We start from the raw sequence: 288,358 nt of genomic DNA, 5'->3' as shown, positions 1-288,358 counted from the left end.
ACGTCTCAGCCCACGTGGTATTCCCCATAAACTCTAACAACATTTCAGAGCCTCTCCAGCTGTATAGAAATAGCACCTGAACGAAACAGGGGATCCTGCCCGAAACTCAGGTGTTGGTGCTTTAATAGAACGAAACTGTATAGTCCTAGAGGACTTTTCAAAGTTCAAACATCTACGCTGTATATATGCAGACTGAAACCACTGTAGTGCCTGTGTTTTTCAGGAGTACGCTGCTATGTTCCTCCGGATATGCACGTATGTCCGAAGAAACAGAAACTGCGGCGACCTCAGCCATTCTGGAACACATGACATGTGTTCGCATACATGGACAACCATTAGATGTATAATGGAACAACACAATCAAAATTTATACCGGATAAGGAGTACAACCGGGATCTTGCGCTTATCGCGAGTGGTCTCCTTACCATTAGGCTATCAGGGCAGAACTCCCAGCCAGACCCAGTTTCCGTATGTCGTCAACCATGTGTCTGCAATATGCATTAGTACAGGGCAGAAATATTGACTGAAAGTCAAGGGGTAGATAGGATATTGCAGTGCCTGCGTTGTTAAGAAGTTTAGCGCAGTGTTCCTTCGACTATGTATGCATGCATGCATGCCCAAAGGTACATTGTAACGTACTTCTGAACAATACAGGCACTGCAATATCACATTTATCCGCGGGTACATTTCACGAATGAATGCTTCTACCAAGGCCAGGGTGGCGTATTGGTTAGCACATCTGCCTATTGCGAAGGAGACCCAGAAGTCGGGATCTTGGTTCATAATGACATTCGTCGCTTCAGTCTCCGTAAATAGATCGGAAAGAACCTAAGTTATAAGTAGATGACAACAGGTCTTAAATCTTCTTTATTTGCCAAATGTTCGTTTTGCATTCCGAAATCCATTGCCGTTGTGTCACTTTGGGGCCACTAAATGGTGACAGAAGCCAGCCTCGCGACTTACAGTAGTTTCCCCATGCGTCTAATGGGCGTTCCATTATCTCTTACGTGAAGTTACACGAACAGTGTCGTGATTCAAGGAATCCTCGCTTCGATCAAAATGATGGATAATGTGTTTGTTGCGTATGTAGATGTTTGAAAAGAAAAAAGTAAACTGTAACTATTATTCCTAATAAGAGTGCTGTCTCACTTTAAACAGCGGCGCTGCACTGTCAGCATAAAACTTGCTAACAGAGTAAGTAAAAGAGGAATAGTCTACTAGCGCCGGGACTCTGAGGATATTTACTTTTACGTTACTCACATTGGCAGCTGTTTTTGATACGAATTCTGGAATACTTACTTCGTCTTTGTAAAAGTACGACTTGATCGTATACCAGGCTGTCTTTATGCTAGCTAACCAGGGAAGCTGTGGGATCAGTTAAGGATCTTGAAATTAAAATCAAGTATGCTTTTAACAGAATTTCATTTACTATAAAGTTGGAGAAAGGGTAATTAAACTTTAGTTGCTTTTAACAGAATGTCATTTAGTCTTAAGCGAAACGAAGATTAATCAAAAGTTAGCTGAGACTCTAGATTAACTGAACCTAGAATTAGATTAACAAAAGGAAGAGAAACTGTGGGAAGCACCACATGGAAGAAAGACTCCATAGAGGCAATACTACCAAATATCCTTACCTTTGCAATTAGCTGATGCATGATTAAAGAAACCAAATACAAGATGGAATTAAGTAGTACTAAGATATCCTTACTTGCGCAATTAGCTGATCCATGATTAAAGAAACCAAATACGAGGTGGAATTAAGTACTGTTGCGAAGCTGCTTGTGACACTTAAGAAAGTTAAGGCTTCCGGTGCAGACTGTATACCAATCAGATTTCTTTCAGCTTATTCTGATACAGTAGCTCCATACTTAGTAATCATATACAACCACTCACTCGCAGAAAGATCAGTAACCAAAGACTGGAAAGTTGCACAAGTCACACGAATACCATAGAAAGGAGACAGGAGTGATTTGTTGACTTACAGATCCATATCAGTAACGTCGATTTGCAGTAGGATTTTGGAACATATACTGTGCTCGAATATTATAACTGACAAATAGCCAACACTGAATCAGAAAATATTGTTCTTGTGAAAAACAACTAACCCTTTATTCTCACGAAGTAATGGGTACTATCGACAGGGGACGTCAAATTGATTAGAAGTAGTTGAAAAATAAGCCAACTAGTTGCAAAGCAAAGGTTTATCATCCCTTGACCTACGTTTCAATATTTTTAAAAATATTTTTTTCAGAAGGAGTGGGTCTCGTTACTTTACATACAATAGATTAAACGAAACCAATCGGCTATTGTCATATACACTCCTGGAAATTGAAATAAGAACACCGTGAATTCATTGTCCCAGGAAGGGGAAACTTTATTGACACGTTCCTGGGGTCAGATACATCACATGATCACACTGACAGAACCACAGGCACATAGACACAGGCAACAGAGCATGCACAATGTCGGCACTAGTACAGTGTATATCCACCTTTCGCAGCAATGCAGGCTGCTATTCTCCCATGGAGACGATCGTAGAGATGCTGGATGTAGTCCTGTGGAACGGCTTGCCATGCCATTTCCACCTGGCGCCTCAGTTGGACCAGCGTTCGTGCTGGACGTGCAGACCGCGTGAGACGACGCTTCATCCAGTCCCAAACATGCTCAATGGGGGACAGATTCGGAGATCTTGCTGGCCAGGGTAGTTGACTTACACCTTCTAGAGCACGTTGGGTGGCACGGGATACATGCGGACGTGCATTGTCCTGTTGGAACAGCAAGTTCCCTTGCCGGTCTAGGAATGGTAGAACGATGGGTTCGATGACGGTTTGGATGTACCGTGCACTATTCAGTGTCCCCTCGACGATCACCAGTGGTGTACGGCCAGTGTAGGAGATCGCTCCCCACACCATGATGCCGGGTGTTGGCCCTGTGTGCCTCGGTCGTATGCAGTCCTGATTGTGGCGCTCACCTGCACGGCGCCAAACACGCATACGACCATCATTGGCACCAAGGCAGAAGCGACTCTCATCGCTGAAGACGACACGTCTCCATTCGTCCCTCCATTCACGCCTGTCGCGACACCACTGGAGGCGGGCTGCACGATGTTGGGGCGTGAGCGGAAGACGGCCCAACGGTGTGCGGGACCGTAGCCCAGCGTCATGGAGACGGTTGCGAATGGTCCTCGCCGATACCCCAGGAGCAACAGTGTCCCTAATTTGCTGGGAAGTGGCGGTGCGGTCCCCTACGGCACTGCGTAGGATCCTACGGTCTTGGCGTGCATCCGTGCGTCGCTGCGGTCTGGTCCCAGGTCGACGGGCACGTGCACCTTCCGCCGACCACTGGCGACAACATCGATGTACTGTGGAGACCTCACGCCCCACGTGTTGAGCAATTCGGCGGTACGTCCACCCGGCCTCCCGCATGCCCACTCTATGCCCTCGCTCAAATTCCGTCAACTGCACTTACGGTTCACGTCCACGCTGTCGCGGCATGCTACCAGTGTTAAAGACTGCGATGGAGCTCCGTATGCCACGGCAAACTGGCTGACACTGACGGCGGCGGTGCACAAATGCTGCGCAGCTAGCGCCATTCGACGGCCAACACCGCGGTTCCTGGTGTGTCCGCTGTGCCGTGCGTGTGATCATTGCTTGTACAGCCCTCTCGCAGTGTCCGGAGCAAGTATGGTAGGTCTGACACACCGGTGTCAATGTGTTCTTTTTTCCATTTCCAGGAGTGTATAAAATTGACAAAACAGGAATCATCCCAAGTCATGACTTTAGATTTCTGCCAGATTGCATATATCGTACTTCAGAATGATGCTCACTAGCAAATGCCTGCAGGTTGAGGCTCTCATCAATATAAAATTGTTACAGGAGTCACAGTTACGTGTACATCATGCCAGAGACTAAGGCCAACTGCCCTAACGGATATGTTCGTCTTACGTCTCACATTGATTTCTGCGATTATTTCAGTGTTGCTTGTCTTTTAGCACTGACGACTCTACTTAAATGCCGCTGCTCTCAGTCGCTAAGTGAAGGCCGTCGGCCCCTGCATTGTCCGTGGTGAAAACAATGGAGACACAGAAGATACAGAACATAGTGGGGGACAAAAGACAGTAGACACAGTAACGAAAAACACGAAGCCGTTCACACGCGAAGACAACCAAAGAAACTGTCAGCACTGAACACGGCGAAAAACACTGAGGCACAAACACGACGGTACACACACTAAACTGATGGCCATGATCTCCGGCGCGCGAATGTTTAGTTAACGTGTGTGAGTCTGGGGACCTTCCAAGAGGGGAAGAAGGTGGTGGGGCAGGGAGAGGGGAGAGCAGAGATGCCATTGGGAGGGGAGATGGGGGGTGGAATGAAGGTATGGGGGATAGGGGAAGCCTGGGGGAGGAGGGGGGAGGAAGGGAGGAGGGAAGGAAGGGAGAGAGAAGGGAGAGAGGGTGCCCTGAGGAAAAAAACACAGGAAGTGGGAGGGGAGGATCAAAGTTGATAGGACAGGTAGATGGAGGGGAGGAGGGCATCATCAGGGAGGGGGAGCTGGCGGAAGTCACCTTGGGAGAGGATAAGGAGAGTGGAGAGATGGAGAGCAGGTGGGGCATGGAAATACAGGCGTGGCGACAGGCAGGGGTTGGAGAGGATGGGAGAGACAAGCGGGTGAGGAGGATCGAGTTTACGGGAGGTGTAGAGGATCCGTATCCATTCAAGGAAAAGGAGGAGGTGGGGGAACGGAATAAGGTCGTACAGGATCCGTGTGGGGGAGGGGAGACGGATGCGATAGGCGAGGCGAAGAGCATGGCGTTCGAGGATTTGAAGGGATTTGTAAAAGATAGGAGGAGCGGAGATCCAGGCAGGGTGGGAGTAGCATAGGGCGGATGAGGGATTTACAGGTGTGGAGGATGGTGGAGGGGTCCAGACTCCATGTACGGCCAGAAAGGAGCTTGAGGAGACGGAGTCGGGAGCGTGCCTTGGCTTGGATTGTCCAGAGATGGGGGGGTCCAGGAGAGGCGACGGTCAAGGGTGACGCCAAGGTACTTAAGGGTGGGGGTGAGGGCGATAGGACGGCCATAGCTGGTGACATAGAAGTCGAGGAGGCGGAAGGAAGAGGTGGTTTTGCCTCCAATGATCGCCTGGGTTTTGGAAGGATTGTCCTTGAGCAACCACTGGTTGCACCAAGTGGTGAACCGGTCAAGATGGGATTGGAGAAGGTGTTGGGAGCGCTGCAGGGTGGGGGCAAGGGCAAGGAAGGCAGTGTCATCAGCGTACTGGAGAAGGTGGATGGAGGGTGAAAGCGGCGGCATGTCCGCTGTATACAAAAGGTACAGAAGAGGGGAGAGGACGGAACCTTGAGGCACACCGGCGGAGGGTAAGAAGGTATAGGAATCCGTGTTATGGATGGTGACGTAGGAAGGACGCTGGGAAAGAAAGGACCTGAACAGACGGACGTAGTTAAGAGGAAGGGCGAAGGTTTGGAGCTTGAAGAGGAGACCGGAATGCCACACACAGTCATAGGCGCGTTCGAGGTCGAGGGAGAGGAAGATATCAGAGCGACGGGAATTGAGCTGTTCGGAGAGGAGAGGAGTGAGGTGAAGGAGAAGGTCATCGGTAGAGAAGGACGGCCGAAAGCCACACTGGGTAATGGGAAGGAGGCAGTGCTGGCGGAGATGCTGGTGGATGCATCGGGTTAGGATGGATTCCAGGACCTTGCTGAAGACCGAAGTAAGGCTCATGGGATGGTAGGAGGAGACAGCGGACGGCGGTTTGTCGGGTTTTAGGAACATCAGGATGCGGGAGGTTTTCCACAGGTCGGGATAGTAGCCGGTGGACAGGACTACATTATAGAGACTGGCCAGAGTGGAGAGGAAGGAGGCAGGAGCTTCACAAAGGTGGCGATAGGTGACACGATCATGCGGAGTGTAGCGATTAGATCCTGAGTAGTGATGAGGGTATTGAGTTCAGTGTGTGCAATGTTGTCCAAGTACAGGAAACCAGGAGCGAGGGTAGAGACAGAGGTGTCAGTTCGATCACGGACATCCGGGAAGAGGGAGTAATCGAACTGGGGATCGTTGGGGATGGTAAAGACATCAGAGAGATAGCAGGAAAAGTGATTGGCCTCACTTAGGTTGTCAGGGAAGGGTTGATCATCATGAAAGGGTGGGTAGTAGGGAGGGGGTTTAGATCCGGTAAGGCGGCGGAAGGCTGACCAGTACCTGGACGAGTTGATAGGTACTGTAGCATTAAGATGGGTGCATGTCTGTCGCCAGTCCCGGCGTTTCTTAGCTGCGAGCAAGTTTCTGATGTGTCGTTGTAGTTTCTGGGTCAGACGCCGGTCCTGGCGTTTCTTAGCCGCGAGCAAGTTTCTGATATGTCGTTGTAGTTGCTGGTGGTGTTATACTGTGTCTGGGTCACACGTGTGAAGGAAGGCATGGTAGAGACTGCGGGGTTCACAGAGAAGGAGGGCGGCCTGTGGGGGTAAAGTAGGACGGTGGGGATGGATGGCGATGGAAGGAAGCCTCAGACAAGGTCTGCTGGAGAAAGGAGGAGGCAGGTAATATCATCTGGGTGGTGGTAGGTGCGAGGTGGCTATTGAACTGGGTAGAGAGGGCATCCCGGTAGGCATTCCAGTCGGCACGGGAATAGTCATGGACGTATTTCAGGGGAGAGTCAGTACGAGGGTCGGGATGGGGGCGACGACCGTCTGAAATGGTGAGGAGGACAGGGAGATGATCACTACCAATGGGCTCCAGGACATCCACCGCTATGCAGCTAAGGAGGTTAGGGGAGGAGAGGATGACATCGGGAGTGGAGCTGGATTCAAGGTGGGTGTGCTGGGGAATGGGGACGAGGTCGCCTTGGAGGGAGGAGAGAAACCGATGCCACCGCCGTCACTGGATGGCGGAACGACTATGGATGTTGAGGTCAGAGGCGATCATGTAGGAGGAGCAGGTACGGTCAATGTGGGAGAGGAAGTCAAAAGGAATAGGGGCGTTGTGGCGGACATAGATGGTGGCGCAGGTGATGGTTAAGGCCAGGGAAGAAGAGACTAAGGATCAGGTGTTCTGTGGGGCCGGAAAGAAGAGGTTAGAGCCGAACAGGGATCTGGCGGTGGTGACCAATGGCTACCCCGCCACGCGCTATCGGGAGGGGATTATCGGAGCGGTAAAGGACGTAGGGCGAGGTGTGTACAGTGTGTTGCGGCTGAAGAAAGGTTTCATTGAGGAGGAAGGCATCCACGCGGTGGGTTGCGAGGGTGTGCAGGAAGAGGTTCTTGTTGGTGGGAAGGGAACGGATGTTATTGAACAAGATACGGTGCTGTCCCATGACACGGATTTAAACGAGGGTGTCGAGACGGGGGCACTTCCGCCAATGTACTGCCCTTTTATGCCTTGTGCATTCGTCACTCCCGCCATCTGTTTTTCTGCCTATCGCTATCCTATGACTTCTGTCACCTCAGTGTGTATGTTTCATTGAATCGTTTTGAACAGACAGTCTGTCTTTGTCACTAGCTGTGTAGCGAATTTCATTTGCTATTAGGAATAATTACACCAAAGGGCCAAAGAAACTGGTATAGGCATGCGCATTCAAATACAGAGATATGTAAACAGGCAGAATACGGCGTTGTGGTCGGCAACGCCTATATACGACAACTGTCTAGGACAGTTGTTAGCTTGGTTACTGCCGCTACAATGGCAGGTTTATCAACATTTAAGTGAGTTTGAACGTGAGTTATAGTCAGCCCACTACCGATGGGCGCAGGATATCCGGGGCTTGCGGGGGCCCTACACGATATTAGACAGGTGTACCAGTCTCTTTGGCTCTTCAGTATAGTTTCGTAATACTTGTTTCCTGTGAATTAGGCCAATGGGCCATTGATTTAATAGTGTGGCTTAGTGGCCGTTAATTCTATATACGGCAGAACGACTGACAAGATCTGAATTTATCTCTAAGCTAGGCACCCCAGGTAGCGGATTTAATAGTGACTAGGACAAGAAACCACGTGGATCGGGTCTCTTCATAGTAGAAAGCCCAAGGCTTTCAAAACTTGATACAGTTCACATATATGCGTGGTTGGTCAGACACGACACATTTGAAAGAATTCTCATCATTTTGGTTCTTTGGTAAACCACTATCCCACTAAAAGATGCTTCTCTGTACCCAGCATCAGCCCTAAGCAATCAAAGAGTTTCTAGCCTTTGTCGACTCCTTTGTAAAGGTTAACTATGGGAAGCACAACTGAACAGTATTCTCGTTAATGGCCTATTTGCGCCACACGGGTCACTACAAATCTATACTGAGAGGTTAGAAATGTATTGGGAGACAACACAGTTATAATAGTTGAAGGGCAGAAGCTACGGTTGAGAAGGAAGTGAGTGTTGAACCTACCCTGGACGTCATTCAGTCTGTTCATTGAGCGACCAGTAAAGGAAACTAAAGAAAAATTTCTAAAAGGAATTAAAGTTCATGGAAAAGAAACAAAAACTTTGATGACTGTCCATGACATGGCTGTTCTTTCAGAGTTTGCAAGGGAGTTAGAACAGAATGAACAATGTCTTGAAAGGAGGATATAAGATGAACATCAACAAAAACGAAACAAGGAAATACAATTTAGTTTACTTAAATCAGCCCAAGCAGAGGGAATGAGATTAGAAAATGAAACACTAGAAGTAGTAGATTGGGTAATAAAATGACTCACGATGGATGAAGTAGACAAGACATAAATTGTATACCAGCAAATGCAAGAAACGTGTTTCTGAAGAAGTCAAATTTGTTGACTTACAATGTAAATCTAAGTGCTAGGAAGTATTTTATGAGGTATTTGTCTGGAATATAACTTGTACCTTAGTGAAACGTGGACAATAACTATTTCTAAGAAGAAAGGTATAAAAGCTATTGAAATGTCGTGCTACAGAAGAATGCTGAAGATTAGATCGTTTACCTAATGATGTAGTGCTAAACAGAATTTCGTAGAACAGACCATTTGATATGACATATTCTGAGACATCAAGGAATCAACAGTTTAGTATTGGAGGGAAATAATGGAGGAAGGCGGGGGGGAGGTAAAACTGTAGAGCGCGACCAAAATGCGAATACTGTGAGCAGGTTCAAATGGATGTAGGTTGCAGTAGTTATTCTTAGATGAGGAGGCTTGCACAGGATAGAGTAGCGTGGAGAGCTGCATCGTACCAGTCTTTGGACTAACGACTACAACAACAGCAGCAGCAACAACTACTCCAAAATATTCACATGGACAGATCTCATAGTTGACTTGAACTTTTCAACAATTTAGTTATATTTATAGGGGGAAGGTACGTTAATGGAACGATTATCAAAATAATCTACAATACTTGCATGTCGAGAAGAATAAATACCTGGAGTCAGTCTTCGCAAGATTAGAATCTCTTTGGGGGGAAGTTGGGGACACTAACTGGATACTATTTATCGTGTGTTATCAGCAAAGTATATTACCGTCTATGCAAAAGAAAACCTGATTCACCAAGTTTAGTGATACAGTCATTATGGCATTGGACTCATATTCCGACCAACCAGATTTGGCTTTTCGATCATTTCCCTTAATCACTGAAGACGAATACCAGGATAATTTCTCTGAAAGAGCGTGGGCAATTGCTTTCCGCACATTTGCCCAATCAGAGACTGAGCTCCGTTTGTAACGACCTCTTTGTCGACGGAACCTCAAATTCTCCCTTCTTCCCTGAACGCTATTTCAGAAAGAAAAGGTGTTGGTAAATTCCACTGACGACTTCCTTCGTGTGGGAGCTTAATAAAATTCGGCGAGTCCATTTTTTTCCTCCTCACGCGCGCGGTTTGTCGTGGGAGTGGGAATGCAGCGTCGGATGCTGCGGGGACAAAACAGATAAGGCTCAGAACTTCCGCAATGCTAGAGCGTTCGGTAAAGGCGCCTCCCACGCACAAATACCTACGCAGATTCCCCGCAGGACGTGGGTGTTTGTACTGACATGGTCCGCATGACAGAAATGTCACAAGTATCCTCAGGAATCCCAAGTAGAGAAAGATCAGAGGCAAGTATTTCATCCTGTCTTCCACAGGAAAGAACTACAACAGTCTCGTAGACTGACTGCTATAGCAACTCTGAAACAGAAATTTGCAAGTGCAGGCACCTACTTTGTGCAGGTTACAAAATGTAGCCGACAAATGCAACTCAGCAAAATATTTAATTGACCGTTTGTGAATTAAAATCCGATTGAGGCTACAGAAATATCACATCACAGGAAAGGGAATGACTAGTAATAGTAAAAAATACCTTCCACCGTGTACTGTACAGCGGTTTGCAGAGCATGTACGACAGTGGTTTGATAAGTCTGGCAAATTTCCAGGAAAGAATAAAATATTTTTGTTGCGCATTCATGGTTGGTAAGCTTGAATATCCCAAGGAACGTATAAAGAATTTCAACAATCTATACAGCATACAGCTCATTGTTGGCAACCGTCTGAATTGGTCAGGTTGTCGACTACGACTGAAAATGGGGAAAACCAAGTTTCGTGTTATTATTAAACATTTTCATTTGAAGGGGTGGCCAGCCGTACAAATCAAAACAGGTTTGGATTAAGTTCACGCAAAAGCTGCACCATCATTGAAGACCATTTACTTTTATATTAATGATTTTAAATATCGTCGGACAAGCACCGAAGACGAGGCGCCGTTCAGTTGAGGGCACCACAAAGGAGACTACTTGCAAAATCTGTAATATGGTAATGCAGGACCGTCAAATAAAAGTTCGTGAGACTGCTGAGATTGTATGCATCTCATTTGAGCTAATGCCTAACATCCCACACGGAGAATTGGCTATGAAGAAGCTGTGTGCGAGGTTGATGCCGCGATTGCTAAAAGTCGACCAAAAGACATCCAGCACAACAATTCAACACAATGTCAGACGATAATTAATCGCAATCCGCAAGACTTTTTGCACTGAGCTGTGGCTTTTGATGAAACCTGGATCCATCATTACACACCAGAGTCAGAACGGCAGTCAAAACAATGGTCAAAGGCTGGTGAATGTGCACTGAAGAAGGCAAAGACCATATGTCAACTCGTAAGGTGATAGACACTGTTTTTGGGAACTTCCAAGGAATAATATTCTTAGCTTACTTGAAAAAATGCAGAAGAATAGCTGGGTCCTATTATGTTCCATTGTTGGATCGTTTAAAACTTGTGTTGTCTGAAAAAAGACCGAAGTTGGAACACAAAGAAGTGCTCTTTAACCATAATAATGCACAATGTCATGCATCAGCGGTAACAAAGGCGAAAGTGTATGAAATCGGCTTTATATCGATTCTTCATCCACCAAATTCAGCAGACATAGCCTCAAGTGACTTCTTCCTGTTCCCTAACTTGAAACTTTGGATTTATGGGAAGAAACTTTCGCCAAAAGAGGAAGTTGCAGATACAATCAACTAGTATTTTGAAGAATTTGAAAGAACCTATTTTTACCGATCGAATTAAAAAGCTGCAGGATCGCTGAATCAAGTGCATGTTCCTCAAATGATACTATGTTGAGGTGTGTCGTTTACGAAACAAAATCATTTTCGTAGGATGCAAATGTTACCGTAGTGCCCTTTGGAACGCAATGGGTAAGGATTACGCCATCGCTGTCCCAGAACACGGACACCATCACTTTTCAGCACTGGCGGTTACCCAAAATTTTTTTGGTGGCGGTGAATCTGTGTGCATCCATTGAGCTGACTGGCGCTTTGTTTCTGGATTGAAAAATGGCATCCACGTCGCATCCATTGTCACAACCGACGAAAAGAAAGTCCCATTCATGCTGTCGTTGCGCGTCAACATTGCTTGGCAACATGCCACACGGGCAGCCATGTGGTCGTCCGTCAGCATTCGTGGCACCCACCTGGATGACACTTTTCGCATTTTCAGGTTGTCATGCAGGATTCCATGGTGGGAATTTAGGGAGATGGGACCTGGATAAACTGAAAGAACCAGAGGTTGTACAGAGTTTCAGGGAGAGCATAAGGGAACAATTGACAGGAATGGGGGAAAGAAATACAGTAGAAGAAGAATGGGTAGCTTTGAGGGATGAAGTAGTGAAGGCAGCAGAGGATCAAGTAGGTAAAAAGACGAGGGCTAGTAGAAATCCTTGGGTAACAGAAGAAATATTGAATTTAATTGATGAAAGGAGAAAATATAAAAATGCAGTAAGCGAAGCAGGCAAAAAGGAATACAAACGTCTCAAAAATGAGATCGACAGGAAGTGCAAAATGGCTAAGCAGGGATGGCTAGAGGACAAATGTAAGAATGTAGAGGCTTATCTCACTAGGGGTAAGATAGATACTGCCTACAGGAAAATTAAAGAGACCTTTGGAGATAAGAGAACCACTTGTATGAACATCAAGAGCTCAGATGGAAACCCAGTTCTAAGCAAAGAAGGGAAAGCAGAAAGGTGGAAGGAGTATATAGAGGGTCTATACAAGGGCGATGAACTTGAGGACAATATTATGGAAATGGAAGAGGATGTAGATGAAGACGAAATGGGAGATACGATACTGCGTGAAGAGTTTGACAGAGCACTGAAAGACCTGAGTCGAAACAAGGCCCCCGGAGTAGACAACATTCCATTGGAACTACTGACGGCCTTGGGAGAGCCAGTCCTGACAAAACTCTACCATCTGGTGAGCAAGATGTATGAAACAGGCGAAATACCCTCAGACTTCAAGAAGAATATAATAATTCCAATCCCAAAGAAAGCAGGTGTTGACAGATGTGAAAATTACTGAACAATCAGTTTAGTAAGCCACAGCTGCAAAATACTAACACGAATTCTTTACAGACGAATGGAAAAACTGGTAGAAGCCGACCTCGGGGAAGATCAGTTTGGATTCCGTAGAAATGTTGGAACACGTGAGGCAATACTGACCTTACGACTTATCTTAGAAGAAAGATTAAGGAAAGGCAAACCTACGTTTCTAGCATTTGTAGACTTAGAGAAAGCTTTTGACAATGTTGACTGGAATACTCTCTTTCAAATTCTAAAGGTGGCAGGGGTAAAATACAGGGAGCGAAAGGCTATTTACAATTTGTACAGAAACCAGATGGCAGTTATAAGAGTCGAGGGACATGAAAGGGAAGCAGTGGTTAAGAAGGGAGTAAGACAGGGTTGTAGCCTCTCCCCGATGTTATTCAATCTGTATATTGAGCAAGCAGTAAAGGAAACAAAAGAAAAATTCGGAGTAGGTATTAAAATCCATGGAGAACAAATAAAAACTTTGAGGTTCGCCGATGACATTGTAATTCTGTCAGAGACAGCAAAGGACTTGGAAGAGCAGTTGAATGGAATGGATGGTGTCTTGAAGGGAGGATATAAGATGAACATCAACAAAAGCAAAACGAGGATAATGGAATGTAGTCGAATTAAGTCGGGTGATGTTGAGGGTATTAGATTAGGAAATGAGACACTTAAAGTAGTAAAGGAGTTTTGCTATTTGGGGAGTAAAATAACTGATGATGGTCGAAGTAGAGAGGATATAAAATGTAGACTGGCAATGGCAAGGAGAGTGTTTCTGAAGAAGAGAAATTTGTTAACATCGAGTATAGATTTAAGTGTCAGGAAGTCATTTCTGAAAGTATTTGTATGGAGTGTAGCCATGTATGGAAGTGAAACATGGACGGTAAATAGTTTGGACAAGAAGAGAATAGAAGCTTTCGAAATGTGGTGCTACAGAAGAATGCTGAAGATTAGATGGGTAGATCACATAACTAATGAGACTAATGAGGAAGTATTGAATAGGATTGGGGAGAAGAGAAGTTTGTGGCACAACTTGACCAGAAGAAGGGATCGGTTGGTAGGACATGTTCTGAGGCATCAAGGGATCACCAATTTAGTATTGGAGGGCAGCGTGGAGGGTAAAAATCGTAGGGGGAGACCAAGAGATGAATACACTAAGCAGATTCAGAAGGATGTAGGTTGCAGTAGGTACTGGGAGATGAAGAAGCTTGCACAGGATAGGCTAGCATGGAGAGCTGCATCAAACCAGTCTCAGGACTGAAGACCATAACAACAACAACATGCAGGATTGTGTACACAGAACCCACAGAAATGCCAACTCTGGAGGCGATCTGTTCAACAGTCATTCGGCGATCCCCCAAAACAATTCTCTCCACTTTCTCGATCATGTCGTCAGACTGGCTTGTGCGAGCCCGAGGTTGTTTCGGTTTGTTGTCACACGATGTTCTGCCTTCATTAAACTGTCGCACCCACGAACGCACTTTCGACACATCCATAACTCCATCACCACATGTCTCCTTCAACTGTCGATGAATTTCAATTGGTTTCACTCCACGCAAATTCAGAAAACGAATGATTGCATGCTGTTCAAGTAAGGAAAACGTCGCCATTTTAAGTATTTAAAACAGTTCTCATTCTCGCCGCTGGCTGTAAAATTCCATCTTGATTGGAAAGGGAAAACATAGCAGGTATCGCATAATTAGTGAACTGTAATTATTCCAAAAACTTCAAGTGGGCAGATCTGACAGTGAACTTCAACCTTTGAACAATTTAGCCATATATTTCAGGGTATAGGTGGATTGACGAAGCTATTACCTACAACATGTCCTAGAATGTTATCAAACAGAAAGGAATTACTTCTGGGAGTTCGTCACTGGAAGACTGGAATCTCGATGGCAGATGCAGCCGAAGTTGAGCAGTGGGCGCACAGAATAATTTAGGCCCATAGCTGCTCAGACGACGTGGTTGGGGATGGGACAGCGGTACGAATGGGGCTCCACTGTAAACGAGCATCACGCGTTGGAGTAGGTGCAACTAGACCGCTGAAGCCTGTGGACAAATCTGTCTCTCGTATAGCTTGTAAGCTACAATAGCGAGTCGGCAGACGACTGTATTACCAAGTTAGGTCAGTACGACCAATAATTCGACAAATGTAGGTATTCAGAAAAATAGATTCTCTGTAGAGTCTGGGAAGAAAAATAGTTGAAATAATGGATGTTCAACCAAAGTAAAACAAGGTCGAAAACGCAAGGCACAAGAAACTCTCACAAAAGAGAAAAGGGGTAAAAAAAGTGTATTACGATACTGGCAATATAAAATAAAGTGTATGTCAAGTTACTTGTGGTTGTGATTTTCGCAGCAGTTGTATATACATTGCAATAGTTTAAAAGGAAAACGACTTTTGCAGTTTTTTTGTTTAACTTGTGCACCCAGACGCGTTTTGCCTTATTTACAAGGCATCTTCAGTGGCTGTCCAGCAATATTACACGATATTTTCGTTTCCATATATAGGTTATCGCTCCCACATATAGATTATACGTAGGGTGACACTTAAATAGTGGTAACACTGCTGTGGAGACACTATGCAATGGAATCTATTATTGTCGCTGATAGCACACGTTGTTGACATACCTACCTTACCTCTGAGCAAATGGATTCGCCCGTCCCATGTCACCGGCGTGCCCACAATCGAGGGAAACACAGTCACTTGCGAGCGAGCGGTCTAACGTAACGGTGTCACTATGTTTTCGAAACAGGTACAGCGGATTTGGATCAAGATTGAACGTGCCAGAGGTCGTACAGCACGACAGTGTCATCAAGGTCTTCAAGAGGCGTGCGGGGAATCGGCATTGCCGTACAGAACAGTGGCACGTTGGTTAAAAACCTTCAACGAAGGTCGGCTAACTATGGCAGACATGCATCGAGCAGGTCGTCCTAACGTCTCTGCAGAAGATGTGCATGCTGTTGCCGCGTTAGTGGACAGTGATCGAATCGACGCCATACTATTAGTGAGCTCGCCCACGAAACCGGATTAGCGCATACGACTGTGCTTCGCATCCTGAAGGAACACCCAGGCATGCGAAAAATTGCATCACGATGGGTTCCGCATTACTTGACGTAAATGCACAAATGGATGCGTTGCGACGCTGCTCAGACGCACTTGGAGCACTATGAGCGCGAAGGAGAGGCTGTCTTACGCCGTATCGTAACATTGTATGAGACATGGGCCACATCGTACGAGCCAAGACTGAAACACCAATCCAACGAATGTCGTTCCGAGAGTTCCGGAATCTGTATAGAAAATTGGAATAGAGAGCAACATAAACATCATTGGCTCTGAGCACTATGGGACTTAACATCCGTGGTCATCAGTCCCCTAGAACTTAGAACTACTTAAACCTAACTAACCTAACGACATCACACACATCCATGCCCGAGGCAGGATTCGAACCTGCGACCGTAGCATAAACATCATTCCCACCCTTTTTATTGCTCATGAAAACCACACATTGCTTGTTGTACCACCATACAGCCTGACCTTCTGAGGTGGTGGTCCAGACTGCTGTACACACAGGTACCTCTAATACCCAGTAGCACGTCCTCTTGCATTGATGCATGCCTGTATTCGTTGTGGCATACTATACACAAATTCATCAAGACACTGTTGGTCCAGATTGTCCCACATTTCAACGGCGATTCAGCGTAGATCCCTCAAATGGTTCAAATGGCTCTGAGCACTATGGGACTTAGCATCTGAGGTCATCAGTCCCCCAGAACTTAGAACTACTTAAACCTAACTAACCTAAAGACATCACACACATCCATACCCGAGGCAGGATTCGAACCTGCGAACCGTAGCGTCCAGAATGAAGCGCATAGAACCGCTCGGCCACATCGGCCGGCTCCCTCAGAGTGGTTGGTGGATCACGTCATCCATAAACAGACCTTTTCAGTCGATCCCAGGCATGTTCCATAGGGTTCATGTCTGGAGAACATGCTGGCCACTATAGTCGAGCGATGTCGTGATCCTGATGGAAGTCATTCACAAGATGTGCACTATGGGGGAGCGAACTGTCGTCCATGAAGACGAATGCCTCGCCAATATGCTGCCGATATGGTTGCACTATCGGTCGGAGGATGGCATTCACGTATCTTACAGCCGTTGCGGTGCCTTCCATGATCACCAGCGGCGTACGTCAGCACCACATAATGCCACCCCAGAACAGCAGGGAACCTCCACCTTGCTGCACTCGCTGGACAGTATGTCTGAGGCGTTCAGCCTGAGCTAGTTGCCTCCAAACACGTCTCCAACGATTGTCTGGTTGAAGGTATATGCGACACTCGTCGGTGAAGAGAACGTGATGCCAATCCTGAGCGGTCTATTCGGCATGTTGTTGGGCCTATCTGCACTGCGCTGCATGGTGTCGTGGATGCAAAGATAGACGTCGTCATGGACGTGGGGAGTGAAGTTGCACATCGTGCAGGCTATTACGCACAGTTTGAGTCGTAACACGATGTCCTGAGGCTGCACGAAAAGCATTATTCAACATAGACGCGTTGCTGTCAGGGTTCCTCAGAGTCATAATCCGTAGATAGCGATCATCCACTGCAGTAGTAGCGCTTGGGCGGCATGTGTGCGGCATGTCATCGACAGTTCCTGTCTTTCTGTATCTCCTGCATATTTTAAGACAGGCACCATTATCGTAAGTTACGTAACACAATACAATTTCCATGAAGTGTTGCTGGTCATTGATTATTGGTGGTGAACATTAAGGCAACTAATATTATTTCATTCGAAATTAACTTTTTGTGATCGTGTCAGATGTGTCTTTTAAATGTAAATCAGCACGTGAGCACTTTGTACAGTTTTTGTTTTGTCTTTCTCACGCGATATTTACGTGATTTCAAAATCATTACAATCATTTATCAAAATTTATTTTTGCTCATTCTGGAGATGATCAACGTCTTATTATTCAGTTTAAATTCATTTGAACAAAATTGCATTTAAATTTAGGGCTAACTACAGTGAGATTTTAATTTATGACCACTTTTTACGTTTCGATCGTTTGGGGGGTACGTAGTAACCACCACTCGCGCGATAGTGATCAAGTTGCAACTACATATATTTTATCGATAAGCATTGATCTTCGGATTCGATGGCTTGTTTCCACTAAAAGTTGAACATTAAGACGAGTCACAATAAATCCTTAATACACCGTAGAGTATAGGTTCGTTATAATCTCAGCGTCCAACATCTCTAATGTATCTGGTTTCGTCTCTTGAGAAAGAATGGGCTGCTAGTCTTTCGCAGACAATCAGAAGCCTGGATGAAAGCGTTCCAAGCAGAGTTCAAGCCGTCATAAAGGCGAAGGGTGAACACGCTCTAAGTTAATGTCCGCTAACATGTGCCAGGGTACTTTTAATCGGTGAGTCAGTTTTTACTCCTCGCTTGTGCGGGTTTGCGTAGGCGTGAGAATCCAGCGTCGAAGGCTGCGGGGACAGAACAGATAAGGCCCAGAGCTTCCCGAACGAACGTCCGGTAGAGGCGCCTCCAACAGACGAGTACATACGGACAATCCCCGCGTGATCTGGACGTTTATATACACTAGGTCTGCACGGCTAAAATCAGTGGGTCACACAGCTCGTCCGAGTTGACATCCCGGCCTCTTCGGCTTTCCCGGAACTACATTTTCTACACGTAAGCGTAGCAATGGCGTGCTCCCTCTGGGTGAATGTCGTCGCACTCGCTATTCTGGCGACAGCCACCCTGCTCACTGCAGCAGGAAGTGCAATTTCCACGGAAAGTGCGCAGTTTTCAGCAGGAAACACAGTTTCCACGGAAGGAGCTGATTCTGCAGGAGAAGATGCAGCTGTCACGGAAGGCACGCTGTCTGCAGCCGAAGAGACACCTGCCACGGAAGACACTCTGTCTGCACTAGAAGACGCAGTCTCAACGGAAGGCACTCTTTCTGCACTAGAAGACACAGTCTCAACGGAAGGCACGTCTGTGGAGCCCCTCCGGCGCGAAGCTCCCGACGTCACGGGCCTAGCCGGCTGGGACACGGCGCACAACAGCAGCGTGTGCCGCGCACAGGTCGAGTACAGGGAGGAGCTGCGCCTGCTGCAGGCCTGGTGCGCCGACGGCGTCGAGGGTCTGGTGTTCGACGCCCGCGGCGTCGAGTTCGTCTGCAAGAGCGTGCGCCTGACTGTGCCGTCCGCGGACTCCGACGTCGACGTGCTGGCCGGCTGCGTTGCGCGCCTTCGACCCGTCGCGGAGAATGCTGGCGTCCAGTTTGGCAGAAACTGACGCGTATATATATTACGCGTATATATATTACCTCGGTAGTTTCTTGTGACTTACTGCAGTTCCTAGCCCTCGAGTCGCCATATTAGCGTTAACAGACCGATTTCATTGTGGATTGATTCAGCAGGATGAAACGGTTGTAATTTTTGTCTCAGATAGGCGTCTTACAAATCATGTTACACACTTATATACAGGGGACTTAGTACATCAAGTTTTACACAGGAACTCATGTACGGAAAAGACATCCAACGACGCTACACAGGGTCATAGTTACAGGCGCCGGCGTCTGTAAATGCATGTATATACAGGATGATTCCATAATGGGGTTACAAACTTTCTAGGACGATGAAGAAGGAAAAATGTAGCAATTTGAGGTAAGGCTCTCTGTATCGGAAACGAACGAGTCGAAAGTTATAAGCGAAAACCGTTCTGATGCCTCTGCCAATGGAGTTCATGTACTGATACTGTTGTTGCTAAGGTTGTAGCATTGACAACTTTCAGAGGATGCACTGCAGACCAAAACAAGGAAAAACGTCCGGTAAACATGGGCTCTAAAACACATACCTGAGGAGCTACGAGCGCTTATTCATCTTCGTACTGTGGAAAACATATCCTCCATTGAACAAGTGCGCATAGCTATAAAGGTATGCATTTTAGAGCCCATATTTACCAAACATTTTTTTCTTGTTTCGGTTGATACTACCACCTCTGAAAGTTGCCTGTCCTACAGCATTAGCAAAAACAGTAGTATTACATGTATTCCACTGTTAAAGGTATCAGAACGGTTTTCGCTTATAACTTTCGGTTCGTTTGTTTCCGCTATTGCGACCCTTACTTCAAACTGATATATTTATCCTTCTCCATCATGCTGGAAACCTTGTAACATCATCATGAAACCACCCTGAGTATACATACATTTACAGGCGCCGGCACGTATAACTCTCTATGGTCCTTGGATGACGTTTCCAGACACGAGTTACTTTACTTACCAAGTCCCCTCTACAACGTCTAGAGGTGTGTAACAAGCATTGTGGAACACCCTGTATATGCCGATCTGTCTTTTTTTGTAGTTGCCAGCAGCTATACAATTTTTTCATACAAATTTACTAGCATGTCTCAATAGATTGTTATGAAAATAACATATTCGCAATTTTTGTGTCTGACTTCTCTTACTGAAATAAAAACTAAGTATCAGTGAACATCCAACTCGATACTCTGTGTCAGTCATCGATTTTTCTTGTAATTTCGTGAAACCAAGTTCAGTAAATTACAATGCGGTTATACGTTAAATACTATGATGTAAACCAAAAGACAGAGCGAAGCTGAGAAGACTACAAAGTCTGCACTTTGCTAATACTTATTTTATAATTAAATATTTCCCTGAGATATTTAAGTCTCCTTTTATTACTACGATAATGATCGAAGCAGACGAAATTAATTAAAATTAGTGCTGCGGTCGGGACTCGAACCCGGGGAAATTTTAATTCATTTCGTCTGCTTCGACTTCTTTTATAATTTTGTGGATGGAGGATACAAATGGTGAACTTTCAAGTTTGATGTGATGGTCTTACTTGTAAATCATCTTGGTCTTTCTTGTACCATTACTGTATTCCTGTATTAGCACATTTATGCTCTTACTTTTGCTATATAATATACATTTACATGTTGTTTCCAATAAAAGAAAAATGGTTCTTATTTTGAAATGTCTGCATTTATTTGGTTACCTACCTTTGCGTAATACACTTATTCCACAATACGCAATATCTGCTATAAATTGCATCGTTATTGTAGCATGATGAATCAACATCTGAAGTTTAATTACTCTCTTGGAATCCCCTTCTTTACGTGTATATTTTATTTACATTTCGTGTGCACATGAATTATTTTTGTTCTTGTAAATTTTCGTGTTTTCCTGATTCTGACAGTCTGTTGTCTCATTTAGGATGTAACTATACAATAATGTCTGAAAGTCAAATCTTGTCGTTTCTTCTTGAAACGTGACATGAATTATAAGGAATAGTCTACATTAGACTTTTAGAAGAAAACAAAGTTCTAATAATTACGCAACTGAGCAGTTTTTCTTATTCTTTCATACATACTGTTGGTTAGCGTAGTACGTTTGTTTATAAATTACTTAAAAAAGTAAGCTTTAGTTGTGAAAAGGGTAAATACCTTACATAAGTTATCTTCACGTTTCATTCCCGCCTAACACTGTTAGTTTATGACGTTACCGCTAGGCGGCATGTACGAATGAGTTATTTCAACAGTCATCACAGGATCGTCTGCAGAGCGTGCACAATGTTCTTTATAGCTTCATGAAACCAGCCAGATCCGTTACTACAGTTGAGAGACAATTCAGGACTGAATATCGCAAGCCACCACTTCAAAGACAAACGTTAACTGGTACAATCGCTTCATCGAAACTGGCTCTATATCATGTGGGACGACGGTCAGGGTTACGCAGCAATTGAACAAGTTCGGCAATCTTACATTCATAGTCTGGGCAAATCAACGAGACGTGACAGCTTAGAATCGAATACGCCTTTTGTTACAGTTGTTGTTGTTGTTGTTTCTCGGGGAGGAGACCAGACAGCGAGGTCATCGGTCTCATCGGATTAGGGAAGGAAGGGGAAGGAAGTCGGCCGTGCCCTTCAATGGAACCATCCCGCCATTTGCCAGGAGCGATTTAGGGAAATCACGGAAAACCTAAATCAGGATGGCCGGACGCGGGATTGAACCGTCGTCCTCCCGAATGCGAGTCCATTTTGTTACAGTGTGGAGGGTATTACGGAAGTGCCTATCATTCAGACCCTAGAAATTGGAACTGTTTCAAGATTTAAGAGAAAGTGACAAAGAAAAACGAGCTCAATTTTGTATAGAAATATTTAAGAAAATGCAGGCTGCAGATGATTTTCCTTAAGAAAACTGCGTTCAGTAACGAAGCCACGTTCCATAACTGCAGTAAAGTGACTCAGCGACAAGTTGCGACAACGGATAACAAAGCAATTGACACCATACATCAAGATTTGCCTCATAGTATTTGGCACGAAATTGATTAAAGACGGGACATTTGTCGTTCTACAAAAGGTAACCACATCGAATATTCTTAAACAAAACTTGGTGATGTACTGCATTCATGCAGCATCAAACATTTCTATAAGTTATTTACCTTTCTCACAATTAAAAGTTACTTTTGAATAACTGATTTGTATAAACGCTGTAGGTACACAGTGTTTTGTATTTTTCTTGACCACTTATTTTCAGTTGGTCTATGTAATAAGGATAGTACGTGAGAAATGACAGCATCAAGCATTGCAGTTTTTGCAGGAGAGTATAAAGGACACACATCAGTGATTCACCGTGGAATTTCTCTAACATAAAACTGTGGAACTCAATAGCTGGAGTTTGCTCAGTAATGCAAATATTGTCTCGTATTCTTATCGCCGAACATAAATGATTTCATTTGCACTGCCATGCCAGCACTGCTGTCGCTTCAAGTGTGAACTCAGTTAACAACATATAATAGGAAAACAGAAGTATATGACTGCTCTGCACGCCGCTAATGTACTGATATATATCAGGAAGAACATTTTTGTTCAAAGTGCCTTTAATATGGAGACGCTGTGTTTTATTTGCGATAGCAACACAGTATCGATAACAAAACAGCACTGAAACGCATTTGGAGAAAAAATGGCACTTAAAAAATTTTCCATTTCCACTCTTTATATATATACTCAGCAAGTCGAATTACAATGCACGACGAAGAGCATCCACATATTATCTGTCCTATTCTATTGGCATATTTCACGAGGGAAAATTACCTTCCAAATGCCGCTTTTTTGTGAGCGTCATCAGTCTTCCGACCGGTTATGAAGCGACCCGCCACGAATTCTTCTCCTGTGCCGAGCTCTTCATTTCAGAATAGGATTTGCACCCTAACCTCACAAGGGAACCTCCCCATCGCACCCCCATCAGATTTAGTTATAAGTTGGCACAGTGGATAGGCCTTGAAAAACTGAACACAGATCAATCGAGAAAACAGGAAGAAGTTAGTGGAACTATGAAAAAATAAGCAAAATATGCAAACTGAGTAGTCCATGCGCAAGATAGGCAACGTCAAGGAGAGCTTGAGCAATGCAGCGCCGTGGTCCCGTGATTAGAGTGAGCAACTGCGGATCGAGAGGTCCTTCGTTCAAGTCTTCCCTCGAGTGATAAGTTTAATTTTGTATTTTCAGACAGTTATTATCTGTCGGTCCGTCCGTCCGATGCGAGGTAACTGCGTCGTAGTATGGGGACGCTACACCCAAACGAACATCGAAACACACGACATCAGTCGACTACAGCGCACGGAAGAGAGTATTCATGCTAACGAGGCTCCCTGGCTGGCAGTTGACTGTTTGCTACTTTGGACGAGAGTGCATTAAATACGTGAGATGTATTCCGTGGGCAATATGAATCCAGTAAATATAGCTCGCGACTTCAATAACAATCGCACGGTTGTGCGGTGCGGTCGCAAAACACAGACACTAAACTTATTACAGTGAACAGAGACGTCAATGAACGAACGGACAGATCATAACTTTGCGAAAATAAGGAAAGTAAACTTTTCACTAGAGGGAAGACTTGAACCAAGGACCTATCGAGCCGCAGCTGCTCACTCTAACCACGGGACCACGGCGCTCCTTAGCTCACACTCTCCTTGATGTTGCCTATGTTGCTCATGGACTACTCAGTTTGTATATTTTGCTTATTTTTTTCATAGTTCCACACAACTTCTTCCTGTTTTCTCGATTGATCTGTGTTCAGTTTTTCAAGGCCTATCCACTGTGCCAACTGATAACTAAATCTGAGGGGGGTGCGATAGGGAGGTTCCCTTGTCAGTTATTTGTTGGATACATTCCTCTCTCTCTCTTCCCCACCGTCTGTACCCTCTGCAGGTCCCTCTAGCATGGCTCTGAGCACTATGGGACTTAACATCTATGGTCATCAGTCCTCTAGAACTTAGAACTACTTAAACCTAACTAACCTAAGGACAGCACACAACACCCAGCCATCACCCTCTAGCATCATATAAGTTATTCTGTGATGTCTTAACATGTGTCCTATTGAAAGGTGTACATGTTAGGAGAAATGGTTACGAAAGATGTATATATCATGAGAAATGAGGGTTTGATTGGTATACACTCCTGGAAATGGAAAAAAGAACACATTGACACCGGTGTGTCAGACCCACCATACTTGCTCTGGACACTGCGAGAGGGCTGTACAAGCAATGATCACACGCACGTCACAGCGGACACACCAGGAACCGCGGTGTTGGCCGTCGAATGGCGCTAGCTGCGCAGCATTTGTGCACCGCCACCGTCAGTGTCAGCCAGTTTGCCGTGGCATACGGAGCTCCATCGCAGTCTTTAACACTGGTAGCATGCCGCGACAGCATGGACGTGAACCGCATGTGCAGTTGACGGACTTTGAGCGAGGGCGTATAGTGGGCATGTGGGAGGCCGGGTGGACGTACCGCCGAATTGCTCAACACGTGGGGCGTGAGGTCTCCACAGTACATCGATGTTGTCGCCAGTGGTCGGCGGAAGGTGCACGTGCCCGTTGACCTGGGACCGGACCGCAGCGATGCACGGATGCACGCCAAGACCGTAGGATCCTACACAGTGCCGTAGGGGACCGCACCGCCACTTCCCAGCAAATTAGGGACACTGTTGCTCCTGGGGTATCGGCAAGGACCATTCGCAACCGTCTCCATGAAGCTGGGCTACGGTCCCGCACACCGTTAGGCCGTCTTCCGCTCACGCCCCAACATCGTGCAGCTCGCCTCCAGTGGTGTCGCGACAGGCGTGAATGGAGGGACGAATGGAGACGTGTCGTCTTCAGCGATGAGAGTCGCTTCTGCCTTGGTGCCAATGATGGTCGTATGCGTGTTTGGTGCCGTGCAGGTGAGCGCCACAATCAGGACTGCATACGACCGAGGCACACAGGGCCAACACCCGGCATCATGGTGTGGGGAGCAATCTCCTTCACTGACCGTACACCACTGGTGATCGTCGAGGGGACACTGAATAGTGCACGGTACATCCAAACCGTCATCGAACCCCTCGTTCTACCATTCCTAGACCGGCAAGGGAACTTGCTGTTCCAACAGGGCAATGCGCGTCCGCATGTATCCCGTGCCACCCAACGTGCTCTAGAAGGTGTAAGTCAACTACCCTGGCCAGCAAGATCTCCGGATCTGTCCCCCATTGAGCGTGTTTGGGACTGGATGAAGCGTCGTCTCACGCGGTCTGCACGTCCAGCACGAACGCTGGTCCAACTGAGGCGCCAGGTGGAAATGGCATGGCAAGCCCTTCCACAGGACTACATCCAACATCTCTACGATCATCTCCATGGGAGAATAGCAGCCTGCATTGCTGCGAAAGGTGGATATACACAGTACTAGTGCCGACATTGTGCATGCTCTGTTGCCTGTGTCTATGTGCCTGTGGTTCTGTCAGTGTGATCATGTGATGCATCTGACCCCAGGAATGTGTCAATAAAGTTTCCCCTTCCTGGGACAATGAATTCACGGTGTTCTTATTTCAATTTCCAGGAGTGTATTTGACAGTTTATTTGGAATGCTTACCACAGCGAGCATCTTTTCGTGTCTGAACACATGAATGATACGTGTTCTTTGTCTACCAGAGATAATACAAAGTATTTAATTTTAAATAGCAAAGAGTAAATTTTACATAATTTAAATATTCTTTGTAAAAGTCATTTTGGTGCTACATGACAATTCTGAGAAAAAGTTACTGTTCTTGCTAGTTCGAGCTTCTTTTCGGTCTCATTAAAACGATTGGATGTAATTTCAAAGTACTACATTTTGTCACTTATAAATATTTTATGAAGTTTATTTTCGCACATTAATTGAAATACCTGTACTGCCATGCCTTGCACTGTTGGGTGGACACTGAATCATATTTTTAGAAAAGAGAACAAAAGTTTACTTTATGAAAGTAATACAAAACAAGATAAAACAGTTTGCGGTGCAGTGATTTACTTCAGGAACTTGCAGTTCAACACTTCACATTGTTGCACTGTGCTGACATAGTAGAGCCGAGCTATCCGTTGCAAGATAAGAAACAATTGTAGAGCCTAAGGGAATCACCGATAAGAAATTAGGGACAGTTTTCGCAGGCAAAATTTGATATAAGTTCATTAGATACGTTTTCTAACAGGCCAGAGTTTTCAATGCGTAACACATAACCATTGTGTGTGACTGTTTCACGTGAAAACCATTCTGAGTATTATTGATAATCAATGTTTTAATGCAGTCTCATTTATAAACAGTCATATGCAGTTTAGATGACTTTGTATCACACACATCAAAAGTAATTAGCCCAAATAAATTCGTGTTCCTCTTAAGTAGGGTATATAAAGTTATTCTGATTCAGAATCTGTAATCGGAATTTAAAAATTATGCAGTTTCCATATAAATCGTAATGATTGAATCACGTTCATTCAGTTAGAATATTAGAAAAATCATATTTAAAAAAATGGTTCAAATGGCTCTGAGCACTATGGGACTTAACATATGTGGTCATCAGTCCCCTAGAACTTAGAACTACTTAAACCTAACTAACCTATCACACACATCCATGCCCGAGGCAGGATTCGAACCTGCGACCGTAGTGGTCACGCGGTTCCAGACTGAAGCGCCTAGAACCGCACGACCACACCGGCCGGCCATCATATTTAGAAAGTTTGACTATCATCCTGTCCTTTCTTCTTGTCGCTGTTTTCCACGCGTCTCTTTCGTCGCCGATTCTGCGGAGAACCTCCTTATTCTTTACCTGATCAATTTTCTTAAATTTTCTACATTCTTCTGTAGCATCACATCTGAGTCGCTTGGATTCTCTTCTGTACCAGTCATCCCACAGTCCATCAATTCTGTGCTCCAAACGCAAATTCTCAGAAATTTCTTCTTCAAATTAAGGCCTGTTTGATACTAGTAAACTCCTCTTGGCCAGGAAAGACTTCTTTGTCTACGCTAGTCAGCTTTTATGTCCTCTTTGCTTTCAAGGTAGCAGAATTCCTTACTCGGTCATAATCAATTTTAATATTATTTTTCATGTCTGTGCTGCTTCTCAATACATCGTTCTTCGGTCCACTCTTCTTCCATATTCTGTATTCATTAGGTCCTGTATTTCTTCTTCATATTCGCTAAGGATAGCAATGTCATCAGCGAATCTTATCATAGAGTCCCTTTCACCCTGAATTTTCATCCCACTCTTGAACATTTCTTTTATTTCCGTCATTGCTTCTTCGATGTACAGACTGAACAGTAGTAGCGAGTGACTGCATCCCCATCTTAGGCAGTTTTTAATCTGAACACTTTGATCTTCGTCTTTCTGTCTTACTGTCCCTCTTGGTTCTTGAACGTATATTACATTACCAGTCTTCCCTAAAACTTACTCCTATTTTCACAGAATTTCAAACATCAACACCATTCCATATTGTCGAACGCTTTCTCAAGGTGAGGAATCCTATGAACGAGTCTTGATTTCATTTGTCTCACATCCGTTATCAAACGCAACGTCAGAAATGTCTCGCTTATATCTTTTCCTTTCCTAAAGCCAAACTGATTGTCATCTAACAGATCCACTATTTTCTTTTCCATTCTTCTGTACATTATTTTTGTCAGCAGCCTAGGTGCATCAGCTTTATGCTGATTGTGCGATAGTTCTCGCACTTATCTGCTCTTGCTATCGTCTGAATTGAACAGATGATACTTATCCACAAGTCTGGTTATGTGTCTCCATCTCATGGATTCTACGCACTATCTCGAACAGTCGTTTTGTTGCCATTTCTTTCAATGGTTTTAGGACTTCCGAGTTCTGTTGGAATGTTAGCTATGTCTTCTGCTTATTTGATCTAAAGTGTTTCAGAGCACTTTTAAATGCTGACTCTAACACTGCATCCTCTGAATCTTCCCTATCGACTCCAGTTTTTTCTTCTGTGACGTCATCAGACAAGTCTTGCCTATCACAGAGGCCTCCAGTGTGCTCTTTCCACCTATCTGCTCCCTTCTCTGCGTTTAACAGTGAAATTCCCATTCCAGTCTTAATTATGCCCCCTTGCATTTAATTCCACCGAATGTTGTTTTGATTCTTTCCCACGCTGAGTCAGTTCTTCCAGTGATGATTTATTTTCCGGTTTCTTCACATTTCTACTGCTGTCAATATCTTTGGCTGCACCATTTAGACACGCCCTCTCCTCCTCAACTGAACTGCTTGCTGTGGTATTCCCTACTGCAGCCTACACATCCTTAGAGAACTTCAAACGGATCTCCATTTCCTCAGTACTTCAGTACCCCACTTCCTTCTTTACTGATTCATGCGTACTATCCGCTTGAACTTCAATCTACTCTTCATCGTTAGTAAATTGTGATCTGAGTTTATATTTGTTCCTGGGTATGGCTTACAATCGAATATCAGATTTTAGAATCTCGGTCTGACTATGATTAAATTCAGCTGGAATCTTTCCCTTCTCCTCGCCTTTTCCAAGGATAACTCGTACTCTTCTGATTCTTGAACAGAGTAGTTATTAGCTATTACTAGTTGTAATCTACGGCAGAAGTCAATTAGCCTTTCTGCTGTTTCATTCTTATTACGAAGCCCATAACTTCACGCACCCTTTCTTCTATATCTTCCCCTACAACCGCATTCCGTTCCCCCATGACTATTAAATTTTCATCTCCCTTTACGTACTGTGTTCCCTTTCAATATCCTCACATACTTTCTCGAACTGTACACAGTTAAGTGTCAATTTCTTTCATTGACATGACATACACCATAATGCAACCTTAATGATTATTGTACGTATTTCAAAGCGCTATACTTTTTATCATTACTGTCTTGTGAATACCATTTTACATGTGTTTTCAGCATTCCAGGGGCCACACGAATTACACTGAAAAGTAAAGAAATCGCAACACCAAGAAAGGTTGTACGACATAAACGTAACTTGGTAGGCGTGTTTCTACATCTGTAAGATGATATCTATACATATTTCGCGCCAGTCACATAACAATGGCTCTAGTACCGCCACTATGAGGAGGCAAAGCAGGTTTGCTTTAAATACACGCTGTAACGGTCACGAGGGTCAGTTACTTTTGAGATTGGACTTGGTGAGTTGATGTTAGTCAAGAATACCTTTAGGATGATGGAGACTTCGTTATCAGCACCTCACTGAGTTTGAACGATATCGTGTAACAGGGCTACGAGAATCTGGATGTTCCTTCTGCAATACTGCAGAAATACTTGGCAGGAATGCAGCCAGTGTTCATGATTGCTGGTTACAAGGATGTGCGGTCGCAAGAAGGCCGTGCAGCCACGTGTCACTATCGACACAGAAGACCATCGTGTTCGGCGTGTGGCTCTGGCGCACCGAACCGCATTTGCAGCAGCAATTTGAGCAGCAGTTGGCCCCACAGTGACATAACGATCTGTTACAAATCGGCTTCTACAAAGGACAGCTCCGAGCCATACGTCTTGTAGCGTGCATTCCAGTGAGCCCAAACAACCGCCATTTGCTACTTCAGAGGTGTCAAGCGAGAGAGAGCTCATTGGAAGGCTGGTTGGAGATCTACCGTGTTTTCTGATAAAAGGTGGTTTTGCCTCGGTGATGGCCGTATGTTGGTTAGAAGGAAGCCAATTGAGAACCTGCAACAAACCTAGCTGCGTGCTGGACCCACTGGATCTACACTGGATCGTCTCGTGGTTATCCCACGCACCCTGACTGTGAACTTTTTCGTCAGACTGGTGACTCGACCTGTTGTGCTGCCACTCATGAACAGCATTCCAGGGGTTGTTTTCCTACAGTATAACGCTCGCCGACTTACGCTGTTGTAACCCAACATACCCTGCAGAGTGTCGACATGTTGTCTTGGCGTGCTCGATCGTCAGATCTGCCTCCCATTGAGCACATACGAGACATCATCGGACAACAACTGCACCATCATCCAAAACCAGCATTAATCGTCCCTGTATTGACCTACCATATGCAACTGTCGTGAAACTCCATCCCACAAACTGACATCCGGCACATGTACCACACAATGCATGCACGTTTGAATGCTTGCATTCAACTTTCTGGTGGTTACATCGGTTACTGATGTACGAGGTGTTCACATTTGCAATGGTTTACCTCGTGCTTACATTAACTTGTGATATTGCAATTTTAATCACTGAAATAGGTCATCTAAACAAACGTATCCCCGAAATTTAATTACCCTACATTAATTACGAGGGTGAGTCAAATGAAAACCTTAAATATTTTTTAAATATTATTTATTGTGCAGAAGCTGTGTCACTTTTCAACATAATTTCCCCTACGCTCAATGCAAGTCCTCCAGCGCTTACAAAGCGCTTACAAAGTGCATAAATTTCTTCAGAAAAAAATTCTTTTGGTAGTCCGCGCAACCACTCATGCACCGCGTGGTGTACCTCTTCATCAGAACGGAACTTCTTTCCTCTCATTGCGTCTTTGAGTGGTCCAAACGTATGGAAATCACATGGGGCATGGTCTGGTGAGTATAGTGGTTGAGGAAGACAGTCAGAATGTAGGTCTGCGATTGTTGCAACTTTTGTACGGGCAGTGTGGGGCCTTGCATTGTCATGTTACAAAAGGACACCTACTGACAGCTATCCACGTCGCTTTGATTTGATTGCACGCAGCAGATGATTTTTTAGGAGATCTGTGTATGACACACTGGTGACAGTGGTCCCTCTAGGCATGTAATGCTCCAAAATGACGCCTTTTTTGTCCCAAAAGAGAGTCAGCATAACTTTCCCTGCTGATGGTTCTGTTCGAAACTTGTTTGGTTTTGGTGATGAGGAATGGCGCCATTCCTTGCTCGCTCTCTTCGATTCCGGTTGGTGGAAGTGAACCCAGGTTTCGTCCCCAGTAACGATTCTTGCAAGGATGCCATCACCTTCTCGTTCAAAGCGCCAAAGAAGTTCTTCACAAGCATCAACACGTCGTTCTCTCATTTCAGGAGTCAGCTGCCGTGGCATCCATCTTACAGACACTGGAGTACATCACGCACAATGTGGTGTGCTGACCCAAGACTAATCTGTAAACATGCTGCAATGTCATTCAGTGTCATTCGGCGGTTTTCCTTCACTATGGCTTCAACTGCTGCAATGTTCTGTGGAGTCACAACTCGTTGTGCCTGACCTGGACGAGGAGCATCTTCAACTAAAGTCACACCATTTACAAACTTTCTACTCCATTCGTAGACTTGCTGCTGTGACACACATGCATCACCGCACTTAACCTTCATTCGTCGATGAATTTCAATAGGTTTCACACCTTCACTACGCAAAAACCGAATAACAGAACGCTGTTCTTGCCTGGTGAAAGTCGCAAGTGGGGCGGCCATGTTTATGCTGATACTGCGACTGTATGTGTGCATCTGCACTACGCTGCCACCTACAGGCCATTCTGCACGCTGTTTGTAACACGCTTACCAACTTACAGGATAACGGCGCGAAATTTCGATTTCTTAATACAAATTTAAGGTTTTCATTTGACTCACCCTCGTAATTAATGTAGGGTAATTAAATTTCGAGGATACGTTTCTTTTGATGACATATTTAAGTGATTAAATATAGTGTTGAGACTTTTTCACTCAGTGTAGATTGAGGGAGGATTGTTCGGCGATATAGCTACTGGACGCGTCACTTGTTATTTCGTTATCTATTCATTATTACAATGCGGAAGCGCCCTGAGAGTTAGTTACCGATTATTTCCATTTTCTTGTGTACATTTTTACCTTAGAGTTATGTTAAATTGATTGGTCATGGATCACTGAACAATGACGCCGTCAGTCACCTCACTGGCCTGGTGTAGTGGCCCCACCAATTAAATGCTCCGATGAACCACCACGTAAACTCATACTGAGTTATAATTATTCTGAACCTCCAGTACACTATTTAGGAAGATAAATTTTTCTGATCGTCGTCATTGAAGGTTTCTTTTTGTCGTCACGCTACTCAAATTCCGCAGCTTTTACTGTCTTTGCTTTTTTTTCTCGCTATCTCATGAGAAAATTTTTTAATCAAGCAAGTCAGTCATTAGAGGGGAAAGGAAGAACACTTCAATCGTCACCTCCAGCTTGGCAGTCCCCTAGCACTTATCATAAAGGGGAAAGGGGGGGAGGGCGAGAAGAGAGATGATCATAACACTTAATTACAAGTGATATGTCCTGCAGGAATACACTGTGTGTCTTTAGTACTTTAGTGCAGTGGTTTCCATTGTCTTCCGCTCATGCCGTTGATCATTACTGATTCTTCCGTTGTTTTACGGCAAGAAAGTGCCCTGAATCTATGTCAGCTTTTCCGCCCTCTTTGACAATGCCGTTGGCAGAACGTGGGTAAGTTCCTATGCCAGAGGTCTTCGGCTATCATTACTGATACTGGTTATTCAAAATTTCAGCGGCGACTGAATTAAAAAATATTCAAAGACACTACCCCTAGACCTTGTGTGTCCTCTGCAACCCCGCCAAGGGACACCGCTATGGACGCAGACGTGCTGACATGGATCTCACGGCAAGCTGTCACGGACCGCACGCGAAAAGCGTTGTATGGGCAGAACCGCTGTCTTAGGTGTTTTCTTACAGGAGCCGATAGGCCGGGACCGTCATTTGTAACGCTGATATTGACCAACTCCGATTTGGACTTCGCATCTCGGCGTGCGCTTGATTCACGAGCTAGTTTTTCAGTTGTTCACGCCGGTCGCATCCTCTACTTATGTCTCTACGTGCTGTTGGTCTCTCTGCTCCCCTGTAGATTGACCCACACCTCGGTCTTGTTTTCCTCTTCCGCCACTGCCGGCTGGAGTAGTTAAATTTGTAAATTGATGGTAGGGGGGTGGGCGGGGGAGGGGGAGGGCGGGGGAGAGGAAGAAAGGAAAGGGAAGGAATTATTAATGTCAGCTGCATCGGAACTTTTCGCGGAATCAGCGGCGACGAGTGAAAATGTGTGCCGGACCGGGTTCCAATGCGGAATCTCCTGCTTACTGGGCAGTTGTATTATAACCACTGCACCGCCCGCGCGCAGTATTTGTCGCAACTGCTCGGACCGTCTTGACGCGCTTCTCGGTCGACCCACACTCCACCTAGCCATTCCCTGTCCATGTCCTCCACGCTCGCTATTTTGTGATTCCCACGGGATGTCAGACGTAATCGTACATCCACAGTGAAGAAGGTGGAATCGTTGCCCATCGAGCAGGAAACAGTTATATGAATGCGTGATGTCTGTTCTTTCTGACATTTCTTTCGGTTACATTTGTGTTGACAGGACGGTGTCGCAGCGCTGTCCCGCCGAACAGATACAAAACATTTCTGTCATCCAGAATGATATTTTCACTCTGCAGCGGAGTGTGCGCTAATATGAAACTTCCTGGCAGATTAAAGCTGTGTGCCGGACCGAGACTCGAACTCAGGACCTTTGCATTTCGCAGGCAAGTGCGCTACCGTCTGAGCTACCCAAGCACGACTCACGCCCCGTCCCCACAGATTCACTTCTGCCAGTACCTCATGTCCTACCTTCCAAACTTTAGAGAAGCTCTTTTTTTTTTCAGGAGTGCTAGTTCTGCAAGATTCGCAGGAGAGCTTCTGTAAAGTTTGGAAGGTAGGAGACGAGGTACTGGCAGCAGCAAAGCTCTGGGGACGGGGCGTGAGTCGTACTTGGGTAGCTCACATGCTAGAGCACTTGGCCCCGAAAGGCAAAGGTCCCGAGTTCGAGTCTCGTCCGGCACACAGATTTAATCTGCCAGGAAGTTTCATTTCTCTCATGTTCTTGTCATCATCCGTACATGTGATACGAGATTGTGACCGCCTTAATGCCACATAATTTTCTTCAAATGTGAGTTCAAAGTTCATACTTACAGAAACGGAGGGAGCTGCAATGCTATATAGGCTCCCTGGCGTGGATACTAGTGGTTTTTGGTAACAATATGTAATCCTGTTTAGCGATGATAAAAATTTGGGTGTGGCGTACCAAGAGCCATGGACGGATTACGTATAATATTCGTTATAGAGAGGAATACATATCCATGAATATCAGAAAAATAGAATGTAAATGTAATACCATACAACTGTAGAAGCGTCAGCAAACGATCCGAGAACAGTTCTTAGTTACCAGTGGTCGTAACGGTTAAGAATCCAAGACAGACACCTGCATATAAGTATACTACTGGTCATTAAAATTGCTTCACCAAGAAGAAATGCAGATGATTAACGGGTATTCATTGGACAGAAATATTACACTAGAACTGATATGACATTACATTTTAACCCAATTCGGGTGCATAGATCCCGAGAAATCAGTACCCAGAACAACCACCTCTGGCCATAATAACGGCATTGATACGCCTGGGCATTGAGTCAAACAGAGTTTGGATGGTGTGTACAGGTACAGCTGCCCATGCAGCTTCAACACGATACCACAGTTCATCAAGAGTAGTGACTGGCCGATTGTGACGAGCCAGTTGCTCGGGCACCATTGACCAGACGTTTTCAGTTGGTGAGAGATCTGGAGAATGTGCCGGCCAGGATAGCAGTCGAACATTTTCTGTATCCAGAAAGGCCCGTACAGGACCTGCAACATGCGGTCGTGCATTATCCTGCTGAAATGTAGGGTTTCGCAGGGATCGAATGAAGGGTAGAGCCACGGGTCGTAACACATCTGAAATGTAACGTACACTGTTCAAAGTGCCGTCAATGCCAACAAGAGGTGACCGAGACGTGTAACCAATACTATCACGCCAGGTGATACGCCAGTGTGGCGATGACGAATACACGGTTCCAAAGTGCGTTCACCGCGATGTCGCCAAACACGGATGCTACCATCATGATGCTGTAAACAGAACCTGGATTCATTCTAAAAAATGACGTTTTGCTTTTCGTGCACCCAGGTTCGTCGTTGAGCACACCATCGCAGGCGCTCCTGTCTGTGATGCAGTGTCAAGGGTAACCGCTGCCATGGTCTCCGAGCTGATAGTCCATGCTGCTGCAAACGTCATCGAACTGTTCGTGCAGATGGTGGTTGTCTTGTAAACGTCCCCATCTGTTGACTCAGGGATCGAGACGTGGCTGCACGATCCGTTACAGCCATGCGGATAAGATGCCTATCATCTCGACTGCTAGTGATACGAGGCCGTTGGGATCCAGCACAGCGATCCCTATTACCCTCCTGAACCCATCGATTCCATATTCAGCTAACAGTCATTGGATCTCGACCAACGTGAGCAGCAATGTCGCGATACGATAAACCACAATCACGATAGACTACAATCCGACCTTTATCAAAGTCGGAAACGTGATGGTACGCATTTCTCCTCCTTACACGAGGCATCACAAAAACGTTTCACCAGGCAACGCCGGTCAACTGCTCTTTGTGTATGAGAAATCAGTTGAAAACTTTCCTCATGTCAGCACGTTGTAAGTGTCGCCACCGACGCCAACCTTGTGTGAATGCTGTGAAAAGCAAATCATTTGCATATCACAGCATCTTCCTCCTGGCGGTTAAATTTTGCGTCTGTAGCACGTCACCTTCGTGGTGTAGCAATTTTAATGGCCAGTGGTGTATTACAAGCCTAGATGGGCACACGACGTTAACAACGTTGGTCTCTGTTCCTCACCCTCTCTTTTACCCTGTCGAGGGAATCCAAGTAATTTTGTGAGGTTGAGGTGACGGTTCTAGTGGAATAAAATATAAGGATACAGACAGGACCTCACACTGAAGTTTGGGGGCCGTCCAGGAACTGTGTGCGGATGACCGATCTGCTTAAGGCGATAAGCGGGAAATGTAGGTTCGAGTTCCCGTCCTTCACAATTTTTCATATATCTCTACTAGATATTAGATATATACCTTCTATGCCAAGTAATTCACATTTAGCGAATCAAGTTCGAAACATTACAGTACGTTGACACTCTTCTCATGTACGCAGCTGGATGATGTAGTCATCTTGATGCATTATTTCAACGGACCAACTGGCCGCCATCTTCAGGTGAGTCTGCTGATGCACAATCTCCCCGGGAATGAGATTCCAACAGAATCGGCGGCTTCCTTAAACACCATAACTGGCCCAGCGCCGTGCACGAGAGTAGCTCTGCTGCCCCCCAAGTAAACAAGTAGCGCACCGATGGAAGAAATAGGCGAAACGATATATCATTATCAGAACAGTGGTCAAAAAAAAAAAAAAATATCCGCTGGTCGAAATGAAAACCGTTCATCTTGAGGATGGAGCTCATCCGTCCGTGTTTGCTTTCAAGTAGATTTGTTTCTGGAGAGGGACCACCTCGAGCAAATCATCATTTTTTCTTTTTCTTTTTAGTTTCCAGACAGGTTTCCCTGAAGTTTCTGAATCATCCGTGGTTTTTTTTACATTTCTGTATAACAGATAAAATGCTCTTTACTGTTTGTACACTTATAAATTTGTGGTTTTAAGACAATATGTACATATTTGAGAAACAGACAAAGTTTTGTTTATATACCTTGTTACCAGATGCTGTGGATTTCCTCGATTTTTATGTTATTTAATGCATTTGTTTTGTTTCACAGTTTGACTTTTGCAGCCGTACAGAATTTAATGTTGATCAGTTATTTAATTCGAAATTATATGATTTGGAATGTTAAGGTTATGCATACTATTAACTTACTTTATGTGGAAGATTTTGTGTGTGTGTGTTTATGTGTGTGTGTGTGTGTATGTGGAATGCAAACTATGAAACAAAACAACTGCATTAAATAACGTAAGAATCCATGAAATCAACAGCATTTGATAACGAAGTATATATACAAAAGTTTTTCTGATTTTCAAATAAGCAAATACTGTCTTAAGAACCCAAATTTATATTTGTAGAAGTAGTAAAGAACATTTTTCCTGTCTTATAGAAAGGCAATAAAAAACCACCGATGATACTGAAACATGTCTAGGAAATAAATAGAAAAATAAAATAAATTGTGTTTTACTCAAAGCAGACCTTCTCCAAACACAAATATATGAAGAACGTCATTGGTTGAGATAAAAATCAATTTCGACGTCTTACTTAACCCTTTAAGATATGAATTTCTTATGAAAGAAGGAAAATCTTTATGTATGTATCAACGCTCGTAGGTGATATTTTAATGATTTTAGATGCAAGATTTACACAAAAACATGTATCAGTTTTCAGAACATACTTTGACGCTTGGCTTCCTTTTATGGAGTAAAATAACTAATTACGTAATATTCTATATTGTAATAAATAGTAAACTGGTCATTCAATAATTACCATACAATTCAACAATAACAGTATTCAATTATACAGTAGAATATAGCGAATCAATCACATACGCGCATTCTGGTGGTCACGAGCTCCTACACTAACTTGCAGATATTTTCATAGTCATGTCCAACAGTTGGCAACACTCGCATGTGTTGAAAAGGCTGAACTTCAACAAATATATACCTCGAACTTCCATTGAGAAAACGATGCTTCCGCTGCAACTAAGACATAGTAACAGTTAATGTACGCAATTGTAGACAGAGGGTCTGAAAGGATTAGGTAAACCCTTGCCCCTAATAATAATATTATCCGATAACCGAATTTCAATAGAACACATTCCAAGCTGTGGGAAACAGGAGTGATCATTTGTGTCTCATTACACAGCGTCTTATGTCCTTCATTAAGACGGTTTCCTGCCACTGCGTATTTCTCTGACTGGGGCAAACGAGTTTGATGATGGTGTTCTACACATCAAACCTGAATAACACGGATGGTTTGGCCAATAGAAGCCATCCCATAACGACTAGTTTCCACAGTCGCAAGTCACATTTTCTTGATCCAGGAAGGTTTCTAATTACAGCCGGTAACATCAATACACTTTTTATGCCTTATCGTCTTAAAATTCATGAAATTTTCGAGGATATCCTCCCAGCAAAATATAAAAATGTAGCAGATTTACAAGTATCCTCTGATAGTTCCCTCAGAAGCACAACATATTTATTGATTAGTGTAACAACTGTAAGGTGGGCTTATTCCTATATCAAATTTTCTGCATCGAAGTCCACAAAACTCTCTTGCGTTTGTGTGATGGATGACAGCTGATCGCATGAAGGTAACGATCAGTATGCACATGTTCACGGTATACACTATGCTCCAAAGTCCCTTCGTCATTGCTGTGAACCAAACATCCATAAAAGAAAGGTTTCATCATTTTCAACTTCTTTCTTAAATCTGATACTATGTTTGAGACAATTAAAATGATCTAAACAACCGGCTACGATTCGAGTCCTTCTTGGATCAGCAAAGGATGACTTGGCACTGAGGAAATCTGGCGTATATAAAATACCTTGTCATTGTGGGATGGCTTATATTGGCCAAACTGTCCGTACTACTCAGGACTGAGGTGCAGAACACCATGGTCACACCATCTGCTTCAGCCAGAGACATCCGCTGTGTTAGAACACTGTCTTAACGAGGGACGTAGGATGTTTTATAATGAGATGCAAATGATCACTTCTGTTTCTCACTACTGGGAATTTGTTCTAAAGGAATCCACTTAAATTCGATTAATTGAATATGTTATTGATAGGGCTAAGGTTTTCCCTTTATGCAAGACATGGAATCCGATTTATCTGATATTAAACAACAAAATTCCTTATTTCGGCAAGCAGATTCTTTTCATTAGTGGTCTGCTAGTTATACAAATATATCGTTTTTCTTATTTCTAGCATCGGTGTACTACTAATTTACTTGTGCTCGGGGTCAGAAGCGCTGCTATTCGTGCATGCACAGTGGACCAGCTGCTGATTCTATTGGAAACTAAGTTCCGGCATGACCCTTCATCACCAAACTCACCTAAAGATGGCAGTCAGCTGATCCGCTGAAATGTTGTGTCAATATGACTACATTATCTGGCTGCATATCAGAGAATATCATCAATCATTATGCTGCAAAGTCAACATGATCACATAACATTCAATTTTTCAGCTCCTCTGCTTCCACTTTACTCATGCCGATGGCACCTTATGGACACTGGAATTTGTTTTGGCATGAATAACGTAGTTTCAAAAATTACATTGTATGGCCCTGAGTCACTCATACTTCCATTCTCGCTTAAAGTAATTTGATATTCCATGTTACCTACGTATGACCTTAAAGTACTCCTTCAGTAAAGCACCGTAGGGATGCACATTAGTCGGGTGAGCCCTCAATAATGAGTGGACGATCTGGCAAGTCTCTGTACAGACACATATAATGAGGAGGCAATGCGTCTCACGTGAGTAAAGTACTCATGGGGAGATACTTCCTATAGAAGATAACCTCTGGATCAAACTAACGGTGGCCTCTTGCTGAATCCAGTAATTTCCGAAGCTTGTACTATAAACAATAATTGCGATCTTGACAATATATTATAATCAAATGATGAGTTGTGTTCTTTACTTGCGTTTTATGTTTGTAGGCACTGATGTATGAGCAACATTAAGTGTTTCTTGTGCTGCTGTTATTTTTTCACTCTTGTATCGTTGTAAAATTTCTATTTTATTTTTGTGTTATACCCAACTCATGATTTACTACTGCACAATACGTGTTATTCAGTCCTCGGCAGTAATTCTTTTTGATCAAGGGAGTTATACACAGTCCTTGTTAGAAGTATCCGCACATGTCAGAAAAACAGTGATTTTCGTAACCGCAATACTAGAAAGAAGTTGTTCATTACTCTTCATTAAAACTGACTTTAGAAGGACATTAATAATAGTGCTATTGAAATATTTTACACTTCACCTAACGACAGAAAATCCTTTGCAGATAGAAAAGCTAAATTTGAAAGAACTCCCAATAAGCTAAGTAAGTTTATTCCAAAAAACAGTTTCATTTGGAAATTTGTAGTCTATATACTGAAAGGGAATTACGCACTTACTGAAGTATGAATTTAATAACCAGCATGCTGACTAGATTCACGTCATTTCGGTTTATCATCCATGTAACTCACTAACCATGTGACTAACTAACTAACAACAAATAACTACAGGTTACTGGTTCAGTGGGCTTAGTTGCAGGTTACGTCTTTGGCTGTATCTTACCTTAAAATGCAAAAATTCGGAATTAAACGCGAAGTACAACTATTTAAAAAGCAGGATTCACTTGACCTCTTTCTAAGAGAAAGTTTCAACTCATTCCGATCTGACTATGTAAGCGGTCACCAGTTATGGTTTGAATTCAGAGGAACAGTATGGGCGGCAATTGAGAGACATAAACCACATAAATTAATAAGAGATGGGACTGATCCCCCATGGTACACAAACAGAATCAGTACATGCCACATGTAAAAGTCCACAAGGTCGGCGAAGTTTTACAGATGTTCGAAATTTAGCGTGAATTCAATGTGAGATGCTTTTAATAGTTTCCACAAGTAAACTCTGTCTCGAAATCTGGCAGAAAATCCAAGGGAGACTCAATACCTTCACGTCGCGATGACAATGGTGATGTCACTGATGACAGAGCTACTAAATCAGAGTTATTAAACACGGTTTTCCGAAGCTCCTTCACCAAAGAAGACAAAATAAATGCTCTAGAATATATCGTCGGTGTAGCGAAGCAGCTTACATCTCTTAATAAAGGCAAGGCCTCCGGTACAGATTCTATACCAGTAAGGTAGCTTTCGGAGTATGCTGACACAAGTAGCCCCATGCTGAGCAATCATGTACAAACGTTCGCTCTTCGAAAGATCCGTACCTAAGGAAATTGCTTCCATATTTTTAGATTCCCAGAAGGCTTTCGACACCGTTCCTCACAAGCGTGTTCTAATCAAGTGGCTTGCCTAGGGAGTATCGGCTCAGTTGTGTGACTGGATTCGTGGTTTCCAGTCAAAAAGGTCACAGTTCTTAGTAACTGACGGAAAATCATCAAATAAAACGGAGGTAACATCTGGCGTTCTCCAGGGAAGTGGTAAGGCTCCTTGCTATTCCTGATCTACATAAACGACGTAGGAGACAATCTGAGCAGTCCTCTTAGACTGTTTGCAGATGATGTAGTCATTTACCGTCTGCTATGATCAAAACCAATTGCAAAATGACTTAGTCATCTGTATGGTGCGAAAAGTGACAGTTGATTCTAAATAATGAAAAGTGTGAAGTCATCCTCATGGGTACTAGAAGAAATCCGCTAAATTTCGATTACACGATAAATCACACAAATCTAAAGGCTGTATATTCAGCTAAATACTTAAGGCTTAAAATTACGAATAATTTAAACTAGAATGAGCACATAGACAATGCTGTGGGTAAAGCAACGAAAGACTGATTCATTGGCAGAACGCTTAGAAAGTGCAACGGGTCTACTAAAGAGACTACCTACATACGCTTGTATGGCCTCTTCTGAGTACTGCCGTGCGGTGTGAGATCCGCATCAGAGTGGACGGACGTAGGACATCGCAAAAGTTCGTTTTGTATTATCGTGAAGCAGGGGTGAGAAGACTACGGACATGATACGTGAACTGAGTCGGCAATCATTGAAACAAACGCGGTAGGATCTTCTCAGGAAATTATAATCACCAGGTTTCTCCACCGATTGAGAGAATATTCTGTTGGCGCCCACCTACATAAGGAGAAATGATCATCATGATAACACAAGAGACATCAGAGCTCGCTCAGGAAGATTTCAGTGCTCGTTTTTTTCCCGAGCGCCGTTCGAGAGTGGTGCGGTAGAGAATTAGCTTAAAGGTGTTTCAATGAACCTTCCACCAGGCACTTAACTGTGAATTGCAGAGTAATCATGTACATATAGATATAGATGTAGATGTACACTAGGCGTTGACATACAGTCTTACGCTGAGGAACTTTAGGTCATCAACTCTCCTCGATTTGCCGATAAATATCCGAGGTAGTCATAAAGATTTAATTATCAACTCGAATAAATAAAGCTACGGCCGTGAAACACGTGGTGCTAGTCTTTGTCCGCATATTAATCTTTTAATGCGACTTCTGTTTCCCAACAATGATAAACTGAGCAGAGAACATGATTGTAAAAGTCTGCGTTTCATCAAGTTATCAAATGTTTTACCTGAAAAATCATCTCGTCACTTTGGAAATGCCTGTACTCAGTAGTTCCTTGACGAGAAAAAAAGTCCCTAGGTAGTATGTCAGTAGAATACGGGGATAAAGCAAAATTTGATAACACAAAGAGGCAGCATGTGTTACCCTGTCCTGTGCGTAACGAGCTGCCCGCGATGCCTCCCTTAGCCTTGCCGGGAGATTTCGGCAGTATGCTCTTGCGGCGGGTTTCTCCTTAAGATCACGATCTGTTAGCATCACACAGTGTAACCCCCAAAAAACACTCAGCGTTGCCTTGCCCGATGGCGGTTCGGGTTTAGACTTTCTCGGCGGTAGTGGATTCACATTGTAACACGCCCGGGTGCACAAATGGGTGGGGTACTTATACTGTTTTCTCCACTTCTTCTTTTCTTGACCGTGCGCCCTGTCCACACCACGTACCTGATAATCCCGCGGCTCCATACTGCTGCTGGCTTGCCTGAAACTATCTATCGAAATATGCAAGCGGGTTTAGGGGAGCCATCAACGTTAAAACACAACACTAATCTACGTCTGGTATGAACAACTATATTCCGAGACGCTAAAAGAAAGTCGCAGGTTGCACTGTTTACACTCTAAGTCGTAAATGTTTATCCCAATTAACAATCTTGATGATTATCTGTCCACAATATCACTTGGACGAGCGTACGCGTACCGAACACGCCACGGATGATTGTTGATGATACGAAAGCCGAGTAATCGAACGAAAGTTCTTACGCTCGCGACGCATACACAGATATCTTTTGATACCAGTCCTCCTTGCCACTAGTAATGATATAATACTGTCCGTAAAGTTAATTTTTCAGTTCTCAGTTCTCACTTGTACGAGCGTGCGCGTAACCGTCACGGCGCGGCTGATTGTTGATAATGCGAAAACGCGATGATCGAACGCACGTTCTCATGTTCACTACAAGACACTGACACTTGACTGCACTCTTTTATGGTAACTAATTTCTACTGATTAACATCAGTTCATTTTGGGAGACCGAACACGGCGCGGATGATTGATACAGTATGGTAAGACACGCAACGAGAGGATACCCAAATACGGTGTCAGCAGCACCCCACATTTTTTAAATTACTTCTTGACGCACTTTCCTCTGAATCATTTGCTTATTTTATCACTTTACTGTAATAGCACTTGTAGCATCACTTCACTTCCATACTAACAATTCCTCTCACATGCAGATCTACACACAACACAACATAACAGTTCGTGACCCGCGCTTGACTCTACAGACAGACTGCCCGCAAAGATACTCCACAACTAAGCCCGCGATATGACAATACGCTTACAACATGTTTGAAGTCACTTCTGCGCTCCTTCGTCCCAGGGTTGTAGTGATACATCCATAACTCCACTTTGATTGATAGGTGTCATGTATAATTTTGGTATCTGAATCGATTGTGAGCGAGTAGCGATGTTGTAAAGCTGTATCGCACAAGTTAGGGTAATATCTTTGGTGTGCGCGAGGGTGCAGTGAGCAGATAATTTTAAGCTGCGTTACAGTGAGGAAGCAATGGTAATGTTATGTGTCAAATGTAATGTTTCAATTTATCAATGTGTATAATGAACACGATTATATCGAGATTGTAACGGAAACTGATTAGTGAAGGAGGAACTTTAATGGAACTAAGTGTATACCAGAAGTGGATTGTCAGAGGTAAATATTATATTGATGTTACTTTTTTTCATTATTGCTGGGCCATCGGACTAACTTGGTTACTGTACTGAGAGTTGGTAGATATGAAAGATAGAAAAGTGTATTATTTGGATGTTAAGACGTTCATTAAATTTAAAATCGGCCTCGAGCGCTTTTTCACAGTACAAAAAAACTTAGTCTTGACATTTATGCCCATATAACATTTCTCACTTACCTTTTACCACATTTTTTTAATTGATCATTCTTTTTTAAAAAGTATACTTAGATTTGCAACTAGAAGAGAACTCATTGCACCTGCCGAGTGGCTCTGTGTAGATATTGTTATTTTCAGTTTTAGTATAGCGGCGCGCAAGACAGAACAGTACTGCATATTGTGATTTTTCTTTTATTCAAATGGTTCAAATGGCTCTGAGCACTATGGGACTTAACTTCTAAGGTCATCAGTCCCCTAGAACTTAGAACTACTTAAACCTAACTAACCAAAGGACAGCACACACATCCATGCCCGAGGCAGGATTCGAACCTGCGACCGTAGCGGTCGCGCGGTCCCAGACTGTAGCGCCTAGAACCGCTCGGCCACCAAGGCCGGCTTCTTTTATTCAGTCAGAGACGACTTACGTCATTCAGAGACAGTTAGATTTTCTGTGATGTGTTTCACTTTTAGTTCTGGGATCTGTGAACAGTTTTGCAAAACTTATTATCGTATGTTTTATGTCAGAGTTCATTATTCAGGCAGTTTATATTGTTCAAAATTCTTGCAGGCAGATTGTTAATTTTTACTGTATGAAAGACTTCCCTTTACATTACGACAATGAATTGTTATTACAGTACAGCTTTCCCTTCATTACGGCAGTTCATTTATTATTACAGCTCAAATTTTACAACCAGAAACAGTACTTCAGTATTATTTTTATTTATTTAGATAGCGTTCAAGATTATGAGGCTAAAGAATGCTTCTGGACTGGTCTGACACAGCTGTAACATTACTGCTGATGTCTCGTTTAGGCGAGCTTATTGAGTCGGTGTCCCCCACCCAGAAGTGACCTTCCATTTCGTTCTTCGTCATTCTGACTTCACTGGAAGCGTCTACACCATGATGTTATATTGGTGCTGCAGTTTTCCTCCAACTCGGCAAGGGCAGTTGCAGCGTTGTTCCTCTTCAAATGCAGAGAACACGATTCCGCGCGATACTCCACTTTATCAATGGTTTGCGCCATTTTGTTTTTGCTACGGTACTGTGCACTGTAACGGAGTGGTTTCAGTGTGTACTTGTAAAAAAATAAAAATTTAAAAACGTAGTATTAAATTCTTTCGAAGGTTTTTATTTCTTTTACGCGGCCGCCTTGGAAACCCCATACTGCCCTACGCTTGTCATAAAAAGACCTTAAACAGCGCAAGCATGTGGCCTACTGTAAATATTTCGTCACGGGAATTGTACATAAGGTAATTATGCTACGTCTTCTGAAAATAAGCTTCTTCAGACAGAAAACAAGTCTATCCAGAATGAGATTTTGACGCTGTAACAAAGTGTGCGTTGATATGAAACTTCCTGCCAGAATAAAACTGTGTGTCGGGCCGAGACTCGAACTCAGGACCTTTGCCTTTCGCGGGAAAGGGCTTTACCACGTTGCAAGATCGAATCTCGGTCCGACACACAGTTTTAATGTGCCTGAAGGTTTCATATCAAGCACACTCTTTGACAGAGTGAGATGAGATATTGTCGGAATAAAAAGTTGAGAGGCTGGCTCGTGAGACGTGCTTGCATAGCTCAGTCGGCAGAGCACTTGGCCGCAAGGGTAACGAGTTCGAGTTTCGGTCCGGCACACACTTTTAATCTGCCGGTTTAAAAACCTAATAATCGTTCGAAAACGAAAAATTCATCTTTGAAAAATAGTAAAATTCTTTTCGGGTAAACATTGAACGTCTTGAAACTTCCTGGCAGATTAAAACTGTGTGCTGGAGCCAGACTTGAACTCTAGGTCTTTATCTTTCGCTGGAAAGTGCCCTACCCACTGGGCTACCCAAACACGAACAACGATCCGTCCTCAGAGCTTCGCTTCCGCCAGTACCTCATCTCCTCCCTTCCACAATTCACACTTGCACGCGAGGGGCAAATGTCCCGAATTAATCCGCTAGAAAATTTCGTATCAGTGCACACCCTGCCGCAGAGTGAAAACTTCATTGTATATTAAAGATGTTCTTTAAAAGGATATAAAACAATATTACAGCAAAACAGTGCATCTGTTCTCAGAATTTCTCAGAATACAATAGCGTCCAGAAACAATGAGTTCTTAGAAGACACTGAAACTCCTCTTGACACAACGAAAAATTATTGAAACAGTAAAATTCCTCTTGAAACTGACCAAGTGCTAGTTATAAGTCTGACATTATCCAAACAATAAAATTCCTCTTGAATTCCTACACGGTCCGCAGAGAGGTCTACAAATTTTATTGCCGAGTTTATTTTGTCAAAAATATTAGTAAAAGGATAGATTGTTATTCACCATTAAGAAGACACATTGAGTTACAGACTGGCACAGCAAAAGATCGTTACACATTTAACTTTCGACTAAAGCCTTCTTCAGCAAAGAAGGGGAATACACACTCACATAAGGAACCACAGTTCAAGCGTACGTGTCCGCCATCTCCAGCAGCTCGATCGGATTTCTAGTTTATTTTGTACGATCCGTGGCTGTCGGCGTAGCAAGTCTCATCAAAAAATGGTTCAAATGGCTCTGAGCACTATGGGACTCAACTGCTGAGGTCATTAGTCCCCTAGAACGTAGAACTAGTTAAACCTAACTAACCTAAGGACATCACAAACATCCATGCCCGAGGCAGGATTCGAACCTGCGACCGTAGCGGCCTTGCGGTTCCAGACTGCAGCGCCTTTAACCGCACGGCCACTGCGGCCGGCCAAGTCTCATCAGTCACCTATCAGTGTTAACTATGGACGTAACAGGAAAGTCACTTGGTGTCCCATGAGTCTCACAAACTTGTCATTTTTTTTTCATGCTGGCCAGAAGACAAAGTTGCAGACGAGCTTGTTACATGTTCAATTTTCTTCGCGTCCACCGCCGTATCTGGTTCAGATCCTTGCAAGTGAAGGTGTGTACGGCGGACGCTTTTATTTCGCAAGAGTGTCAACAAAGCAAGTTGCACAAATCAACTGGAAACCCTTTTATTGCGATTATGGTATCAGTAAGATGAGTTTACAAGTTGGTCCGTACACAGGATGACAGTCTGAATGTTTTTCCAGATTTTTCTCCTAATCCAGTGATGGACGTTTCATTATTCGTGGCTGTGGCGCTGTAGACGTCATCAGAGATGTCTGTCCTCCTCCTTTGCGGGTTTGCATGTCCTAAATAGCTCGTCTCGAAATTGTTATTTGTTTAGATTAAGGCACAACACATGGTGTTATTCGACATATACAGAACAGTGGTAAGACTGAACATCAGATGAAACACAGAATACAAACATCTTAAATACACGGTACAGTATTTTATAATGTTAAATTTATTTTCTTAATCGAGTTAACAACAATCGGAGTCAATATCAGGAAGCCTGTATTGCCTGGATATGAAGTTAAAGTACATTCCTGCACTCGCCAGGACTATAAAATGGTTCGAGTACTTTTTTTTCACAAGAATTGGAAGTCCCTGCATACTTCATCGTTCGCGTGGATTCTAGTTGCTGTTTTCCATGTTCGTCGGGGCAAACCGAAGTCGGCTGGTTTCTTGTGGGTGTTTAGATCGGTTTGTACTCCTGGTGCTGCTCGCAGGGTCCTTATTTGCTCCCAGTTTTGCTTACATCGAGAAGCCCTGCAGCAGTTTTTATTGCTGGTTGTCTGAAGTGCCTCGCCAGAACTGGAAAATGGCTCGAGCACCCATTTGTACGAGGGGCGTTCACTAAGTAATAAAACACAATTTTTCTTGCAGCAGGTTGGTTTCATTCAGGATTCCAATTCACCATATTATTTTCCACTTTTTGGCTACAAAATCGTTTTTGTTATCATGATCTCCGTTCAGTGCGACGGCCATGCACCGCCTTACTGGGATGGCCTGCCTGTCTAAGTGATACAACTTTACTGGTCGACGTCGGCACAGATATCTTCCTGCATCAATAACCTCCCCATTATTTACGTACTGTTTCCCGCTGAGTGCATCCTTTATCGGGCCAGACGGATGAAAGGTCTGAAGGTGCGAGATTCAGGCTGTAGGGTGGATGAGGAGGAACAGTACAATGAAGTTTCCTGCTCTCCTCTCGGGTGCACAAAGGTGTGTGAGGCCTTGAGTTGTCGAGGAGAAGGAGAAGTTCGTTTGCATTTTTGCGGCGATGAACACGCTGAAGTCGTTTCTTCAGTTACCTGAGGATATTTATTTATTTATATATTTATTGACAAATTTTAGACTTGTTACGGTGTTTTGAAACAGCTCCATCTTACACTTTTGTTTTACGTAGTTTTCTTTCGTTTTGTTTTCATCTACAACATTTTACTAAGAATAACACCTTTAAAAATAACAATAATTTAAGGTTGAAATATAAATAAAATTATGTTGTTTCAAGAAGAATATAAAAATATGATAGTATAGAGGAGAGATTTGTTAGTGTCTTTACCGATTGTGACTGGCGGTGAATACCTCGGAATCGTTTCTTAGGGTCGTTAATCGCCAGTCACAACAAAAAAAGTTTGGTTAGTAGTAGAAAAATAGTATTGCTAATCCTATGCATTAACTTCAGATGCTCATCCGTGTACAACATTTGGTGCTTTCTTGGCTAAATGGCTCTAAGCACTATGGGACTTAACTTCTGAGGTCATCAGTCCCCTAGAAGTTAGAACTACGGAAACCTAACTAAGTTAAAGTCATCACACACATCCATGCCCGAGACAGGATTCGAACCTGCGTCCGTAGCAGCAGCGCGGCACTCGACTGAAGGGCCTAGAACCGCTAGACCACAGCGGCCGGCCTTGGCTAAATCGCCAGCGCCTTACGCTTATTTACTGTTACATCTCGTCTTCCTCCTACTGTTTCTTTTCAGTGTCAATGTTTTCGCTGTCGCTGTGTCACTGTCCACCCTCTGGATATTGTTGTCATGTTTTACATAGGCATGTCTGTTGTGTCCGCAGATACTTTTGCGCTGTTTTTGAAATACTGTTTGCAAATTCATTTAGTTGTGCCCATTGTTCTCCGACTCTTATTGCTGTGTATATATGTATGTCTGTTTCAGTGTAGTCTAAGTGTAGCGTGAATCTACTATTCATGTATTGCCGGTAGAAGAAGGCAGTGTGTTCTGGAGAACGTTCTTCCCCACATGTGCTTGTAGGTGTCTGTCTTAGACTCACGCGGTTTAAATGCGTGGGATAAGCTATGTATCTTACCGCGGCTGGGATCGACATGTTTCATTCTCAACCGCTTCCTTACGTCAGGGAGGAAGTCGTGCAATCTTCGTCCACTTCCACTCACCTTGCCATGTATCAGAAAACCAACTTTTAAGATGGCGTGTCGTTTGTACTGGTACACCAGCTGTAGTGTGTAACTTATCTAGTATTCCCATCTTTAACCAGTACCTTGCAGCTTTGCACCTGATCGTGATACCTATGGGGCATATTCCGAGCACCACACACAGTGCATCTACTGAGGTGGTGCCGAAGGCTCCAGATAGCCTAAGTGGAACACTTCTCTACCCTCGTCTGATGCTTTGTTGGTGACCAGGTTCAGTCTGTATGCCCACGTGCTAGCTGCGAACCTGAGTACTGATTCAAAAGTGCACAGTGGTATGTCCTTATGACTGGTAAAGGTAGTCTGTACTGCTTTGAATTTAGCTTCACCATTTTATGCACTATTTTTTCTCTTTGTTTTTTGCTAGCCGTATGTGTTATCATCTATGTTTACTCCAAGATAACGCATAACATTTGCTCGTTTGATGTTTGTGTCCCCTATTTCAACTGAAGGGTTCCTTTGGTGTGATTTTTTCACTAATGCTTACGCTGTTGTTGTGACTCCATTGTGTAATTTTTTGTACTATTCCACTGTCTTTCTCTTCTAGCTGGGCTCTTTTGTTTGCAGTGACTACAACTGTGTAGGCAACAATCACGTCTGAGCTGTCATCCTCATCTACAAGTTGTAGGAAGGTTCGATTGTTATTTCCAAGAAGATGGAGCCGCAGGTAGACCGCTGAGGACAGCCTTTGGTAATTCTTTCAATTACTTTCCGGCTGTCCATCTGCCATTCGACTACTCGGTCTTCACTGTAGTCTAGGACGCTGTTGTAAAGTGATTGCGGTACCTCCAGATGTCTTAACCTTTGAAACACTGCGGCCGCTGGAGGTTACCGAATGGCCCGGAAGTGTTATTCGTTATTACCATGGCGTATTACTGTGTAGGACATGGTTGATGGCATCATCTACAGATTTTCAAGTTCTGAGGACGAATTGGTTTTGGCTCATGCCCCTGAGAGCTCCGAGGGTTTGCAAGCGCTTACACAGTAGCTTTTCCTGTATCGTTGCTAGAGTGTTTATTAGGCATATTGGCCTGTAAGTCTTTGGATCTGAAGGATCCCTGCCTGCTGATTTCTAAACAATTACTTGTTTAGATGTTTTCCATACTGTTCATGGCCTGCCCAGCCATAAGGCATCATTCAGTAACTTGTTAGGAACGGGATGATGTGCGGTGCTACTTTTTTCAGTGTTTCTACATCTACTCTACATCTACATCTACATCTACATTCATACTCCGCAAGCCACCTGACGGTGTGTGGCGGAGGGTACCTTGAGTACCTTTACCGGTTCTCCCTCCTATTCCAGTCTCGTATTGTTCGTAGAAAGAAGCACTGTCGGTATGCTTCTGTGTGGGCTCTAATCTCTCTGATTTTATCCTCATGGTCTCTTCGCGAGATATACGTAGGAGGGAGCAATATACTGCTTGACTCCTCGGTGAAGGTATGTTCTCGAAACTTTAACAAAAGCCCGTACCGAGCTACTGAGCGTCTCTCCTGCAGTCTTCCACTGGCGTTTATCTATCATCTCCGTCCTTTAACGAAGCGCGCTGCTCTCCGTTGGATCTTCTCTATCTCTTCTATCAACCCTATCTGGTACGGATCCCACACTGCTGAACAGTATTCAAGCAGTGGGCGAACAAGCGTACTGTAACCTACTTCCTTTGTTTTCGGATTGCATTTCCTTAGGATTCTTCCAATGAATCTCAGTCTGGCATCTGCTTTACCAACGATCAACAGGCGTATCGAGGCCGTTATTACGGCCAGAGGTGGTTGTTCTGGGTACTGATTTCTCAGGATCTATGCACCCAAATTGCGTGAAAATGTAATCACATATCAGTTCTAGTATAATACGTTTGTCCAATGAATACCTGTTTATCATCTGCATTTCTTGTTGGTGTAGCAATTTTAATGGCCAGTAGTGTACCTAGACAATACTCATTCAGTATTTGATAATGGAAGTGACTGGTGATTTGCAATAGCCTTTAACCATAATTTCAAACTTTTTCTCTTTTAGAAGCTTAAAATTAAATATTTAACGTATTGTTTCATTTGTAACGAAATCAGACGCATGGAGTTTTCTATAAGGAGCGATGAAAGAGCTTCTGTTCGAAGGCCGTACGGTCTAGTATCGGTATGCCAATCAGGCAGAATCGCCGTGAACATTGAAACATCCCGCCGACACACCAGGCTGAAGATACATGTATGGTAGAACACCGTGTCCTGCTGCGTGAAGAAGTCCGTAACTGCGTGCTGCACATCCTCGTCCAACAGGGATTGTCGAGCCTTCAAGACCTATTTTAAATGACCGAAGGCGTGATAATAGTATAGAGCGAGATCAGGACTGAAAGGGGGGGGGGGGGGGCGGGGGGAGGCACTCGAGTGTCTCCCACTTGAGATGGCGGAACTTCTACGTCATTCTCAGATCGACCGGCATTTTATGTCGATTCCCGACCAGTACGGAACTCAGCGCACCATTTCACAACGGTGTTTTTCGACAAACATGCTGCCCTATACAAAGTCTTCATTCTGCGATGGATCTTTCCTGGCACTTGTCCTTCGGGAACCAAGAAGAATATAACGGCACGTTGGTCCTTTTAGGACGCATTTGGTAGCAATATCGCCACAGTTCACGTTTCCGTATTTATCAAACAAGTCAGAGAGACTCGAATGCCAAACTAATCCTTTGTCTAAGTCTCGGTGCTTATATACCCGCAATGGAGATGCTCAACGTTGTATACAGAATCTTTGTAAATTGCCGTTAGGAACTTTCAGGGCTTGTAGATGGGCTGAGTAGGCAATGTTTTAAATTATAAGCCATGTTCAGAAACTTACTATTTCCTTGCTACAGCCATTTGGAAAGATGTTTGCTAGGAAGATATGCAACAAGGTTGTGACGGTGGAGGGGGGTGGGGGCTGTTATTTGACGTCTATCCTACGTCTCTGACCTGGTTCGAGCCTCATTCACGTGTCTGTGAGTGTTAGAGCAACATTGTTGGGCACACTTTTACAGAATACATCGACATGATCGACAGAAATGTATGGTGAAGCACACGGGAGTGGAAGAGATGCTCGTTGCTTTTATCAAGATCTTTATCCACAAAGTATGACTGCGTTGCATAACCTTTTCACCACCTCGGGTATTAATAACCGCTCCAGCTGTATTCATCCTTTAACACAGGATCACTGCTGGTTTCGTGGCACGAATCTTCAGGTGAACGTATCATTAAAACATTGGCGCAGAAAAGCTCGAAATCTTTTTACCTAATATTCGTTGTCCGTCGAAATAAAACAGCGCTAAAAGACGGTGTGTAAAAAATTAAAAACTTCCGGATTCCAATATAGTGGAATACGAGGTTCTCGATTTCGAGAAAGGGGTACCTTAACTGTCATCAGGCGCGAATTTGGTGCTTCAAGGAGACGCTGAACACCCGAAATGGAAAAGGGTTTCTGCGTCCCGTTGAAGAGAAACCGTCAACTAGCAGTTTCTTAGGTTATTAATAAGTGGAACTGTACAACAAGTGAGGTATTCGGTCAGCCTAATGAAATACTTATAAAAGTGGTCGCGTTACCAACAGATTTCAAATGGTTGAAGCACGGAAATGGTGTATTTCTCGACATGGTTTCCACTTCAATATACTGCACTACTAGCCATTAAAATTGCTACACCAGGAAGAAATGCAGGTGATAAACGGGTATTCATTTGACAAATATATTATACTAGAACTGACATGTCATTACATTTTCACGCAATTTGGGTGTATAGATCCTGAGAAATCAGTACCCAGAACAACCACCTATGGCCGTAATAATGGCCTTGTTACGCCTGGGCATTGAGTCACACAGAGATGGATGGCGTGTACAGATACAGCTGCCCATGCAGCTTCAACACGATACCACAGTTCATCAAGAGTAGTGACTGGCGTATTGCGACGAGCCAGTTGCTCGACCACCATTGACCGAGATTTTCAATTGGTGAAAGATCTGGAGAATGTGCTGGCCAGGACAGCAGCTGAACATTTTCTGTATCCAGAAAAGCCCGTACAGGACCTGCAACATGCGGTCGTGCATTATCCTGCTGAAATGTAGGGCTTCGCTGGGATCGAATGAAGGGTAAAGCCACGGGTCGTAACAAATCTGAAATGTAACGTCCACTGTTCAAAGTGCCGTCAATGCGAACAAGAGGTGACCGAGACGTGTAACCAATGGCACCCCATACCATCACGCTGGGTGACACGCCAGTATGGCGTAGACGAATACACGCTTCCAATGTGCGTTCACCGCGATGTCGCCAAACACGGATGCGACCATCATAATGCTGTAAACAGAACCTGGATACATCCTGCCATTCGTGCACCCAGGTTCGTCGTTGAGTACACTATCGTAGGCGCTCCTGTCTGTGATGCAGCGTCAAGGGTAACCGCAGCCATGGTGTCCGAGTTGATAGTGCATGCTGCTGCAAACGACGTCCAACTGTTCGTGCAAATGGTTGTTGTCTTGCAAACGTTCCCATCTGTTGACTCAGGGATCGAGACATGGTAGCACGATCCGTTACAGCCATGTGAATAAGATGCCTGTCATCTCGACTGTTAGTGATACGAGACCGTTGGGATCAAGCACGGCGTTCCGTATTACCCTCCTGAACCCACCGATTCCATATTCAGCTAACAGTCATTGGATCTCGACCAACGCGAGCAGCAATGTCGCGATACGATAAACAGCGATGGCGATAGGTTACAATGCGACGTTTATCAAAGTCGGAAACGTGATGGTACGCATTTCTTTTCCTTACACGAGGCATCACAAAAACGTTTCACCAAGCAACGCCGGTCAACTGCTGTTTGTGTATGACAAATCGGTTGGAAACTTTCCTCATGTTAGCACGTTGTAGGTGTCGCCACCGGCGCCAACCTTGTGTGAATGCTCTGAAAAGCTAATCATTTGCAAATCACAGCATCTTCTTCCTGTCAGCTAAATTTCGCGTCTGTAGCACGTCATCTTCGTGGTGTAGCAATTTTAATGGCCAGTAGTGTATAAACCCATGCTCATCTAAGGCCCTCGAATTTTATAATGGGAATTTGAGAATATCCCGTATACCATGCAGCAGCGACCACCATCGGAAATTTTTTTACCGTACTTTACAGACGTGGGAGTTCGATACATTAATCAACCGGGGACGCTTATTTACTGAATGTCAAGAATTGCCCCGGTATGGTTTCTGCGACTGCTGAGGCGGGTGTTTGGAGGACGTTACTGAGTATTTAAAAATATTCACCGGAACTTGCCAGACGATGAAATCCAGTAACGAACACGAATCAGCTTTAGATTTGTCCAGTTGAGGCGTACGACGTCACGGCGGCGCGCACACCGTGGGTGTCGGTTTACGAAGATTGGCAGGCGTTGCGTTGCGCACTCCCGTATGGGGAACTGGAGCAGCCGTGAAGGCCCGGGGCGTCGCGCCGCCCGCGGGACAAAAAGTCCCCGTCCTGACGCTGCGTCTGTGGCCGGAGCAACGCGTTGTGCAACGACGCCTCCGCGGCCGCTGTCCGCTCGGCCGCACGCAGTCGAGGAAATGCCGCGAGCGCTCTTAAGAGCCCGCTCCTGGAGACACGGCACAGTCCCGCCGGCGTCACTTGCGAGCGAGCGCACACATCCCAGGCCGCAGCAGAAGCAGCTAGGTCCACGTCCGAACAATCCCGAAGTGCTCCCCGCCGCCATGTGTCACACGAGCTCCAGTTCCGTCGCGCTGATGGCGGTCGCCGTGTCGCTCGCGCTGGCGTCGGTGTTCGCCGCTCCCGCGGCAGAGCCGGGCCTGCGCCAGCGACGGTCCGCCGCCCCCGACGTGAGTGGCCTGGAAGACTGGAAGAGCATCGGCAACTCCAGCCTGTGCCCCGCCGTGGTCGTCTTCAACTCGGAGCTGCGCGTGCACGAAGTGTGGTGCCCGAGCGGAGTCGAGGGCGAGAAGGTGGACGCCCGCGGCGCAAAGTACGTGTGCACCACGCTCAGGTACACCTTGCCAGTAGCTGACTCCGACATGGACATCGCCGGCGGCTGCGTCGCTCTCGTATCGCGGATCGCTGAAGTCAACGCCAAGTCGCCACCGCAAGACTGATACCTCGTGTTGCACTATACATATTTATTACTCACTATTTATTTTAATTTATTTTATTTATTTTTTCGTATTGACTAACTAGTATCAAGTAGCAACCTCAGTTCCTCTTCTTTCCTTGTTTTCAATTTTTGCGGTACTCAATCTCCTTCCCGTATTGTCTTTTCCTTTTCTTTCTAGCCATCTTGTTCCGATTTCTTATTTCTTTTGCATCGAAAACCTTCTAAATTTAATACTTTGTTCTTAAAAAAAATTCTGTCTAGTATTTTCGATTCTTTGATACTCTTTCTTTATATTTCCTCATTTCTGTAATCAATACTATAGTCGATTTCTTCTTCCAGAAATACAGGAATATTTGTTAGGTGAGCCTGTTATTCATTCAGTCGAGGTGTCGAAAAAGGATTAATCTTCTTTTAGCCATTACTTCTCACATTTTCTTTATATTTTTGTAAATTTCTTTATTTCTTTTCATTTTCCAGCCATCTGTAGACTATATTGCACACATTATGTTTCTAACTATCCGTCTTTCACTTACCTATATTCTGTCCAGCCTATAGTTCATTGTTAGGAATTCACATCCTTATAAACATTCTGGTCGTACCACTGTGGTATAGTGTTTTGTTTTTTATAGATATGCATTTTTGTTGTAAGTTTTCTTTGTCAAACCATATTTATTTATTTATTTATTTATTTGCTTATTTATTTTTTAACCACGTTGACAAAATATGTTGGTTTATTCCACCTATTTATTTCTATACTTTACTGGTCATTTTATCAGTACGTATAGAAAATTTAAACCAGGGGAGTAAACTTCGGTTTGCTAGAGGCGCTCTACGTGGAAACTGTGCTGTGATATTATTTATTGTGATGCGTGATTCATCATGCTGTAGGCTGTGTGAAACCGTAGTTCCTTATCTTTAACAGTTCCTTGGCGCTTGAGGTCGACATTGCTTTCATTCACTTTGGACATACACCAAAGTAGACAATTGAAAGAGGCTCTGGCATGGAGACGTGTATTGCACAACTTAGTTTCAAATGTTGTAGCAGTATAAAGAAAGACGAAATCCATAAAATCTATAACAAAGGAGTTTCTGTTACCATTACTTTCTTTCTTTTTTTTTAATAGGAAGAGCATACTTAAAACTTAATATAGTTTGTTAGAGTTGTAACAATAATTTACGATCTCAATTTTCGAATGCCACTGGCATGCATTTTGTCATCAATGCCAAAGATACCTGAGAAACTTAGAAGTTTTATTTTGTTACCTTGTAATGTGATATACACCGTTTTTATAAAATATGTTAGATACTATTTAACTGAACGCTCCTATGTTATGTATTCATAGCTGACTGATGTAAATTTTTATTAATTTTATTTACGCTTCATGCTGAAATTATGTACGTTTATTAGAGGGTTTTCTAAAAAATAAATACATTAAAATAGACTTTTCTCTGAGTTTTTATTTCAAGTATGTTTGAATGCTCACTATGCAATTAACTTGAGACAACTATTTGTTACTGACGACCCTGTTCTCCAGAGGAATACTTCTGTGACATAAATTATTTAGTGTATTGTCGATGACAAACTAATGTTCCCTTTGTATCTTCTGTGGCATCATAGACTCTTACAAAGAGTTCATAATCCATTGACAGTACGTTTATTGTTAATTCAATGGTGCAGTTTCAACCTTTTGGTCATTTTCAAGTGGATAATAACTGCAAACATCACACAACATATACGAGGTTAAAAATGCCACTGACATGATATATGAAAATTTTTCAGTTGAGTCAGAAAAATATGGATTAAAAGATAGGTACTAAAATTACTTATGTGCTCTAAGCACAGCAGTATTCATTAGTAAAAGGAAGCCTCTAGTGCTCGTTTCTACCTTAAGTCACGTACAGCATTTAAATAGAGTTTAAAATGTGTCAATGTGTTACGAGAACGCATCGTAAACCACAGAAATCATTGCAACGCTACTCGAGCGTACTATAATATCGTAACGAAAAGCGTACTGGTCAAAACAGGTGGGAAAGTGCTCAAGGCAATTTACGCCATCTTCAGGGAATACACTGAAGACGCACACAGGCGTCCTGATACACCCCCTGTGCTAGCACAGATACGTAAACTCTTAGGTGCTAAACTTACGGTAATAGTAAACCGAGGTCAATCAAGCTTTATTAGAAATAATAAAAACCACCGGCAAGAAGCATACATACCCATAAACTAGCGAATACTTTCCACGCTACGTGGTTATGAAGACATCTACAACAACAAGGCTTAGGTATCAAATGTTCTCATATTACATAGTTATCTGGTTCTTATATAGTTTCCAGGCGACACACAACATTGACGCCAAACAGTGCAAATAAATTCCTGAGTGCGAGATATAAAAGTACAATCATAATATTATTAATGGTAAAAATATCGCTTTTATGTTTAAATTCAAATGACGCTCTTCATGAACATGCAATAAACACGTCAGATAATATGTGGGACTCAGACAGGTATTGTGCCACAGAGGCATTAAACGGAACAAACACATTATTGTGTGGTATGAATAAAAGAACAGATATAAAACATTGCCGTAGAAACTTCGTCTGTGTATTTAAGTACGAGTAAAATACCTCATGATGCCGCACTATCCCATGTAATATCTAATGACGAATTTATGGGTGGGAATTTGAAACGGAATAACTGAAGAGAACTTTGCAGTAAGGTGTGGAATGAAGACTTTGCATTCACAATTGTTGGTATGACTCATAAATCTAATGATGAAAAACACTGCCACAAAACTTAAACATTTATTGACTCATGAAACCTTCGAATATGAATGAATTACAATTAGATTTTATTCGTGTTTAATCTTTGAATTCAAGTGTCTGTAGTACCGTTTTTCTATTCTTTTCATTCAGGTCCACTGGTCACATTCCTTTTGTCATTTGTTTGTTATTATTTCAATCATTTATCAATTATAACGGTAACTCAACCCAGTTTTGATCCCCATGAAGCTTTTCTTTTTCTTTATTTTGCGTCCTTTTATACCTTTCAACGTTTGGTGCATTAAGTTCCATAAAGGTAGTGTAGTGGCTTATGTTTCCTAGCTTAAACGATTCCTTAAAGTACTTAGTGTAGAATTCCTTTCCTATCATAGTTCTATTGGTATCATTTCTTTTAGGATACATTTGAGAGCACTACCTACAGAGACGTTTCATGAATCTGTGATAATAATAGTGTAGGCATACTTTGAAATGACATCGCAGTTCTAGTTTACTTCGTACCCTTATCGGTATTAGATGTTCCTTTAAGGTTACAAGTGTAAGTAGGCTGTTTAGGTTTTTACATTGGTAACGCCACGTAGCGCTCTGTGTGAAAACCACTGGCTGTGCTGTGTGCAGTCTGTGGCTGGGTGGCATTGTTGGAATTTGCTATTGTAGTGTTGGGCAGTTGGCTGCTAACAGCGCGTAGCGTTGCGTAGTTGGAGGTGAGCCACCAGCAGTGGTGGATGAGAAACGTCCCCTTAGAAAAATTAATGAATTACACAATCATTAACCTGGCTCCAAGGAGGTAGTGTAGCCTTCCCTATTCCTCCACTGGGGTAATTCCTGTCTGGCGCGTCTACCTCGCGGGGGTGGGCATCCTACACTTCAGTACGCCGGAGTGCTAGGATGGCTGAGTTCAGGTAGGGACCCAATTCCGTGGGGTATAACACGAAACCCATGCCCAGGGTTACGAATGAAGACCTTAATGGCAGTGACGGCGGAGGAGGAAGACTTCGGAACGGCGTAGCTCGTAGATGAGGCAACCCTCCTTTCTGGGGATTAAATGAGAAGGGAACCACTGCCTTGTGGTGGAGGAGAAACTCCAAAGGCTAAGGGAGACAACCCCAACAGAAAATCCTTCCTTGCGTTAGGCCTAGCAAGCCAGTAGGAAAGTCTTCATATATTGCTTTCAAAACACAGACGAGCCTCGGAACGAACCACTCAGGATTTGACCCCACTGATTCTTCAAGTACTGGTGCAAGTGATGGGAGACCTGATGATATTCATCAGTACAAGAAGATGAAACCAACTGGACTAAAAAATAACCTAAATATTGGCACCCTTAATATATTAACCCTCAATGGAAAAATGGAAGAAATGACAGATGTACTAACACAGAGGAAGTTAGATGTATTGGGATTAAGCGAAACAAAGTGGAAGGGAAAAGGTGAGAAGAATTTGAGAGGAGGAGGAAAACTGTACTGGCCGGCCGAAGTGGCCGTGCGGTTAAAGGCGCTGCAGTCTGGAACCGCAAGACCGCTACGGTCGCAGGTTCGAATCCTGCCTCGGGCATGGATGTTTGTGATGTCCTTAGGTTAGTTAGGTTTAACTAGTTCTAAGTTCTAGGGGACTAATGACCTCAGCAGTTGAGTCCCATAGTGCTCAGAGCCATTTGAACCATTTTTTTTTGAAAACTGTACTGGAGTGGGAATAACAGGTCTCGTAGAAATGGTGTGGCACTGATGGTGAATAAGAATGTACAAAGCTGTATTGAAAATGTGAGATATTTATCAGACCGGATCATAATCTTAAACCTGAGATTCCAAAAAGAAACACTAAAAGTAATCCAGATTTATGCACCTCAAGTGGTATGTAGCGAAGAAGAGAAGATGGACTTTGAAAATGTGTTGGGAAACCATATAGAGAGTGCTAATATAGTGAAGGGAGATTTTAATGTACAGGTAGGCAAAGACGGAAAGGGATTTGAGCAAGTATTGGGATGTTTTGGATATGGAGGCAGAAATGAAGAAGTGGAAAGACTCCTGGATTTGTGCCAGAGGAATGGAATGAAAATAGCAAACAGCTGGTTTATGAAGAGAGAAAGTCATGTTATCACCAGATACAGTTGGGATGGAAGAACGAAGAGTGTAATTGATTATATTCTAGTAGATAGGGAATGGGGAGAGAAATTAACAAATGTGAAGGTAATTCCAAGTGTGAGTGCAGATGGAGACCATAGATTACTGGTGGGACAATGGAAAATGAATCAGTGTGTGAAAAATAGAAAACAGAAGAAAGTGATGAGGGTACGGGATTGGAAATTGAAGGAGAGTGAATGTGTTGAGAAGTACAGAGAATTAATAACACAAAAATTTCCAAAAGAAGTTTTCCGTGATGTAGAAAAAGAACAGAGTTTTTTCAAAGACACTTTAGTCGAAGCAGCACAAAAAGTATGTGGCAGAACATCTGGAAAGGAAAAAATAAGACAGACAAGTTGGTGGGATGATACCACAATCCAAGCAGTTAGAAGAAAAAATGGAGCATGGCGAAAATGGTGGAAAACTAAAAATGACGAAGACCATGAAAGATATATAGAGGAAAAGAAGAAGTGCAAATAAATAGTGGAAACAGCAAAGAAAAAGGCATGGGAAGAGTTTACAAAAAAACTTTAAGAAGATGTGAAGAGCAATAATAAAATGTTCTATAAAATGATGAAAAATAAAAGGAAGGCTTCTGAAGTAACAGTAAAGATGGAAACAGAGGACGGTACCATTATTGAAGATCCAGGGAATATAAAAGATCTCTGGAAAGAACATTTTAAGAAGCTGTTAAACGCTGAGGAGCAGGAACATGAGGAAACAACAAATAATGGAGAAATTGAGAGAAGTTGGGAAGCAGAATTAGGACAAATTACACGGGAAGAAATGGAAAAAGCTGTGAAGAAGATGAATGGGGGGAAAGGCCCAGGACCTGATGAAGTATCAGTGGACATGATAAGAGCAGCAGGTCCAGTGGGAATGCAGTGGCTATGTAGAGTACAATGAAGCGTGTGGAGAAATAGTAAAATACCTGACGACTGGAGAACAGGAGACATTGTTCCCATCTTCAAGAAAGGCAATAAAAGACTTTGTAAAAACTACAGAGGAATAACCCTCATGAGTCATACAGCCAAGATTTTTGAAAGAATTTTACTAAATCGAATAAGTGAAAAGATGGAAAAGGAGCTGAGGGAAGAACACGATCGACCTGATATTTTCTATCCGTCAATTGATGGAAAAAAGTTGGGAGTATAACAAAAGGGTGATAATGGTTTTTATAGACATAGAAAAGGCATATGACTCAGTTGACAGGGAAAGACTCTGGGAAGAACTGAAGAAGATAGATATAGAAGATGGATACATTAATGTTATAAAGACAATGTACAGAGGCCACAATTGTAGAATTAGAAGACCATTGGGGAACTCTGAATACTTAGAAATAAGACAAGGACTTAAGCAAGGAAGTATTCTATCTCCTGCGCTTTTTAATGTTGTGATGGAGGGAATGAATAGGGCAGTTAAAGATATAGTAAAAGAAAAAGACAAAAAGATGATTTTTGCAGATGATATGGTAATATCGGGTGATAAAGAGGTAGATGTACAGTTACAGCTTGATGCGTGGAAGGAAATAATGAGACGGTATGGATTAAAAATAAATAAAGATAAGAGTGAAGTAATGGTATTTGGAAGAGAGAAAGGAATCAACGGAAATATTACCTTGAATGGAGAACCCCTCAAAGTGGTAGAAAGTTTCACTTATTTAGGGAGTGAAATGTCTAGGGATGGAAGAATAACTAACGAAATTAATAGGAGGTTACAGAAGGGAGGCAATTTCTACCAAACAATAAAACATCTGATTTGGAATAATGAAGTTTCAGAAAGAGCAAAACTCCTTATGTATAAGAATTATTACATCCCTATTGTCACCTATGGTGGAGAAACATGGACAATGACAGAAAGGGACTGGAGCAGACTGCAAGCAGGGGAAATGAAATTTCTCAGAGCAGTTAAGGGAAAAACAAGAATGGACAGAGTAAGGAATGTAGAGATTAGAAAGGACCTCAAAGAAGAAAGTATGAGAGAAGAAATTGAAAGAAAAAGATTAAGATGGTATGGGCATGTTAAGAGGATGCATGGGCAGAGACTCCCCAAAATTATGGAAGAACTAAAGATGGATGGGAAAAGACCTAGAGGGTGCCCAGGAACATGGTGAAAAATGGGAGTGAGAATATCTGTTGAAAGGAGAGGTGTGACCTGGCAGCAAGTGGAGGAAGAAAAGTGGTGGGAGGACCGAGCCAAATGGAGAGGACTCGTCAGCACCCAGACCCGGCAGTAGCTGGAGCGGGATTCGGATATAGATAGATATAGATAGTGTTCAAAAGTGATAATATATATATGTCAGTCCATGATATCCAATATTACAAATTTACTCTTTCTGATGGACACACGTCCAGATCGTCCGCTCTCAAAATTCCGCCATCTCTCTCCCCACATCCACCACTGCTGGCGGCTCACCTCCAACTGCGCAACGCTACGCGCTGTTAACAGCCAACTGCCCAACACTACCATAGCAAATTCCAACAATGCCACCCAGCCACAGACTGCACACAGCACAGCCAGTGGTTTTCATGCAGAGCGCTACATGGCGTTATCAATACAAAAACCTAAACAGCCTACTTACACAAGGAATTATCTGAACTAAGCTTGCCACAAGCTATGACAGACACTTCTGGAAAGTCCTTTCTCAGTAGTTTGTGAAGTTTGTACAGTATTTCTTCATAAATATTGTTTTAATGTGGTGACATGTCTAAATTGTTATCACTAACTCTTTTTTCCAGTTGTTACAAAGCACTAACCGCTAATCTAGACCGAAGGCTAACGGCATAGAAACTTATTTTTCTCGGTGCTACATTCTGCGCAATAGCTTTCGACCCTTTTACTACCATTTTTTGCAGTAACTCTGTGAGAATGAATTGTAGCACTAAATCTTTTGCATCTTGCACACCAAATATGTTTTTTGCCGGTCATTTATTTAATTGGAATTTAAGATGAGGATTCTATATTTCCATTGTCTTGCCTTCACGTGAGTCTAAAATCAGTTCACAACGTATGAATATTTCACCTGAAACAGGAACGGTCATAACTATTTCATTGAGAAATATAAACAGTTTATTTTTCCTTTTCATTCTATGTGATAGGTTACCCAAATGATTGGGATATAAAATTTGCATTTGGTGCTCATTAAATATTTCTGTCTGTTCGGTAAAATGAATAGGAGTCACAATCTACATTGGCTTCCAATTCTCTACGTTTTTACAACGTACTTACATATGTGTTTTAATATTTTACTCCCAATTGCATAGTGAATTTTCGTTTTACGTCTTTCACAAATTTTATTTGGGAAACTATTTATTTGTTTTAAATCTTACTTTAAGGAATACTCTGTAAAAGTTGTCTCTACGTTTTTCTTATTGTAGTAATTGTTGGGATCATTAGTGTACTTATATATTTGGCAGTTATACCTATGTTATCGAGCTGTCATTTGCTAACCGTATCATATTCCTTTGTAGCATCTGGTAGGCTTAGAAGCTACCTTCCTTTTACTGAGACGAAATTTTTAGAAAATAAAAGAAACTTTTTGATATATGGTTTACTGACGATAAATTCTAGACTTTTATGTCCTCTCTGATATCTTCCGTTACTTCTTGTTTTAAAAATTTCCACTTACTGTATCAAGAATTTTATTACGATTTCACTCTTCTGCAAAAACCTTCAGGACTAACATAAAAGTGGACACATATATACTGATCAAAATTTTGAATGCTCTTCGTGTGGTATAATAAGTTATCAGACACTCGGTAGTGCTCTAAAGTTTGTGGAGTATTCCCGCCGAATTTGTGAAAAATATATTTTTATTACCAACTGTTATGGAGGATATCCTGTGAGTGCGTATGTTATCAGATTGCTGATTCGACTTCTTCAGGCTCTACCGGAAACTCGTCACTCTCAGAAACGTTTCAAAAGCTGTTAATTTCTAAGGCCTTTGCTGAACGTTCTGTGTCGCAATTGGAAAATGGGTGGCTACACTTTTGCATTATTTCTTACATCCTTTTTTTAAAAAAAAATCCAGATCGTAACGGGAGCAGCACTACCAATTCACGAATCGAATGCTCCCAGTGGAAGCTGGTATCAGTGGTAGGGCCACACCTTCATACTTCCTCAGTCCAGGACTTTTTTATGCTTCCAAACAGATATAAATAAAGTTTTCTCTCTGTTTGAATATCCATGAGGCAAGAGTTTTCAAATCGTCATTGGACAGTTTTATTTTAATACATTTCGCTCACGGATTCACAACAGAGGTAATGCCGTATAAAACTACACTGAAGAGCCAAAGAAACTGGTACATCTGCCTAATATCGTGTAGGGTCCTCGCGAGCACACGGAAGTGCCGCAACACGACGTGACATGGACTCAGCTAATGTGTGAAGTAGTGTTGGAGGGAACTTACACCATGAATCCTGCAGGGCTGTCCATAAATTCTTAAGAGTATGAGGGGGTGGAGATATCTTTTGAACAGCACGTTGCAAGGCTTCTAAGTTATGCTCGATAATTTAGATGTCTGGGGAATTTGGTGGCAAGTGGAAGTGTTTAAACTCATAAGAGTGTTACTGGACTCACTCTGTAGCAATTCTGGACATGTTGGTTGTCGCATTGACCTGCTGTAATTGCCCAAGTCCCTCGGGATGCACAATGGACATGAAGGGATGCAGGTGATCAGACAGGATGCTCACATACGTGTCACCTATCTAGATGTATCAGGGGTCCCACACCATTACAGAACATCCACCAGCTTGTATAGCCCCCTGCTGACGTGCAGGGTCCATGGATTCATGAGGTTGTCTCCTTACCCATGTAAGTCCATCCTCTCGATACAATATGAACTAGACTCGTCCGACCAGGCAACATGTCTCCGGTCATCAACAGTTTAACGTCAGAGTTGACGGGCCCAGTCGAGGCGTAAAGGTTTGGGTCATGCAGTCATGAAGAGCACACAAGTGAGCTTTCGGCCGCGAAAGCCCATACCAATTATGTTTCGTTGAATAGATAGCACGCTGACACTTATTGCTGGCCCAGCATTGAAATCTGCAGCAATTTGTGGATGTTTTAACGGATTCCTGATATTCGCGGTACACTCGTGAAATGGTCGCACAGGAAAATCCCCATTCAGCGCTACCTCGGAGATACTGTGTCCCATCGCTCGTGCGACGACTACGAGGGCTATTCGGAAAGTAAGGAACGATAGGTCGCGAAATGGAAACCACAGTGAAAATCAAAACTGTTTTATTTTCAACAGTTATCTACATCTTCCAGCTACTTATCTCCACGGTCGCCGATCCGACTCAGACGTTTGTCGTAAGGTTGTACCAACTTTCCAATACCCTCGTTATAGAATGCAGCCGTCGGTGCTTTCCGACAATTCTCTACGCTGCCCTACAGCTCGTTGTCTGTGCCAAAATGTTCAAAATGTTGTCTTCATAGCCAGAGGTTCATGTGACCAGAGATGAAACTCAGAGGGAGATAATTACGGGCTGTATTGTGGGTAATCAAATATTTCCAATTGAAAACGATGCAGGAGCATCTTCATTTCCCTTGCAGAATGCAACTGAGAATTGTCTTGAAGAATAAAATGCACGACAGTTATGTAATGCTGCATAGCTTCAGGCGAAATTTCTCACCAGGCCCTCGTACTTAGCGGGAGACACTATTGTTCTAGGTATTTTTATGTGCTCCCTGTGTGCTCAGAACTAGAAAGGACGACGTAACGCTATCGACGGGCATACTAGAGACACAGCCCAACACACCTGTGCAAAATGTAATCGGATTTTCACTATGGTTTCCATTTCGCGACCGATCGTTCCTTACTTTCTTACTTTCCGGATAACCCTCGTATAACATCTCTCTCAAACTCTCTTAACTCTTGATAAGCTGCCTTTGTAGCAGCAGTAACCGATCTAACAACTGCGACAGACACTTTTTGTCTTATATAGGCGTTGCCGACCGCAGCGCCGTGTTCTGCCTGTTTACATACCTCTGTATTTGAATACGCATTCCTATACCAGTTTCTTTGGCGTTTCGGTGTAAATCCTTTCATTTATTCATTCAAAAAATTAAATTTTACTTTAATTAAAAGTTTCTAAAAATAATTCCATTAACAGCGATAGAAGTTTATCTTTCTTCTAGTGAAATTTCTTTTCCGAAAATTCTCAACTTTACTACATTTTGTAAGTCTCTATCAGCATTGTTTCGGTGTTCCAAGTTCTGATGGTCCCCGTATGCGACGTCATATCTTTTGCTAGCTTCATCTAGAGGACTATATTTGTTCTAATTTGGCACCAGGACCAAAGACGTGTTTACTAAACCATTTCCGTGACTTTCCGACTTCCAGAAAATACGACGAAAGTTGTTTGGAAAGCATATCAGATATGGCACTACATTCAGGTCATTAATTATGAAATCATTAAAATTACCCGCCAGAATTTTGGTAATTCTGTTGTGTATGAGGCGGAACTATGGGCTGGCTGAGTCACGCAATTTGACTCTTAGTCTGATCACAAGGGGTAGCCATTAATGGCACTCGTTGATTACGTAGGCTGAATACGTAGGCTGAATACAATTAAATACTTAGCCTAATTCAGCATCAGCGGTGAACGACGATCTTGACTTTGTACAGTAATCTTTACAAGTGCAATTATAGACTGAACTGCGAATACTGCTTTACAATTCTGATTGCTTCACACATATAGATCAATTTTCAATGCATAAACTGTATGTGGCCCCTGGCTAGGTCGTAGCTACTGACTTAGCTGAAGGCTATGCTAACTAGCGTCTCTGCAGATGAGATCTCTGAAGCTATAACGAGTGAACAATTCCTATTCAATTCGGCTATAGAACTGGGCAGTGCGCTAGCTTGTCTCGTAAGACCAGCCGAGAGGCGGCGCATGTTTTATATGGGAAGTTATTCAGACATAAGCAAGGGTAGCTGGTAGTGTTGTAAGCAACTAGTGTCATACTTGTCAGGGGTCCGCAGCTCGTGGTCGTGCGGTAGCGTTCTCGCTTTCCACGCCCGGGTTCCCGGGTTCGATTCCCGGCGGGGTCAGGGATTTTCTCTGCCTCGTGATGACTGGGTGTTGTGTGATGTCCTTAGGTTAGTTAGGTTTAAGTAGTTCTAAGTTCTAGGGGACTGATGACCATAGCTGTTAAGTCCCATAGTGCTCAGAGCCATTTGAACCATTTCTACTTGTCAGGTGCCTGTAGTAATAGTAAAGTAAAGTGTAGTTAGAAGCTATTTTGCTAACCCTGTATTACTGCCTCTATGTCATTCTTAGTTTTTGCTGTCGTTTCTAAATGTGGCAGAGCGCCAGATATTTTAAAGTGTATGTTGTTGCCGGCCACGGTGGCCGAGCGGTTCTAGGCGCTTCAGTCCGGAACCGCGTGACTGCTACGGTCGCAGGTTCAAATCCTGCCTCGGGCATGGATGTATGTGATGTTCTTGGGTTAGTTAGGTTTCAGTAGTTCTAAGTTCTAGGGGACTGATGACTTCAGATGTTAAGTCCCATAGTGCTCAGCGCCATTTGCACCATTTGGTGAGCAGTGAAGACCGTAGCATTGTCGGTGAGTAGGGCTTGAGGAGACCCAAAGCAAATGCATCTTGTAACTTCTGTATCACCAACTGCCATTTTTGTATGTTGTTTCCTGGAAGCCCGTTGTATCGGAAGATTGAATTTATTCTACATGTAACATTGTTCTCTTGTTGTCAGGATAATCTGTGCTTTGTGCTTGATTATTTTTTCCCTACGTATGTTCTCTTTGGCTACAGAGATTATATATATATATATATATATATATATATACTGGCCATTAAAATTGGTACACCATGAAGATGACGTGCTACAGACGCGAAATTTAGCCGATAGGAAGAAGATGATGTGATATGCTAATGATTAGCTTTTCAGAGCGTTCACACAATGCTGGCGCCGGTGGCGACACCTACAACGTGATGACATGAGGAAAGTTTCCAACCGATTTCTCATACAAAAACAGCAGTTGACCGGCGTTGCCTGGTGATACGTTGTTGTGATGCTTCATGTAAGGAGGAGAAATGCGTACCGTCACGTTTCCGACTTTGATAAAGGTCGGATTGTAGCCTATCGCGATTGCGGTTTATCGTATCGCGACATTGCTGCTCGCGTTGGTCGGGATCCAAAGACTGTTAGCAGAATATGGAATCGGTGGGTTCAGGAGGGTAATACCGAACGCCGTGCTGGATCCCAACGGCCTCGTATCACTAGCAGTCGAGATGACAACAACCATTTGCACGAACAGTTCGACGTCGTTTGCAGCAGCATGGACTATCAACTCGGACACCATGGCTGCGGTTACCCTTGACGCTGCATCACAGACAGAAGCGCCTACGATAGTGTACTCAACGACGAACCTGGGTGCACGAATGGCAGGATGAATCCAGGTTCTGTTTACAGCATAATGATGGTCGCATCCGTGTTTGGCGACATCGCGGTTAACGCACATTGAAAACGTGTATGCGTCATCGCCATACTGGCGTATAACCCGGCGTGATGGTATGGGGTGCCATTGGTTACACGTGTCGCTCACCTCTTGTTCGCATTGACGGCACTTTGAACAGTGGACGTTACATTTCAGACATGTTACGACACGTGGCTCTACCCTTCATTCGATCCCTGCGAAACCCCACATTTCAGCAGGATAATGCACGACCGCATGTTACAGGACCTATACGGGCCTTTCTGGATACAGAAAATGTTCGACTGCTGCCCTGGCCAGCACATTCTCCAGATCTCTCACGAATTGAAAAGTTTGGTCAATGGTGGCCGAGCAACTGGCTCGTCTCAATACGCCAATCACTACTCTTGATGAACTGTGGTATCGCGTTGAAGCTGCATGGGCAGCTGTACCTGTGCACGCCATCCAAGCTCTGTTTGACTCAATACCCAGGCGAATCAAGGCCTTTATTACGGCCAGAGGTGGTTGTTCTGGGTACTGATTTCTCAGTATCTATGCACCCAAATTGCGTGAAAATGTAATCACATTCCAGTTCTAGTATAATATATTTGTTCAATGAATACCCGTTTATCATCTGCATTTATTCTTGGTGTAGCAATTTTAATGGCCAGTAGTGGATATACAGGGTGAGTCAGTAGAAAAGGTACATGATTTGATGGGTTATACTACTGGTGATTCTCAACAAAAACTTCTCATAATCATATGCCCTTTTCTTAACTGTCTTTGGGTAAACCAATGAAAACAGCTAGAATCGGGAAAAGTGCATGTGACGGTAAGTTACGATTCTGTTATGTTATGGTTTGTGTATGTTTCCTCACAGGAGATCTTCAAACAGTCCACCATCAACTTCGATACATGTTGCTGCTCTTGTAGGCAGATGGGTTGTGTTCCCGATCGGAGCTCAGTTTTGCATTCCTTTAACTGGGCACAAGCATGTAAAATACGAGCGAGAAGTTCCTGGCGTGTAGACGTCGCTCTTCAGCCACCCCAACAAACAGTAATCCAGTGGGGTGAGATCGGGTGACCTCGGTGGCCGAGCCATGACTCCACGGCTACCGATCCAACGACCAGGACACGTTGTGTTGAGATACTGTGTCACTGGCCGTACGGAACGTGTAGGAGCTCCGTCACGCTGAAAGTACATACGAGCTCCTGTTGCCAAAGGGATATCCTCCACGTATTCTGGTAACGCATTTTGAAGAAACTCAAGATACCGTGTCCAAGTAAGACGGTTATCTAACACAACTGGGCCGATGAGTTGGTCATCAATAATAACGCACCACACTTTGACTGAGGAACGTCGTTGAAAATTCTTTTCACAGTAGCGTGCACATTTCCCATACAGGAGAGTTGCGCGTGTTGTTGATTCCGTTGCGGGTAAATGTTGACTCATCAATGAACAGAATACGTGGAATTAATCGCTCATTGGCAGTGATCCATTGCCAGAATTCTTGTCGGGCGTCAGCATCTCCTTCATGCAGATGATGTACACTCTGCTGATGAAAGGGATACAGACCGTGCTCGTGTACTGTGCGTATCATTCGTGTTTGTGGAATAAAAAGTTAGGCAGCAATTCTTCTAGAGCTGGTGGTAGGGTTGCGTTCCAATACTTGAAGAATGTTCTCAACTTCATTAAGAGTTTGTTGTATGGGTCGTTCAGAGACAACATTTACGCTAGGAAGCGTACCACGCCCATGCAATCGGTGAAACACCCTGCTGACTGGCACTCTGCGATTCGGAAATCGTTGTTGGTATTTTCGCACAGCAGTTCTGGAATACCCATTGCAAAAAAATGGTTCAAATGGCTATGAGCACTATGGGACTTAACTTCTGAGGTCATCAGTCCCCTAGAACTTAGAACTACTTAAACCTAACTAACCTAAGGACATCACACACATCCATGCCCGAGGCAGGATTCGAACCTGCGACCGTAGCGGTCGCACGGTTCCAGACTGCAGCGCCTAGAACCGCTCGGCCACCCCGGCCGGCGCGTCCCATTGCACAAACCATAGACAAACACCATGCCATCATACTCTTCATGTGTGAAGATCCGTGGAATTTTCACTACACAATACTGCAGTACCGTGCACTGCAACAGGCACTGTCGAACTGAGACTTGAGGTAAACTACTGCACCATGCGCAAGTCTACTGCGTGCTGACACGGTTAGTATGGATGAAGCTACACGTTTCCCGTTTCTAGTCCTTTTCATTGGTTAACCCGCAAACGATTAAGAAAAGGGCATATGTTTATTAGGAGCTTTTTTGTTCAGAATCACCACTAGAATCACCCCTCAAAGCATGTGCCATTCCTCCTGACTCACCCTGTGTCTGTGTGTATGTTTGTGTGTATCACTGTAATGGATTTTTCACCATTAACTTAAATTTTTGATCTTAAATAAAATTATAAAATTATTACTTTGTGTGATCTCTTAGTGGCGCTCAAGCCGAGCGGTGCTAAACGCCGACAACCAGGGCAGGGAACGATCCCGTCCCCCATGGTCATCACTACGGTATGCCATGAGGGCTGCCTTCAGATTTCTAATAAGCCTCTCTGCATAGGAGCAGTTGGAATAATAGGGTGTGGTTACGTAGGGAGTACCCATGCCAAGGCAGAACGGTCTCAATTGGTGAGCAGTGAGCCGGCCGCGGTGGTGTAGCGGTTCTGGAGGTGCAGTCCGAAACCGCGGGACTGCTACGGTCGCAGGTTCGAATCCTGCCTCGGGCATGGGTGTGTGTGATGTCCTTAGGTTGGTTAGGTTTAAGTAGTTCTAAGTTCTCGGGGACTTATGACCTAAGATGTTGAGTCCCATTGTGCTCAGCGCCATTTGCACCATTTGGTGAGCAGTGAAGACCGTAGCATTGTCGGTGAGTAGGGCTTGAGGAGACCCAAAGGAAGCAAATGCATCTTGTAACTTCTGTATCACCAACTGCCTAGTCGTTCCTCCACTGGGTAACAACGAGGCCTACACATATACAAAAAAAAATGTTCAAATGTGTGTTAAATCTTATGGGACTTAACTGCTAAGGTCATCAGTCCCTAAGCTTACACACTACTTAAACTAAAGTATCCTACGGACAAACACACATACCCATGCCCGAGGGAGGACTCGAACCTCCGCCGGGACCAGCCGCACAGTCCATGACTGCAGCGCCCAAGACCGCTCGGCTAATCCCACGCGGCTACACATATACTAAGATATACATATTACCTATTCTAGACCTAGGTAGTGAGCCAACGAAATTGATATACATCCTTTAGAAATGTTTTTCGACTGGCTTGGGGGACACACAGCCAATTTCGCTATTTTGGCTAGGCTTGCTGATAGCAATGCCTTTCCTATTTCCTTACCCATGCCTGCCCATATGAACTGTTGACGAATTTCTCTCTAGTCGTACACTTCAAGCACCCCACCCTCTCTCCTTCCCTCCAGTCGGTTAAACAGCAGCAAGGCCAATCCCCTTCGCACCGTTCTTTTGGGACTGTTCTGGCCATGGGTCTTGAGCAAAGCACCTTGTCTACCAAGATGTAGGGTGGCTTAAGTGTCTCCCCCTTTTCTCCATCAAATTCCCTGACGTCAAAGAACAAATGAGGAATGTGATTAAGCATCCAGGTCACCAGGACCTCCCCATCAAAACCTTTTTCCGAGCATTGGTCTCTCCTCTCCCCTTCGTCCTCCCCAAACGTGCGGCTCAGGCCGTCCGCCGCGGCATTTTCGGAACCCAGGATACTATTTATGTCAAATTTGAATGCTAAAATGCACGTCGCCCATTCTGCTATGCAACTGATCTTTCTCGGCCTTTCCAGCACCCAGCTAAATGTGTGGTTGTGTCAGCACCCAGCTAAATGTGTGGTTGTCGGTTTAGAGCGTGAACTTCCTTTGCTTCAAGTAGTACCTGAGTTTCCCCTTCCCGAACAGAGCGGCCAAGTGGCTATTGGCTCTGAGCACTATGGGACTTAACAGCTGTGGTTATCAGTCCCCTAGAACTCAGAACTACTTAAACCTAACTAACCTAAGGACATCATACACATCCATGCCCGAGGCATGATTCGAACCTTCGACCGTAGCCGTCACGCGAGAGCGGCCATTTCTTCCAAATCATAAACCGAGTATTTTTCTCTAAATCATTCAAGCTTTTTGAGGCATAGGCGGGCACTCTCTTTCCACCTTCCTGTCTTTGGAGCACAGCAGCCCATGCACCTAACGCCGACGTGTCAATTCGTAGGTTCAATTCAGGTAAGGCCAACACAGACGTCGGTTGACAGGTCTCCTTTAATGCTCAAAATGATTCGTCTTGGGATGATACCCAATCAAACGAGCATCCTTTTGTGCCGATTTAGTTACTGGCACTGCCGTTACAGTGAATCCATCAATAAATTATGAAAAAAAATTCCAATGCGGGCAAATCTGGTCAGCTCCCTGGCATTTCGTGGGGCCGGAAAGTGATGAATAGCTTCTATCCTTTCGGAGTCAATGCAGGTCCCTTCTCCCGAGACAACATGGCCCAAAATTTCATGGTTGACTCAGCAAAAACAACCTTACAGGGATTAATAGTAACACCTGCCTTTGGTAATCGTTAGAAAACCTCTCCTAAGTGTTACAGATGTTCGTGTAACTATATACCACCAAATTATCCAGATAATGATAGACATGCTTGAACTTTATATCCAAAAAACCGGTATCCATCAGCTAGGAGAGCACGGCACCGATTGAATTCAAGTCCATTCCGTAGCGAAGGCAGTTAGAGACTTGGAACCTTCTCTAACGGGATAGGATTGTGCACCCTTCCCAACCCTCCCTAAAACAAATGAAACAAACATGTAAGTCGGGCAGAGATACCAATCGTAGAAATACCCTATTGTTCAGGGTAGTCAACGACTGGGCAACTTTACATTTGGTTCCGGCAACAAAAACATTGGTGTAGTGTAGGGTTACTTGGATGGCCGTACCAATTCCATTTCTAGCATTCTTGCAACATGTTCTTTCAGCAGCCTAATTCTAGGCGGCGACAATCTGTACGGCGCTTTCTGAATGAACTGGGCGTAGGTACCTTAAGGCAGCTTAATACAGGCAATAAAGCAACCTTCACAGTTGGAAATATGCATAATCTTTTATTTAAATAGAAGTCGACAACTTATAACGTCAGTAAAATAGCTTTTAAAACAAATAAGAAATTAAACAACTTGTCGAATATTAACGAGGAAATCAGATCAGCAGTTGACGTCAGGAAAAGAGGTTTCAACAATTAAGAAACTAAGAAATTTGTCACGTATTATCAGGTACCTGAAGTCAGGCAAACTGCATATTAATAATCGAAAACCTTAACGTTTACAGAACTTTTCAGCTGACTTAAATATAATTTTTTAAATGACTATGATAGATTTGGTAACAATGGTAGTAACATAAGCAATGCGTCATGTCCGTTGGTGACGTAAGTTCAGAACCAGGAGAAGTTATACAGACATAATTCAGCCCTGCGACATGTGGGATAACCTGACTGACAGAGTGGGTGGTGTGAACTCGCCGCCCACGGGTGTGCTGGTGGATGGGGCAGGTCACGTACAACGTGAACCACGGCAGGCTAAGGACTGACCTTACAAAACTAGCAACACTGCGGTGCTTTACAAAGGGCAGCACATATTTCATTGTAATACCATGTAAGAGCCAAACATAAATAAATAAAAAAATATCTGCTCAATTAGCGAATATGGTGATAAGCAACGAACTACTTAACAAATGAGTAGCACTCAGCCAATAAGGCTTCTGTGTCCCCAAAATTAATTGCAAACAGTTTCTTGTGCTAATTATGAAGCAGGAACAATCATTACAATCTGTTTTGAAATAGAAGAAAATTCAAACTCGCTGACTTCTAACGTGTTTTGCAGTAAGACACTAGCCATAAGTAGCGCATCGGGCAGCTCTTACTAACGTAAACCCCACTATTTCAAATAGCTAAACAACCGAATCTCGTATGTCAAATTTGGCTTACCAGGTTGCCCATAACAACTAAAGTGGAAAAGTACGTTCGTATTTTAGCAGAATTCACCACAGAAAACCTCAGGTTGGCTCAACTAACAACCCCTCTGAACTAAAATGATTACAGTGCAAGCGCACTCTGATTAAATTACACTTGCCCCACTAAAATGTTTTACAAACGCTTAACTGAAATGATTACAATGAAAAGGACCTCTGATTAAATTAGATTAACGCCATTAAAATGTCTTGAAAATGCTTAACGAAAGCGATAACAGCGAAAATGCACTCTGATGAAGTTAGACTTCACTGTTTTTAAAAGTAAGAACAATACACAGTTCAGTCTACAACATGGCCCGCTGTAGGCCACTCGAAGTATAACCAGTTTAAACAGGCAGTTCTGGCTAAGGTCACTCCACTAGCTTTGCAACACACACCACACATCTTCCACACATTTCACAAACAGTTGTGCCTAACGTCTGTAATGAAACAGAGTTGCTTCCAATAAGGTAAACTTCAGTTCTTTTTGAGCGAACCTCCGTAAACCGCAAACACAGCAAACCTTCTGGGAATGAGAAACTAGTCGCAGCACTCTGATTTTAACAAAATAAGGCGCAGAAGCCACAGAAAGAGCATCATCAAAATATTTGATGAATCGGTAGCTAAGTGGAACTCAAAATCTCCACACGCTCGCACAGAGTACTATCGTCACCGCAGCCAGTCGAAAACACGGTCTTCGCGGAATGAGGTCTGTGCTCTGCAAAAGCCGGTTACTATCGACTCCAGACAGCGGAGGTAAACCGGCCTCACGCTCCTCAATTGCTCTTTCCAGTTCGGCCCACAAATTCTGCCAACCTTCGTGCCGGTCAAAACTCCTAGTTTGGAGAACCAACAAAGATCGTGCCCTGCTACCGCGATCTAGTGATCAATTGATCGATGCGAGCCGGTACGGCTCACTTAACCAGTACCTGATCGCTCAGCTCAATGCGATATTCAAATAATCCAGCCTTCCCCTAATTTTTTTGCTTATTGCCTTAACCACACCTTGAAAAAAAAAATCATCTAGGGGACCCAACGAATCGTCTAATGAAGTCAAGTCCCCCTCACCTTCGATTTCAGTAGCGTGAGTACTGCAAGTCATAGTGATGAGCCCCCTCAGCCAGTGCCGGCAAAATTCTGACGAAATCCTAGGACTGAACTTGAAATGAAAGCGCTGACCTGCCAAGTCAGGGATGAAGCCTGCAATACCAATAAAATCGGACCCCAGAATAGATTCAGTCGCCAAATTTTCAATGATCCTCAGTGTAGCATTCCACGACTAAAATCCATTACTGATCTTAACTTGCAAAATATCCTTCACACCTAGACATGATCTGTCTGCCGTCAGATATTCTCCAATGCCGATTACCAACCTTCCCCATTTACTCACTTAGAATCAATGGGTGAGATAGGTCTGTCTAAATCAAGTATGGCGCATACAGATTAACTATTCATGGCGACCTTCATTCCTTGAATGCGCTAATTAAATTTCCTTTATCTTGTAGTATTGCTTGTAGTAATTATAACAAATTCTGCTCACGATTTTCCTTGCTGGTACAATCCTTTTTAACATATCCCTGTTTCCCACAGTTCAAACAACTTACCTTCCACAGTCCCACTCCCTTCTGCTGTTGTAATTCATCATTGTTTAGACTGGTTTTTCTAGAAACGCTTCTTGTACCCTCATCTAATTGATTTGTTACACGAGTCCTTACATTAGTGCGTGCCATCTTCTGGGGTCCACCGTCGAACTGGCTTGCACCTGTCTTATAATTTCTTCCAACTGAGCTTAGGTAGTGGGAGACTTACAAATTATTGGCCTCTGTCTAGTATCCACATATAAGTCCCTCAAAATGTGTCTGATCACCTGTTCCTCAGCATACGTTAGCTCTAAAGCCATCACAATATTCTTAACACGCTTTACATATTCCACTAATTGCTCAAGAGTACCTTGTTCGCACCAGTATTGACGACAAATCAACTCTTGCAAGGCTCTTGGCAGGATCAAACTAGAAATCCTCTCTCTTAGTTATTTCTATGTAGATTTTTCTTCTACAGTCATCACTACTTCTTTCTGCACCTTACCTTTAGCAGTAACGGCTACCAATTTCAGTGCATCCAGATTATTAAGTTGCTTAGCTAGTGCTTGACTTTGAAATTCCACGGAAAAATTCAAGAACTCAATAATAACATCACACAAATTTAGCGTCATACTGTCCTGCAGCTTTGTAATTTGGAAAATATGGTGTCTAGGACTACTCATCCAGCCCTGGCATTAGTATCGATTCGATTACATACACCAGCCACTCCACCGGAATTCTTGGTCTGTTCTTCTACCGTTCCTGAATACTCTTAATACAGGCTCCTAAGAATTTTCTTGCTCCTTGTCCACACCCACCTATCCAGGTAATGGTTAGAGTGAGCTAGCAGCCTATACACTTGGCTCAGAGTGCAGACATCGCCCCCCTGCACGGCCAACATTTCCTCAAACAGGCCAGAAACAATAGCAGCAGTCAAACTTATCTCTTTCCGGTCAGGCATCTGATGTACGGGCAGGTGACTCCGTTGGCGAACTTGTTCAAGTAATTTCCACACTGTGCTCTTGGGCTCTGTCTTGCATCTTCAAAATATGTAGACCAGTTCACTTTACCTCCCTGGGTCTGTACAATCATGTAATTAAAAGAGAGAAAGAGAGGGGGAGACAACACATAACATTGAGAAAACTTCTAAACTTTTCTTAAAAGCAAATGTGGCAATTGTTATTTTTAACCACAGCAGGACCATGTACACACATCAAAAAAAGTTTTGCATCACACCGATTCCTAGAACTCCTGAAGATAGACGTTGACTGTGGATATTGTATCACACAGAGCCTTTGACTGTTCAGAGATGTCAATACACCCACCCAACGATGTAAACAACCATGCATGAGCATAGCCTTTTAGACGGAGGGGGTCCGACAGCCGATCAGTTCCAGTCATTCCACCAGGAAGGAGGTACACGGCTCCTGTTGTCTGTAGTTCAACCACGCCTACATGGTCAATACCGCGATTCGATCGCGTCTGCATTGTTATTTTGTGCCAGGAAGGGCTCTCAACAAGGGAAGTGTCCAGGCGTCTCGGAGTGAACCAAAGCGATGTTGTTCGCGGACATTGAAGAGATACAGAGAGACAGGAACTGTCGAAGACATGCCTCGCTCAGGCCATCTAAGGGCTACTACTGGAGTGGATAACCGCTACCTAAAGATTATGGCTTGGAGGAACCCTGACAGCTACGCCACCATGTTGAATAATTCGTGGAACCACAATACGCCGTGTTACGACTGAAACTGTGCGCGATAGGCTGCATGATGCGCCAATTCAGCCCCGACGTCCATGGCGAGGTCAATCTTTGCAGCCACGAAGCGCGGTACAGATGGGCCCATCAACATGCCGAATGGACCGCTCAGGTTTGGCATCAGGTTCTCTTCACCGATGAGTGTCGCATATGCCTTCAACCAGACTATCTTCGGAGAGGTGTTTAGCGGCAAACTGGTCAGGCTGAACGCCTTAGACACACTGTCCAGCGAGTGCAGCAAGGTGAAGGCTCCCTGCTGTTTTGGGGTGGCATTATGTGGGGCCGACGTACGCCGCTGGTGGTCATGGAAGGCGCCGTAACGGCTGTACGATACGTGAATGCCATCCTCCGACCGATAATGGAACCATATCGGCAACATATTCGCGAGGCATTTGTCTTCATTGACAATTCGCGCCCCCATCATGCACATCTTGTGAATGACTTTCTTCAGGATTACGACACCCTCGACTAGGGTGTCCAGACATGAACCCTATCGCACACGCCTGGGATAGATTGAAAAGGGTTGTTTATGGACGATGTGACCCATCACCCACTCTGAGGGATCTACGCCGAATCGCCGTTGAGGAGTGGGACAATCTGGACCAACAGTGCCTTGATGAATTTGTGGATAGTATGCCACGACGAATATAGGCATGCATCAATGCAAGTGAACATGCTACTGGGTATTAGAGGTACCGGTGTGTACAGTAATCTGGACCACCACCACTGAAAGTCTCGCTGTGTGGTGGTACAACATTCAATGTGTGGTTTTCATGAGCAATAAAAAGGACTGAAATGATGTTTATGTTGATCTCTATTCCAGTTTTCTGTACAGGTTCCGGAACTCTGGGTACCGAGGTGAAGCAAAACTTTTTTATGTGTGTATAATGCAATTAATCGTCATATGCAATTCTAGACTAACAGCTATTCCGACAATGCTCAAGAGGCAGTATGTAACTGGGAAGACACAATCAATGTCTCAATACATATTATCAAATATCAAAAGCTGTATGAAGCACTTCGTTCCTTCATTTGTCTTACGGTTTAGATGCTTGGCAGTGCCCCTTTACATCAAGACTTTTAGTATTCATCTCAGAGCTCTGTTCAAAATATAGAATATAACAGCATCTGAGGTCGCACCTGAAACTAGTCAGTGTTGAACACGCATTTCCAGCAACAAATAACGAGCTTCGAAACCAAGTCAGTGAGTACAGCACACATCAATGTCAAAATGCAGCATCATTGTAAGAGAGAGGATACCAAACCTGGGTCATATCAATAAAATAAGCCCAACTAACACTCGAGCTGAGGCGACAGATCTGGTGTACATCCGCGGTATTTGTATTACATGAAAGCACAAAACAGGTCAATCATCATTCAGCGCCGCACTGTAGGTGAACGAATGACAGAAATCATGGCAATGTAGCCACCCGTAAACATTATAAGAATAATAGTGCACAATCCATATGCAATAACGAGGCCGGATTTCCTGTCTAGCGGGTTATTTCACGTGAAATATATTTTCAGCCACAGTCTACTCGTGCTTCAACTATCCACCATGCGGCAGCTAACCTTCTCTTCGCATGGGCACTACAGGAAAACTGACTGCCAGTTCGCCACGCCCCTCGTGCTCATTTCACATTCTGAGCCCCATGGATGGCCAGATAAACTACCGCTAGCCAGAGAGGTCGGAAATACCGTAGGGAGGTAGTATGACCGAGCGGCAGCTAGCTCTTAGTGCCTTACGGAGCACGGACCCCTGTCTGCTCAACCTTCAGACCAACACCCACTTCACCTATATTCCATGCTACATTTGGTATCAGAGTGTTGTTGTTTCTTGTGCAGGTGCATTCAAATATAAATAAGAGGTTCTGTCTTGCTTTTCTGTGTGCTGTTTCAGTCATAGCAGTAAGGGACATGCTGGGAATGACTTGACTTAGGAAGAACAAACTTGCATGCAGAGTGATGGTGTGTGGATAGGTTCCAGACAGTACAGCGATGTGCCACCAGATTTGGCAGTTTGTGAGTTAGCCCGTACAGTTCACTACAAGCCAGCCACAATAACGTGAAGAGCGGTATCAGCGGTACTACTTTAGTCCTAGCCTCTCGAAATTTGAAGTAGCGGTGCAGTTCTTGCAGTGTGAATCACCATCGTGGAGCCATGTACCTAGATTACAGGCTGAAGCTACGCATGATAAGAATAATATTTATCAGGAACTGTTGGAGAGAAGGACATGAAGGACTGATCGGTGTTGACTGAGATGTACAAGAGCTTGGCCACAGAAAACGCTATGGATCTATTTTCAGTCAGTTCAAGGCACGGAAGTCGAACTGACTAGAAGAGAAAAGTGGAAGATAAGGTTACACAAGGTACTGAGGTAGAGCTCTCGGAAGAGAACGCTATAGGGTGGATGATGCAGTTTGCTAGGATTCCCTTCACGGGAGCAACAATGATTTTAATAATAAGGTGTTCTCTATTGATTCCCGATACTGTTAAATGTCTTGTGTAATATGGTGTAGTTGACAGAACAACAGGATGTTTTTAAGTTGAGGGACATAGAAATTTTCCTTCAGTGCGCTAAGGGTAGTTCGGCAAATAGTATAGCAAGAGCCGTAGTGGGAGGCGGTACACTGACAGTTCACTAGTAACTATGTAAAAGTCTGATATCTGCGCTTACTAGTAGGAATTTAATTGGATCACAATTCTGCTGCGAATCCATCCGCGGCTTCAATTTTGAATAAAAATCATCCGCAATGACAACCGAAAACTTGTGGCATAAGAAGTCACCCTCGTTCCGCCAACAGCCTTGTCAATTTTTTTTGGGGGGGGGGGGAGGGGGAGGGGGGAATTTGTGGTTAGTTCCCATGGGACCAAACTGCCTATGCCATCGGTCCCTAGGCTTACACACTACTTAATCAAACTTAAACTAACTTACGCTTAGGACAACACCCACACCCATGACCAAGGGAGGACTCGAAACTCTGACGGGGAGGGGGGAGCAGCACGAACTGTGGCAAGGTGCGTCAGTCCGCGCGGCTAGCCTTGTCAAAGATGGCTGAGCAGCGGACAGAGGTTCAGGAAACTCTCTTGGCCTTTGTGAAGCGAAACTGCCCCTAAAAGCTGGAAGAATCAGGAATGATCATTGGCACGAGGATGCAGAAGGCAATGATGAAAACCACTGTCTTAATAACATATGAGGTGTATCCACAGGCCATATGTCCTGTAATTGAAAGACTGTTGATGATCCCTCCATTGGCGAAAGATAGTGCAATAGTTCCCCATCTGGATCCCCGGAAGAGGAATGCCAATGGGAAGACGACCATGAAAAACGTATGGTGCTAAATTGCTGTCTGTGGCTTCTCTAGGCACGTCTTCGGCCTGGAATCTGGTTAACTCGAGTATAATTGTATTCAGTGATGAGTCCCACTTCAAACTGAGCCCCGATAATCAGCGAAGACCTGTCTGGAGACGCCACAGTCAGCGGTGGGGTACCAGCCTGAGTGTCGCCCGCTGTAAGGCCCAACAACTGGTAGTGACGATTTGGGGTGCCATTTATTTTCGTAGCAGAATTCCTTTTGTTATCATCCGCGTCACCGGTTACAGCATGTCGACGATATTCTCCTCCCCGTTTTGTTGCCCTTCAAGGGGAGCCATCCTGGGCTTGCATTTCAGCAAGATAATGCCCGCTCCACTCACACTAGGCGACAGTTTCTGCTGCTTGTCATCGTGCTTGCCAAACGCTGTCTTGGCCAACAAGGTCGCTGGATCCCTCCACTATTGAGAACGTGGCTTTATGGGCAGGGCCGTCCAACCAGCTCGGGATTTTCATGATATATCCTGCCAATTGGACGTAATGTGGCACGATATCCCTTGGGAAGACATCCAACAACTCTAACAGTGCCAAGCCGAATAACTGCCTGCGTAAGGGACAGAGGCAGATCAACGCGTTATTGACTTGCTCAGTTAGGCTCATTTATTGAAACTGTTTCTCTTGAACAAATCGTTCAATTATTCTGAAATACTAATAATTTGTTTGTCTACACATGTACATTACAACTACCCATATTCGGATAATTCTTTTGTGGTGCGCCACTTTTTTTCTTTCATTCTACAGAGAATTGTAAAATGTTCTCGTTCTGTTAAATGAAATTTTTTATGATCAATAAAATAATTAAGTTGAGCCCCATATCTGCACAACCCAAGCCAGAAGTGCACTCCATTTAAATCCCACGGTGCAATATACACTGTGATGGAAAAAGTCATGGGATACTTTCTGATATCATGTCAGACCACCTTTTGCCAAGCGTAGTGCAGGATCTCGACGTGCCATGGACTGAACAAGTCGTTTAATGTCTCTGCAGAAATATTAATCAGCTGCGTATATAATTGCGAAAGTGATGCCGGTGCAGGATTTTGTGCACGGATTGACCTCTTGATTATGTTCCATAAATGTTCGGTGGAATTCCTGTTGTGACTTGGCAAGACAGCCAAGTCACTATGCGAGGATGCCGAAAGGCACGCGTTAAGCTCACGCAGACTGGCGTGAGGTCTGGAACAGTTAAGGGAATTTATAGTAGCAAATAAAGTACGTAGTTGATGTAATACTTAACTTTAATTCATAATTGGTGAACATCGGTCTGACGGTACATGCATCCATAGATAAATAACAAATGTGAATGGCGCCTTGCTAGGTCGTAGCAATTGAGGTAGCTGAAGGCTATGCTAACTATCGTCTCGGCAAATGAGAGCGTAATTTGTCAGTGAACCATTGCTCGCAACGTCGGCTGTACAACTGGGGCGAGTGCTAGGACGTCTCTCTAGACCTGCCGTGTGGCGGCGCTCGGTCTGCAATCACTGACAGTGGCGACACGCGGGTCTGACGTATACTAATGGACCGCGGCCGATTTAAAGGCTACCACCTAGCAAGTGTGGTGTCTGGCGGTGACACCACAATTCCTGCCTGGCGATTTGGGTGACCGAATCATTCGCTCGAAGTGTCCAGAATGTTCTTCAAACCAATAGCGAACAATTGTGGCTCGGTGCATCGTTGTTTGGGAACATGAAGTCCATGAATGGCTGCAAATAGTCTCCAAGTAGGTGAACATAATGATATCCAGTCAACGATCCGTTCAGCTGGACGAGAGGACACAGTCCATTCCATGTAAACTCATCCCACATGGTTATGGAGCCACCATCTGCTTCCACAGTGCCTTGTTGGCAACTTGGGTCCATTAGCTCTTACCAGTTTAATTCGGGACTCATCACACCAGTAATCTAGGATCGAACCGTTATAGCTACGATCCCAGGAGTGGTGCAACTGGCGATTTCGTGTTGGTAAAAAAGGCATCGCTTCGGTCATCTGTTGCCATAGCCCATTAACACCAAATTCGCCGAGAAGTCCTAACGGATATGTTCGTCGTAAGTCCCACGTTGATTCCTGCTGTTATCTCACACTGTGTTGCCTGCCTGTTAGCATTAGCAACTTTACCCAAAGGCCGCTGCTATCGGTCATTAAGGAGAGGTTTACTATCTTTTCGTTCAAAAAATCGTTTTTTTTTAAACTGCATTTTTGGGATCCATAAAACTGTTTAGAATCCACCCCTGAAACGATTTTTCCGAATACGGAACGGAAATCGGCCTTTTTCATGCACCAGTATTTTCGGGAATTTCAAGTTTGTAGCCGGGAAAAATTATTCTATGTGCTTGCCCAAGGATCAAATGATCAAGTGATCAAGGAGCTTACGACGTACTACGGCTTGAAAATCCGACGGCATTCCAATTCGGTGGAACAGATGAAGAAGGCAATTTGGGCAACGTACACTCCTGGAAATGGAAAAAAGAACACATTGACACCGGTGTGTCAGACCCACCATACTTGCTCCGGACACTGCGAGAGGGCTGTACAAGCAATGATCACACGCACGGCACAGCGGACACACCAGGAACCGCGGTGTTGGCCGTCGAATGGCGCTAGCTGCGCAGCATTTGTGCACCGCCGCCGTCAGTGTCAGCCAGTTTGCCGTGGCATACGGAGCTCCATCGCAGTCTTTAACACTGGTAGCATGCCGCGACAGCGTGGACGTGAACCGTATGTGCAGTTGACGGACTTTGAGCGAGGGCGTATAGTGGGCATGCGGGAGGCCGGGTGGACGTACCGCCGAATTGCTCAACACGTGGGGCGTGAGGTCTCCACAGTACATCGATGTTGTCGCCAGTGGTCGGCGGAAGGTGCACGTGCCCGTCGACCTGGGACCGGACCGCAGCGACGCACGGATGCACGCCAAGACCGTAGGATCCTACGCAGTGCCGTAGGGGACCGCACCGCCACTTCCCAGCAAATTAGGGACACTGTTGCTCCTGGGGTATCGGCGAGGACCATTCGCAACCGTCTCCATGAAGCTGGGCTACGGTCCCGCACACCGTTAGGCCGTCTTCCGCTCACGCCCCAACATCGTGCAGCCCGCCTCCAGTGGTGTCGCGACAGGCGTGAATGGAGGGACGAATGGAGACGTGTCGTCTTCAGCGATGAGAGTCTCTTCTGCCTTGGTGCCAATGATGGTCGTATGCGTGTTTGGCGCCGTGCAGGTGAGCGCCACAATCAGGACTGCATACGACCGAGGCACACAGGGCACACCCGGCATCATGGTGTGGGGAGCGATCTCCTACACTGGCCGTACACCACTGGTGATCGTCGAGGGGACACTGAATAGTGCACGGTACATCCAAACCGTCATCGAACCCATCGTTCTACCATTCCTAGACCGGCAAGGGAACTTGCTGTTCCAACAGGACAATGCACGTCCGCATGTATCCCGTGCCACCCAACGTGCTCTAGAAGGTGTAAGTCAACTACCCTGGCCAGCAAGATCTCCGGATCTGTCCCCCATTGAGCATGTTTGGGACTGGATGAAGCGTCGTCTCATGCGGTCTGCACGTCCAGCACGAACGGTGGTCCAACTGAGGCGCCAGGTGGAAATGGCATGGCAAGCCGTTCCACAGGACTACATCCAGCATCTCTAGATCGTCTCCATGGGAGAATAGCAGCCTGCATTGCTGCGAAAGGTGGATATACACTGTACTAGTGCCGACATTGTGCATGCTCTGTTGCCTGTGTCTATGTGCCTGTGGTTCTGTCAGTGTGATCATGTGATGTATCTGACCCCAGGAATGTGTCAATAAAGTTTCCCCTACCTGGGACAATGAATTCACGGTGTTCTTCTTTCAATTTCCAGGAGTGTATTTCCACAAGTGTTCAACGGATGTCCACCCACAACACAAAAATTGTCAGGCTGGGGAAACTAGTTGGTGCTAGTGACGCATTGCAGAGGCTGCCAGACATCTGGACGAAGATCAACACGACCAGCTGCTTTTCGAAGAAGTTCAAAAAGTGATTCATCCGATCTACGAGGCCCTTTCGGAGGACGAGTTATTGTACCGGTGCTTGGGAGGAAACATACAAAATTAAACTGAAAGTTGAACGCGTGTGTTTGGAAGTTAGCCCCGAAGCATTTGCATTCTGGTACGAAGACTGTGGAGATTCCGACTTTCCTGGCAGTGAGCAGCTTCAGCGAAGGGTGTTCAGAAAGTCTGGGACTCTATTCGACGCAGTTCGCCAAGCATTCGCATGACCACCGGATTCAAGCGGCCGAAAACCGGTTATCAGCGGCCGTACGAGCGGCTTTGGAGCAGCGCAGGACGGCCCAGATAAAGCACAACGCCCTCTACGAGGAAGAGGAAGGACTAGTTTGTGCACCCGGCATAGCAGATTGAACCTCAGTTGCATAATATTGCATTTATATGTAGTCAAAACTTCAAACCCGTTTTTCTCGAAACTACTTTTTTTATCACGTGGTATAGTAACTTCAAATCTACTGAACTGATTGGCATGATTCTTTGTTTCCGACGAAGCTAACTAAATTGTCTAGAAGTTGTATCACTTTTACTCCGATCCACCAACTATAAATATTTTTACTTGACCGACGAAGTCGAAAAATCGATGAAAAAACTCTATTTTGGTTCAAATAGCCGCCATTTTGTTTCCTATGGTCCAAATAACTTAAGCGAGGTACAACTCATAAAGAATCTTATATATTTCGCTAACCTCAACTCAATTTTGATTTCAGACGAGCTGGCTGACCTGTGACATACCACGCGTGGAGGTCTACATCGAAATTTTGTTTCGTTCCAACGGCACTTCCGCCTTTGCTCTTCGACATTTCCGGTCGAAAAAATTCCATTTTGTAGAGGAAATAACAATAAACATTTTGACTAAATTTGACATTGATATGTATAACACATCCCGAGAAAAAAATTCTCAAAGAACATGCTTTTTTCGGGCCAAAGATAATAAACCTCCCCTTAAGTGAAGGCCATCGGCCACTGCGTTTTCCTTGGTGAGAGATAATGCCTGAAATTTGGTATTCTCGGCACACTCTTGACACTGTGAATCCACTAACGATTTCCGAAACGGAATGCCCCATGTTTCTAGCTCCAACTACCAATCTGCGTTCTAAGTCCGGCAAATTCCGTCGTGCGGCCTTAATCAGGTCGAAAACATTTTTACTTGGATTACCTGTTTATAAATGACATCTACGCCAAGGTACTGCCCTTTTATATCTTTTGTACACCATGCTACCGCCAAATGTATGTGTGCACATCGCTTTCCGATGACTTCTGTCACCTGAGTGTATATGACGTTATTAACAGTGAGTATGACTTCACCTGATGGTCTCTCATAAAGTATGGTTTTGAACGCTCTTCGTTGTATTAATAGCAAACACCCATATATTTTGTGAGAACGCGTTCGCCGGCCAGTGTGGCCTAGCGGTTCTGGGCGCTTCAGTCTGGAACCGCGCAACCGCTACGGTCGCAGGTTCGAATCCTGCCTCGGGCATGGATGTATGTGATGTCCTTAGGCTAGTTAGGTTTAAGTAGTTTTAAGTTCTAGGGGACTGATGACCTCAGATGATAAGTCCCATAGTGCTCAGAGCCACTTGAACCATTTGATTTTCAGCCAAGGGAGTACACAACTCAGGCGCTCATAAATAAACACGAAGGCACAATGACAATGATTTTAAAATAGCGGTGAAATATGTAGATTGTGGAAGACTAATGTAAGAAGGCTGGCTGAATAGCTTAAAAGCGGTAATAAACATATGATCAGACAGCACAGTTTATAAAACACATGAAGAACGATAAAAACACTCGAAAAAACACTGGAACGAAACTGAAGAACGCCGACCTGTAAAACATAGCTTTGCACACTTTCACTAAAACTCAAAGGACCTGCTCTGGGATGATAGGCGAAAGGAAAAGTAGTTACAAAGGGAAAAAGGAGAACGATGAGGATGGGAACTGAGGGCTAGTAAGAAGTGGCAATGAGATAGGGATGGTTGTTGGGGGACAGGGAGGGAGGGGTAACTGGAATTGGGATTTATGGATTTGAAAGGAAAAGAGAGTGGGGAGTGACTGGGAGGTAGAAAAGGAGGAGTGATGGAAGTGAGGAGGGAGCCCTGGGAGTGTGTCGACAGTAGGGTTGGATTCAGAGTTGATGGGAGGGGTATATTTTGGGACAGAATTTATGATCTTGGAGAGGGAGATGGTTGTAATTTCTTTGGGAAATTTCGATTTTTCTCTTCTGTTATTTCATACCCCTACTACATGCGCACAGGGATTAGCTGGCAGCCACGCAGTTTACTGCTCTTCAGTCAAGAAACTGTATGTAAAATATCACAGGAGAAACGTTAAATACATGAAATAGGGGGATAAAAGATTAAGTTGACACAAGAGATGGGGTTAAAAGAAACAAAAAAGAAGTGGTTTGATGAGCCACATTTACACAAAATCCACATATAGATAAAAAGGCACTCGACGTGGAGTAGCACATAAACACTGGTGGCACGGAGAGCATGATTAAAATGGCGTTCACTGTATGAAAGCCACATGGGATGATGACATTTTTTAAAAACACACTGCACTTATGTAACACACATAAATATTTGTGCTTAACGGTATCTTCTACCAGAATAAGGATAAGTATTTGTTCAAATATATTTTTGTAAATAAAAAAGATGTATCTTTTGAAACTATTGTTGCTGAACTCGAGAACATTTTGATCACCATCAGGGAAGCTCAGAGCTTTCAGTGAGGGGACTAGCAACATCTGCGTAAGGAAAAACTGAGTAAAGATTTCAAAAATGGCTCTGAGTACTATGGGACTCAACTGCTGTGGTCATAAGTCCCCCAGAACTTAGAACTACTTAAACCTAACTAACCTAAGGACAGCACACAACACCCAGCCATCACGAGGCAGAGAAAATCCCTGACCCCGCCGGGAATCGAACCCGGGAACCCGGGCGTGGGAAGCGAGAACGCTACCGCACGACCACGAGATGCGGGCAGTAAAGATTTCATTGTGGTTATTTGTGCATTACTATTTTCCATAGGACGTTTTAACCGTTGTATAGATCGATATATTTTCTAAAAATTATGGTCATTTAATCAATTAATTTTATTGATTTTCTGAAACATTATAGTCATTTTATTCATTACTTTTTTGAGAAAAATTAATGGTTATATTTTTAACCATAATTGTGGTTTTTCCCATACCTTCCCATAGACTAATTTTACCTAAAGTGGCAATTCTTAAAAAGTGGGTACGTTAAAATTACTTATTTTCTGACAGCTGAACAATGTAGAACACAAGGCTGATTATCAATACTGTAGTTATCAAGATTCGTTACTGGATCAGTTCTCCAGTCTGTTCATGTGACTTAATGCGCAGAGCTCTAGCTTGCAAAACAGGAAAGTAAGCCAGATCCAGATAACATCGGCGTGATCATTGCTCTGATATACCAGCTAGTCTGAGTGTGAATTTAGGCGGTTTTTTGCGCTTGTTCATGCAAATACTAAGCTGACTCCCACCGGCCAGAGTGGCCGAGCGGTTCTAGGAGCTTCAGGTCTGGAACCGCGCGACCGCTCCGGTCGCAGGTTCGAATCCTGCCTCGGGCATGGGCGTATGAGAGCGTATGTAGACAGTGAACCATCGCTAGCAAAGTCGGCTGTACAACTGGGGCGAGTGCTAGGGAGTCTCTCTAGACTAGACCTGCCGTGTGGCGGCGCTCGGTCTGCAATTCACTGATAGTGGCGACACGCGGGTCCGACGTATACTAACGGACCGCGGCCGATTTAAAGGCTACCACCTAGCAAGTGTGGTGTCTGGCGGTGAAACCACAGGAAGAATGATTGTCGGTAAGCGTCTGCACTGGCTCTAATTTCTCGGAATTTCTCTTTGTGGTCAATATGCGAGATGTATGTGGGGAGAAGTAATATGTTGTCCGACTCCTCCTGGAAACTGCTGTCCCGACATTTCAATAGTAAATCTCTCCGTGATGCACAACGCCTCTCTGGTAACATCTGTCAGTGGAGTTGTTTAGCATCTCCGTAACGCTCTCTCGCCAGCTAAACGATCCCGTAACGAAACGTGCAGCTCTTCGTTGGATCTTCTCAATCTCCTCTATCAGCCCTACCTGATAGGTATCACAGATGGATGAACAATACTCAAGGATCGGGTGAACAAGCGCCTTATAAGCCACTTTTTTTCGTGGATGAATTACATTTCCTTAAGATTCTTCCTGTGAATCTGAGTCTGGTGTCTACTTTTACCACATCTGTTTTATATGGTCATTCCACTTAAGGTCGCTCTGGATAGTTACGCCTAGATATTTTACAGCAGACGCTGTCCCCAGCTGTTTGTCATCAATAGCATAGTTGTACACTAGTGGATTTCTTTTCCTATCTATGCGCAACATTTGTTCCTCATTTGAGAATGAGAGCACTTAGCGACTTCCAAAAAACTTTAAACATGGTTTCAAATCTTTATCAGTCTTTTTCTCCCTAAAGTCCCCACAAAGTATTAACAGGAAAGAAGATTGTAGCTTGCCACATTTTCGCCGTTCTTGCAGTAGAACGTAATCACCAGGCACTACTAACTTCATTCATAACACATTTTGCAAACGGTATCCACATACACCACTGAATGTACCTGCAAACTTATGACACTGTACGACACATCGTTCAGGTGATCTGACGTCATAAATGTTGAGATAAGTGGAAACCAGTGTTTGCTTGAAACAGAGCGCAAATTACCCAGAATATGCTCAACCAACGATTTACAGCAAATTTTAATCATAATTTCTCCTCTTTTACATGCTTAACGTCAAATATTCAATACATTAACTCATTTGTAAAGTAATGTTCTACTTAAAGCTGGAAGTGTAGATGAACAAAAAGTATAGTGTCTTAGAGGCAATAAAATGGACATCAACAAAAGTAAAACTATGGTTATGGAATGTAGTCAGCTTAAATCAGGCGATGCTGAGGCACTTAGATTGAGAAGAGACAATGGAAGTAGTGGACAAGTGTTGCCATTTGGGCAGAATAATAACTGACCATGACCGAACTAGAGAGAATATTATAGGAAGGAAGTCATTTTTGGAAAATGAGAAATTTGCTAACGTCGACGAATATAAGTCTTAGGTAGTGTGAACTGATGATATTTGTCTGTAATGTGGTCATGTACAATAGTGAAACGTGCATGACTGACAGTTCAGACAAAAAGAGAGTAGAAGCTTTCGAAATGTGGTGCTGCAGCCGAATGTTGAAGATAAGATGGGTAGATTAAATAACTGATGGGGAGGTACTAAATCGAATTGCGTAAAAATTAAAATTATGGCACAACTTGACTAAAACAAGGGATTGGTTGACAGAAGACATGTTGAGGCATCAAAGAACTGTCAGTTTGATGATGTGGGAAATGTGGGAGTAAAAACAATCTAAAGTTACTTGCTATTACATGTGTGCCGTCAGTTCTTTCGGACTTGTCTGAAAGAACAGACGCCACACATTCATGATTCCACAATCGTATATATATTTTATAAAAGAGAAGTACCGACGTCAGGTGCCTGAGACAGTTGAAATACTTCATTGGTGACAAGTGAGAATTTGTGCCAAATCGGGACTCGAATCCGGATTTCCCGTTTTATGGGAGCATTCGCTTTAACCGCTTCGGCTATCCGAGCACGCTTCCTGTACAACCCAAATAAGGTTGGTGGACACAGCGGCCGCTACGCAAGTAGTAAGCAACAAGTTGGCAATTCGGGCTGGACTAGGAGCGTGCGTGGACAGCCGAAGGGATTAAGACAACCGCTTGCATAAAGCGGGAAATTCGGGTTTGAGTCTCAGTCCGGCATAAATTTTCACTTGTCGCCACTGAATGATTTCAATATGCTCGTGCGATTGATGTCTGCATTTCTCTTTTACAATGTAAAATGAATACAGCTATCAGGCACAAATGGATGTTGATCGCTGTAGTTATGCAGAGTGGATGCATAGGATAGAGTAGCGTAGGGAGGTGCCCGAAACCAGTCTTATGGATGAAGACCACAACAGCTGCAACTCCATGTTTTGCGCCACGAACCTGGCACTGCCTTCAAGGACGTTGACTGTAACTGTTGGGTAGGCCTTTATGCTTCATTTGCGCTAGTGCGACATGCGCCCAGTCGTCGTGCACCTGTGCTTGCTCCACAAGTAGACACATGCGTTTAGGTGCACACTTCTTTCTCAACTTGTGCGCTTGAGTTATCCCATTCACACCTAGAAACAAGCATGCACACTACTCCAGTGACCAAGCTGCAGCTGCAGCTGTAGCTAGCCAGTGGGCAGTGGGTTTATTTATCAGAGCCCCAGCTATGTGTGCTTTCGATGTGCACCAGGGAGGCTGTGGTAGAGAAGTGACCCTCAAAGGAAAGCTGAAGACAACCTAACGTTATTTGCAATGCCTTCTGTGAGGTGCAAAACACTTGCTATACTCTCAATATTTACAATGAACAGTCCAGAAACTGCAGGTATATGTATTTTATCTCACAAACGTGTAATCGTTATGATGAAATTTAAATACGAGAAAACTTTATATTAATAAAGATAAGTAACACTCATGAAATAAATACCGTAGTAAAGCCCTTCGTATATTTTACGAATGCATATGTTTGCTTCACTTGGAGAGCACACAGACTGAAGTATTAGAAAGAGTCTATGACGTCTGAGCATTTTGCTGTTACTCTGACGAAATCGACTCTCTGGCTAAGGCGGGTGCGTTGAAAATTGAAAGTTGTGAAGCATAATATGGTTTTGCAACGTACATTAACTGGCTGGCGGCTAATGAAGAAGTAAAACACTTTAGTTGTCGGTTTACTTATTCCAGTTGCACATCAGAAATACTTTATGGATGCCCATTTTTCCTAGAAAGTGGAGAATATGCTGCTAAACTTTCTAAGTTTTTCAAGAATGTATTGTCGAAAGGAAGTAAGATGACCACCCTTCGTGAAACTTTGTTTCCCTGAGCGCAGTTACGAAATGATCTAGCATTTTAGATAGCCCCGAGAACTTGCAATGGCGTGTTTCATCGAATCTTTTCCAAGCTTAAAACTAGAACTCTTGGGGGCAGGGAGGGGAGAGGGAGCGCCATTTCCTTGCTGTCTCCCTCTACAACACCGGGCCACTAATAGTCAAGGAAAATACAAAGTACAGAGACGCTATACCAGTGGCGCAAAGGTTAACTATGACAATCCGAGTTCTTGCTGTTGGAGATAATTCCCCCGGTTTCATGTTTCAGTTCAAGGTATCTTGTATAGCAATTTAACATCATCGCAGAAATTCGTCAGAATGTGGTAAAATCCTTGGATGAACAACTTTACCTATTTGTCTAGAAAACGAAACAGTTTATGCTTAGTGTTTACATTCAGTAGTATCAGACAATGTGAACATGTGTTAATTACTCAATATGCACATCTGCGTGTGATTGACGGGGGTTTGAGGTGGGCGTTATTTTGTCAAAAACGATAATTAGATTTTATAGTCTATCTTCAGCCTCCAAACTCTTGGAAAGAGTGGTATCGCGAGATTTTGAAGTGAAGTGAAATTTCCCCCACTGTTTGTGGGCTTTGTACGGCAAAAATAAGGCTCTGCAGTGCCCATACAACAGTGGAAGCAGCTATTTCGATTACAAGCACGGTTAATGTGCTCTTTTATTTGCTCTCGTCGAGAAAATTTGTGGCTCAAAGCGGCTCGTAAAGGAACTGGGACGGCATCGTCACATCAAAGGCTTCAGACCAACTCCACTTCTTCAACACGCATTCGTCGGAAGTGCGAACGAAGACTTTTTGTATTGTTCAAGTTTGCCTTTTTGGTTTACACACAGCTTTTATCAATGAGGAACTATCGACAGTCACTCTTCTTTTACAATCTGCGAAATCAACCTGACAGGAAAAAAGGAAACGCACGATAATAATGTTCAAATTCCATGTCAAGTGCTAACGTGAAGACAAATTTGAATGAGTGTGGAAAGCTGAGTTTTTTTAACAGCGAACATAGTAAAACGGACTACGAAACGGAGAGAAACGCGGTCAGGTGACGACTGTAGCAGCTGTCTCTCCGTCTGCGATGAGAAGAACCCTGCGCTTGTGCACGGTCGCCCGTGCGCGCACATAAGATGCATGGGTGACTTTGCGCCGCTGCGTGCGCCTTCTTGCCTCTTAGTGCAACGGCCGCATACGCCCAGCGCGCACGGAAAGTTGCGCAGGTAGAAACGCGCCTTCACGCAACAGAAGCGACAAATGTTAACACTTCCACTCCCGGTCGTCTATAGCGTCCCTAGCAATCCGCGTTCCTCCAACGTCCTACGTACGGCGTGATATCCTGTCGGTCACGGCAGCCGCTCCGGATGCTGCCAATTCTTCCCGCCAGACGCACTGGCCTGTTCTCGAGAAGGTGAGTGGGAAGGGGGGGGGGGGAAGTCGCTTAAGCCGTCCTCACGCGGGACGTCAAAGATGACGTGGACGTGGAGCGGTCCGAATTTTGTGACGTCATTTCCGCCTTTTTGACGTTAAGGGAGTACTGCCGCACGTGAAACAACTTGCAACGAAACTTTTAAGCAATGAGAGACGAGGATGCTTTTCGGCCACAAGCGGAACTCGGCAGAAACCATACTGGATTTCATCGTTTTCTGTTGAAACCTATGTTTGGTGTGTTTTATATTATAACTTACTATAGTGTTTCTTATACGGGTTTAATGGAATTTATATCTTTTGAAAATATTAGTATGATTTTGAACTAAAAAGCTTTCACACATGAATTTAAACTGGTTGAACGTGTAACACCATAATTTAATGTAATGCTTCGCTGGAGGCTCTACTTCTGCAAAATAAAACATGAAACACACAAATTTTCGCAATTGTTTTACTCACCAAATAATGGAGTTAAATAAAACTGTGATAATTTCTGCACGCCAGCTGTATCATTGCGTAACACCAGAGAGACTGTTGCATGGTGACACTGTTAGGCGGCTAATGACCGATCCGAAACATTACGCCTGTAAACATAGCCCGGATCGCGAATAGAAAAGATCGGAAAAATGATCTCAGGGACGTATGGATTTGAAACGATGGTCCAAGCGACGAATGAACACTATCATCGTTCGTTCGTTGCCACTGAACGACGTTCCCGCAACTTCTCTCCAATGCGTCCTGAAACATTACTCTAGAAAACATATAATAAAAATCAAATGGGTGGACTAGGAAGAGGCATCGAAGTAATGACACGGCTACTTAACGTAAATTCACCGTAATTATTCAATTAAAGTACAAAAGCATGACCAACGCTTACGAAACACATCTGTCACAACACAAGAGAAGGAAGTGTGATCTCTTGTTCCATAGAGAGCAAAAGTTAATTACGAGTACATATGATTACTTTTCAAAGATGTATCTTCAACATATAATTAAATATTTCTATTACATAACGTTTCATATCATTTTACACATTTATTTACCCAGAGACAAAATTATTTGTCATGCTTAAAGAATACCCAGTAAGGTTCGGGCTATTTTTATTAATTGTCCATACATGACTAATACTTCATTCCGTTCTATCAATAAACGCCATTTCAAAGCATAACGACACTGAGGATCTCTGTAAAACGCATCAACAATTTGTTGTAGTAAAGCGCGCGAAAAGACATGTTGATGTTTGAAGAACTTTCGCATTTCGTTACTTTTGCATTTATAGAAAATCTTTGTTAACATCGTATCCTTTTTTAAATCATTGTTCACTTTGTTAAGCTTAGTACTGTTTAGAGCAATGTTATGTGTGAATGTCACCGAAGTTTTATTCTGTCATTTTGAATATATACTTCATTTCAAAATCGTCGCCTGTTTGAAGAAGGTTTATCACTACGCATTACCACATTGCACCATGTGGTATCCAACAGTTCGAATACTGTTTGGAAATTTTATTTAAAAATAGAAATCTAGCTTAACTGCTCCCTGCTTGCTGTCTGCTGTTGTGCTTTCGAGAAACCTGAAACAATGTTGCCAAGGCGCGAGGTAAGTGGACATTCCGAGTAGTGCCAGATAACTGTTTTACTTTAATTGTGCATTTAATATACAGAAAAGTGTATTCAGACAAGATACAGTTCAGTTCAGATTACGTTCCGTTTAGTCAAAGGTTAGCATACGAGTTTGTGTTGGTTAACAGTTTGTGGCTACATAGTTTTGGTACTATGTAGACTTTTTATAAAGTGGGAGGTAAATTTTGGCTAAATTTCACACGGAAACACATTGTAGGAACTTACAATGGCAACAATGAAAGGTGTGTTACATAAGTTTACAGGTAATTTTCTTGTTTTTGGATGCCCTAGGACGTGCATGTAACAGTTGTATAGTTTAGTTATGCGCGCGCAGCCTAGTCAGAGACGCTGCACTGCCCAGAGACTAGTTAGGTCATGTTCACATAGGCGTTAAGTGTTGAGATGGGAATTGTAGTGGGGTGTTGTGGCAGTCAGCTTTTACAGGAAGGTTGCAGAACATGGTGGTCTTGGGATTTATTTTATTGATCTGACGAAAGATATTATTATCATGAAAGGAATATTATCATAATGCACGGAATGTGATTGATTTGCTAAGAGAGATACTAGTTTGAGAAGACTTGGATTTGAGGTAACGAATGAACTTATTTTATTTTATTGTGGCAGCATTTAGCCAGCAATCTTGGTTCAAAATAGACATCCAAATCAGAAATTTCTTGTTGTTTCTATACAGTTTTGTCACAGTCAATATTAATGAATTTGAAAACACAAAAAGAAACTTAATCATTAGTATGAGGACTTTTGTGTTAGAACAAATGTTTATGTTGAGCTACATTTTTGTATTTCTCCAGCATTGATTTTGCATTATTGTAATTTAAAATATATTCTTATTGTTTTCTAAGTTTTCAATGGTGAATTTTGTAAATGGAATAGAGTTAACAAATATTTTTCAATTTTTTTTACAGTTTCTAGAGAAGAAGTTTTGTCTATTTCGTCGATTTATGCTACGTTATTATCCAGCTCCCATTACGTGATGAATATTCTTTGTTATGAGAGATAAATTTTATGAGAACCAAGTTTGCATTGCCTGTATTTAAGACATAGAATTGCACTATGCATATGTTAGTAGCAGATCAGAAATTGAGACACGCCTTGCCATCTTTTTCTACTAGAGCAGTTGCACTGCGTTTTCCATTGCGAAACAGGTAAGCTAAATAAAAGGGACACCAGTATTCAGTTTCAAAAGGTCAGTTAACAGTTATGATGGGAAAGGGAGTTAGTTGTTCAGAAGATAGTAAGATATGATTTTAGCCTATCCGTTACGTTATTCAACCAGTAAGTTGAGCAATCCATTAAGAAAAGCAAGGAGAAATTTGGAAAAAAAACTGAAGGTCTGCCAAAGACGCTGCGATTCTGATTAAGGCAGGTAAAGGACTAAGAAAATCAGTGAAACACAATTAATAGTGTCTTGAAAAGAGATTATAAGGGAAACGTAAAATATGTAAAACAAGGGAATGGAGTGTAGTAGAATTGTATTTGGCGATGCTGAAGGAATTATGTGAGGAAACGAGACACTAAAATTACCGTAGTAGACAAATTTTTGTACTTGAAAAGAAGAAAATAACGGTAATGAAAATAAGAAAGATATAAAAAGCAAGAAAACGGTTGCTGAAGAAGAGAAATATTTTAACATATTATATAATCCGGAGTGTAAAGGAGTCATTTTTGAAAGCATATGTCTTGATTGTGTGTGGACGTGCTTTATCCTTCATCTCTACATACCTGCAGCATTCTGCCGCTAGATGTCGCCACATTGTAGCGTTGAACATGGCTTTGTATTAAGTCAGTTCGTGAGAAACAGCGTGCTGTATCCGAGTTTCGAACTCGAAGATTTCATCCACACAAGGAGCTACTCTCCTTCAGCATAACAATGCCAGACTTCATAAGAGTGCTAACACACCTTCAACAATACGACGCCTTGGGTTCACTGTCTTCGATCGTCATTCATACAGTTCCGACTTGGCCCCAACAGATTTTCATCTGTTTCCAAATTTTAAAGAACGCCTTCGAGGACATCACTTTGACAGTTACGATGCGGTGTAAGCAGAGGTGAGGTTGTGGATACGTCAACAGCGTCAAACATTCTAAAGTGACGGTATCTACAAACTCGTCTCTCGTTGGGAGAAATGCGTTCGTCGTCAGGATGATTATGTTGAGAAACAAACACTTTGACATGAAGAATAAAGATCTAGAGTGTTAGATCAGTTATTTTACCTTAAATGCGTCAATAATGTTCACATAAAAATTCGGTGACATTACTTTTCAACACGCTCACGTAATGGAAAAGTGGTTGACAAACGGTACAGAGAAGAAGAAAATAGAAACTTTGGAAATGTGATGTCACAGCGGAACGCCATGGTTAGATCTGATAATTAATGAAGAGATACTGGATGAAACTGAATAGGAAAGAAATGTTTGGCACAACATGACTAAATGGAGGGATCGGTTGATAGCGTACTGAAACTTGGTAATTAAGGAAGGCAGGATGAGTTACGATTGTGGACGGGGCCCGAATCAATTACTATTGGTTTTCTTTGCAATTTCATTCATTTATGTTAATAAATAATTTTTGAAAACAACCCAATGTGGTCGCAATCAGAATTTTGAGGCAAGTAACCACAATCACGGCTGAAGGCCTTTAACGCCCAAAATGGCAATTATTAAAAAAATTAACAAACATACATAAAATACAGACAGCAAATAATTTTTGAAAACAAGCCAATGTGGTCGCAATGAGAATTTTAAAGCAAGTAACCACAATCATGCCTGAAGGCCTTTAACGCCAAAATGGCAATTATAAATTTTTAACCAATATGCTCTCAAACGGCAATGGCATAGCAAAAGTTAATTTAATACAAAATGAAAACAGCAGATCACCAAACTGGTGAGACGAATGATGGTAAATTAATAATACAATAATAAAATAAAACACAAGGGCCAGCGACTGACGGTGCTCCAGGAATCGACCTCTGAGCAGGTCACACCAAAAAATTTTCCGCGAGCGAAGACAAAGGCAGCCAAGAGTTGCATTCAGATGACAAGATGGTAACTCGGACTAGTGGCAGTCTAACGAGCGACTAATGGTAATCTTGGTGAGGCTACCTGACATCCCACAAAACAAATGCAAGATGTAAAATTACGCCAAAGTCGGAACCGGTGGTCTGGGCTCCGCCCGCAGAATACTGTGGTTAGAGCTCCGTGTAGAGGAAGAAATGACTGCCACTAAGGTAGAAGAACGCCACCCAACCTACAGTCAAGAAGCTGTCAAACTTACATGCCTCACTGGACAGGAGCGGCAAGGCGAGGAAATGTACACTGTCGTTACATACACTAACGCCCAGGGCACGTAACTGGGGCGTTAGCGGCAACAAGCCAAAAAAATACTGCTGGTTGATCTTAACAATGTAAGAAGCTGAAAATAGTAAATAGTAGTTAGAAGCTCGGAAAGTCTAATCAGATCCGTCTTCCCCAGGAACTCCACTTGCTGCTTTTCGCCTCGGAGACACTACGAGCAGCAACACAAACCCAAGTTACTGGAGAATCGCGAGATTTCTCAATGGTAGAGGTTTCTCTACGCGAATTGCAATGCACTCAACTTAAACATGCGGTATCCGGTTTCAACGAGGTCGTGCACCCTCGTGACCACTGCCCTTCGATCCGGCAGTCCATACACGCCGCCAGCGGTCCTGGCGTGTTGTCGCTCTGCGCGGACCTCGCTGCACCAGCGTCCCCAACCGAGCTCCGCACTCACACTACGCGGAAGAAGCACGAGCTCCCCCGAAGATAGGGCAGCAGAACTACATATCGATAAGCGCCTCTGCTACCACTAGCGGACAGTCAACGCTTACGAAACCGGGTGGTACCAGTGAACACGAGAAGAAGACAAGCAACGCAACCGTGCCAACTAAACGATACGGTCTGGCAGAAACCTACACACGGCACCAACGCGAGCCGCAGCACGGCTCAGATACATCCTGAAGTATCAGGTAATATTTAGTTTTGGAAAGAAGAGCGTGTGCGTGGAGAGCGAGGGGCGACTAAAACTTCCAGATGAAGACCAGCCCCTTGGCTTGACTGTAGCAAGAAGCTAAAGACGATGTGGGTTGCAACAGTCAGTCAGGCAGTATTCAACGTTTGTGATTCCCATTTGCACAAAACGTTTTCATAATTACTGTGGGTGTTTTAATTCCTTGAGTTCGTTCCTGCCATTCTAGTATACCTTTGGCGTCAAATATTTCATAACCATTCCATCATTTACCGTCCAACAAGATGTTTTCAGCTTTCTCTGTTTTCCTCTGTGTCTGCATTCTGGGGAATTTTTCACGGGGATCATTTTTGGGAGACGTCAGTAGTGGAAAAAACAGGCTAGGCTATTAAACTTTTAACTTTTAATGTTTTTCAAACCCCAATCAGCGCAGTGTGACAGCAGCTAGGTACTTGCTTTTCTAGCAAATTTGATTTGAATACTATAAAGGTTAAAAAAATCTCAATGATGAGAAAAGTACGGATCTAACTGATGATCTTTATGTCACGACGGTTATGGAGTAAGTGCTGTAATGCTGCTGAAGCTGTCGATATCGGAGCTACTGTAGTCCTACTAAAGGTGTTCTTCTATAGCTCAGTGACCAGTTACGGATAACACGTTTCACCTGATGGCATTATTTGGTGGTGATAATTCCTATGGGACGAAACTGCTAAGGTCATCAGTCCCTAGGCTTGACACTTCTTAATCTGACTTATGCTAAGGACAACACACACCCTTGCTAGAGCGAGGACTCGAACGTCCGACGGGGGAGGGGGGGGGGGGGATCCGCGCCAACCGTGGCAAGGCGCCTAAGACCGCGCGGATAGAGGGATTATAAGACGAAAATTGGAGGTGAGGTGTTGGTGGGGACCTCTTTTTGAGGTGTCGATTAATGGAGAGAAATTTCAAGGGAATATTGCGAGGGTACGTATGGTGCATTTGGGTGCAGCAGAATGAGAGGTAGTTTACAGGATGCGATTAGGTGTGAATTGTACAGTATGATAAGACACTCTCTGAAAAGCTTGCAATAGTATTGCAGGGTAGGCCGCGCTGAGAAATAATTGCTAGGCAAAAATACGATACGTTGTACCGTTTCCGGGTTAATTAGCATTGAAGTCAGCGAGTCAAGCGACCCGTCAGAGGCGGTGTCCCAAAGCTTGTTCTTCGCGTGGTTTCCTAGAATCAAACAAGAGAGCGATACAAAAATTGAACACAGTAGTATGGACCGAACCCGAGCCAAAGGCTAAGCAGTCTCCTGCGATATCGTCTACGCTATGAAAACAACTCTTACTAATTATATCTGGCGAACCGCAAGAACTCAAGCACTCATCAGCCTGATGGGCTAACTTCAATACCAATTAACGCGGGAATGGCGCAACGTATCGATTTTTTTTTCTTGAGGATTATTTCTCGCCACAACCTACCGTGCAACAACCTTAAAGGCTTTTCAGACTGGATAAGAGAAAGACAGATGCGAGTAATTCTGGGGTGGTGGCGCTAAGGTGAAACAGGAACGGAAGTGTATGAAATTTGATGAAGGAGATGGGATCGCGCGAAAGGAAAGTTTTGAAGATCGATTACAGAAAAACCAGTAATCATTATGTTGGTGAGAATAGGGCGTAGGAAGTTGTTTGGATGGGGCGCTGCAACAGTAGGGTCGTATCGGTTAATTCAGGTCCGGTAGGAGGAGGTTTCCTTTACTCTCATAGAAGTATGTGGCAGAGTGTGTGGTATGTGATGATAGCAGTTGTCAGATTGGGAGTAAAAATTTAAGGTTGGTACACTGTTTCAGATCGTGAATGGCTGTGCATGAAGACATGTGAGAGGATTTCTACAATAATGGGGTGGTCGTTGTATATTATTCTTTTCTCACAGCTGGCCGCGGTGGCCGAGCGGCTCTAGGCGCTACAGTCTGGAACCGCGCGACCGCTACGGTCGCAGGTTCGAATCCTGCCTCGGGCATGGGTGTGTGTGACGTCCTTAGGTTAGTTAGGTTTAAGTAGTTCTAAGTTCTAGGGGACTGGTGACCTCAGAAGTGAAGTCCCATAGTGCTCAGAGCCATTTGAACCATTTTTTTTCTTACAAAGCTAAGTCTGGGTGCTCTGTGGCGTCTTTGGCGATAGATGGAGGCACCATTGGTAATAAGCTAATCTGCAGTTAAAGGCAATTCTGAAAATGTGTAGGCTAGGAACATGGCACATGATGCAGAAAGCGTAGCAAATATGAATACTGACCCAATCACGGCACCACTCCCAACGCAGTCATTTGTGTTGTGGTGTTAACGGCAGCCAAAGCACAGCACGGTAATTCCATAGTTCAGCTGCAGCTAGTCTCTGACCAGCGGTGCGGGATGCCGCAAAATGTAGCAGGGACTCCATTACTTGTTCTCGGATGGCAGGCGGAGATCTGGAGGGCTTACCTGTGCATGGTGCACAATACGACGATGCTGCCTTGTAATGGTCAGACGCGGTCGACAGGATCATTGACGATGAGTATGCCTGCCCTCACGATCCCATGCAATCCCACATCGGGCCTCTCTCACATTTGGATGCCCCTCAAACCTGCGTGCTGTGCGATTCGAAGAGCTGGCCAAAAGGAGACCCACAATGAGTCTCCCTTCAAACTCTGAGGTACTGATAACGCTGTCTCATACTGTGACTGCTCAGCATCTAACTCCGTTCACTCCCGTTATATACCCTATCAGGCTTGGTAACACCCCCAACACACTCTCGTAGCCGTCCCGCCTGTCACAGAGAATTGTAGCTGTAATGAGCTGCATACTCGTCGATGGTGTGTACGTGTATGAAATTACATTGATATCAATGTATTATGTGTGTTTCAGATTTTTTTATCAAGATGTGTATGGCACTAGACAGAAATTCTGCGATATTGTAAACAATACAGGGAAATAGCAACTTTGGGACTGCTTCACAGCTCTTGCTTCACGGAACTCAACTGCAAGGCTAGCAAAGGAGCTATGAGAAAAAACTTTCTGTCAGTAAGATTTGTTTTTAGAGATACAAGGTAAACGAGCCATCATGCGTGAACGAGAAGACAATTATATCTTTACAAAATATGAAGTTTTAATATTAAAACAGTCAGTGATGTATTTAGCCTAAATGTGGATTCATAGACATTAGAATGTGAATAAAAGTAGAAAAACAATAGAGTATTTATAAAAGTGTCGGTGTAACGTGCACTCCTCCTTAATGTGTTGATATATTTTTAAATGTATAAGGTAAAATGTCGGAGAATGAAGGACTCATCACATTGCCAGTAATTATAAAATTTAGACATGATGCATCGAACTTCAAACAGTTTTCTTTCCTTATAAAATTACTTCTTTACTCGTTTGAATCTAAGTAAATGCCCAGAAGTCGTCATCAGTAAGCGCTGAATTTGGTTACTAAAGACCATGTTGCTGTCAACTGTCAATGAAAGGAAATGGTTTGCATAGTAATAGTAACTACAGTCAGACTTTATTTAGAAAAAAAACATACACTGCTTAATCATGTTACAAATGTTGATAAATGGAACACGATAGCGCGTATATGGGCCGCTATCATTCTGCCACCAAACCGACAGCTCCTAACCCGTTTAAAAGGCTGGAAACTAATACATTAACAGGAAAGCGGGATTATGCACTTTATTATCAAATAAAGCTGTAATTGAGTTTAAAAATGTTTATTATTTCACGAAATAATTCACAGTACTAAATGGTGCAGCCTTCTAGCAGTTAGACTCGAAGAAGCAGGACTGCTCAGTATCAATCAGGTATCTTATTTTTTTAATAGAAGAGAATGAAAATTACATAGATAATTAAGACACAAACAGGAAGTTAATACTCTGTGGTGTAAATGCATCTCTAATATTGGTGAACCATAAAGTTTTGCCTCATCGAACAGTGTTTAATTGTGCTTTCAGATGGTGGCGTGTGCTTCATCCAAGATTGATGTCTCTCATATGACTCAAAAAACAAAATCTTTGACCATATTTAAGAATTGGGCAGCAAACTTATGCGGCCCGCCACGAATTCCTCTCCTGTGTCAAACTCTTCATCTCAGAGAAGTACCTGCAACCGAAGTCGTCAGTTATTTGATGGATGTCTTCCTCTAGAGTTTTTACTCTCTACAGCTCTCTCTCGTACCATGGAAGTTATTCCCTGATGTCTTAGCAGATGTCCCGTCATCCTGTCCCTCCTTCTTGTCTGTGTTTTCCATACGTTCGTTCCCTCTCCGATATTGCGCAAACCTCCTCAGTCCTTATCTTATCGGTCCACCTAGAGCTAGACACATCCTACTCTACTACTAGCCCCTATAAGTATAGTTTTCAGCAACGATCGATATCATTAGCAGGAGAATAAACCACCTCGACCAACACTTAGTTCTCTATAAAGTCATATACAATCATATTCCCAAAGCACATCAAGGGAAAGTATTGATGAATGGTTATAGGTACGGCCCCAACCTCCTCGACGACCACTGATCCACGCTGTTGTCATTAAGATCAGCAAGATGGAAGTCCGTGAATGGGTCTGATGAATCGCGGCTCTGCACCACCCTGGATAATTTTCTACGAGTTAGCGACGGATTGGATACTCGTCTAGTTATTTGAATCTTTTGAAGGGACACGGCGGTGTTATCGCTGTCGTCATTGTGTGAGGAGCCATCGGATATGGCGGCTGGCAATGATTAAAGGCACTCTGGAGACAAAGTGGTACGCCATGGACATCCTGCGTCCTCATCTGTCATGTATAAATACCGTGGCGCCATTTTTCAACAGGACAATGTTCGTCCACATATGGCCTCATGAACTGTCCACATCATGTTGGATTTTCCCACAAACAGCAACACACCCAGATCTGTTCCTGATACAACATGTGTAGGACCACCTCGGACGTCAATTCCATCATAGTGTCCGTATCGAGGACATGTAAGACAGTTTACAGTAGTTGCGGAGCAGTTTGCCTCAGGAGACGATAAAATGGCTTTGTGACACCTTCTCAGTCAAATCAATCCATGCATCTAGGCGAGAAGTCTCGCAAATTCATACTGATAGATGGGCTTATACTGCCACGTTCTTTGTAAATTTGACTAGATTTTCACTGAACTGACTTCAGATACTCTCTCAACCTGTACAGTCTCATTTCGTTCCTCTTTCCTATCTAAGTTCTTCACACTTTTTTTCACGCAATGTATTTATCCATATCGTCTACGAAATCATTTTTATGTGTACTTTACTTCTCCTTCTTCTGCGTAGATACTTGAATACGAGTTCGCTTGCCATCGAGACCCTGTATTCTCACCATCGGCTTACCAACAACATTTTGCTCTAATGTTGCGTCGCCTTCTCCGTTGGAACTGTCATTCCTTTCTCCTTCTGATTTTTATTCTATGTAATGACGTTTACAACAACCCATCGTGGCTGCCAACAAAGGGGAAGTGCCCGCCATCACTTTCCGTCCTTATATTGCGAGGTAATACCACGCACAAGTCAGAACATGAATGTGACTGTACCTAGTCACCTGAACCAACAAGTTTAATCTACAGTTCGTTTTGTCAAGTAACTCCACCAGAAACATCGCGGAAATTGTTCATGGGTATTGTATTTTGACATAAGGAAACCGGTAAGGGAACGGTGGCTTTCGGCCGGAGTGGCCGAACGGTTCTAGGCGCTTCAGTCCGGAACCGCGCTGCTGCTACGGTAGCAGATTCGAATCCTGCCTCGGGCATGGATGTGTGATGTCCTTAGGTTAGTTAGGTTTAAGTAGTTCTAAGTCTAGGGGACTGATGACCTCAGATGTTAAGTCCCATAGTGCTTAGAGCCATTTGAACCATTTTGAATTGGTGGCTTTTGGTGGCTCATTATAGTGTAATTCATTACCTTTGATTTCTTACGCCTGTTTATCTTTGTACTGTACATATTTTCACAGCAGTGCATATATCGACGGTACTTGCTGTGCGTCTAATTTGGACAAAAACTTGTTCCATTCAGTAGACGTTGGACAACAATACTGCCGACGATCCTCTTCACCTACTGCGTTTGGTAGTGTTCCGATCTGTCTCGATTCGATTTTGTTTCTCTAGCACAGGTTTACTGGTGAAGAGGTGGTCGATATGCGCCTCCCAAATATGGGTACACTGAATGCATTTGAAACGGCACTACGACGCTGCGCTGAGCCGCATCTGCAGCGGCGGCAAACATATAACGGCGTTTCGTTTGAGGGTTGTTGCATTACTCTGTGTTTGTTTTACACGCTGATGATCACATATTATAGGTCTTTTCACTTACTTGAAGGCATTTTCTCAGCAACAGATATAAATGTGGTAACTGAGGAAATTATCATTGCATTATGACTCTGTAACATGCCATAAGGGACGAGGGATCTCTTATATCAGAAAACTCACAAAGTATCACGAAGAACTTTTGTCGATGGAGTTCAGGTGCGTTGAAATCACGTAGTTCTCTCACGGGTGGCCGAGGGAAACGTTTGAGACACACCATCTCTAAGAATCGATACGAAAAGGCCTCAAGGGACGGCACTATGGGTGTCAACAAAACCACCCCTTCCCTACGGATCTCTAAGGCGTGAAAAAGGGGTTGCCTAACCCTCAGGCGTTAGGGCAGCCGCGAGACTAAATTAATGTCGTCGTCAAGAACGCATCCTGTTGTTCATCGCTCTGCAAACTATCGTTTTCGACGGCAAAATGTGTGGGAATCAACCCCCGAAAGGAAGAGCTAGTTTCACTGACGCCCCAAATACCACCCCCGACGCCTTTTTTTGTCGATTCTGAGCGTCGGTGTGTCTGTAATGTTTCCTTCGGCCACCCATAAGAAAACCACGTGATTTCAACACAGAGTGTCACGGTTCTCATCTCCATCACAGAGGATTCAAAAGAAGGGGTGAAATTTGTGTAAAAGTTCGTTTAATGAACTAACCATCATGTGACACGTCCACGCTGGTGTTGGATACAACTGTGGTGTAATATGCTGCCAATGTGAAAATCATTGACACACCTTAAAGCTCACATGAACTTCTGAGCTGTGGCCTTGTTTTTCGCATGTGTCGACACCTTGCTGTCTGAAGCGTCGCTGAGCTTGAGGGTTACGTTGAACCATTACAGAGGGAGAGGTCGTAGCCACCTTTGGGCCAAATTTCAAACTTTGGCATCGTAATGGGAGACACTAGCAAGGGATAAATGACTGTATTAACCCTAAATTCCCGCATCTTCTCTTCGTGATCTTTATGTGAAATTTACCTTGGCGGCAATAGAATCGTTCTACAGCCAGCCTGGAATGGCGGTTCCGTAAATGTGTGTGGTAGTGCCTTGCGGAAAGAGCATCGTCCTCCCTCCACGGATTCCCATTTGAGTTCTTGAAGCACCTCCATAATACTTGGGTGCTGACAGAACCTACCGGAAACGAATCTACCAGCATACTTCTGAATTGCTTCGATGTCTTTCTTTAATTGAGCCTGCTAGGGATCCCAGACACATTCCTAAAATTCTTCCAATAAAACTAAGTCGAGCGTTCGCCTTCACTATTATCAGCCTAACACACTCATTCCATTTCATATCTCTTTGCAGCATCATGCCTAGCTATTTAATCGATCTGCCTGTGTCTAGCTGCACCCTGATAATGCTCTATTCGAATGTTATGGGACTCTGTTTCCTACTCATCCACATACATTTCTCTACATTTGGAGAAAGCTGCCATTTATCACACCAACTAGAAATCCTGTCACAGTCATCTTGTAGATTCCTGGAGTCACTCAACGATGATCCCTTCCAGTACAACGAAGTGTCATCAGCAAACAGCCATAAATTGTTGCTCACCCTGTCCATCAGATCACTTTTATATAGAGAGAATAAAAGTCTGTCCCATTACGCTTCACTGGGGCGCTCCTGATGATACCTTTGTCCCTAATGAACACTCGCCATCGAGTACAATGTACTGGGCTTTATTACTTAAGAAATTCTCGAGCCATTCATGTATCTGGGTACCTAAACTGTCGTAGCGGCCCCTTATGAGTTAGGGTTCCGCATAACAGACGAGCAAGGTAGGCCGCCGACCTCCCTTCAAGAGGGAGTCGATGTAAACAACAACAGACTTTCCGCCTAAACACGGAACTATTTTGTAAAAAGCTATGTGACAGAGATCTACCAAGTGGAATTAATGTGACTACGTGTAGCACCCCACCTAATCGGCGTTATAAGCATGTCAGTAGAGTCAGACCGGCAGTGTGTACAGCTCCGGCCAATACCTTCGCCGGCTCTAGCATAGTAGATACTCTCCGTACCCTTCAGTAGAAAGTTGTATCTTTGTAATTGTGCAGAGTAGTATTTTGGTTATTATTTTCTTTTCACTATATTGTACTCTTATGTGGTTTTGCCACCACAAGAATTATTGAGCTTCTTGTTGTTCTTGCGTTTGCAAATCAGTGCACACCAAGGAAGTGTTTTAATTATAATAAAGTGTGTTCAGATTTGATCGTTAGTTCTTCCCTGCCGACTGCAGGACATTGCATAAACCGTTTGCTGGGACCTTCGTCAACAGTCTGCAGTGGGGTACCCTGTCAAATGCTTTCTGGAAATCGAGGAATAAGGCTGAGCTCTGAGCACTATGGGACTTAACATCTATGGTCATCAGTCGAGGAATAAGGAATCTGCTTGTTGCGCTCTATCTATGATTCGTAGGATATTATGTGAGAAAAGGGCAAGCTGGGCTTCCCACGAGAGCTATTTGTAGACGAGAGCCATTTGTAGACACACGCTTTTCTGTCTCAAGGGAGTCTATTATATTCGAACTCAGAATGTGTTCAAGATTTATGCCTCAAACCGATGTTGAAGATACTGCTCTGTAATTATGTGGGTCAGTTCTTTTACCTTTCTTATGCACAGGAATCACGTGTACTTTTTTCAAGTCACTCGGGATGTTAGCCTGGGCGAGAGATTCACGATAAATGTAGCCAAAGAAAGGCACCAATGCCACAGAGTACTCTCTGTAAAACCGAACTGGAATTCCACCTGGACCTGGTGTCTTATTTGTTTTCAACTTTTTCAGTTGCTTCTCTACGCCATGGATGCTAGTTTCTATGTTCTCCATGCAGTAGTCGGTACGAGAGTCAAACGTCGTTATGTTTGTATGACCCTCCTGCCATGAATTATTTCTTAAATCTGTAATTTAAAATATCAGCTTTCCTTTTGCTGTCTGGACAGAAGGTTCCGACCCACTTAGTTATTTTACGTATGGCCAGAACTGTCTAGGGCTCTCGGCAAGATATTTCGTTAATGTATGATGGTGGAAGTTTTTCTATCCTTCGCGCATTGATCTTCTTACGGACACACTGGTTTCTACTACATTTTTTTTTTTTTGCCTGTAAACATTTGCGTGTAATGTATGTATGTGTGTGTGTGTGTGTGTGTGTGTGTGTGTGTGTGATATGACAGTTGCGAAAGTGAAAATTATGTTTTCAGAATGCTAACTGTTGTGTACCAGGCATAAGGTACACAACAAATCCTGCGAGAGGGGGCACCACACAGGCACAACCTTTCGTTTGGCATCTCTCAAGTGCATGCAACATACTCCAGATAGTGCTTACAAACACGAACCTCTTACTGCTTCAGTACCACTTCCTCCGGCGCTTCGTATGTGTCCACGGATAGCGCAGGCACCTAAAGAGAATGCTGTCAACTGTGGACTACTTCACTTCCACCTTGAACTGGTGGACATGCATATAATGCTGCCGACAGGCTCAAAACATGAAGCGCCGCACCAGCAATAAGAGAGTTACGAACCAGCAATTAGACATTAGCGTACAGTGTCTACAGTCAACTCAATACAGTACTCTGAAGACTGCATTCCGACTTATAAATCACTACTTAGGAATTAATTGTAATATCAAGAGTGTCTGCATAATTACAGTCTATTGCAAGGACGATATCATAGACTCCCAAGAGCCAGCAAAGTTATCTAGGTATCTCTGTATTACGTTCAGGTCATCAAGTGCCACTGATTAGATTGTACCAATGTGGAATTCCATTTTGTAACATAATGTTAATAAATGTTACTTTGTTTATTTTTTATTTGCTATTGTGTTGAAAGGTACCTTAATCAATAAAAACGATAAAGAGGATTACGTGGCTGTGTGGTTTGTCTCTATCTGAATGTATAATCTGTTTATGAATATAAACTGTTGCTTACCAAAAAATCCGTTCATAGAAAAGATGTGCATAAGCTAACCTCATGTTTACTGTTAAGAACTAACTGCTGTCTGCGAGACTGTGAAGCAAATCTAATTCGGAGACTGTTAGTGAAGTATACCCTGTCTGATCCAACACTTTCTGATAAAATAAAATAACTCTGAACTTTAATAGACTACGTGTTGATGAAGGAAGACAAGTGTAGCTGAAGTACGATCTACTGGTACATACAACATTCGGTTGTGTTGTATGGGAAAAGTTGTGGCAGGTGCTTGCAGAGCTCGGTGTCCCACCACACTCGACAGCACTGATCAGAAGTCTATAATCAGCTCGCAGCTGTGAAGACAAGTGCTGTCAAGTCTGATTTCTTCAATGCATCAAAAGGTGTCGGGTAGCATTGCATTCTTCCCCAAACTGCACTACATCTATCCAGAACATGGCATTAGGACCGCTCTTGATGGTTGGATTAAAGACGTCTGAACTGTTGTTATAACTTTTAACAACGTCCAATGTACTGACAACACTGTGCTTTTAGCTAGTAGCAAATATGAACTTCCTGAACTACTAACAAAAGTTAAGAACATTAGTCTATCATGGGGATGGGACTTCAGTCTCAGAAATTCCAGCCTCATGGTAATTGGTCGAGGAGCACAGAATCAACTTACAGGTCAATTAAAGGAATTGAAAGTCATGTATTCTTTCGTCTGTCTTGGGCCAACCATATTCGACACGGGAAGCTGTGAAGATGAGAAAAGAAACGGATGACGCTAGGGCGAGTGGCTATAAAGAATCCCACCTGAATCTGGCAGAACAGAGCAGTAAGGAACATCGCAACTATTTTGTGATTTTAAACAAGGACACTTAAGGTCAGAGACAAGCAGCGAACTGATATATTTGAGCTCTGATGCTAGTGCAGGATGCTGCACGTAAAATGGACCGAAAGAAGAACAAATGTGTCAATTTTTGAGAAACTCAGTATCTCCAGCACCTTTCTTCTTCTGTGAACCGTGCAGTTTTCCAGTCCTTTGGCCATATTCTATGAATAGATGAGGAAAACCTGTAAAAGTAATCATGAAAGAGAAGATCGAAGGCAAGAGCAGCGAGCACGTGAACAGATCAGCAGGCTCTAAGAGAAGCTGGTCCGGGATGGAGGACTGGTTCATGGAGTCACGGCGCTCAGCAAAGAGCTCGACGACTAATATAATACAACATACAGTCACCGTTGATCTTTATTTTACAATTGCCATTGCCGACTTTAGCCCATATAAAAAGGTACTCATCAGCATTTAATTTTTTCTTCTTTCTCGTACTCAAAACAAAAGGCATGCTTGGAACAAGTGTACCATAAGGCTATTTAGCCAAGAGTCCTGTAGTCTCAGCTATACTCCACGTCTTCCAAGCCAAAATGTTAGCAATGTATGTCAATCTCCTGTTGTTTTTTTTTCTTTGACTCAGAAGTCATGTAAATGGTTTGAAGCGGCCCGCCACGAATTCCTCTCCCGTGCCAACCTCTTGATTTCAGAGTACCACTTGCAACCTAGGTGCAGTTATTTGTTGGATGTATTCCAACCTCTGTCTTCCTCTATAGTTTTTGCCCTTTACAGCTCGCTTTGGTACCATGGAAGTTATTCCCTGATGTCCTAACAAATGTCCTATCATCCTGTCCTTTCTTCTTGTCAGCGTTTTCCATATATTCCCTTCATCTCCGATTTTGCGCGGAACCTCCTCATTTTCAGAATGAAATTTTCACTCTGCAGCGGAGTGTGCGATGATATGAAATTTCCTGGCAGTTTTAATCAGCGCGCACTCCGCTGCAGAGTGAAAATTTCATTCTGGAAACATGCCCCAGGCTGTAGCAAGCCATGTCTCTGTAATATCCTTTCTTCCAGGAGTATTAGATCTGCAGCATCGCAGGGTAGCTTCTGTGAAGTTAGGAAGTTAGGAGACGAGGTACTGGCGGAGGTAAAACTGTGAGCACGGGCCTTGAGTCGTGGTTGGGCAGCTCAGATGGTAGAGGACTTGCCTGTGAAAGGGGAGGGTCCCGAGTTCGAGTCTCAGTCCGGCACACAGTTTTAATCTGCCAGAAAGTTTAACCTCCTCGTTCCTTACCTTCTCGGTTCACCTAATTTTCGACATTCGTCTGTAATATAACATCCCAAATGCTTGGATCCTCATATATTCCGGTTTTTCCACCGTCCATAGCTCATTACTAGAATTCTGTGGTCCAAACGTACAATCTCAGAAATTTCTTCCTAAAATTAAGGCCTTCCAAAGCTGTTTTAAATTATGATTCTAATACTGGAACCCCGATCAGTTTGCGAGCGGTAACCGTCTTTCTTGGTTGCGTTGCTGACCTGTGCTGCTTGCTTGCTTGGTTGCTCGGTGCTCATACATTAATGTGGCACTGTATTCTTATCTCCTGTACCGGATGTTGTGGTTGAATGTGCGTGATAATATTTCGTGTGAGTACGACCCTGATTTCTAATTATCGATAAAACACTAGTTCACGCAACGGATAACAGGACACACACACAAAATCAACGCACTCAGTAACGCTAGCATTTTTTTCAGGCCTACTGCCATATTCCCACTGCATTATCAAAAGGGTAGAATTCTGCTTGATTTGGTATTATTTACTAAGTTAATGAGGAGGTTCTTGCCTTTATAGTTATGGATTTGAGCTTTGGGAGACGAGAGGCAATTATCTGAAAATTCCAACCCTGTTTTTTTTAATTGATTGAAATTTTATTACACATTTAGATGTTAAAATTGAACATAATCTGGAATAACTGGTTCATACTATTATCGATGTTGGCAAGTGTTGAAATAGCTAATTGGTCTGGTATTATAAGCCGATCAATGGTCACACTATAGGGAGGTTGAAGGGGATTCATTATGACACACCAGGGCACAACCCTTCCATCCTTCCATACGCCGCAACGCTGAAGCACACCGCGAAGCACTACGCGAAATGCGGCTACTAAATAAATTAATGCACAAGCGCTACTGCACGGAGCTAGGAAGCTACCACAGAGATGTTTGAGTCCATAATTTTCAAGTACGCTCGTGAGACGGGCCAAAGAGGGGAATTTGGTTCGTGTACTGTGTCTACTAAGATACGCTGCATTTCACATCTTACCACATTCCAGACGGAGCATCTCCGCACTGCATCCTCTCCTTAGCACGTCCCGGCTACCCGTCTCTCCGCCACGCTACCGACCTGCCACCCCGGCCGTTGTTCCTACCGCCACGTTCCTGTTGGCTAATGGCCAAACTCCGACCTCTACACTCCTCAGAACCGAAGTGCCTCAAGCTGTCCCTGTGTTCAGCTTCTATAGTTTCTCTTTTGAGAAGCCTTCCGCAGCTGTTGACAATCTTTAAAACAGCCCTTCACGTTTCTAACTCCAACACATTCACACAACATGCCCTCATACATACTGCTAAAATATTCAAATGTGTGTGGATTTCTAAGGGACGAAACTGCTGAGGTCATAGGTCCCTAGACTTACACACTACTTAAATAACTTTTGCTAAGAACAACACACATACCCATGCCCGAGGGAGGATTCGAACTCCGGCAGGAGGGGCCGCGCAATCCGTGACGTGGCGCATCAAACCACGTGGCCACTCCGCGCGGCCTCATACATACTGGAAAAGTACAGAGAGGACGAGGAAGTGTGACACACTGAAAAAGTAATCGAAATAAAAAACTTACCTTCTACATGTCCATTAGCTGCGTTTTTCATGAAGCGTACTCACAGTACCGCTTCAGCTTCTGAATCTACTCCAGTTTTTTCTTCTACCACATCAAACAAGCCTTCCTCCTCTTACAGGGCTGCAATGTACCCGTTCCACCTACCCGCTCTCTCTTCTGCATTTAATAGTAGAATTCCCGTTGCACTCTTAATGTTACCATCGTTGCTTTTAATTTCACTGTAGTTTGTTTTGAGTTTCCCATATTCTGAGTTCGTCCTTCTGACAAGCAATTCTTTTTCAATTTCTTCGCATTTTTCATGCAGCCATTCCATCTAAACTTCGCTGCACTTCCCATTTCTATCGTTCTTCAGCGGCTTGTTTTCCTGTATTCCTGATTAACCGTGAACGTTTTTTCACTTCCTTCTTTCATCGATCAAATGAAGTATTCCTTCGTAGTTACCTTGTTTACCATGTTGGTACTTACGTTTTTCTTTTCAATTTCTGTGATTGCCCTTTTTAGGGATGTACACTCCTCTTCAACTGTACCACCTAATGAGCTATTCTTTATTGTAGAGCCTATAGCCTTAGAGAACTTCAAGCGCATCTCTTCATTCCATAGTATCTTCCGTATCCCACTTCTTCGCCTATTGATTCTTCTTGAGTAATATCTCAGAATTCAGCCCATTCTTTGTCACTACTACATTGTGATCTGAGTCTAAATCTGCTCCTGGGTACGCTTTACAATCCAGCAACAGATTTCGTAATCTCTGACCATGATGCAATCTAAGTGGAATCTTCCCGTACCACCCGGCCTTTTCCAAGTATACCTCCTTCTCCTGTGATTTTTGAACAGAGTATTCGATATTACTAGCTGAAATTTATTAAAGGAATCGGTTTGGTTTTCTCCTCTCTCATTCCTGGTAACAGGCCCATATTTTCCAAAACCCTTTCTTCTACTCCTTCCCCTACAACCGCATTCCAGTCCCTCATGACTATTACATCTTCGTTTTGCTTTACGTCCTGCATTACCCACCCAATATCCTCACATATTTTTTCAATCTCTTCGTCTTCAGCTTGTATGCCGGCATGTATACCTGAACTTTCGTTGTCGGTGTTGTTTGGTGTCGTTTCTGATGAGAACAACCCTGTCACTGAAATGACACATTCTCTGCCCAGCTTTCCTATCCATACGAAACCTATTCCCATTGTATCATACCCTTTACTCCCGTTATACCATACCCTATACTCATCTGACCAGAAATCCTTGTCTGCTTTGCATTTCGCTTCACTGACCCCCACTATGTCCAGATTGAGCGTTTGCATTTCCCTTTTAAGATTTTCCAGTTTTTCTACCAAGTTCAAGCTTCCATCATTCCGCGCCCTTACTCGTAGAACATTATCCTTTCGTTGGTTATCCAGTCTTTTTCTCATGGTAGCCTTCACCTTGGCAGTCCCCTCCCAGAGATCAGAATGGCGGACTGTTCAAGAATCTTTTGCCATTGGAGAGGTTATCATGAGACTTTTTCAGTTACAGGCCACATGTTCTGAGAATCCACACTATGTGTCTTTAATCCAGTGGTTTCCATTGCCTTCCATGCCGTTGATCATTACTGATCCTTCCGCCTATAGGGGCAGTTTCCCATTCGAAGGGCAAGAGAGTGCCCAGAGCCTATGTCCGCCACCAAGAGCTCTTTGACAAGGCCATCGGCAAAATGAGGGTGACCTCTTATGCTGAAAGTCTTCGGTCGACAATGCTGCTTATTATTCAAAAATTAAGTGGTGGGAGATTCGAAACCGGGACCGAAGACGTTTTGATTACTGATCTAAGACGCTACCCTATTTTTATTTATTGATTTATTTTTGTTAATTTCATGATTATAATTAGTAAATACGCACAAATGAAAACGTTGTAAAATAGAATGTTACAACAGAAATTCATACATCAAAAAATATTTGCATCGCCCCGGCTCCCAGAACTCCTGAAGATAGACGTTGATTGTGGATATTGTATCACAGAAACAGTCCCTCGACTGTTCAGAGATGTAACTAAACCCGTCCAGAGATGTAAACAACCATTCATGAGTAGCGCCTATTAGACCGAGGAGGTCCGACAGCCGATCAGTTCCAGTCATTCCACCAGGAAGAAGATACACGGCTCGTGTAGCGTAGAAGGTCAACACCGCGGTTCGATCGCGTCCGCATTGTTACTTTGTGCCAGGAGTGGATCTCGACAAGGGAAGTGTCCAGGCGTCTCGGAGTGAAGCAAAGCGATGTTGTTCGGACATGGAGGAGATACAGAGAGAGAGGAACTGTCGATGACATGCCTCACTCAGGCCGGCCAAGGGCTACTACTGGAGTGGATGATCACTACCTACGGATTATGGCTCGGAGGAACCCTGACTGCAACGCCACCATGTTGAATAATGCTTTTCGTGCAGCCACAGGACATCGCATTATGACTCAAACTGTGCGCATGAGGCTGCATGATTCGCAACTTCACTCCCAACATCCATAGCGAGGTCCATCTTTGCAACCACGTCACTATGCAGCGCGGTACAGAAACGCTCAACAACATAACGAATGGACCTCTCAAGATTGGCATTCTCTTCACCGATGAGTGTCACATTTGCCTTCAATCAGACAATAGTCGGAGACGTGTTTCGAGGCAACCCGGTCAGGATGCACGCCTTAGAGATACTGTGCAGAGAGTAAACCAAGGTGAAGGCTTCCTGCTGTTTTGGGGTGCCATTATGTGGGGCCGACGTACGCCCCTGGTAGTCATGGAAGGCGCTGTAACGGCTGTACGATAAGTGAATGCCATTCTCCGACCGACAGTGCAACCATATTGGCAGGATATTGGCGTAGCATTCGTCTTCTTGGACGACAATTCGCGCCCCCATCGTGCACATCTTGTGATTGACATCCTTCAGCATAACACATCGCTCTACTGGAGTGGCCAGCATGTTCTCCAGATATGAACCCTATCGAACATGCCTGGGATGGATTGAAAAGAGCTGTTTATGGAAGACGTAACCCACCAACCACTCTGAGGGATCTACGCCCTATCGCCGTTGAGAAGTGGGGCAATCTAGACCAACAGTGCCTTAACGAACTTGTGGATAGTACGCCACGACGAACACAGGCAAGCATCAATGCAATAGACATGCTACTAAGTATCAGAAGTACCGGTGTGTACAACAGTCTGGACCACCATCTCTGAATGTCTCGTTGTATGGTGGTACAACATGCAATGTGTGGTTTTCATGATCAATAAAACGGGCGGAAATGACGTTTAGCGCGCAGCTCGTGGTCGTGCGGTGACGTTCTCGCTTCCCACGCCCGGGTTCTCGGAGTAGTCCGTCCGTTGACCTGGACCTGAGAGCTGGCTGCTGGCAGAAGACGCCGCAGGGTGTCGACGAGCCTGGGAGGAAATCCCATACAGTAGGAAGAAATCGTGGTGCACTCTATCAAAGACCCAACTGAAATCGGAGACAATCGCCACTCGCAGGCGGCACCCTGAGGGATCACTATTAATTCCCTGCAGTCACCAGTGGCCATATATCAGTAGGCGTCTCCCTCTTGCAGCGTGTGATATGGGGCGTGATTCATACGCGATATTTTTATAATGTGGGATGCCTGTAAGCCTGATGAAAATCTTGTATTTAGCGTTTAATATTGTAAGTGGCCGATAGTCGTTGACCGATTGCTCTTATGCTGGCCTGCGTACTGACATGAGAAGTCCTTCGACTAAGGAAGGCGATATTTCGCAGTCTGGGGACATTAGTTCTCGGAACCTTGTAACCCAGAGGGGCATCGTGATGTTACGGAAGGTCCGGTAAAACTCGACTGGTAATCCATCCGAGCGGTCTACGGCGCTGCACTCATCGTCTGTGCGGTTGATCCCGGCGGAGGTTCGAGTCCTCCCTCGGGCATGGGTGTGTGTCCTCAGGATAATTTAGGTTAAGTAGTGTGTAACCTTAGGGACTGATGACCTGAGCAGTTAAGTCCCATAAGATTCACACACATTTGAACATTTTTTTGGTAATCCATCGGTCGCTGGAAACTTATTGACTGAACCAAGGTATCTTCCACCTCCTCAGAAGAGATTTCCTCCATTAATGCCATCGTCTTTAATAAGTTTCACGTAAATTGTGTTACTTACGATCGACAAGTGGATGCCGACGATGTCTTCAGCTAAGATCTTGGCCTCTTCCAAAAGCGCTCGCCATATCTTTTCGCGTTACGGAGTCATGTTAGTGTCGGCCGAAGGAAATAAATAAGGCGAGCGTGCCCGCGCTGCTTGCTAACTGAAACACACAGCACGTTAAAGTCGTGCTTCGTCACAATAAGATCGGTTCACTTACATTCGCCTCCACGTCCGAAAATATTGCGTTGAGAAACACTTTGAGCCCAGTGTAGAGGTTATGGGCGTAGGAGGCGGGTGTTTTGCAGACATTCCGGAATCGAATTTCACAGAGGAAGTGTGTTCCCCGAAGAAACATAGGATGAAATGTATTGGCCAAGAGAGCAGTAGATTGAAAATTAAGTGTATTTTTTGTCTCGTAGAATAGGGTCTCGAATTCTACTTTAGAAATCGGTACTAGCGCTACAGCGAAAGCTCTAAGGCTACGGTCAAACTAGCACCGATACCGGTGGATTCCGCCGACGACCGACATCGGCCGAAGACGGCCGATCTTTTCAAATCAGTGTGCCATTACGTGAGCGGTCACACTGTAGTCGATCCCATCTCCCGAACGTACGGAATTATGGACTGAAAGAGCAATTGAACTTGAAACGACAAATAGGCAAAACCCTTATCAGGAATTTTGGGCGTAAATTATAACTTTAAAGAATAATTTGTCCAAGTGAGAAGGGTGGTGTATTTTATTCTCATAGTTGCTGTAGTGTATCTTCCTAGGGTTGTGGTAGTTTGGCATCAGCTGTCTACAAATTATGATTTACTGCTTACTGGCGTTTTAACGCCGGCAGGCTGGTGATACTCTTATATGAAGTGGTTTGCAAATGTAGTGTGCGGTATGTATTTCCACTTTTCAGTGCTTTAGGTGTTCAGAGTATCTTAAGCTAAACCTTATGCTCGTCTTTCAAACGTATGATGAATGACAGTCATTGAAGGTTAACTGACGCACGCCTACATTTAAATAAACACAGAGAAACTATTTGTAACTCTCTTTCCAAGGCCACCACGAGTCATGTAGAGTATGTAAGAGAACGTTTCGCTCCTAATCTCATATATTCATAAAACTTGTCTGGTTATTCCGATAACCAAGGACAGGGTGTCAAGTGCTCGCCTCTTACTACTGGCCATTAAAATTGCTACGCGACGAAGATGACGCGCTACAGATGCGAAATTTAACCGACAGGAAGAATATGCTGTGATATGCAAACGATTAGCTTTTCAGAGCATTCACACAAGGTTGGCGCCGGTTGCGACACCTACAATGTGCTGACATGAGGGAAGTTGTCAGCTCGGAGACCATAGCTGCGGTTACCCTTGACGCTGCATCACAGACAGGAGCGCCTGCGATGGTGTACTCAACGACGAACCTGGGTGCACGAATGGCAAAACGTCATTTTTTCGGATGAATCCAGGTTCGGTTTACAGCATCATGATGGTCGCATCCGTGTTTGGCGACATCGCAGTGACCGCGCATTGGAAGCGTGTATTCGTCATCGCCATACTGGCGTATCAACCGGCGTGATGGTATGGGGTACCATTGGTTAGATGTCTCGGTCACCTCTTGTTCGCATTGACGGCACTTTGAACAGTGGACGCTACATTTCAGATGTTACGACCCGTGGCTCTTCCCTTCATTCGATCCCTGCGAAACCCTACATATCAGCAGGATAATGCACGACCGCATGTTGCAGCTCCTGTACGGGCCTTTCTGGATACAGAAAATGTTCGGCTGCTGCCCTGGCCTGCGCATTCTCCAGATCTCTCACCAATTGAAAACGTCTAGTCCACGGTGGCCGAGTAACTGACTCGTCACAATATGCCAGTCACTACTCTTGATGAACTGTGGTATCGTGTTGAAGCTGCAACTGTACCTGTACACGCCATCCAAGCTCTGTTTGACTCAATGCCCAGGCCAATAGTGTATTTACAAAGCAGATACAGCTTATTGACATGCATTCGACCTCTTTTTAATAGGAAAAGCCGCAATGCAGAATTATCTCCAGGGACAGAGGCGTCTTGGTATGTAGCTCACTCTAAGAGGCGAGTTGCATACCAAAGACTGCCGAAGGAGATCGTTGTGTGCCGATGTTATCGGGAGACCTGTGGCGACTGCGTCTGACGGCCGGTGTCGGTGCCACTGTGAACGCAGTCTAACGCGACGCGGCATATGTCAGGAAACGAATCGGCCCCGGCAATAGTCAAGAACGTTGTGCAACAACACCTTCGCAACAGAGGCTTGTCATCCCGGAAAACGGGAGCGCGTTTAAGCAGACTAAGAGGTGCTGCCGCCGACAGTCGCGCCAGCCGACTTTAGGGTGTTGCCCACATGTCCGAGGCAGGAGTGAGACGGTTCCCTGTCCGGCGTCTGCTGCGGCGACTCCCGACGCCCAGACTCACTCCCGCCGCGATGGTGGCCGTCGCTGCGTGGTTGGCGCTGGCGCCGGCGTTCGCCGCCCCCGCAGCAGAGCCGGGCCTGCGGTCCGCCGCCCCCGACGTGAGTGGCCTGGAAGACTGGAAGGGCATCCGCACCTCCAGCCTGTGCCTCGCGGAGGTCGTCTTCAGCCCCGCGCTGCGAGTGCACCAGCTCTGGTGCGCGGCCGGAGTAGAGGGCGAGATGCTGGAGGTCCGCGGCTCTCAGTACGTGTGCTCCACGCTGCGCTACTCCGTGCCCGTAAGCGACTCCGACGTGGACATCGCCGGCGGCTGCGTCGCTCTCATACCACAGTTCACTAAAGTCGACGCCAGAAACCTACCAGAAGACTGACGTAGCGTGAGGGCACATAGACACTGAAGTGTGACAATTAGTTTCAGTGCTCAATACAACCAGCCTCAGATCAAGCTGGTATTGTCTGAAGATGGCTGATCGACAACAAACTAATCATCATATTTTAATTTCTATATACACTCCTGGAAATTGAAATAAGAACACCGTGAATTCATTGTCCCAGGAAGGGGAAACTTTATTGACACATTCCTGGGGTCAGATACATCACATGATCACACTGACAGAACCACAGGCACATAGACACAGGCAACAGAGCATGCACAATGTCGGCACTAGTACAGTGTATATCCACCTTTCGCAGCAATGCACGCTGCTATTCTCCCATGGAGACGATCGTAGAGATGCTGGATGTAGTCCTGTGGAACGGCTTGCCATGCCATTTCCACCTGGCGCCTCAGTTGGACCAGCGTTCGTGCTGGACGTGCAGACCGCGTGAGACGACGCTTCATCCAGTCCCAAACATGCTCAATGGGGGACAGATCCGGAGATCTTGCTGGCCAGGGTAGTTGACTTACACCTTCTAGAGCACGTTGGGTGGCACGGGATACATGCGGACGTGCATTGTCCTGTTGGAACAGCAAGTTCCCTTGCCGGTCTAGGAATGGTAGAACGATGGGTTCGATGACGGTTTGGATGTACCGTGCACTATTCAGTGTCCCCTCGACGATCACCAGTGGTGTACGGCCAGTGTAGGAGATCGCTCCCCACACCATGATGCCGGGTGTTGGCCCTGTGTGCCTCGGTCGTATGCAGTCCTGATTGTGGCGCTCACCTGCACGGCGCCAAACACGCATACGACCATTATTGGCACCAAGGCAGAAGCGACTCTCATCGCTGAAGACGACACGTCTCCATTCGTCCCTCCATTCACGCCTGTCGCGACACCACTGGAGGCGGGCTGCACGATGTTGGGGCGTGAGCGGAAGACGGCCTAACGGTGTGCGGGACCGTAGCCCAGCTTCATGGAGACGGTTGCGAATGGTCCTCGCCGATACCCCAGGAGCAACAGTGTCCCTAATTTGCTGGGAAGTGGCGGTGCGGTCCCCTACGGCACTGCGTAGGATACTACGGCCTTGGCGTGCATCCGTGCGTCGCTGCGGTCCGGTCCCAGGTCGACGGGCACGTGCACCTTCCGCCGACCACTGGCGACAACATCGATGTACTGTGGAGACCTCACGCCCCACGTGTTGAGCAATACGGCGGTACGTCCACCCGGCCTCCCGCATGCCCACTATACGCCCTCGCTCAAAGTCTGTCAACTGCACATACGGTTCACGTCCACGCTGTCGCGGCATGCTACCAGTGTTAAAGACTGCGATGGAGCTCCGTATGCCACGGCAAACTGGCTGACACTGACGGCGGTGGTGCACAAATGCTGCGCAGCTAGCGCCATTCGACGGCCAACACCGCGGTTCCTGGTGTGTCCGCTGTGCCGTGCGTGTGATCATTGCTTGTACAGCCCTCTCGCAGTGTCCGGAGCAAATATGGTGGGTCTGACACACCGGTGTCAATGTGTTCTTTTTTCCATTTCCAGGAGTGTATGTCCGCGACCTAGGCAGTTAAAATATTTTCGAAAAAAGATTCAGATTTTAAGAAATTACGGAAGATCTTTTCTCTTTCCTTGAAAATGTACGGCGTTGCTAATTACTCTATTTATTTGTTCAGCTACTAATTAATATGGCCGCGCGGGATTAGCCGAGTGGTCTAAGGCGCTGCAGTCATAGACTGTGCGGCTGGTCCCGACGAAGGTTCAAGTCCTCCCTCGGGCATGTTCAAAAAATGTTCAAATGTGTGTGAAATCTTATGGGACTTAACTGCTAAGGTCATCAATCCCTAAGCTTACACACTACTTAACCTAAACTATCCTAAGGACAAACACACTCACCGATTCCCGAGGGAGGACTCGAACCTCCGCCGGGATCAGCCGCACAGTTCATGACTCGGCGCCCCAGACCACTCGGCTAATCCCGTGCGGCTCCCTCGGGCAAGGGCGTGTGTGTTTGCCCTTAGGATAATTTAGGTTAAGTAGTATGTAAGCATAGGGACTGATGATTTTAGCAGTTAAGCCCCATAATATTTCACACACATTTGATTTAACTAATTTATATGCTTACGACCTTGGCAAAATATTTTCGATTACCCCATCAATTTATTGGCCGTTGTTACCGCCACTTAAATCAGGGAACTTGAGGATGCTTTTTAATGAGACGTTCGATAGGGAGGCTATGCTGTGATATTATTAGGCTATATGAAATCACAGTTTCTTAGCTTTTACAACTCCCTTGCACCTGTGGTCTAGGTTATTTTTGTTGTGTACTACTCTGTACACAATGTTAAGGAGAGGTGGGCTATCGAGCGGTGCACCAGCTGCCATCGTAGGGAAGCTGGACACGAGCAGAAATGATTAGCTTAATAGGAAAATAAACAGAAGTTTTCCTTCTAGCTTTCTCCAAGCGTTGCGAAGAAGCTTTACAAAAGAACGAACAGCAATAAAGTCCAGCTATTACAAGAAACAGAAATAGAGTCGTGGAATGTGAGGCTCCCGCTACTACTGCATGAGCGAGCTGTCGAAGGCTGACTAAGACTAAAGACGCCCGTCCAGTTGGCAGTGCGGTCTAACGCACGGCTTTCCGGGCGAGAAAGAGCGCCTGGTCCCCGACACGAATCCGCCCGGCGGACTTGTGTCGAGGTACGGTGAGCCGGCCAGTCTGTGAATGGTTTTTAGGCGGTTTTCTATCTACCACGGCGAATGCGGGCTTGTTCCCCTTATTCCGCCTCAGCTACACTAATGTCGGCGATTGCTGCGCAAACAAGTTCTCCACATACGCGGCTGGCCAGTGTGGCCGTGCGGTTCTAGGCGCTTCAGTCTGGAACCACGTGACCGCTATTATCGCAGGTTCGAATCCTGCCTCGGGCATGGATGTGTGTGATGTCCTTAGGTTATTTAGGTTTAAGTAGTTCTAAGTTCTAGGGGACTGATGACCACAGATGTTAAGTCCCATAGTACTCAGAGCCATTTGAACCATTTGAACCATGTACGTGTACACCACCATTACTCTATCACGCAAACATAGGGGTTACACTCGTCTGACGTGAGACGTTGTCTGGGGGGGGGGGGGGGGGTCCACCAGGGGCCGAACCGCACAACAACCCTCGGTTCGGTGTGGGGCGGCGGAGGGGTGAAGTGGACTGCGGTAGTCGTCGTGGCGTTGTGGACCACTGCGGCTGCGGCGGGGACGGAGCCTCTCCGTCGTTTCTAGGCCCCCGCTTAACATACAATACAATACAATACAAGACTAAAGACTACGATTGAGACTGGCCGTGTAGCTGCCGCCAGCCATCCTATATCGCGGCGGCAGAGTGCTCTCGCAGTCGGAGCCGCTGAAGGCGCAACGTTGACTCCTTTCGGCGTCTGTCGGATACGTGCCAATTGTGATATGCCGGTGAGGATGATATCCATCTATGATATTACAATTTTCGTACGCTGTGGCCATAGATCGTTGACCGAAGTAGCTGATCCTAAGTGGTACTGGGATATTACTTTAGGTAAGCCCATGGTGCTGTTCACTTCTGTATTATTTCACTTTCTTGTTGGTAAAACCCTGTTATTACTCGATAAAGTTCGCTGTAGACCCAACCGCAGTGAGGTCTATTATGGTGACGTGACGATGATGATGTTATGTTTGTGAGGCGCTCAACTGCACGGACATCAGCGCCCGTACAAATCCCCATTTTTTAAACAGTCCAATGCAGCCACTGTCACGAATGATGATGTTGATGATGAAATGATGACGACAACCCCCAGTCCCCGGGCAGAGGAAATCCCCGACCCGGCCGGGAATCGAACCCGGGACACCGTGATCCAGAGGCAGCAACGCTAGCCAGTAGACCACGAGCTGCGGACATTATGGTGACGTGATTAGGTGCAGCCGAGCTCCAGTTCATAGCAGGGGGCGTTGTTACCTCACAGTGCGAGTTCGAAGAGCGCTAGCGGAAATGCCTCGGTGGCAATCATGGCGACTCACAGTCAGAGTTATTATATTTAACGACTGTGAGAGACAAAAAAAAAAAAAGTGACAGTGCTTACCGGAAAGTGTTACAGTTGAAAAAGTAGGTTGTGTGCAAACCACGTTGCTGAGTGAAGTAACAACTCTCACCTGAAGGAAGAAGAAGATAAATTAACACTTGACTATATAGTTAAATGTCTTAATTTGACAGCAAATTCTGCCATATTATGAACAATAAAAACAAATACCAAGTTTGCAAACGGTTCACAGAGTTTGCTACAAAGAATTCTACTTCAAAGCCAGCAAACAAACACAAAGAAAAATTGTTCTCCTTATTATGATTTTAAAAGGCGTCAAAATAAACGAGTGATGTGCGAACGAGACGAGACAATTTCAGAAACAGATTAATGCATTACAATGATACTAAAAAGTGAAGCATCGGATTTAGCGTAGCTATTAGTTTATTCTGAACACGAGTTGGTGCGTGCTCAGCTCACGGCAAATACATCTTGTCGAAGTGATAGGCTGCGAGGAAAACTGCCAAACAAAAGTTGCTGTCAATGTTTAATTCTTAGTATATGCGGGGCATTGGCCGTACAGACGTGTGTTTCACAGCGTTGCACTCGTGGAGTTACAGAAGTGTACTCTCTTACTGTTAGCCCTCCCTGCTTCTCCGTGTAAACCACGACAGTGCTGTCATCCTGGCCAGATTTTCAGTCCACTTTACGGGTAATAGGTAACTCTAGAAGTTTAATAAGCAGTTTATTCAGTACACATCCATAAATCATAACTTCATAAACCGTGAAGTAAACAGACTCACATCACATCAGTTGATGTGCTGTTACTTCCTCAGGCTTCGAACCACGTAAGCTCGCCGCAAAGGCAGAGAGTTTCGATGAGTGCCATCCTCGTCTTCAGATACACGATATGAATTTGGACGTCTCTGATTCTATTTAATGTGACTGTCGCACTTACAATTTATTAACGAAGAAAAGAAACTCCTTATCTGGCTACGTCTAAATAACAAAATATATTTATTATTCCTCCTACCCATTACGCATCATACCGTCTTTTGATATATGCTTTGAAGTAAACCATATGGAGCTCACAGTGAACTACCTTATTAACACTGTGCCTAAGTACTCGTTTGACTTTGAACTCTACTTGAGTTGCGGCAGAATATGGCGTGATCAGAATTATGTAGTATTAGTTTATTATGTATACAGAAAATACTTTTAAAGGCACTTAACACCACTTGAAAGCACAGTTCTTTAGCGTTCACAGTTCATTTTACTTGATGTCTCAGTGCGACCTTCCTGAACTAAAGCGCCACGCGTGTGATAGTGTTAGAGATATCTATTGTGTAAATGTAGTATTAAATGAGATCCAAATTTCGAAATATAAATGAATTACTTCTCTTATAACATTTAAGGTAATTTGTACGTTGTTGCAGAAGTTCCACCGAACTGTTAATCAAAATGCAAGGAAACTTTTAAAATTCTTACTCATTTCTTTCAATGCTAATATTTGCTGCACTATGAATTCTTTGATGGTTAGAAGCCGAGGACTTCATTGGCACTCTCATTATTATCATTTGCTTCAACGTCCCTAAGATTACTCTAGTAACCAGCATAAACTGCACATAAAGGATAACACTTATACTACCAGTTTTTGCAGAGGGCCTTGTCTCAGTGTTTCTTTATTCACTTGTGTTTCTAATGATTATCTTGAAGCCTAAAAAGTTGGGTTATAAATTTAAGGGTAATATTTATCAGTGATATGGGACTTTTGATAATATTTGTATGTTTTATAATGCAAAGATATGTTATAGAGTATTCAACAGAAAATTCCTATATTACAGTTTCATGAAGTTAATATTGTAGCTTAATTTTACTTGCTACTGAAGAAAACGTTTGTACATAAATTGTAATGTTGTTTAAAAATAAACGCCTTAAAAATCTCATTATTTATATCTATTATTATTTGTATAATATTTATCTATTTTGTTTGGCACAATGAGACGTAAAATTAAAACAATTGTAGCCGTCGGTCGCGCAAACGAAGTCTTTTTGATCTAGGTTTCGCCCCCTTCTAAGAACGCCTTCATCAGAAATAAAACATTTAATCCAGTTGTATTGTGGTGTAGTGCATTTCTAATTTTGTGCATGATTCGTAGGTCAATCTCGTTGCTAACTTATTCCAAAAAATCAAAAGTTGGTCATAGGAAACGCCATGGAGCTATATGTTAATTTTTCATCCTAAGCATACAAAAAAGACTCATCCGGCACATGAGGTAACAACATACCTCATGTAGGAGAGAGTAAGAGACCTTGAAGTAAATAACTGAAATACGTATGGAGCTACATTCATATCTGTTTACTGAACAAGAACAGTGTACTGTTATGACACATGTTTTAATATTTCTACTGAAACATCACTGGTTGACAGGCTTATAAAATACAAAAATTGTTAGGAAATATACATGAAGGGGCAAGCGGTTACAGCACCATCTCTAACAAAGACGATAGTTTTCCAGTGAGTGTAAATGGTCATTATACGTAAGTAGTTCCAAGTTTCAGAAGACGGCTGCGGAAAGATCTGTGAGGAATACAGAAAAACGACACATCAGTGGGTAGGGCAAGTTTCGATTCGCATTACACGCCGTGGCTTGGTTCCAGAACGCACCAATAAGGGGTAGACGTGTCAAAACAAGTTTACATATCATCCACTCGTATTGTCCCATAGACTTAGTTCGTACCTGCAGACAGGCAACATAATGAACAGTATTCCAAAGCAGGCAAAGCAGGCGTCGTCCACCAGCCAGTTAGGATTAAGGAGGTACTGCGATACAACAGGAGGCAGATCGTTGATAGGTCCCCAATTAAATTCAAAAAAGTCCAATGCAGTCATTTATTTCTGAAATTAATGTACACAAGCACCATAAGGATCACGTCCAGAAAATGTATAATAATATCTTACATCAATTAGAAAATTTACATATTTACTCATATATACATCATGTTGTGTAGATTCAGGTTCAAGGTCATCCATCAACGCACCAAGGTAATAATTAGCACCATTATTACTATACAATTGATTTTCAGGAGCAACACCATACTTCTCCTCTATCTGACCAGGTGTCCATTTACCAGCAACAGCGAAGAATATGCATGCACATCGGATACTCATGTTGAAATTCTGCAGCAGCACAAGCGATGCCTATGCTGAGCGCCTGCGATGTAGGTTAAAAACTTGGAGATGCTGTATGCACTAGTATGTATATTTTCCGTATGTCCTACAGAGTTCGCACAGTTGTCTTCGAAAACCCCAGAGACACTTACAAATAACTCTATACTTCAGAGGCATTTAGCTTTAACCTCTGTCCACAACATGTCTGCATGTATACGCCAAAAATCAACTGCCGGAGTGTATGTGCCCTCCTCATAGTTACATTCATTAATCCTGTACAAGATAAAAAGTATCTTAAGCATCCTTTGTGAATTTTGTTACTTTTATGGCCATTACTATGTGATTTAGGCCACGTATCTGTGGCTGAAGCCTCGGCCTCCAGTGCTGGAAATGTCAGGGACTATAACGACCCAGACAGTAGTTTCAAACTTAAACAGGTACACGTAACAAACATCACAGAAGATGCAAATACTTGTAGTGAATGTATGCAATGCATTGGGATTATCATTGTTATTCTATCCTGCTGTGCGTTCAGGGCAGAAAAAGAGTAAAACACGAATATTCTGCAGAAAAATAAGACAGTAATTGAAAAAAATACTGACCCACCTCACGGGAGTCAATGTCTCCAAAAACGAGAATGTACAATACAACAGACTTTACAAATCCGTCAGAAAGACATTATCATTGATAAAAAAATTTGAATTACATCAAAGATTATTGAACGATCAAAACTAAATTCACAATAGCAGAAAACAAATTACTATTAGTAAAAATGAAATTTTTTCACTGAGGGTGTTTAGTGGTCTAGCTACGGCTTTGGTTTAATTAACGATGATAACCACATTCAAAAGTGTCTCAGTACTTATATGCATAGCTGAAAGCAGTAAAAAAATTCGTTCTGTGTTTTTAAAAAATAAGAGGCAGTCTGATTTTGAAGCAATAAAACGTGGTATTTCTCAGGGTTGTGTCTTAGGTTCTTTATTATTAGTAAAAGAAGGAAACGTCGTGGGGCTAGGGCGTTCCATTGGGTAGTCCAGTTGCCTGGTGCAAGCTCTTTTAGTTGACGCCACTTCGACGACTTGCGTGTCGATGGGGATGGTATGATGATAAAGACAGCACAACACAGTCCGTGGAGAATATTTCCTACCCAGCCGGGAGTCGAACCCGGGCCCCTTGTAGGCCTATAGTATTCTGAAGCGCTGACCACTCAGCTATGGAGGCGGACTATTGTTACTAATATACACTAAAATGTTACAGTCGCAGTTTCACAATATTCATTTTTGCCCACTTCACAAATAATAAAAATATTCAAATAAAAGTAGCATCAACCCTCTGAACGAAATTAAAGATAATATTACATTTTTACAGTTGAAGTCACCCACATTTTGGACTTACCGAATAAACGTCATCAAAAATAATACTCATCAAAGAAATATAAATGATATGAAGTAGATACCAACCCAAACGAGTAACGACACAAAAAAGCAAATACTCATGACTCACATCATTACATAAACATAGGCCAGGCCAGATAGGATGGAATGGGTAACAGCACAAGATTATAAACCATGTCAACGGCGTTGCTGCAGTGCTCACACCGGTTCCCGTCAGATCACCGACGTTAAGCGCTGTCGGGTCACCGTCCAGGTCTGCCGAGTGCTGCTGGTAAGTGGTGTGCACTCAGCCCTTGTGAGGCCAGTTGAGGAGTTACTCGATTGAGATGCAGTGGCTCTGGTAACGGAAACTGATATCGGGTTGGAGAGCTGACCATATTCCCCTTTGTATCCGCCTATGGTGACGCCCACGGGCTACGGGCGACACTGTGGCCGGTCGGTACCATTGAATCTTCATGACCTATTCGGACAGTTTTTTTTATAGTGTTCAAAGTTCCATCTAGCTGGGTATGATTTCCACAAAATAAAAGTGCCGGAGCTCTCAATTACACCCCATCCCCTGCGATTATATGGCGCGAGGCGCGCATTATTCATATATTGAGGCCTCCAGTGACTTCACTGTTGTTACGTCAGCAGTGTGATCTGCGCGAATGGGCTTAAACGCACAAAAAAGAAAAAAAGAATAAGGTAATGCATGTACTTAACTCTCTGTGCTTGAGTTATTGTAACAAACCTTCACTTTATAACATGCAAGCTAACTTTAGCATACTAAATCTCCTTTCATGCGCTACCTTGAAAGGGTACAGTACCGCCCGACATTGAAAATAGGTACAACATACTTCATTATTTTTGTCAGAACAACACATTTTTTTTGTAAAATAACTCAATTTCAATTAATACAGCGAAGCCGGATACCAGTGTGGGAAAGAATGACAATTTATTTATTTAATTGATCACATGTGCACTCCCACAAAATAAATCCCTACGTCCAGTTTGGTGAGATCTTTTGAAATGAATGAATGTATGGTCGTCTGCTAACCACAGATAGTGAATGTGAATATATGATCATCTTTGAGTCGACCCTTTGGCCACCTTTGGTGAAACCAAAGAGATGAAATTTACCAGAGCTTTGAGCGCCTTAAATGTGGCTGACCAATAGGGTAGTAAGGTGCTTCCCCCACCTCGACAGAGATGGGAGATGACCTGGAGAACGGCCATGTTTCGGCACTCTGCCGCTGGATCCTGTGCTGTTAACACCTGTTTTAGTTGTGCTCCGTAATGACGAAAGAGTGGAGTCATGGTATGCATGTGGAATATTTAAGAGTAGTTTGAAATAATAATTTCTCTATTTCAGGAACTTTTGTGGGGAGAATTAAATGTCAGGCAGGTAATATTAATGGGATTGTAGTAATCTTCGGAAGTAACCAACGGTCACAATGAAACCACATGTAGCAATAAGTTGAAGTACTTCCGTGTGCTTAAGTTAAGCTGAATCACTAGCGTGTGTACAATAAGTTGAAATATTTAAGAAATAGCGTGTGTACCATAAGTTGAAATATTTAAGAAATAGCGTGTGTACCATAAGTTGAAATATTTAAGAAATGGCGTGTGCAGGACTTGAAATTAGAGACGAGTACTTCCACGTGGTGAGTACAGTGTGAGTCTCAAACTGTGTAAGAGACAAAAGATAAAGAGAAGTACTCGTCCATGGTATCAGTTGAGGACTCGCGTGTGTGATGAATAAGTTCTTAACATTACATTTCGTGATATGATTCCGTTTGACGCTAGATTCAAACTCTGAGAGAGAAGCAAAGTGAGTCGGCCGTCTATCCAGCAACGCCACATGGCTTGCATTGCACAGGAAGACGTGCATATACAGGGCGTTTCAAAAAGAAAGAGCAGATTTCAAACATTTATTTCTCAAAAACTACAAATGATAGAAACACAATTCCAACGGTCCTTCACTCAATATGAGTACCAAATGTTACACAACAAATATCAAAACTGTACCTCAATATGAGCACCATTTGTTACACGACAAATATCAAACCGGTATCTCATTTCTTGCCACACACGACGCAACTGGTCTTTAGTTACCGAATTCACGGCCGCAACAATTCGATGTCGTACCTCTTGAAGAGTAGCGGGCATAGGTGGGACATAAACACAGTCCTTTATGTACCCCCACAAATAAAAATCGCAGGGAGTAAGGTCTGGTGACCTGGGAGGCCACAGACGATGACATTGATCTTGTGCTCCTGCTCTTCCAATCCACCGTCCTGGAATGGTGTTATTTAGGTACCGTCGTACAGGTTCAGAGAAGTGTGGTGGGGCGCCATCTTGCATGAAGATGAAGTGATTTGAATCTTCCTGAAGTTGAGGAAATAGCCAGTTTTCTAACATGTCCAGGTAAATGGTTCCTGTGATAGTTTTCTCCATGAAAAAGAAAGGTCCATAAACTTTGTTTACCGAAATTGCACAAAAGACGTTAACCTTTGGTGAGTCTCTTTCATGTTGAATAACGTCCCTCGGAGTTTCACTCGCCCAAATTCGTACGTTATGCCGATTAACTTTACCAGAAATGTGAAACGTTGATTCATCTGAAAAAATTAATCGTTCGGCAAAATTGTCCTCTTCCATGTCCTGTAGAATTGCAGTTGAAAATTCGAACCTTTTGTTGTGGTCGTCAGGACGCAATGCTTGCAATAACTGCAGTTTGTACGGCTTCATGTGCAGACGGTTACTCAGAACGCGCCATACCGTTGTTTTAGACATGTTTAGTTCGTGACTTGCCCGTGTCGTGGATTTTCTAGGGCTCCTTTCGTAAGCTGCACGGACACGCTCGACATTTTCATCCGATGTGCGTGGACGACCCGTGCTTTTTCGCTTGCAGATGCAACCATCTTCTACGAATCTGTGATGCCACTCATAAATTTGCTTATGACGAGGCGGCTGTTTGTTGAATTGACGGCGGAATGCACGTTGCACACCAACAATGGACTCTAACTTTGCAAATTGCAGCACACAAAATGATCGTTCCTGTGGTGTCGTCGCCATTTTCCTACAAACAAACGCCAGCGCCACTGCGGATTTGCATGGAACTTCTGCGCGGACCATTGAAAAACTTTGAACCTTTCTCTGACAAGAAACGTTTGAATTGTGTTTCTATCATTTGTAGTTTTTGAGAAATAAATGTTTGAAATCTGCTCTTTCTTTTTGAAACGCCCTGTATCTCCAGAGTTCATAGTAGGAAAGTAGAATTACGAAGTGGGGCAGTGTCGTGTGAAACTGGGATAAATATTAATTGAAGTGGGAAACCTGAAAGTGATAATGTTGTGACTATTCACTGTCTTGTATTTTATATTGTAGTGTGGTGTATGTCATGTAATTCGGGTATGTGTGGTTTGCATGGGAGTGTAGCGAGGTAGTTTCAAAAGATTAGTGGGTTATGCTTGTTCCTTCTGTACCGCTCGGTCTGGAGGAAAGTTTCGTGATGATGATTGTGAGAGTCGAAGTGTGAGATATAATAAAAGATCCACCATCCTATCCAGAAAGTGCACTGAAGCGTTAAATATTTGCGAGACCATAATATAGAGATTCACCAATGTAAAGTCATGCCCACTGGGCGGAATTTCTCATGTGTTATTGTTGTAGGTTATAGAATTTGTGTGTTTAGGTTAGAGAATTTATCGGAATAAATAAGATAGTGAAAAGAAAAAGATTGGTGGACTTTTCCATTGAATTGTATGTTGCCATAATGTCCCGAATTTATAATGTGTGTGCCATTCATATTCAGTGCGGGGGCCACGTGTAGACAAAAGCCGTTAAATAAAAAAGGAAAGAAAATGTGGTATTGCCAGTGCGTAGTGTACAGTCAGAGTTCTGTAAATTACTGATAGTCAGATGCGTGTTTCCGTTGCGTATTATTCATACAGGAGGATAATTTGTAACTTAATTGTGAGTACGAGAGTTCATGTTACTCGATAAATAAGAATGTATCCACTCGCTTGGCAGACCACTCATCTTGCAGGCCTGACTGCTTGATGCCACAGTATGAGAAAGGCATGTGGGTGCCTCTCAACCTTACAAAACAATTGACAGGATTCTGCTCCTGCTACAGCCTTGTAAACTTCAGCGTGAAGCTTACTAGACCATTATGAATGGGTGGCTCTGACCATCTGCTAGCATCATACAACTTTACACGTCAGCTGACTATATAGCAAAAGGTTGGTACGTTACATTACAATAAAGCATAAACAAATTAATAACATGAGGTAAATGCCATTAATGGACTCATATGAGCTGCACTGTAACACTGCGCAAAGGAGGTCTGAGGCCCTCTACAATCTGTCGGTAAACTTACGTGAGAGTGGCGAGGCCCCACTCTGACTACCCCGCTACGTCGTAAGGTGCTTCTACAAGTTGTTTAACAACGTTGTATCGGGGCGTCACGCAATTAAAATCAGTGGCGATGCAGTGTGCAGATACGTCCAGGCAGCTTGTTTTTACGTGAACTACTTAATACCACACGGAATACAGAAAACGTTCGCCTTCTTCCGAAACGCATTAGTAAGCAAATTGCGTTAACGGAGAAATGGAATTCGTAAGTCAGGATTCATATAACTACTACAAATATAGAACAGAATGGCCGTTCGTCTGTTTGCATGTTCGTCTACTATCTCCCTCTAAACTGATGGATACATACCGATAGCATTTTCAACACAATAGAGTTCAGTTATTCTGTAAAATGCAAAGCTTGCTTTTACGTTGTGTTTCCGCTGATTACAAGGCAACAACGTAAATTTGATACTCGCACGTGAGTGTAATACAAACAATCGGCCTCTGTACAAAAATTTTATGAATCGCTGCCACTCCAAAATTTTGTAGTTGCTCAGACCACAGGTTCTCAGCCAATGCAAACAGGGACACACCCGGCAGAGTAACAATATATCCGCAGTGGTGAAACTGGTGCCAATTATGACAGCCACAGTCCATCACGGCTGCTTAACGTTCTAAACAGCACATCTACATACTCCACAAGCCACCATACGGTGCGTGGCGGAGGGTACTTCTACCACAACTAGTAACTTTTCCTGTTCCACTTGCAAATAGAGCTACGGACTGTCTATATGTCTCCGTGCGAGGCCTAATTTATCTGGCGCTAAATGTACGTTGGCTGCAGTAGAATTGTTTTCCAAATGCCGGTTCTCTAAATTTTCTCAATTGCGCTCCACGAAAACAATGTTGTCTTCCCTCCAGTGATTCCTGTTTGAGTTCACGAAGCATCTCGGTAACACTCGCGTAATGATAGACCTTACCGCTAACAAATTTAGCAGCCAGTCTCTGAATTTTCTCTGCGTCTCCCTTTAATCCGACCTGGTGCAGGACCCAAACACTGGTGCAGTACTTAAGGATGGGTCGCACTAACGTTCTATACGCCGTCCCTTTTATACACCGAAGTGCCAAAGATCCTCGTACAGGCATGCGTATTCACATATAGAGATATGTGAACAGGCAGAATGCGTCGCTCCGGTCGGCAACGCTTATATAAAACAAGAGTCTGGCGCAGAGCATCCTTGGTGACTGCACGACACAAAGCTTTATGCCTCGCCTTGGACTGTTGATGACTGGAGGGAATCATGTTGCCTGGTGGGACGAGTCTTATTTCAAATTGTATCGAGCAGATGGACGTGTACAGGTATGGAGACAACCTCATGAATCCATGGACCCTGCATCTCAGCAGAAGACTGTTCAAGCTGGTGGAGGCTCTGTAATGGTGTGAGGCGTTTGCAGCTGGAGTCATATTGGACGCCCGATACATCTAGATACGACTCTGACATGTGAAAGGTAAGTAAGCATCCTGCCTGATCACCTGCATCCTTTCATGTTCATTGTGCGTTCTGACGCACTTAGGCAATTCCGGAAGGACAATGCGGCACCCCAGATGTCAACAGTTGCTACAGAGTGGCTCCAAGAACACTCGTTTGACTTTAAACACTTTCGCTGGCCACCAAACTCCCTAGACATGAACATTATCGAGCATATCTGGGATGCCTTGCAACGTGCTGTCCAGAAGAGATCTCGATTCCTCGTAGTCTTACGGATTTATGGACAGCCCTGCAGGGTTCATGCTGTAATCCCTCCAGCACTACTTCAGACATTAGTCGAGTCCATACCACGTGGCCCTTCAGCGTGCTCGAGGGGACCATAAACGATATTAGGCAGGTGTACAAGTTTCTTTGGGTCTTCAGTGTTTATTGATGATGATTATGATGATGAGAGAAGGGAGAGGATGAAACCCGGTGCCGGCACATAGCCGCGAATAGAAACAAGGAGGGCGCCAAGCTTAACTTCTCCATCCGACGGGCGGATCATTTCAACAGTGTCAGATGTCCCCCCTTCATTCGACATTGCGGAGAGGTTTGGTATTTAAACCAGGGCGTTGGCGCAAAGTCTAGTGATCAAGAACTTTACGCCACCATCTCCATTCCCCTTGCTGACCAAATACCGGCAGCGAAAATTTTTTCCACGACCAGGATTCGAACTGTTTTACCCCCTGGTTCACCACCACACAAGCATGCGTTAGCGACCTTTTCTTCGTTTTGTTCCTTACCGTTCGGAGTCAGGTTGTAAGTAGGCTGTTCACGGTTTTATGTTGGTAAGGCCACGTAGTGCTCTGTATGAAAATCACTGACTGTGCTATGTGCAGTCTGTGGCTTGTTGGACTCATTCTTGGAATATTCACTTGTGTAGTGTTGGGCAGTTGGATGTGAACAGCGCGTAGCGTTGGGCAGTTGGAGGTGAGCCGCCAGCAGTGGTGGGTGTGGAGAGAGAGATGCCAGAGTTTTGAGAGGTTACTATAAGTGAACGATCTGAACGTGAGTCCGCCAGAAAAAGGAAATTTGTAAAGACGGATGTCATGAATTGACAGATATATATATGATGACTTTTGAACATTATTAATGTAAATACATTGCATGTTCTCCATCAAAATCTTTCATTTGCTAACTATGCCTATCCGTAGTTAGTGCCTTCAGTAGTTAAAATCTTTTCCTTAGCTGGCAGTATTGGCGCTCGCTGTATTGCAGTAGTTCGAGTAACGAAGATTTTTGTGAGGTAAGTGATTCACGAAAGGTATAGGTTACTGTTAGTCAGGGCCATTCTTTTGTAGGGATTATTGAAAGTCAGACTGCGTTGCGCTAAAAATATTGTGTGTCAGTTAAGTGGTGATCAGAATAAATAAAGATAAAACTATCTGAGTACGTTGAGTTTTGCTCAGCTGTTTGAAAATCGAATAATGTAAGAGTTTTTCCAGCACAGTCATTCATAATTTTTCAAAGGGGACGTTACAAGGTTTGACAAAGTCAATGTCACCTGCTGGAGGGTGCTGCTGATACGATGTTTTTAACTCCTCTCAAGATGTGTACTCTGATTGACAGCCGGTAACCTTAGTCGTCCATGTCACACGGCTCCGAGGGCGACCTGGCTTAGCTCTTTTTCCTTTCACTGGGTGCCAGCCGGCGTAATTATCTCCCTAGCCGGCACGATGTTATTGTCTATGTGCTCAGTATCTGTTGTCTGCAGGGATTAGCGCGCAGGTGCAGTCAGCGGCAGAAGTCAGGCAAGGGATACACAGTGAGATTCTTAAGGATTCCAGCACTGAACCATGAGCAAGTTCCTCTCACAGGGAACTGAAAATGAAGACGTCACAGTGTGACGATATACATAGTAATGAATGCAGGGATCCGTCTCTGTGAAAGCTGAGCTGACGATAGGTTGACAGTACTTCAGAAGGCCAATTCAGAACACTTTGTGTGAAGCAGAGTGCAAATCACATTTTCGCAGGCACCTATGGGAACCCCTCGCACTGATCGATCATTGTCCACACTCATTGACTGTCGCATCACCTGCCTGCTCCTTCTCGGCAGTGCTGTTCATCCCCCCCCCCCCCCCCCACACACTCTGTTCTTCAGGCCGATGAATTTCCCATGGTATTGCCGATACCATTGATGGGGAGCCAATTTGCAATCTCACTCAGTGAACTAGTGACAGGGCGTAATCACAACTACCAGTCTACGGGCGGAGTACCAAAATTTCCGATCTTTGCGCGGAAAAGATCGTAGGAAGCGTCTGGTGTGTGACATGGAAGCTCCTCCACTGCTCCCAAGTGTCTTTCGTTGTGGCACTTCCCGGCACTCACTCTTATCCAGATATTCTCATGTACACCTATAATAATTCCTTTGTTTATCTGCAATCCTGAATTATCAAGAAGGCTGCAATCCCAAAACAAACCCGCTGGTTTCTAATGTGTATGCCTGTAACCCCTCGCTCAAATACCCCCAAGGCATATGTACGAAGGTAAGTTAATTATTATACGCAAAGTAGTTATAAAATATTATTGTAATCAAATAGGAAACTTACAAGAACATCATTTTTCGGCATAGTCTCCTTGAGTTTCAACGCACTTGATCCGTCGTTGTACAAGCTTCCTGATTCCCTCATAAAAGGAGGTTGCCGGTTGAGCTGCGAGCCAGGAATGCGCCTCTTCTTTTACTGCTTCGTCCGAGGCAAATCGATGGCCCCTTAATGCCTATTTGAGTGGACCAAACAAGTGATAATCAGAAGGTGCAAGATCGGGACTACATGGAGGATGATTCAGTACTTCAAATTTGAGTTTCTGAAGCGTTTCAGCAGTGTGGGCAGCAGTATGCGGACGGGCATTGCCGTGCAACAATACAACACCTTTTGACAGCAATCCTCGGCGTCTGCTTCGAATTGCAGACTTTAGCCTGGCAGTAAGCATCTCACTGTAAAGTACACTGTTTATTGTTGTGCCCCTTTCCCCATAATGTTGTAGTAATGGACCTTGTACTTCCCAAAAAACCGTAAGCATCAGTTTTCCTGCGAACGGTTGAATCCTGAATTTTTTCTTGCACGGCGAATTTGGATGTTTCCATTCCATACTCTGCCGTTTACTCGCCGGTTCGTAATGATGGATCCATGTATCGTCACCAGTAATGATCCTGTTGAAGAAGTTTTCCCCTTCGTTACCATAGCGATCCAAATGTTTTTGGCAGATCTCCAAGTGCGTATAAGCAACTGCGTTAGTTGTTTTGGAACCCATCTTGCACAAACTTTATGAAACCTAAGTGTGCTGTGGATGATTTAGTAGGGCGAACCGTGACCAATTTGTAGACGATGTGCCACTTCGTCAATAGTTAATCGTCTGTCTAAGAGTATCATTTCACGTGGACCCTCAATGGTTTCTTCATCTTTGGCGGTAAACGGTCGTCCAGCTCCTTCATCGTGCATAACACTTGTGCGACCATTTCGGAATTTTTCAATCCATCCGTAGACACTCAGTTGTTGAAAAACACTTTTCCGTACTGTACCGAAAGTCTTGGATGAATTTCGGCCCCATATCGCCTTCCGACCACAAAAAACGGGTACTGAACGTTGCTCTTCATTGTTGCAAATAGACAGCGGAGCAGCCATGATTAACAGCACGGCAGCTATAACGAAACTAACCAAACAGCTTAAAAATTGCAAAGATATAACAACAAATAAATAAATCATACGTCATCAACGTAAAATAACAGTACTACGAAAATAAAAAAAGATATAACTAAATTGCGGATAATAATTGACTTACAGTCGTAGCTCTGTGGTGACCTTCTACTGCCATAATACGTTATGAGTAATGCTCAGAAATAATGTACGCAAACAATCAATTTAAAAACTGCAAAAGAGTAGTATAGTAGAGAAAAGAGTCAGAAACTTGGATGCAAATGTATTCAACAACGTGGCAGAGCCGATCTGGTTGACAAGTTGGAAACTATTCTCAAATTATTCTTCAAGCCAGTGTATTGGTTATAATACTCTTCATGTTAGAGTTCTAAAGCTGCAGATTTCGTAACTTCAGCTCAGTTGCATTACACTTAAATAAAACGCCTGTGTTTTACCTGTTTTTACATCACAGACACTCTCCTACCTGGGAACTATGGAATATGATTCCTGTAATCTAATATAAAAACACAGAAAAGGAGTAATTTTAAAGAAGATCATCTTATTCAGATTTAAAATTTACTTCAGAAATCTATTGCCAAAAGTCGTCACGGTCGTTCCTCGTTTAGGCCTCACTACTCCATTGAAAAAGGCTCTATCTTAGGCTCCATCTGAGTTACATGTGAAGAATCGTTAATAATGAGGTCAGTGTTGAACAACCGAAGTTAAAAGTAGGACCAGCTGTATTGCATACTGAGTACAGAATTTAACAGGAAGTCTGTCGCAGAGACATGTGTCCTCTTTTTATCCATAGAAGGTCAATGAGCAACAGAAATGTCACTTTTAGCACGTTAACCGATTTTAGGACCAAGACCCTTGGGCAGTGTACTAAAGTATTAGTATAATTTTGCTAACCAATTTCTCACGCATCCCTATCTTACTGTCTCGTGCTGTTTACTTTATGTCCTTGTGTCTTTGAAATCTATGAGCTGTTCATATCGTGTTGTCATTTATCTCTGCTGCCTTGACAGTTTCCAAATGTTTTTAGTCAGACACACTCAAAAGTTTCTAATTACGTTACTGAATAAAAGAAGGTATTGCTTGTGCCTAGGCAACTGTTCCAGTTACGTCATCTCGCACTAAAGTTCTCTTAAGATCCTTGTGAAGAAAATCATATCTATAATTCATTAAATCAATTAGGATAGCTTTTGATGCATTTCCTCGAGAATAGATGTTTCCTAGTTTTCTTAATAATTTTTTAACTGGGGTGATTCCCATCCTACTACACCTTTACTGTCAACTGTTTTCGCATGTCTCTCAACAGTACAACAAAACGCTTTTCAACTGAAGATAACAGTAACCTGAATTAATGGTTTAGCATTGGCTGATAACCAAGACTTTAGAGACCACGCAATAAAATACTTTGGCTCAAATCTCTGTCAAGATGTATCATGGTAAGTTGGCGACGTTCACAGTAAAAATCGGAGAAATTATAATTAATTATCGTATGATAAGAAAAATTTACGCTAACAATTCTCACAACTTCTATATTCCGAATCTGTGTTGCTCTTATCTGAATTAACTCATAATTTGATAGTGTTAGAAAATCACTTGCTATACAGTCTCGTAACCACTACTTTATGTAAGTGGCTTGCTACATGTGCTTAATATTTGAAGAAATCGTTTTATAGCCATCAGTTGTACACATTCAGCTTTATGCTTTACCGGTTTCGCTTATTATAATCATCATCGCTGGAAGAAAAGAAGTACATCTGGTGGATCGAAAACGCGTATAACTCATAACTGACTCAACAGCACACCAAATACAACGATGTTCTACAGTGGTACGTAAAATACATACAATTTGGCAAATGTCATAAATGAGACAAGTAGGTTAAACAGAAGTACGTAACAGGCTGCGTAAAGACTGCTGACGACAGTCATATGTCAACCGTCTATATGTCTCCCTACCGGTCCTAACTTCTCTTATCTTCGTGGTCCTTATGAGAAATGTACATCGGTGGAGATAGAATCATTGTGCAGTCAGCGTCAAATACCGGTTCTCCAAATGTTCTCAGTAGTGTTCCGCGGAAAGAACGTCGTCTTCCCTCCAGAGATTCTCACTTAAGTTCACGAAGCATCCCGATAATACTAGCGTGTTGATAGAACCTATGGCTAAGAAATCTACCAGTCCGGTTCTTAATTGCTTCAATGTCTTTCTTTAAAGCGACCTAATGGGGATCCCACACGAGCAGCACTCAAGAATGGTCTCGTGTACTCCAGAACGCATGAACCACACTTTTCAGAAATCATCCCAATAAACCGAAGTCGACCATTCACCTTGACTACTACAGCCTTTACGTGCTAGTTCCACTTCATTTCGCATTGCAAGGTTACGCCTAGATACTGAAATCAAAAATCATCGTGAGGACTTGACAGCCGGGATTCCGCACCTGGGGACATTCGGCCGCTGAGTTGCAAGTAGTTTCAGTTGACGCCACATTAGATATTTAATCGACGTGAATGTGTAAAGCAATACACTAATAATGCTACATTTGAACATTATTGGATTGTTTTCCCTACTCATCTGAATTAAGTTACGTTTATCCGTATTTAGAGCTATCTGCCATTCATCTTAGCTACCGTCACTCAGCGACGACACCTCCCAGCATCCCACAGTGTATAAGCTTGATAAAGGCCTCAATTGGACTTGAAACAATATCTAGCCAAGAAGCAAAACAAAACTCACTTTCGAAAGATGAGTAGTAATTAATAATTTATTTAGCGTAAACAATATTGTACAAGTAGCTAAGGAAAATGAATCCAACTTAAAAAAAAAGGTAAACTGCAATAGCTGGCCTTAGATTACGATGGAGGTGTCTCCTATTGAATAAGGTTTAGACTACTGAGTAATGTATGTTCATCATCTTTACTCGAGAAGCATTCCTGAACGGATGACGCGTCTTGTTGCGGTAGGTGACTGTACCTTGCGCAAGACTGAGGAAGTGCGGAATCTCGCTGCGGTGAACGGCTCCGCTGAGGCCAGATGCCAGGCTCGATCCTTTAACACGCCACATCCGCTTCCCTCTCTTCTTCTGCTTTCATTGCTCTAATGTTACGCCACTAATAACCTCGTCATGCATGAGACTTCGAACTCTCAGCTTAGAAATACACATATATTACAAAAATGGATATATGTTACGTGTGTATGTATGCACGTCTGTTCCACATCTCCTAAGCCACATGGCTGATTTCAGCCCAACTTGGTGCACATATCAATGTCTGATTAAGACTAGCTGTAGGGGTAAGAACCATCTATTAATCAAAGGGATGGGGGTGGGAATGATAAAGCAGTGTAGCCAACGATGCGCGAATACCCATACTTTAATCATCCAATATTTCAGAATGAGAGCACTTGGTGACTTACAAAATACTTTACGCATAATTTCAAATCTTTAAGCAACTTTTCCTCGCCGACAACACCCACAAAACTACGAAAGGAGAAAAAGTTTATCACTTACTAGATTGTCGCTGTTCTTGCAGTAAAGCTGTCGCATTAAACGTGACAATTTATTACTTCTTTACTACTGACGGTATTCGCTGCACAATTTCCAGACAACATTCACTTATATCACTGAATGTACCAGGAAATTATATCATTCTACGACACACAGTCCAGCAGATATGACGTCATAAACATTGAGCTGTGTGAAAATGAAACTGCACGGCGTAATTCGCTAGGGGTACAGGCGAAATATGTGTGCAAATAAGTATGAAATATGTTAAATATATGTGAAATAAGTTTGACTTGTGCGTACGCTGGCAGAGCCACAGGTAAAATGCTCATCCTAAACCTCTGGAGGGACTTCACCCAAATCTGGTATACTTGTTAGTTACGATCTGGAAACATTACCGTGGGAGTAAGAACGACCAGCGTGCTATTGGTATGGCTTGATAGCTTGTAGAGAGAAGGGGAAGAGGAAATGACAGGCAGCAGGGGGAAGCAGAAGACGGACAGAGATAGGGTGAGGAGGAGATGGACAGTGTGAGGAGGTTGGGATGCCTAGGAAGATGGGGCAGGAGGAGATGGACTAACGGAATATTGGAATAAGTGCACACCCAATCAACACCTACATAAATGTTCCGCGAGCCACTGTACAGTGCAAAGCGGACTGTACGTCTTACCGGTACTATTCTACTCCATTTGAGTTTTGTGCGAGAGAAAAATGACAGTTTATTTGCCTATGAACGTGTCCTAATCTCTCTCATTTCATTCTCGTGATGTCTGTGCGAGATATACCTAGATGGCAGTATAATAGTCGCACAGTCACCCTCGAGTAAGGTCCTCTAAATTCAAGCAAAACGGTTTCGCAAGAACTCTGCCGCCTTTCTCTCAGCGGTTCCCAACTCAGTTATCCAACAGTTCTGCTACATTTCTGCTCTTCTGTCCTGTTACGAGCCTAGCAGTGCGTCTCCGATGTCTGTTGCCTCGATTACTTGGTAAGGGCTGCAACCACTGGAACAATATTTTAGAATCGGTTAGACTAGCGTCTTGTATGTGATTTTCTATTCCAGAAACTTTACAATAAGTATACCATATGCCTTCCCTACTAATGAATTATATGACCCCAGTTTCATTAAAGAGAGCTGCCATTCATTACATCAAACGGAAATGTTGTCCACGTCTTTCTGCAAATCAGTACTATCATCGAGCGGTGATTCTTTCCCGCATATAAATGCGTCATCAGCGAGCAATTTTGTAGTTCTGCAGGGTGATTATAAATAAAGTCCCAGTTTCAAAATGCCGTTGAAAACGAAGCGCCGCTCAAAATGAAGTCAAATTTGAAGGGAATATTGTAGAAGAATGGGGGAACCAAACGGAAACAAAAAAATTAACGAAACGTTCTCCACTGATGGCGCTTTAAGCGTCGTAACGTAAATGGTTTCGGCTACAAGTGTCAGATGAACCTCAAAATGACGTGAGTTGCACATTAAACCAACCGCATTGTGCAACGTATGTGAGAGCACAAATTTGGCATTCAACCGCTAGTAAAACCGTCCACCATGGCACGGTCATACCGCATCAGATGGTGCGGATAACCTCGCCGTGAACGACCGTCGACTCCAAACACATCCTCATCGGATGGGAAAAATCGGTTTTTAAGTATCCTGAGGCCAATAATAAAAAAACACATAAAAATCTACAATGAAATGTGTTTTTAACTGTCTTGAGGCCAAAAACCTCACAAAAAGCAACAGTCGTGCTTCCACCTACGTATATCTCGTACAGCATCACGATGAAAAAGATGAGAGAGATTAAGGCACTTTCAGAGGCATGTAAACAGTCATTTTTCTCTCGCTCAGTAACGAATGGGGTAAAACTGGGGTAAGACATGTTTAATATGCTGTCCACCGTTTTCTGCCACAGGATGAAATCGAGAAACAGCTTGTTCCACTACAGATCGAAGTGTTTCAGGGGTCACAATCAGAATGCGTTGCGCGATGCGTGCTTTCAGTTCAGTTACGTTTGTAATTGGGGCATTGAACACAGGATATTTCAGATAAGCCCAAAGCCAGAAGTCACACGGATTACGATGAGGTGATCTGAACGGCCAGGCTGTAGGGAAAAGACGGCTGATAATTCTAGCATTTCCGAAATGCATCTGCAGCAGCTGGTTCATTGGTTGTGCAATGTCTGGAGGAGCGCCACCTCGCATGAAAATACTCCTACCTACACATTCACGCTGTTGAAAGGCTGGAATGACGTTGGCGCGCGAAAGACACTCTTAGCATTTCATAATTAAAAGTTCCGGCCTAAGAGGCTGTGGTCGAACAGGAGGAATTCTTCCTCCTGACGTTTCGTTGCCAACTGCGGACAACATCTTCAATGGTGAGCCAACGACTGGCTGCTACACCGTGGATGTCGCGTTTATAATTACAGAGTGCATAGAGGGCGCCACCATTCGTCACGAGCTGTCGACAGTGAAACTACCTCTGGCTAATGTCATTGCTCTCGATCAAAGGTAATCGATTGTCAGATCGTTGGTACAAAGTCGACCGCCATATCTTACCTAACTTTAAGCTTCCCTCTTTTCTGTTAAAATCATTGTGGTGTTTATAAATATCTATGGCTTCTCTGTACACATGTGCATAATAATGTAAAGTCTTAGCTAGCTAGCTTAGCTAGAGTAACTGACAGCTTAATTTTTTGGATGCTTCAGTAATTAAACAGGAACATGGGACCTTAGGTCGTAAGATATACAGAAAAACACAGATACCGATTGTGATGTCTATAATGAATCGAATCATCATCCCAGGCAGAACAGAGAAAGTGTTGATGGGCAGGGCTAATAAAATCTGTGAGCCAGTATATTTGCAAGAGGAGCTAAATCATTTGAAAACAGCTTTAAGAAAAATGGATATGCTGCTAACTGAGATAGATCGAGCACTCCATCCCAGAAGAAAAGTGTCCGAAAACATACAACAACCACAAGAGCTGTCGGCTGGGAAAGATTTTCTTCCATTTATCCACAATATTGCAGATCGCATTGGGAAAGCTCTGGCCGAGTTTCGAGTTGAAACAGTGTTTAGACCCACCAAGAACATTAGTGAATGTTTAGGATCGGCAAAGAAGCACAACATCCTTTTGCAGCCCCTGGGCTGCACAAAATTCCGTGTACTTGTGGGAAGGTTTATATTTGAACAAAAAAAAGATGTGTTAATACCCACCTAACCAAACAAGAGATGAATACACTAAGCAGATTCAGAAGGATGTAGGTTGCAGTAGGTACTGGGAGATGAAGAAGCTTGCACAGGATAGAGTAGCATGGAGAGCTGCATCAAACCAGTCTCAGGACTGAAGACCACAACAACAACAATAACCAAACACAAAAGGAACTGTCGTCTGGGACACGCCGACAAATCGGCTGTAGTGAACGTGTTTTCAACACGGCGATCATGAAATAAAATTTAGTGAGATGAACGTGCTAGCTAAGAAATTGCATTGTTATGCACGTATGTACAGAGAAGCCATAGAGATTTACAAACACCACAATAATTGCAACAAAAAAGAAGAAGGCTTAAAGTTAGATAAGACTTGACGGTCGATTTTATACCAACGATGTGACAACCGGTTGCTTTCGATCGAGAGTAACGACGTTAGTCAGAGATAGTTTCACTGTCGACAGCACGTGATGAGCGGTGGCGCCCTCTATGCGCACTACATAAACGGGACCTCCATGGCCTACCACCTAGTCGGTGGCTCACCTCGGAAGATGTTGCCCGCAGTTGGCAACGAAACGTCAGGAAGAAGAATTTCTACTCTTCGACCATGGTCTCTTAGCTCTGAAGTTTTAATTAATGAAGCCGCCGACCGTGAAAGCCTACACATTATTACTCATAGCGTATGCCAGTGGCGGTACCGGTAATAGGACTCATCTCCTCGAAAAATATTGCCCGCAGTAAACGATACCGTCAAACCGCACGACACTTTTACCTTTGCAGAATGAAGCGATACCGGTTGATGTGTGCGCGGATTTTCCATTGCCCATATTCTGAAATTCTGTGTACTGTCATGTCCTTGGAGACGGAAATTGCTTTCGTCTGTCCACAGAACGTTCCTTTTCCATTCACTGTCCGCTTGCATGCGTATAAGAAATTCTAGAGCAAACGTTTGCCTCACTGGCAGGTCAATATAAAGCGACTCCTGGATATGGGTAATTTTGTATGGATAGCAATGCATGACGCTACGTAGAACTTCGTTCACCGTGCCCACAGGCATGTACATAGTATGAATAATTCCCTGTATACTGCACATTTGCGCACCACTTCCGGCAATACTTTGGCCATATCTTCCACTCAAGTCGGAGCAATGTTTCCTCCCTTGAAATTTCGCATTTCAAAGGAACTTGTTCTTTCGAATTTGGAGATCATTTTCTTCAGAACCGTGACCTACGCCTTTTTTCATACCCTTGAGCTTCCGTAACTTCTGCAGCGTTACTGGCGAACAGTCACCGTTCTCGTAACAGAGCTTTACCAGCAGCCCGAGATCCTGCATCCAGACAGTTATGGCGAGAGTCTCAAAGAAAAACTGAGAAGCAATTGTGTACCTCGCGTCTTTTATTTGGCATATTCTGCCGTTTACAGCGGCATCCAGTACTCAAATTTTCGGTAATGTCTTATTTCCATAATGTTTCCCCGTTCTTCGTTAATACTGCATTCAAATTTGCCGTCATTCTGAGCAGTGGTTCTTATTTTCACAGCGTTTTGAAACAGGGATTTTATTATAATCACGTTATGTGTACTCAAAACATTACGCTGCCTTGGAGTACGCAGTATTCTCACTATGGTCGTATCTGGGTATCGATTGTGGCAAGCCGGCCGGTGTGGCCGAGCGGTTCTAGGCGCTACAGTCGGGAACCGCGCGACCGCTACGGTCGCAAGTTCGAATCCTTCCTCGGGCATGGATGTATGTGATGTCCTTAGGTTAGTTAGGTTGAAGTAGTTCTAAGTTCTAGGGGACTGATGACCTCAGCAGTTAAGTCCCATAGCGCTCAGAGCCATTTGATGATTGTGACAAACTCTGCCTTTTTCTTACTTCAGTGCCAATACTCAGCAACAACTCCCACTTTTTGAGATTCACATAATTAATATTGTACAGTTCCTCTCATTTCATTAATCGGGAACGCATCACGATTCAACGATACATGGTTGTTACTTTTCTTTTGAAGCTCTAATATCATGAAACCAGTGCTGTTTAGACGTTTCCCGTTAGCCGCACAATGATTTAAGCCAGCAAATAACGCAAAACTGAATAAAGCTGCTGAAATGTTATTCTTCAATAGCGAAACTGCATTGTCACGACAAAAATAAAATCTTTCACATTTGCAATAGTGACTGTCCTTGGCAAAACCGTGGCCATTACAGAATACAAAACTTAATTAAATTCCGAGTAATTATTTTCAGTAGCATTTTTCATTCACCAATGTTTTCCCATCTTTAGTCATTTCACCCCATATGCATCCACAAAAAAAAAAATGGTTCAAATGGCTCTGAGCACTATGGGACTCAACTGCTATGGTGATCAGTCCCCTAGAACTTAGAACTACTTAAACCTAAGTAACCTAAGGACATCACACACATCCATGCCCGAGGCAGGATTCGAACCTGCGACCGTAGCGGTCGCGCGGTTCCAGACTGTAGCGCCTAGAACCCCTTGGCCACTCCGGCCGGCATGCATCCACAGCAATAGAACATTATATCATCACTTTTCAGGGTCATGTACACGATATGGTACTGTTCGTGTTGTTCCTTACTTCGGTGTGCACTAACTTTTACATTTTGATCCGCGAAAGCAATATGTTCTGCAAGTATTACAACAAGTCCCTTTTTGCATAATATGCGCTTCTCTTCTTTTAATGAAACGTTTCCATACAACCCTGCACCCCACGAATGATTTTTTGCGCACGTTTTGAGCGTCGCATTCTTGGAGACGTAACTGAAACTCATCTTCCTTGACTTAAGTTCATAATTTTTCAGCTGACCTTTCGCAACTAATAACACGGGTAAACACCGAAAGTGAATTATTTTTGCTCTAGGGTGAAACTTTCTACCGTTAGTATGGAGCTGTTGTTTTTAGTTGTTGTTTCATTCCCCCCTCCCCACATGGCTGGTGGCTGGTGGCTGCCAGCAGTGAAAACATTGCAATCTTCATCCAATAGGTTTACAAATACCTAATCGAAACAGTGTAATGCGGATGGTGAAATATTTATAAATGATTGTGAAATTATTACAAATGTAACTTATAGGCCTGCTCTCTCTTTCTTAGGAGTTATCCCTTCGTACGGGGATCTGCTGTTACTCCACAGTCATCAATACGCAAGTGGGAAGACCTGTGCATCATCAGCCTGTGAGCCAAGCACACTTTGTTCCGTGTGTTATCGCTGTTATTTCAGTTGTTTGTGCTTCTTATTCTCTGAGCCTGAAATCGCGGATCGCCCCAGCATTTATCTAGAAGAACGTGTAAAACTGCCAATAAGCTAAGCGCAGGCTGGCCGATGTAGCAGACCTACAGCAGATAACCCGGCCCACGGATTCAGTCTGTTTTTGGCTATAGACCCCATCTCGCCACCCAGTGCGCTACTACGTATTAGCTTGAAAGGGTACAGTACCGCCCGACAATTGAAAATACGTACAACATTCTTCGTTATACCTGTCATAACAGCATATTTTTTCTAATAATAACTCAATTTCAATTAATACAGCGAAGTCGGATACCAGTGTAGGAAAGAATGACAATTTATTTATTTAAATGATTACATGTGCACTCCCACAAAATAAATCCCTACACCCAATTTGGTGAGATCTGCGAAATGAATGAATGTATGGTCGTCTGCTAACCGCAGATAGTGAATGTTCAATATATGATCATCTTTGAGACGGTCCTTTGGTCACCTTTGGTGGAACCAAAGAGATGAAATTTACCTGAGCGTTGAGCGCCTGAAATGTGGCTGACCAATGGATCGCATGGTCTTCCCCCACCTCGACAGAGGTGGGAGATGACCTGAAGAACGGCCATGTTTTCAGCATTCTGGTGCTGGATCTTGTGTTGGTAAGACCTGTCTTAGGTGTGCTCCGTAAAGACAAAAGAGTGGATAGAATGGTATGCATGTGTAATACTTAAGAGTAGTTTGGAATAATAATTTCTCTATTTCAGGAACTTTTGTGGGGAGAATTAAACGTCAGGCAGGTAATATTTAGGGGATCGTAGTAATCTTCGGAAGTGACCAACGGTCACAATGAAACCACGTGTAGCATTAAGTTGAAATACTTCCGAGTGCTAAAGTGAAGCTGAATTACTGGCGTGTGTACTATAAATTGGAAATATTTAAGAAATGGCGTGTGCAGGACTTGAAATTTGTGACGAATACTTCCACGTGGTGAGTACTGTGTGAGTCTCAATCTGTGTATGAGACAAAGGATAAGGAGAACTACTCGTCCATGGTATCAGTTGAGGACTCGCGTGTGTGATGAATATGTTCTTAATATTACTTTGCGTGTTATGTTTCCGTGTGACGCTTGATTCAAACTATAATATTCTGAGAGTGAAGCAAGGTGAGTCAGCCGTCTATCCAGCAACGTCACTTGGCTTGCATTGCACAGGAAGACGTGCATACATCCTCCAGAGTTCATAGTAGGAAAGAAAAGCTACGAAGTGGGGAAGTGTCGTGTGAAACTGAGATGAATACAAATTGAAGTGGGAAAGCTGAAAGTGATGTGATTATAACGTTGTGACTATACCTTGTGTTGTATGCCATGTTGCCAGTGTGGTGCATTTCATGTAATTTAAGTATGTGTGGTTTGCATGGGAGAGTAGCAAGATAGGATCAGAGGTAGTGGGTTATGCATGTTCCTTTTGTACCGCTCGGTCTGGAGGAAATTTTCGTGATGATGGGTGTGAGAGTCGAAGAGTGAGATATAGCAAAAGATCCACCATCCTATCCAGAAAGTGCACTGTAGTGTTAGATAATTACGAGACCATAAGATAGAGAATCACCAGTGGAAAGCCATGCCCACTGGGCGGAGTTTCTCATGTGCAACTGTTGTAGAAAATGTAATGGTGTGTTTAGGTTATAAAATTTATCGGAATAAAAAAGATAGTGAAAAGAAAAAGATTGGTGGCCTTTTCCTTCGAACAGTATGTTGTCATGATACCCAGAATTTATAATGTGTGCGCCATTCATATTCAGTGCGATGGCCACGTGTTGATCAGAGCCGTTGGGTAAGAAAGAAAATGTGGTACTGCCAGTGCGTAGTGAACAGTCAGAGTTGTGTAAATTACTAATAGTCAGATGTGCGATATCCGTTTCCGTTGCGTAATATTCAAACAGAAGAATAATTTGTAACTTAATTGTGAGTACTAGAGCTCATGTTACTCGATAAATAAGAATGAATCCACTCGCTTGGCAGACCACTCATCTTGCAGGCCTGACTGCTAGATGCCACAGTATGAGCGAGGCATGTGGGTGTCTCTCAAGCGACACGAGTACGTCATAGGAAAAATGAGCATCCATATTATCAAACACATGTTAATTATCGTTGCTTTTAATTAATAACAAAAATAAATGTAAATTATTACTATACATCTATAAATATGGCACAGAAAGGGGCAATTTTAAAACAAAGCACTGCAAATTCGCCAAAATTTGAAGGATGTGGACTGCGGAAGGTTGGGTATAGAAGTGAGCATTAGGAGTTCTACTGGGTGTTAGTAGGTTGAGGGTGCAATGAAAGAGGTCCTGTGGGTTGTCACTGTGTAGATGAGTGTAAGTTTTATACTCTGGAAACAGAAGCGGGAGAATCGGGCCTGCGACAGGTTACAGTGTAAGGGGAAAAGGGATGTGGTTCTTACATCTAAATTTACATTTATGCTCCACAACTCAAGTTTAAAAAAGAAACGTGTTACTGTCTGCACCTATCTACTTTGATGTTTATTACAACGATTGAAGTTATGTACTATTTTACAAGTTAGTTGTTACAAGTCGTTATTATATCCACAACTAAGCACGTCGAAGCGAGTAGCCTTCCCTCTAACTTGGAAGTGGGCTGACTACTGCTACTGCTATTACTACTACTGCATTATTAATTTATCCATGATGGATGGTACTGACTCCGCGAACGTGTACAGTTAATGAGAAGCCGCTCCAGTTGTTGATGAGAACTTTATTAAGGTCACGACCGGTTTCCGATTTAACTCCAGTCCATTTTCAAGTGGATACGATACCGCCAGTTTTAATGCATATTATGATGGATAGAAAAATATTTTACTTGATAGGATATGAAAAACATATCTTATATATGTAGGGTATAAGTACAGAAAAATATAAGATTTAAATTACAACACAATGGAAGTCGATGGATACACAAAAATTTTTCATAATCGAAAAAAACAGAGCTTATATATCTACAATATAAGTACCGAAAGAATATATAACGAGCAGTCACATGCCGGCCGTTGTGGCCGAGAGGTTCTAGGCGCTTCAGTCTGGAACCGCGCTGCTGCTACGGTCGCAGGCTCGAATCCTGCCTCGGGCATGGATGTGTGTGATGTCCTTAGGTTAGTTAGGTTTAAGTGGTTGTAAGTCTAGGGGACTGATGACCTCAGATGTTAAGTTCCATAGTGCTTAGAGCCATTTGAACCACTTTTGAGCAGTCGCATGAATACGAGACAGGCGGAAAGAAGAGAGTAAACTGCATAGTGTTTCAAAACTAATCGCCATAACCATTAATACATTTATCACACCATGAGACAAGACGGTCAATGCCTTGATGAAAAAATGTTCGCGGCTGCCTACGGAATTATGATTGTACCGAGGCGTACACCTTTTCGTCCGAAGTAAACCGACGACTACGAATGGTTTTCTTCAGGGCTCCAGAAACATCGGAATCGCACGGAAAGAAATCGGGACTGTGCAGAATATGTGCAAAGGCTTCCCAGAAAAACTTCTGCAGGGTAGTGAATCAATCGTGGCTACATGTGGATGTCCAAACATTATGAAGGCGTAGACCGTCTTTCCTCACACTGGGATAAATGTATTAATAGTTGTACTTTTGAAATTATAAACAATTTAATTACATTTTTCCATCTGCCTCGTTTTCATTTGCCTACCCCTTTCTGTACAAAGTAGATATATAAAGTGATTCCGTAATGATGTTGCAAACTTTTAGGGATGATGGAAAAGGGGAAATACACTGAAGAGCCAAAGAAACGGGTACACCTGCCTAATATCGTGTGGGGTTTCCGCGAGCACGCAGAAGTGCCGCAGTACCACGTGGCACGGACTCCACTTATATCTGAAGTAGTCATGGACTGTGCGGCTAATCCCGACGGAGGTTCGAGTCCTCCCTCGGGCATGGGTGTGTGTGTTCGTCCATAGGATAATTAAGATTAAGTAGTGTGTAAGCTTAGGGACTGATGACCTTAGCAGTTAAGTCCCTTAAGATTTCACACACATTTTGTCTGAAGTAGCGCTGGAGGAAACAGACACCATGAGTCCTGCAGGGCTGTCCATAAATCAGTAAGAGTACGAGAAGTGTAGATCTCTTCTGAACAGTATGTTGCAAGGCATCCCAGATATGCTGAATAATATTCGCATCTGGGAAGTTTGGTTTCCAGCGGAAGTGTTTAAACTCATAAGAGGGTTCCTGGAGCCACTCTGTAGCAATTCTGGACATGTGGGGTGTCGCATTGTCCTGCTGGAATTGCCCAAGTCTGTCGGTATGCACAATGGACATCAATGGATACAGGTGATCAGACAAGATGCTTACGTTCGTTTCACCTGTCAGAGTCGTATCTAGACGTGTCAGGGGTCCCATATCACTTTAACTGAACACGTCCCACTCAATCACAGAGTCTCCACCAGATTGATCAACCCCTGCTGACATGCAGGGTCCATGGATTCATGAGGTTGTCTCCGTACCTGTACACGTCCATCCGCTCGATGCGTTTTGAAATAAGAGTCGTCCGACCAGGCAACACGTTTCCAGTCATCAATAGTCCAATGTAGGTGTTGACGGGCCCAGGCGAAGCGTAAAGCCTTGTGTCGTGCAGTTATCACGGTATACGAATGCTGAAGTGCTCCGAAAGGCCGTATCGATGATGTTTCGTTGAATGGTTCGCACGCTGACACTAGCAATTTGCGGAAGGGTTGCACTTTGTGACGTTGAAAGATTCTCTTCAGTCGTCGTCGATGGAATTCTTGCAGGATCTTTTTCCGGCCTCAGCTAAGTCGGAGATTTGATGTTTTATCGGATTCCTGATATTCACGGCACACGCATGAAATGGTCGTACGGGAAAATTCCCACTTCATTGCTACCTCGAAGATGCTGTGACCTATCGCTCGTGCACAGACTATAGCACCATGTTGAAACTTACTTAAATCTTGATAACCTGCCATTGTAGCAGCAGTAACCGATGTAACAACTGCGCCAGTCACTTGTTGTATTATATAGGCGTTACCGACCGCAGCGCCGTAGTCTGCCTGCTTACATACCGCCATATTTGGATACGCATATCTATACCAGTTTCTTTGACGGTTCAGTGTGTATAAATTAGAAGTAAGCAACTCTGGTCCGTAAACGACGGAGTTGAAAGCTATAAACGGAAATCGTAGTGATACCTCTGACAGTCTAACTGATCTTGTTGTTAAGATTACAGGGCAGGCAACTTTGAAAGGTGGCAGTGTGGACCAAAACAAGAAAAACATGTATACTAAACATGTGCTGTAAAATGCATAGTTTGAAGGCAATGAGCACTTGTTCATCTTCGATACTGTGAAACACGTCTCTTCTACTGCAAGCTCTTTTGTTTCCATATTTTTGGAAGAGGTAGTATGGACCAAATAATACAAAAGTTCCAGTACATACGGGCTCGAAAATGCATACCCTGACAGCTAAGGGCACTTCTTCAGTAGAAAATATGTGTTTCCCAATATCGAAGATGAAAAAGTGCTCACAGCTGTTAAGATGTGCATTTTAGAGCCCATGTTTACGAGACACCTTTTTCTTGTTTTCGTCCACACTGACGCCTCTGAAAGTTGCCTATCCCACAGTCTTAGCACCAACGGTACCGGTACGTCTATTCCACCATCAGAGGTATCAGAACGACTTTCACTTATAGACACATTTACGCTCCTCCATAATCCCTGAAAGTTTGTAACAGCATCATGGAAGTCGCCTGTATATTCTTTCTGTGCTCATACTATATGTAATTATCCAAGATCTGTTTTTCGTGTCGTATAATGTAAAATATTTATGCATCCATCATATTAGGCCTATGCATTAACATTGGCAGTTTCATTTTCACCTGAAAATGCTCTGATGTAAAGGCTGAAACCAGTCGTAGACGTAGCAACTGGAATGGCTTTTCAGTAATACTACTACCATAGCCAACCAACTATCCGGAAGGTGACTACTTACACATTAAGCATAACCAATGGTGTTATTCGTAAACTAAATTTCTTGTATTATACAGTTCCACATTAACAGAACAAACTAATCGTAACAGTTTCCTGCGCTGTATTATGCACATAATCATGAAACAAAGAAAAATAAAATTGCGTATTTAAAAAAGAAGGTTAAGAGATAAACATGAGCAAAGCATTCTCTAAAACTACCCAGATACTGTGTCTCAATTGGTATTTGTTTCGTATGTAGAACCTCCATTCTTCAGGGATACACTGTCTAGTAGGGTTTCCATATTTTTAGTTCTTGCGACAGCGTCCGACCTTTTTATGTGAAAATTTGCAGCCGTCTGCCGCTTGAGGGCTCCGAACTGCAGCGTGCAACGTCTCGTTGTGTAACTTTAACTATGTCGGTGCGTGAGAAAGAGCACGCTGCAATCGAGTTTCAAGTACAAAGAGATCACACATGGAGCACCCTCTCCATCAGCATGACAATACCAGATCACATACGAGCGCTGTGAGATCAGCAACAGTCCGATGCCTTGATTTCTTTGTCATCGACCATCCTCCATACAGTCGCGGCGTGGCCCCATCCGATATTCATGTTTTCAAAACTAAAAGTATACCTTCGAGGTCTTACTTGTGAAAGTGATGAAGCGGTGCAAGCAGAGAAGAAATTTCTGCCCTGTCAACAGTGTCAGACCTTCTACAGTGACGGTATCAACGAACTGGTCTCTCGGTTGGAGAAGCGTATTCGTCGCCTGGGTGACTGTGTTGATAAATTAATATGTAGACAAAAAAGCAGGCAAGCTTTCATATAAAGAATGCCATGCATTACCTCTCGCCACGCACTCGCAGTTTGTTCTTGAATATTCGAAATGAGTACGTACAGAGATAGGTAAAGATAGATAGGGAAGAGGGAGTAGTATAGAGTGGGATAGGGAGGGAAGAGTGTTCAAAAAGGATGCGTAAACAGCGGACTGGAAGTGGGAGTTGACAGAAAGTTCAGTGGAAAAGAATATACGTGCAATATGTGTGGATGACGTGAGGGTACATTTGTATCGCATCTAAGTTTAGTTTGCGACAACTGTGGTGCGAAATTTTCGGTTTGCTGAGTCACCGAGTTTCAGTTGATAACTGCGTGTGGGCGCGCCAGTCGCACCGGAAATCTTACAGAATAATACGTCTATTGATAACTCGGCGGCAGCTAGCCGCCCGGAACGGACTTCCTATGTTCGCGCGTGCGCAGAGCTGCTGAGCGGGGAACGAGGCTGTCCCGGTGACGCGTGCCGCCGCATAGGGCTCACGCCTGTAACTCTGCTTTTCGGAAGCTCATGCCGAGTCTCGGATGGACTCCCGGACAGCTCCTCTTCCTCGTCCGCTTCACGGGAGTGTCCATTCTGCCTGACGTAACCGCAATCTTCCGACGCCTCCCACGCAGCGTGCGACATTCCATTTTAACGTTTCCCTTCACATTCTCAGAACGTCTCGCCGGTTCAGCTGCGGTCGTGCAGTTCCGAACAGCCACAGTTCCAGCTGCGGCTACCAATGGCTCCCTGTCGCGACGACTGAGCGATCTGCCACAGTGACTAAGGCTCTGAGTTCTCATTCCGGAGTTGTTGTTGTTGTTGTTGTGGTCTTCAGTCCTGAGACTGGTTTGATGCAGCTCTCCATGCTACTTTATCCTGTGCAAGCTTCTTCATCTCTCAGTACTTACTGCAACATACATCCTTCTGAATCTGCTTAGTGTATTCATCTCTTGGTCTCCCTCTACGATTTTTACCCGCCACGCAGCCCTCCAGTATTAAATTTGTGATCCCTTGATGCCTCAGAACATGCCCTATCAACCGGTCCCTTCTTCTCGTCAAGCTTTGCCACAAACTCCTCTTCTCCCCTATTCTATTCAATACCTCCTCATTAGTTACGTGGTTACCCACCTAATCTTCAGCATTCTTCTGTAGCACCACATTCCGAAAGCTTCTATTCTCTTCTTGTCCAAACTATTTATCGTCCATGTTTGACTTCCATACATGGCTACACTCCATACAAATACCTTCAGAAACGACTTCCTGACACTTAAATCTATACTCGATGTTAACAAGTTCCTCTTCTTCAGAAACGCTTTCCTTGCCATTGCCAGTCTACATTTTATATCCTGTCTACTTCGACCATCATCAGTTATTTTGCTCCCCAAATAGGAAAACTCCTTTACTACTTTCAGTGTCTCGTTTCCAAGTCTAACACCCTCAGCGTCACATGATTTAATTCGACTACATTCCATTATCCTCGTTTTGCTTTTGTTGATGTTCATCTTATATCCTCCTTTCAAGACACTGTCCATTCCGTTCAACTGCTCTTTCATTCCGAAGTAGTCTGGTTCAAATCCCTTCCCGTCACGCGGAACGCAGATAAAAAACGACGACGGTTTCAAAAGTACGCGGACTCAGCACCAGATGTCAGTGCTAGTTCAACGAAGTTCTCTCGTAGTAATAGGTCACCCTATGTGAGTGGCCGGCCGCTGTGGTCGAGCAGCTCTAGACGCTTCACTCCGGAACCACGAGACTGCTACGGTCGCAGATTCGAATCCTGCCTAGGGCATGGATGTGTGTGATGTCCTTAGGTTAGTTAGGTTTAAGTAGTTCTAAGTTTAGGGGACTGATTGGCTGAGATGTTAAGTCCCATAGTGCTCACAGCCATTTGAAATACTATGCTAAACTCCTGGACCAACAACAGCAAAAGACACGTGGAGAAAAGTCTAAGTATGACAAGGAAGAAAGTCATCTTTCATCAAGATAATGCGGTCCACACATGAGTGCCATTGCCATGAGAAAAATATCTGAACTAACATAGGAACTGTTGCTACATCCGCCTTACCGCCTTATTCGCCTGATTTGGCACGATCAGACTTCATTCTTTTCTAGGAGCTTGAAATTTTCCTCGGTGGATGGAGATTTTCTTTAAACGAAGCACTGACGGCTGAACTTGACAGGAATGTTGTAGGCCTGGGAGAATCTAATTTCGAGATGGGCTAAGGCAGTGGAACATCACTGGACCAAGTGCGTTTGTCTAAAGAGAGATTATATTGAAAAATAAACAACGTAACTGGGTTAAGACGTTTCTTTCTATTCTATTCCGATAACTTTTCAGACTACCCTCGTATCTAAAACGCTACACGACGAAGGTCGACGAAGGCAAATATGATGGGCACTACGTACTCAGAGCGCAGCAAAACCCATATTTGTGTCTATACTCCTCAAACTACCTTGTGGTGAGTGTTAGTGGGTACTTTCGGTACCACTAACATTCTCTCCCTCTCCTGTTTCATTCAAAAACGTGACGATTGTCGGTAAATCTCTGCAGTAGCTCTAATTTCTCGAATTTTCTCGTTTTGGTCATTTTGCGGGATGTATGTGAGAGGAAATATAATAACATGTAGCCCGACCATACCTGGAACGTACTCTCTCTGAATTTCAATATTAAACCTCTCAGTTCTGCACAACGCCTCTCTTGTAGCGTCTGCCAATCGATCTTGTTGAACATTTCAGGTACGCTCTTCCGTCCACTAAACGACCCGTGCTGCTCTACGTTGGATCTTCTCTGTCTCTTCCGTTAATCAATCCTGGTAAGAGTCCCAGACTGATGAATGGGGCGGACGAATCTGCCTGGACATAAGGTGGTCAGGAGCAAATGGGTACTAGTGACATCTCCCACAAAAATGAGATGAGTACATCTAGAGCATGGTAAGGCATGTAAATTTTGCTGTGGCAAAGGGATACATGTGAAATCCCATTCCGTGCTACTCCATGGTGAACGAAAAGAAAAATAGTTAAAGCTGTTACGAAACAGTTACATTCTTGTATGTTTATACCAATTTTTAGTGGTATATATTATCTATAGTGAAGTGACCCAGGTGGTGTGAAATTTTTCAATAATGGGCTAAAGCATTAGCAGTAATCCTTATCATTTTATTTTATTGTAGTAACCCACAAATGATATGGTATTCATGTAGCACTATATAAATATTTTGTTACAGTTCTAAATCCCAGTTTTATGATAAATGAATTGATAACAACCAATTATAAAGCATTCTAGAGAAAACATAAATCACATTCTTCTTGATTCACAATAGTCTGGAAGAAAAGGGATACAAGTGCATACTGTAACGGAACATATTAAAGGCTTTACTGTACCGAAGTATGCGATACCCTCCAAATTCAACCAGTTTAACGAGTATTTATGATTATAGAAAAGTTATTGTGTATGTTAACAATGATTGCGTAACATGTCTCCATAAACAGTCAACCCATTAAATTATACTGAATAACTAACCCACACAAAAGTTAATATCACTTGATCACTGATACAGCAAATGTCATCATGTAAAAACACTGAGTTCATCTTAAATAATTAATATGAAGTACGAAAAATAGTGTACAACTTAGGTATTTTGGATCTCCTTAAATAAAAATCACCCAGTGAAACCTATTTGTTCACTAGGAGCGGTTTCACTTAGTATTCACGAAATCAATCCTGTTTTAGACGAAAACCAATGTATTTCTTAATAATTCATGTTAATTACTTATTTATGCAAATTAGAGAAGTCAATTGACAAACTTCTAAAAAACGGACTTTTTGTAACAAAGAATTATTCTGTCAAGTCAACAAATCTGTCTGTCATTTTAATAACATGTTAAATTATGTCACTCGATGCAAATTAATAACTTTTCTGCACAAATTATGATAACAGATGTACATGTGACTTGTAAACTATATCTCTTTTTAGTAGTTCTTTGACAAGGTTATAAATACGAGCAGCAAGAAGGGTCGAGAAGCAGTCGGAATGTCACTTTGGTACAGTGTGTTAGTGTGTTATTGTTTGAGGTGGATAAACATTGCAAAGAACATGTAAAGGAAGTTGTGTTGTGTCATAGTCTTTGGTGGACAGTGGAATTAAGATGGCCACCAGAGAAATAAATATTTGAAGTTTACATATTTGTTGGTTTCGTTCATCCTTTATCATCAAAAGCACATAAAACAAAACACGGGACCTCATGTTTTTAACCCTAGACAACCAGATTTAGAGCCAGCATCAACATCGAGACACAGCAGCGATCCAGCAAGCAGCAGTGATTACTACAATGCATTGTAATGGCGCCAACCTAACATCAAGTGCTAACAAGCTCCGTAAATGGGAGTGAAATAGTGCGATTATAGCAATTAGCAATATCTACGACCAGGCGACCATTACAACACCGACTTTTACGAATTGTGATATAAAACTGTTCATTTATATTAACCTGTTATTCCAACAAGCGAACAGAAAACTGTACAAAAGAAAGGAAATTCCACTTTGTAGTCTCAAGAGAATCCTGAAAGATTGTGAACATTAACTTCTTAAAACTACGGTAAGTATACTTACGTCCCTTTGTTTCTGATCCCCTCAAAAGCTTTGTAAGTAATTTCTTTCGAGGATGAATGACATTTCCTTAAGCTCTGCCACTGAATCGCAGACTGGCTGGTTCTCCTGCAATTTGTTGTAACTGATCACTCCGGAATGGTACCCCTTGTATTTTACGGTAGCGCTTTGTCGCTAATCGTGCAGTTTTACGTTAGTGGTATTATCCACCCGCTTATGCGTAATATGTGATGTTAGTTTACTTCCAGGGTCAACTGTCATTCCCTGTGCTACTCATCGACGAAAATCGACAAAAACGAGTACACAGACCACAAAATATCAAAGCACGACAGGCGGTATAAATAAAACTGACGAGACAGAAACCGGTAGCAGTGAGAGTAGTTCAGGCGACTACGACCCAGAAAACAGTGATGACCAATTGACACCGACTAGAATAACTTATTTTAGGTGATAAACACTGACTACGACGACTTAAATTCATACAGGAATGACAAAAAAGTAATAAAAATCAATAGTAGGATGACACAAACAATATACAGCAACATTAATGTGATTGTACTATAGACCTAACACAACGTTAACATTATATATATTAAATCTGCATAATGTATTACACACTGGTCTCTCTCTACATTCTTCGCCCTCCATAATTATTTCAATTACCAAATTGACGATTCGGTGACGCCTCAGGATGTCTCTAACCAAACGATCCCTTATTTTAATGAAGTTGTGTCCTAAATTCCTGTATTCACCAATTAGATTCAATATCCCTTCATTTATTATTCGACCTACCCACTTAATATTCAGAAGTCTTCTGTAGCACTACATCTCGAAAGCTTTTAGTCTCTTCTTGTCTGAATATCGTCTATGTTTCACTTCCATACATGACTATACTCCATACTAATTCTTTCGGAATAGACTTCCTAACACTTAAATTTATATTCAGTGGTAACAAATGTCTCTTTCTCAAAAAAGAAAGGAACCTTTCTTTGCCATTGCAGATCTGCATTTTATTCCTGTCTACTTCTGCTATCGTCAGTTATTATTCTGCCCAAATAGCAAACCCAATCGACTTCTTTAGTATCCGGTCTCCTAGTCTAATTCCCTTAACATAGTCTGGTTTAATTCCACTACATTCTGTTACTCTTGTTTAACTTTTGTTTATGTTTATCTTATAATCTCTTTTTAATACACTGTCTGTTCCGTTCAACATCTCTTGGAAGCCCTATTCCACTGCTTGCTAAATGTGCAAATTGAATAACATTGAGGATGGGCTACATCCCTGCCTCATTCCCTTATCAACGACTGTCCTCCCTCAAGTACGTTTACTTTAATGACTGCAGTCTGATTTCTGTAGAAGCTATCAATAACCTTTCGCTCCCTTTACTATGTCACTGCTACCTTAATAATTTCCAAGGGTTTAGTCCAATCAACGTTATCAACAGCTTTCTCCAAATATACAAATGCTAAAGATGCATTTTTTCAGGCAATCTTGTAAGGTAAACCGTAGGGTCCAAATTACCACGTGAATTTCTACATTTCTCCGGAACTCAAACTGATCTAGAATGAAATTTTCACACTACAGCGGAGTGTGCGCTGATATGAAACTTCATGGCAGATTAAAACTGTGTGCCGGATCGAGAGTCGAACTCGGGACCTTTGCCTTTCGCGGGCAAGTGCTCTACCAACTGAGCTACCCAAGCACAACTCACGCCCCGTCCTCACAGCTTTAATTCTGCTGAAACCTTCCCGTCTCCTCTATATCTCTCTTTTTTTTACGCAACTTTCCCTTCTACAATAACCTATGAAACCTTTCCTTAGGATTTCTATCTCTTGCTTAATAATAACAAATGAAATCTTCCCTTCGAAATTTATTCTTTTTTTCAATCTTCGCATACAAATTTAATTGCTGCTTACTAAAGGTGATTTTCTGATATCGAAACACAGAATGTGTCGTCGTCGTGGCCCTCAGTCGTTATCTGCAACAACCCAGAACTGTTCCTTACCTTTTTTACTGTTACTGGATAGCCATCTGACTGCTATATCGAACTGCGACATGAATATACTTGCTCTGGTTTACTATACTCTATTAACTGCTGGAGGGCTGTCATAATAAGTGGCTGTATTTATTACCAGAGTTGGCGTTATTCTTTAATAGCAAAGCTGACGTTATTCTTTAATTAATTTGACTCCCTGCCGCCGTTGGATAAGCAGCTGCCAGCAGCGAGTCGTATACGCTTAGCTCACTTATTTGTTACATAGTTTAATTCTTAATTTATTTGCGTGTTTTTGGGTACTTGCATTGTTTAATTCATAAATCTCGTGCGTATTATAGTATTTGAGAGATGTAGCATCGCGTTTTAGTACCTGAATAGTGTAAAATCGCGTAGTCTCCTTCTGCCGCCGAGCAGTATGTCAGCAGTGCACAAGTAGCAGTATTAACGCATTTACTAGGCAGTCTTGTATCTTAATAACCGTTTAAATTTTGTGTCGAATTGTTTGTGCTCTCTGTAGATTAGTTCAGACGTTCTTTTCACAACAGTATTTAGCATGGATAGGGACTGCGACTGCTGTGTTCGGATGCAGGCTGAGTTGGCATCCCTTCGCTCTCAGCTTCAGGCAGTGTTGGCTTCGGTCACACAGCTTCAGGCTGTTGCCAATGGGCATCACTGTGGGGGTCCGGGCGGGGGTTTGTCGGGGACGGCCAGCTCGTCCCACGCATCCCCCGATCGGACTACGGCTCTGGCTGCCCAGGGTACTGCCCACATTGGGGCTGACCCCTCACCCGTGGTAGAGTGGGAGGTCGTCTCGAGGTGTGGCAGGGGGCGAAAGACATTCCGGAGGGCTGAACGGAAGGCCTCCCCAGTTTGTCTGAGGAACCAGTTTCAGGCTCTGTCTCTGGCTGATACTGATCTTCAGCCGGATATGGCAGCTTGTCCTGTTCCAGAGGTTGCCCCTCAGTCTGCAAGATCCAGACGGTCGCAGAGGGTGGGCTCACTGATAGCTGGGAGCTCCAACGTCAGGCTCGTAATGGGGCCCCTTAGGGATATGGCTGCAAGGCAGGGGAAGAAAACCAATGTGCGCTCCGTGTGCATACGGGGGGGAGTCATTCCAGATGTGGAAAGGGCCCTTGCAGATGCCATGAAGGGTACTGGGTGCACCCATCTGCAGGTGGTCGCTCATGTCGGCACCAATGATGTGTGTCGCTATGAATTGGAAGAAATCCTCTCTGGCTTCCGGCGGGTATCTGATTTGGTGAAGACTGCCAGACTCACTAGCGGGATGAAAGCAGAGCTCACCATCTGCAGCATCGTCGACAGGACTGACTGCGGACCTTTGGTACAGAGCCGAGTGGAGGGTCTGAATCAGAGGCTGAGATGGTTCTGCGACCGTGTGGGCTGCAGATTCCTCGACTTGCGCCATAGGGTGGTGGGGTTTCTTGTTATACTGGATAGGTCAGGAGTCCACTACACCCAGCAGTCGGGTACATGGGTAGCAGGGGCTGTGTGGCGTGGACTGGACGGTTTTTTAGGTTAGATGGCCTCGGGCAAGTACAGCAAGGCCAACAGCCTAAAGGGTGCGGGGCAAAGTCAATACATGCAGGGACCAAGCAGCAACCGGTATTGTAATTGTAAACTGTCGAAGCTACGTTGGTAAAGTACCGGAACTTCAAGCGCTGATAGAAAGCACCGAAGCTGAAGCTGAAGCCAGAGATAAATTCGGCCGAAGTTTTTACAAAGGCACAGATGGTGTTTAGAAAAGATAGATTGCATGCAACTGGTGGTGGCGTGTTTGTCGCTGTTAGTAGTAGTTTATCCTGTAGTGAAATACAAGTGGATACTTCCTGTGAATTATTATGGGTGGAGGTTATACTCAACAACCGAGCTAGGTTAATAATTGGCTCCTTTTACCGACCTCCAGATTCAGCAGCATTAGTGGCAGAACAACTGAGAGAAAATCTGGAATACGTTTCACATAAATTTCCTCAGCATGTCATTGTCTTAGGTGGAGATTTCAATTTACCAGATATAGATTGGGACACTCAGATGTTTAGGACGGATGGTAGGGACAGAGCATCGAGTGACATTATACTGAGTGCACTATCCGAAAATTACCTCGAGCAATTAAACAGAGAACCGACTCGTGGAGATAACATCTTGGACCTACTGATAACAAACAGACCCGAACTTTTAGACTCTGTAAGCGCAGAACAGGAATCAGTGATCATAAGGCCGTTGCAGCATCCATGAATATGGAAGTAAATAGGAATATAAAAAAAGGGAGGAAGGTTTATCTGTTTAGCAAGAGTAATAGGTGGCAGATTTCAGACTACCTAACAGATCAAAACGAAAATTTCTGTTCCGACACTGACAATGTTGAGTGTTTATGGAAAAAGTTCAAGGCAATCGTAAAATGCGTTTTAGACAGGTACGTGTCGAGTAAAACTGTGAGGGACAGGAAAAACCCACCGTGGTTCAACAACAAAGTTAGGTTCAAATGGCTCTGAGCACTATGGGACTTAACATCTGAGGTCATCAGTCCCCTAGAACTTAGAACTACATAAACCTAACTAATCTAAGGACATCACACACATCCATGCCCGAGGCAGGATTCGAACCTGCGACCGTAGCGGTCACGCGGTTCCAGACTGAAGCGCCTAGAACCGCACGGCCACACCGGCCGGCTAACAAAGTTAGGAAACTACTGCGAAAGCAAAGAGAGCTTCACTGCAAGTTTAAACGCAGCCAAAACCTCTCAGACAAACAGAAGCTAAACGATGTCAAAGTTAGCGTAAGGAAGGCTATGCTTGAGCGTTCAGTCAATTCGAAAGTAAAATTCTATGTAACGACTTGACAGAAAATCCTAGGAAGTTCTGGTCTTACGTTAAATCAGTAAGTGGATCAAAACAGCATATCCAGACACTCTGGGATGATGATAGCATTGAAACAGAGGATGACACGCGTAAAGATGAAATACTAAACACATTTTTCCAAAGCTGTTTCACAGAGAGCAGAAGCGCAAAACTATAGACGTATATCTCTGACATCGATCTGATGTAGAATTTTAGAACATGTAATTTCTGGAAACCCAGAATCTACTCTGTAGGAATCAACATGGATTCCGGAAACAGCGATCGTGTGAGACCCAACTCGCTTTATTTGTTCATGAGACCACGAAAATATTAGATACAGGCTCCAAGGTAGATGCCACTTTCCTTGACTTCCGGAAGGCGTTCGATACAGTTCCGCACTGTCGCCTGATAAAGTAAGAACCTACGGAATATCAGACCAGCTGTGTGGCTGGATTGAAGAGTATTTAGCAAACAGAACACAGCATGTTGTTCTCAATGGAGAGACGTCTACAAACGTTAAAGTAACCTCTGGCGAACCACAGGGGAGTGTTATGGGACCATTGCTTTACAGAATATATATAAATGACCTAGTAGATAATGTCGGAAGTTCCATGCGGCTTTTCGCGGATGATGCTGTAGTATACAGAGAAGCTTAGCATTAGAAAATTGCAGCGAAATGCAGGAAGATCTGCAACGGATAGGCACTTGGTGCAGGAAGTGGCAACTGAGCCTTAACATAGACAAATGTAATGTATTGCGAATACATAGAAAGAAGGATACTTTATTGTATGATTATATGATAGCGGAACAAATACTGGTAGTAGTTACTTCTGTAAAATATCTGGGAGTATGCGTACGGAACGATTTGAAGTGGAATGATCATATAAAATTAATTGTTGGTAAGGCGGTTACCAGGCTGAGATTCATTGGGAGAGTCCTTAGAAGATGTAGTCCATCAACAAAGGAGGTGGCTTACAAAACACTCGTTCGTGCTATACTTGAGTATTGCTCATCAGTGTGGGATCCGTACCAGGTCGGGTTGACGGAGGAAATAGAGAAGATCCAAAGAAGAGCGGCGCGTTTCGTCACAGGGTTATTTGGTAAGCGTGATAGCGTTACGGAGATGTTTAGCAAACTCAAGTGGCAGACTCTTCAAGACAGGCGCAATGCATCGCGGTGTAGCATGCTGTCCAGGTTTCAAGGGGGTGCGTTTCTGGATGAGGTATCGAATATATTGCTTCCCCATACTTATATATCCCGAGGAGATCACGAATGTAAAATTAGAGACATTCGAGCGCGCACGGAGGCTTTCCGGCAGTCGTTCTTCCCGCGAACCATACGCGAGTGGAACAGGAAAGGAAGGTAATGACAGTGGCGCGTAAAGTGCCCTCCGCCAAATACCGTTGGGTGGCTTGCGGAGTATAAAAGTAGATATAGATGTAGGTGTAGAAGTTATGTAATTCATAGTTACACTTTTTCTTGACAACAATAAAATTTTTGCAAAGTTTTACGTTGATGGTTTTTTTGGGATGGATTATAATCAGTAATGCAACATTGTTGGCAAAAATTAATTATATTATAATTCAATAATATTAGTTTCTCTTATGATAATAGTTAGCTGATGTCTCTGTACATCCGTTTATAATCCCTTGTAATTCATAGCTGGTGGCTAGCAGGTACACTGCTCCTCTCAACCTCTCGCTTCAGACCTGCTATCGACTCGCTTCACTTCTCGCTTATTACTGACTTCCTACGAACGCTAAAGTGCAGTCTCTCCTGCCAACAATGCTTTCTGGTGCAGACAATCCCTGCTAACATTACAAAATGTATCAATGCGCGGTCTTTCCCGCTTTTTTCTTAAAATGTATCCATACGCGGTCTCTCCCGACCTTTTTAATATTATATCAATGTGCGGTCTCTCTTGCCAACAATACTTTGGTGCAGACGTTCCCTGCTACCACAATTATTTCCAACATGACAAATATTTATTATTCCTACTTAATCCTATTAATAAAATATAAACATCTTTCATAAATTGTGGTTTGACAATAGACAATAGAAATATACACGTCTTACACCGCCAGTACCTCGTGTCCTCTTCCAGGGGTGCTGGTTCTGCAAGGTTCGCAGGAGAGCTTCTGTGAAGTCTGGAAGGTAGGGGACTGGGTATTAGCGGAATTAAAACTGTGAGGACGGGGCATGAGTCGTGATTGGGTAGCTAAACTGGTGGATCACTTGTCCACAAAAGGCAAAGGTCCCGAGTTCGAGTCTCGGTCCGGCACACAGTTTTAATCTGCCAGGAAGTTTCAAACTGATCTTCTTGAGTGTCGACTTCTATTAATCATTCCATTTTTCTGTAAATAATTCATATAATTTATTATGCAACGATGGCTCATAAAACTGATAGTTCGGTAGTATTCACACCGGCCAGCATCTATTGTATTTTGAATTGTCATTATTACTTTACGTTATTGCAGTTCCCGTGTTTTTCAGAAGAACAATGCAATGACACTACGGCGATTACAAATATTACGAAATATATGAAACGTATTCGCAGTTGCGACTACGAGTAACAATCAGCTATATAAAGGAATGACGACAGTAAAAATTTGTAACATGCCAGGACTCGAACTCGTGTTCCCCGCTTTACGTGAGCGGTTCCCTTAACCCTTCTTTTGGTGTGTTTGATCGTATCGGACGTCACATGATATCCGTTGAAGTTCGTTGTTGATCCTTTGACTTATTTTTTTTATTACAGAGGCCAGCCAGCCCTCTGACCGAACACGCTGGCCTACCATTCCGGCGTTTACGAATGATGATGGTGATGAAACGATGAGGACAACACAAGAACGCATTCCCCGGGCAGAGAAAATCCCCAACCTGGCCGGGAATCGAACCTGCGAACCCGTGATCCAGAGGCGGCAACCACTAGACTACGAGCTGCGGACGCTTTGGATATTCGTGCACGACTCACGGCCAGACCCAAACATCCATGTCTCGTCATTCCTGTATCGCAAACCTGTAATCGTATACACATGGTGTACTTCCCGTACAGAAGAGGGCACATGAATTGAAAGCCGCTCTCTGGTATCGGCGGATAAATACGATAGTGCAGTGCCTGTGTTGTTCAGAAGAGTGTTCCTTCGGACATGTATGCATGTTCTTGCAAAACATTGGGCCGCGGTTCCAGCAATTTGAAGGCATTAAGGTTGTTTATATAAGGAGAAAAACGCAGGTAGTCCCTGTGTGCTCGTTCAAGAGATGGAGCGTATTGAAGAGTTTTTTGCTCGTAGTCCACTAATGTCTATTAGTCGTGCAAGCCGAGAGTTACCCACCCCCGCATTTCTCTGTCTGTCTGACGCCTTTCGAAGCGACGTCTGAGTTTCAAGTCATGCAAGATTAACTTGCTGCAAGCCTTCCATGATGGTAATAAACAGCGTTTAGAATATTATGAATTCATTCTCGGTCTCTAAATGGAAAAGAAAAATTGCTTTCACATGTAAAGAAATTTTATGTATATTATACCAGGACGCTGCTATTTTTAGAAGCTTCGTTCAAGAGTTGTACAGTTAGACGATAATCTTATTTTGACTGCACTGCATTTTCAAGTGATATGCATTTCTATAGCGCTATTAGTATATAATTTTTAAGTTATGTATCTGATCGGTTTTCTAACAGTGTTTCGAGTACTTACTGCCGTATCTCATCGTTGACGATGTAGCTGTCAAATATTTCTGCGTCTTGTATTTGTAGCGCAGATTGAGTTGTCTTTGTTTATATATATTTTTCTCGGTAGTGGATGTTGTTGTTGAGCAATTTTTTTGAAATTTTCTTTTTCTATAAATTTGGCAGCTTAGCCATCTATAGATTTCTGTGGTGGTTACAGATTCTCTGTATATGGTTGAGTGAGTAGTCTTTGCTTATCATGTTACTTATTATCGCGTTCTAAATCTCGACGAAATTTTCAATAAAATTTTTATGCTTAAGTTCGGTCTGTTTGTCAAGGATTTTTGCTGGGTATTTTCGTGTGTGTGTGTGTGTGTGTGTGTGTGTGTGTGTGTGTGTGTGTGTGTGTGTGTATTTCTGTTTCTTCTAAAAGCGCCATTATTGGGCGTTTAGCTACTATATATAGGATTTTTATAGAGTAGGCGAGCTGGTTTACATTATGTTTCTCTGTTTTCAAGTGGCAGAAAAATGTGGCTGTATCTGTGCAGTTTTTTCTGGAGTCTTCACGAAACCTTATCAGAAAACTGCTTCCTTTTTGGCCTATGTAAAATTTTTCGCATTAATCACAACTGATTTTATGTATACCTCGGTAATTGCATGTTGATGGTTTTGTTTTACTGGAATGGATTTGTGTTTTTACGTTGTGTACATACGGTATGAAAATCTCACTGCATTATTTTCAAATAATGAATTTAGTTTGTCTGACCTATTTCCTATGTATATTTGTGGTATATATGTTATTTTCCGTTGTGTTCGCGTCTCTCGTTTTAGCTTTATATCAACATGAAACTGGAAACGTGTGGAATTTTTATATTTCTCAAACTTTTGGCAGACTACACTAAGATTAAAGTTGTTTTGTTGTACAATGTATATGAGGGTTATAATTTCTTTCTGTATAGTGGGCGTCGTAATGATAGTTTATGTAATCCGTTAATCATAATGTGAAAATAAGCATATTTGTGTGTTTTTGGATGACAAGAGTTTGCATTAATACGGTAATAGACAACATAATCAGTAAAAACTTCACGCAAACCTGTCCCATACAAAGAATCTATATCCACCACACAATTCAATAGATGACTAAAACAAATACTTAACCACAGAGCATCACTGAATTCTGCCAAGTAAAGTTGCCAGGTTTATCGAAAACGAAACTTCCAACAGAAACTACTCAACAAAAACCTCTATTGTTGAGAAAAAATATACGTAACCGAAACCAACTCGATCAGTGCAACAAATAAAATACGCAGAAATATTTTACAGCTACAACGTCAGTGATGAAACTCATTCTTACAGAAACAAAGGTAGAAACTGTATACAGTATATAATAATATTGCTATATAACTACAGATCGCTTGAAAACAGCAATGCAGCCGAAATGATGTCATCGAACTGTACAACTCTTGAATAAAGTTTCAAAAAGAAGCAGCGTCCTGGTTGAATATACATAAAATATCTTTACAAGACATCATATCTACTACGCTGCAGGCACTGAGAATTAAGAAATTTCTTCTCACGTTTAGTAATAATTTGTAAGGATACATTACACTTAAGTGGAAAGTAGACTACCATTATATGGAAACATGAAGAGAGAAACGCAACACCACGGTCGTGCACGAGAACAGCTGTCCGAAGCTTCAAGAGTGTTGGACCGTTTCTCAAGAACAAATTAACAGCTCATTACTTTTCGGAAAACGTCGTTTACAGGACTCAAGTGCCTGAATATGCTGGAGATGAGGTTTTTCCACAGTTACGAGAATTTGCTCTACAATTTCATTTTTTTCCAACAGGACGGAGTGTCATAGCATGGGCATCTGTGTGTAAGACCATTTTTAGGGGTACGTATCTCAAGCTGTAAAAACGAAACCCTTATACGATTACTTCGTTGTCTTTCTACCTGTATGTTAAGACGCCTGTCTCCCACGGACGGTAGAGATATAAAGTTGGAATTTATGTCACATAATAAGGGCTACAGTCGTTTGACTGTGTGAGAACTTAAGCCTCTAAGTTAATTCAATCAAAAGATATTGCCATTTATGTCACACATGTTGATACTCACAAGCTCAAACATCAAAACCTACAGAAATTTGGCAAGAAGCAAGTTTTCGCAATACAAGTTAAAGAAAAAATCAGAAAATTGTCAATTTGTAACTGCGTCAGATAATTTTTTTTCCATTTGTTGTCCTTCTGTCTGTCTGTCCGTTTGTTAAGACCACTTTTTCTCAGGATTCGGTAGAGGTACCCAGGTAGAAATTTGTTTAGATTACTAAGCTCTACGGTGCCTCCGCGCTGTAAAACATTTAAACATCAAGGGTAGTGCAGTCAAAAGATACGATCATGTAAGTAATATACTTTCATAATCGCCAACTCACTCATCAAACCCTATACATTAACTGTCTATATACAAGTCGGGCCTGGACGTCTAGCAGTAAATCGCGTGCCTAAAAATCGAGAGGTAGCGGGATCGTATGTCGCTCGGACCACGGATTTTTCAGTCTTCCTTTTACCGTTGTCTTCACCTCTCAACGATGTCAGATATTTCCAAAAACAGTGACTAACCATTGCGCTCTTAATGTTGACGTCCTTGACTTTAATCTCATTGAGGTTATTTTGAGTTTGCTGTATGCTGAATCAGTTCTTCCGACTACCATTTTTTTCTGATTTTCTTAGTTGTTCCCCTGCAGCCATTTCGGCTTGGCTTTCCTGCACCTCCTACTTATCTATTTCCTAAGTGAGCTGTACTACTGTTTTCCTCCCTTTTCCTAAGTATTTTTGTGTTCTTTCTTTCGTCGATGAACTGAGGTTTTTCTTCTGTTACGCGCCTTATCGTTACTCAGTAGTTTAGTGCGACATTTCATTGCTGGTTGATTCTCCCGGACAGTTCTCTTAATCTTCAGTCTATTCATCGTTACTTATTATCTAGTCTGTATCTACTTCTACATCCAGTATCTGATTTTGGGGTCGCTGTCTGTCCATGATAATCCAACTGGGATTTTCCCGTGTCTCTGCTTCTTTTTCAGATATATCTCTTGTCCTTTTTATTTTTTAAATGTGTATTTGCTATTACTAACAGAAATTATGCCTATATTCTCCTATAACTCTATCTTCACCTCCTTCTATTACGGAGCTCCAATCTTCTATGTTTAAGAACCAGTGAAAGATAAATGACAGCTTATATGCTAAAAAGTAGTTGTGTAAAGTATGGTCATGCGGTAACTGAATGCATGTAAAAGTTAAACCCATGTAGAATAGGATGGTTCATTTGAAAATAAAGACTTTCTAGTTCTATGCATAAGATAAAATTCAGCCAAATTTTTTGTTTTCATTTGAGTAGAAGATACAGTCTTTTGCAGACGACTGAATATTTCTGCAACATCCGGTAGAATCAGTTTTTCACAGTAGGCTGTCACCGTCACTATAGTCCTCAGTATCACATTGTTTCATTTTACTGGAGTTTCTTTCATTTGTGTACAGAATCACGATTTTAATTGACGTTACCTGCAGTTGTAAACAAAATGACTGCTAGACCCGCCACGGAACGTAAAACAAGGCACGACTCTATTGCAGAGAAATGGAAAAATCATGCCAGTTACGAAAGAACGCAGATATCCGACATTGTCGATGTTTTTCAGAATTTCGAAATTTAGTGCAGAATTCATGGTGAGACGCTTTTAATACACTACTGGCCATTAAAATTGCTACACCACGAAGATGGCGTGCTACACACGCGAAATTTAACCGACAGAAGAAGATGCTGTGATATGCAAATGATTAGCTTTTCAGAGCATTCACACAAGGTTGGCGCCGGTGGCGACACCTACAACGTGCTGACATGAGGAAAAATTCCAACCGATTTCTCATACACAAACAGCAGTTGATCGGCGTTGCCTGGTGAAACGTTGTTGTGATGCCTGTGTAAGGAGGAGAAATGCCTACCATCACGTTTCCGACTTTGATATAGGTCGGATTGTAGCCTATCGCGATTGCGGTTTATCGTATCGCGACATTGCTGCTCGCGTTGGTCGAGATCAAATCCAATGACTGTTAGCAGAATATGGAATCGGTGGGTTCAGGAGGGTAATAAGGAATGGCGTGCTGGACCCCAACGGCCTCGTATCACTAGCAGTCGTTATGACAGGCATCTTATCCGCATGGCTGTAACGGATCGTGCAGCCACGTCTCGATCCCTGAGTCAACAGATGAGGACGTTTGCAAGACAACAACCATCTGCATGAACAGTTCGACGACGTTTGCAGCAGCATGGACTATCAGCTCGGAGACCATGGGTGCGGTTACCCTTGACGCCGCATCACAGACAGGAGCGCCTGTGATGGTGTACTCAACGACGAACCTGGGTTCACGAATGGCAAAACATCATTTTTGCGGATGAATCCGGGTTCTGTTTACAGCATCATGATGGTCGCATGCGTGTTTGGCGACATCGTGGTGAACGCACATTGGAAGCATGTATTCGTCATCGCCATACTGGCGTATCACCTGGCGTGATGGTATGGGGTGCCATTGGTTACACGTCTCGGTCACCTCTTGCTCGCATTGACGGAACTTTGAACAGTGGACGTTACCTTTCAGATGTGTTACGTCCCGTGGCTCTACCCTTCATTCGATCCCTGCGAGGCCCTACAAAAAATGGTCCAAATGGCTCTGAGCACTATGGGACTTAACTGCTGAGGTCATCAGTCCCTTAGAACTTAGAATTACTTAAACCTAACAAACCTAAGGACATCACACACATCCATGCCCGAGGCAGGATTCGAACCTGCGACCGTAGCGGTCACGCGATTCCAGACTGTAGCGCCTAGAACCGCACGGCCACTCCGCCCGGCTGAAACCCTACAGGATAATGCACGACCGCATGTTGCAGGTCCTGTACGGGCCTTTCTGGATACAGAAAATGTTCAATTGCTGCCCTAGCCAGCACATTCTCCTGATCTCTCACCTATCTTGATGAACTGTGGTACCGTGTTGAAGCTGCCTGGGCAGCTATACCTGTACACGCCATCCAAGCTCTGTTTGAGTCAATGTCCAGGCGTATCAAGGCCGTTATTACGGCCAGAGGTGGTTGTTCTGGGTACCGATTTCTCAGGATCTATGCCCCCAAATTGCGTGAAAATGTAATCACATGCCAGTTCTAGTGTAATATATTTGTCCAATGAATACTCGTTTATCAGCTGCATTTCTTCTTGGTGTAGCAATTTTAATGGCCAGTAGTGTAGTTTCAATAATGTAACCCTGTATCGAAATCGAGTAGAAAACTCTAAGATATTACAGTGCTTGCGTTATAATGATTATGATGCAAAGTTCCTTTGGACATGCATGCGATGAGAGAGAAATCTGGGTTCGAGTACCGGTCCGGCACAAATTTTCATTGTCGTCATTCCATTCTACAGCTGATGCTTGTGAATTGTTGAAAGGATATTACGGTCGTATGTAAAATATACTAGCCGCGAGACGAAATCAATACCTCCGCTGCGCAACAGCAATGGAAGTTTTACAAATTTCTGCGCCGGTAAAGCGGTGTTATCAGTCACGGTTTCCTAAAACTGCGTTACCAAAAAATTTTTAGTAAATATTCCTTATTTCGAATCAATAGTTGCTGCCAACATCAGGAATTCAGAAGTAGATATCCCCTCGGGAGCGAAGCATTTTAACTCAGACTCATGCTCAGAATAAAACAGAACGCCTTGAACGACTAGTGATAGGACGTTCATATTCGCAGGACCTGTATAATAATATGTTCTGCGAAATTGATTAGCATTTCAATTATCACGATGTATGAAGTGCCCTGTCGCCTAGTGGTCACAGGGTCCACCATTGCCCTGATAACTTGTTCCGTGTGTGATGGCATCGAAGCGCATAAGGTGTGAATGGCGACCTGTGGTATAGCCGTCCATGCTGCATTTACCTGGTTCCAAAGTTCATCTGTGGTGGTTAGCATTGGGTCACAGCCTGCACCTGTCGTTGCACCATATCCCACACATTTTCGACTGGCAACAACTCTGGTGTTCTGGCGGGCCAGGGAAAAGGCTGACATCCTGTGACGCCAAGAATGCACGTGTTTGTGAGCAACATGTGGTCGTGCCTTGTCTTGCTGAGAAATAGCGTCCAGGCTGTTGTACAGAAAGGTAAGGCTACAGGTCACAGGATGTAATTCTCTTAGGTCAAACAGGTCACACTGTCCTGGACACGCACCAACTGTGATTTGTGATTGTACACAATAGCACGCCAACCATAAGGCCTTGAGCTGGCGCTGTATGTCTTGTGCGAACGCGGTCACTATGATGTCGTTCCCCTCGTATGCGGCGAACTAAAATGCGGTCATCATTTCCAAACAACAAAACCTGGATTCGTCCGAAAATATTATCTCAAGCCGTTCCTGTCCCCAGTGACGTCGTTCCGCACACCATTGCCGTGTAGCATGTTTCTGCACATTCGTCAAAGGTAGGCAGAGAAGTGGACGACGCGCACATAACCCATGCCGTAATAAACGACGACGGACTGTCACTGCTGGTATGTGTTCCACTGTTCCACTATTGCGACAGAGCCGAGCAGTACGCAGATCCGCCCTGCAATTTCCCGGACGAACGCAACACATTCTGTCATTCAAACTCACTGATTTGACGGCACGGTTCGCGCATACGTCTGCGATTCATGCTGCACGTCTGCTCAAATCATACTGACCTATTATCTTCGGTTTATAGTGACAACGAAAGCCGCAGGCACATTTTATCTGTAAACTGGTGTTGCGATGTGATATCGATGTTGACCTTCAACCCGCTGGTCGATACGGTTCAAATGCTAATCGTTACTGCAGAACATACAAATGTATATGTCTTGTGAATATGAACGGCCTATCTCTAGTCGTTCAAGGTGTTTGTTTTTTTTCTGAACATGACTGTACAATTGTTCACCCAAGGGACGATCCCTTCGTATAGACTGGAGAGTTTCACAGGTCACACCTTTAGTATCCGATAGTGATTCGGATCCCTCATCGAGCCAAGTATCGATATGGACTAAAGGTCAGAGATGCTCGGCTTACAGACCAAGGCCGCAGCTTCCACGGTGGGTCGCAGCCGGCGCCGTGAGCATGTCAGAGGGACCGTCCACTGATGCGACAGTGTCCGCAAATACCGTGGCCTCACACTTGTCCAGCAATTCTCTCTATCCTCTGAAGTCTCCGAAACGCACCATTGGCAGCAGAGTCACTGACCTTGCTGTGTTTACGTTTTACGATTTGGATTGCTTGCTGGACTGCTTGGGCATGCTTATGAAGACTTTCGCTACAGTTTGAACTTTGCTTCTGGCTAACCATTCACTTCTTGAACTACTCCATCATCGACTACAGGAAATACGCTTCTCCACTACAGGTCTCAGCGTCATTGCCAGTGTGAGTGATCATGAACTGTGTTCTGCTTACAGTGAGTAGGATAGAAAAATGGCGATGAGGATTTTCTCACTGGGTACCTATTCACTGTGGATCTTAAGTTCATACAGTTATGGCAGCAACAGCTGGAGCTACAATGGCAGTAACAACTTCAGCTACAGCAACAGCAAGAACAGCAATGTGAATTCCGAGAGCAACAGCAGGAATTTCCCCCACAACAATTTGCTTTCTTCAATGACCAAACGAAATCTGGAAGGTCTATTTACAGGTCAAATGACAGACCGTGAATATCGCAGTGCACTGTTACTGTAGTAAATTATACAAACTGGTGCCCTCTCAGGCCGCAATAGTTTGACATTCTCTGATGTTTTTGGTCTGATAATCAACTGGAATGGTCACCAAATGCACCTAGCTGCAACATGGCTAAAATTTATTCAGTGTTAAGCAATATATGCAAACACACAGAGCATAGTCTGCAAACTTCATGACTCAGCGCCCAGGTGTGATTTTCCATGTAAACCATGTGGCCCACAATATGCAAAATCACTAACTCGTGTTGTTGTTATACATCTAGCTCCTGATAGGGAAATTAGTGCACCTCGTCCATCACTGAGTGATGTGAGAAAATTTGACAAAGATCCAGAACTGATAGCATCAATGCACGCTATGTTTCGAGATACTTCTGGTATCGACTTTCTTAGCAGATATAGTCGGCATTGCGTTCTACAGTCAACATCATTTATCGAGCAAGCGATGCTCCGGTAGTACGGCGAAGTGGGAAACATTACCTAGAGCAGTAGTTGTTAGTGGCTCATCCCACTCCCCCCCCCCCCCACTCCTTATCGTTGGTAGACGCACTGAGTTATTATTGACGTACTGTCAGAATGGACGCCATTGAGAGGTTCTCAGGCACTTACATCGCAAACTCTTTATCCCTATAAAGATATACTATGGAACAACAGCTTATGTAATCTTCTGACCGATTGTATCTTACGTACCTCGTTTGCAAAACTAAATTCCGCTACCTTCTTTCCAGAGATCGCGCCTAACCAAACATCTGTATCCCAAGATTTGTAATATCATTATTTAAACATGTGGGCGAAAGAAAGCCAGAAATCTGTCGGCTGGAGCATCGAAACTAACGAATACATCTCCAGGACCGCACACATGAGTTAACAGCGCTGGAAATCGCAAATGAAGATGCTTCCTAAATAAAATAACCGAAACGCTTATGGCAATAAATAAACCATAGGAAACCATTAACTAGAGGAAAACCAAAATAGATGCTTATTATGCCGATCAGATTTATGAGGATTCTATACTCACGTGCAGTAACAGGTGAGCAGATTTACGAGCAAAATGCTCTGGTCATATAAAATATTTCACAAGAAGATAATATTCAAACTACCTAAAATTATAGACATGGGAACTGATATAAAGTTGGTAATTGTAAGTAAAATTATAAGTACGTGGCGTTGCACACTACACTCCTCTAAGGAAACAGTCACAGCAGGTGGCATCAGATTAAGAGGCTCATAGGAAGAACTTGCCACAACGTGGACACGAAACAAGAGCGCCATCTATTACGTTCCACCACCTATTAACAATCGAAGAAATCTCTAATAAACGGTAGCATGTAACAAAAGCTTTGCAGTACATCAAGGAAGACAATATCTTAGAGTTACATTACGACCCCTACCTCAGTTTTGGAAATATAAATCAGATCCACTATTTTCGATACAAAATTTCTACACACAACGTTTCATAGAAGATAATTAATTAACATGAACCCTTAGCCTTCTAAGTTGCGTTCTCAGTTTAAATTCCACAAAATAAATCATATAATTTTCCCGATTACGGATAGTAGGAATAGTGCTTATCATAACCTAACACAGTTTCTTCATGACAATTTAAAAAAAATCTTACGTCTTTCAAAATAATTAATTCATTTACAACAATGAAACTATCGTTAGCAAAATAAAAGACAGGGCAGTATAAGTTAATATGAAATCTCCTGGCGGATAAAACTATGTGCTAGACTGATACTCTAACTCGGGACCTTTACCTTTAGTGGGCAAGTGTTCTACGACCATTTTTTATTTTTTTCTTAAGTAAACAGAGGAGTCTGCTTCAGGGTGTTGGAGACATAGTGTACAGGGATCTAAACTGGCCAGTGTGCCCCTTCCCATCCCTGAACGCCTCTTCAACTTTACTTCATTTTTTTTATTTCATTTTATTTCTTTTTTATCTTTTTTGTCTTTAACTCCGAAATTTGGGATGTAATTTTAATACAAATTGTTTCTGTTATAGCGAAGAAATTTTAAATAATTTAATAACATAAGTCGCCTCACCATGAAATAAATTTTAATCACATTTACTTCATGCGTCATTGCTCCAACTCAAAAAGTATAAGAACAATTAAGAGCATGGAAACTGCTACAGTTACAGTGCTTAAAAAACGATCACGAAGGAAATAAAAATAATGATGAAAAACAAATCCTGCTCGCACTCCCACATATACTACCCATCTGCGAACAGTGTACTAAGTCGATAACCATTTAACCTCGTATCAAAGACCACTACGGGGGGTCTTCCTCTGCCCGGGTCTCCCCAACTGTGTGGGGATTTACAAAGACACTGCGCCAATAATTTGCAAAGAGTTGTTGATAGCGAGGAGTGTCTGCCATCACGCATTTGAGAGTGACGTAGTCGACTTTAAATAAGAATCCAGCAGTAACATAATAACCAAACGCCGCCTCCAGTCTACATGTCATCCCTGAAAGCCTGTGTTTCCGTCCTCCAATGAGAGGTTCCATTGCGATCAAGTCATGAAGAATGAACATCCTTGTGGAACCGAACGCCGTATTGACAAGGGACCCAGTCTACGTTCATTTATCAGCACATGGGATGAAGCACCACGTAATAGGCCAAAACTACGTCGGCGCAATCAGGTTGGGAGCCGATATGGGCTAGAACTGACGTAAGAAACTTGTGGTGCACTCTGTCGAAGGCGTGGTCAAAGTCAAGTGCAAACACAGCAGCTCGAAGGCGACAGGATGTAACGAGAGCTATTGAATCCCTGCATTTGGCAGTGGCTGTTTGCATGTTGGTCTCTCCTCCTTGTGTCGTTTGCTCCATGGAAAGGATTAGTGGAAAGACGTTCTCTAGACTCGCTGCCAGAAGCTGGACAAAGGCCTTAAAAACCGAATTTAACACTGTAATCGGAAGGTGGCCCTCGATCGTCTCACCTCTCGAAGGCTTATGCATCGTAATGAGTTGTCCATCAACGAAGGCAGGTGGCACGCAAAGACTGGGATCCAAGGGCGCATCGCCTGGGTATTGAAAGAACTATAGTATTCAAGTGGCAGGTAGTTTGTCTCGCCCCGGCGCCTTATTAAGTGCACCCTTGTCTAACGTATCCTCAATGGCGTCCTACATAACATTCGCTAAAAGCGACGACACTGCTGTCGTCGAGGCTGCGCGCCACAGGCAGCACAATTTCTTTTTTGTCCCCCTCCTGTATATTCTCCTCGCGGTGTAAACATCGATAATGGCCCGCCAAAGCATCTACAAAGGCCATCTGGGTGGTTAAGGATCGACCATCCGGCAAAGTGAGGTCGGTGATCAGCTGTCGTCCGAGTCGACGGCTATCGAGCATCACATGGTGCATAGATGGACTTTCACTACTCAGTCGGTCTTGACCTGTGACCGCACGACGATCCCCTCCAATTTTCGCCGCGTAGGAGACTATATTTGGGCTTTAATCCGGCGGTTTACCATCTGCCAGTCTGGTGACGACTGTTGGGAAGTGAGTTCGTGAAGCATCGTGCAATAAAAGTCCAAAGTATGACGAATGCCATGCGGTGATGTGCTTTCCATATCGTAATAACACAAGCTGGAACGCCGGTCTTGCACACTCCATCCGCCATTCCAACTCGAAGTTCTTGACAAGTCGAAAAGTGTGGGGTCTGGTCTTTGAGGTGGAGCACACAAAATTGCCGCCGAGGATATATTGACTGTAGCTACCAAGAACGAGGGGATGGTTTTCTCTGAGTAGGATTGTGATCTCTCGCGGCGTTTGACGGTTCCTGAAGGAGCATTTATGTGTGTTAACAACACTTGTACCTAGCGCCGAGATCGGCAGCCCACTGGCTTCGATTTAAATACCATAATGCACTAGTACCCCCATACTGCTTTCAGTATGAGTGCACGGTGTCATATACATCGCATAACCATCCTCGTCAGGGACGGATGCAAAGCGCACTTCTTGCAATAAAGGAACGCTCGAAGCATTCTCGCAGCAGATGTATCTTATCCTTTAGTCCAGTCAAACTGAAGTTAATTGTGGCGATATGATAAGCCTGTCGTCGAACTGGGCGTCAAGTTATTCACTAGGACAGAACTTTCTGTCGGGTGTCAAGCTGCTTCATCACCTCGAGTTGCCCTCAGTACATCAGCTGGAACGGTTCCTAAAGTGCCGGCACCACCGGTGCCGGCCCTGTCGCCGTAACTGTTGGAAGCAGACCAATAACGTCTTCCAATGTCTCCTCAGGTCACGCACTCCCGCCTATGAGGGTTAGCAGCCTCCGTGGGAGCATTGTCTGGCTTGTGGCGCCCTCGTCCTCCAGCGCCTGGTCCTCAACCTGTTTTGAAGTTACTCATCGCCTCCACTTACGGCACTTTAGGGATCTTTGCTTTCTGGTGTGCCCTTCTGTGTCAGATGAAGGCAGTGACTGACGACGCTCTGGCACAAAGGCCAGCAGGTCAGTAGAATCAGCGAGTCTATCACTCTTCTGTCATCATGAACATCGTCATCTGTCGACCGGGAAGGGGGGGGGGGGGCGATATCAGAGCGTGACCCATAGAACAGTCATTTCATCTTGCCGTTCCATGATCAGCGTTGGGTCATCAGGGAGTGTCGGATGCTGTCGGGAAGCGGCAACAGTCTTGAGGGGGGAAACGTACAGTAAGTCACAAGAAGCAGCATCACCAACATGCACCAAAATTCCTCCCCATTTAATTGATCGTATAAAAATGTTAACTTCGTGTGGCCAGAGGTGTACCAGAAAGCTTTCGTGTGCCTTATGCCGGCCCTTTATTTAGCAGTGTTCAACAGGACAAACCCTTAACGCAAGTCGCTGGTGCGTCACATTATGGCAATGGTACAGGGCTGTCACACAAAAGAACAGCCCACTGCATTTGCGTTTAAGACGTTAAATGCGGCATAAAAAAATACGCGCAAGTAGAGAAAAGGCTTGCTGTCACATATGGCCTCAAGTAAATTGCATGTACATTCAGCGACAAAAGTCATGGGAAAGCAATGTGCACATATACCAGGTATATAAGTATGAAACCGTAATTTCCCACCAGTGTAGGGCCGGTGAGATCGCGTCTGCAATACCATCTGCTTCCTGTAACGGCTGACGAAGAACGTCAACACACAGTAACCGAAGTTCCATACATCGGCATCTACTTCAAATACGTAGACATGTCCAGTTTTGTGCCTACGAACTACGATATGAGGACAGCATTGGTTTTCTGCCATCATCTGAAGAAAACTGCCACAGAATCGCATCAAATGATTGTAGTAGCTTTCGGGGAATATTCTCTTGGGAGAACACCGTGTTTCGAGTGGTTAAAAAAATTCAGAAGTGGTGATTCTGACGTGAGAAGCGACGAGCGCTGGAAAGCACCGAAAAAGTTGGAAGACAAAGTCGTTTCTCCATCGGACAGTGACAGATGATTAAAAATGGATATATTTTGAGAATCCTAAGCGTCGTAAATCAAGGTTAATCCAGGCAAACCATCGACATCCACTGCAAGACCAAATCGCTTTGGAAAGAAGACAATGCTCTGCGCTGGTGGGATCAGAAGGATGTCATCTCTTATGAGCTGCTAAAACCTGGTGAAACTGTTAGCACTGATCACTACCAGCAGCAAATGATCGGCTTAAATCGTGCATTACGTGAGAAACGACCGGAAGATGGAAAAAGACAATACAAAGTCGTACTGCTCCATTAAAACGCCCCATCACAGACAGCAAAACGGGTCAGGGAAACGATCGATGCGTTGAGTTGTGAAATACTAGGGCATGCGGCTTATTCTCCAGACTTGGCTCCGACCGGTTGTCATCTATTTGCATTACTGGGACACGCTCTCGCTAAACAACGCTTCAGTTCGTATGAAAATGGCTCGCTGATTGGTTCGCTTCAAAAGAAGAACAGTTTTTTTTTTTTTTTTGCGTGGCATTTATGGGCTGCTGAAGAGGTGGGAGAAATGTATTAAAAGCAATGGAGATTATTTTCAATAAATTATTGTTTATCAGTTTCAAACAACAGTCGTTGTACATATGATGGTATGGTCGAATACCCGAAGTATAAAAGAGCAGTACATTGGCGGAGCTGTCACTTGTACTCAGGTGATTCATGTGAAAAAGTTTCCGACGTGATTATGGCTGCACGACGGGAATTAACAGACTCTGGACGCAGAATGGTAGTTGGAGCTAGACACATGTGACATTACATTTCGGAAATCGTAAGGGATTCAGTGTCTTTTAAGATCCACGGTGTCAAGAGTGTGCCGAGAGTGCCAAATTCATTGCGTTACCCTTCACCATACCCTTCACCACGGTCAATGCAGTGGCTGACGGCCATCACTTAACGACCAAGAGCAGCGGCGTTTGAGTAGAATTCTCAGTGATAACAGACAAGCAACACTGCTTGAAATAGCCGCAGAAATCAATGTGGGACTTGTGACGAAAGTATCCGTTAGGACAGAGCGACGAAATTTCGAAATTTAGCATTAATGGGCTATGGGAGCAGACGACCTACGCGAATGCCTTTGCTAACATCATGACATCGCCTGCAGCACCTCTGCTGCACTAGTGACCGTATCGGTTGGACCCCAGACGACGAGAAATCCGTGGCCTTTTCAGGTGAGTCACAAATTCAGTTGGTAAGAGATGATAGGGTTCGAGTGCACAGGCCCCACGAAGCCATGGACCCAGACTGTCAACAACGCACAACGCAAGTAGGTAGTGGCTTCCTAATGGTACAGGATGTGTCTAAAACGCCTTGACACGGTTCGCGCAGCTCGACCCCCCCCCCCCCCCCCCCCCCCGTCCGAGGTTCGAGTCCTCCCTCGGGCATTGGTGTGTGTGTTGTCCTTAGCGTAAGTTAGTTTAAGTTAGATTAAGTTGTGTGCAAGCCTAGGGACCGATGACCTCAGCAGTTTGGTCCCATAGGAACTTACCACAAATTTCCATTTTTTTCCACCTGATCACCAGTCACAAGCCCCTCATTTCGTTATTCGGCCCCACTCGAAATGTCCCGATAAGACGGCGCATAGGCTGCAGCGTTGGGCGTTGTTCGTTAGTAACTTAGTAATTATAATTGCGAGTTCCATTATTGGCCCATCACACACGAACCAAACGCAGACGCACTTGCTGTACGGCGTCAATGCAGAGCTTCACAGGCAATAAGCGCTGTATTTTGTCTTCGGTATCAATCAGCGACACGCCGTCGACGAATTCCCGATCACATCACGTGTGATAGCAACAGAAATAGGCTGTTATTCCGCAGGGTGTTGTATGCTGCACCGAAGGGTCGGTGATGTTTGGTTTGTGTGGTGCTCAACTTCGCGGTCATCAGCGCCCGTACAAAGTCCCAATTTTTTACACAGTCCAATTCTTCACAGTCCAAAGTAGCCACTGTCACGAATGATGATGATGATGATGATGATGATGAAGTGATGAGGGCAACACAAACACCCAATCCCCGGGCAGAGAAAACCCCAACCCATCTGGGAATCGACCCCTTGATCCAGAGGCAGCAACGCCAGCCACTAGACCACGAGCTGCGGACCCCGAAGTGTTGACCGGACCACGTCTCTAACGGCGCAGACCCGGCATGGTGCACGTACTTTTCGTTACAAAACTGACTTAATGCAACTGATTGTGTGTTATTATTAGCTGCAGACGAATTTAAATGCTGGGTACCCATACACCATCCTCCCACATTTGAGCTCTTTCGCACTGCACATTGGAGATGCTGCCGTTTAATGAAAACAAATACGAGTTTAACGAGTATCGGACCAGATTTGCGACTGAATTCAAGACTTCCTTATAAATATAACTGAACACGTCTCGATCCCTGAGTCAAGAGATGGGGGAAGATTAAAGGTAATTTCCATAGTAAAAATGGCTCAAATGGCTCAAATGGCTCTGAGCACTATTTATTTATTTATTTATTTATGCATTTATTTTACCTGGCAAGATTAGGGCCTTCAGGCCGCCTCTTACACCTAACCAGGCATACTCAGATTTAACGAATTTCAGTTTTTACAGTACATTATGGACATACCACGTGTTATACAGTATTAATGTTACAGAAAAAAATAGAGATTATAACAGTAGTACAAGGATAATTACAACAATCAAAAAAATAATTATAACAATCAAGAATAATAATAATAGTAATGACTATGTGTATGAAAGTAAACATATTTTTTTCTTTTATGAATGTCAGTCCTATTGCTAGTTGGGAATTTTCTCGTTATTTTCTTGCAGCTTGAGAGTTATCCACATCGAGCAGAGACATGAGACGATAGAATAGGGTGAAAGAGATATAGAAGAGGTAGCTACGTTACAGGAAGAGAAATAGAATGATGAAATTCGAAGCTATGATGGAGAGGAGAAAGAAAGAGATGAGAGGGGCACAACAATGGTGGCTATACCGTCCCTAATATGTAAGTTTTGAGTTTCCTCTTGAGTGTTGAGTGGTTCAGGATAAGACGTAGATCACAGGGGAGCGCGTTCCATAGTCGTATGGCTGAGATGAAGAATGGCACGGAGAAAGATTTTGTGTTATGTAAAGGTACAGCCAAGATGCTAGACAATGGGACAACATCTGAGGTCATCAGTCCCCGAGAACTTAGAACTACTTAAACCTAACTAACCTGAGGACATCACACACGTCCATGCCCGAGGCAGGATTCGAACCTGCGACCGTAGCGGTCGCGCGGTTCCAGACTGAAGCGCCTAGAACCACTCGGCCACTGCGGCCGGCAATTTTCATAGTATTCCAAGGAAGTGTGGAAGGGCCGTTACTGTTTACAATGTATATAAATAATCTAGTAGAAAGCGTCGGGTGCTCTTTAAGGCTGTTCGTAGATGATGCGGCTGTCTACAGCAAAGTAGGAATGCCAGAAGACAGTATCGATTTGCAGAATGACCTGCAGAGGATTGATGGATGGTAAAGGCTCTGGCAGTTGACCTTGAACCTAAATAAATGTAACATATTGCGGATACATAGAAAAAAAGCCGCTACTGTATAACTACACTATTGATCACAAACTGTTGGAAACTGTAGCTACCGCTAAATACAGTAACTATCCAGAGCGCCCTTAGGGGAAAACACCATTAAAGTAAATCGTAGAACAAGCAGATGACAGACTGAGATCCATAGGAAGGGTAACTCATCCACGAAGGAAGTGGCTTATTATGCGCTTGTTCGCACGATCCTTGAGTATTGTTCATCAATATCGGTTCCTTACCAGCTACGATTGATAGAAGAGATAAAGAAGATCCAACGAAGAGCGGCAATATTCATCACGTAATCATTTAGCGGGCGCGAGAGCGTTACCGAGATGTTCAACAAACGCCATTGGGAGACAGTATAAGAGAGGCGTTGTGCATCAAGGAGAGGTTCATTACTGAAATTTCGAGAGAGCAGTTTTCAGGAAGATCTGGACAACATATTTCTTCTTCCCCCACGCATCTCGTTCTCGCGAAGCGACCACGACGAGAAAATTCGAGAAATTAGAGCTAATACAGAGTCTTGTGGCAATCATCCTTCCTGCGCGCCATTCGCGAGTGAATCGGGACAGGGGAGGATCCGTTAGTGGCGCGAGAATTACGCTCCGAGGAGTACAAGATAGTTGTAGACGAATGTACAGAATGAAGATAATAGCGTGGCTTCACCATAGAAAATACGGTCCAGAACTTCCTGGCTTGTGTCCACAATCAACCAACCTCATAGCGTTTAATATGTGTCATGGATGACTACCACCACCAATGCAGCTAGCATCCATGCCATCATACTGTATTTGCAATGGAGGTGGCATCTTGCACTCAGGTGACCTATGACGGCTCTCAGTCTATGGAATAAGTCTTCAAGGATTTTTGTAAGTGGAACAGTACCGAGTATCACTACCCATTATCGTCCAGTGCCAAGTGGGTCGCCAGGAACCTCAAAAAGAAGATCCATAAGTCAACAGCGACAGCCGACTCTGGAGAAGCACACAGCTGCTTAATGGCAACCCTATAACTTGACGTTCTGTGGCAGAAATTTTACACACGGGCACAAACCCCAAATATCTTCGACCTGCTGTGCTTTATTCAGCGGCCCCATTGTCCACGGACATGGCCGTAACTCCGTGAAGGTTCCCACGTACGGGAAGTCTGGGTGGAAATCTGGGTGGATCCAAGGCATCGTCGTGACAACTTCCACCGTCGTTTTAAATGAGAACAGGGGATCGACAATGACCTGCGATGGGAGGCAATTAAAGTGGAACCACTCCCAACCCCGAAACAACTTCCAGTTCCCACCAACACCTGAGCCACCATCATCAAATAGGTTGAACATTTTCGGATTTAGATGTCCACACAGTGTTTCTCATCTGGGGGGAGCTAAGTGGCGTTGTAGAAACTGTCGATTGGTAGGCAGTTCCACAGACAACGCCGATACCTGATCCAGCCGATCCAAACTAGGAAGTACGTCGGTGAGTTTTCCAGCCCCTCTCTCTTTTGTCTAGCCCAGGCATCGATTTCGGGAAAAGGTCAGAAATGGTTGCGCTTCATATCGCAGCTGCAGCTTGCTCCTCCAGAAGGTGCCGCTTTGGGCATGTCACGTGGGCCTGTCCACTGACGGAATAGTGGCCCCGAATACCGCTGGCCCACACTCGTCTGCCAGTTCTCTCCAGTCTTTGAAGCGTTTGACGTGCGCCATTGATAGCTGAGTGACTGACCTTGGCTGTGCTTCCTTTTTTTTTCGGGCTACGACTTAGATGTTTGCATTTGCTTCAGAGTTCACTGTGCTCTGGACTTCGCTTCTGGCTAGCCGAACTTCGTGAACTCCGCAGTTATCGTCCTTTCTCTCTGTATCACTGTCAGTGTGAGTGGTCTTAAACTGAGTTCTATCTACCCAGAGTAAGCTAGAGGAACGCCAATAAACAAGAAAGGAAAGGGAATTACACCAGTGAATTGTAGACCCATATCACTGATATTTATTTGTCGCAGGATTTTGGAACATGTACTGTGTTCGAACATTATGAAATACCTCGCACACTACCAGCAATGTCTTAGAAAATATTATACTTGTGAAACTGCGCTGGTTCTTCATTCACAGTAAGTAATGAGTGCTATCGACAAAGGATACCAAATTGATTCCATATTTCTAGACTTGCGGTAAGTTTTTGTCACTGATTCTCACAACTGGCTTCTAATCAAATTGTGTGTCAATGGATTATGATCTCAAGATTAGGGCTGCATCCGTTATTGCCTGTAAGAAACGTCACAGTTCATAGTAACTGACGGTAAACCATCGAGTGAAACAGTAGTGATACTGTTCCTAATATATAAGGGGCTATGAAAACCCGTTCAAAGACCGTACAGTCTATAATCCGTGTGCCAGTCACCTTGAGCATTGAACCAATCATCCCACCGTGGCTCCAGGTCGAGAATACCCGTTTGGCAAAACACCGAGTCCTGCTGCGTCAACCTGTCCGTAACTGAACGCTGAATATCTCGTCCGTCAGGAATCGTCCACTCTTCGCTGACCGAATGCGTCAGAATCGCTTGGGAAGAGATCGGGACTATAGGGTGGGTGCTCGAGTGTCTCCCATTCGAGTTGGCGTAACTTCTGCGTTACGACGATTTTTATATGGAGAAATGCGTTATTATGAAGCAGCAGCACCCCATTCCACAAAGTTGGTTTTCCACAGGTTTGCTACGCTATACACTTCCTTCGTTCTCCGATGGACGTCTACGGTGTTCGTCCTTCGGCAGCCAACGCTGGGCGTTCACGTTTCTGCATTTATCGCATCGCACGTCGGGAAGACACGAGTGCCACACTAATCCCTTGCCTACGTGTCGGTGCAGTTATATCGCACCTGAGTCGCACCGTGCTGCATGCGCGCTGCAGCAACACCTTCAAATGGAAATTTTTTGATCGCTCCTTACATACAAATGATTTAGGAGCTGCCTGTTATATTTATTGCAGATGTTACTATCTTCTACCATCTAGTGAAGGCGTCAGAAGATAAAAACTGACTGCAAAATGATTTAGACAAGATACACTATGTGATCAAAAGTATCCGGACACCTGGTTGAAAATGAATTACAAGTTCATGTCACCCACCATCGGTAATGCTAGAATTCAATATGATGTTGGCCCACCCTTAGCCTTGATGACAGCTTCCACTCTCGCAGGCATACGTTCAATCAGGTGCTGGAATGTTTCTTGGGGAATGGCAGCCCATTCTTCACGGAGTATTGCACTGAGGGAAGGCACTGATGTCTGTTAGTGAGGCCTGGCACGAAGTCGGCGTTCCAAAACGTCCCACAATTGTTCTATAGGGTTCAGGTCAGGACTCTGTGCAGGCCAGTCTTTTACAGGAGTGTTATTGTCGTGTAACCACTCCGCCACAGGCCGTGCATTACGAACAGGAGCTCGACCGTGTTGAAAGACGCAATCGTCATCCCAGAATTCCGCTTCAACAGTAGGAAGCAAGAGAGTGCTTAAAACATTAATACAGGCCTGTGCTGTATAGTACCACGCAAAACAACAAGAGGTGCAAGTGTCCTCCATGAAAAACATGACCACACAATAACACCAGCGCCTCCAAATTTTAATGCTGGCACTACACACGCTGCCAGATGACGTACACCGGGCATTAGCCATATCCAGACCTCGCCATCGGATCGCCACATTGTGTAGCGTGATTCGTCACTCCACACAACGTTTTCCCACTTTTCAATCGTCCAACGTTTACGCTCCTTACACCAAGCGAAGTGCCGTTTGGCATTTACTGGCGTGATGTGTGGCTTGTGAGCAGCCGCTCGATCATGAAATCCAAGTTTTCTCCCCTCCCGCCTAACTGTCATAATACTTGCAGTGGATCAAAAAATGGTTCAAATGGCTCTGAGCACTATGGGACTTAACATCTGAGGTCATTAGTCCCAAGACTTAGAACTACTTAAACCTAAGGACATCACACACATCCATGCCCAAGGCAGGATTCGAACCTGCGACCGTAGCGGCAGCGTGGTACAGGTCTGAAGCGCCTAGAACCGCTCGGCCACAGCGGCCGGCTGCAGTGGATCCTGATGCAGTTTGGAACTCCTGTTTGATAGTCTGGATAGATGTCTGCCTTTTACACATTACGACCCTGTTCAACCGTCGGCGGTCTCTGTCAGTCAACGGACGAGGTCGGCCTGTACGATTTTGTGTTGTATGTGTCTCTTCACGTTTCCACTTCACTGTCACATCGGAAACAAGGGACCTAGGGGTGTTCAGGAGTGTGGAAATCTCGTGTACAGACGTATGACACAAATGATACCCAATCACCTGACCACGTTCGAAGTCCGTGAGTTCCGCGGAGCGCCGCGTTCTGCTATCTCACGATGCCTAATGACTACTGAGGTCGCCGATATGGAGTGCCCGGCAGTAAGTGGCAGCACACTGCACCTAATATGAAAAACGTATCATTTTGGGGGTGTCCGGATGCTTTTGATCACATAGTGTATGTTTATGGTGCGAAAAATGGCAGTTGATTCTAAGCAACAAAAATGTGAGGTCTTCCACATGAATACTAAATAAAATACCGTACTTTTTCGATTACATGATAAATCATGCAGATTTAAAAACTATCGTTCCAATTATACGCGCCGGCCGCGGTGGTCTAGCGGTTCTAGGTGCTCAGTCCGGAACCGGGCGACTGCTACGGTCGCAGGTTCGAATCCTGCCTCGGGCATGGATGTGTGTGATGTCCTTAGGTTAGTTAGGTTTAAGTAGTTCTAAGTTCTAGGGGACTGATGACCACAGATGTTAAGTCCCATAGTGCTCAGAGCCATTTGAACCAATTACACGCCTAGCAATTACAACTATGAATAACTTAAACTGGAGCCATAACACATTAAATGGTGTGGTGAATGGGAACTAAAAACTGCGTTTCATAGGCAAAACACTTAGGAGATGCAATAAAGCTACTAAAGAGTGTGCCTGAACTACCCTTGTCCATGCTCTTGTGCAGTACTGCTGTGCGGAATGACATCCTTATCCGACAGAACTGCCGGAGACCATCGAAAAAGTTCAGAGAAGAATTGCTCGTTTTGTACAGGGTTTCTCACAATGTTTTTACGACTTTAAATTTTTATTAACGCACGCTAAAACAAGATACAGCGACGGTGGTGCCATCTAATAGTAGTGCAGAGTGTGAAGTTCTATCCCATCTCCAGGTCAGTAATCATGCTGCACTGGTCGAGGCAACATCGTGTGTTCGCGACGAAGTGCTATTTTCGCTACGGCGAATTTGCCGTGCGCCTGAAACGTGTCTTTCGTAAGTATTTAAAGATTCAGCCGCGATATCCAGTTCCTGCTCGTGGAGCGATATTGAAGAAGGCAACAAATGCCCGAGCAACTGCCAGTGCATCGTATCGAAAGTCAACCGGTCTCGGAAAATCGACCAAGCGCGCTTGTGTCGAATGGCCGTCTGACTCGCCTGATTTAAACGTGCCAGATTTTTAAATATTGGGTTATCGGAAGGCAAGACTATATTCCTGCCGGTCAAGAAGCTTGCATCTGTTATGAGATCGAATTCACGATTAAATCTTCAGAATTCCTTCAGCAGTTATGAGAGATATGTTCAAAAACTGGGTGAAACGTAATCCACTAAATTACAGGCCTATATCGTTTACGTCGATGTGCAGCAGGATTTTAGAACATATATTGTGTTCGAACATTATGAATTACCTCGAAGAAAACGGTATATTGACACACAGTCAACATGGGTTTAGAAAACATCGTTCCTGTGAAACACAACTAGCTCTTTATTCATATGAAGTTCAAAAATGGCTCTGAGCACTATGGGACTTATCATCTGAGGTCATCAGTCCCCTAGAACTTAGAACTACTTAAACCTAACTAACATAAGGACATCACACACATCCAAGCCCGAGGCAGGATTCGAACCTGCGACCGTACCGGTCGCGCGGTTCCAGACTGAAGTGCCTAGAACCGCTCGGCCACTCCGTCCGGCTCGTATGAAGTGTTGAGTGCTATTGACAAGGGATTTTAGATCGATTCCGTATTTCTGGATTTCCGGAAGGCTTCTGACACTGTACCACACAAGCGGCTCGTAGTGAAATTGCGTGCTTATGGAATATCATCCCAGTTACGTGACTGGATTTGTGATTTCCTGTCAGACAGGTCACAGATCGTAGTAATAGGCGGAAAGTCATCATGTGAAACAGATGTGATTTCTGGCGTTCCCCAAGCTAGTGTTATAGGCTCTTTGCTGTTCCTTGTCTATAAGAATGATTTTGGAGACAATCTGCGCAGCCGTCTTCGGTTGTTTGCAGATGACGCTGTCGTTTATCGAGTAATAAAGTCATCAGGAGATCAAACCGCAAAACGATTTAGAAAAGATATTTGAATGGTGCGAAAAGTGGCAGTTGACCCTAAATAACGAAAAGTGTGAGGTCATCCACATGAGTGCTAAAAGGAACGCGTTAAACTTCGGTTACACGATAAATAAGTCTAATCTAAAAGCCGCAAATTCAAGTAAATAGCTAGGTATTGCAATTAAGAACAAATTAAATTGGAAAGAACACTTAGAAAAAGGTTTGGGAAAGGCTAACCAAAGGCTGCGTTTTATTGGCAGGACATTTAGAACATGTAACAGACCTACTAAGGACACTGCCTACACTACGGTTGTCCATCCTCTTTTAGAATACTGCTGCGCGGTGTGGGATCCTTACCAGATAGGACTGACGAAGTACATCGAAAAAGTTCAAAGAAAGGCAGCACGTTTTGTATTATCGTGAAACATGGGAAAGATTGTCACAGAAATGATACGGGATTTGGGCTGGAAATCGATAAAAGAAAGGGTTTTTCGTTGCGACGGAATCTTCTCACGAAATTCCAATCACCAACTTTCTCCTCCGAATGCGAAAATATTTTCTTGACACTGATCTAGATCGGGAGGGAGGATCACCATGATAAAATAAGGAAAATCAGAGTTGGTACTGAAAGATATATCCGTTCATTCTTTCCGCGCGCTATACGAGATTGGAGTAATAGAGAATTGTGAAGGTGGCTCGATGAACCCTCTGCCAGGCACTTGAATGTGATTTGCAGAGTATCCATGTAGATGTAGATGAGTATTGCGTAGCCACGACTGGTCGTCATTTGTCCGAAGTAGTATCTCATAAGTAAACTTGAAAAAATATTGTATCTGGGGAAAAAATTTTCAACTTTGATTCGCCATCCGTTTGTGCTTTATATAGGTTTGAAATCGTCAAAATTGTGAAACAGCCTATATGGTTACTAAATATAGGAGAGAGAGTGACAGTTGCGATAGGCAATTGGGAGTGGCTGTGGTTATTAACAAAGGTATCTTTCGGCGCGGCTAAGTCCTTTCATGAGAGTTCTATCACCAAATTTATCCTTCGAATATGATAATTTTTTGTTGATTCATGGCAACATAAAAAAATAACCATCGTAATACAATAAGAGAAATCAAAGTTCGCACTGAAAAAATTGGGTGTTTATTTTTTCCACGTGCTATTCGAGAGTGGAACGGTCGAGAATCCTCTGTTAAGTAATGACGTGTGAAGTGCAGTGTAGCCATGTTGATGTAGTTGTAGACTATTGTTGACAATAAGATATAGTAGTACGATGATGTGACTGCCAAGGAGGAACATTCGACCGAAGTTATTGTACAAGGAGGGATTTTCAGATCGTTAACTCAGGGTTCAAGATTTAACAGCGTCGCTACATTTCAGGTTTGCATCGTTTCCTTCCCTTGCGAAATTCCCAATACGTGGCTGGCAGGTAGTGTGAGTCACGTGGGGAGCCCCCGTGAGGCCGTCGTAGATGCTCTGCACCGGCGCTGCAGCCGCGCTGCACGCGTCCTTCGTCGCAGCGCGCGGACACTATCGCATGCCTTTCATATATCGGTTAGTGACCCAGTATTGTCAGCCCGACTCTGTTTTAACACATTAAAATTATTTTTGGCGTAATACGAAGGAAAAGAAGGAATTAAATTTCATACACAATAATTGGTTTCGGCTGCGATTTATAGAGGCAGCGGACAATTCGTTTACTCTGTGATTCACGAAGGAAAAATTTCATTTCCTTCTCAGATCGTCAGATGGTAGCTAAGCGAGTGGTTCAACTGACATGAGACATTGTACAATAACTTTTTTAATGGCTTTTTGGCCTATGATCCATTTAATCACGACTGCGTGTGAGTGGAGAGTCCATTACTATAAGTGGATATTCCGGTGTCTGATTCCTGACGTGGTCAGTGCGGGGTATTGTACAGTGTATGATTGCTGAAGAAAACTTCACCAGCCAAGATCGCTAAAAAAGCATTTTGTTTGATGACCGGTTACGACAGAGCTATGCTGCCCTCATTGGATCTTTTAAAGCATAAGATCCGATGATGACAGCATAGCTCTGTCGAAACCGTTTATCCAGTAGAATGCTTTATAGCGATATTGGCTTGTGAAGTTTTCTTCGGTTATTATATTAAGCTTAGATACACTCACTCATGGCTGGAACTGGACAGACACATTGATACTTATTTCTGTCTGCTGCTTTTACTACTGTTATGGGGACTCTCAGAAACGCACATTTAAGACCTATTTTGCAAATAGAAGGGGAACTAGAAAGTCACTCGTGTATCTCCATATCTGGTCAAGTTCCTCTTCAACTACGTCTGTATAGGAAGACATCCCCATTTATTTCGCATTTTTATAGTGGAATCATATGTGAATCTGTGAAACAGATTGTATGCAAAATATGTTCATTAATGTTTTATAAAATTTTGCTAGCGAACATCTCGGTCGCAATCCACTCCGACTATCTTTTCTTCATTCTTCTTCGGCATTTCTTCACACTCGTGGTCTGAAAGATTGGCTTCAACTGACAGAAGTCCAGTTTGGCGTTCCTGAATGCTCTCTGCACGTATAATATCACTTTTGCCGTTTTAGCTCGGGTGAACCGTCCACAAAAAAGGTTGCTAACAGAAAAATCCCGGGTTACAGCAACAGATCCAGTGTTTAAAAGTCTTACTGGGCCATTAAATTGGCATCTGACTGCGAGTTCTAACCTCATTCAAAGTTCAGCCGCTCTGGGCGTATGATAGTGCAAAGAGGAATCCACCTCAAAGGATAATTATCATACCTTTAAAAAGTCAATATGCATTAAATAGATAGGAAACGTGTAGGGTGACCCAGTGAAAATAAAAGTTCACACCGTCACTCAAATCCTCACGTTACGTCAAAGAAAAACAGTGTATTACTGAAACCAATTCTTCACATATATTCTGGAAACACATGTACAGTTGTTGCGCTTCGTAATATCTATATCTCTTCAAGTGAAATTCAATTTACATCAAAGACTATTATCCTAGCCTGGCACATGATGATCGTCGTGATTGATCTACGGGTGACTAATTTTCAGTCCGGTGAACTTACTTTACGACACAGAAATGAACTGCGAACGCAGAGCAGTGTACTATGCATGTAATAAGAGTTTATTACATGCAGTAATCATCAACCGATGAGCAGAGGCAGCGAGGAAAATGGTAAATTGCATAAAGGTATTTAACGAAAAGGAGATGTAATAACAAGTTCAAGAGAAATGTGTTTCCACAACTGTCTCTGTAAGACAGAGAAGTAAACTACGTAAATTACCACATTTACAGTGAATCAGAAACAACAAGAAGCCATAGAGCAAACAATTACTTGTTTTTCTCTTGAACGTGATGAAACAGGAAAAGAGATACAACGGTCCGACTGTATCCACCACACATGCGCTTTTCTATTTACCGCTTTACAGTAGTGACGCTAGGTTGATGCAGTAAAGATCCTGAGTGACGAAATTAAGGATGAAAGTAGGAGGTAATACTTTTATTAATTATGTTTCAAAATGTGTTACGTATTCTCGACGACTAAGAGCTACCGAGTTGCACCTAGCTGCCCTCGCCAGAGGATGAGGTACCTGCATGCAGGAGGCGTGAGTGGTAACGGCAACATAACTATGCTCGGGACAGCACTGAACATACAGATGTTGTTACCGAGCAAAAGCAAGATTTGAAATAACCATGTAAAGGGTCATTGGTTGCACTGTTACTATTCCATACTGATATTAACTATTTTAGTAGAATTACAAAATATTCTTACACACAGTGAGGAATCTTCGTTCATTTGCCACAGTATAAAGTCATTTCAAACGCGAGTTTCTTCGAGATGAAAAACAAGAATTGTTCAACAGCGCAACATGTACAAGGAAGCATTACAGGATTCACTTAAAATTATTTTGGGAAACTTGGTTCATTGCGTACTGTCTTTATCTGCGGCAGTGTGATTTCTAAAGTCTGTCACCGATGTGGAAGGCAAAGGACGTACGCTCTGTCCGCGATGAAACCTCAGAGGAAGAGATCACTCGCTGAGATACGACGAGCGGGCCGGCCTCATGGAGGAAATGGGAAACTTCCGGCCGCGACCAGTTCGCGGACTTGGCAGTGTTCAGTTTACGTACACCCGCTCCTACGTACGTCAGCATCGAACTTGGCAAGTGAAACACTGTTCTCTCCCTCACCCCCGCAAGTTTCGCTATTCACCATTGCTTCACTACGCTTGCATACATTTGATTTGTGGCAGTTCTTTTGTCGAATAGAAATGAGCCAAAACCGAATCGTTTGTAAACAGCACGAAGGATATTTACATTTTCCTTATGACGTTCTGTCTCTGCGATAATACAGGGTTTCTCGCGTCTCCAGTACGAACATTTTGTGAATTAACTTCCGCAGACAAATGAATCGTTACTTTTTCTCTCGTAACAATTCGTTGCGGCAAATTATTCCATTTGAATATCCTATACAGTTGTCAATGCATGTATATTTTTAGAGTCACTGTATAACAAAAGCATTGCGTTCACTGCAGTGATTTCCAAAGACGCCTTATACACTATCCTGTCACATTAATGTAACCACCTGCCAAAAGCCTGAGTAATCCCCTTTTGCAGCGCAAGACGTTCAGGAAGAGAGTCATGAGATTCTGGAAGGCAGTGACAGAGATGTCGAGCTTTGCCGACTCCAGTTCCGTGGCCAGCCCTGATAGATACATTACTGGCCATTAAAATTGCTACACCAAGAAGAAATGCAGCTGATAAACGGGTATTCATTGGACAAATATATTATACTAGAACTGGCATGTGATTAAATTTTCACGCAGTTTGGGTGCATAGATCCAGAGAAATCAGTACTCAGAACAGCCACCTATGGCCGTAATAACGGCCTTGATACGCCTGGGCATTGAGTCAGAGCTTGGATGGCGTGTACAGGTACAGCTTCCCATGCAGCTTCAACACGATACCACAGTTCATCAAGAGTAGTGACTGGCGTATTGTGACGAGCCAGTTGCTCGCCCACTATTGACCAGATGTTTTCAGTTGGTGAGAGATCTGGAGAATATGCTGGCCAGGGCAGCAGTAGAACATTTTCTGTATCCAGAAAAGCCTGTACGGGACCTGCAACATGCGAGCGTGCATTATCATGCTGAAATGTAGGGTTTCGCAGGGATCGAATGAAGAGTAGAGCCACGGATCGTAACACATCTGAAATGTAACGTCCACTGTTCAAAGTGCCGTCAATGCGAACAAGAGGTGACCGAAACGTGTAACCAATGGCACCCCATACCATGACGCCGGGTGATACGCCAATATGGCGATGACGAATACACGCTTCCAATGTGCGTTCACCGCGATGTTGCCAAACACGCATGCGACAATCATGATGCTGTAAACGGAACCTGGATTCGTCCGAAAAAATGAAGTTTTGCCATTTGTGCACGCAGGTTGGTCGTTGAGTACACCATCGCAGGCACTGCTGTGATGCAGCGTCAAGGGTAACCGCAGCTATGGTCTCCGACCTGATAGTCCATGCTGCTGTAAACGTCGTCGAACTGTTCGTGTAGATGGTTGTTGTCTTGCAAACGTCCCCGTCCGTTTACTCAGGGATCTGCACGGTCCGTTACAGCCATGCGGATAAGATGCCTGTCATCTCGACTGGTAGTGATACGAGGCCGTTAGGATCCAACACGGCGTTCCGTATTACCTCCCTGAAGCCACCGATTCCATATTCTGCTAACAGTCATTGGATCTCGACCAACACGAGCAGCAATGTCACAATACGATAAACCGCAATCGCGATAGGCTACAATCCGACCTTTATCAAATTCGAAAATGAGATGGTACGCATTTCTCCTCCTTACACGAGGCATCACAACAACGTTTCACCAGGCAACGCCGATCAACTGCTGTTTGTGTATGAGAAATCGGTTGGAAACTTTCCTCATGTCAGCCCGTTGTAGGTGTCGCCACCGGCGCTAACCTTGTGTGAATGCTCTGAAAAGCTAATCATTTGCATGTCACAGCATCTTCTTCTGTCGGTTAAATTTCGCGTCTGTAGCATGTCATAATCGTGGTGTAGCAATTTTAATGGCTAGTAGTGTATTTTGGTTGGTTGGTCTGAAGAGGGGGAGGAACGGACCAAACTTCTAGGTCATCGGTCCCTAGATTTTATGGTTGAGGCTCCAAGGCGCCAACAGCCCGATCGAAGTGATCACACACATTCTCAACTGGGTTTAAGTACGGGATTTGGTAACCAGTGGAGTACGGTAAACTCAACCTGGTGCTCTTCGAACCACGCACGTGCATTGCGAGCTGTGTGACACATTGCATTGTCCTGCTGGCAGGTGCCATAGGCCGAAGAAAAACAAGCTGCACGTATGGGTGATGTTGATCCACTGTGCCTTCCACAATGACAAGATCACTCAGGGAATGCCACGAAAACATTGCCCAGACCATAACGCTCCTTCCTCCGGCCAGAACCGTTTCAACGATTGTTGCAGTGTGTTCGCTTCAGACGTTTCACGCAGTACGCGTCAATGGCCATCTGTCTGGTGGAGCATAAAACATGATTCATCTGAAAAGTCCACCTGTCACCACTCCAGTTGCGGTACTGGTGTGCAAACTCCAGCATTCGTCACCATGAACGGCAGTGGGTGCATGAACCAGGCACCTCCTACGGAGACCCGTACGCTGCAACGTTCCCTGAACGATCATCGAGGAGACACTGTTGGCAGCTTCTTGCTTCATCTGGGCGATCACTTGCTCGACAGTTACACGTCTACTCTCCCGTACACATCTTTGCAGCCGTCGTTCACCCCTGTCATCTACGGCCCGTGGTGCACCACAGATGACTCGGCGCCGGTTTTGGATAGCGCCATTGTGCCAAACACTGTGTACTTTAACCACTGTGGCACGCGAACTGTTTACAAACTCAGCCGCTTCAGAAATGCCTCCATCCTTGGGCCGAAAGCCAATGGTCATGCCCTTTTAGGCTTCAGATAAATCGCTGCGTTTCCGGATTGCAGCAACTGCACTGTTTCTCGCGTCCTCCCAACACGCTTTATATGCCCTCCACTGCTAGTGCTGCCACCTGTCATCTGTGATTGGTTATTTCACGTTGACGTCGAACAAAGGCAGTCGTCACATTAATGTGACTTGACCGTATAACTGGGTAGATCGTACCAGTGGTTTCGCTGGAATCATTAGCAACCTAACAGCCACTTCCTTGAGTGTATCCTCACATATCCTTTTTGTTCTGGCTGCCTTTTCCAATGCCAAAAAAATTGAGATCTTCTATTGTGAAAATTTTCGTGCCACACTTCAGCGGGAATCAAGGGAGGAGCGAAATTTCCAGATTGCCTGAAAAAAGCGCATCCATCAACAACAGAGATGAGCCTAAGGTGAATCCTGCATAAACCGCGATCTAATTATGGTGTAAAGAAGGACGTTTTTTTATAGTAATTTTATAACGATGTAGAGAAAGGATGAATTTTCAGAACTAGCACGGATTATCATTGTGAATGCTGAATTATTTACCTGTGAATGTTAATAGGAACGTTGATCAATCCGTAGGAGTCAGCTGACGTTTGAGACAGAGCGTGACAGCCCAGAGTAAACATAAGATATCACAGTGCCTGTTTCGTTCAGAAGTACGATGGAATGTTTCTTCGGAAACGTATGCGTAGATGACAGTGAAAATTTTAGCCAGACTATAACTCGAACCCCCTTTTTTCCCGCTTATCGCGAGCTGTCACCTTACCATCGACGCTTCTCGGCCATACCCAAACTTCCATTTGCCGTCAGCCATGTGACTACATGGAACATTGTCCGAATGAACATTGCAACGTGCTCCTGAACAACACATGCACTGCTATGTCATATTTATCGGCCGACACTGGGAAAGCGACTTTCAAATGCCTCTGAGCACTATGGGACTTAACATCTGTGGTCATCAGTCCCCTAGAACTTAGAACTACTTAACCTAACTAACCTAAGGACATCACATACATCCATGCCCGAGGCAGGATTCGAACCTGCGACCGTAGCAGTCGCGCGGTTCCGGACTGAGCGCCTAGAACCGCTAGACCACCGCGGCCAGCAGCGACTTTCAATTAAAATGTCTTTCATGTACAGGAATGTGCTTAAAGCATGTACGAGTCCAGGTTGAGACGTTTGATGACATTTGGAAGTTTGGACATGGCCGCGAAATGTGCTCGGATGGATTAACGGTAAGGTGAACGCTCGCGATAAGCGCGAAATTCGGGTTTGAGTCTCAGTCCGTCACAAAATTTCAGTTGTCATTCCATTATACACTCCTGGAAATTGAAATAAGAACACCGTGAATTCATTGTCCCAGGAAGGGGAAACTTTATTGACACATTCCTGGGGTCAGATACATCACATGATCACACTGACAGAACCACAGGCACATAGACACAGGCAACAGGGCATGCACAATGTCGGCAATAGTACAGTGTATATCCACCTTTCGCAGCAATGCAGGCTGCTATTCTCCCATGGAGACGATCGTAGAGATGCTGGATGTAGTCCTGTGGAACGGCTTGCCATGCCATTTCCACCTGGCGCCTCAGTTGGACCAGCGTTCGTGCTCGACGCGCAGACCGCGTGAGACGACGCTTCATCCAGTCCCAAACATGCTCAATGGGGGACAGATCCGGAGATCTTGCTGGCCAGGGTAGTTGACTTACACCTTCTAGAGCACGTTGGGTGGCACGGGATACATACGGACGTGCATTGTCCTGTTGGAACAGCAAGTTCCCTTGCCGGTGTAGGAATGGTAGAACGATGGGTTCGATGACGGTTTGGATGTACCGTGCACTATTCAGTGTCCCCTCGACGATCACCAGTGGTGTACGGCCAGTGTAGGAGATCGCTCCCCACACCATGATGCCGGGTGTTGGCCCTGTGTGCCTCGGTCGTATGCAGTCCTGATTGTGGCGCTCACCTGCACGGCGCCAAACACGCATACGACCATCATTGGCACCAAGGCAGAAGCGACTCTCATCGCTGAAGACGACACGTCTCCATTCGTCCCTCCATTCACGCCTGTCGCGACACCACTGGAGGCGGGCTGCACGATGTTGGGGCGTGAGCGGAAGACGGCTTAACGGTGTGCGGGACCGTAGCCCAGCTTCATGGAGACGGTTGCGAATGGTCCTCGCCTATACCCCAGGAGCAACAGTGTCCCTAATTTGCTGGGAAGTGGCGGTGCGGTCCCCTACGGCACTGCGTAGGATCCTACGGTCTTGGCGTGCATCCGTGCGTCGCTGCGGTCCGGTCCCAGGTCGACGGGCACGTGCACCTTCCGCCGACCACTGGCGACAACATCGATGTACTGTGGAGACCTCACGCCCCACGTGTTGAGCAATTCGGCGGTACGTCCACCCGGCCTCCCGCATGCCCACTATACGCCCTCGCTCAAAGTCCGTCAACTGCACATACGGTTCACGTCCACGCTGTCGCGGCATGCTACCAGTGTTAAAGACTGCGATGGAGCTCCGTATGCCACGGCAAACTGGCTGACACTGACGGCGGCGGTGCACAAATGCTGCGCAGCTAGCGCCATTCGACGGCCAACACCGCGGTTCCTGGTGTGTCCGCTGTGCCGTGCGTGTGATCATTGCTTGTACAGCCCTCTCGCAGTGTCCGGAGCAAGTATGGTGGGTCTGACACACCGGTGTCAATGTGTTCTTTTTTCCATTTCCAGGAGTGTTCATCTGATGGTTGTCCATATTCGCAACTGCGAATACATTTCATGCAAGTAAAATGTGTTTGTGCCATTTTAAAGAATATAGATTTAGCCAATTTTTCTTGGCAGGGTGAGATATCACAGGATGCTTGTTGAAACCTTAATTAACTTCACAAATCTCGGATGAGCAGTAAAAGTGATTCGCTTTCCAGCACATTGGCAGCTAAATATGTAGGAACATTTACACAGAAGCGAGTAACGCCAGATGGATGGACTGGTCGCGAATCGACGGCAGGCAACGACCTCCGCTCATTGTAACCTCTTTCGTCGGACTTTCGGTGTGTGATTTCCTCCTATGGGTTTTCATCGATAAGAATATCCATCTAAGCTAACTGGGAAGAATACGAGGGTCACTCCAAAAGAAATGCACACTATTTTTTTTAAATCCATCTTTTATTCTACGTGTTTGAAAGTTTTACGGTGTGTAGATAAATACTGTAGGAACAATATTTTCGTTTCTCCACATAATTTCCATCCCTCTCAACTGTCTTACGCCATCTTGGAACCAGCGCCTGTATACCCGCACGGTGAAATCCTGGACCAACCTGTTGGAGCCACTGTTTGGCAGCGTGCACAAGGAAGTCATCATCTTCAAACCTTGTTCCACGAAGAGAGTCTTTCAGTTCCCCAAAGAGATGTTAGTCACATGGAGCCAGGTCAGGACTGTCAGGCGGTTGTTTCAGTGTTGTCCATCCGAGTTTTGTGATCGCTTCCATGGTGTTTCGACTGGCATGTGGCCGTGCATTGTCGTACAACAGCAAAACATCCTGCTTTTGCCGATGTGGTCGAACACGACTCAGCCAAGCTTGAATTTTCTTCAGTGTCATCACATATGCATCAGAATTTATGGTGGTTTCACTTGGCATGATGTCCACAAGCAAGAGACCTTCGGAATCGAAGAATACCGTAGCCATAACTTTTCCAGCAAAGGTGTGTTTTTGAATATTTTTTTCCTTGGGTGAATTTGCATGATGCCACTCCAGTGATTGCCTCTTCGTCTCTGGTGAAAAATGATGGAGCCATGTTTCATCACCTGTCACAATTCTTCCAAGAAATTCATCTCCACCATTCCCGTAGTGTTCCAAAAGTTCGCTTTATACCGTTTTTCTTGTTTCTTTGTGAGCCACTGTCAACATCCTGCGAACCCACCTGGCACAAACCATTTTTAACGCCAACACTATTCTGCAAACACTTCCTTCCCCTTTCCCAACGAAGCGTGACAATTCGTTCACTGTGATGCGTCTGTCAGCTGTCACCAATTCGTTAACTCTCTGCACATTGTCTGAAGTGTGTACAGTACGAGGCCTGCCACTGCGAGGACAATCCTCAATATTTCCGTGCCTTCTTTCATCGTGTAACCTGCATGCCCACGGACTGTAACTATACTGCGATCGACAGCAGCATCTCCATACACCTTTTTCAACCTCTTGTGGATGTTTCCCAGTGTCTCGTTTTCACAGCACAGGAATTCTATGACAGCACGTTGCTTCTGACGAACGTCAAGTGTAGCAACCATCTTGAAGACGTGCTGTGACGGCGCCACTCACGGGAACAGGTTGAACTAAGTTTGAAAAGAAGCGGGAAGGATGTATCTACACACTCTAAAACTTTCACACATGCAGAATGAAAACTGTATTTTTACAAAAATAGTGTGCACTTCTTTTGGAGGTACCCTCGTACTAGCCAGCCCATTAAAAGACCACACTGTCACTTTCCATCGTGTTTCCATTGCTTTAGATGATGCTGAACCGGTTCCTGGCGATCATGTGATCTTCCACCACTGACACAAGTCATGGCATGGCAGTCGACTGTATGGAATCACCAAAGAAAGATTATTGATAGAGAGTACCTTGAGTACTCCCTGTCTACGGGGAATGGTGTGCCGCTGCCAGCCATGTAACACGACGTAAGAACAGTGGTTGTAAAAACATACCAACAGACGAGGACCGGAGGCTTGTGTCAGACCTTGTCACCGGCAGCTGGCGTGAAGTGTCACAGGAAATGCTACTGTTAGTGAAGACAGCAGGTCCAACCCAACCAGTTGCCGAGGAAACTTGGGAATGGAATGCGGGCAATGAACATTTACTGTCGGGCTATTCCCCGAAAGGCCATCGCTCATAGAGACATAAGAAGCTGCCCGTCATGATGGACCAACAACTGATTAACTGGTCAGTAACTGATTGCTCCTCTTTCCAAATGATTCAAGGCGACGAGCATACCGAAGCCCTGATGAAAGGTTTAACCAGTTCTGTGTGGAGCGCATTGTTCTGGTTCATGGTGCTTCTGTTATGTTTTGGGTTATTTTTCGTACCTTTAGTTCGGACCACTCATTCAGGTTACCGTAAGCATAAATCAATATGTTTATTGGAATATTCTCTGCAGCGAAGTATTGCCGTTTCTTCTTATGATTATGCCATGGATGCTGTCATCTTTTAAGCTAAAAAAAATCCATCTTCAAAGGACTGAATAGTTTTTTCCTGTTTTTACGGCAACTCAAGCACTCATTCACACCTTGACTGGCCCACTACATCACCCAATGGTAACCCCTTAGAAAATCTGTGGGACTATTTCGAACAGCTAATTTAATAGGTTTGGTCATCATGTAGGTGCATAATAACAGAATAACGGCTGCTTAAAATGTAGGCCATCTTGCACTGATGGATAAATGGTCACGCTACACAAATTAAATTTCAGAAGTAAGGACATTCATTTTTAGTTTAAGAGGTGTACAATAGTACGAGTGCGCTTGTGGTTGCCTTAACCTCTCAGGAATTTTTTTTTTTTTTTTTGGTCGCTCTAAGCGGAACTTATCGAATTCTGCTAGCAGTGGGGCCAATGGAAGGGCGAGCTACTGGCGCAGGACATGTTGAGAATTTGGATCGGCCGTGTAGCGTATCTGGATTTCCGAGGCTGTTAAGGCAACCGTTCTAGAGAAGCGGACCATCCGAGTCCCGATTTGACAAAAGATTTGACCCTTCACCACTGATTTATTTGAATGCCCGTAGGCGACTGAAGTCCTGTTCCTCCTAATATTGCTTCTACATTTTCCCACTTTGAAATGGAACTCAGATTTGATGTAGGGCCAACACTGCTGTTGCAGGGACGCCGTAAGAAGCATAGTAGTACGAAGATTGTAAGACAACTTTGATATTATGAATAGAAGTTAAAATGGTAGGAAAAAAAATTAAGATGAACTTTCTATGCCAGAGTAATGTAAAACCAAACGCGAGTACAAAATAAGGAACGTAAGGGTTAAGCAGTATAACTCAGGAAAAATTGTTATTCCGAGTCCTTTCCGCTAGAAGGAACCCATGTAGGAATCACGCTCGATGCAAGCTGTTTTGATTGATAATGGAGAGGTCAGTAGACAGTACTAGGTAAGGAGTGAGACAGACACTGGGAGTGGAATCGGGTACTGACATTCATTGTGTTATAATTCACAGACTCGAATGAGAGGCATGATTTTGGGGTTAATCTCATTCTATAGCTTTCCAGAAATGAGGCGTCATCGTCGCTAGCATTCCAAGCACACATTTTTCCTCTTACGTCATGGCTTCTCGAATAAAACGAAGGTCACCGGCCGTCGGGTTCCGCGACCGCTCAAACTCATTCAAAACGCCCGCCAAACGGACACAATTACGGAAGTGTCACATCTATGCTAGGCCAATCCAGGTGACTTCTTTAACAGCCTAATTACCATGGACGATTGTTGGGCGTATCTCTAAAACAAAGGAGCAAAGCAAGCGGTGGAAATGTGTGGATTCACCACAGTTGAAAATATCAAAGACCGAACCATCACTAGACAAGTTGATGCTAAGTGCTTTTGCTTTTTGGGACTTCTTCAGATTTCTGTGCTCGTAACGAACGAACTGTAACAGGAGAATACTGCTGAACTGAGAGAGGGGGGGGGGGGGGGCTCTTGAATTTGCGCACACAACGGCCTGATTGGCTAACGTCAATGCTAATAACTTGGAAACGGCGCAACTTGTCGAATTTTTTTGTCTACAGAATTTAGAAACCCTACGAATAAGAAATGTATCTATTTAGTTGCTTTTACTACTTCCAAGAAATCGCGTGTGAATAATGCTTGGTCCGCAGCTCGTCGTCGTGCGGTAGCGTTCTCGCTTCCCACGCCCGGGTTCCCGGGTTCGATTCCCGGCGGGGTCAGGGATTTTCTCCGCCTCGTGATGGCTGGGTGTTGTGTGATGTCCTTAGGTTAGTTAGGTTTAAGTAGTTCTAAGTTCTAGGGGACTGATGAGCATAGATGTTAAGTCCCATAGTGTTCAGAGCCATTTGAACCATTTGAACCAATAATGCTTGAGTGCTTCACTCGCGTGGTTTTCTTTGAAGCCTTGCTGTTTCTGTGAGAGATGCTTTTTTTTTCTGTAGGAAATACACGCTGATCGAGCTTGAAACATGATGTCGGATCCTGTAACGGACTGAAATCAGCAAGTAGTAATCAATAATAAGACAAATGCGAGACTTGTCGTAGGCTCCTTTGCAGATGAACTATAATTTCACAAAGACCATCCAAGTTTCTATTTGTCCTTCGTTGGACCGTACCATCAACACATCTGCAGCACATCTATTGTAAGCATTTCAGCATTTATTTCGTTCTGCGTGGCCTGGTTGATGAATTTTTCATATGCGAAGTTAAACTTGAAGTGCCGTATCTTCAAGGAACCAAGAAAAGTGGCCTAGAAACAAAGAATGTGTTGTGTCGGCAGATTAGCCAACACAGCGCACATTAATTTAGAGGAGGCCGAAATGCACGCGTCAACTCGCGCAGGCTTACGTTAGGTCTGAAACAGGATACGTAATGAATGCTATAAAGAAAAGTACGTAGTTGCTGGAATACTTAACTTTAATCCATCATTTGTATACAGCATTCTTGATGATACAAGTGAGACTCTCTCTAGAAATGGTTAATGGCGCCTTGCTAGGTCGTAGCCATGGACTTAGCTGAAGGCTATTCTAACTATCTCTCGGCAAATGAGAGAAAGGCTTCGTCAGTGTAGTCGCTAGCAAAGTCGTCCGTACAACTGGGGCGAGTGCTAGTACGACTCTCTAGTCCTGCCGTGTGGTGGCGCTCGGTCTGCAATTACTGACAGTGGCGACACGCGGGTCCGACATGTACTAATGGACCGCGGCCGATTTAAAGCTACCACCTAGCAAGTGTGGTGTCTGGCGGTGACACCACAGAATGGATTTCATTTGAAGTTTTTAAACATTATTGAAATAATATGAAAACGATGTGTAAAACGAAGAAGCTAAGATGCACGATCAAACAATACACTCTGAGTGCATTACGACCAAAATTGTGTTACCACATACAACTAAACATTATCACTTTCTCTTTGTATCCACGCACCCGGGTTTGCCTGTGTGTGTTTTACGAAGCGCTGGTAGTTAATGAATGATAAATAGAAAAAAATGTCTTTGAAATTTGATATAATACTGTTATTTATTGTTCTATATGTTCTAGTTCTTTTGTTCTCCAATTCAAGGTGTTGGCCAGTTACTGTACAATCATGTATTCATATCTGAAGATTAAGCAGCTCGCTAAAGACTTACTCTGAAGGTAAGGATTCTAGGATAATTTTCAAAGTTTCGTGCTGCAAGTAGCAATAGGCGACATGAATTATATTCGTAATGTAAGATTCACACAGAATTAAACGAGTGTTTCATTGCAGCGTAACACAACCTGTAGGGAAACTACAAAGTTACACTTAAATATAATATTTTGGTGATTGTAGGCAAATTGGATCAGAGTTTTTGTGGGCAATGTAATTGCCTGCGGGAAGATATCATCATCAGGTTGCCCTCCATGGGGTGGGTGTACGCAACGACTGTGGTTATATTGGGTGAAATAGAGCAGCAATCAGTCGCGGAATTAAGTTGCTTTAATATGACATTTATATTCACAACGCAGGTCAGATTTCGACCTGTGTCAGGTCATTATCAGTGCAGTGCGGAATTGTAGCAGTTGTTCGTGCTCAAGTGAATGCTTACACAGTTCACGACAGTAATGGTTGAACTGTGTAAGCATTCAATTGAGCACGAACAACTGCTACAATTCCGCACTGCATTGATAATGACCTGGCACAGGTCGAAATCTGACCTGCGTTGTGAATATAAATGTCATATTAAAGCAACTTAATTCCGCGACTGATTGCTGCTCTATCTCACCCAAGATATCATCGTTACGTCTCGATAAATTAATTTAGAATGAAATGTATAAATGTTTTCATTTGGAAAGTGAATTACAGCTTGCTTTAAATTTGATTACAGGCAAGCTGATACATTGCACGAGAATAACAATTTTTATGAAATATGAGTAAATTCGTAGCTATAGTGTATTCAAACAAAAGGCTAGTCAACATTTGAGTATAGCTTTAGCAGTATGCATCCAACACTATGACCGAGCTGTGCATCATCTGGTCTCTTATGTAAAAAGTGACTTCAAAATACTCATGAGGACACTGTGATTTAGTTTTCCCGAGATTTCTAAATCATCTTAGGTGTATAACGGAATGGTACCCACAAAAAGAGACAAAGCTGATTACTTCCGCAACCTCTGTTCATCTAATTACAGCTCCGCCTTCAACGATCATGGCGTCAGCGTCATGTTACGCTCTGACATTTCTTTTAAATTCATCTTATTGAGTAAATATTTCGAAATAATGTTAAAAAGTGACAAGTGGGGTATCAAGTATTGACACCACCTCACTGGCGCTCTACAATTGGTAACAGAAGTTAGACGTCGGCAAAGTTCAAGTTAGCTCTGGCGGACGCAATGGCGCGTGTGTGCTGGGCCAGGGCCCTAGCAGCTCTGGACTACAAGCGCCTTCTGCCACCGTGATTTAGGGCAGCCTGTGGGAGACACATGGCAAACATGCATTTCGAGCCTCATCGCTACAGCTCCATCGTTCGTACGTAGTATAGCGAGTCTCATCGTTGTTGATGTTCTGACACCTGGACTTTACTTATTGCCGCAATATTTTGAAAAAGATTTCGTACACTTGGAAAAATACTAGTTAAGTAAATCTTCTGTTTATTACGTTAACTTGTTCGCTAATCGTATCTGCTCCCGTCCAGCTTCCCTACGAAATCAGTTGCTGCACAGCTCTGGAGCCCCCCTCTCCTTACTGTTGTGTATGATGTCGTACACAAGAACAAATAATGGGGCTAAACCCGGTTGGAGAGACGTCGATTTGAAGTCAACCATTTATTGGAAAAATTCTGGATATTTATAATGTTCAAATGTGTGTGAAATCTTAGGGGACTTAACTGCTAAGGTCATCAGTCCCTAAGCTTACACACTACTTAATCTAAATTATCCTGTCCTGCTGCGTGAAGAAGTCCGTAACTGCGTGCTGCATATCCTCGTCCGACGACAATCGTCGACCCTTCAAGGCCTATTTTAAATGGCCGAAGGCGTGATAATAGTATGGAGCGAGATCAGGACTACAGGGCGGGTACTCGAGTGTCTCCCACTTCAGACGGCGGAACTTCTTCGTCACTCCCAAATCGACCGGCGTCTTGTGTCGAATCCCGACCAGTACGGAGCTCGACGCACCATTCCACAACGGAGGTTTTCGACAGACATGCTTCCGCATACAAAGTCTTCATTCTCCGATGGATGTCTGCTGGTAGTTGTCCTTCGGGACCCAAGAAGAATATAATGGCACATTGGTCCTGTTAGGACGCATTTGGTAGTAACATCGCCACAGTTCACGTTTCCGTATTTATCATACACAAGTCTGAAAGACATGAATGCCAAAGTAATCCCTGGCCTAAGTGTCGGTACTTATCTACGAGCAATGGAGATGCTCAACGTTGTATAAAGACTCTTCGTAAATTGCCGTTAGGAACTTTCAGGACTTGTACAGGGTACTGAGTAGGCAATATTTTAAATTGTAACCCATGTTCAGAACCGTACCATTTCCTCTCTACAGCCATTTGGAAAGATGTTTGCTATGAAGATATGCAACAAGGTAGTGACGGGGGGGGGGGGGCTGTTATTTGACGTCCATCCTACCTCTCTCTCTGACCTGGTTCGAGCCCCACTCAAGTGTCTGTGAGTGTTAGAGCAACATTGTTGAGCACACATTTGCAGAATACATCGACATGATCTTTCTGTATGGCGAAGCACATAGTAATGGAAGAGATGCTCGTCGCCTTTATCAAGATCGTTATCCACAAAGTATGACTGCGTTGCATAACCTTTTTACCAGCTCGGGTATTAATAACCGCTTCAGCTGTATTCAATCCTTTTCTACTGGATCGCTACTGGTTTCGTGGCACGAAAAGCCACGTCTTCAGGTGAACGTATCATTAAAACATTGACGCAGAAAAGCTCGAAATCTTTTTACCTAATATTCGTTGTCCGTCGAAATAAAACACCGCTAAAAGACGGTGTGTAAAAGATTAAAAACTTCCAGATTCCAATATAGTGGAATACGAGGTTCTCGATTTCGAGAAAGGGGTACCTTAACTGTCATCAGGCGCGAATTTGGTGCTTCAAGGAGATGCTGAACACCCGAAATGGAAAAGGGTTTCTGCGTCCCGTTGAAGAAAAGCCGAAAACTAGCAGTTTCTTAAAAAAAAATGTTCAAATGTGTGTGAAATCTTATGGGACTTAACTGCAAAGGTCAACAGTCCCTAAGCTTACACACTGCTTAACCTAAATTATCCTAAGGACAAACACACACACCCATGCCCGAGGGAGGATTCGAACCTCCGCCGGGACCAGCCGCACAGTCCATGACTGCAGCGCCTGACCGCTTGGCTAATCCCGCGCGGCTGGATATTTATAGAATATCTACAGGGCTCAACGAAGACTTCTGTCCGCCCTACCTTTAAAAATTAGTAATACGTTTAGGTTTGTCATCCACATAGAGTAAAGGAGAACTGTACGAGGTTTAACCAGTCGGTTCAGATACTAAGAGAATATTACTGAGATTCAAACGGAACTCTTGTACAAAAGATTGTTTTTCTCGTGAGATGCTGCCGACAACTTATAACCCCAGAATATGAGACAGACTGTTGAGTGCCCTGTTGCAATGCAGTATTTTCCGTAAACGCGGTCGGAACAAAATGAAACAAAATCGATGCACATTTACATTCTATCGTCCAATTCACGATCCAAAAATTAAATGGTGCTACATACAGTACGCATCTCCTTCTAATGTTGTGTAGTTTGCAGCTTATAAACAGTATGTCATGACACACAAGATTCGCTGATGTCATTGCTATCCTCAGTGAAAATGGAGAAGAATTACTTATCGATCTGGGAAAAGCAGATGGTGCAAGGTATTCGGAATTCTGGGAACATGAGGGTTAGCTATAGGGAAAGACGGGTAATATACAATATGTCCTAGAACCAAGAAGGAACTATAAGAGTGGAAGACCAAGAACGAAGTGCATGGATTAAAAAGATGTAGTCTTTCCCCCCTACTCTTCAATCTATGCATCGAAGAAGCAATGACGAAAATAAAAGGAAAGTTCAAGAGTGGAATAAAAACTCGAGGTGAAAGAATATCCACGATAAGATTTACAGAATCTGCTGAATGGAATGGACAGTCTAATGAGTAAAGAATATTGACTGAGAGTAGACCGAAGAAAGAAAAAAGTATTGAAAAGGAGCAGAAACGAGAACAGCCAGAAACTTAACATTACAATTGATAATTATGAAATAGATGAGGTTAACGAATACTGTTACCTAGGCAGCAAAATAACCCCTGACGGAAGGAGCAAATACGAGATGAAAAGCAGACTAACACTGGAAAACAGGGCATTCCTGGCCAAGAGAAATCTATTAGTGTCAAACATGGGCCTTAATCTAAGGAGGAGATTACTGAGAATGTACGTCTGGAGTACAGAATTGTATGGACGTGAGACATGGACTGTGGGAAAACCGAAACAGAAGAGATTAGAATCATTTTCGATGTGGTGCTACAGAAGAAAGTTAAAAAATAGGTGGACTGATAAGGTAATGAATGAGGAGGTTCTTTGCAGTTTCAGGAAGGAAAGGAATATATGGAAAACACTGACAAGAAGAAGGGACAGGATGACAGGACAGCAGTTAAGACATCAGGGAATAACTTCCATGGAAGTAGACGGAACTGTAGAGGGTAAAGACTGTAGAGGAGGACAGAGATTGGAATACATACAGAAAATAACTAAGGACGAAGGTTGCAAGTGTTACGCTGAGATGAAAAGATTAGCATAGGAAAGGAATTCGAGGCGGGCCCCATCAAACCAGTTATAAGATTGATGAATGAAAAAAATGTTTGTTCCATAACTATTCATTCAAAGCGTACAGGATGAAAACAAGTACATCAGAACAGCCACGAAAATGTGACATCCATTTACGAAGAGGCTAGAAAAGGTATAATATATTGGACCAGTTGTGAAATCTGCAAGTGGTGTACACTTACCGCAATCAATGGCGCTGTAAGAGGAGGAGGAGCGGACAGAGGTTCAGGCACTTTCGTGCGCTTGTGGTGGGTAAATGCCCCTATAGGCGGAACAATCAGCAATGATCAACGGCATGAGGATGCATAAGGCAATGGAAAATACTGCATTAAAGACACTTAATGTGTATACACAGGACATGTGGTCTCTAATTGAAAAAGTGTAATGATGATCTCTCCGTTGGCAAAAGATTTCGGAATAGTCTCCCATCGGGATTTCCTGGAAGGGCCTGTCAAGGTGACCACGATAAAAAGATTGACTACCTAATGAAAGGATAACGTTCTACGAGTCGGGGTGTGGTAGGGAAGCTAGAAAATCTGAATACTAAAATGCTTAGGCTCAATCTAGATATAGTGGGGGACAATGAAGTGAAATGGAAAGAAGACAATGATTTCTTGTCATATCACTGTAGGGTAATATCAGTAGTGCCAGACTCGTAGAACGTTATCCTTTCATTAGGTAGTCAATCTTTTTCTCATGGTCACCTTCCCTTTGACAGTCCCTTCCAGGAAATCCCGATGGGAGACTATTCCCAAATCTTTTGCCAACGGAGAGATCATCATTACACTTTTTCAGTTACAGACCACATGTCCTGTGTATACACATTAAGTGTCTTTAATGCATAAAATGGTATAACTAGAGTAGGATTCGCTATGCATAGGAAGGTAGGGCAGAGAGTGTGTTACTGTGGACAGTTCAGTGATAGGGTTGTTCTTATCAGCATCGACAGCGGGTAGTTCAGGTATACATGCCGACGTCGCAAGCTGAAGATGGAGAAATTATATGAGGATACTGAACGAGTAATTCAGTACCTAAAGGGAAATGAAAACCTAGTAGTCATGAGTGACTAGATGCGGTTGTAGGGAAAGGAGTAGAAGAAAGGGTTACGGGAGAATATGGGCTTGGTGAGAGAGGAGAAAGACTATTTCAGTTCTGCGATAAATTTCAGCTAGTAACAGTGGATACATTACACCATGTTCAGACAGAGATCCTGTATCAGGTACTGAATTGTAAAGTGTACCCAGGAGCGGATATAGACTGAGATCACAATTTAGTAGTGATGAAGAGTACGCTGAAGTTTTAGCGATTAGTCCGGAAGATTCAATATGTAAAGAAGTGGTATAGAGTGGGTTACGGATGTACTAAGGATTGAAGCGATAAGCTTGAAGTTCTCTAAGGCTACAGATACTACAATAAGGAATATCCAGCAAGTAATTGAAGATGTATGTTGCAAGCGCTACTTTAAAATTGGCACAGGAAAGTAATTCGCGGCAGGCAATAACCAATTAGTCAGAAGACGGAGGCCAAAAAAACAAAAAAAAAAAACAACGTCGTCTGTCGATTTCATAAAAAGAAGTTGTTTGATGTGCTCCGAGATGAAGAAATAGGCACTGTGAGGCTATGTCATGAGACTGCCTCGGCAGGTGTAGCGAGTACCGAACACTGATGTCGGATAATTCTTCCTGGCAATGCTGATGCAATGCAGCAGTGTGGCGCGACATCGTGGTAGAGGTAAATCATGTATCTGGTATCCAAATGCTTTTCTCCAGGAGACGCCTGAATGCGTCATACGAGGGCCTCTGTTGACGCAAGAAGGAAGAACCTAACACCAATCAACTGATGGACGATACGGACCAGAATCTCTGTGGCTGTCATATTCGTCCCGAGAGAATCGGCAACTGCACTGATACTTAAAAATAATTCTTATCTATTTTTCAGTCTCCGTTGCATGTTTTTAACCGCGTGACATGTTTCGATCACAATGGATCATCTTCAGCTCAAAGTAGTACTCTGATATGGGCACAGACAAGACGGGTTGCCACATATATAGCTCTCAAACTTCGCAAAGGGAGGATCCCCGTGGAAGCGAAGGATAGAAAAAACCTTTCCAATTAAGTGGTTGGACGTACCCTTCAGGTTCAAAAAATAGTTCAAATGGCTCTAAGCACTATGGAACTTAACATCTGAGGTCATCAGTCCCCTAGACTTAGAACTACATAAACTTAACTAATCTAAGGACATCACATACATCCATGAGCGAGGCAGGATTCGAACCTGCGACCGTAGCAACAGCGTGGTTCCGGACTGAAGCACCTAGAACCACTCGGCCACAGAGGCTGGCCCCTTCAGGTTCTCCCTGCAATTCTGGTCGTATGAATCTACTTTACTTAGCGACCAAATAGTACTATTCTAAATATTTCTGTTGAAGTGTTTTACTCCCGGAAGTTGCATAGAAGCTGCTGCAGCAGACTCACTTAACAAAATACGCACCTTACAATATGCACCTTACTGCAGGAATAAATATACTCGTATATTTCCAAAGTACAGCTGGTATTCATTCATTTGTCTCAAAGAGTTCATATGAGTGTTCAAACACCGAGACGAATGAAATCCAAATGATTTCAGCACAGATATCGTTTCGGCTAACAAAGCATGCTTAGAGTACCATACTGGGAAAAACCGCATACTGAGAGTGTGAATCGCATACTGTGATGAAGTTTTCCCGTGACGTTACACAAACAGAACTGACAGATCAAGGTATTTTTCCGGTATACTGCTACTTGTTCGGTGGCTTACAATTTGGAAATATTCGATTAGAAACTTCCTGGCAGATTAAAACTGTGTGCCCGACCGAGACTCAAACTCGGGACCTTTGCCTTTCGCGGGCAAGTGCTCTACCATCTGAGCTTTCGAAGCACGACTCACGCCCGGTCCTCACAGCTTTACTTCTGCCAGTATCTCGTCTCCTACCTTCCAAACTTCTGGATACATCCCTACATCCCTCAGGCTGTGGCTAAGCCATGTCTCCGCAGTATCCTTTCTTTCAGGAGTGCTAGTTCTGCAAGGTTCGCAGGAGAGCTTCTGTAAAGTTTGGAAGGTAGGAGACGAGATACTGGCAGAAGTAAAGCTGTGAGGACCGGGCGTGAGTCGTGCTTCGGTAACTCAGATGGTAGAGCACTTGCCCGCGAAAGGCAAAGGTCCCGAGCACGAGTTTCGGTCGGGCACACAGTTTTAATCTACCAGGAAGTTTCATATCAGCGCACACTCCGCTGCAGAGAGAAAATCTCATTCTGGAATATTCGATTTGTTTCGAAGAAAATATTTTTTATCCAGCATTCTATAGGTACACTGCTATTAGAAATGCTTTTGTTGCTTGTGAAGTGGGACTAGGTGACTTTAGATCAACAAATGAACTCAAAAAAATTATCACTCGAAGGAAAATATAAATTAGTTTCAGGTTAAGAGGTTTCACTTAGTTCAGTATAATTTGACAATGTCGCACTTAACAATGATACGTCATTCACACAACTAGATTGAAAACGATGAGGATATAGTCAAAAGCTCGGCTGCGGATTAATCAGTATTGTAAGAGTATGCGTGGAAGGAGCGGAAACAGACAAAAATGGTACAAATGAAACAGCTGAAAATAGTGGCTGAGAGATTAATGACAGTGATGATGACGGTAAGTAAGGTGCGTTATGATTACTATATTCCCAATCCAAAATCATTATTGCAATTGAAGTAACAAAATCTTTAATGGTTACTTTGTTTTCGTCTGCTTTTTGTTTATTTCTTTGTTATAATGAAAACCAACGGATAACTATAGTACATTAAGTTTATCTATATCAAAGTTCCGTCTTTCGCTTACCCCAGAAAATGAACAATATTTCAATAGTTCTACAGCTTTCTTGCAGTAATAAGCGGAAAATATTTAATTTCTTACTTGTTAGTGCAACTTAACCCACTACTGGTTCCAACTGACCGTCCTTCTATAATACATTTATGAAAATGACTTGGAGGCTAGCTCGGTCAAAACACAAATCAAAAGGTCCAGTTTGTAATCCTCCATCACTCTCTGTATTTTCTTGTCACTCACCGTTTCTTTCACCTCAGAAAATGACTTGTGTATGCGAAAGTCCATGCCAAACAGCAGGCCCTTCCATGACTGCTTGGTTAAGTCAGTTCAAAGGTAACAGGAAGTAAATCACACACTACCTCCAAAAAACTAGACTGGCATAATATCCCGTACACTGGGTTTTGTTCATTAGGCGACAGTGCGGAACTAAGAGTATAACGAACGCATTCTGTATGTCATGGAACAAGACATTAACCTGGGCGCCGGTGTCTGCTGTCTTCAGGATATTGTGGACAAAGGGAGCAACCCAGGTTTGACACGATCTTTGTCTGAAGAATCCATGTTGGCTTCCATACAGGAAATCTCCAAAAATGTTATAACACTAGAGGATAAAACGTACTCCAAGTTTTGCAAGACACTGACATCAACAACATAGGTCTATAGTGTACTTTTGTTCGACAACGCTTCTTGGAAACGGGAACGACATGAACATTTCTCAATGGCTGTCGGCGCATCGCACCTCCAGCGACCTATGGTGCCTGCTGCTAGAAGAGGTACATGTGGAAGGTGGTGTCTGTTCAAATTTCGCACCAGTCGTATAAAAGTAGCGATCGTAGCGCCACTATGAAGATGCGAATCAGGATACTTTAAATATACACTGTAACAGCATTGAGCTTGTGTGTCTCACAGTGGACATGGCGACTTGATGTTCGTCAAGAATGGCGACAAAGACGCCGTTATCGACACCTCACCGAGTTTGAATGATCTGAAAAACCGACCACCACCCATTGGGAGTTTTTGTGATCTCTCAAAGGCTTTTGATTGTGTAAATCATGAAATTCTGCTAGACAAGCTCAAGTATTGTGGCATGAGTGGAACAGTGCACAAATGGTTTAATTCGTACCTAACTGGAAGAGTGCAGAAAGTTTAAATAAGCAGTTCTCATAATATGCAAGGATCAGCATATTCCTCAAACTGGGGAACTATCAAGAATGGGGTTCCACAAGGGTCGGTCTTGGGTCCTTTGTTGTTCTTAATATATATTAATGACTTGCCATTCTATATTCATGAAGAGGCAAAGTTAGTTCTCTTTGCTGGTGATACAAGTATAGTTATCACACCTGACAAAAAAGAATTAACTGAAGAAATTGTCAATAATGTCTTTCAGAAAATTACTAAGTGGTTCCTTGTAAACGGACTCTCACTGAATTTTGATAGGACACAGTACATACAGTTCCGTACAGTAAAGGGTATGACGCCATTAATAAATATAGACATTAATCAGAAGCATATAGCTAAGGTAGAATATTCGAAATTTTTAGGTGTGTACATTGATGAGAGATTAAATTGTAAGAAACACATTGATTATCTGCTGAAACGTCTGAGTTCAGCTACTTATGCAATAAGGGTCATTACCAATTTTGGTGATAAACATCTTAGTAAATTAGCTTACTACGCCTATTTTCACTCATTGCTTGCATATAGCATCATATTTTGGGGTAATTCATCACTGAGGAATAAAGTATTTATTGCACAAAAGCGTGTAATAAGAATAATAGCTGGAGTCCACCCAAATTCATCCTGCAGACATTTATTTAACGATCTAGGGATATTCACAGTAGCTTCTCAGTATATATACACTCTTATGAAATTTGTTATTAGCAACCAAACCCAATTCAAAAGTCATAGTAGTGTGCATAACTACAATACTAGGAGAAAGGATGATCTTCACTATTCAAGATTAAATCTAACTTTGGCACAGAAAGGGGTGAATTATACTGCCACTAAAGTCTTTGATCACTTACCAAACAGTATCAAAAGTCTGACAGATAACCAACAAGTATTTAAGAAGAAATTAAAAGAATTTCTGAATGACAACTCCTTCTACTCCATAGAGGAATTTTTTGGTATAAATTAAGAAAAAAATAAAAACCAAACAAAAATATTATAAAAAAATGAAAAAACAAAAAATGTTGTTATATTAACTTAATTGTGTTGTTAAATTAACTTAATTATGTCATGTATTGGAAAATTTGACTCGTTCCACATCATTACGAAATATCGTATTCATGATCCATGGAACTAGTATTAATCTAATCTGAACGAGGTCTTGTAATAGGGCTACTAGGAGTTGGATGTTCCTTCTTCGATACTGCAGAAAGATTGGCAGGAATGTAGCCACTGTACATGACTGCTGGCATCAGTGGTGACAAGAATGTACGGTCGCAAGAAGACCGGGCTCTGGACGGCCTCGTGGCACTACCGAGAGGGATGACCATAGTCTTCGGCGTATGGGTGTGGGCGCATCGTACTGCATTTGCAGCAGAAATATGAGCAGCAGTTGGCAGAACAGCGACACAGCAAACTGTTAAAAATCGGTTACTCCAAGGATAGCTCCGAGCTAGAGAGCCAGCAGCTTGCATTCCACTGACCCCAAACCATCTCCATTTGCTAATTCAGTGGTGTCAAGCAAGAGCTCATTGGAAGGCAGGGCGGAAACCTGTTACGTTTTCTGGTGAAACATTATTCTGCCTCGGTGTCAGTTATGGCCGTCTGTTGGTTAGAAGGAGGCCAGTCCATGACCTGCAACCAACCTGTCTTCGTGGTAGACACACTGGATCTGCATCACCGTATGACAGCAGGGCGACTCTCGTGGTTATCCCGTGCAACCTGACTGCAAATTTGTACGTCTGTCTGGTGATTCAACCTGTTGTTCAGCCATTCAACAACAGCATTCTAGGCGGTGCATTCCAACAGGATAACGCTTGCCCACATATCGCTGTTGCAACACAATGTGGTCTACAGAGTTTCGACATGTCCTTTGGCCTGCTCGATCAACATACCTCTCCCCAATCTAGCGCATATGGGATATCATCGCTCGACAACTCCAGCGTCACCCACGACCAGTATTAACCGTCCCTGTATTGACCAACCAAGTGCAACAAACTGACATCCGGCACCTGTGCAACAAATTGTTCAAATGACTCTGAGCACTATGGAACTTAACTTCTGAGGTCATTAGTCCCCTAGAACTTAGAACTACTTAAACCTAACTAACCTAAGGACATCACACACATCCATGTCCGAGGCAGGATTCGAACCTGCGACCGTAGCGGTCGCGTGGTTCTACACTGTAGCGCCTAGAACCGCTCGGCGACCCCGGCCGTCCCTGTGCAACACAATTCATGCACTGTTTGCATGCTTGCATTGAACATTCTGGCGGTTATACTGGTTATTAATGTACCGGCATTTCACGTTTGCAATGGCTTATCTCGCGGTTATATTAACCTGTGATTTGCATTGTTAATCACCTGTATATGTCACATAGACAATTGTATTCCCGAAATTCCATTACTCTACATTAATTAGTTTTTAGTGTCACCATTTTTTCTGACAGTGTACGCACAAACATTTACGTATCCTGTCGAATACAATGGCTTTCCTCTGTTGTCGCACTTGCTAAGGAAAAATAACTTCCTACTTTTCTCTACATTTACGTTCTCATGATCACAGATTTCCTAATCTTCGTTGACTAAGTGGAATTGCTGAGTCCATCTAAGATGTTATTCTCACGAATCGGGTCTTTCACAGCTCAAAGTAATTTTCGGATAAGAATTGCTTGAGTCTACTAGTCTATAGCTGGTAATCTGAAATCTCCCCCGAATATTATAGCGTGACCAGGAAATTTTCGCGGTATCTTCTCCATCTTTTTTCTTCAGGTGTTGCGCCACTACCGCTCCTACGTACATGGTCTATAATAGCATCCAGTTATTATGTGTGAATTCGGAATCTGCACTAACCTCTCTGGATATTATTAAGACTATAGATACCGGGTGATCAAAAAGTCAGTATAAATTTGAAAACTGAATAAATCACGGAATAATGTAGATAGAGAGGTAAAAATTGTCACACATGCTTGGAATGACATCGGGTTTTATTAGAATCAAAAAAATGCAAAAGTTCAAAAAATGTCCGATAGATGGCGCTTCATCTGTTCAGAATAGCAATAATTAGCATAACAAAGAAAGACAAAGCAAAGATGATGTTCTTTACAGGAAATGCTCAATATGTCCACCATCATTCCTTAACAGTAGCTGTAGTCGAGGAATAATGTTGTGAACAGCACTAAAAAGCATGTCCGGAGTTATGGTGAGGCATTGGCGTCTTTCAGCATCCCTAGAGATGTCGGTCGATCACGATAGACTTGCGACTTCAGGTAACCCCAAAGCCAATAATCGCGCGGACTGGGGTCTGGGGACCTGAGAGGCCAAGCATGACGAAAGTGGCGGCTGAGCACACGATCATCACCAAACGACGCGCGCAAGAGATCCTTCACGCGTCTAGCATTATGGGGTGGTTCTAATAAAACTCCATGTCATTCCAAGCATGTGTGTCAATTTTTACCTCTCTATCTACATTATTCCGTAGTTTATTAAGTTTTCAAATTTATACTGACTTTTTGATCACCCGGTATATCTCCATCACTGTCGTGAAAGTATATGGCAGATATGAGGAACGAAGACAATGGTTTAAAGTCCCGTCGACATCGAGGTATTAGTGACGTTAAGGCAGATATACGCCTTAGCTAGTGTGTGTGTGTGTGTGTGTGTGTGTGTGTGTGTGTGTGTGTGTGGGCGGGTGGGTGACTGGTTGGTGGATGTGCTTTAAAAATTTTGTGTTGTACGGTGGAACAAATGCTTTTCAGCGATTGGTACTGGACAGTGGAACACATGGTTTTCAGCATAATAAACCAAAGCTCGCTCCTGAGATACTTTCCTGTTTTATTTAGTTATTTCAAATGAGCACGTTTAGGTACAGCATATTCGCTTACACTGCAAGGATATTCTGCTTCGTTTAATAAATAACATCAATTGTGTGATAAACACAAGCACTGGAACAAAGACAGAGTCAATTGGGGATCCAGCATCTCCAATCTCCACTGTATCCACTAACAGCACTCACCCCCCATGGCTCTTCCCTTAACAGACTTCCGAAAAAAAAAGAAGGGACATTGGTGCCCCGTCAATAATGCGGTCATCGGCGACGGAGCACAAGCTCAAGTTGGGGAAGCATTGAAATGAAATCGGTTCTGCCCTTTACAAAGGATCCATCAAAGTATTTGCCTTAAGCTTTTCCTCTTCTTTTTCTTGGCCGGCCAGAGTGGCCGAGCGGTTCTAGACGCTACAGTCTGGAACCGCGTGACCGCTACGGTCGCAGGTTCGAATCCTGCCTCGGGCATGGATGTGTGTGATGTCCTTAGGTTAGTTAGGTTTAAGTAGTTCTAAGTTCTAGGGGACTGATGACCTCAGAAGTTAAGTCCCACAGTGCTCAGAGCCATTTGAACCATTTGAATCTTTTTCTTGTGCCCTTGTATCGCATCAGCGCAAGGGCGTCACTGTTATGAGCAGATTTGGCGTGATTAGTTTAAGGGGTGGTCGGATGCCCTTCTTGTCGCCGCCCCGCAACTCACCGAGACGGAATACGTGTACCCCAACAAACCGCGCGTAGTGTTATTCGTGTGAAAATGAGCGAAAGTTTTCTAAATGTTTGCGAATCGTCGAACTGAGACGGCACTTGAGTACCAGCCCGGTATTTATCTAGTAGGATGTGGGAAAACGCCTAAAAACCACATCCAAGCTTGCCGACGTCCGACCCTAATCGTTAATCCACGGGGCGGATTGGATGCGGATCTACCTTAGTAGTACGAGATCCCACGACCAAAAGCATATCTCATCGTTTTACACCAAAAGCGTATAACCTCGTTAGATCAGATGAAGCTGAACCCGAGTAGGTGGGCGGTAACACTCACAAACGTCACAGTTTCGTAGTGTTCCGTTCCTTATGCTAGAAAAAAAAGCAGGTAGTATTATTACAATATGCCTGCGATTAAACACGTACTAGATTCTGTCATTTTCTTACGAAAATGTGTTTTCAGTCTTTTTCGTCGTAGCTGCTGTCCCGAGCGAATTTTAAAAACATCAACAAATTTCCTCGAACTATATTATAACCACCCGGTTTAGTACTTTTGAACTACTTGCATAGCTATCAGAATTACCAAAATACTGTTTTCCGGAAGAAGTGTAAAGGACAGAAGAGGCGCTTGTTACGCCATATGTTGAGAACGGTTATTTAGTTGGTACGCCCTTCTCCCTTGTACCAGTAAATCAAATGCTGGAGAAGCGTTAAGTGATCGTTGTAACGACACTCAGTTACATCCTCGTCTACCAGTGGTGCATCGGAGCGGAGAAATAAGGAAGTGAATTCTTTTTATTTATTTATTTTTTTTTTTGTTTGAGTAACTAGTGCGAAAGGTGTCGAACGTAACATGGGTGTTATGTAAAGAAAGAAAAAATTCAAAAGTAAACGAATTTTCACATGAGAATTTGCAAAACTGTAGACAAGAAGCTGATATTTTTGCTTTAAAGAAACTGTGTTTTTTTTAACTTTATTCCAGTTCCCTTTTGTGCATTTCCTTAAAAAAAATTCAACTTCAATATAACGGTTTCGTGTTAGCCTTACTAACCATTTGATGTTTGTAACGAATAGTTTAATACACCTCAGTAAGATTTTTAGTAGTGTTTAAGCGTCGAAAACTTGTCTGATTAGTAACATACTGCGCAAAATTTTGTTGACATTTTTTTCTGCATCTGGGCAGTTTATTTTTTCTAGCGCACAGTGTTTTAGTCCACTCTGTTTTAGACGTAATGCTTTGTTATCGACTGATAAAAATTTTTAAATGGTTTTGAAATGGAAGGTACTCTGGTTTTCTTCTCAAAAAAAAAAAATACTTTTTCGCATTAATTGGCCCAAATCTGCTAGAAAGACATGTGTTCGTAAGGGTTGATGTGATATTTATCTTCTCCCTTTTATTTTTTTTCAAATGGCTCCCCGGGTATGCGCTATGCTACAGGCGTCTGAGAAGCATGTTTTTCGTAACTTAGACCTATAATTCACATACGTTTAAAAATCTGACGTTTTACTATGAAATTTTCAAAATTGCAGTCACTCAGATGGGACGCGAAAACTTTCGGAAGTAGGTGTTTTTTGAGAAAGAATTTTTCACACTGCAACGGAATGTCTGGTGATATGAAACTTCCTCGCAGATAAAACTGTGTGTTGGAGCAGGACTCAATCGTCGGACTTCTACCTTTAGTGGGCAAATGCTCTACCAACATTTTTCATTTAGTTCGTTTTTTCTCGTTGAATTTGGCCTGGGTGGACGTCACATGACATCCATTCAAGTTCATCGTTGAATACTTAATTCAGTTTTTTTTTCATTACAGAGGGCAGCCTGCCGTCTGATTGAACATGCTGAGCTACCGTACTGACACTGAGCTACCCAAGTATGACTGATCACCCTTCCTCAAACGTTGTAAACTTGACAGAAGTTCTCTTATGTAACTCATAGGAGTAGTACTACTGTTATAATGTGCTGTACCGTCCGAACAAGACAAAACCAGGGCAAAAGCAGCAAGGAGCACAGATACGAGCTGGTGCCAGTGTCATAGAGACTGCGAGTTCCACCAGCGCCACGGTCGGCGCTGAGAATGAAGATATCCGCTTCGCCTCGGCCAATTGTGGGCCGAGTACAGTCCGCCAACAACCGGACGACAACGGACAGAAGCCTACTCGGAAGATAGAAGAGCAGCTCCCGCCCACTTTGTTATAGACCATCGTCCAGGGCTGACTTAGACAGGGAACATCGTTTAGTAAACTCGTAGAAGTGAACAGACAGTTACTGTAAATTGCATTTGCTATGTACTGTGAAGCTTAGCTCTGATTATTCGCACTTAGCCATTGAGGGCCTTTTTGTGTTGTATTACATGCAATGTTGCAGACTTCATTATTCAACAAGTCACAAAGATAAGTAAATATTTTTACTCGTTTGTGTGACTTTTTCACTAATTTGTTGGAGTGTTGTAGAATCTCCGTTCTTCTTTCCTGTTACCTGGCCCTGGGGCAGAGCTGTGTAATAGTGGCAGGCAGAAATCGTCTTATCGGTTTACGGCAGTAGAAGCAGTTTCACGAGCTCACAAACTCGCCTTACCGTAACAACAGCAGCAACTGAGTCTCCACAGCAGTAGCGGCGAGACGTATACAAAATTGGCGACGAGGGTTTACAAAAGAATGGCTATTGCGAAGACTTAGCCACGGCGTGAGGAATGTTTCCAGAACGAATTTTTCACTCTGCGGAGGAGTGGGTGCTGATATGAAAATTGTGTGCCGGACCAGGTCTCTAACGTACGACCTTCGGCTTTCGCGAGTAAGTGGAGCACTTGCTCGCGAAATGCAAAGGCCGCGAATTCGAGTTCTTGCCTGGCACACAGTTTTAATCTACCAGGAAGTTTCAGTAATTTGATGGTTTAGGATAACCGAATCCAGCGATTTTATACGGTTTTTGGAGTATCGCTATAAATCAAAGGTTTTGCTCACAGGCTCTAGCACTTTAAGACCGGCGGCCTTGTCGCAGTGGTGACCCCGGTGCCCGTCAGATCACCGAGGTTAAGCGCTATCGGGCTTGGCTAGCACTTGGCTGGATGACCGCCCAGGTCTGCTGAGCGCTGTTGGTGAACGGAATGCACTCCACCCCTCTGAGACCGATTGAGAAGGTACACTACTGTCCATTAAAATTGCTACACCACGAAGATGACGTGCAACAAACGCGAAATTTAACCCACAGGAAGAAGATGCTGTGGTACGCAAATGATTAGCTTTTCAGAGCATTCACACAAGGTTGGCGCTGGTGGCAACACCTACAACGTGCTGACATGAGGAAAGTTTCCAACCGATTTCTCATACACAAACAGCAGTTGATCAGCGTTGCCTGGTGAAGCGTTGTTGTGATGCCTCCTGCAAGGAGAACAAATGCGTACGTTTCCGACATTGATAAAAGTCAGATTGTAGCCTATCGCAATTGCGGTTCATCGTATCGTGATATTGCTGCTCGCGTTGGTGGTGATCCAATGACTGTTAGCAGAATATGGAACCGGTTGGTTCAGGAGGGTAATACGGAACGCCGTGCTGGATCCCAACGGCCTTGTATCACTAGCAGTCGAGATGACAGGCATCTTATACGCATGGCTGTAACGGATCGTGCAGCCACGTCTCAATCACTGAGTCAACAGATGGGGACGTTTGCAAGATAACAACCATCTGCACGAACAGTTCGAAGACGTTTGCAGCAGCATGGACTATCAGCTCGGTGACCGTGGCTGCGGTTACCTTTGACGCCGCATTGGAGACAGGAGCGCCTGCGATGGTGTACTTGTTGTGTCTAGACAAGACAGTCTAGACACAGGGTGAAGTTACCGAAAGGGCACGCGTCAACTCACGCCGACTGGCGTGAAGTCTGGAACAGGATAAGTTGTGAATGCTATAGAGAAAAGTATGCAGCTTAGGTTATACTTAACTTTTATTCCATCATTGTGGTACATCGCTATTGACGATACAAATTAGACTCTCTCCAGATAGGGTTAATGGCGCCTTGCTAGGTCGTAGTCATGGACTTAGCTGAAGGCTATTCTAACTGTCTCTCGGCAAATGAGAGAAAGGCTTCGTCAGTGTAGTCGCTAGCAAAGTCGTCGTACAATTGGGGCGAGTGCTAGTCCGTCTTTCTAGACCTGCCATGTGGTGGCGCTAGGTCTGCAAGTACTGACAGTGGCGACACGCGGGTCCGACTTGTACTAATGGACCGCGGCCGATTTATAGCTACCACCTAGCAAGTGTGGTGTCTGGCGGTGACACCACAGTACTCAACGACGAAACTGAGTGCACGAATGACAAAACGTCATTTTTTCGGATGTATCCAGGTTCTGTTTACAGCATCATGATAGTGGCATCCGTGTTTGTCGACATCGCGGTGAACGCACATTGGAAACGTGTATGCGTCATCGCCATACTGGCGTATCACAGGCGTGATGATATGGGGTGCGATTGGTTACACGTCTCAGTCACCTCTTGTTCGCATTATCGGCACTTTGAACAATGGACGTTACATTTTAGTTGTGTTACGACCCGTGGCTCTACCCTTCATTCGATCCCTGCGAAACCCTACATTTCAGCAGGATAATGCACGACCGCATGTTGCAGGTCCTGTATGGGCCTTTGTGGATGCAGAAAATGTTCGACTGCTGCCCTGGCCAGCATATTCTCCAGATCTCTCACCAACTGAAAACATCTGGTCAATAGTGGGCGAGCAACTTGCTCGTCACAATACGCCAGTCACTACTCTTGATGAACTGTGGTATCGTGTTGAAGCTGCATGGGCAGCTAGCTGTACCTGTGCCCGCCACCCAACCTCTGTTTGACTCAATGCCCAAGCTTATGAAGGCCGTTATTACGGCCAGAGGTGTTTGTTCTGGGTACTGATTTCTCAGGATCTATGCACCCAAATTACGTGAAAATGTAATCACATGTCAGTTGTAGTATAATATATTTGTCCAATGAATACCCGTTTATCATCTGCATTTCTTCTTGGTGTAGCAAATTTAATGGCCAGTGGTGTACTTAACAGAGAAGTAGCGGCTACGGCCACGAAAACTGGCAACGGCCGAAAGAGCGGTGTGCTAAGCACATGTCCCTCCATGTGCGTATCCAGTGACGCCTACCTGCGGTCGGTCTGTTCCGTTGGGTCTTCCGAGGCCTGCTCCGACCGAGTGTCATACGTTAAGCTATTTAGGGAAATGAAGAAAAATCTAAATTTGGATGGCCAGACGGAGGTCTGACCCGACTTCCCGCCGAAGGCGAGTCCCGTGTGCTAACTGCCGCGCTGCCTCCCCCGATACGCTTCCGACTCAGAGAGCTGTCAATCTGAGTAGCGGAGAGTGAAGACCCGAAAGCCGCGAGAGTATCAGCAGGAAAGAAAAAGCCCCGCCCGTGCGACGTGAGCGCGGGTTGTGCAACGTCGCCCACATGGCACACCCGCCGTTCCGGAAGCACAGCCGCTTCGCAGGCTTTATGAAGCGCAGGGACGCCTCGCCGGCGGTCAGTTCTACCCGAGGCTCATTCCCCGGCGTTTCCTCCTCTGGCTAAGCCGACACTGCAGACACATGGCCACCTCCGCCTCCGCCTTCGCCGCTGCCGTCTTGCTGGCAGCCGCGGTCTCTGCGCTCGCCGCCCCCGCGCCGGCAGCTCCTGGACACAGACACCGGCGCTCCGACCCTCCTCCCATCGACCAACTCTCCGACTGGAACAAGATACACGAGAAGAGCATCTGCCCGGCAGAGCTCAAGTACGACGACGAGTTCCACGTGATGCAGGTATGGTGCGCCGACGACGTCGAGGGAAAGAGGTTCGACGCCCGAGACAAGACGTACGTCTGCAGGAGCGTGAGATTCAGCGTGCCTTTCGCGGGCTCGGACGTGGACATACGGGCCGGCTGCGTCGCACGTCTCGACGATGCGGTAACACTTCAGGCGGAACCATTTACACGCGATCAGTAACGTCCACCTGTTCATTTTTTCTCATCTGGCCATATATCATTTGAGTTTGTTCTTGAATTGAGAAGACACACTGTGGATGTTCTACGCCCTTTTTATACCTCGTGACACGCTTTTAGGCTTGTGATTCCATCGTCTGACAATAACTGACTATCGTCATCAAATACTGTATGACGAGAGCATGTCGGTGTACACCTTTCGAAAAGATATTAGTTGCCAAAGCTGTGTTGCAGGTCTCACGGAGTACAGGCAGTGTCACGATCACAATGCAAACCGACAACTGGTTCACAGTATAAACAATGGTTAGACAGAATGTTTTAATTACGCTCCATTAAATTTAGTGCATTCAGCCGCACGAATTCAGCTTCTTCTTCTAAAATTTGGGCTCTATGTCACTGAACCATCTTCAGAGTGAGCCGGATTATCGTATCGAAACAAAAACAACTTACACTATTAATCGGCGTCCTACGGTGGTGTAGCACGGGGCTTTCACTGAGTACCAGGCTCCTGCAGTATCTGCAAATAAACAAAACGTTTCGTAAGTAATTTGATTTTTTCCAAATGATAATGAAAACTTGCTGACTAAACCGCGGGTATCGTGAACCAGTTGTCGGTTTTCAGAGTCATCGTATTCAGTGAGTTTTGCAACACAGCTTTGGCATCCAATATCTTCTCGAAAGGTGTTCATCAGCATGCTGTCGGGTTTTCATGAGCATTTTAGAAATTTTCTACCAAGAAGTGAGAGAAGAATCGAATATGTACTTAAAAGTTACTTATTTATGCATTTCGTAAAAAGACCTCCGTTCTAAACGGACACAATTTCTGTCATATTAAGTAGAGTTGATCTCATATATTTATTTATTTTCATATTTATTTATTTCTATATTTATTTATTTTCATATTTATGAATTTATTTTTATTTATTTATTCTTGTGTGTGTATTTATTTATTTCGCATTTATAGATTATTCTACTCTAGTCAAGTACCCAGCCGAAAACACAAAAATCTAACTGTACAGGCTCAGAGTCAAACGATATGTCACATGTAGCTACCGCAATACTTTTCACAATTTCAAACTGACTCCAAAATAATCACATTCTGTGTTTAGCGTCAATGGCATGCTTCATTTCCGAACAAAATCATAGTTTGTTCTCAGAATGGGAATTTCTGTATTGTTACGGTACCTTAGCTTTAAGACGAAGGAGGTGACTTTTGAAATACAATGGAGATGATTTCCAGATATAGATTTAATTTTCACCTAATTAATTATGCTGGTAAAAGAATATTAGATGCATACAGTTCCAATTCTTAATCACTACACTTATGTATTGCCATGGTCTAAACGGTCTAATGTCCTGTTCTTAGACCTTAAAAATGTCGAAAACTAATCACTATTTGTCACCCTTATACAAATAATATAATTCATTACTACATGAAATAGTGACAAAATGTAATTGCCATCATTTTAATTGCCATAAAATTATGTGGTATTTATTTAAGTCATGGTAACACAGTTTCCGCTGTTGTAATGCTGGGCTGTTTTTATTCTCTCGTTTTAGAGAACTACTGTGATATCTTTTGTGTACTTTTTAGATGTTGGTGGAAGTCATCCTATTTATAGCAATATAAGTGTGACACGAACTTGTTAACTGAGGTTAAGTGTCCTTTCAAGACTGTATTAGATTCCACAATTTTTTTTTAAATTAAAAAGACGTTATTGTATTTTAGTTGTTTATTTCTTTCTCCTCAAATTACTTACATCAAAGGCGAAGTGTTTTAAACCGAAAATTAATTACTTTGGAAGTTATGTATTTATCACCTGATGTTAATTTAAGTTCATAAACTCTCTTACACTAAACTGTGGCATGTAAATCAGTGGCAAAGCTACAATAATACTTCCAAACACACCAAAATACTTTCATTACCATATAACACATATGACACTATTGGACTCAGTTGTTAAGTTATTGGTGGCATGACAAGCAGCTTCATGTTAAACTATGGGAGACGTGACAAGCAGCTCCATCTTTCTGGTAAGTATCTAACTGAAGAGGACTCTCATCATCGATCACTAAAATACAAAAGTTAAACATTTTAGAGAGGCTGAGGCAGTATAAGGCAGTATAAATTGTAAAAATTGTTTGCGCTACTTAATCTGAAACCCACACGTCAAGTACAAATTTGTCTCATTATTGGAATGCAAAGATCGAAAGCAGCCGCGAAATTCTTGTATGCTGGAAATGTCGATCGTAGTTTACCTCTTAGCTGAGAGACACACACAGCTCCTACGTCTGAAAAGCGGACACATACAGCGTACAGTACCAACAAAACTGCTAAACATGTCTTCGGAAAATACACTTTGCATATAACAACGTGGAGTGGTGGAAACTCACACAGCTACGCAAAGAAACCCTCATGTATGCGATACAGCAGGTCTAAACTAATTGAAATCTATTTAAATAGAAACTTCCTGTCAGATTAAAACTCTTTTTGCGCAACGACAAGGCAAGTCGCTGCTTACTCACTAACGCGGGACAGCGGACTTGCCTTTAGAACTAGAGTGGAGTTCTATAGCCCAAGTCACTCTTTTCTCAGACTGCACGAAGAAAACTAAACCAAAGGAAAATAATTCTTTTAGCATTATCAGCCTCATGTTGTGGTAATAAGTTCATATAGATTTAATAGTGCGAATACGAACTCCCTATATGTTATATTCACATCAACTGATGTAATAATGGGGCAACGCTACACAGGACTTTTATATTCTTTCTATCTTTAGAACAGTTGTCCGTAAAATGAACCTCTCTCCAGGAAAGTGTTCTACCGTCTACTGTATCTTAAATAACATGCAATGATTGACAGTTGGGTAGAAATGTCGACTAAAAAGTGCGGTACTTCAGTAAATTGACGACTAATTATATTTTGATTGCTATTAAGAGCACGTGTTTGACTTTCAAGGTGTGTTATTTTCCTGCAAGACAGACTACATTAACTAATTCCTTGTGGCAACCTTCGAAAACTGCTGTCTATCTTGTGACGACATCGCATATAGGAACAATATCCGACCACTTTTCTACTGATGATTGGGTACAGAACACAGTAACAGTCTCACTTACACATTACAGTTTGTTGACAATCGATTTTGGATGCTATCCATCATAAAGTTTCCCACAATAAGCCACAATCTAAGGTTTCTAACAATGTTAAAATTCCGCAAATACTCTACTTAAATCATCGATTTAATAAAATACCCGCAGAAAGTAATGCAGCTGGTTGCAGAAAGTACATTTCTCATGAGACCACGAAGATGACAGGAGAGAAATTACGGCTTTTATGAAAGCACATGGACAGTCTCCAGGCTGAATTTTCACTCTGCAGTAGATTGTGCGATGATAATTACAAGCATACCTTCAGCTTCAGTATTCAAACACAAGCTACAAAGTAGGAGTCCCATAAGTAATTCAGAAAATGCAAGATCTTTGCATTTCGTTGCAGAGTGAAAATTCATTCTGAAAACATGTCCCAGGCTGTGGTTAAGTTGCGTCTCCAAATATATACTTTGTTCCAGGAGTGTTAGTCTTGAAAGTTACGAAGGAGAACTTCTGTGAAATTTGGAACATAAGAGAGGAACTGCTGGCTGAAGCGAATCTGTGAGAGCGGGTCGGGAATCATGATTTGGTAGCCCAGTTTCGGTAGAGCACTTGCTCACTAAAAGCAAAGGTCTCAGGTTCCAGGCATTGTCCGGCACACCGTTTTAATTCATACAGACTGTCGTTTTCTCCTTTCCTCATTTGCGAGTAGAACAGGAAAAGAAACGTAGTTTTCAAGGTATCTTCCCTCATACACCACATGGTGGCTTGCAGAGAATGTATGTAGTTGGAGATGTACCACTTCGTCACAGAGATTTTGCTGAGTTTACACAGGATCTAGATAGGGTTTACAAAGAATTTATACTGCATATGGAACAGCAGTAGTGATACGTAAATATAGGGTTCTGATAGCAGACAAGACAGTAAAGTTAATGAGCTAATCATCATAAAGGTACTAAAGCCTTTTTCTTGATAGACATTCTATTTCCTACGAGCCACTTACGTGACTTTATTTCTGTATTTTATGTTTGCACTTCGAAATGAAGAGCAACTTGATGAGTTTCACTACAACAAACTATAGACTAGCGACCTTCATTCCACCTTGCACTCATCCTGTTTGTGAAGAAGTGATGTAAGTTTTCTCGTTTTAATAACCACAATTTCCATCTTTTCAAGTGGATCAACCAATTAGCCTTCCTACTCCGTGAACAACATTTGAACTACTCTGTAAGCACACAGAATCCTAAGACTCTGAGGTGAATACCATACTGCAGAGTTTTCTCGTTTAGTATCTTCCTTGTATCTCATTCTAAACTTCCTTCCAGTTTGGCCAAATATATCTGAATTTTACACTAAACGCCCCTGTTTCTTCAAAAAATCGTAATTTCTTTTGTTGCCATTACTCTGTAATATGGCCCCTAATTTTTTCGGTGCGGAAAATGCAAACATCACATCCATGTTTAAAAACATGCTTCACCTTGGTAGGTCAGCTTTACATACCCGTATTTTGCTCCATTTTCTCTGAATCACCACACAATGTCAGCTCGAGTGCAGAATGAGTGGTTGCTTTTTCGTCTTTAAGAGTGTACTGAGTGAAAAATAAGAAGTAGATCTTCGTGTTCAGGACGCAACCACGTGCCATAATGTACAAGTTCCATAAATAGTTCGGAAGATGCAAGATCTTTGCGTGCTGAAGAGGTCACAAGTTTATTGTTGATTAATTGATTTTCCGCCGCTTTATTGTCTAATTTCCTACTTGAACTAAAGTTACAACTACCGAAATTTTTGATTCCTTATAAACTCTTTGTCAAATCTTTATACAACCTCTGTGACTTCTTTTCAAAAATTTTTCACCATTTGCCATCATATTACCAAATTGATTATACCAGGTGGTTATAATTAAACTGGCGGTGTTCTGAGTAATGGAGTGCGGGCTGTATACATTGCAGGACCCTGAAACATCGTAGGTATACTCATTCATCGATATGCTCACGGGATATGCTGGAAAAATAATAGTTCCACTTTCGGCCACGAGGTGAAGAAATGGTGCTGTAAGGTATTGGAATGTGGTATGGGTGCAGGGAAAGGGGAGTACATCTACATCTACGTGATTACTCTGCTATTCACAATTAAGTGCCTGGCAGAGGTTCAATGAACAACCTTCAAGATGTCTCTCTACAATTCCACTTTCGAACGGCGCGCGGGAAAAACGAGCACTTAATTTTTTCTGTGCGAGCCCTGATTTCTCTTATTTTATCATGATGGTCGTTTCTCCCTATGTAAGTGGGCGCCAACAGAATGTTTTCGCAATCGGAGAAGAAAACTGATGATTGAAATTTCATGAAAAGATCCCGTCGCAACGAAAAACGCCTTTGTTTTAATGATTGCCACTCCAATTCACTATCATGCCTGTGGCACTATCGTCTACATTTCACGATAAGACAAAACGAGCTGCCCTTCTTTGAACTTTTTCGATGTCACCCATCAGTCCCACTTGATTCTGATCCCACACCGCACAGCAATACTCCAGAATAGGGCAGACAAGTGTAGTGTAAGCAGTCTCTTTAGTAGATCTGTTGCACCTTCTAAGTGTTCTGCCAATGAATCGCAGTCTTTGGTTTGCTCTTCCCACAATATTATCTATGTGATCGTCCCACTTTAGGTTATTTGTAATTGTAATCCCTTAGTATTTAGTTGAATTTACAGCCTTCAGATTTGTGTGACTTGTCGCTTAATCGAAATTTAGCGGATTTCTTTAAGTACTCATGTGAATAACTTCACACTTTTCGTTCATCAGGGTCAATTGCCACTTTTCGTACCACACAGATATCTTATCTAAATCATTTTGCAATTCGTTTTGGTCATTTTATGACTTCACAAGAAGGTAAATGGCAGCATCATCTGAAAATAATCTAAGAGAGCTACTGAGATTGTCTCCTATGTCGTTAATATTGTTCAGGAACAATAGAGGGCCTATAACATTTCCTTGAGGAACGCTAGTTGTGTTTCGCAAGCACGATATTTTCTGAATCCGTGCTGACTACGTGTAAATAAATCGTTTTCTTCGAGGTACTTCATAATGTTCGAATACAGTATATGTTCCACTTGATACCAGTGGTTAGCACATGATCATAAGTACAAATGTGTGTTCAATAAGATCTCCGAACTCAGCAATAAGCTGCATCCGTAACACGTCATGGTTGACAGTTGCTCGTAGCATATCCGGTGCAATCAAAGCGATATGTCTCCGTACACTGTCTTTCAGATCAGGAAAAGTCCGGATACATCCCTAATAGACACGATCTTTCAGATATCCCCACAACCAGATGACGCATGGATTTAAGTCGGGGGATCTGTAAAGCCGCACATCTTGAAATTGCCTATAGACGGTGCGGTAGTTACCGAAGGTTTCGTGAAGCAAATCTGTCACCTAGCAACAACATGTGGTGTCACCCCATCTCGCATGAAAATAGTGGTGTGGATTCAGTTGTGTTCTTGCAAAGCTGGAATCACGTGTTGCATGAGGAGGTTATTATAATGTGCAGATGTCACTGTACTCCTGACAGGCCCACAACGTGTCATCTCCTTTAAGAAAATCGACCGAGAATCAAGGAGCTCGTAAAATCACAGCACACAATCACATAAGCTGAGTGCATTGGGTGTTCCTGCACAACATGTGGCGGAGTAGAACTCCTTATGCGACAGTTCTGTGCATTCACGGCAGCAGGCAGAGTAAACTCTGCCTCGTCCGTCCAAGGAATATTCCTTGGCCACATGTCGTCCATTTCCATGTGTGCCAAAAAACGAAGGGCAAAGTCACGGCGTTGTAGCCTATCATGGGGCTTCATTTGATGTATATCCTGAAACCTGTAGGGTTGCCTGTGCAAAATGCGCACAAAATATTTTGAACTGTTGACCAGAGGAGAGAAAATTCTCATGACACAGCTCGATCACTGGCTGCAGAATTTGAGGCATGTATTGCACGGTCGCCTGTAGCTACAGCAACTTTATCAACAACTGCCTTTGGAATGGGTCACTCCTTCTTCTGCTGCACTACCTAATTCACCTGTTTCTTCAAATCTGATCATACTCTTTAGCCCATTTATTGACATGTGGCCTCTTCATAGATCTTACTGTCAGCGATGTTTCCGCAATGTAGTGTTGTTATTTCTGCCTTTCTACTCAATATCCATTGCGTTTCGTACGGAAAATTACAACTTTCTTAACCTTTTACATCAATAGTCACTTCACAAAAGAAATCAACACACGTTGCCAAGTGACAAACAGCATACTGACTTCAAAAGAGGAAACATTTCACGTTCTGACTGCTTACAGCGCCTTATTTTCACCTGGTGGCAGAAAGTTGAACCTTGATTTTCAGCAAACTCCGTGAGTGCACCGATTAACTCAGCATCCTGCGGTGCCCGCAACGCAACACTCTGAACACCCCCAGTTTAATCATTAATCATAACCACACGGCATAAGTACATTTACTGTCCAATTTGGACATCATCAATAACCTTAGATATTGGCCTTTTGTGGGGAACCTGGTAAAGGATGTTTGCCATCAGAGACCGCAATCAATAAATTTTAATGTTCAAATTTGAATGTATATATACTACGTACTGAGCCGTTTTCTCTCAGTCCGTCCTCGAACCAGTCGTCGCTTCAGCCGAGATCCTTATCACAACCGCGTCTGGCGCCGCGCCGGGTTAGGCGCGGAATTCCTCAGCAGAGGTATTCGGAGAAGTTTGTTGGCGGACGAGGATTAATTCGCTGCAGTTACCATTTCCTGGCCACGCTTATGTGCTGGTCCTCTGACTAATTAAGCCGAAGTCGGTTTCCGGCGTCTGGGAGAAGGAAGTTATTGTCGTGCTTTGGCAGAATTTTGCTAAGCGGATGCTGGTCTGGGACGACTATGCTGTTTTCAAAAACGAGAGTGACTTCCGCAGTACGATCGATGTTTTACAACATCTGGTGTTTAATTCTCAGTAAGGGTCATCAGCTTCGCTTTGACCCAGTCAGTCACTGCTCCTATATTACTATTAAACGTGCAGCGTCAATCCAACTCACTTCGAGGGACTCTCACATCCAAAAACGGCCATCACGAACAAACACACTTTACGTCGCTTCCTTTTGGTTTGTAGCCTTTACCGCCGATGAATTCCCCGTAAAAAAAGAAAACAGGAAAACAGCCTAAAGTCAAAAAGGGAAAGGACATACACAAAAGCACCACATTTTAAGTTTCCACTGAAACTACAGAGTACGTGAACGCCCATCAAATCGCAACAATTGCTTAGGAAATGACCAAATGACCAAGCCATTCCACGTCCTCGCACGATAACGCATTTACAAGCTTTCCACTCAGGAAGTAGAACTTCATTGAGGCCAGAGGTTCACTTACTGCCGACTTCATTCTGCAACACCTCCCCCGCCTCAGAGGGCTGAAAAAGGCCCCTGCACCTCACGATGTCTGTCGGTCTATAGTTCATTTCGCGAGCTCCAAGTTACCTCATGAAATTGTATTACCAATCAGGCATATCTATAGGGCATTTCCAGCTAACAATAACAGCAGCCTGCGAAGGTATGCCTCCTTCCAGGGCTTTTCAAAGTTTATTTCCAACAGGTGATGGAAAACGCTGGCCTTACTGCGCAACTCTATCTTGAACGCAGGTGAGTGGGTCCAGGCAACTTTCCGTTTAAAAGAATGAGGGGGAGACTTGTAAAAATTCATAAATTACAGAACTTGGTTTAAAATTGTGGAAAATCTTATCGAAGATTCATACGACACATATGAATCATTTGTCTGTGAAAATCCTGAATCCTGTTCAATGCCGCTGCATACAGTTATGTTTAACAAAACGTTCAAAACGTCACGTTTATAAGCTAGCTGTCAGTATTTTGAGCAAAGAGAAGAAGAAGGAGAAGAAGAAAGAGGAGGAGCACTAACTGAAAACTTACGACCTTTCCATGCGCAAACATCTGTCCGCGCTAATATCCGCCCACATCATGTATGCGCAGTCAAATCGTAGCGTGCGGACAGAAGATCGACTCAAACCTGGTGCGCGAGACGTGTTTGAGCCAGCTGTTCGTTCAGTTTAGCGTTTGTCGTCTGTGTGTGCACAGTGAATTTTAAGGTGGCACATACATGTTAGTGCTCTAGAGAGTTTATTAATGAACTTATTCTAATGTGTGAGAGTCACACTTCTTTTTGGAAAATTAAAAGCAAGGACTACAGCGATCAAGATAACAAGGCAGCTGCATATAATTCTTTAATACCTGTAGAAAAATGCGGGGCCGTTGACCTTACGGCCAACAGGGAACCGGTAAAGAAGAAGATTCTGTTTAAAAGAATAAACCGACATTTGACTGTGTATTACTATATGTATCTTTTGTACTATCTATATTTCAGCTTTCATGCCGTTCTCAACTACAATGCTAAAAGTTGTTAGACCATTATTTTAGCATTGTACTTGAGAATGGCATAAAAGCGGGAATCCAGATTTTGCAAAAGATAAATACAGTAATACACAGTCAAATGGCGCTTTACTCTTTTAAAAAGCATTGCATGAATGTGAGTCAACGTCATCGAAAACATTTTAGAAAAAAATTCGTTGCGGACTCCTTACCACAAAGAATTAAGCAGGAAAACGAAATTATTCGATTTGGCGTGAGGGACAACGAAATATAAACAAAGTTTGTAGCACTCTGACTTCCACTGCTTTCTGAGAGACCAAGAAATACCGACTCGAAACAGCACCACAACTGACTATGAAACTGGAGAAATCCTCCTTTACGACAGCGTGAATTGCTTCCCATGTGTTAGGCATGTTTTCGCTCTATGCTTGTTTCTAAAATGCAGTAGAAAAATCTTGTAACTCCTTTCCGCTGCCATAAATCTTAACTTCAGCATCAGTCGCTCATGTGGAGAATTTACACTCCTCGTACAAGTATTTTTCCAAAAATACGAGGAGCTACGAGCTTCAGGACATAATTATATTTTTCTAAATCCATCCACAAATAATGCGCCAGTCGTCGGGTTCGCCCTGTAACTCCCGTAGTAAATTTATGTGAGAAAATGCAGTCACTATCTACACAATTTTCTCCGAGCCTTCGGTTTTCTGAGTTTTGTTTGTAATTTCTTTTTGTAGCACGAGTAGTGAATGCAGACATAATAGAATTTCCACGGCTATGAATTTCTGAAGCATTCGTAGTCGATTGCTGCTGAAATTTCCTTTCTAGACCCACAGATGGCGGCGAGCAGTAGATTGAAACTTCGTCGTGTGGACACATTTACACCGATTTCTTGGATGCACATTGCGCAGATATCTGCACAAACAGATCGCCGCGTGTGGACGGGCCTTTAGAGACGCACGTGTCACCTTAACATACGAGTTCAGGCCAACGGAAAATAAGATCAACAGAAAACAACGAAAACTGCGACGTTCTTACAACATTAACATGACGGGCAGACATGCGTAAAATCGCATTGAAACACTCCGTAAGAATAAGAAAAGAAGAATATCTCATCGAGCAGCTGAAACTGAGGTTCCCAAAATGAGAGACAAATCATGGCAAATCAACTTAAACGACAATGTACAAACTCACGACATATACGATAGAAAAGAAAAGACATTGCCGATTATTCCAACACCAGTTAGGAAAAATAAGACGACGGAAGCAACCCCTCTCTCAGACCAACAGTATAGAAGGCTCTGGAACCACAGTTCTCATTCCAAGAAGGTAATCTGAAGACAGAAATGAAGGTAAAACCTTAGGTATGCTGGACTGGCCACTGAAATGGAAACTGAGGAGAAAAACCAGACATCGACAAACACCAGATCACTTCGAATGTTAATACTGGAAATGATGACACCTTCCTGGATTCAGTCCAGAGTAATTGTGTTAACAGTGAAAAATCATTGATATTACTGTATTGAAGAACGTAAAGATCACAATTCTTTAGATATCATATGTTAATGAAATGTCGGTACTTCCTCAAATATATGATCAATTAAGTAGGAATCTGCTCAGTTGAGGAACAAGAACATTATACTGCACCTGAATTCGATGAAGATCTTAAGACAAATTTTTGCAATACGTTAAAATAATATTTCATAGGCAAGAAAAAGATTAACATTGTAATAAAACTGAAGCAGAACTCAGTTATACTACTAAAAATATTGAACAAACATGAACAATACGTACTTCAGTGTATGACGTCTCTGTAACGAATGTTTCCAAACTCCATGAATTACGAGTGCTGCATATTTTACATTTGCTTTTACCTCTGTTCAAACTATTTTAACTAGTTAATTTAACACTTATTTAACTCAAGTCTATTCCACAGCAGAAATTATGGACTTCAGAAGAGGAAAGCAATTTATTTCTAAGTATTTTTTATTTATTTTTTTTTCCTCTGAGGAACAGAAGAACAAAATAATGCAGATTCACATATATTCCATTACCTATTTTAATTTCTCTTTGTAAAGAACAGAAGCAAAAGAAAAAAATTCTTTTATATGAAGAAGAAACATAATGTAAATTAATTATGGCATCGATTTAAATGAAGAAGCAGCCGTCTGTTTCATCAAGACATGCGTTTTTGTGAACGAGCAAGTATTTATGTTTATCGAAATTTTTCTAATTGTTAATCCGCCACAAAAAGTCGGTAAGTGTCGCCTCCGAGAAGGTACCGGGTTCTAATCCCGATCCAGTACAAGATTTTAATCGGCCAGGAAGTTCCATAGAATTAACAGGAACATAAATATGTCTAATCGTTTCCGTAAGTTCGTAACTGTTTTTTATAGAATGAATGTTTTGGACTGATAATGAGATGTTTGCCACTCTCGATATAGAAACATGTATACGAATATTCCCAAAAGCTAAACGATAATAGTAACTAAAAATAACTTGCTAACGCAAAAGACACTTTCCGCTGGACCAATATTGAAATTACAATATTATTGGAAAGAGTGACAAAGTACAACTACTTCATGTTTCAGGATAAGATTTACCTTCAAAACCATGGATTAGCTATGGAATCTACGTTGTCAGGTATACTGGCAGATATTTTCGGCAATCACTAGGAAAACAGATTCTTCAAAGATCATCCTGAAATTAATGGTGTATAGTGTACTACAAACGCTATGTTGACAACATTCTCCTCTTATTCCGCGTATCACAAAAAGAAATTGACCAATTTGCAAATGCATTTAGTCTAATGCACAATATTATTATTTTTGCGGCCCATCAAGGCATTGGCATCTATCGTAAGTCTACATCTTACAGCGTCATTATGCAGCCGCACCGTGCTATTTTGCTCATTACAAAAAGGCCTTTTTTCGTTCAACAATAAAGAGACTCCATGAACTGCCACTACAAGGTAAGGAAGTTGAGGAGGAGCTTGACTGATTGTGAAATATAGGAGTGAATAACGACTGTCATAGCATGGTCGTTTCAAAACGCGACATAAGAAACACACTGAACTAAAAGGAAAAAAAAAAAAACATCGGAAGTAAATCCACATGCCCATCTCACTGAGCGTGAAACTTTGTTTTAAAATTCACCTTACTTCTAGTGTTTTTATCATTCGACGTTCTTTCTGTACAGCATAACGTAAGTTGTACATTGATCTCGTCTCCTATTATGTAAAATAATATCAATATACCAATTAAATGAAATTAAGCAGTTTCAGATACATTTCATAATGGCCTAATATAAAGGTCGAAACCGGTTGTATGTGGAATTAACAGTCATAGCCTGGAGCGTTTTTCCATTAACTGAACAACAGTTGCGGAATCAAACACGGAAAAACCAATAATGAAAGAAATTATTCATTTCGTTATGGAGACGGAGTTTTAATTGTTCTGGCGAACTGGAATTCGACAGTAGAATAAGGAAGAAAAGGAAAAATGGTAGAAGAATGTGGATGGAGAAGAAGAAGTGAAAGGGGAAGCTTGCTGACAGAATTTTGCACAGAGTAATATTTAATCACTGCAAACACTTCGTTCAGGAATCATGAAAGAAGTTCATACACCGATCAACAAGAACATTAAGAGCACCTACCTAATAGCCTGAATGTCCACGTCTGGCACGGATATCAGCGGCGGCGCGTCGTGGCATGCAAGCAATGAGGCCTTGATAGGTCGCTGAAGGAAGTTGGCACCACGCCTGCACACACATTTTTTCCATGAATTCTCTGCCGTATCAACCTCCCCATGTCAAAGTAGCAATTGTACCCTACGTCCTCAATTATTTGCTGGATGTATCCTAATCTCTGTTTTCCTCTACTGTTTTTATCCTCTACACCTCCATCTAGTACCATGGAAGTTATCCCCTGATGCCTTTACAGATGTCCTATCATTCTGTCCCATCTTCGTGTAAGTGTTTTCCATACGATCCGTTCCTCGCTGATTCTCCGGAGAACCTCCTCATTTCTTATCTATCAGTACACGTAATTTTCAATATTCTTCTGTAGCACCACACCTCAAAGGCTTCGATTCTCTTCTGTTCTGGTTTTTCCACCGTCCATCTATCACAACCATACAATGCTGTGCTCCAAACGTGCCACTCTCGGAAATTTCTCCCTCAATTTAAGACCTGTTTTTTATACTAGCAAACTTCTCTTGGCCAGGATTGCCATTTTCGCCACTGCAAGTCCTGCCCACACAAGTCACCTAAATCCTGTAGATTCAGGAGAGGGGGCGGTGAGCTCTGACGCCACGTTGAATCACATCCCAGACGTGTTTTATCGGGTTCATATCTGGCGAATTGGTGAGCCAGCACATAAATTGGAACTCCTCACTGTGTTCCTCGAACTACTTCACAACACGTCTGTCCTTGTAACATGGCGCATTGTCTTGCTGAAAAATGCCACTGCGCTTGGGAAACATGATCATCATTAAGGAGTGTACGTGGCTTGCAACCAGTGTACGATACTCCTTGGCCATCATGATGCCTTGCACATACTCCACTGGGCCCATGGAGGCCCACGTGAATGTTGCACAGGGCATAAAGGAGTCATCGCATTCCAATGCAGCTTTCAAACTGCAAGACATTTCCGGGGGAAGGTATGGGCTATGGACACAATTTATTGCTCACGAACTGCATAATATTAACTGTAGAAGGGTCGAAAACTGAGGAAATGGGTACTGGATAAATTCAAGTAACTAGAAGATGTCGAGCATTTTAAAGGGAACGTTAGGTAACGATTGATTGAAACAGGAGAAGGAATGTAACACAAGACAAACGGACACCTTTTAGAGATAAACTAGCGAAGGCAGCAATCAAATAGGAGAAATGACGAGGGTTAAAAATTCTTGGATAGAAAAGAAAATATTGAATTTAATTGGCGAATGGAAAAAATACAGAAATGAAACAAATGAAGCAGACAGAAGAGAACAAAGGCCTTATATAATTCACAAAGTGTGTCAATGTAAACGACAAAGAAAGGATAACTAGAGGAGAAACGCAAGGCTGCGGAAGTACGCATGACTGTGGGATAGACAGATGCGTGCTATAGAAATTACAGACACTTTTGGAGAAAAGAGAACTGCAGCTGTATGAATACTTAAAGCTCAGGTGACAAGCCCGAACCATGTAAAGAAGGGAAAGCGTACAGGTGGAAAGAACAAAGGGAGGCAGCCAGTGAAGACTCTTTTGTTACACTTTATTATTTGTGATTATAAATTTATAAATTGTTAGAAAGCAAAGAATTTTATCACTGGCGAAATTTATTTAAAATAATATTTGCTTTTGAGAATAAACTATCGAAAAGAATAAAGAAACAAAACGTACATTGAAGTTACTGCGAGTTTTTATTCCACTGGTATTTTCTCTCACGGATGTGTTCCTTTTAGTAAGTCTCTCTCTGATGAAACTCAAAATGTTAAAAAAAAAGCCGGCCAGAGTGGCCGTGCGGTTCTAGGCGCTGCAGTCTGGAACCGAGCGACCGCTACGGTACCAGGTTCGAATCCTGCCTCGGGCATGGATGTGTGTGATGTCCTTAGGTTAGTTAGGTTTAATTAGTTGTATGTTCTAGGCGACTGATGACCTCAGACCTAACTCACCTAAGGACATTTCACACATCCATGCCCGAGGCAGGATTCGAACCTGGGACCGTAGCAGTCGCGCGGTTCCTGACTGAAGCGCCTAGAACCGCTCGGCCACCGCGGCCGGCCCTCAAAATGTTTCAAATGAGTTAACAGACATCCTGTAGTATTCCAAAAATCTTTTATGTTTTTACTTTTAGTTTTATTTGCTGAAGCACAAACCTGATTTGCAGATCTTTCAGTGAATATCGGAAGAATCCAGTATTTTTCCTCACGCCGCCATTGTCGACGCCAATGGACAACTATCGCAGCACAAAATGCAAGGATCGTTTTCTTATTTAACGAAATTTCACTTATATTTGGTACTAACTGCACACAATAAACGTTGCAGCGGGTTGCACCGACTGGGTTGTGATTGGATTTTCCTGGGCTGTGTGAGGAAAGCGCCGTGCGGCTACCACTGACAGGGTAGCGCGTGTAGCCGCAACAAGGGGCAGCCGCTGCCGTTGCACTGTTGCTGCCAGAGATGGCGAGCAGTAGTACTGTGTACAAAATTTCGCGTCCTGTATGCTCAGAAATCACCTACAAAAATTTAATTTTGTAATCTTCTTACTATGTTGTATACGTACGGCGAGTAAGATTCTATTACTTGATACGCCTCCTGAAGTTTCAATTTAGCCATCGTGAAGCACATTATCTGTGTAGGCTATACATGCGAAATCACAGTTGCACATGAAGTTTAATGTAAGTCTGAGTACTGACTTCGTTATATGCGACCATGCACACAAATCGAAAGATATCTAGACCACGAGTGAATCTTTTTCTGTGTGACTTATATGCGGTCCAGTCATAATACGAGGGCTGTCCAGAAAGTAAGTTCCGATTGATCGCGAAATGGAAACCACAGTAAAAATCAGAAATGTTTTATTTGTAACAGTTAGCTACACCTTCCAGCTACTTCTCTACGTAGTCGCCGTTCTGACTTAGACATTTGTCGTAGCGTTGTACCAACTTTCCAATACCCTCATCATAGAAGACAGCCGCCAGTGCTTTCCGCCAATTCTCTACCATGGCCTACAGCTCGGTTTCTGTGCCAAAATGTTGTCTTCATAGCCAGCGGTTCATGTGAGCAGAGATGAAACTCAGAGGGAGACATTTACAGGCTGTATTGTCGGTAATCAAACATTTCCAATTGAAAACGATGCAGGAGCATCTTCATTGCCCCTGCAGAATGAGGCTGAGAATTGTCTTGAAGAAGAAACCGCACGACAGTTGTGTAATGTTGACTGCATAGCTTTAGGCGAAATTTCTCAGCAGGTCCTCGTACATGGCGGGGAACACTATTTTCTAGACATCTTTACGCGCTCACTGTGAGCTCAGAAATGAGAAGAGCGACTTGATGCTATCTAGGGTCATAATAGGGACACTCCCCAACAGATCTGTGCAAAGCTTTATCCAATTATCACAGTCGTTTCCATTTCGCGACCGATCGAAACTTACTTTCTGGACACCCCTCGTAATATGACCACTGGTTGTGTTAAAAGTCTATGTGCAATAACCACTCACAAACGGCAGCTGGCAACACTAGCAATGGAGGGTATATAAAGCGGGGAAGGGGACGCGAAGAAACGTGCAGTCCTTGTCGCAATACGGAAACAGCTCTATCTGACGTCCAAAAGGGCATGATATTTTGGAAACTTGTGGTGAAGTCTTATGCGACCAAACTGCTGAGGTCACCGGTCCCTAAGCTTACATACTACTTAATCTAACGTAAACTAGAATGAAATTTTCACTCTACAGGGGAGTGTGCGCTGATATGAAACTTCCTGGCAGATTAAAACTGTGTGCCGGACCGAGACTCGAACTCGGGACCTTTGCCTTTCGCGAGGTACTGGCGGAATTAAAGCTGTGAGGACGGGGCGTGAGTCGTGCTTGGGTAGCTCAGTCGGTAGAGTACTTGCCCGCGAAAGGCAAAGGTCCCGAGTTCGAGTCTCGGTCCGGCACACAGTTTTAATCTGCCAGGAAGTTTCTTAACGTAAACTAACTTACGCTAAGAACGGCACACATACCCATGCCCGAGGGAGGACTCGAACATCTGACGGGGGTAGCCGCGCGTACCGTGCAAGACGCTCTAGACCGCGCATGCTCATAGGCTTTTGGGGTAAGGGTGGAAGTATTTCGAAACGACTAAGTCTGTAAACTGCTTGCGTACCGCCGTGGCTAAAGTATACCATATATTTCAAAATGTCGCCGAGACAACTGAGGTGCTCAATGGGCAATAGTTGACATGGTTGAACGGCAACTGCGGAAATGAGTAGATGTGCCATTGTTGAGCAACTGACCGCCCAGACGAACAATGGGGCTACGCACAGTGTCTCCTCAACGACCGCTCAGCGAACGTTGCTGAGTATGGGCGTCGGCAACAGGCGCCTGGTTCCTGCACCCATGCTGATTGCTGTTCATCGGTGGCGAAGGGTGGAGTACCGCAACTGAACATCCACTGACTGGCGACATGGTCCCTTTTAGTTGAATCATGCTTTTTCTCCATCGGCCGTTATCGCGTATGGCGTGAAACGTCTAAAATCAGACACTCTGCAGCAATCGTCGTGTGCCGTTTATGCCACACTGCGCGCCACTTTCATTCCCACATGACATTACAAGGTCGGGACACACATGTCCGGACCGTGTCCGTGCCGAGACACGTCCGAGTATCGGCAGTCACCCGGACAACGAAATACATGATGAAAACAAATGTAGCGTGGCGGGCCCCACTTGACCGGGCCGTGCACGGGGAACGTCAACGGGCCGGGGCCGGGGCCGGGACCGGGCCGGGCGGGATTCGCCGTGTTTAATTTTTCACGTGACGGACACGGCCTGGCGGTAGAATTGTCTTATGAGCTGTGCAACTGCGCAAGACTGTTCTGTGTACAAAACATGGATGTGGAACGACTAATACAAGAAGTTCGTAAGTTTCCTCTTCCTTACGATCAGAGAAGTGAAAACTACAGGAATATCGAGTACAAAGACAGAGTATGGAAGACAATTGCAACAGATCTATAAGCCAAAGGTAAGATAAAAACTATACAAGTTTTAATACCTGAAAGATATTTATTTACTTTTTATTTTACAAACAGATGTTTGGTTTATGTCATCGTTATATCGCCAAGGCGACATGTTCTTGCCATTCCACATTCCCTTGTGAAGAATTCAGGAATTTTTTGAGTTGTTCTCGTACAGCAAATGCAGCATCTGTTGATCTCCCACGAATTCGAGGTAGGTTCCGAAGATTTGATGATCTTCCGGATCCCTCAGCAGTTTCCTTTTGATCCATCCTCTGTTCGGGCACCCTATAACCTTCCATTTTTCGAATAAAGTTGTACAGTACACACGCAGCCGTCACAATCATTGTAAGGTTATTAGGATCTCCCTGAAGGATTATCCTAAATATTCGAAATTTCTGTTGCAATATGCCGAATGCATTTTCGGATATTCTTCTTGCCCGACTCAGAACGATAATTAAATTTAGCCTTGTCATTTTTTAAGTTCCTGCCAGGATATGGTCGCATCAAGTATGTTTTGAGAGGAAAAGCTTCATCGCCTACAATTAACATTGGAAGTCCAACATCAGTTCCGGGTGAAGTTTTACTCTTTGGGACGCTAAGCGTATTGTTTTCCAATGACTTTCCAAGGTTTGAATTTACTAGAATGCTTCCATCAGAGTTTTTTCCGTACGCTCGCACGTCTATTGCAATAAAATTATAACATGGGTCAACCAGAGCAAGAAGCACAATGGAATAAGTTTTTTTGTAATTCCAATAGAGTCTTCCGGAGTTGTTTGGAGCCTGTATTGTTACGTGATTTCCATCTAAAGATCCAATGCAGTTTGGAAACTGCCATTTTGGCCAAAACACCTCAGGTATAGCATTCCATTTTCCCATTTCACAAACAGAAACGCAGATCACCGCGTCCGAGTCACTACAGGGAACAACAAAGACACGGACGTGCCCCGGTCATGTGTGGCCCCTGCAGGAAAGGACCGGAGCACGGCCGCCACTCGTCCGACGCTCGGCCCTGGCACGGCCCGGACGTGGTGTCCCGACCTACAGGCCGCAGCATATAGAACGAAGCTGCATCAGCAGTCGGCAGCCGACCTCACACCTCGCGACGCCAGATGGTCACGTAGTGTGGGAACACGGAACGTTCGAGAGGCTACCTGTGTTGGCGCCAAGTCGCGTAGCTCTCACAATTTGCTTTTGCAGGTTACTTTTAAATGTTAACTTCCAGCCATACCTGAGGTCTTGCTTGTACTGAGAACAATTGTTTAAGAATTTCAACATCTTCAATAATTTCTATGAGAAATGTTAAATGTTTTTTAATAAAGGTGAACATGTATTAGATGTTGAGATGGACCAATCAGACGCGAGCGAGAGACAGCCGCGAAACGGTGGTTAAGCGTCTGCAGGAGTCGCGATCGGAACTGAAATGTGTAAAGACGTGTGTTATAAGTGATAGGACACTGAGCGACAATGAAATATTCCGTGTGATATTACCGAAAGACGTATAAATTAAATGTCAAAGCATATTGCGTGCAATAAGACTTATACACGGTGTCCAGGAAATATTTCAAGTTTCAAAATTTATTTTTACTGACCCTGCAGGCTGTTTACGGTAAAGTCTGAATAAATTTGGAGAGACATTTGTGGCATGCGAAGTCGGTATCAGTTCCTTTATTTCGGCCGAGTCATAATTTGAAATTTTGTTTTGCAGCACTGTTCGTCCTTATGTGGGAGCAACGAACTTGTCACCCGGTGAGAAGAAGAATCCAGCGGGGACATCGATATCTACAAACTGCATCCACAAGCTATCTACAGAAGACGCCTGGTGATCTAAAAACACCTCTAGATAATCAATGAATATACAGGGCGCTAATGCAGAACAGTGTTAGGTACTTGAATTTCATAGCCTCCGTGGTATCTTCGTGAAACCGAAACGGTGAAATTCGGTGCCGGCTGGTGTAATGTGTGGAAGCGGAAGTCTGCATACCAATTTTCGGCAGGCACTGAGCATATACCTTGAAGACCACCCTTTAGGTGAGAAAAAGGCTTAATAATCTGCAGTGCACATCATTTTCCACCGCTTATTTTCACTTCGCTGTTTTTTAAACGTATTTGTGTTATAGCCGGAAGGATCCAGCCAGGAAGAGAGAACGTTGTAGCCTGGAGAATGTTTTCGAGGCATTCCCAGGGTGATCCTGTCATTCTGGAAGGCGCAGTGCGTCAACACAAGTATGCATCCGTCCTTGGAGTCCATGTCCGCCGCCCTCCCACCACATTTGGAGTCTGTTTTTCCTCGGCACGATGGCATCTAAAAGGAGGACAATTCAACTGTCACACAGCTTGCAGTGTACGTGCGTGGTCCGAAGAGCACCAGGACCTGTTTACCGCATGCTCTGGCCGCGAAGCACCCCGGATTAAAACCCAGTCGAGAATCTACGGTAGTACCTCGATCGGACTGTTCGCGCCAGTGATCCTCCACCGAGAAACCTAATGTAGCTGACCACGGCTCTGAAATGGACATGGCTCCACATTCTTGCGGTACCTTCCAGTACATCATTGACTCTCTTCCTGCACTTCTCGTGCTGCAAAAGGTGGTTATTCAGGATCCTGATGGGTGATCACATTAAAGTGAGTAGACAGTGTATATTCAGGCAAAGTTACAACACAGACTGTATCATTTTTTGGTATGAAAACGGTATTTATTCACAAACATTTCAAGATACGCCCACAGCAAACCCCCTCTCCTGTGACGTGTGGTGAGCATCACTTATGTAGGTGGTTGTCCTCACTCACCTATCGCCTTCAAGAAGACTTCTACGCGCGGTATTTAAACTACCAGTTTTCCAAAGGGTTCAGAAAAAACAGATCGCTGCTTTGACGGGAATTCTTAATTGCAATGGCGCCTTCGTTGCTGCTGAGAGCCTTGATTAAACTTTATGTCGAACCTCTGCTAAAATATGGTTTTGCAATCTACATTTGTGCCAGCATTGATTATCACGATGATCATTTCTCCATTTGTAGGATGGCGTCAACAAATTAGTTTCACATTCGGAGCAGAAAGTTGGTGACTGAAATTTCATGTAAAAGTTGATCCTTTTTTTTTAACTCGGCATATATGCTCGTCCATTCTGTTCTGCTGTGATGGCAAGTTTCTATGGGTCCAAACTGCTGAGGTCATCGGTCCCTAGGCTTACACACGACTTAATCTAATTTAGCTAAGGACAACACACACACCGATGCCCGAGGGAGGACTCGAACCTCCGACGGGGGAAAGTTCCGCAGACCGTGGTAAGACGCCTAAGACCGCGCGGCTGTTCTGCTGTGCGCCACACTATTGTCAAGTGATGTTTTCTGCATTACATTGCCCTAAGAAAGCTTTCCTAAAAATCGTTTGTCGATTTTATTCGCAGCAAACAAATGCGGGCAGCTAAATAACCCAGTCGGAGAATAAAAATAAGACAAAAATGTCCCGTAAACATGGGTTCCAATATGCATACGTTAAGAAATACGACTTGTTGAATAAACAAATCTTGGGCGTCAATTTTCAATTAATGTATGGGCAGAAATTATTGGTGATAGACTAATAGAGTTGTACATACTATCAAACAGGTTGACTGGTGCGTTGTATGACCAATTCCTCTCAAAAGACTTGTCTGAGGAGGTACCATTCCAACAGTGGCTGGAAATATGATCCGTACTTGATGGAGCACCAGTCCATTTTCTCCAGAGTGTCCGGGAATATGTTGCACAGACATGTAACTGGCAATTGATTGACTGCGGAAAATCGTTCTCTCGATCTTAATCCTTTTGATTTCAGGTTGTGATGACTCTCGAAATCTTTGGTTTCCCATCAGCGATGTGCAACACTGCAGAAACGCCTTATCAATGCCTGCCAGTGCACCCGTGACCAACAAGGTATTTTTTAGAAAGCGCATATCCCTAAGATGTCGGACAGAAGCAACCCTTACTAAGAATGAACACCATATCCAGCTCCTCCTTTAGCCTCACAAGTGCGGAGGAAGAACTCTACGAGGAAGCAGATTATATTAGAAGCTCTGCTGTTCACAGTAGTAGACAAATGTGTTCTGTTTTGTTTATTGGATTCTGTAGGAAAGAGTTTACAGTAGAAGAGATGTATATCACAGTAACGAAGGTGGCCAAGTGCTCACTGGAATTTTTTCTACTAAGTTTCCTCAATATATGGAATACTTTTTTAACACCCTGCACAAATAAAATTTGTCAATTTCTAACACTAATACGTAAAATGAGGTTTTGGACAGTAGTGCTACGACGATTTGATTCTTCAAACATTCGGAAATACACAAAATTTTATATCAAGGGTCTATTACCTACAGTGCTTCGAAAACATTGCACGCTTTTGAACACATACATCGTAACAGTATTATTTTCAGTTCAAAATTGCTGACGTTTGATTTTCCTCTGAAAACTGGGCAATGCGACTTCAGGGGCGTTGAAAGCAAATTCTACGAATGCTACATAAATCACAGCCATTCATTTCACACAGTCTATTGATTTCGGCGAAGTGTCATTTTCAAATGGTTACTCATGACATATTCGTCTGTCATTGGAATGCAGGGTGTAACGGGTATAAGCGCAGATATTTATATATGAGGTGCCTTAATATGTACACACATCAGTGTGTTGGTAATTTTTTTTTCTCTGCGTCAAACAGTCTTCCCACAAACAGACACGACGTTTACGACCTGATGTTTCGTGTATAGTCGTAACAGCACCACTACGTGGACTAAGGCTGTCAGGGTAGACTAATCATTTTTCGTCCGCAAATCCGCACTTCCACACCTGACCTGCTTTAAATGTAGAAGAATGTTCGTTAATGCCTATTAGTAAGATAAACAAACCCGTGACGCAAGTGCGACATATCCTTGAGAACTGCTCGAGTGTTTGAGGTCTGCACCAATACCGATTAAAGGAAGACATCGAAGCAATTCAGAGGCGAGATGCTAGATTTGTTACCGGAACGTTTCTAACAAAGCTTAAGAGTTACGGAGACACTTCGTCAACCCAAATGGGAATCCCTGGAGGGTAGGGACGTCCTTTTCGAGGGACGCTATTGAGAAAATTTGGAAAACAGGCATTGGAAGGCGGCTGCTGAACGATCCTACTGCCGCCAACATAGATTTCACGTAAGGACCACGAAGATAAGATACGAGTAATTAGGGGCCCATACGGAGGCATGTAGATACCAGTTTTTCCATTGCTCTATCTCAGAGTGGAACAGGAAACGACTAACAGGGGCACAGGATACCCTCCGCCACGCACAATACGGAAGTTTCTGGAGCGTGCAGGTGTTGACAGATGTGAAAATTACCGAACTGTCAGTTTAATAAGTCACGGCTGCAAAATACTAACACGAATTCTTTACAGACGAATGGAAAAACTGGTAGGAGCCGACCTCGGGGAAGATCAGTATGGATTCCGTAGAAATATAGGAACACGTGAGGCAATACTGACCCTACGACTTATCTTACAAGCTAGATGAAGGGAAGGCAAACCTACGTTTCTAGCATTTGTAGACTTAGAGAAAGCTTTTGACAATGTTGACTGGAATACTCTCTTAGAAATTCTGAAGGTGGCAGGGGTAAAAGAAAGGGAGCGAAAGGCTATTTAGAATTTGTGAGGTAACCAGAAGGCAGTTATAAGAGTCGAGGGGCATGAAAGAGAAGCAGTGGTTGGGAAGGGAGTGACACAGGGTTGCAGCCTATCCCCGATGTTATTCAATCTATATACTGAGAAAGCACTAAAGGAAACAAAAGAAAAAATTGGATTAGGAATCAAAATCCATGGAGAAGAAATAAAAACTTTGAGGTTCGCCGATGACATTGTAATTCTGTCAGAGACAGCAGCAAAGGACCTGAAAGAGCAGTTGAACGGAATGCTGAGGGAATTAGATTAAGAAATGAGGCACTTAAAGTAGTAAAGGAGTTTTGCTATTTGGGGAGCAAAATAACTGATGATGGTCGAAGTAGAGAGGGTATAAAATGTAGACTGACAATGGCAAGGAAAGTGTTTCTGACGAAGAGAAATTTGTTAACATCGAGTATGGATTTAAGTGTCAGGAAGTCGTTTCTGAAACTATTTGTATGGAGTGTAGCCATGTATGGAAGTTAAACGTGGACGATAAATAGTTTGGACAAGAAGAGAATAGAAGCTTTCGAAATGTGGTGTTACAGAAGAACGCTGAAGATTAGACGTGTAGACCACACAACTAATGAGGAAGTATTGAATATAATTGGGGAGACGAGAAATTTATGGCACAACCTGACTAGAGGAAGGGATCGGTTGGTAGGTCATCTTCTGAGGCATCAAGGGATCACCAATTTAGTATTGGAGGGCAGCGTGGAGGATAAAAATCGTAGAGGGAGACCAAGAGATGAATACACTAAGCAGATTCAGAAGGATGTAGGTTGCAGTAGGTACTGGGAGATGAAGAAGCTTGCACAGGATAGAGTAGCATGGAGAGCTGCAGCAAACCAGTCTCTGGACTGAAGATCACAAAAACAACAAATATACGTGTAGGTGTGGATAAGAATGAAAGGCTAGCTCTTGCCACACACGCTTGGAGGTACTAACCATCCTATAAACATACTACTTGTAATTATAATTAGTAGGCTGAAATCAGTAGAAGAGAGGTTGTTGGTAAACTACCCTTAATCCTGAGCTGCTACACCCACGGGTAGGCTGCGGAAGACGCGCAGTTGACCAGCGACTATTCTCGTCCGAACTGTGATAGTGGAGTAACGACCACGTCAATTCCGCACGATGAAATCGAAGGATGGGAAAAAAAGACTGACCGTGTCGAAGAATCGCGCAACGCCAGAGGGATTGCTCATCCGTTCTGCGGAAGCGGCGGCCAGCGCAGGATGAGACGCATTCCGCGTTCCGTCCGCGTCTGTGGCTGTGGCGAGCTTCGCTTCCTCCTGCGACTACATGCCACCGGAGCTCGCTGGCTCGGCTCGTGCCTTGGCGACGCTCCAGAGCGCGCTCGTGGCTGCCTATCCGACGCCAGTCCAAACTCCGGATAAATCCTAGTGTCCCATTCCACTCTTCGGCTTTAAGCAAGTCATACCAGAATCAAGGCCCCAATATAGAGGCTGTCTTTGAAAGCAGCGATTGTTATTCTAAAATAAAGTATTGTTGCATACGATAAATTATACCACAATTCACGCGATTATAGCCAAGTATATCGAGACGAACTAAATATAACGAAAATACACTACTGGCCATTTAAAACTGCTACGCCACGAAGGTGACGTGCTACAGACGCGAAATTTTACCGACAGTAAGAAGATGCTGTGATATGTAAATGAGTAGCTTTTCAGAGCATTCACACGAGGTTGACGCCGGTGGCGACACCTACAACGTGCTGACATGAGGAAAGTTTCCAACCTATTTCTCATACACAAACAGCAGTTGACCGGCATTGCCTGGTGAAACGTTGTTGTGATGTCTCGTGTAAGGAGGAGAAATGCGTACCATCACGTTTACGACTTTGATAAAGGTCGGATTGTAGCCTATCGCGATTGCGGTTTATCGTATCGCGATACTGCTGCTCGAGTTGGTCGAGATTCAATGACTGTTAGCTGAATATGGAATCAGTGGGTTCAGGTGAGTAATAAGGAACGCCGTGCTGAATCGCTACGGCTTCGTATCACTAGCAGTCGAGATGACAGGCATCGTATCCGCATGGCGCTAACGGATCGTGCAGCCACGTCTCGATCCCTGAGTCAACAGATGGGGACGTTTGCAAGACAACAACCATCTGCACGATCAGTTCGACGACGTTTGCAGCAGCATGGACTATCAGCTGGGAGACCATAGCTGCGGTTTACCCTTGAAGCTGCATCACAGACACGAGCGCCTGCGATGGTGTACTCTACGATGAACCTGGGTGCACGAATGGCAAAACGTTATTTTTTCGGATGAATCCAGGTTCTGTTTACAGCATCACGATGGTCGCATCCGTGTTTGGCGACATCGCGGTGAACGCACATTGGAAGCGTGTATTCGCCATCGCCATACTGGTGTATCACCCGGCGTGATGATATGGGCTGCCATTGGTTACACGTTTCGGTCACCTCTTGTTCGCATTGACGGCACTTTGAACATTCTACGTTACATTTCAGATGTGTTACGACCCGTGGCTCTACCCTTCATTCGATCCCTGCGAAACCCTACATTTCAGCAAGATAAAGCACGACCGCATGTTGCAGGTCCTGTACGGGCCTTTCTGGATACAGAAAATGTTCGATTGCTGCCCTGGCCAACACATTCTCCAGATCTCTCCCCAACTGAAAACGTCTGGTCAACAGTACTCGTCACAATACGCCAGTCACTACTCTTGATGAACTGTGGTATCGTGTTGAAGCTGCATGGGCAGCTGTACCTGCATGGGCAGCTGTACCTGCCATGCAAGCTCTGTTTGACTCAATGACCAGGCGCATCAAGGCCTTTATTACGGCCAGAGGTGGTTGTTCTGGGTACTGATTTCTCAGGATCTATGCAATGAAATTGCGTGAAAATGTAATCACATGTCAGTTCTAGTACAATATATTTGTCCAATGAATACTCGTTTATCATCTGCATTTCTTCTTGGTGTAGCAAATTTAACGGCCAGTAGTGTATATAAGGAAAAACAAAAGATGAACTGTGGTATCGTGTTGAAGCTGCATGGGCAGCTGTACGTGTACACGCCATGCAAGCTCTGTTTGACTCAATGCCCAGGCGCATCAAAGCCGTTATTACGGCCAGAGGTGGTTGTTCCAGGGTACCGATTTCTCAGGATCTATGCAATCAAATTGCGTGAAAATGTAATCACATGTCAGTTCGAGTACAATATATTTGTCCAATGAATACCCGTTTATCATATGCATTTCTTCTTGGCGTAGCAAATTTAACGGCCAGTAGTGTATATAAGGAAAAACAAAAGCGAAATATATATATGTGAGAAATAAACCACAGAGAACCTTTAAATTCCGTTACAGTGGTGAAGTATATTATAAAATAACGTTAATTTATAATAATACCTATTGAATCTAACGGGACTATAGCAGTAAAGCGGGGGTTTTGGTCGTGGAGAAACTAAAATATAACACAACAAAAAGCTAAACTCCGCCCGAACAGGCCGTAAAGGCCCAACGGTACCGACCGGCCGCCGTGTCATCCTCAGCCCACAGCCGTCACTGGACGCCGATATGGAGGAGCATGTGGTCAGCACACCGCTCTCCCGTGTGTCAGTTCACGAGACCGAAGCCGCTACTTCTCGATCAAGTAGCTCCTCAGTATGCCTCACAAGGGCTGAGTGCACCCCGCTTGCCTCAGCGCTCTAGAGACCGGATGGTCACCCATCCAAGTGCTAGCCCAGACCGATAGCGCATAAATTCGGTGATCTGGCGGGAACCGGTGTTTCTACTGCGGCAAGGCGGTAAGCAAACACAACAAAGGAAAAATGAAATGAATAATAACGTATATGAAACAGTGGCACGAAAAACAACTGTAGCTGGAAGAACAGACACAGCTCAAAAAAATCGTTCAAATGGCTCTGAGCACTATGGGACTTAACGTCTATGGTCATCAGTCCCCTAGAACTTAGAACTACTTAAACCTAACTAACCTAAGGACACCACACAACACCCAGCCATCACGAGGCAGAGAAAATCCCTGACCCCGCCGGGAATCGAACCCGGGAACCCGGGCGTGGGAAGCGAGAACGCTACCGCACGACCACGAGATGCGGGCAACAGACACAGCAATCAAAAAACAAAACCAGTACACAAATAACGAAAATTCACCAAAAATAAAGAACTGATCTATATATGTTAATTATGGTTACTGTTTTCAACAGTATAACTTATTCTCAGCAATTCAGAGAGTAATTACAAGTGCAGAAATTCCATAACATTTCATTGTACACACCTGCTGCAAAACCGATATAAATAATGAACCATACAATGGTTGGAATCGATAACTGGTAATAACCTCTTACATTGCTTACTTCTAGTTACTGATTCCAATATTTGCCATTTTTTCGCAGTATCTTAGAGTGCAATTTACAAATGCAGAAATCGTATTACATTTCAGAGTGTACACCTGCCGGAAAAACGATCTAGGTATGAACCATGGAACTGTTGCAATCGCCAGCCGATGTGGCCGAGCGGTTCTAGGCGCTTCAGTCCGGAACCACGCTGCTGCTACAGTCGCAGGTTCGAATACTGCCTCGGGCATGGCTGTGTGTAATGTTCTTAGGTTAGTTAGGTTTATGTAATTCTAAGTCTTGGGGACTGACGACCTCTGATGTTAAGTTCAAAATGGTTCAAATGGGTCTGAGCAATATGGGACTTAACATCTGAGGTCATCAGTCCCCTAGAATTTAGAACTACTTAAACCTAACTAACCTAAGGACATCACACACATCCATGCCCGAGGCAGGATTCCAACTTGAGACCATAGCAGTCGCGCGGTCCCGGACTGCAGCGCCTAGAACCGCGTGGCCACCACGGTCGGCTCTGATGTTACGTCCCATAGTGCGTAGAGCGATTTGAACCATTTTGAACTGCTGGAATCGGTAACTAGAACGGACCTATATAGCTTAATTCTAGTTAGCGGCTCAAATATCTGTTACTTTGAGAATTTTCGTTACTGGTGTACTGTCTGTTGTTTCAGGATTTCTGTGTCAGGTTCTCCATATTCCATGCTACTGTTTTTTTATGGTTTATATATGATATTATTTATTTCATTTTGCCGTTGATGTGTTTCATTTTAATTTCTTCCCGCCCAAAATCCCACTTTCTCGCGGTAGTCACATTAGATTCAATAATTATTTTTAATAAATTGACGCTGTTTCCAAATATTACGACTTCACCATTTCCTTTATTGTAATGGATTTAAAGGTTCTCCTTGCATTTCTAACTTACGTAAATTACACCCACCCACCCACCCACCCCCAAACACACCCACCCACCCACCCACCCACACACACACACACACACACACACACACACACATATATATATATATATATATATATATATATATATGGTGGTACATCGATAGTGACCGGGCCAAAAATCTCACGAAATAAGCATCAAACGAAAAAACTACAAAGAACGAAGCTCGTCTAGCTTGAAGGGGGAAACCAGATGGCGCTATAGTTGGTCCGCTAGATGGCACTGCCATAGGTCAAACGGATATCAACTGCGTTTTTTTTTTAAAATAGGAACCCCCATTTTTGTTACATATTCGTGTATTATGTAAAGAAATATGAATGTTTTAGTTGGACCACTTTTTTCGATTTGCGACATATGGCGCTGTAATAGTCACAAACGTATAAGTACGTGGTTGGTTGGTTGGTTTGGGGTAGGAGACCAGACAGCGTGGTCATCGGTCTCATCGGATTAGGGAAGGATTGGGAAGGAAGTCGGCCGTGCCCTTTCAGAGGAACCATCCCGGCATTTGCCTGGAGTGATTTAGGGAAATCACGGAAAACCTAAATCACGATGGCCGGACGCGGGATTGAACCGTCGTCATCCCGAATGCGAGTCCAGTGTCTAACCACTGCGCCACCCCGCTCGGTATATAAGTACGTGGGATCATGTAACATTCTGCCAGTGCGAACGGTATTTGCTTCGTGATACATTACTCATGTTAAAATTGACCGTTCCCCAATTGCGGAAAAGGTCGTTATCGTGTTGATGTATGGCTATTGTGATCAAAATGCCCAAGGGGCGTCTGCTATGTATGCTGCTCGGTATCCTGGACGGCATCATCCAAGTGTCCGGACCGTTCAAATGGTTCAAATGGCTCTGAGCACTATGGGACTTAACTACTGAGGTCATCAGTCCCCTAGAACTTAGAACTACTTAAACCTAACTAACCTAAGGACATCACACACATCCATGCCCGTGGCAGGATTCGAACCTGCGACCGTAGCGGTCACGCGGTTCCAAACTGACGCGCTTAGAACCGCACGGCCACACCGGCCGGCCCGGACCGTTCCCCGGATAGTTACGTTATTTAAGGAAACAGGAAGTGTTCAGCCACATGTTAAACGTCAACCACGACATGCAAAAAATGATGATGCCCAAGTAGGTGTTTTAGCTGCTGTCGCGGCTAATCCGCACATCAGTAGCAGACAAAGGGATCGAGAATCGGGAATCTCAAAAACGTCGGTGTTGAGAATGCTACATCAACATCGATTGCACCCGTACCATATTTCTATGCACCAGGAATTGCATGGCGACGGCTTTGAACGTTGTGTACAGTTCTGCCACTGGGTTCAAGAGAAATTACCGGACGATGACAGATTTATTGCACGCGTTCTATTTAGCGACGAGGCGTCATTCACCAACAGCGGTAACGTAAACCGGCATAATATGCACTATTGCCCTACGGAAAATCCACGATTGCTGGCACAAGTGGAACATCAGCGACCTGGCGGATTAATGTATGGTGCGGCATTATGGGAGATGGATAATTGGCCCCCATTTTATCAATGGAAATCTAAATGGTGCAATGATTTCCTACGTAATGTTCTACCGATGTTACTACAAGATGTTTCACTGCATGACAGAATGGCGATGTACTTCCAACATGATAGATGTCCGGCACATAGTTCGCGTGCGGTTGAAGCGGTATTGAATAGCACACATGTATCACATTGGAACAACCGAAATAAAATGTTCAAACATACCTACGTTCTGCATTTTAATTTAAAAATCTACCTGTTACCAACTGTTCATCTAAAATTGTGAGTCATATGTTTGTGAGTATTACTGTGACCGTGAAATACCGTCCGCACTGTCAGAATGTTACGTGATACCATGTACGTGACTATTACAGCGCCATCTATCACAAAGCGAAAAAATTGGTTCAACTACAACATTCATATTATTTATGTACTACACGAATATGTAATAAAAATTGGGGTTCCTATTTTAAAAAAGGCAGTTGATATCCGTTTGACCTATGGCAGCGCCATCTAGCGGGCCAACCATAGCGCCATCTGGTTTCCCCTCCTCAAGCTGGACAAGTTTCGTTCTTTGTAGTTTTTCGTTTGACGCTTATATGGTGAGATATATGGGCCGGTCACGATCAATGGACCACCCAGTGTGTCCTCTTTTTACTTGTCTCCATTACCTTCAAGTCTTTTCAATATAATTCGTGGCTACGTAATTAATCACAAGAAATGTTATTGTAATTTTATCGTATGCCACATTAGTTTGTTTACAAATATGACCACCTGAGCTCAAAGATTTCCTCTATGTATCGTCTTCGCCTCAGGAACGACGTCATTGCTCAAAGCAGACGGGTGGAATCGGACACTACAATTGCCCCAAACTCCGAAACGGCCTCCACTCGGCGCGGAGAGCTTGTTTAGCCAGACAGACGTGCACAAGAGCACTGTGTGCCCTGCAGACGTCGATTCGACGAGACGGCGAAAGTGCTGCAAGTCTGATGTGTGCTGCCGCCTTCAGTACAGTACTGCAATGGCGCGACCTGTTCCGGTCGACGATTCTGTCTACTGGTGTAATAATTTATTGCTCATCGTCCTCTTAACCCTTCTTGTACCACTGTGCTTAATATGATCCTACAAGCATGTTGGAAATATGCGTCTTCCTCGTTTGCAAAACTATTTTTTTTTCAGAATTTATGACCTCCTCCCTCTGAGTCACTTGTATCCACTGGTGTTTCGTTCATATATATGTACAATGCATTTATATACACTGAAGCGCCAAAGAAACTGGGCCGGCCGTGGTGACCGAGCGGTTCTAGGCGCTTCAGTCCGCAACGGCACGACTGCTACGATCGTAGGTTCGAATCCTGCCTCAGGCATGGATGTGTGTGATGTCCTTAGTTTAGTTACGTTTAAGTAGTTCTAAGTTCTAGGGGACTGATGACCTCAGATGTTAAGTCCCATAGTGCTCAGAGCCTTTTTTTTTCTTTTTTTGACTAATATAGGCGGGCGTATTCAAATACAGAGGTACGTAAACAGACAGAATACGGCGATGTGGTCGGCACCGCCTATACAGGGTGTTACAAAAAGGTACGGCCAAACTTCCAAGAAACATTTCTCACACACAAATAAAGAAAAGATGTTATGTGAACATGTGTCCGCAAACGCTTAATTTCCATGTTAGAGCTCGTTTTAGTTTCGTCAGTATGTACTGTACTTCCGAAGTGTTCGTACGCTTCTCAACAACAGATTCGGTGACTGATGGATTGGTAGAGGCGGACCAATTCCATGGCCTCCACGCTCTCCTGACCTCAACCCTCTTGACTTTCATTTATGGGGGCATTTGAAAGCTCTTGTCTACGCAACCCCGGTACCAAATATATAGACTCTTCGTGCTCGTATTGTGGACGGCTGTGATACAATACGCCATTCTCCAGGGCTGCATCAGCGTATCAGGGATTCCATGCGACAGAGGGTGGATGCATGTAACCTCGCTAACGGAGGACATTTTGAACATTTCGTGTAACAAAGTGTTTCAAGTCACGCTGGTACGTTCTGTTGCTGTGTGTTTCCATTCCATGATTAATGTGATTTGAAAAGAAGTAATAAAATGAGCTCCAACATGGAAAGTAAGCTTTTCCGGACACATGTACACATAACATATTTTCTTTCTTTGTGTGTGAGGAATGTTTCCTGAAAGTTTGGCCGTACCTTTTTGTAACACCCTGTATAAGACAACAAGCGTCTGGCACAGTTGTTAGGTCGGTTACTGCTGCTATAATGGCAAGTTATCAAGAAGGTGAGCTTGAACGCGATGTTATAGTCGGAGTACGATCTTTTCACGAGTGTACCGTGAAAGTCAGGAATCCGGTAAAATATCAAATCTCCGACATCGCTTTGGACGGAAAAAGATCGTGCAAGAACGAGACCAACGACGACTGAATACAATCGTTCTACGTGACATAAGTGCAACCCTTCCGCAAATTGTTGCAGATTTCAAAGCTGTCAGCGCGCGACCCGTTCCACGAAAGATCATCGATCTGGGCATTCAGAGCCGAAGACCCTGTCGTGTACCGTTGATGATTGCACGACACAAAGCTTTCCGCCTCGCCTGGCCCCGTCAATACCGACATTGGACTGTTTATGACTGGAAACATGTTGTCTCGTCGGACGAGTCTCATTTCAAGTTTTATCGAGCGGATGGACATGTACGGGTATGGAGACAACATCATGAATCCATGGACCCTGCATGTCGGCAGTGGACTGTTCAAACCCGTGAGGGTTCTGTAATGGTGTGGGGCGTGTGCAAGTGGAGTGGTATTGAACCCCTGATGCGTCTAGATACTACTTTGACAGGTGACACGTACGTAAGAATATTGTCTGATCACCTGCATCCATTCATGTCCACTGTGGTTTCCGACGGACTTGGGCAATTTCAGCAGGACAATGTGACACCCTAAACCACCAGAATTGCTACGTAGTGCCTCCAGGAACATTCTTCTGAGTTTGAACACTTCCGCTGACCACCAAACACCCCACAACTGAACATTATTGAGCATATCTGGGATGCCCTGCAACGTGCTGTTCAGAAGAGATCTCCATCCCCTTGTTCTCTTACGGATTTATGGACAGCCCTGTAGGTTTCATGATGTCAATTCGCTCCAGCACAACTTCAGACATTATCGAGTCCATGTCGCGTCGTGTTGCGGCACTTCTGAGTGGTCGCGGGTGCCCTACACGATATTAGGCAGATTACTTGGCTCTTTAGTGTAATATCTTCATAATTTAACTTAAATTACCATTTTCAATACTCAGTGAAACCAAACTGTTGAGCCTGCCTCCATTATCGAGGCTAGCAACTTGTTTGCCATAAGCTGTACTTTTAAGAATGACCTGCTAATGTTTGTGACCGTAATCGACAGATACATATTTAAACTGATCTCGATATGAGGAAAATGGCTTTGGCGTTTCATTGTGTAAAGTAACACGAACTTTCCCAATATTAATTCTACGGTAAACGACTATGTTGACATAAAAAAATATATATTGATAAAGATAACTAATCTTTCAAACTGAAGTAGAATTTTTCCCAAAAAATGTTAAAAGTGTAAGAAATCTAATACGTTTCTAATTAAAGTTTCGTGTTACGTGTCTTATCATCGCTGAAGGTTGCCACATGAAATTTATTCGTTAGGTCTATCATCTTGGCAGTAGACCGCCAAATAAACTGTAAGATTTAAGTTACTACTACTCTTCTGGAAGGAAGCCGCTGAATGATGTACTTTTGGTAACGTGGATCTCTCTACTTTTGCCTTAAGCCGTCACGCTAACTTCCTTGCTGTTCATTTAGTTATTAAAATGAAATCTTGGCCCTGTGAAATCGGTAATCTAATTTCGCGTGGCGGAGTATCGATTTATAAGCAAGCAGGTGTTGGAAAGTGACTTGGTGGAGCGCATGTAGCATTCTTACACGTTGCACATAATTCAATTCTGACTTGATTAAACAGTGAGAGAACTTCCTATACTATTCTTTCTTATGTTCCGAATATTTTTGCTTAAACGGAAAAATGCTTCCCTAATAGTACAGTGACCATCTTTTAATTAAAATTACAAAAGGAAATCACTTCCTAATATTCTATAAAATTTACTTATTTGGCCACGAACCGGCTTCCGCCCTCTCAAGCCATCTTCAGGTGACAACTGAATGTCGCAAACACACATAAACATTATGTGCGACTTACACAGATATTATTTGTACATAAGATACATAAATGACAAAAAGTTTACACAGGAAAATATTACAATAATTACATTAACTAAGGAAGAGGTAAACAAAGATTTTGTGTGGAGATGCATTGAACAAATGATGAGAAATATGATGAATTTACAGTTTGAATCTAATATTTCTAACAAAAACGTAATTTAACAAAGGGGAAAACGGGAAACGAGTGTGATCATTTAAAGCTAGGCTGCGTTCTATGTCATGTGTTTGTTTATTTCCAGTGTTTCCAGTAGCGTCATCTTTCTGCTTTCCTTGACAGACTGTAAAACTTCACTTTCTACGTCATATGAATTATTTTATGCTAAAAAGTGATCAGCAAATGTCGAATCTTCCTTCCTTAATCGCCAGCTTCTTTCATGTTCACGCAACCTAATGCTCACAGCTCTGCCTGACTGACCAGTATAAACGTTTGCAAGTAATTTTATATCTACCACTCTGTGCTAAGGGTTGCAATTTGTGTCTACTATTCAATAAAATTTTTGGTATTTTATTGGTATTATAAAATACAGGTTCGTAGTTGCGAGACTGTCTTCGTTAATGTCATTATTTTTATGTTTTCTTACCTAAACACTTTGTCATTTTTGCATCTTCTGTACAAATAATATCCGTGTAAGTCTCAAATGTTTAGGTTCAATACGTATTTATAGTCTCAATCAAAACGTTTAGAACAACAACAAGTGGACTCATAGTAAGAAAAAGTTTAAGATTTAGTTAAAATGTCAAGAAATGTATTCATTGGGGAGGGGGGACTAAAGTAACCATTTACGATAAAAGCAACACTATTTCTCACATTCATCGCTGATACACATGGCAAATATGCGTTTCTATTAACTATTGTTCACTAAGGTAAACAATGACAACAGAGTGGGGAATTAGCTCTGCCTACAGTGCAACTGTATGTTACAGAACTCTTCTTAAACCCAAAATTGTTGTGAAATGGAATAACAATACAGAAGCCAAATTTAAAAGAACGCAAAATCCCCAACATTGCAAAACATTGCAGAAGTTCGAAATATAGCTCGTGCTTCAATGCGACATGCCTTCACTGCGCGATAACAACAATGAAGTCACTGATGACAGTGCCACCAAAGTAGAGTTATTAAACACGGTTTTCCGAAACTCCTTCACCAAAGAAGACGAAGTAAATATTCTCGAATTCCAATCCATAACAACTACGAAGATGAGAGACATAGAAGTAGATATCCTCGGTGTAGCAAAGCAGCTTAAATCACTTAATAAAGGCAAGGCTTCCGGTCCAAACAGTATACCACTCAGGTTCCTTTCAGAGTATGCAGATAAAATAGCTCCATATTTAGCAATTATATACAATCGCTCGCTCACATGAAGATCCGTACCTAAAGACTGCAAAGTTACTCAATTCACACCAATATCAAAAAAAGGAAATAGGAGTAATCTGCTGAATTACAGGCCCATATCACTAATGTCAATTTGCAGTCGGGTTTTGGAACATATACGGTATTCGAACATAATGAAGTACCTCGAAGAAAACGATTTACTGACATATAGTCAGCACGGATTCAGAAAATATCGTTCTTGCGGAACACAACTAGCTCTTTATACTCATGAAGTAATGAGTGCTATTGACAGGAGATGTCAAATTGACTCTATATTTTTAGATTTCCAGAAGGTTTCCGACAGCGTTCCTCACAAGACTCTACTAACCAACCGTGTGTCTATGGAATATCGCCTCAGTTGTGCGACTGGATTCGTGATTTCCTATCAGAAAGGTCACAGTTCGTAGTAATAGATAGAAAGTCATCGAATAAAACAGAAGTAATATCCGGCGTTCGCCAAGGAAGTGTTATAGGCCCTTTATAGCTCCTGATCTATATTAACGACATAGGAGACAATCTGAGTAGCCCTCTTAGATTATTTGCAGATGACGCTGTCATTTACAGTCTTGTAAAGTCATCAGATGACCAGAATGAATTGCAAAATGATTTAGATAAGATATCTGTGTGGTGCGAAAAGTGGCAATTGACCCTGTATAAAGAAAATTGTGAAGTTATTCACATAAGTACTAAAACAAATCTGCTAAATTTCGATTACACGGTAAGTCACACAGATCTGACGGCAGTAAATTCAGCTAAATACCTAGGGATCAAAATTACAGTTAACCTAAATTGGAACGATCACATAGATAATGTTGTGGGTAGAGCAAACCAAAGACTGCGATTCATTGGCAGAGCACTTAGAAGGTGCAACAGGTCTAGTGAAGAGACTGCTTACACCACGATTGTCCGCCTTATTCTGGAGTATTGCTGTGCGGTGTGGGATCCGTATCAGGTGGGACTGAAGGATGATATTGAAAAAGTTCAGAGAAGGGCGGCTCATTTTGTATTATCGCGAGCCGGCTGTGTGGCCGAGCGGTTCTAGGCGCTTCAGTCCGGAACCGCGGTGCTGCTACGGTCACAGGTTCGAATCCTGCCTTGGGCATGGATATGTGTAATGTCTTTAGGTTAGTTAGTTCGAAGTCTAGGGGACTGACGACCTCAGATGTTAAGTCCCATAGTGCTTCGAGCCATTTGAACCATTTGAAGAACTTCCTCATAGTCATAAAAATTTACGATAACGTAAAAACTTAGCTGTGGAAAATGGCGGCCCGCAAACCACAAGTGTATTCCTTGTTGAAAATAAGCGCTGTGACTATCCTCTAGACAATGACCACTTGTATATAGATACAGGAGAAAGTGCGTTATATACTGTCTCCTCACTGATGTAGTCATCGATGTAGGCCAAGCATGCTTCACGCAGAAAAAATGTGATGTTTATGGACGTCACTGCGGTTATTAAACATTTCTCTTGCACTTTTCGAACACCGTAGTTTTTATATTTCTTTCTTAGATATTTGCTTATGGCGGGAAGCACTTCAGTAAATTTATGTTTAGTACACCGCACTACGCATTGAAAGCAGTTGTCTTGATAGATTTGTCTGTTCCTATTTTGCAGCTTTCGCGTCTTCATGTACTGATACAATAATTTATAAAGAGAATCCACATCTAATCCCGCATACATTTTCTCTGTTGTGCACTATTTTCATTACTATTCGGATACAAAGTTAACTGGGGTGAGAAGCCAAAAGAAATGTAATAACTCTGTAACGAGCTCCGGAGAGCATGGGCCCCTAATACCAAATAGTCAGAAGGTACTCCTGAACACTTTCTGAAAGTCTATCGCTGGAGTTCAGAAGAAAAGAAAAGAAAGGGAAAAAAAGAGAGTAAAAGAAAGTAAATTATATCAGACTATGGTAGCACTTTCACAATGAATCCTGGTTTAAGTGAAATGAGGTATGAAAGATAATAGGGTTTTCGCGAAATCTGGCTCATAGCAAACAGCCAAAATTCCGCGAGGTTTCGTTTAAAATTATTAGCCATTTTGCTAATTCGAGTGCCGCTGGGCTTTAGCACGAGGGAGGTACGTCAACGTGTTTTATGATTGCAAGAGTGGGGATGGCGCAACACAGTATTAACATAAGACTCGTTAATTTTAAATTTTTTGTGATGCGGGGCCCTTTGTACAGTGGTCCCGTTCGCAGCAGACTAGATAGCCTGCGCATACGGGCGGCTCTGTATAGTAGATCCTATAACCATCAATTGTTGCTTAACTTGTGCTCTCTTAGTGGTAGCAAAAAAGTGGTTATGTCACATTAATAATAAAACAGGAGACTTATGTTGACTCCGGAAAGGACTGGTCTTTTGAAGATCATTCCATCTTACTTTTGTATGTATCGTAATAGAAGACGAACGGGTAGCTTTCAGAAATGAAATAGTGAAGGCAGCAGGGGATCCAACAGGTACGAAGATAAGGCCCACTACAAACATTTAGACACCGCAAAAGATAATGAATTTCATTGATTAAAAGAGAAAATTGAGAAAATGAAGCAGGCAAAAGCGAATACATACATCCAAAAAAATATGATTGAGAGAACGTGTAAAATGTGTAAACAAGAAAGGAGATAGGCAAGGCAATAGAAAAGCTTGCATGACTATGGGAAATATACAGGGTGCACAGAAACAATCTTAAAAGCTTGTATTGGTCTTGCAGGGTAGGCTGTGCTGAGACATAATTGTTCAGAAAAAAGTTCGATACATTCCACCGTTTCCGAGTTAATTAGCGCTGAAGTTTGCCAATCAGGCCGTTGTGCGCGCAAATTCAAGCTGCCTGCCAGGTACAATATTAGTGACAGTTGTTTTCATAGGGTAGATGACAGCGAACGAGAATGCTCTGGTTCGGGTTCGATCCTTACTACCATCCCAAGTCCAATTTTTTTATCGCGCTCTTGTTCGGTTTTAGGAAATCAAACGGAGAATGCTTGGCTATATCATCTCTGGTTGGCTGCTTGAATCTGCGCACACAACGGGCCTGATTAGCTAACTTCAACGCTAATTAACTCGGGAAAGAGGCAGGGTATCGAATTTTTTTCTCAACAAATAGTTTTCAGCACAACCTACCTTGCAACAACCTTACAAGCTTCCCCGACACTAACCGACCTGCATCTGCATCTACATACATACTCCGCAATCCACCATACGGTGCGTGGCGGAGGGTACCTCGTACTACAACTAGCATCTTCTCTTCCTGTTCCAGTCCCAAACAGAACGAGGGAAAAATGACTGCCTATATGCCTCTGTACGAGCCCTAATCTGTCTTATCTTATCTTTGTGGTCTTTCCGCGAAATATAAGTTGGCGGCAGTAAAATAGTACTGCAGTTAGCCTCAAATGCTGGTTCCCTAAATTTCCTCAGTAGATATTTCCTCAGTAGATACTGCCTCTAGAAAAATTGAAGAGGGTTGGGAGAAAAGAGCAGTCAGTGTGTGGATATCGAGAGCAAAAGACGATAAGCCAGTACTAAGCAAGGAACGGAAATTTGAAAGGTGGAAGGACAAACCTTAAGTCAGTGTAGTGGAAATGGTGACATAAAAAGATACTAAAGTGCGCGAAGGAAGTGACAGAGCACCGAAAGAAATGTGTGAAATCTTATTGGTCTTAACTGCAAAGTTCATCAGTCCCTAAGCTTACACACTACTTAACCTAAATTATCCTAAGGACAAACACACACACCCATGCGCGAGGGAGGACTCGAACCTCCACCGGGACCAGCCGCACAGTGCACGATTGCAGCACCGAAAGACCTAAGTGGAAACAAGTTACGACAGGTGGCGATGCATAAGTAGCATTCAAAATGGCGTCTTTAACAGAGGTACGTCCCAAGCCCAGGGCTGTCCTTGAATTTCCTTTGGAGGAAAGCAAGAGCAGCGCAGATATTCAAAGGCGCTTGCAGAATGTCTACGGAGACCTGGCAGTGAACACAAATACAGTGAATCATTGGGCGAGGCGTCTGTCATCATTGCAGCAAGATCGCGCCAAGCGGTCGGTTCTCCTGCGTGCCAGCAAGCCACAGACACAGCTTCAGCGTGTGCACCACCACAAAAACGGAAATTAACTTCTCCTTCTCCAGGCCAACGCAAGGCATCAAAAAACTCTGCCCACCGGAGAGGAGCTCACAAAACTTCGTCGAACTGTTCTTCCTAATTCACCCTGCAACCCGGATGTCGCACCTTCCGACTTTCTGTTTGGCCCAATAAAGGCTGCACTCGTTTTGTTTCCAATACTCTACTGAGTGCGTTTATCGAGTTCCTGAATGAGGTACCGGCCCATTGCAGGTAGGTCTGGTGATGGGAAAAGTTATAGAAAGGCGACAGTTCATTAGGGAAACATATCTCGCTTTTGTGGATTTTCAGAAATATTTCGATAATGTGAGTAGAGAAATAGTAAGGAATATCGTGGCTGATTGCGGTTATCCATCTCACCTCATAAATGCTATTTAGAGTCTATACACAAATACTGAAATTGTTTTAGATATGGCATATATAACAAGAAAGCCAATGAAGACAAACAGAGGAGTACGTCAAGTATGCTGTATTTCTCCAACACTCTTCAGTATAGATATCAATGAAATTATCAGAAAATGGAAAATGTTGAACATAAACGGAGTTCTTTTAGATCATGAGACCACACTAAATCTAATTTTATATTCAGATTGTCTAGCATTGATTACAGGCAATGAAGATGACCCTCAGATGGGAGTATGTGTTGCAACAGGTAGCCGAAAATTACAACCTGACATTATCAGTAGGTAAAACGAAATTGATGGCATTCCGAGGCAGATAACCAATAAGATCTAAGATATTCTTGAATAATAGAATATTGGGGCAAGTAAAATATTTTAAATATCTGGGATGCGACATTACTTAGGAAAATAACCATGATGTGTACCAAAAATTAAATACGTTCACATTCCTATGACGGGAACATCGTAAAAAGTTTACAAAATAAAGGCAGGTAAAATAACTCAGCTAAAGTTTTATAAAACAATAGCAACGCCAACCCACACTTTTGGAAGTGAAGTATGGACGACAACAACACGACACCACATAAAAAAGTATAATACAGGCTCAAGAAGAATGGAAGGATGTACTAAGGAAGATCGAAAAAGAAATGAATATATAAGGAAACATGCAGGGATCTATAAAGTAAACGAGAAAATAAAGGAAAATAGGGGGAAATGGAAGGAACATGTAGACTGTATGGATGAAGAAAGATCCCTGGTAAAGGCTCTAAATTATAAAGGCACTGGGAGAAGAAATGTAGGAACACGATGCAAGAGGTGGGTACCGCAACAGGCAGTTTTCCTAATACACGAAGTGAGAAGAAGAAGAAGAAGAAGGAAATGGATGCACTCCGTGGGAAGCTGTACGTGTATGATGGGGAGATTATTGATGCAGCAAGACTTTTGTTCCAGCGACGAGCAGTAGAGTGGTTCCAAGCCGGGAAGGTGGCTAACGCTGTCGCATTGAACGGAGATTATGTTGAGAAACAGGGTTTTGTAGCCAGAACACTGGTGAACGATAGCGTATATTGGGATCCTGAATAAAACCAGCCTGTTTTTAGAAGAGAATTTGTTATATTACTGGATGTCCCTTGTAGTATTTGATATCCTCAGCGCCGGCCTTGTGGCCGAGCGGTTCTAGGCGCTACAGTCTTGAACCGCGCGACCGCTACGGTCGCAGGTTCGAATCCTGCCTCGGGCATGGACGTGTGTGATGTCCTTAGATTAGTTAGGTTTAAGTAGTTCTAAGTTCTAGGGGCTGATGACCTCAGATGTTAAGTCCCATAGTGCTCAGAGCCATTTTTGATATCTTTAGTAGAAGCAGCCATGACAAAATTACTCCACCCAGAGTGAAAATAAGAACCCTTACGTCATGCTTCACAGAATTTCGATTCCGAAGTTGCACAGTTTTCGGCTAGGCGACCGTCGATTCTAGACATGGCCCTGCTACTTCTCGCGTCTGCTATACACCTAACGAGTGCCACTGAAGCCCTGGATCACTCCGCCCTGGTCTCGCCCCATTTCTCCTCTGCCGTCCGCGGAGGGCAAAAGAGCGATCTAAGAAAGGGAAAAACAGACCGGTTAGAATTGATACCGGTAATTTAGTTCTGAATAATCGGTATTTTTCGGTATTTGTTTGGTCTCGGCTATAAGAGGTATTGTCGGCAGCTCGTGGTCGTGCGGTAGCGTTTCGCTTCCCGCGCCCGGGTTCCCGGGTTCGATTCCCGGCGGGGTCAGGGATTTTCTCTACCTCGTGATGACTGGGTGTTGTGTGATGTACTTAAGTTAGTTAGGTTTAAGTAGTTCTAAGTTCTAGGGGACTGATGACCATAGATGTTAAGTCCCATAGTGCTCAGAGCCATTATAAGAGGTATTTTTACTCATAACCGAGTAAAAAACCGAAATAATAATTAGCCATAGCAGCAGTGTTAAAATTTTTCTTTCTCAAAAAAATTCTTTTTAAAAGAAAAGTTATTTCTATTCCTGATATTTGCGTTTGTTTCAAATATTCCGTTACTGTAGAAAATGGAAAGCTGTAACTGCTGTTTTAGTAACGATGCTGACAGAAACAACAAACATATTGCCTAAGACTTGGTACAGCAACTGCTGAGCCAGTAACGTCTCTTTTGCCTTGTGTCGTGGCGCAAGGTAGGCGTGACGTGTGTCTGCAAGACTGAACCCCACCTGATAGACACCGAGCGAGGTGGCGCAGTGGTTAGTACACTGGACTCGCATTCGGGAGGACGACGATTCAAACCGGCGTCCGGAAATCCAAGTTTAGGTTTTCCGTGATTTCCCTAAATCGCTTCAGGCAAATGCTGGCTGGGATGGTTCCTTTGCAAGGGCGCGGCCGGCTTCCTTTCCGATTCTTCAGTAATCCAACGGGACCGGTGACCTACCCGTTTCGTACCCTCCCAGGAATAAACAAACCAAGCCACCTGATATACCTGTAAATTATACAGTAGTTTCTCGCTGTCGTTGCCGGGCAGTCGTCCTATTGCAGAATTGCGCCAACCCTAGTCTGCAAATATTTTTTACCAAGTGACGTAACAATGAAGTACAATGCCGCGTTTGCTTTAAAGATTTGTCTGCCATTTGCATGAAATAATAAACGAGGAAGGGAATTATGGTATCGGCAATGAATTAAACACTTAACAACGGTCCATTCACAGTACGCAATAAAAATAGAATATCTGATCTGCTGCTTGTGTCTAAGTAATATGCCTTTATGTGCTCGTTGCTCTTGAAAACGGACCGATTAACCCGAAAAATAAAGTTCTTCGACCTCAGTTTTCACTCCTTAGCACTGACTGCTGCTAATGCCTGAACAGCGGCACGGCCCTCGGTTACAACATGATTTTTTCAAAACATCAGAATACGTAGGAGAACAGTGGTGACTTTGTTTGTGATATTCAACCACCAATCACTTATCACACACTGCAGGGAACGGTGGACAGTCTAAGTTTCCTTTCGTTTGCCTGTTTCATTTAATACTTAGTTTCTGTCTACCTTGAAACTGAGAGAGTCATTTATTCAACCTTTGTTCGATCTCTACATTTATTACAGGACATAATATGAATAAAAGAAGAGAATGAAACTTCCTGGCAGATTAAAACTGTGTGCCCGACCGAGACTCGAACTCGGGACCTTTGCCTTTCGCGGGCAAGTGCTCTACCATCTGAGCTACCGAAGCACGACTCACGCCCGGTACTCACAGCTTTACTTCTGCCGTACCGGGCGTGAGTCGTGCTTCGGTAGCTCAGATGGTAGAGCACTTGCCAGCGAAAGGCAAAAGTCCCGAGTTCGAGTCTCGGTCGGGCACACAGTTTTAATCTGCCAGGAAGTTTCATATCAGCGCACACTCCGCTGCAGAGTGAAAATCTCATTCTGGGAAAGGAGAGAAAATCGGTTATTTCAGAAACCGGTTATTAAGAGCAGTTTTGACAGGTTAAGACGGTAGGACGTCAAACGGGCAGCCTTGGAGCAGGAGAGGCACCACAGGTGCAAATGGTTCAAATGGCTGTGAGCACTATGGGACTTAACATCTGAGGTGAACAGTAACCTAGACTGAGAACTACTTAAACCTAACTAATCTAAGGACATCACACACATCCAAGCCCGAGGCAGGATTCGAACCTGCGACCATAGCAGCAGCGCGGTTCCGGACTGAAGCGCCTGCAACCGCTCGGCCACGGCGGCCGGCGTCACCACAGGACATTTTAATTTGCCACCCTCTATATTTTTACAAATAAATTCATACGACTTTGTCAGCGGACTAGGAAGGATTCAAGATTCACTCTCATAGCAATGGAATCTCAAAAACATAACAAAATAAAGTTTTCTAATACGTGAAACTTCACTTTTTCACTCACTGTTGGCTGCATTTGTTGCTATAGGTACAGTTCACTTCATAAGTACGAGAGATTCTGCGATGAATTTTGTATTGCTTATTAAACACAAACTCTTTAATGCAAAACTCCAGATTGTTTCAAATCTATTAAAAACTGCGGTAAAATTGAGATAATAAACTATAAAATTTGAGTTTTTTTTCTAAACATGATGTTTAAAATGAACCAGCTCATTCGCTTACTCATAAATTAAATAAATTCTAGAGTTTCGTTCACTTTTAAGTATGGTTTGTACGCTGTGGAAAATTTAACGAAGAATCTCTCTTACTTGGGAAGAAAAGTGTACCTATAGCAACAAATGCAGCCAGTAGTAAGTGAAAAACTGATGAAATTTCAAATGTAAAAGAAATTTATTTTGTTATATTTTAGAACTCCCATTGCTATGAGTAGGAATCCTGAATCCTTCCTGGTCACGCTGACAAAGTTTTTTAAATTTATTTGTAAAAAATATACACTACTGCCCATTAAAATTACTACACCAAGAAGAAATGCAGATGATAAACGGCTATTCATTGGACAAATATATTGTACTAGAACTGACATGTGATTACATTTTCAGGCAGTTTGCGTGCATAGACCCTGAGAAATCAGTACCTAGAACAACCAGCTCTGGTCGTAATAACGGCCTTGACGCGCCTGGGCAATAACAGAGCTTGGATGGCGTGTACAGGTACAGCTGCCCATGCAGCTTCAACACGATACCACAGTTCATCAAGAATAGTGCTGGCGTATTGTGACGAGCCAGTTACTCAGCCACCATTGACCAGATGTTATCAGTTGTTGAGAGATCTGGAGAATGTGTTGGCCAGGGCAGCAATCGAACATTTTCTGTATCCAGAAAGGCCCGTACAAGACCTGCAACATGCGGTCGTGGATTATCCTGCTGAAATGTAGGTTTTCGCAGAGATCGAATGAAGGGTAGAGCCACGGGTCGCAACACATCTGAAATGTAACGTCCACTCTTCAAAGTACCGTCAGTGCGAACAAGAGGTGAACGAGACGTGTGATCAATATCACCCCATACCACCACGCCGGGTGATACGCCAGTATGACGATAACGAATATCCGTTTCCAATGTGCGTTCACCGCGATGTCGCCAAACACGGATGCGGCCATCATGATGGTTTAAACACAAACTGGATTCATCCGAAAAATGTTTTGCTATTCGTGCAACTGGGTTCGTCGTTGAGTACACCATCGCAGGCGCTCATGTCTGTGATGCAGCGCCAAGGGTAACCGCAGCCATGGTCTCAGAGCTGATAGTCCATGCTGCTGCAAACTTCGTCGAACTGTTCGTGCAGATGGTTGTTGTCTTGCAATCCTCCCCATCTGTTGACTCAGGGATCGTGACGTGGCTGCACGATCTATTACAGCCATACGGGTAAGATGCCAGTCATCTCGACTGCTAGTGATACGAGGCCGTTGGGATCCAGCACGGCGTTCCGTATTACCCTCCTGAACCCACCGATTCCCTATTCTGCTAACAGTCATTGGATCTCGACCAACGCGAGCAGCAAAGTCACGATAAGATAATCCGCAATCGCAATGGGCTACAATCCGACCTTTATCAAAGTCGGAAACGTGATGGTACGCATTTCTCCTCCTTACACGAGGCATCACAACAACGTTTCACGATGCAACGCCGGTCAACTGCTGTTCGTGTATGAGAAACCGGTTGGAAACTTTCCTCATGTCAGCACGTTGTAGGCGTCGCCACCGGCGCCAATCTTGTGTGAATGCTCTGAAAAGCTAATCATTTGCATATCACAGCATCTTTTTTTTTATCTTTACTGTGATTTGATTCCCCTGCCCCATATGGGCAGGGGAGGGCTGTATGCGGCACAATCCGCCGCTCTTCAGCCGAGTGACATAACAACTTAAAATAAGAATAAAATGTTACATACATAAGGCTGGAAAGGGGAAGTTAAAACAGAATAATGGGATCTCACAGCATCTTCTTCCTGTCGGTTAAATTTCGCGTCTGTAGCACGTCCTCTTCGTGGTGTAGCAATTTTAATGTCCAGTAGTGTAGACAGTGGAAATTAAAATGTCCTATGGTGCCTCTCCTCCTCCGAGTCGGCCCGTTTGACGTCCTACCCCAAGTTAAGAAGCGTAGAAAGAAGACGATATAGCCGGAAACCGGTTGTTTCAGCGACAGCCGCCACCCCTGCGACCTGGCCGCGCCCCGTTCGCCCCCTGCCGACCGCGGTGGGCACCGCCCACGCGGGCAGCTCCTCTCTGCCCGCCTGCCGTAACGCGGAAGTTTCGGCGCCGCGTGAGACTCCGAGACTCCTGCGACGCCGTGTTCCGTCTGCGGCTGCGGAGCGACTTCCTCGCTCCCCTCCCCGCCTACTGAAGACTGACGGTGGACACCCGATGAAATGACGCAGAAGGTGTGTGCCGCCGCGGCCGATTATAAGGCGCGCAGAGCGGGTGCCGGTCGCAGTCTCCGCCGACATGGAACCTCTGGTGCGTCCCTCGGGAGTCTTCGTGGCCGCCTTGGCCGCTCTGGTGGTCGCAGGCCTGCCTGCCAGCCACGGCAGGCCGGCAGATTCCACCGCCGTGGACCCGGACTCCCTGTTCTGGAAGGACGTGAGCCAGCGCGTCGCCTGCGACGTCGACGTCCACTTCGACCGCGAACTGCAGGTGCAGCAGGTGTCGTGCAAGAAGAGCAGCAAGGGCAGCAGGCACTTCCTGGAAGGCGAGGAGTACCAGTGCAGGGGCGTACGGCTCAGCATCCCGCGCGACGGCACCGACATCGACATCGACGCCGGCTGCGTGCTCGTCAGGGTGCCGCGTGCCGTCGGAGCGGCGCAGCTTGCCGAAGTCGACCATTAATGTGGGGCCACGCCACAACTACATACAACACCACACTTACCACAGTCACTTAATTTATATCTACAAAACATCTGAAGAAGTGATTTTCATGACCACAGTACATCCATTATTTATTTATTATTTATTTATTTAAATTATTATTTACACCGTACTCATCTGCGAATTACTGTAGCACATGACTGTCATATCGAGCCCCACAGTTCGCGATGATGCTCCTTCAATGGCACAGCGCAAACTTCCACCTATAGCTCACTATTTATAGACGTTCTCAACAGTAAGTGCTACTGCACTACGGTGACAGCGCCAGTGAGTACTACGTTAAGGTTATATATTATAATTTACTGATACGCTACATTAGCGTCTTTTACGACTGAATATGTGATATGAATGCCAAATATTTGTGGTATTCTAGAAAATAATCTGTGATATTATTTACTAATTTCATGTCCAATATCTTTACTTTAATTGGGTACGAAGCAGGAACCAAGATACGATAAGGTTCAATCAGTACTTAAGTACAAAGCAGAGTTTATTATTCAGTATTGCTGTTTGTTGAAGTGGATTATTTCAGACAAAAATAACGTACGTATCAAATTCAGTTCCATCCCATTCAAATGTGCACATCTTTATTTACATTTTAAAACTGTCAAAAACGAACGTAACTCTGTTTTGTGAATTGTGCCTAGATGTTTTCTATTCGTCATTTTATTCAATACGCTGTTAAATCTTTCTTGTCCAAAGAAGTGGCGTTCAACTTTCTACATTCATAAATTATTTTTATATGGATAACAGACTGAATATTTCATTCGTTGACTGAGATAAATACTATTTTACAAGGTTCGTTATTTATGATTCACATAGCTAAAACAAACAGCTCAAAGATAATAGTTTTATGTAGGAATGTCCCACGAAAAATTCCTATAGGTATCTTATACAACAGACTGAATACTGTAGTTAACTCATGTAAATACTAGAAACATTTGCATCTTTTATAAATAAACAAACGATACTCATGTTGTCGTAAAGCATTAAAATCTGTGTAAATTAATCAAGCAATCCTTACCATTCCTGATGTCCGATATTCGCCGCGCAAACACTCAAATACATGTTTGCAAGCACTGTGTTTGTAGCACCAATTAAAAAAAGTATTGTTAGCACGCTAACAATCAAAGTATAAGATGCATCATGAAGCACATTTCTTAGGATAATAACACCAGAATTGTTTAATGCAATGAAACTATTTGCGCTTTGCAAATGAACAGAAATATACATCCTTACGGTAACAATCCAAGAAATTAAAAACATGAATAAGAACAAATCTCAATAAATGACTGGTTTTGTACTCCAATATCAATTTCGTCATTTTTACTGCATTTTGTGGTTCTCAGAAATGACTTAAAAATGTGGAACAATATTTAATTTGTTTTTCCTTTGCACATAATTTTATATCATGAATATTGTCTGGTATCCAAAATCGAAAGAAGTTATTAACTTTTACCCAGCAACGATTTACTGCATTTCCGCTGTGCTTCTCATGTATCCTTCCAACAGACGCATATTGAAAGTGTGCAAAAAATTGAAAAAACACGAACACAATATAGCGGCCAGTTTTCAAAGTTTCTTTCGGTTTTCTACCTTGTATCATTTAATTATTTTACTTGGGTTTCGTGTTCCCCGTGAGCCAAACTTATCCAGTCATACAGTAAATCATCACATAATTCACCGAAAATTAATAATCTTTAAAATTGGAAATATGAAAATCTTTAAAAAGTCAAATGACTGGTGATAATATATACAGATAAGTAGTACATTACGGTGTAAGACTGTACACTAATGTGAGGAACTCAAATACAGAATCGCAAAGAAGAATTTCAACTTTAACTCGAAAATCTGAAATTTGTCACTCTAATAGATCAGTACGCCTGTTGAAAATGCAACATACAAAATAGTGCACATCTTTCTGAGCAATGGGGAAACAAATGTTGCCAAACTGCAAATCCTTTTTCACTGATTGTATTGGGCAGTTGCTCTGGTGTAAATCCGTATTATTAAACAGAAATCCCATGAGGCGGTATTTATATAGGAATGTTAGAGTTAGAATTTCGACACGCTTTAACAATAGCCTGCATGAAGCTCGCGAACTGACACCACACATCTTTATGGTCCCCCTTTTTATAGATATAGAACATTCTCCACTAATGCAAGCAGTTGCCTCAAAATATACCGTAGAACATAAGAAAGTTAAAGATAGTAAAATAAATAATCCTTCACGTTTCAGTGTTGGTAAAATGGACGTCATTTTTATAGCGCGGAGGGCAGCTTTAATTTTTTGCATAACATCCTGAATGCAGTCCACCCAAGACGGCTTTTCATTCATCTTCAGTTTTTAGAATTTAGAATGTTCGGCTTCACTGATTATTTAATTATCTTGTTGTAACACTTCATATATAGGGGAGTTTCTTGTCAAACTACATCCGCTGTGTTTTGCTGCTGTCAAGCTATGATTGTAAGCAGCCAACTGGCGTTATTAATCAGTTTGACAAATTATTTACATTACATTACATGTACTTCACGGCGAGACTTGGGTCCCGTAAAAACAAAAAACAAAAAAAAACAAAAAAAAACAGTGAACCACTTGTCATGTTTAGTAGAATGGATTTACAATGTGTTGATGGAGTCATCCCAAAGAAATACGTCATCACGTCAAAGTGGAATTTTCGTGCACGTTCTATAGAGTCGTCCCAAATCAGTCTAGTAAGATATTCTTTTTATCCAAATTTGTTAACAGGGACAGAAAAAATCGAAAAATAACCAGTACTTAAACAGTGGCTGAGCAGCGCTGCTGCATGGTTGTAGTAGAGAGGTGCTGTCACTGCTGGAACACCGGTTACCTTTCGTGTTTTACTGTCCCTGTTAACAGATATCGATAAAACAAATATCGCACTAGACTAACTTGGGATCACTCTATAAAACTGGAACGACATTTCCACTTTAAAAATAGTTTTGTTTGTAACGGGAGGCAAACCGATGTTTCCGTCGACACGGGCGTCGTGTGAAAGGCTGAAGAGCGGTACTTGTTTAGGCTGACTCCAACTGCACGATGCAAAAACGAATCTGAAAATATCTGCCGAGACACCAGACAAGAAAAGACACATTGCACAGGTGACACCATACACCACCAATGTATGATGGACAGGTATTCAAAATTCTGTTTAATTTTTGATTATATCCAAACGACTCTCTACCTCTCCTTGTTTCAATAATTGACTCATTTTCACTCTTAATTGTTTCCAATAGCTGTATTACACGAACAGTTCATTGAATTACAACCTGTAAATGTTCTGCATACTTAGCTTTACCACTTAATTTCCTCTTTCCCTTGCCGTCTACTAACAGAAGGAAGTTATTGAATATTTTGTACCATTCTGATCGGACATCATCACTTTCATTGTGCTGCAGAAGAGAAATAACATGCCCAAGACCCACATTATTCGCTGATATTTCTTTCGCCACTCAACATGCATAATTTTGTTCTGAGAACTTTTATTCTCTTGGTGTATCCTTTTGTTTTGTCCTGTGTGAAGATAATATTGAGAAATTGAAAACTGTCTGCAGTAAAATTCATAAATCGTGGTGCTGCTACCCATATTATGAGAAGTTTGTTTTCTCGTATAAGATACTCCAATACTGTTTTTATCCAAATCGTTTTCTGGTTGCTACCGCTTTTCTGCTTGTAATTTTTAATGAGATAAATATGTCGTGGAGAGTGTTGGTTTGTAGAAATTTATTGCTGTCTCTGTTGGATGCTTCTTACCAACGTGTTTTCGAGACTAGCTTTAAATTGTCTTTTGAAATAACAGGCCCGTCCTCGACGGGACGTTAATTTCTGATCTTCCTTAGTTATTATATTATTAATTATTTTGTCATGAGGATGCCTATCTTGTATAGAATTTTCTAGTGTGTATGGAACAACGGTGAAGGAAACTGTCCCATACTCTGTCACCGTGCGTAATCCTATAGAAAAGATCAACTTTTAAGCATAGAGCCATACAGACAGAGCAGACGCATGTTAACTTAGTTAGACGGAATATTAAAAGGGTGACCTGATAGACCGAACAATCTGAAAATAATCACTGACAGAATACAAAGCTGTTTCCCTTTTTTTGTTTGTCTTAACAAAAATCTGTATACCGCCTTCGTTAAAATACCGTATAAGAGACCGGCTAGCCTTAATGACGCCATCGGTGCCTCTAATTAATTCTTTGGGTACAGCAATTATCGGTTTTCAGCTGCTACTATCTCAGCTTCCGTATGTTGCCCAGATAACATGGATGGCTTCTTCAAGGATCAGCATGTTAGTGCATGGAACCTAACAGACCTCCCACAGGATTCGAATCAGAAGATTTTGGTAACGCCCAGATGTATCCTTATTCCCGAACGCTCCTCATTTAGCTCGATAGATTCTATAACTCCAATGTACACCTCGTAATACTGAACTTTTCAACAGCATGACGTGTAAAAGTCAAAACCAAGTTGTCCCGCATCTTCCCACGCCCGGGTTCCCGGGTTCGATTCCCGGCGGGGTCAGGGATTTTCTCTGCCTCGTGATGACTGGGTGTTGTGTGATGTCCTTAGGTTAGTTAGGTTTAAGTAGTTCTAAGTTCTAGGGGACTGATGACCATAGATGTTAAGTGCCACAGTGCTCAGAGCCATTTGAACCATTTGTCCCGCATCTCAATGTATCAGTCGGCGTGTGCGGCGGGCATTATCTTGTTGAAATGTAACCCCTGATGGCTTGCCATGACGTGCAGCAAAACGAGGCGTAGAATATCGTCTACTTACCGCTGTGCTGTAAGACTGCCGCGTATGGCACCAAAGTGGTCCTGCTATGAAAATAAATGGTACCCCAGACTATCACTCCAGGTTGTCGGACCATACGGCGAGCGGCAGTCGGGCTGGTGTCCTACCGCTGTCTGGGATTCGCCAGGCTTCAGTGGCGAGTCCCACTTCAAATTGAGCCCCGATGACAAGCGGAGACGCGTCGCCTCGGACAGCGGTGGGATACCAACCTCGTCGTCGCCCGCCATACAGCCCATCAGCCTGCAGTGACGATGGTCCGGGGTACCACTTCAATTCGTGCCAAGACCTCTTTGGTTGTCAACCGTGGCACTCTTACAGCACAGCAGCATTCGACGATATTCTACGCCCGGTTTTATATCCCTTCATGGCAAACCATTCTGAGCTTATTTTTTAGCAAGATAATACACACCTGCACACACCGAGAGTTCCTACTGCTTACCTTCGTGCTTGCCAAACCCCACCTTGACCAGCAAGGTCGCCAGATGTCTCCACTATTGAGAACGATTGAAGCGTTATGGGCAGGGCCATCCATCCAGATAGGGGACCTGACGATATGAAGCGCCAGTTGGACAGAATTTGGCACGTTTTCTGTCAAGAAGACATCACGAACTCTATCGATCAATGCCAAACCTACTAACTACTTGCATAGGGGCCAGAGATGAACCAAGTCGCTACTGATTTGCCCAGTTTGTGAAGCTCTTTCTCTTGAATAAATCATCCCATTTTTCTGAAATTTTAATCATTTGTTTGACTACCTGTGTACATCACATCTAGCGATTTCCACCCCAATTGGATAATTCCTTCGTCGTATGTAGTTTTTTTTTCGTTCTTTGAATGTTCTAAGAAAAGCAAAATGTGTCCCAGATGCAATGCCATTGACCTTTACAGCGACCACGTTACAAATGTATCTTCGATAGTAATCGGTGGTTTCGTCTACAGAAAGGGAAAGGGAAGTATCAGCAACATCATCGTTGATTCTCTGTATATCCTGCACGGAGAGCTGAACGTGTAGTTCATCACGCTCTGCAGATATTTCCATAATATTTACTCACCTCGAACAGAAGTGGATCAATGTATCTACTGTTACGAAAACTCGCTGAAAATTTTCATTTTAGTGCTGTGTTCAAGAAATGTCTTGCGTTTTGCTTCTTCCAGACTGTGTTTGCTGACATCAGAGTCCTCTGCAATCTCTTGCTGAATGTAATGTTTTCAGTAATAGCGACACTTACTAAAGTTATTTGCCGACCAGGACAACTTTTCAACAACGTAATGTGGAATCACTTTTTAAAAATTATGTGCAATCTAAAAGCCGTTTGTATCTCACTAACAAATGCCAAAATTATTATTAATTAACTAGATTTGTTATTATATTTTGAGGTTTGGCGCCGTACAGCTATTCCACCGGTCATTAAACCTGATTCTGCTTCCACCTACTGCCACTAAAACATTATTTTATTTCCCCTCTACAGAGACATGATGTCACAAAACCATTTTTAGTCCATTTAAAAAAAAGTGTTATACCAAAAAAAAATTTTTAATTTAAATATTTATTTTCTGCTTTTTAGTCTTTGAATTACCACACAGACGAGTGATAAATTTCAGGATTATTTCAGTTTCTCATCACCTGAGCGAACCAGTACATTGCTTCCTCTTACGATTATATAATGAAAAGTCGTCGTAAAAGCTGACGCAACCGAGCTCACACGAGGACATACCAGCAACAGTTCTTAGCATGAACCGTTCGTAAGTGGAACAGGAAAAAGGGGAAACAGCAGTGGACACAAAGTATCCTCCGCCACATACCAGACACGAAAGTGTCTTATCATTGTACTGTCATCGAATTTTGAGCTGTATTAGTAGTATCAGGTCTCTAACTCATCGGGAAATGATAGTGGTAAACAAAGTACCTTGCGCCACAAACCAGACAAGAGAGAGAGTTAAAATTGCATTGCCATCCAGTTCTGAGCTATGTTGAAAGCTTGCAGTCTTGCTCACCGGTAAGTTAGTTTAAAATCAATTGCAAAATTTGTATCGAACAAACAGACAAGAAAGAGACCTAACAAAAAGTGTTAAAAACAGGGTATTATGATATACTTCTGGAGTCCGTCACAAAGCATAAATAAATATGGCAAAGCTACAAAGCTATATAAAATGGTATTAATACGAGAAATTAATGGTAGGGAAGAGAAGAAATATCAACATTTATTGGGAGAGTTCTGAAGAAGTGCGTTGCATCTGTAAGGAAAGCCTGTAAAACACTTGTGCGACCAGTTCAGTAGTTGGAATCTTGGTGAAGAAAGCATGACGGCAGACATTGTGAATTTAGGGACACCCAATTACGTTCGCAACACATCACGTACGAAGATAAGATGCCAAGAAAAGAGTTGGGCATATGTAGAGAACCGGTATCGAGGAATCTGATCCTGCCCCAAATCGCGAAAACGGACCATGAGAATAAGAAAAGAGTGGTAGTAGGCGAACCGACGCATGGAGAGTCATTTTTCCTACACTCCACACCCAAAGAGTAATATCACGAAGCACTGTGCTATGACTTGATGTAGGTGTACACACTCGAGTATTATTCGTCAATTACTCCAAACAATTCACATCCGTGCCGCCGACAATGAGGTCGAATCAACTGTGCACACTATTAGCATGAAGTGGAAATCTCAGGCGAACACTAAACTGAAAGACCGGGGGTAATCTGACAATGTAGCGTACTCTCCCAATAACGGGCCATACATATCCCAGTAAATTAATGTGCCCACCGTCTAATTTCGACATCAGTGTACAATAACTACTTACTGATGACAAGTGGCAGCACTGGCTGTTAAGGGTATAAAAAACGTTTGGGGGGCACGCAGAAAGTTGTGCAATCATTGTCGCCAAGTAGAAAAGGAGCGATTTATCTGACGTCCAAAAGGGCACGGTAATTGGCTTCAGACCATGGGTGGAAGCATTTCGGAAACAACTAAGTTTGCAAACTGTTCGTTTACCGCAGTGGTTAAAGTATGGCAAAATGGCACTATCCGAAACCGGCGCCGAGTAACTATGGTGCACCACGGGCCAACGATGACAGAGGTGAACGACGGCGGAAGAAGTGTGTACAGGTGAACAGACGTGCAGATGTTGAGCAACTGAGCGCCCACATGAACCAAAGCGCAACCAACACTGTCTCCTTAACGAAGTTTCAGAACGTTCCTGCTTATGGGCTTCCGTAGCAGGCGCCTGGTTCATGCACCTATGTTTACTGCTCTTCATCGGCGTCGGAGGCTAGAATTTGCACGCCAATACAGCAAATGGGCATCCACCGAGTGGGCTCCATGAGACTAAAAACAAACACCCCGCAACAGTCGTCGAAAGGGTCCAAGTAGGAGGAGGGAGCGTTATGGTCTGCGGATTTTTTTCGTGGCATTCTCAAGGTGATGTCAGCGCTCATCATACGACATACACATCACCGCACACTATGCAAACCCGTAAGTCACCTACAGTCAACAGACATTGAAGAAACAAATCTCATACATCGTGTGGCAAGGGTTGCATGATTGTTGGATGTTGGATGTTAGCCAGGGACCTAGAAACGACGGAGAGGCTCCGTCCCCGCCCCAGCCGCATCTATCCTTGATTACGCATTCACCCCCAACTGCATTTTATTTTTCCCCGGCACTGTGACATCAGTCAAAAGGATAATTCAACAAGTCACACTGCACGCAGTGTACGCGCGTAGTTCAAAGTGCACGAAGATGAGTTTACACCTCTGGCCACCAATTTCACCGCATTTAAACCAAACCGCGCATCTGTGGGACCACATCAATAGGGCTTTTCGGACCATAGACCCTCAGTCAAAAAATTCTAGCGTAGCCGTCCACAGCACGTGAAGCGGGATGGCTCCACATCCCTCTAGGTGCCTTCCAGAACCTGACATACTCAAAGCGGTCCGCGTTACAAAAGGTGGTTATTCGGGCTTTTGAAAAGTCATCATTACTGTGACTGGACAGTGCGTATCCTACACAACCTCTGTAGCAGATGCAGTGGTGCTCAACTTAGAGGTACTTGGTTCGACTCCTAGTGATAGACGAAATTTTCACCTTCAGTGTTGGCCGTCAAGGGGAAGAAAAGCGGTGGTCTAAGGACCCTGATTACCATGTTATGCGCCTATAATCTTAACTAAATTCCAACCCTGTTTGCAGTGTCTCATAAAGTGAGAGCACAGGACACTGTTGTTGGTGATCTGCTCGTCTGATGGGGACGTTAAACCCGGAGGTCCGTTGGTGCCACTCGAAACGAGTATGCTATGAGCCAATACCAGCTATCATCATCTTACAACATACACATTACCGCACACTCTGCAAACTCATAAGTCACCTACACTCAACAGACATTTAAGAAACAAATCGCATACATCGTGTGGCAGGGGTTGCGTGATTGTTGGATGTTAACCGGGGACCTAGAAACGACGGAGAGGCTCCGTCCCCGCCGCAGCTGCAGTGGTCCACAACCCCACGACGACTACCACAGTCCACTTCACCCCTCCGCCCCCCCTCACCGAAACCAGGATCATTGTGCAGTTTGGCCCCCGGTGCCCCCCTCCCCCCCCCCCCCCCCCAGGGAACAACTCACGCCATACGAGTGTAACCCCTATGTTCGCGAGATAGAGTAATGGTGGTGTAGGCGTACTTTGAAAACTTGTTTGAGCAGCAATCGGCGACATAGTGTAGCTGAGGCGCTGAGGCGGAATAAGGGGAACCAGCTCGCATTCGCCGAGGCAGATGGAAAACCGACTAAAAACCATACGTAGATTGGCCGGCTCAGCGGACCTCGACACAAGTCCGCCGGACGGATTCGTGCCGGGGACCAGGTACTCCTTCCCACTCCGGAAAGCCGTGCGTTAGATCGCTCGGCTAACCCTGCATGATTTCGGGCAAAGAAATCTTTTCCGATAAGACTGTAAACCACCCCTCGGGATCGCACAGCCCTCAGTAACGTTGTTACTAGATTCCACGCAAAGGCAGTCGTGTTATATTGCAGAGGACTTCCGTTGTAGCTCAGAACAGTGACAGAATGGTCCACCAAAAGGCAACAGGAGTGTTCGCACAGCCGAGCTGCAGCCAGGAGGCCATTAACCGCATGGAATTAGGCGCGGTGTCGCCCGAAAGTGGTGCATCCAGAGGCGTCATTAGTCTGTGGAACATCAGAAGGACGCTCACCGAAACGCTGCGTCACGATACACGGTACGTCACAGCGATGGCTGTGCGCGGGCTTCGCAGACGTCTAGCGAACGGTACCCAATCACTTGTGTTGTGGTGACAATAAAAAATGTAATGGACCATTTTGTTTCTCGTGATTTGCGTCGATGACAAAGTACACGAACACATCGCGTTTTCCAACAAGAGGCCAGTACAATCAGTTATGATGGTCAATTACAGCAGTGTGCACTCTACAGCAAATGATGCGAAAGATTAAGTTTGAGAAAATACATCATATTGTTAGTGTATAAATATTTTGTGAAAGCTAATTCCAAATACTATGCACAGTGTGTCCCGTTTATCTTCACCATCCCAAATAATATTCTCTTCAGACAAATGTATCAAGTAAATGAATTTTAGCTACCAAGAGGACGTTAATCAACATGGTTGCCTCTCTTGTAACTTTTTTCGTAAAGAAGATACAAAAAAGCCTCTTTTTGAAATAGCACCCTGCATTTCTTTATTTGATAACCCATTCCCTCTCCTCATGACTTGCTCAAAATCGTATCACAGCGTACCATTCAAGTACATATGAAGTTATTAAAAACGTAACATAGAACTCACTGACCGTCCTACCAGCATTCAGAGAAAGTACCAGGGGTAGCGTATGCACACCGGTCTTTCAGTCAACCGTCTTTAGTGGAGGGTTTGGGTGACTACAGCGCGCACGAACATTCGCAATAAAAGAATAAAGTAAATAATAAAATTAAAATATAGTCTTTCAATAAAATTAATTTTCATCTGATGCAAAAAATTCGATATAATAATCAAATATAGAGCAACTATTTCTTTAGCTTCCCATCTTCCATAAACATATAGTGATGTGTAAGCTTTATAGATTAAAATTAACAAGTCTGTATCATAAACTGGGTTTCACACAATGCAGTTCTATTAACATATAGTTACTTAAAAGACACGGACCCTATATGGACGTTGCTGTGAGGGACGATGCTCTTCGGCGCTTTGCAGCTTGTGACCAGATATTCGACACTGCGGCCCTTCTTCAGAGCCGTATGCTGTTACACGAAAAGAGAAATATACAGTTCTCTCTCTACTTACATAACAAACACAAACATATAATACGACTAGTAAAACAGCTTGTGTGTATATACTTGTGCAATGGGTCGGCGATTACTGGAAGCAATCGTACAATTTCGTGGCACTGCACTGCTACCAGTCCACCCCTGGATAAGCTCCTTCAGACTTCCTTGCAATACGGAATTCATGTGTATATGTTCAAACTCCTTCTTTATGTTTAATTTCATCCTTCTATCTTCCAATAGGTCGTCTCGTGTTTTCTTGCTTCTTGGAATCCAGCAAAGATTTGGTTAGTCCACTTGTCCATTCTCGTGCCTACACGTCCAGGCCACCTACATTTCACTTTTAATAAAACAGTAGTTCCATATTCCAATTAAATCTGTGATGTGATCCACTTTTTTTCCTATCTCTCCAAATTATAGGCTCTATGCACATCTCCATTCCCAAAGCATTCTTCCGTGTTGCAGACAACGTAACATATAATGGTGGTACATTGTAGCCTACGTGACACCTACGTCTATCTCTCCATCGTTCGCTGAGCGACCATTAGTTTCTGAATGGTTTTCGTTTTAAAAATCCACGTCTCACCGCTGTCAATCAAAACTGGTAGTGCTTACAGACTGAAAAGTTTTCGCATCAGACACGTAATTCTGAAAACCTTATCTGGTTCACCAAAAGCACTCCAGGAAGTTTTTATTTCTTTTGTTATCCATTCAGTCGTTGCCTTCATTTTCAGTAAACATAAAAGCACCCACATTTTTATGCGTAACTTCTTTCTTAATTTGCAGAAATTTATTTTTACTGCGTCTTATTACAATTAAGTTTCCGGATTTTTTTCAAATTTACTCTACTAAGCTCTTCCATTCGTTGCTGGAGTTCATCTGCACTAGAGACGAGCAGCACAACATGGCCAGCAAAACGAAGGGTGTTCAGGCATGTTCCGTTAACACAAAATTCTTCACTCATTTCTTGTTTAAGGAACTGGAATCTTCCTATAGAGGTGCTGAGAATAGTTTTTCGAAATGTAATCTCCTCTTCTGACTCCTCTTTCTATTCTGAATGCTCGTGTTCTCGATAAAAACAAATAGAAGCTGCAATACTGGCTTAAATAATCTTAAGTACACTTCAGTATACATTTTTATTTTCAAGGCATGTTTTTTCGAATGGTAACTTGTGCTCCGTGCTTTAATTTCCTATACTTTCAAACGGTCCAGTGAGCAGTTCTCACTTCTAAAACTTTCCTATCTTATTAAATTTTATAGTCTTCCATTGACGTTGGTGATAATTTTAGTGAAGAGTTTGTAAAGTACGGATAAGAGGCTAATAAATAAAAACATTTAAATAATATTTCAATGCCTGTACAGATTCCTCTCTTTTGTTAGTTACTAAAATACGTTATCGGGCCAACATAAGTTTCTATCTTGTTTTCTTCATTTTTTATCGTTTTCACAATTTTCGGTTTCAAAATTTTCATTCTACATTCTAACATTCTTTCGAATATATTTCTGACAGTTTTTTCAGAAAATTCCATCAAGCACCATTTATTGTTTTCTTCAGTTCCTTTCTCCTCCTCATTAACAATTATCCTGTTTAAGGTTTTCTTTTCTTTTGCTTTCTCATTACCCGTAACATCTCTCACCGTTTACTTAAGAACATTTCTTAAATAACTTTCCCTTTATGTCTGTATAATCATCAGCAGTTATTTTTATTAATAAATTATTGTCCGTAATAGTATACAGACATCTTTGTTCCTTATATTCTTGACTTGCTTCGTTGCTCGTTCCCGAAGAGCAATGCCAACTACTCCAATTTTCATTCAAGTTGAGTATTCCACGTTCTTCCTTTAGCTTACGCAGCTCCATGTCACGTGACATTACTAGATGTAAATCCCAGCTACAGACGCTACGAAAAAGAACAGAGAAACTAGGCGAGTAACTACATAGGATTAATTAATATTAAAAGAGTCTACACAAAAGTGAACATCAGGTCATACTTTGATTGCGTGCAATAGCATCATACCAGTTATGTAAAACATCTCTCTCGCATCTCGTGGTCGTGCGGTAGCGTTCTCGCTTCCCAAGCCCGGGTTCCCGGGTTCGATTCCCGGCGGGGTCAGGAATTTTCTCTGCCTCGTGATGGCTGGGTGTTGTGTGATGTCCTTAGGTTAGTTAGGTTTAAGTAGTTCTAAGTTCTAGGGGACTGATGACCATAGATGTTAAGTCCCATAGTGCTCAGAGCCATTTGAACCACAAAACATCTCGTAAATTTATCAA

This window comes from Schistocerca cancellata, chromosome 3 (genome assembly GCF_023864275.1).
Source record: "Schistocerca cancellata isolate TAMUIC-IGC-003103 chromosome 3, iqSchCanc2.1, whole genome shotgun sequence".
In the NCBI taxonomy this organism is placed as follows: Eukaryota; Metazoa; Arthropoda; class Insecta; order Orthoptera; family Acrididae; genus Schistocerca; species Schistocerca cancellata.
Note: the sequence above shows the minus strand (reverse complement) of the source record.